This window comes from Hemicordylus capensis, chromosome 2 (assembly GCF_027244095.1).
Source record: "Hemicordylus capensis ecotype Gifberg chromosome 2, rHemCap1.1.pri, whole genome shotgun sequence".
NCBI lineage: Eukaryota > Metazoa > Chordata > Lepidosauria > Squamata > Cordylidae > Hemicordylus > Hemicordylus capensis.
This window is the reverse complement of record NC_069658.1, coordinates 116,776,756-117,065,113: the sequence shown is the minus strand read 5'-3', so window position 1 is coordinate 117,065,113 and position 288,358 is coordinate 116,776,756. Positions and strand designations below refer to the sequence as shown.

The 288,358-nt window shown below is 43.8% G+C and overlaps 1 protein-coding gene and 1 pseudogene across 36 annotated transcripts; one reads left to right on the top strand and one right to left on the bottom strand.

The window, feature by feature from the left end:
- Positions 1-73,607: 73,607 nt before the first annotated feature.
- On the top strand, positions 73,608-259,997 carry MPDZ (multiple PDZ domain crumbs cell polarity complex component). 36 transcript variants are annotated; one of them, XM_053294920.1, is made up of 51 exons: positions 73,608-73,905; positions 88,194-88,263; positions 91,109-91,275; positions 98,686-98,901; positions 99,308-99,447; positions 100,853-101,066; positions 114,606-114,734; positions 116,360-116,563; positions 121,543-121,663; positions 128,306-128,394; positions 129,401-129,596; positions 134,427-134,516; positions 138,142-138,224; positions 139,957-140,103; positions 141,300-141,449; positions 143,649-143,837; positions 145,932-146,141; positions 156,647-156,763; positions 159,735-159,896; positions 163,105-163,389; positions 169,435-169,558; positions 172,452-172,650; positions 175,958-175,999; positions 188,855-188,959; positions 191,198-191,290; positions 193,498-193,675; positions 194,997-195,083; positions 197,342-197,452; positions 198,358-198,441; positions 200,455-200,553; positions 202,610-202,681; positions 204,800-204,959; positions 205,401-205,597; positions 213,496-213,587; positions 213,813-213,897; positions 214,145-214,225; positions 215,299-215,391; positions 215,491-215,565; positions 218,046-218,232; positions 220,216-220,361; positions 226,339-226,422; positions 227,031-227,224; positions 228,190-228,337; positions 230,199-230,285; positions 231,248-231,344; positions 232,313-232,356; positions 233,624-233,746; positions 242,385-242,489; positions 248,900-249,012; positions 250,287-250,410; positions 254,709-259,997. In XM_053294920.1, the coding sequence occupies exons 2-51, from the start codon at positions 88,248-88,250 to the stop codon at positions 254,853-254,855; spliced, it is 6,501 nt and encodes a 2,166-aa protein (XP_053150895.1). In that variant the 5' UTR covers positions 73,608-73,905; positions 88,194-88,247; the 3' UTR covers positions 254,856-259,997. The 36 variants fall into 36 exon arrangements, with proteins under 36 accessions (XP_053150895.1, XP_053150904.1, XP_053150919.1 ...); XM_053294922.1 differs by lacking the exon at positions 73,608-73,905 and adding an exon at positions 74,025-74,074; XM_053294921.1 differs by lacking the exon at positions 73,608-73,905 and adding an exon at positions 74,556-74,654.
- LOC128348422 (uncharacterized) lies at positions 167,621-167,739 on the bottom strand (annotated as a pseudogene).
- Positions 259,998-288,358: the final 28,361 nt, after the last annotated feature.

Here is a 288,358-nt window from a genome sequence, read left to right as displayed (position 1 = left end):
TACCCTCAGATCTTGTGGAAATTAGAAAATGGGACTAATGGAAACCATTAAAGTCTTTTCAACAATCAGATGAATTGTAGATCAATACAGTATATTAATAGGCTGGAAGAGATTAAATATAGCTATAAACAGCTTTCCCTTATAGTAGTTGGGTAGAAAAAGGAAAAGACAAGAATGGTTTACCACATATTTGAAAAACCATTTTTTTCATGGCAAAAATATTTTTGATTCATTGAAGCTCTTAAGAACATAAGAACAGCCCTGCTGGATCAGGCCCAAGGCCCATCTAGTCCAGCATCCTGTTGCACACAGTGGCCCACCAGATGCTGCTGGAAGCCACAGGCAGGGGTTGAGGACGTGCCCTCTCTCCTGCAATTACTCCCCTGCAACTGGTACTCAGGGGCATCCTGCCTCTGAGGCTGGAGGTGGCCCACAGCCCTCCGACTAGTAGCCATTGATAGACCTCTCCTCCATGAAGTCATCCAAACTGCTCTTAAAGTCATCCAGGTTGTTGGCTGTCATCACATCCTGTGGCAGAGAGTTCCACAAGTGGATCACATGTTGTGTGAAAAAGTACTTCTGTTTCTTGGTCCTAGACCTCCTGGCAATCAATTTCATGGAGTGACCCCTGGTTCTCGTGTTGTGTGAGAGGGAAAAGAATTTCTCTCTCTCCAGATCATGCATGATTTTATAGACCTCTATCATGTCTCCTCACAGTCATCTTTTTTCTAAACTAAAGAAAGTTTAGTTTAGTTTTTTAAAGAAAGTTTTGAGTTTTTTACCCCGGGTGCTGTAGTCTTGCCTCATAAGAAAGGTGCTCTAAGCCCCTGATCATCTTGGTTGCCCTCTTCTGCACCTTTTCCAGTTCTACAATGTCCCTTTTAAGATGTGGTGACCAGAACACAGCTTCTGAGGGTTTTTTTGTATTTAGTTTTTAGAGTTTTTTAGTGGGTTTTTAGTGGGTTGATGGGAGGGGGGCATATGGGTATATGTTTAGATTATTCTTGTTAGGTCCTGTAGTAGTGGTTGTAGATTCTTTTCAATCTCGTTGTTCTGCACAGGACAATGACAATAAAGATCTATCTATCTATCTATCTATCTATCTATCTATCTATCTATCTATCTATCTATCTATCTAACTGTACGCAGTACTCCAAGTGTGGTCGCACCATAGTTTTGGATAAGGGCATTATAATATTAGCCATTTTATTTTCAATCCCCTTCCTAATGATCCCTAGCATGGAATTGGCCTTTTTCACAGCTGCCGCACATTGAGTCGACACTTTCAACGAGCTGTCCACCACGACCCCAAGATCCTTCTCTTGGTCAGTCACCAACAGCTCATATCCCATTAGCGTATACTTGAAGTTGGGGTTTTCTCACAGTCAAGTGAGAAGGGCTACCCTCTTTTGCGGGGAGGAAGTCTGAAAGTGCTTACAGATGATCCTCCCATGGTCCCTGGGATGGCAGATAACCCACACAGATGAGCAGCAGCAATTCTGCCATCCACCCATGCCCCACCCAGCAGCTCCGGGGGTCGGGTGAAAGGAAGCACCACTGTGCGGTGCCCCGTCACCCAGAACCCTAGTAATGCATCGCACGAGTGCACAGTGCATTTCTAGGATTCTCCCCCCACCCCAGTGTGGCCGCTGCAGCTGCAAGTAGTCACTCGGTTAATCTTGCTTAAGAGGGTGGCTATTTAGGTGGGCTTGCTGCCGAGGAGCCAGTGGGCTTGCCCTCAAGCCTGGTGGTTCTCATGAGCAAGCAAAACCTGGCTGGGCCCCCTTAGCCTGGTTTTGTTCGCTCGTGAGAATAGCCTCATTGTTTCCTACTTTTGTGGAAAAAGCATCAGCTTGTTTTACCTCATTCTAAAAAAACATCTATCATTGTTTGATATAAGAGTTATTTTCTTATAAAAAGGAATATAGCAACTTTAAAAGAAGAAAAACAGCTTTGTTGTGTATTTTTCAACTATAATCAAAATAAAACTAACCCTTGTATACTTTCTATTCTCCCTAGTATCATTGACCTCTTTGTGTGCTGTTGCTACAGCATTGTAAAAGAAAGAAGGAATGAATACTTCTGATTGATAAAACAGTTGCAGTCCCCACACACTTCTACCTAAACCTCAAAGGAAAACCTCAAAGAGGATAGGAAAACTCAAAGAAATGGTTGCATAAGTACCTTGTGTTCAACTAGCCTTAGCTATTAAGGCCACTCCTGCTCCCATTATTGATTTCAATGGACCGGGATGGCATTCAGTTATGGTTGTTGAATGAATATGAGAGCTTAAAGAACTAATTAAGACTTTAATGTGGTCACATTCCTTGGAACCAGTAGAGGCCTTATGATTCAAGGAGCTTCTCTTCATTTTTTAAAAATGTTGGAAGACAGTTCATCTATTTCTTTCAAGATTGAGTGTTAATCTAAAAATATCTTATATTAGTTACTCTTGGATGCCTTTCTTTCTCTACCTGAGGGAATGATTATGAAAACAGAGAATGGTTTAAACTAGTTAACTTTTCTTTGGTCAGCTTATTATTATTTTTAAACTGGACTGCTCGTGGTTGACCAATATGTTTTGAATTTACACATGCACACAAAGTACATACTGAGGAGCTCCTAATGGTGAAGATATAACTAATCTGTGTCAAGTGATCATGAGTATGCACTCTTGCTGACCATATATGCCTTCCTGAATCAAGCTAAGGTTCATCCAGTCCAGCAGTCTTTGCAGGAATCCCAGCTCAGGGCAGTCTACAAAAATGGATCAGTGGTCTACCTCCATATATTTTTGCTTTAAATTTTATTCTTTCTAAGAGAGAGGCAAGAGGGAGCTAGTAGTCCAATTAAAAGGAGGAAGCTAGTAGTCCAGTGAAAGAGAAAAAAACAAATCCATCTATACGGGGAGGAAGCATATTCAGCTACATATCACCCGTTCAAATAACTAGCATCCCAGTAAACCAATGAAAACACTGGACTGGACTGGAATTTAAAACAATCCACCTTCCAAGCTAGGTGGCCAGATTTGGCTTTAAAAAAGCCAAATTCTGGCTTATGGCCCATTTGACCTACGAGTATACCTCTTAGGTTCTGGCAACCCTGCAGGGAAGAAGTAAATATTCTGAGGGAGTTTGGAACCACAGTTCCAAAGCAGCAGAAGAGGAAATTGGAAAAGAAAAGTGAAACTTCAGTTTTTAATAATCTAGGAATTGTGTGAATTGTTATGAGCACATAATACAGAGTATTGTTTCTTAAGATACTGTCTGTTCACCATTCAGTTTTACAATAATTATTCACAAATGATTTTTTTTTTAAAAAAGAGAATGGATTCTGCCTTTTCTGCGGCCCCATGTTCAACGCTGTGTACTGTATCGATCCTTATCCATGATCTGTTTCCCTGTACAGTTATTAACAAATTCTGTCCAATGCATGTATAGTAGTACACTTCCTAACCATACTCTGCATTTGAGGGTGCATGTACATGCATTCATTCTTAAATGAATGCATGTACAGTCATTTACACAAGAACATGTATGTGTGTACTGACACCTGTCTGCATGTACAACATAAGGTCTGAATAAGGCTTTTGTCTGTGTAATACCATTACTTTCCTTACAGGCTACACAAATGTACTCAACATTTAAACCCATTGAATTCAAAGGGAATGACTCCCTAGTAAGTGTATTTAGGATTGTAATCCTTCAGGTTTGGCAGCTAAAGCAGAATTAAGACCCCAGCTAACACCAGTCTGGAAACTGATCAGGGATCTATCTATCTATCTATCTATCTATCTATCTATCTATCTCCAACAGCTTTGATATTTCATCCTTTCTTTTTCACAGAATGTTCAGCACTGAAGATTGCATTAAATCATTGTTGTACGGTCGACACACAATTTATGTTTGTGCCATTATGCCAACATACCAGTGTTTGGATGAGCATGTTGACTGAGCAATGAAGAAATAGACAGATGCAAAGCATGGGATGTGATTGGTGGAGTAAATCATCTGTACCTTGAGACAGGTATTGTGGCTCACATGGAGCCATCTACATTAGTACAAACCCAGTTTGGTATGTAGCAGCAAGTGTGGCTAAGCAAAGCTTCCATCATGCCTTCTTCCTTCTATTAGGCAGGTGCTCCACAGCCTATGCAGTATAACCCTCTGTCAAGAAAATGCAGAGGGCTGGAGTAGGGGCCTGGAGCAGCCATAATCTAAGACAAGAGAAGTTCTGTAAAGTTTCTGGAGCCATGTTGATGTGTGCAGCATTAAAAGACAGAGCTTCTTCCCTGAAACTGATGTAGAGAGAAGCCCAGCAAGAAACAGCAGCAGTAGCAGGGCCTAAATCCACAGATCCGACTGATATGACTAGGAAGTCATGAAGATATTCTCAATAAGAAATACTCCATGGGGGACAAACTCTTATTATCCTAATCATTATGAGCATTTCTTCTGCTAAGCAGAGGAGGGTAGCTGGCTCCAGGGATGAGACACTGCATCACTCCAGGTGAGGAGCCTCAGGTGAGTCAGTTGGATCTGGCACCAGGCAGTATGGCAGAGGACATCAAGGGGAAAGCTTTCATCTTTCCCTAATGGGACATTTGGCATTTCTCAGTATTGTGTGTTTATAGTTGCAAAGATGTGTTTTAAACCCGGTTTAGAATGTAAGAGAAATCAGGCAGAGAAAAGGCAGTTAGTTGTCAGTTGTGAGAGAGGGAGTCTGGAGGCTTGGGAAGTGAGATAAGACTGGACAAGAAAAGGACCTCTGAGGAAAAGAGAAGTGTGGGTCTTAGACTGAGGCAGAAGAAGATCTGCACTCTAAAGGAAAGCCCAATTTCTGTCCAGGGAAAGACCTGGGAGTCATCAGCTGGAGGTCTGAAACAAAGGAAGCAAGCAAGATACCATCACCCCGAAAGGGAAAATTCACCTAGAAGGAATCTGTAAAACATCTCAAAACATTAACAGTGTTATAAATTATAAATAAGTTTATGTTTAAAAACTTGAAACCATTACTCTACTAAGAGTTTATATTTTGTACCTGAAAGCATTTTGCTTTAAGAGCTTGTTCAACACCGAGTAAGCTTGAGTAAAATAAAACCAGTTATTTTAACATTGCCAAGGAGCTAGAATGTTTGCTTTCATTATCAGTGTATCACCACACTACAAAGCAACATTAAACTTGAGAACTGTTATATAGAATAAGCTTTGTCACATGTTATTAGACTGTGATTTTGGTCTCAGATGGGCCAAAGAGTCTGAGTGGTGGCAGCAGATTTGATAGGCGTAGGGCACTAAGGACTCCTGAATAAAGGGATGCAAAATAAATGTCCAATATTGTCCAGAAAGAAGACAATTTATTTAAGGACTTCTGGGGTGTGTGTGTGTGTGTGTGTGTATGTGTGTGTGTGTGAACTTCCTAAATATCTGTCCCCACTCATCTACTCCTTAGAAAGAAAATGCTGGGAGGTGGGAATTAACCACTGATTTTTGATTCCCAGGGTGTTTAAAAAGTAGAATAAGATGAGAGGAGGAGCTACACAGAGGTCTTTGTTGTGTTATCAGCAATCATTATGGATATAGTAGTTTATAGGAATGTGGATACTAAGTACTTCTGGTGATGTTTTGATTTTGCACCACTATTAGTTAAGTGTACCTTTAAAACTTTGCATTACTGACACAGGCAATGTTTATTTAATTTAGTGCCACATATTTCAAACAGTAAAAGGTGAAATACAGCCTGATCTTCTTGATGGAAGAAAGTTTTATTGCTAACGTCAAGAAAACTCAAGGTCAAGATACCATTCCCATCAATATAATGACTACGGACATTTTGAGCTTGGGCAAATTAACAAGAGGTGGTAGTACTGAATGGATGCCTGACTATTGCCCTTCCCTTTCAGCCCTAACCCCAGAGTAGCTGCTCTGGAAATGCCTTTCAACTGACATGGGTCTTACAGTTCTCCTTGTACCAAAGTATGTACTTTCCTTAGAAAGGATGGCTCCGTGTCAAGAGGAAACAAAGTATAAGGTAGGAAGTCTTTATTCATTGTCGTGATGTGCTCCAGGAAAAGATAACTAATCAAAACCAAGGAAATTGCAATAAAGAACGTTGCATTGTAAAAGCCTTTTTATAGAGGAATGTTTATAGAAGAATCTGGGCCTGGTCTATACATGCAGCAAAATCAGGTAGGAAGGAGGCGATAGAGTCATCCTTGTGTAGTAGAACTGATCGTAGGGAGGGAATCACAAAATACTCCTTGAAGGTAGAAAAATAGAGAGGTGCTCAGCTAGCAGATTTATCTCTGATGTGCTAGGTGTTTTGTTTTGTTTTTCCCTGGCAGTGAACTTTTTTTTTAACATGGAGGAGCATTCAAAATTTATATTTTGAATATAAATTTATATCAATGTTACATTGAAATTTATACCATGTTAGCAGTATCCCCTGCTAACATGGCAAAGAGGCACCTTTTAATGTGGTGATTCTCTTTATTGAGCAGGGGGAGAGTAACTGGCCCTATCTACCCCCAGCATAGCACCTCCAGTGACTGCTGCTGGTGTCTATCTTATGCTTCTTTTTAGATTGTGAGCCCTTTGGGGACAGGGATCCATCTTCTCTCTCTCTCTCTCTCTCTCTCTCTCTCTCTCTCTCTAAACCACCCTGAGCCATTTTTGGAAGGGCAGTATAGAAATTGAATAAATAAAACATACATAATTAAAGGTGGCTAGTTGGACTATCATTCAAACACCCCAAGGAGAATTTTCACTTTCCCTCTATCCTGTTTTCTCAGTACTGACAAGGACATCACAAGGCTGGAGTAGGCAACCTTGACACCAAATTATTCAGGCTGGTAAAAACACAAAAGGGTTGTGTCCGGTTACACGTCCCTGTTTCCTCTACCTAGCCTGGCTAGGCTTATCGGGACCAGCCTCAGAGCAGGGACAGGGCGGGGATTGAGTGTCATCCTTTGCCTCCTCTGTCCCAGGCTGCTTGTTCCTTGTGTCTGCCCCTCCTCGCCCCCCGCCCCCGACACTCTCCACCAGCCTCCTTCTCATCCCTGGCTGGCTTCTTATATGCCTCCTCACAGACCCACCCCCAATTACAAGGCCAATGCCCCTCTTTATTACCTGTAATTGTTTACCCCTTACAGCTGTTGCCAATGCCTCTCCCCCTTCTCCTTCCTCCTACTCAGACCCCCTCCCTTCGGGAGACATGTGCTGATGTTATGCTCGCATGCCTCCACGTCTGTCTTTTCAGGGCTCAGCTCCTCCTCCACTGGAGCCGAGTCCCTGCCCATTGGCAGTCTTTCCTTCGTCTCTCCCCGGCTGCCACCCGCCCCTGTCACCTTGGGCCCTCTCACCACTCCGACCTCGGAGGTAAGGATAGCCAGCTTTGCTGGATAGGTTGTGACAATCCAAATGGCCTCTTCTGTCTGAGTAAATGGACTTGAAAATGGCAAATGGAGTTCAGTGTAAGTGTAAAGTGATGTCCATTGGGCTAAAAATCTCCTTCATATATTCACTGATGAGGTTCAACTGGCAGTGACCAACCACGAAAAGGACCTGGGCAGTGTTCCCTCTAACAGGAATTCCCAGGTGTTGTTGATTACAACTCCCAGAATCCCCAGCTGCAATGACTTTCGCTTGGGGATTATGGGAGTTGTAGTCAACAACGTCTGGGAATCCCTGTTAGAGGGAACACACTGAATCGGGGAGTCATGGTAGATAGCTCACTGAAAGTGTCAATCCAGTGTGTGGCAGCTGTAAAAAAAAAGTGGTGGGGAGGCTAATATCATGCTAGGGATCATTAGGAAAGGAATTTAAAATATAACTGCCACTATAGTAATGCCTTTATACAAATCTATAGTGCAACTGCACTTGGAATACTGCACAGCAGGCCTGCTCAGCTTAGCCCCCCCACAGCTGTTTTTAGACTACAACTCCTATAATCCCCAGACACAGTGGCCAATAGCCCATGATTATGGAAGTTGTAGGCCAACATATGCAGGAGGGCCAAAGTTGAGCAGCCCTGCTGTACAGTATGGTTGATGTACACTGCCCAGAGTCTTTGGATGGATAGGGCAGTATAGAAATGTAATACATACATACATACAGTTCTGGACACTGTACTGTAAGAAGGACATTGAAGAACTGACAAGTGTGCAGAGAAGGGCCCCCCAAAATTATCAGGGGGTTGGACGGACCCCAATATGAGGAAAAAAATACAATGTTTGGGTCTTTTTAGTTTAGAAAGAAGGGGGGATATGCTAGAGGTGTATAAAATTATGCACGGTGTGGATAAAGTGGATAGAAAAATGATTTTCTTTCCATTTCATAACATTAGAGCCTGGGGTAATTTTTTGAAGCTAAATGCTAGGAGATTCAGGACAAACAAAAGCAAGTACAGTACTTATTTACACAACATATAATTGAACTATCGAATTTGCTGCCACCGGATGGTGGTGATGGCCACCAATATAGATGGCTTTTAAATGGGATTAGACAAATCCATGAAGGAGGATAGGACTATCAAGAGCTATTAGCCTTGATCACTGTATACTTCCATCAGGATCAGAGGTGGCCTGCCCCTGAACATCAGATACTAGGAAGCAACAACGGAGGAGGTGGTTTCCCTCTTTCCCCCACATGCAAGTTTTTCTTATTTATTATTTTATTTTATTTTATTTTATTTTATTTTATTTTATTTTTACATTTATATCCCACTTTTTCTCTGAGGAGCACATGATTATTTTTATCCTCACAACAACCCTGTGAGGTAGGTTAGGCTGAAAGATACATGACTGGCCCAGCGTCACCCAGCTAGTATCATGGCTGAATGGGGATTTGAACTCGGGTCTCCCTGGTCCTAGTCCAGCAGTCTAACCACTATACCACGCTGGCTCCCACGTGGAAGGAATTTCACTTCCTACCAAAGATCATGATATTATTATTATTATTATTATTATTATTATTATTATTATTACATTTATATCCCGCTCTTCCTCCAAGGAACCCAGAGCGGTGTACTACATACTTGAGTTTCTCTTTCACAACAACCCTGTGAAGTAGGTTAGGCTGAGAGAGAAGTGACTGGCCCAGAGTCACCCAGTGGGTTTCATGTTTGAATGGGGATTTGAACTTGGCTCTTCCCAGTCCTAGTCCAGCACTCTAACCAATATGCAATGCTGGCTCTCAGGTGCATTTGGTTCACTGCTGTGTGAGGCAGGATGCTTGAATGGGTGGCATTGGCCTGATCCAGCAGGGCTTTTCTTATGAAGGATAACCGGGGAGCATGCAGGAGTGTGGGAGGTACCAACAGACTCAGGGTGACCCAGAAATACATTGGTGATCAAAAATCCTGAAGGAATAAACCCTAAGGGAATTAAAACCCTCACAAAACTGTCCCCATGTAAGTCAAGGGGATGGAATGCTTATGGCTCAGAGTGCAGTTAACACAGGTGGTCAGAGCTAATGCAACTCAGTGGCTGGGATGGGTAGGAAGGAGAACTTGAACAAAAAGAGCACAGCATTTCTCAGCTTGAAGCTCCAACTTCTGAGAGTACCCCTGCACTAACAACAGCGCTATATGAACACACCCACACTCAAATAGTGTCCTTTTCTATCCTCTTTCCTCCATTTTGTAGCATTATATCCAGGTGTGGCCCAAAGCATTATAGCACCTAAGGTGAAGCACCAAATCTGCCTTGCTCTGTACCCCTGGTGGGGCCAACTTCCTTTCAAAACCAACCACTGCAATCTTTGAAAGTGGTGCAGGAAGAAGGGAGGGGGGAAGATTGCTGGCAGCCTCCTCCTCTTCACTCCTTGTGTTTCTTGCAAGTTTTGCAAGGACTGTGGAAGACACTCCTTGCAACGCTTGCAAGGGTCAGTTTGATCTCAAAAAGCCCCTGTGTCAATGTCAGTAGGGGGCAGCAGTAGCTGCCCCGCTGGTGCTTCAGCAATCTGCTGCCTGAGGTGGCTGCCTCACCTCGCCTCTTGAAAGGGCTGCCCCTAATTAGATCAATAGGGCAGGTTGCAGAAACCAAAAACTGTACAGGTTGGGTTCCCCCCCCCCACACACATTTCTTTTTAGTTATCATGTTTTTTTAATTGAGATTACTCTAAAATGACACCAAATAAAAGGGTATCAAAAACATATCAAATGTTCATTCTTTTCAAACTTACTCCCTAGATTTAAATAGAACAGGCCCTAGTAGACACTAGACCTGCTCAAGGTAGGAGGCATTCTACCCTGGTTTGCATGATTGTGTGAACTCAAGAAAATCCCTCCAACCCACGTTGCTCAAAGCAGGGTAGCCTGGCTTTTGTACCCTGCTCTTAAACAAGGTTGGAGGAGAAGAGAACTCTCCTGAGGTGGGTCTCACGATCCGCTTTCTGCAAAACTGTGGGGAGAGCGGGCTAAGCCCACTCTCCCCGCAGACAACCGAGCAGGGAGCCCTGGGTGGCCAAATTGGCTGCCCACACGGTTGCAGGCTCCGTGATGGAGCTGGCGGGGGCTGGGAGCTTTTTGCCTCCCGGTTGGGGGTCTACTCGGGAGTAGCCATGGCACTGAGCTGCGCCACGGCTACTCACGAGCAGATAGCCCGGGTTTGCGGAGCGCTCACTCCGCAAACCCGGGCTAAGGGGTGGGCTACTTGAGCGGGTTAGCCGCTCAAGAACCACTGGGCTCGCTTGCGAGCCCAGTGGTTCTTACGATGAACAAAATTCGGGCTAAGCTCTCCTAGTCCGATTTTTGTTCATCGTGAGAATAGCCCCTCCTGTCTTGCTTTTCAGGTTGTTTAGATCCACTTACCTCTTGTATCAAGCCACCAGGACCCAACAGGCCTGGAAGCAATAAAGAAGTGTAGCTACAAGGGCTGTTGTCCATGAATGTGCCACTCTGCAAAGCACACTCTATGATCCTGTAGCTGTTGCAGCAGCTTCAACAGGGCTGAGTCCACCTCCTGTTCGTTCATGGCTCATCAGAGGGCAGCTGCTGACGTGCAAAAACAGACATGTACTAATAACAAGAACCAAAAAAGTCCCAGATTACAATATGGGATGTAATAGATTTTATCCCTCTAGTAGTGCAGTAGGTGGCCCCATGCCAGCTAACACAGAAGAGGGGCCCCAGTGAGAAAGGGATGTTTTCTTACTGCTGAAGGGATGCCCCAACCATGCAGGGGAAAAATATTTAAAGGGGGGGACCCTCAAATGAGAAGTAAAGGGCTGTGCCTGCAAGGTGCCTTCATGCTGCTAGATAGACCAGTGTCTGACTCTGTAGATGGCAGCTTCATATGTTAATACATCCAAGCCCTCAGAGTGCTTGGTGGCTGTTAGATGAATGAATAAAAAACATTTTATGTATGATGAGGCCATCTGAGGGGGCTCTGCTCCGGGTGCCGACAATGAGGGAGGCTCGGCTGTCGTGCACTCCGGACAGGGCCTTCTCTGTTGCTGCCCCCAGACTTTGGAATTCTCTCCCAGTGGCCATTCGCTCCTCAGATTCCATTACAGTTTTTAGAAAGCTTGTTAAATCTTGGCTTTTTATCCAGGCTTTTACATGATTGTTTTCTATTGCTGCTTCTATGTGTTTTCCCCCGTGTATAGTTTTTATGCTTATATTTTATTGATTTTAAATTAGATTTGTTTTATATTTTTAGCTTAATATTTTTATTGTCATTATATTGTATGTTTTTTAATTTTTGTAAACTGCCTTGAGATTGTTTTTAATGAAAGGCAGTATATAAATTTAACAAAATAAATAAATAAATAAATAAATAAATAAATAAATAAATAAATAAATACCCCACGTTTCCTCCAAGGAGCCCAGAGCAGTATACTACATACTTAAGCAGGTAGCCTGCTGCTTGCTTCCCCATTTGACAGGAGAGGGAAACTGGAGCCAAGGAAGTGATGATGGAGATGATGGGAGTTGTAGTCCAATAGCTGGAGAACCTCAGGTTGGTCACCGCTACCGTAAGTACTTCAGGAAGAGATAGGATTTTGTTAAATGTGGAAGAGCTGCCTCATACTGGATGACACATGGGAGGCATGATTATGAGACAACAGTGTTCAACAAATGACCAATATAAGTGAAATACTGAGAAATGAGGCAAAACTTTCCTTCTGTTGTGGTCAATGGCCACTTTGCAACTGGTTTTGGAGTCATCGTAATTCAAATCAGCATGTTACCTGAAGCCCTTGCTCCACAAGGGTGGGGAACTGAAAAAATTGTGATGAAACACCCCAATGTTACTAGAAATGACCACATTTTACCAGAAAAGCAATTCACAATATTTATTTTTGTTTCTATGCTTGTCTTCTTAAACGGCCTAACTAAACCAGAAACATCTGTTTATTCTATCATCAATTTAATCCCTGCTCAGGAAGCTCACTGGGTGGCCTTGGGCCAGTCACAATCTTTCAGACCTTTTTGGCAGGGTCGGGAGTTGAATACACATCACTGACATCTGCCTCCTCAGCCACTGTTCCCTCCATTTTGTTTGCCTTCGGCTGGACTGTGCGTGTGGGTGCTACTTTGTTCTCACTAGACATGGACATTGGTTGTTCCTGTCTGGAGACTGTGAGTCAGCACCAACACATCCTGTCCAGCAGGAGGCGCACTGCAGCGGGCAGGTGGTGTAGCATGTCTGCACCTGCTGCAGCTAGAGTGGTGCAGACTCACACAATGAGTAACCCAACAGCAAAACTGCCTGACAGAAACATACTGCAATGGTAAATAAACTCCCCAGAAATAAAACTAACATAAAAAAGTATTAACCCTTACAAAAGAATCATGGCGGTAGTGAGTGGGGGGAAACAGACTTAAAACATTGGCCAGTGGTGATGGTGGGGAGATAAAATCAAAAGCATAGCTGCGGTTAGAGAGTATGTTTTATATGCCTTTTGCCTGTGTGTGTGTGTGTGTGTGAGAGAGAGAGAGAGAGAGAGAGAGAATTGGGAGGAGAATTATTAGGACTCCCAAAGCTTCACACTATGTATTATTATTTATTTATTTATTTATTTATTCGATTTCTATACCACCCAAAAATGGCTCAGGGCAGTTTTGAGAAGACATCATAATGTGATTTACCATTTATATAGCATTTTTAAAGATACTGTACTGGAAGTGCTCAAAGCACTTCCAGTGCATTATCTCAATGATCCTTCGAATAATCCAAACAGTGTTATTATCCTCATATACAGGGACGGGGAGCTGGGGCTCAGAGACAGTGATTAGCCTTAGGCAGTGTTCTTCATTGTAAGGCCCAGAGGCCAGTGGTGGCCCCCTGTCAACCTTAAGTGCTGCTGACTAATGGTGGACTGGGCTTGTGTGAAGCTTCAGCCAAAGCGGAATGCTGTGCACAGTCCTCCGGCACTATGTGGAGACAGCCATTCTCACCATGCAATGCTGCGCTGTGCCCTCTTGAGCCCCTGCACCATCCTAGAAGGCATGCACAGAGTGCTGGGAACTGTAGCTCTTCTTAGTGCTTTCCTCCTAGTGCTCTTAAGAGTGTCCCTTAAAGGGCCTTGCCAGGATAGAGAGAAGCACAGTACTGTGAGGAGGTCAGCACAGTGGGAAACAGCTCTCAGATTGAAGGGTTTTTGGTTTTTTGCCCAAGTGGCCCCTGCTTGAAAAATCATGGAGATAACTTGCCTAAGGGTCACTCAGGGAGGTCATGAGATCTGAGCCTGCAACCTTAGAGCACATTCACCAGGCGTCTCAATAAGGTAAGGCCAAAATTGCTTCACTCATATTAGCAATTCTGGACATAAATTTGTGATGCCCACAAATAAAAAGAATTAGGTCAGATTTAGTAGTGATACCTAGTGGTGAGAGCTTTGGTGTTGCTGTCTCAGAGCTATGCAGGCATTGATGAGTCCCATAATTGGCCTCCATTTTCTATTTCTGACATAGGACTAGCATGCACATTCATATGCAACACTTAGGGGCGATTCTCACGATCAACAAAAATCGGGCTGCAGAGGCTAGCCCGATTTTTGTTGACCGTAAGAACCACTGGGCTCGCAGCCGAGCCCGGTGGTTCTGGAGCGGGTAACCCGCTTGAGAACCCCTGGTAAAAAGCAGGTTTGTGGAGCGAGCGCTCCAGCAAACCTGCTTTTTACGATCGTGAGTAGCCGCGGCATGCCTTTGCACCACGCCTACTCACGAGTAGACCCCCGGCCAGGAGGCAAAAAGCCACCTCCCGGCTCTGGGGGTCTCCCCAATATGCCCTGCACGCTCACGCAGGGCATACTGGGGCTTGCGGGGGCCACGTGGCCCCCGCTCCCCCACCCCCCGCTGGCTCTGTCTCGGAGCCAGCCATCGTGTGGGTGGCCAATCCGGCTGCCCAGGGCTCCCTGCCCGCTCGTGAGTGGGGAGAGCGGGCTTAGCCTGCTCTTCCTGCTCACCCAAGGAAACCGGGTCTCACTGATCTCTCTTGGTTTACTCTCAAATCTCTCTTGATTTACTGATCAATTCACTAAAGAACTGATAAGTGGAATGTGTAAAATTGAATGGACGCCATTGAAAATCATTGCAGGGTGGTGAGGTGATAGGAAAGTTGTATACATGATACATGATATCCATGGTATCTTATGGTGTATCTTATCCCATGGTACTGTATCTGTGGTGTCGTGATCTCCCATGGCATCAATGGTGCATGATATAAGTGATCCATGGTAAGAACAGTATCACTGGTATCTCATGGAATCAATGGTATCCATTGTACCATGGATTCTCTGGTATCAATCCATGGTATCCCATGGTATCCAGGCACATTCAGAGGTCCAGAGAGAGCCAAGCCACTTCCAGTTTTTGAGGCCCCTAACCATAATAAAAATTGAAACTGATGACACATAAATACAAAATAAGGCATAAAAAAAAAAAGCTGAATGTGTGCGTGTCACATTTTAGTCTGATAGGGATGTGCATAAAAACAAGTTAAAAAACTTATCAAATGCCAAAAAATTAACAAGCATCTAAATCTGAGGCCCGCTTTGAGCTTGAGGTCCAAACCAAATGGTTCTCCTGCCCCTGCCTTTGGCCCTGATGCTACAAGTTGCATTCATTCAAGTTGTATTCATGGCACAACTAGTTTTGGCAAGGTCCATTCATCTATTCAAACCATCAGCTTATATTATAGCCATCAAGTGATGCTCATGCACATACACTAGCCTAGGAATTCCACTTTTAAAGGGCAGACTTCAGTTTTCTTCATAGCGGGTCAAAATGTTATGTGTCCTGCACTGAATAAGAAGTAGGAGGTTCACAGAGACTAAATGAAGCTGCAGCTTGGCAGCCGGTTTAAAAAAATTGTTTTAAAGAGGTAAATGCTATAAAATAGTACAGGGAGGAATACTATATGATGCACGGTGCTCGATGCCAAAGTGGAAGCTTGTCACATTTGTGTGAATCGTTGCAGTTTAAGGGCTTGTACATGTGGCTGAATCATAGCACTTCCAAAGAGACTGGGAAACACTTATATCAATTTCCCTTCTCCTATTATGTGGCTCAGTCAGATCTCACCTAAGGCAACAACAAAAACTGCCACTATCAAATAGCTGCCCACAGACTCTATAAAATAAATAATTAAAGAAGAAGGTGAATACTACCCTGATCAGATAAGGAGTAACCCCACAACATCTGGCACCAATTGATCCTTGTCTTGCAGGTGGTCTTGTCAGCACATTATCTAGGTAAATGAAAAACACTCCTGCCATTACAGGTGGTCCTCCTCACAGCTTATCCTTCAGCCTCCTTGGCAGGGCTACTGCTGTGGTTAAACAGACATTTTCTGGTGCCAAGGCTGCGGGTTTGCCAATACTGGCATTAGTTAAAACAAAAAATTAGATCGTAGATTATCAAGTGTAATGAGAAATGTATGGAGAAGAGGTCTTCTTGAGGACACTGATGTGAACAACACTGATTGCTGGGACTGTGCGGGTGGTAAGAGCCTACAGTTCCGCACCAGAGGGGCAAGCCGAATGGTGAGGCCAGTGTTTCAAAATATGCACATCGGCCAATATGTAGGAAAAATTAAGCCCTTTTAAGTCCCACTGCTTTCAGTGCTTAGCTTTGCTAAATTTTGCTTTGCCTGTGCTTAACTCCCTTTAAAGTGCTTAAGAGCATGGTGAGAGAGAAAACTATTCTTCATGGTTAAAAGAAAAGAAAAGATGTGCTGACTTGAGAGAAAAAATGAAAAGGAACTGGCTTCTACACTTCAACTGAAATTAAGAGCAGATACTATGGGACTAAATGAGATCCTGAAGGAGAAATGATTATCTTTCTCTCGATCACTCTCTCTCCATTTTGAACCCGTGATCTCATCTTTTAAATAATAAATAAATAAATCACAGTGGTGGACATAGGGACCTAAACCTACCCTACCCATGATTTATTTACCAATACCAACATATTGCAGAGCTTTTAGAAACAGGAGGGCATAATGTGCAGCATGCTGGCAACAGTGTGAACCATGTTGGGTTTGCTGTGGACCCATAAGGCAGCTCTGGAGCTTTTGAGAATGAGTGGCTGTGCAAGTAGCATGACTGGAGTTATGTCCACTGTGGTGAAGCAAGTAACTGCAGCAGTGCTGCTTGCACAACCGCTCATTTTCCACAGCGTTGAGGCCATCTTATGTCCACAGTAGCCTCAGCATGGTTTGTGCCATTACCATCATGCTATGCATCATGTTGGCCATCAACGAGAAAGAACAGAGTGAGAAGGCTGTACAGCTTCAAATCAGCTGGTGTGTGCACATGCACATGTGTGCAGGTGCACTCACTTGAATTATCTGGCCTTCTAACAAAATTGCATCACTATTGGATGCTAGATTCCAAAAAGGGTTTGTCAGCAACACTTAGGCAGAGTTCCTCAAGGGCTAAAGCAATCTTACTCAGAAGCAAATACGTGCTCAGACCTCTTTCCTGGTGCAATTTAACTATCCAGTCTTGAGCCCCTATCTCCAGGTGCTCTTCATTTTTAGCCTACTTTCCAGTAAGCTTATGAGATCACCTGTAGTTTGTGATGATGTCATCCACCTCAATTCAAGATGACAGACGTATTCATGTTTGAGGTGCAAGTGGGCTAACTTGTGGATCTTCTATCCGATTTGAAACAAATTTGGTACAGTTGTAGTGAGTGACATGTAGGGACACATCAACAGTGTAGTTTGTAATGATGTCATCCACTATGATCCAAGATGGTGGACGCGTGAACGTTTGAGGCACAAGTGGGCTAACTTGTGAACTGCCTAACCGATGTGGACCAAATTTAGTCCAGTTGTAGGGATAGTGAAAGGAAAGTAGGCAGGTTAGTTCTTACTAGAACAACTTAAACAGAAGACCTAATGCAACTAAAATTAGGCGCTTAGAAATCCTGTGGATTTCAATGGGAGAGAATTAAACAAATATATAATTCTTCCTTTGAGATCAATGGGATTAAGAAGTGTTTGATTGCACCCATAATGTTCACTCTGTAGAAGCTCATCGGTAGGTGAGAGAGGGATGAGCTGCTCATCAGAGACATTGAGAGAGGGATGACCAGAGTGTGTCATGCTTTCTCCTCCCCTCCCCCAGCTTCTTATTTTACTATATTTAAAACAATATAATATTTTAAAAATGAAACAATGAAGTAACTGCCATCAGTATATAAAAACAGAGAAAAAGATTTTGCAGAGGCCAATGTCACTCTTTTGACTAAAAAATGTTTTATATTTAGGAAGCTTTGAATTGGCTCTAGGGTTCTGCTACTTTTAAAATCTTTATATGACGGGGGAAACATGAGAAATGTGTCAATAAGAAGAAAAGCATGTCATTTATGAAAGACGTGTTCAGCTAGCTAATTCCTAACTACTGTCACTATAACCCCATTTTGTTGTCCTTGTAACCAGGCTCTCTCCATTTTCTGCATCTACTTACAGATGGACTCTGCAGAAGGTGGAATTTTTCAACTAGTGGTAGGAAGGCCCCAACGTCTATAGCCATTGGTGTAGTCCAACATTTAGAGTCTTTATTGCTGTGTGGCTTCATAGTGGATTTGAAAAGCATATTTCCTGTACATATGCATGACAGACGTCCCTCTTTCTCCAGAGATATATCTGCTTAACAGCTGCTGTCAACGGCTTTTCCTCTGAGTTCCAAAATTTGGATGGTACAGCTGGGAGAACACAGCTGGCAAAAGGGAGTTTCTACTCTGAAGTAGCACATGTGCTCAATCCCAGTCTCAAGACCTCCTTGTTAGGTGCCAGGAAGCTGCTAGCCAGAGTGCCACACAATATTCACATGGCCCTGAAATTACCATGTGTTGTGGCCAATGTTCATTTGAACCAGCCCAAAGATACTCCTAAAGATGTGCTGACTTCAGGTGACTGCCAAGAATTGCATGATGATAGGGCAGGTCTTGTATAATATCATCAATCTAACTCAAAGCCTGTGACACATAAGAGTAGAAACCAGCAACTAATATTTAATTGGTTGTGTTTTTGATGACAGTGGTAGGATTTTCTGTATGTGTTAAAATATAGACTGTGTGCTCAGAAACAATTCTTGCGATTAGTGCAACTGCGCTCTTGTGCAACTGTGGAAATGTTGCATTGCAAGGTGCACGTAACGTGCAGTGTGTCAGCCAACATACATTTTCTGCATGCAAAGAATGTTACGGATAATATAGTATATACATGTACATAGCAAAATAATATTACTGTATAAGTTGCTATGGCAAATGTCAAGAGCTTCACATCTGGATAACATATGAAAGTCATTGAGTGCGCTCTACACAATGTATGGAATAATCCCCCGAGTAATCTCCAGTTTTGTTTATCAGTATGTAAAAATAAACATCACATTTGTGGTGAAAGTCTGTAAGTCTCTCCACACGAGCAGTATGGAGAGCCTAAGAGGGTTCTGCGGGGAGAGCGGGCTTGACCCACTCTCCCCACACGCAAGCAGGCATTTCACCCTGGGTGGCCAGAATGGCTGCCCACATGATTACTGGTTCTGTCACAGAGGGGGTTTGGGGCCTACCGTCCCCCAGAAGTTCCAGCATGCTCCACGCAAGTGCACATGGCAGGGGCGTAACAAGGCTGGAGTGGGTCCAGAGACAAAATTTTAAAATGGGCCCCCTCGCTGATGCACACATACACTTCACAATATATAGTCATGTGACTTGCCTCATGTGACTTGCCTCTGGGGGGCCCCTCGAGTCGTGGGGGCCCCCAGACAGCCGCCTCCCCTTGCCTAATGGTAGATATGCCCCTGGCACGTGGCATTTTGGGGAGCCCTCCGCCATGACAGGAGTCTTGCTGTAGCCTCCTGGACAGGGGGCTACTCGTGAGTCACCGCGGTGCAACTACATGTGATCAAACAAACGGGATTAGTGGGGTGCATGCTCCCCTAACCTCATTTAAGGGGGCACAATTAAATGGGCTTGCCGCTGGGAGCCATGTGTGAGAAACGGCTATTCTAAGGGAACCCAGCCCGGTTTCCACCATGGATGTGAACCGCCGGGAGCCGTGCAGCTCCCGGTGGCAAGCCGGCTTAATTGCTCCTTGTAAACGAGGTTAACAGAGTGCATGTTCCACTAACCCCATTTGATCGTGTGTTGCCATGGCCCCACTCCATGCCGTGGCAACACTGCTTGTGTGGAGAGTCTTTGTGTGTCTTCCTTCCTTGCGTTTCTGTAGTCAACAACTGATTCAGTTGTTTGCCTTTGCTTTTAGCCTGAGGTCAATCGATAACTTGGCTTTGCTTGGCCCTTCACTTTAACCATGCAGTCCATCAACTGAAGATTACTGACTACAGCTTTCAGAAATCTTTGGAATATCTCTTTTGCTGGTTTTATTCACTGCTCTGTGAGTGAAGGGAATAAAGGTCATAGGAACATAGGAAGCTGCTATATACTGAGTCAGACCATTGGTCCATCTAGCTCAGTACTGTCTTCACAGACTGGCAGCAGCTTCTCCAAGGTTGCAGGCAGGCATCTCTCTCGGCCCTATCTGGAGAAGCCAGGGAGGGAACTTGGAACCTTCTGCTCTTCCCAGAGTCGCTCCATCCCCTGAGGGGAATATCTTACAGTGCTCACACTTCTGGTCTCCCTTTCATATGCAACCAGGGCAGACCCTGCTTAGCTAAGGGGACAAGTCATGCTTGCTACCACAAGATTGTGGCCAGGTCAGCCCTGGCCACACAAACTGCATGGCTCCCCACTTGGGAACTGAACCCCAGATTTCCTGTGTGACAGGCAGAACCCTGGCTGGAAAAGGAGAAGGCCATCTCTGCTGCTCACACACTCCAAATTGCCTTCACCTGCGCCATGTTCTGAGTGAAGTGAAACAAGGCGAATCCTGGCTGCGAGAGGGTAATATCTCCCCATTGTGAAACTGAACCCTCATCTCCTGTGAGATATGCAGGTATCCTAGCCAGTAGACACTAGATTAAAAAGGCAAAAGGCCAACTTTGCTGGCAACACACTCCAAATTGCCTCTGGCTCTTAAGCAGTACTGTCCCTTGAATGAAATGAAAAAAGTGAACCCTGGGCAGGGGTCCACACTGAGGAATTGAACTGAAGAGCACTGCTCTCCTGAGGGGCAAGCAGGGATCCAAGCCACTAGCCTACAGAGAAAGAGGCCAGCTGTATTTACACCACACTCCAAAATGCCTCTGGGTCACAAACAGTGTTGCCCCCTGAGTGAAGGGGGAAATGGTGAACCAAAAAAGACACATGGCTTCCCTTCAGGGAATCATGTGTGTGGCGGTGGGGGGTGGGGAGCTGAACCCTGGATAAAAAAGACGCATGGCTCCACTTTGGGACTGAACCCTAGTCCCCTGTGTGACAGGTAGGAATCCTGGCCACTGGGCCAACAAGGAGAGAGCCAGCTACTGTGACATCCCATTTTCAACTGTCAGTGTGGTAGAAACAAGGATGCCTTATTTGAGATGGAAAAGGGACTATCCCACAGATCCCTGTCTCAAAATGCTCCCCTTTGGGAAATTGGCCACTAGAATAACAAGAAGGCCAGCTTTTTTGCACCACATTCTAAACTGCCTTTGGGAGTATGTTGCTCATTAAGTGAAATGGAAATAGGTGATTTCTGGCCACATAGAAATGCTGGGGATTAAACCCCAGTCTCCTGCATGACAAGCAGGGATCCTGGTTACTAGACTAATGAGGAGATGGCCACCTCTGCTAGCATCACACTCCAAATTCCTTCTGGGCCACAAACAATGTGATCATGTGAGAGAAGGGAGAATGGGCAGACTACACCACTTCCTGGCCCCAAAAGACAGTTGGCTTTCTTCAGGAAATCTAACTCCAGTGTCCCATATGATAGGCTGATTTGGAGAAGATCTGTTCAGTTGACATGGCCTATTGGTCTACATTCCTGTGTCAATGTCCGCCCTCCTCCACTTCCAATGGGTCAGAATCCAGTTCTCTCATATGGCAGGTGGAGAAGACAGGCAAATCAGAAATGAGCTGGATGGGGCAGGAAAAGTAATGGCCACCTTATATTTTTATTTAAAATAAGATTGAAAGGTAAAGGGAGAATATCTGGATTACAAGCAGAGGAGCACCTAGGTAATTTTGGAGCCTGAACCTAAAGGCCTTTGGAGGACCCCGCCTGCCCTGCAAATTAAGCATCATCATGCTCGAGTGGGCGACCACACCATCTGGGTTAGACTAAAGAGGATTTGGGGCCCCGCAGGACGAGTGGAGGCCCTGGACTTTGTCCTGTAAGTCCCGGGGTAAGAGCACCTCTGATTACAAGGTGGTGAATCTGCTTTGAATTTGGTGTATTTGATCACAAACATCATTTAGAAAACTGGATGTATTTCCATATATTCACTTGCTTTTTGTGATTTTTTTAAAAAATGGAAAATAAATTTAGTAAGCAAAGAGCATCACAGATAAAAGTGTAAAATGTAATACACACTATTGACTTTTGCTATGGTGTGTATTGGGGGAAAAAGAGGGGTTAACATGTAATTCCCCCGCCAAGTTGACTTCCTTTACTAAATGATTCCTCCAGCTGTCCATTTGAATTGTGATATAACTATTTGAAATGATTATTGCGCCAAAGAACCACACAGCCCTTCAAAGGCGGTGGAAAGTTTTCAGTGATGATACAAAAATATATAACTAATACAGAAAGGCCAGCAAATCTGAAATGATATTTCCATAGCAAAAGACTATAACTCACATTCCCTGTGCTCACAACAATGTAGAGAAAACTTAGCAACAACAAATACTGTTCTGCCAGACTTGATGGGTGGTAAACCCTTAGCTGAATTATGGCCTAGTTTAACGGTTAAGTGGGTGAAAAACTGGATGTGGGTCACTTGCACAGAAAAAACCTTACAGCTATGGTCCAAAACCATGTGAACTTTTCAGGGCACACATGGAGATCCAGAATGTGTATGTTCCTCTATTGCAGGGGTTCCTAATGATCTTTCATGGTGGCTGGGAATGATGGGAGTTGTAGTCCAACAATACCTGGGGACCCATGGTTTGTAACCTCTGCTATATTCAAAGCAATAGTGGAACAAACTAGCAGACCCAGAGGAATAGGTGCATGAAGCTGTTCCACTCCATTGAAGCAAAGGGGAAATGCTTTAGAAATAGAGCTATGTCTGGCATGTCCTTATGGAAGAGGACGTACTGCAAAATTCCTCCACACTCACTGCAACATTTCTCCACACTCTCATGTATGGAGCTTTTTCTGTGGAACTTCTGTGAAATCTTTCTTTTGGAAATTCTTCTGCAGAGACATTTTGGAGTGTGTCAAGAGTGTTGGCATTTTCCTCATTAGTCAAGTGGTCAGGATACCGTCCTGTCATGCTGGAGACCAGGGTTCCGTTCCCTAAGAGGGAATAATTTCCTTTTGGGGGAAAGGATTATGCGTATGCTTATCCTTTTGGGGGAAAGGTTTGTGGCTCAGATGTCACTTGGAAGTGGTGTAAGCTGAGCTAGCCTTCTCCTCTTTAGTCTAATGGTTAGGACCCTGTCTGTCAAATGGGAAACCAGTTTGCTTCCCTGATGGGAGTCATTTATCTTTTGGGTCCAGGCCAGAATTCACCTTCTCTCACTAGGTGTTGTTTGTGACCCAGAGGAAACTTGTAGTGTGGGTAACTGAGATGGTTTTCCTTTTGAAGGCTTTTACGTATAAGCTATCCTAATAAAGGGCAGGAAGAAATAGCTCATTCTTAAAGAGAGCAATTTCAAAAGCTAGTGTCTTAGAATATAGAGCAAGGCATATTCTGGTCTGCTGTAGCAGTAAGAGACATATTAAGAACATAAGAACAGCCCTGCTGGATCAGGCCCAAGGCCTAACTAGTCCAGCATCCTGTTTCACACAGTGGCTCAACAGATGCCTCTGGGAAGCCCACAGGCAAGAGCTGAGGGCATGCCCTCTCTCCTACTGCTACTCCCTTGCAACTGGTATTTATTGGCATCATGCCTCTGAGCTGGAAATGGCGTATAACCCTCAGAGTAATAGCCATTAATAGACCTGTCCTGCCCACACTGATGATGTCTGAAGTGAAATTTGAAATGAGTGTATGGGTTACTCCTCAGGTAACATCTCTATTTTGGGTAAAGTGAAACTGTTATAAGACCAGTGAAGTTCTTTAGGGGAGGTTCCATATATTCCTAAAATAAATTTTATGCAGTAGTAGAAGTGGGTTAAGTTTGCTGGACTGGAGATTTTGTGGCAGTATTTTGAAGCTCCTATGTGTCTATTCCTCACTCTTTTGCTGAAGAGGTTGTTCCTCTCACACATTTGATGTGCCTAAATACACTTTTCTGGGTTCTTGTCTGGGTCCTTATATTAAGAATAACCAGACAGGAGAAACTTTTCCAAGGCTTTTAATATTTGCACTACTGCAGATAATGTGGTGCTCAATGGTTCTCTCACCAAAATTGGGGACCCTGAATTACAATTTCAATAGGTCTTTATACCTTAGCATAGTGCTTACACAGCTCGAATAAACATCTGTCACACAACAATGAGAAAACAGGATATGCCTTATCAACATGAGCCACAGACTTCTGTTTCCTAACTTAAGACATCACTTTATCTTTACAATGGCTCAAACTTCCCTTAAGGTAAACACATTAGCTAAGCACTTACACAATTTTCACCTTTTGTGGATTCAAACACATCACATCCATTAAGAACTTGGGTCAAATCCTCACAAATGGACCTTTGTATTAATCAGAGTGATGACTATTTAGCACTCTTCATAATCACAGTGGAAATCAGTAACAGCTCCAAATTATGAGTGAAGCTTGTTTGGCTAATAGAGCAGGACTGTCCAGCACAGTCTGTACAAGAGGACTGGCATGGTTTTGACCATGAGTCAACCTGAGGAGAAATAGAGCTGATGATATTTTTCTATTATTACTAAACCAGGGTATGGAAGCATATGACTGAGATTTGTAAAATTATGAATGGTGTGTTGAGTGCCCATAAAGAGAAATCATTCTCTCTTAACATTGTCCAATAAAAACAATGGGCAGGAGGCTGAAGACAAAGAAAAAGAAGCATTTCTTCATGCACGAATGGAATAATTTACAGTATTTGTTTTCTGTAGGGATGACTGCTGACTTATGGTCACACTCATTTAAACATGAGGGTTAATGTATTTGCTTTTTATTTAGTAAATAATAGCCAGATTGGCACCATATCAGGGAGTGTGGGATTAACTGGGCCATGGTCCTAGTCCAGATCAGGCCTAGTGCAGTCAATGGAGTGCTTTTTTCACTCCAGCAAATAGCAACCATGTGAGGTGAGGGATCCAAATGTGAATCATGATGGCAACAGAGAGTTAAGCTCCCTTTCCATGTCATGGTTCTGGGGGTGTGATCTAGCTGTTGTTTCCTGGATTGAAAACAAGCATGCTAGCCCCAAGCACATGCTTAAAGTAATGTGGTTGGACCCTTAGATTAGAGACTTTAGGAAGGAATTGGACAAGATTTGATAGGTCTTGACAGCTTTCAGAGGCTATGAACCATGACCATTAAAACAGATCTTCCATATTAAGACAGTGGGGGTCTACACACAATTGGGTCAAGCCTGCTCTCCCCACACAAGAGCAGTAGTCAAGCCCTGGGTGGTCGGATTGGCCGCCCACATGATTACTGGCTCTGTCATGGAACCAGTTGGGGTGGAAGGGATCGGGGGCCAACTGGCCCCTGGAAGTCCCAGAATGCCTCGTGCGAGTGCCCAGGGAATTTTGGGGAGACACCCCGAGGCTGGGAGGCTTGTTGTAGCCTCCAGGTCAGAGGTCTCATTGCGAGTTGCCATGGTGCGAAGCCGCGCCACGGCAACTCACGATATTAAAAATGGGGTTAGTGGAGCGTTCGCTCTGCTAACTTCATTTAAGGTGAGGGCTTCTTTGGTGGGCTAGCCACCATAGAACAACCAGGCTCACCTGCGAGCCCAGTGGTTCTCATAGTGGATGAAAACCATCACCGGGCTTGGCTGTGAGCCTGGCGGTTCTTAAGTGGGTCACCTGCTTAAGTAGCCCTCCCCTAAGCCCGCGTTAGCAGAGCGAGCGCTCTGCTAACCTGGGCTTCCCGATTGTGAGTTGCCGTGGTGTGGGTCACGAGTAGACCCACAGCTGGGAGGCTCAAAAGCAGCCTCCCAGCTCGGGTGTCTCTCCAACATGCCCTGCGTGCTTGTGCAAGGCATTCTGGAGCTTCTGGGGGCCCCCGAACTCACGCGGCCCCCGAACTCCCCAGCCCCGGCCGGTTCTGTGACGCAGCTGGCAGTCATGTGGGCGGCCGCCCAAAGCAGACTGCTGCTCATGTGCGGGGAGAGCAGGCTAAGCCCACTCTCACCGCTAACCCCATAGAGGCTCTTCTCACTAATTGTCTGAATTACCAGGTACATATGTCTGAATTACCAGGTACTCAAGGAAAACAACAGGGAATACTTATCTCCACCATATTCTGCTTATGAGCTTTCCAGAGGCACATAATTGATCACTGTGGGAGACGAAATGATATACTAAAGTTACCAAATGGCCCAGATCCTTTGCCTCTAATAAGAGCCTGAGACTTCGAAATATAGTAGGTACTGAGGGGGTTCCTGTGATCAGTGGGAGCCGCCTGGAGAGGGTTAGCAGGGAGAGGGTTAGCCCGCCCTCCCCGCAGACGAGCAGTCAGTCTGCTCCAGGCGGCCGCAGTGGCCGTCCACACGACTGCCGGCTCTGTCACGGAGCTGGCGGGGGCTCGGGAATTTGCGGGCTGCGTGGCCCCCAGAAGCTCCAGCATGCCCTGCCCGAGTGTGCAGGGCATGCTGGAGAAACCCCCGAGCTGGGAGGCTGCTTTTCAGCCTCCTGGCCGGGGGTCTCCTCATGAGTTGCCATGGTGTGGAGCTGCGCTGCAGCAACGCACTATTTTAAAAAACACGTTTGCGGAGCGCTTGCTCCGCAAACCTGGTTTAAGGGCATGGGTAGTTTAGCGGGTTGCACACTTAAGAACTACCGGGCTCGCAGCCGAGCCCAGTGGTTCTCACAATTCGAGAACATTTGGAGAATTTCTCCCATCGTGTGAATAGCCTCACAGTGTTTTCCCCCACCTTCCTCCTGGCATTGTGACTCAAATGATAATAAAAGCTTTGCTTGTTTTATTCCTGAGGTTATGTTAGATAGGAGATAGATAGGAGAGATAGGAAGCTGCCATAAACTGAGTCAGACCATTGGTCTATCTAGCTCAGTATTATCTTCACAGATGGGCAGTGGCTTCTCCAAGGTTGCAGGCAGGAATTTCTCTCAGCCCTATCTTGGAGATGCCAGGGAGGGAACTGGGAACCTAGATGCTCTTCCCAGAGCAGCTCCATCCCATAAGGGGAATATCTTACAGTGCTCACACTTCTAGTCTCCCTTTAATATGCAACCAGGGTGGACCCTGTTTAGCTAAGGGGACAACTCATGCTTGCTACCACAAAACCAGCTCTCCTCTTATGCCTCAAAAAGGCCTAAGAACAGGGTTTGTAAAACAGTTGGTAATTTTGCTTAGTGTTGCCCCAGCACGAGTACACGGGCTTGTTCAAGTTAGGATATCTATAAACATGCTAAAATTGGACTTCAGGGTTTGGATTAAACTTGGGAAAAGCTGGTGATATATTTTGGGTTGAAGAGCCAGCCTTGCAGTAACAAGCATGAATTGTCCCCCTTGCGAAGAGGTTCTCTCCTTGGTTGCATTTGGATGAGTGACTACATGTGAGCACTGCCTGCTATAAAATATTCCCCTTAGGGGATGGACAATAGCTCAGAAGGTCCCAAGTTCAATCTCTGGTATCTCCAGGTAGGGCTGGGGAAAACTTTGGAGAGCTGCTGCCAGTCAGTGTAGACAATAATGAGCTAGACCAATGGTGTGATTTGGTATATATCCCTATATCCTTCCTATGTCCCTATATCCTTCCCTGTCCCCCTCCTCCCACTTAGTGCATTGGGAACTATGACCAGTCCTAACTCCCTGACAAGAATAGGCTGGTTCATACATGCATGCTCATTGCTTGATGATTTCAGTATTATCTGGTGCGTTGCTTGTATAAGGAGCCATTAAACACAACATTACATATCCCTGTTTCAAAACCTGTAGTAAATGCCTTTCAGTGGAACTGAGTCACACAATCAGCTGTGAGTTGCAAAATGATATAAACTTAAGTGTGGTACCTTTATGTGTGAACTTTATGCAACTGTATGATACATATTTGTCTCATGCACACTATATATTTCTAGTCTTAAGTGTGCACCTAAAAACATAATTGTGACGCAACACCACACTTCCAGGAGGTTTGTAGAAATGCTTCTTGATAAGAACTTGTACAATCTGAACATGAAATCTTTAAGCAACCTTCTGGAATGTTCACTGAATCCAGGAGTGCTTGTTACATGGTAAAAGCATATCTATTGTCCCTGGTCCTTGGTGGAGGAGATATGCAATATGATTATGCATTTCTTTGCAAGGTTGCAGTAGCTCTTTGCTAATTAGGTACTGAGCTGCAAATTCTGCAATAGCCTTGCTTTCTTACACAGCGCACCTAAAGTATCTGTACATCTGCTGGCAAGGACCATCCAGTATTTCTCTTCTCTGACTAGATGACACCTCATTTAATGAGGTAACGTCCAGCCCTAAGGACATCCTGTACAAGCAATACTTTTTCATGTCTCAATACCTCATCTTGGAAGACATAAAACTCCTTACTCAAATAACCCCTCCCCCTGCCAAAAAAACTCCCTCCAAAAATACCAGCCACAAATTAATTTCCTTAATTTCCCTTTGGCTAACCACTGAGTTTCTGTATTTTACATTTAGTGACTCAAATGAAGCAGCAGTTCCTTCAAGCTACCATTGTCCGTGTTCTCTAGACAGGTTGTTTGCCAGTTCCTTTCCTTTGGAATTATTTTGTATTAATGATATTGCAGTAGACTTAAATCTTGTCTATTGTTTCTCTCTCCTCAAAAAAGCTCTGGGTTGTCATATTTCACTTCTGCTGTGAACAGATAATGCAGTACCTCTGTCCCACACCTCCTTTGGGGTCAGATATTTATTTAAAGATATCCAAATTCCTGAAGACAGTATCTTGTTATTAAAAGGGGGGGAAACATAGAAAACACAGAAAAGGCAAACAAAAAGAACAAAACAAAAAAGGCACTTGACTTTTCAACAGGCATGTTCCATTAAGCACTAAACCAGGAGTGAAGGTGACCCTCATTATTCGTGGGGGTTCCATTTCCACCAATTAGAGTGAATACAAAAAAACCAAAAACAAATAATGAAACCATAACTCTATGTGGGTTGGGGAGTTAGGTTCGTGTGGGGGGGAGCCTTAAAATAACTGGAGAGGTACTGCACTGGGGGTGGATAGCGCCAGTTGTTCGCCTCCACTAAATAAAGAGAACCACCACTTTTTAAAAGGTGCCCAGTTAGCAGGTGAGTTGCCACTGTCAATTTCTCTCCGCAACACCATCTTAGAAACAAAACAACCCACAACTCAGGCAAGCACCCAAGTTCTGCCTTTGTCAATCTGAGATCCAGCAAAATCAGAGAGTTATTCAATAGCACACTAAGCATATTATACTTACTAAGTGCTGCGGTGCTGTGGGGAAGGAAATAAAATCAAATCTTCCTTCCATCCATCTTGCATGCCACAGACAGACAGGAGGACAGAGCAGTCATGACCTGATGGACCAATGGTCTGACAAGAAATAAAGCTTCAAGATTCTTACCATGAGAAAAAACTCTTTCTTATCTTCTTCTCCAGGGTACATCCCTGCCTGCCTGCCTGCCTGCCTGCTGTGTCTGGATAACACCATGGCCTCAGATTGGTGCTGGGCCCCAGCTGACAGCCTGGCACATGTGTCAGGGCACCACTCCATTATCTCTTCATTGGCCATGGTGGTGGCATGTGTCAGCAGCACGAACAGGCAGACTGTACCGCATCTGGTTTGTGGGTTGGCTACGGTGGAGTGATCTGCCAATGGTGTTGCAGTGGGTGGGGGTGACCATGAGTCACTCACCCTCCATGGCCAGCTCTGGATAGTCCAGCAGGGGGAGGCTGGCTTTAAGGAAGACCAGCAACTCCACCAAGTCAGCATCCAAGCATGCACAACGGCGTGTCACCATGTACTCGGCCATGCAGAACATCTTCTCACTCTGGACACTGGTTGGTGGGCATGAGAAGAACTGTCTGACAACACCAGCACCTCCACATGCAGCAGAACCCACCTGTGCTTTGATGCATGGGAGGGGCTGGCTATGCCATCAGCAGCAGATGTCCCTCACTTTCCTGCTCCCACCAGTGCACTGTGAGGGACAGGAAATAAGTATGCAGTCCACTGCTGCTGGTCCACAGACCAGCAGTTAAATATAAGGTTGTGTCAGGTGCTGCTGTGTGCAGCAGCCCTGACATGGCCTCCCTGCATGCCCAGTACACGGAGAGCACCACCCACCACCTAAAGGTGGTTCATGAGGGGATCTTATAGTTGAGGGCAAGCAGTAGGAGCAGCCAGCGTAAGCTGGCATTCTCCACCACCTGGAATGGCTGGTCATCCAAAGCAATCATCTCCTCAGTGCTCTGGGTGATGAGATGAGGCTCTGGGAGACCAGACTACTTGCCCACCGCAGAGGCGTAACTAGCAAAAATGGCACCCAGGGCAAGCACTGAAATTGCCCCCCCCCCCACATCTGACACAGCTTTCAGAAAACCACAATATTAGCTCACACTGCCAAAAATTTTAAAACTAGCTTTCATTTCTGAACAATAACGCATTTCCCCATAGAAACCTCAAATATACACTTGTATAGGTGAAAAATCAAGAGAAAATCAAATTGAAAGCCTTGCCAGTACAAAGAGTGGAGGGAGTTTTCCACTGCTTCTGAAGTCCCATTGAGTTCAGAGGGCAGCAGACTTACTTTGGCGGCAAGACAGTTCAACAACAACAATGCAGGCAGCTCCAACCCCCCAAGGAAGCCCAAGTTCTACATTTTGCACCATGCACATCTGCTGCATTAGGAACTTCCTTTTCTGCATGAGTTATTTTGCTTTCTTTAAAAAAATTTGAAAGGGAGGAGAAAAGCCTACTCCCCCTCTCCTTTTGTTTCTAAAGATGAAAGCACTACAATATGAATTGCTTCCCATTGCAATTCAACATCCAGAGAAAAAACCAGAACTTTATAAGATTATCCAACAAGCTTTTAATCCTGAGAAGAAGTACCAGGTAGTTCAACGCTCCGGCCACCATTTTTTTACTTGAGTACTAAAGCACTCAAGGGAAGCTTTCCGTAGCTGTATCCTTCCCAGCAGAACGGGGAAAGTGCTGCTGCATAAACAATTTTGAACTAACGTTACTTACACACAACAAAAAATGCATTTTAAAAGTTGGTTTAGAGCCTACTCCTCTCCACATTATAGTCCAAACTCTACCTGTTAGGTGTTTTTTGTGTTGTTTTTTAAAAGTTCCTTGAAGATAAAGCAAGGGAGACTTGGGCTAGTCTGCTGTGGCTCCTGGCTTCATTCAAATACAGAGCGACCAGGAACTCAGCAGCGGACCAATTAGGCTCCTTCTCCAGTGAAATCTAAGCTTCCCCCCACCCCAAGAGGAGTTAACCCTTTCCTTATTCTGAGGCAGAGGGAGGGGAGGAGAGCTCCAAGCCACGTAAAGCAGCAGCAGGAAAGGAGGTGAGGCAGCGGCAACTAAAGGGTGGGGGAAAGAAGGAAAAAATATCACCACCTGCAGCAAAAGCCAATGCTCTGGTTTGCTTCATTTTCATTTCACCCAGCAGCAGAGAGAGAAGGATAGAGGGGTGGAGAGAGCACGTGTGTGAGCCAGCGAACTTGAGCAGCAGCTAATTCTCCCAACCTGAGTCTTGCGTTTTTCCTTCCCATTCCTCCTGGCTCTTCTTTTGTGTAATGGTTTGGAAGAGAAAAAAGGAGCCAAAAAAGGAGGAGCTGGGCAGGCAGGGGAAAGGGAAGGGAGGATCTGCGGTTGGCGCTCCTTCGCCTTCCTCCTAGGGCTCCCTCCCTCCTCGCCAGCTCACATAACTCTCCGAAGTGGGTTTAAAAAAAAAAATTACAAAACTTACTGGTTGGCTGGAATGATAGGAGGATAAGCTTCTATACACTCAGTACACCGGGCATCTCGTCGGATTAAAACACATGACTGCCTCTGGCTGCCTTTCCCCCTCCCTTTCCGGCGCTTGTCCAGAGCAACAGGAGAGCACCCGCCCTGCCCCTACAGATCTTCCAACTGGCGAGTCCTGCGGGCGCCTGTGCAAAGGGGGGGAGGGGCCGCTTAAATTTTTTTTTTAACTTCTTCCGACTGGCGAGTCCCGCGGGGTGCCTATGCAAAGGGGGGAGGGGGGTGAATCATAGCCAGCGAGGCGCCCAGGCCAGTCAAGAGCTCACGGTGTGCCGGGGCGGGGACTGGAAGTGCGGAGTACTAATGCTGCCTGTGAGTGACGTTCCGATGACGAAGATTTGATTCAACTTCGAGAAACTTTAGGCGCCCGAGCCGAGCAATGGGGGGGGCGGCGCCGGGATCGGGGGAGGGGGCGCCACGCCACCATGCGGACCGGAGTGGTCAGACTGCTCTTCACTCTGCTGCGGTTTAAAACAAAAACAAAAAAACGGAAAGCCAGGGGCTCGGTGGGGGCACTTTTTGGCGCCCCCCACGTGACCAACCAGGGTGGCGCCTGGGGCACGTGCCCCCCCTGCCCCCCCTATCATTACGCCTCTGGCCCACCGACTGCACTCACCACAAAGGCAACTTCCCCTGCTTGCTGATAACTGAGGGTACACTAGGCCGATTGCTGCCAGTAAGAGCAGGGCCCTCCAGGTGATGATGTTTCAGGTGCTTCAGCATCCTTGACACCCCAAGATGTTTAAGGTCCATCCCCCTGCTGGCCTGTGCCCTGCAGTGGGTGCAGACAGCATGGTTTGAGTCACCAGGGTAGAGCTCAAAGTGGTCCCACACCATGCTGCCATCGGAGCTGGTCCAGCCCCATTTTGATGGTGGTGGTACTGAGGCTGCTGGTTCTTTCCAGGGGCCGCCACTGCCACCGCCCCCCTCGGACCAGGGCTAATAAGCTCCAGGAATCCTCCTGCTCCTCCTCAGTCTCAGATGGGAGGGTTGGACTGCCAACAGGGATTGGGGTGGATGGAGAGAGTGATCTGGCTGGGCAAACAGCTGATGACACCTCCTCCTCCACTCCCACAGGAAGAGCTTCTTGCCTGACAGGGGAAGACCTCTCCCCTAATTCTATGTCAACTGCCACAGGGGTTGCGCCTTGGGGCCAGGCATGAGCCTGCATGGCACCGCAGCAGTGGGGACAACTTGGAAAGTAGGCTCCTCTCACTGCCACCCATGATGCCACAGGCAGGCGCTCTCTCTCCCTCTCCTGGGCCAGGCAGACCCCAAGCAGGCCACCACTCAGCAGTCCTTTGCTGCTGTGCTGCAGTCTCTCTGTCCTTCCTCTCCTGATGTACCCTTCCTCTTCAGGAGGCACTGGCACACTATAAGGGCTCTCTGTCTCCCAGGTCCTTAAATAAATTTGAAACCCCCTCCTTTGGCTCCCCCCTCCCTTCTGCCTGCCTGCAGCCAATGGGGGCACATTTGCCCATGACAACACTAGAGCTGTGCACAAAACTAGCTAGGGCAGATTAGTTTGAATCTAAACTGGATTTGAATTTACCTGGCCCGGCTCTGTTTTGGTTCCAGTCGAACAGGATCTGGTCCGGTTTGACTGCTGAACTGGTTCGAGGGGGGTCTACGGTAAAGGGGAATCCAGTGAGGATTCTGCCTCACACCCTCACTGGAGGATTACCTGTGAAGGGGCAAGGGGGTGCCCCAAACCTATAGGGGGCGGGGGGAGTATTTTAGTACTTATAAGTACTAGCAGTGGTGGCAGTCACAGGAGGGGGTTGGGGTACAGCTCCCCACACTCCCACTGGCCGCCCCCAGAGCAGCCCAGGCTGTTGGCCCGGTTTGGGCCTTCTTCAGCCCAGTTCACCATTGAAGTGGGTACTTGATAGAGCCAAGCAGCTGGGCCAGCTTGGGAAAGGGGCTGCTATTGTTCATTCCCTAATGCCATTCTCAGATCAAAAACCGCAAGCTGCCAACCAGTCATGCTCTTGAAATGTGCTGTTAGCAAACTTTGAGTTTTCCTGCAGATGCTGGTGAATCAGAACAAATTATCCTCTGTCTTATGTTTTCTTTTTCATATTGCTGCTGCCAGGCAAACAGTCCTGTCTAAAGTTTTCACTGGAATCATGATGTTGTTTCTAGCCACTTGCCTCGAACAGTGCACTGCCACATCCATAGCAATCCTTCTGTTGTTACTGATAAAGACAGTGTCCAACATCCAGATTAAGTGTCCATTAGGGGTGTGCGAACCAGTTCTACTCAAACCACAGTCCGAGTTCAAAAAGCCAGTCCGAACCATTTCGGGGCAATGCTTGTAAAGGGGAATCTGCTGAGGATTCCCTGTATCAAGAAAAGGGTGGTGGTGGTGAGAGGGGAACTTAACTTCCCGCTGATGATGGGATAACCACAGTGGGAGCTCCTCCAAACCCCTCACTGGCCTTCCCAATAGCAGCGCAGGCTAGCCTAGCTAGTTTGGGCCTCCATGCGGTAACTGCAGAGCATGCAGCAGGCCTTCACACATGCACGGAAGCCATTAGAATAGATAGCCCAGTGCTCTTGATAGCTGCATGCTCTGCAGTTACCGCACGGAGGCTCGAACTGGGCTGCAGCCACTGGCCCGGGCTGCTATTGGGGAGGCCAGCAGGGTGGTGGTGGTAAAGGAGCCACCCGCCATTCTGCTGCCGTTGTCCCACCACCGCCAGGAAGGTTAGTTCCCCTCTTTCTCCGCATTTATGGAATCCCTCTTTGCTTGTAAATGGGAATCCTCAGCAGATTCCCCATTAGAAGCATTCACCCAAACCAGTCCACAAACCTGTTTAGACCAGTTTGGCAGTCAAACCGGACTGGCCATACCGGTTCCGTTCATGTCCCTAGTGTGCATGCAATGACACTGCACTGCTACTGAGGAAACAAGTTTTCGTTGATTTCAATTTCCCTCTGAAGCCAACTGTGACTCTTGAAAATATGTCCCGGAGGTCTCTGCAGCCTGCAGGCTTCAGAGGGAAGAGGAGATTGATGAAAACTGCTCCTCCCCCATAGCAGCAGCACAGCAATAGAAGCACTGATACTTTACTAGTTTGGATATCTGCTAGTGAGCTTGTTTTTAGGGAAGGGAGAGAAATGGATTTTGCATTTTGTTTTGAGCTTGAAATAAAATTCATAAGGCTGAAACATTTTGTCGAGACAGCAGTTGAGCCAGTTATTTTGACAAAACAAAATTCAAAACTCTTTGAGTGTTTTGACCATAGGGAACAATGGGGAAACTTGAAAAACCCCATTGTTCCCCATGGGTAGCATCTAGGGACACCAAACTGGGTTGGGTGGTAGGGCATGATCGTTGCTACCCACCACCCAACCCACAAAAGAAATGGACAAGCAGGCAATTTTAAATGGATTTTTAACCCTAACCCCAAGCCCCCTTAGGATGTGGGACCAGTGGGGTGAGTGATGGGCAGGAGGGCAGGACTTCTGACCCATTTCCAGTGGGAATTCTGTGAATGCCTGAACAAGGTGAATGGCTCCAAAGCATAGCACCATCATGAGAGCAATGGAGCTCCCATGATTCCCAATGGAAACTCTGTTGCTCTTGTGATAACACTATGCTGCAGAGCCACAGAGACTGCTGCATGTGTGCAAACAGTAGCGTTGTGTTTTGGGGAATGTCACGGTGAAGGGGCATCTTCCTTAGACTGGTGGTGTACTGCTGCCCTGCATGTGAGCCACCGTCTCTTCTATATGCTGGTAGAAATCCATCATTACAAATTCAGCAGAATTTGTAATGCATAAGAGTCAGCCAAATGCTATGTTCAGACTATAGATTAGATGGCTTTAGTTCATGCTTGGCAATGCCTTAAATATTAGCTGACAGAAGATTTATTTTATTATTTTAGCAATATTATTCCCCATAAAAAATGTACTTTACCATTTTGTGACTTTAAATATTTTTGGCTTTCATAGGCAATTCTATAAATTGCTGTTCTTCTGTACGTTGCTGTATCCTTCTTAAGGAACATTTCTTTCTCTACTGTTAGAGAAAATTGGAATTGGGGGGGGAGGTTTGACTCCAACTTCTATCCATCCTAAGCTCATGGTGGGATTTACACATTCACACTTTATGCATCAAACTCTACATTTATTTGTATGTGCTGAGCATAGAGGGACAAGTGTGAATAAGTTAAGTGCAGTTATTTCTGGAAATACTTTTCATTAGCATATTATCTATGAAATGTCACCAGAATAGTTGTGAGTAGCTGTAAATAACAAGCTATTTACACATTAAGTCTTATGTGGGTACAATCTGGGCAGTATACACAGACTGATGATCAGTACACACATAATAGTCCTATTAAAACATTGAGGTCTTTCACACAACCTCACTGAGGAGGGAGGGTGGACTGCGGGGAAGGCAGAAGCTTGCCTGCCTTCCCCGACAGACGAGCAGCCGCACCCACATGACTGGCAGTGCGGCAGAGGGAGACGCTGGGAGCTGGAGGGTCTCCCAGGGCTCGAGTGCAGTGGTTGCTCTCATTAGAGTAGCTGCCGCCCTTGGAGCGGCCACCCCTTCCCCCCAGCCCGCTGCCAGAAATGGTAGCAGGCCACTGTTGTTTAACCCAGTGGCAACTGCCAGCAGAGATGAAGCAAACTTATCTTTGGCCAGGTTAAAAACCCAGGCTTAAGCGCGGGGGCAGCGTGGGGATTGGGCTCGACCCTGGACCTAACATGCGTAGCCTAGCCTGGGCTGGGCTGCCCTAGTCTGGATTAGGCTGCGCGTGTGATTACCCATAGCATGTTGGACAAGTGTACAGATGTCTGCCCACTCATGCGTATGTTTGTGTGAATTACTGCATCTGGATTCATTTTAAAAGTGAGCCTGAGTACAGGCCCCTCCGTTTCATGGTACAGATATGAAGTGTGCTGCTGTACCTATGTTGGCCATAATGTAGATTCTACCTGTGTACAGACCTGCCACTCTGAACACTGTACATGTGTACAAGTGAACATGTGAATAGGGCTATAGTTATTCACAAATTATGTTTGATGCATGTAAAGCACTATGTACAATCTGTCCCTTACATTTGAAGGATCCAGCCCCAACGTTCACTTTTAAAGTGAATGCCTTTTACACAAAAACATGCATGCATGTGGCGACACACAAATGCATGTATAATATAATGAGGTCGTTCGCATGACCAGCCCTACAGGGGCAGGGCAGGGCTAGCCCAGGTAGGGCTGGTCTGGTGCAGCACTGGGATGACTCCCGATCCCAGCGCTCCATCCCGGGTAGCCGTGCTTTCATACCCGGGCTAAAAGTGAGGTAGGAGTTTGTGAGCACACCTCCTACCTCAAGGCTGGGTGGTGTGGGCGCTGGGCTGCTAGCAACTCCTCCTGGGCTGCCAACATCCATAAAGCCAGGGGGAATGAGCAGCCCAGCAGTGAGAACTTAACCAGTGCAATTCGTTGCTTTTGCAGTGCATTGTGGGATTCCAGGAGGCCCAGCTTCCTCCCTCCCTCCTCACCTGCCTTCCCCCCAGCCGTCCCCAGCCCCAGTCAATTTTGTGTGTGAATGAGCTTAATGTGTGATTAGCCCTCCTCACCTTTGTCCCTGCACCCATATGCATGCATAGTGGGGAAGATCTTTGGTGCATATTGTGCAATATAGATGTACCTTTATGTTCCTTAGACGCTTTATATTGCTCAGTGTTCATAACTTGAACATTTAACATACTCATGCTGACAAAGCCTAATAGGAGTGATTTTCAAAAACTTTGACTGAACCCTTTAAAAAACTTGGTTATATGTTTCTAGTAGATTCGAGCTGGGACAATGCCAGAAAGTTACAGCCTCCATGAAAGGTGAAAATCTCTCCCCACAAAAAAGAATGTAATTAATGCTGCTTCAACTCTGTTAAGCCTTCCAAATGTGTTTCCAAATAATATTCCTCCATTTCTCTGTTGGATGCCAATAAATGGGGGTCAACATTAATCCAAAGAATTTAAAATACAGCAAAAGCAGAGTCTCGTTTACTATATTTTATGGGTTTTCTGAGTCTCCGAGGGATGCTTTCCTCTTTTATAATGTGGAGCTGCTTTGTTTTTGCTTGTGGCTTAACTGCAATTGACTCAGAAAAAAATAGAGGTTTGGTGCCAATTTCTGTTTGTTAATTTTGTGAAAATACGCTTATAAGCTAGCAAGGATTTGAAGCAGAATTCCAGAGATTAATATTTGGGTCACTATTTTGAAACTTATTGCAAGTGCTCAGCACTAAATCACACTATACCCACTCCCTATTGTTTGTTCCCTCTGTCTGCGCACAAGAGATGCATGTGATCGTATGTTACAAAACTAAAAGATCATATCCTGTCAGACAAACAGTACTGTACTTAAGTATATATACGTGCCAGAAAAATGCTCATAATTCTGGGATGGGGTGTGTGTGTGTGTGTGTGTGTGTGTGTGTGTGTGTGTGTGTGTGTGAAGCTTTTATACTGCATGGAGCAATGTGTAATGTGCACGGAGACACATTACATCTTTCTGTAAGGAATCTATCAGTGAGGGTCAAGTCAAGCAGAATCAAGAGACAAGAAAAGATAAGCAAACGTAGTGTAGTGGTTAGAGTGTTGGACTAGGTCCGGGGAATCCCAAGTTAAAATCCCCATTCATCCATGAAATACATTGGGTTATCTGGGCCAGTCACCTATCTCTCGAAGTAACCTACCTCTCAGGGTTGTTGTGAGGATAAACATAACCCTGAATGCTGCTCTGAGCTCCTGGGAGGAAGAATGGATATAAATGTATAAACAAACAAACTTGTTAGAGTGTCATAAGAGTGTCCCCAAACACACTCACATTCAGTAATCCAAAAACTTTCAGTTTAAAATGAGAGTTAAGCTGCTTTACATTTTGACTTGTGCCTTAAGAAGAATGGAAATTGCAAGTTAAAGTGCCCATCTTAACTTCTGTACCATATAAGCTGTAAGGACTGTGTACAGTCTGGTATATGATGATGGCTTTAGAAATAAGGCTCCAAGCACCCACACTTTGCCTTGGTTTTTGAGTTGGACATTGGCCTGGCATCTAGGCAGACATGTAACACGTGCAACTTCCCTAACACTTCCTAGAGATGCCCCTGATGAATTTCTGCCTAATGAACCTCTGATCAAGGAAAAGTGTAGATGTATGAAGCCTTATTTCTAAAGCCATCATCATATACCAGACTGTACAAAGTCCTGCTCCTTGCCTCTATGACAGCTCGGGCAAAAGTGGTGATCATGTGGGGGGAGGAGTGGGCGATCATGTGGCACTCTCTGGCCCTGGGGAATGAGGTCGTGTGTATGGCTTGATTTGGCACTGGAAATCTTCCCTCTTCTCTCCAGTTCAAAGTGAGGACAAGACAGTGTTTGTTTTAAGCCATCTAACTGGCTACATGATGCAGTTACATCATTTTGTTCCGATGCCTGAGATCACACTTTGAAGAAGCCCTTTCAGAAAAGGGTGCCCAAGTAGCAGCAGATTTTTGGGGTGGGTGGGGGGGAATTGTTAAACAAGGTGTGAGCACATTAGGAGGGGCCATATGGTATTTGGGCAGGTGGAATCGTGATAGCCCACATCAGATGCTATGGCATTAATTAGGGGTGTGCATGGACCATTTGGCGTGGCTCAGTCCAAATTCGAACTGAATTCAGACCGAACTGCAGGTATGCGAACCGGTTCGGTTGAACTGATCAGCTGGGCCACTTGGTTTGAAGAACCAGCTCAAAGCTGTTCGAAGCTGTTCACAATGGAGCCACTCAAACCGGCCCGGTTCATAGTGATCCAGTTCACGATCGAACTGGTTCTGCACATCCATAGCATTCACTCAGTAGCTGTCAATCACACTAATGAAGTGTGCTCCATGTATGGAAATAGATGGCACTGTCTGTTGCAGCTGAGAATTGCTGCTTTCTTGACTGTCTGTTGGACATCTTACTACTGTATAAAAGCAATTCATGTGCAACAGGAGCATTTACTGGTTTATATCATTGGCTGTTTCAACCATTGCCATGCAGTCCTCTCATTACAGCTACTGCCTACAGAAGACCCCCTAAAACAGGGGTAGGCAACCTTGGCTCTCCAGCTGTTGCTCAGTTACAACTCCCAACATCCCTAGTAACAATTTATTGTAGCTGAGGATGATGGGAGTTGTAGTTCAGCAATAGGTGGAGAGCCAAGGTTGCTTACCCCTGTCCTAGAAGCTCTTTTATCAGAGATCTGGGTTCTTCATTCTTATCCTAACAGGATATGATCTCTCTCAACAAATTTGCCAGTGTGATGAGGTGGATAAAGTAGAGTTGTGCAAATTGATTCAGCAGCAAATTGATTCTACTCTAATCTATCTGATTTGAGTGCTTCTACCTGGAAACGAATCACCCCAAGAAGGAGCAGTTAGATTCTGAGGTCAAATTGAAATCAGCCAGATTCAAGGAGAATCCAGCTAAAATGATTCGGCTTTGAATGCTAGCAAGAGGAGAGCCCTTGAATTACTTTAATAAAAAGAAAATGGTTTTCGGGTGCTCTGAAAGTAAATAATGAATTTCCTTTGCAGAGCCTGCAGTGGTGACCCCTGACCAGCCGCCACCATCTCCCTGTGGCCACCAGCCGCTCCTGGGAAGAGACGCCTGCCCCCATACTTTTTTTTAACTTGCTCTGCTCCTCTGGTGGAAGTGGAGACATAGGACTGACTGCTGGCAGCAGCGGGGAGCAGACAATCAGACCCACCATACCTCTCCACCAATGCAGAGTTGGCATTGGGCAGCGGGGAGCTGGTGATTGGACCGCCATCCCTCCCCGTGGCCAGCCTGGCTGGTGCTAGCTCACACACTGACCCCGCTAGCCTCCTTTAAATGGCCTCTGCACAAGTGCGTGGAAGCCATTTAATGGAGTAGCCTGGTGTTCTTTTAACCTGTGCTTTTGCACTAAAGTACTGATATTCTAACCAAGAAACAATGGGGGATATTCATGGGGACTATCCCCCTTTGTTTTCTTTGCTAGAACACTGGTGCTTTAGCAGGGGCGTAACTACCATTAGGCAAGGGGAGGCGGCTGCCTGGGGGGCCCCACACCTCGAGGGGCCCCCCAGAGGCAAGTCACATGTGAAGTGAGTGTGTATGTATCAGCGAGGGGCCCATTTAAAAATTTTTTTCTCTGGGCCCACTCCAGCCTCGTTACGCCCCTGTGCTTTAGTGCAAAAGCACCAGTGTTCTACTTAAAAGAACACTGGGCTACTCCATTAAATGGCCTTCTGGCACCTGCACAGAGGCCCTTTAAAGGAGGCTAGCCCGGTCAGTGTGAGAGCTAGCATTGGTCAGGCCAGCTGCGGGGAGGGATGGCAGTCTGATTGCTGCTCCCCACCCCCCAAAGTTCTACTTTTTGGATATGGGGAATTCAGATTAAAATCTCTGCTCAGCAATTAAGCTCATCCCGACACACTATTTCTCAGCCTAATATATTTTATGTAGAGTTGTTGTGATGATAAATTTGATTAACACTCTATCAGGGCCAATTAGAGGGTGAGGCAAGAGGTCCATTTGGCTTGGGCCTCAATTTTAGACATTTACATATTAGGCATTTGATAAGTTTTGCAACTTATCCTCTGGGTACCAGTTGCGGGGGAGTAACAGCAGGAGAGAGGGCATGCCCTGAACTCCTGCCTGGGGCTTCCAACGGCATCTGGTGGGCCACTGTGCGAAACGGGATGCTGGACTAGATGGGCCTTGGGCCTGATCCAGCAGGGCTGTTCTTATGTTCTTAACTTGTTTTTATGTGCATCCCTGCGCATCCCTGCCAGGCCAAAATGTGACATATTATCTTTTATTTGCAAACTTAAGCAAATAAGAAATGTGATTTGATAAAAGACATAATTTTATAACTGATAAAGATTTTGTCATCTTAACATTATGTTTTACCTTTTTTTTTTTTTTTGGTGGTTTCATGTGTTGTTGGTTTATTTATTTATTTTTTAATTTTATTATGGTTAAGGGCTTCAAAAACTGGAAGTGACCTGCTCTGTCTGGACCTCTAAGAGGGCCTGGTTGCAATAACATACATGTTAATAAGAATCACAACACAGAGGAGTGGCCAGATTAAAAAACAGGAACATTGAGCCTATCGGTAGGTATCCGAGCTTGTAACATGCAGTGAAATAGACAGATAACCAAGGTTCATAACTGTTTATGTACTGAAACAACTGGCAACTAACTAGAGTTACCTTGAAGTACCCTCTATACCTTCTGTGAGAGTTGAGTGTCTGCCTTGGAGAGATTTACACACTAATCTTTACATGCGTTACTCGGGATTAAGTCCTAGAGATTTCAGTCGGATTTATTTCCAAGCAAGGAATTTAGTATCGGGGAGTATGTCCGAGCCTGCCACTTGGACAAACCAAGAATAGATTTTGTTAGCTGTGCTATACTTCATCCCAGGTTCCTTTTCAAAGACGTTTGAGATGTGTCACCTACAAGTCATGCTCTTAGCTGGATGGTGGCCTATTATCACAAAGGCTCGGCAGAGCATACGCTGGAGTCAGCACAAATGAGAGGACACTCTAAGGCTGATTGATGGGAGCTCTCCTGGATGTGAGTGAAATGCGCTGCCTGCGGAGAGTCTTTCAGGCAACATCAGGCTTTTTGTTTTAATTGGAAGAGGCCTGGTTGACAAAAGTCAAAATTAGTGAAGGATTTTTTGGCTGGTGGTAGAGCTCAGCGTGTACAATGAGGAGAGAATGGGCTCCTTTTTGCTCCTTGTTTTACCGCTGTATCCAGGATGCTTGGGGTGTTAGCCATGGCTCACTTCAGATGAGTGTAGAGGAAAGCAATGTTGTTTTTGCTGTTTACGTCTGATTTCCCACCCCCTCTCTCCAAAGAGAAAGCAACACTTAGGACACAACTTCCCAAACAGTTTTGCCCAGACGGTGTGTAAGAACAGCTTGTGTGGTCCACATACCCTCCCCTCTCATTGTGCAGTCCGCATATAGAGCCAGTGTGGTGTAGTGGCTAGAGTGCTGGACTAGGACCGGGGAGACCCGAGTTCAAATCCCCATTCAGCCATGAGACTAGCTGGGTGACTCTGGGCCAGTCACTTCTCTCTCAGCCTAGCCTACTTCATAGGGTTGTTGTGAAAGAGAAACTTAAGTATGTAGTACACCGCTCTGGGCTCCTTGGAGGAAGAGCGGGATATAAATATAAATATAATAATAATAATAATATCATCAAGGATTGTCACCAGGCATGGAGCCTGACCGCCAGTGGCCTGTGTGTGGCCGCAGTGGCCCCGCTCACCCTGCCTCCTGCGTCTGACGTCAGACGTGGGGGCTAGCCACAACTCGCGTCTGATGTCAGATGCGGGGGCGTGGTCTGGCTCCTCAACGGAGCCATGCAGCTCCGTTCAGGAGTTGGAGTACGGCCGGCACTGTGTTTGCAGCACCGGCCATTTAACTCCCAATGGGGCCGCGCGTCCAGTTGATGCCATCTGCTGCTCTGGAAGGTATATTGGCTAAGGCACCCTAACATTCATGCTTCGGCCTTTACAACTCTGAACAGGTAGAGGATATTCTTCAGTACGTATTTAACTGTCCTTTGGCCCAGACTTTTAGAGAAAAATATATAGCTGATTTGTTAAAGCTCTGTGCTAATTGACAGTTTTCCAGCAAACTGATTTTTAGAATTATGTAGTGAGGATCCCAGGAAAATGAAAAAAACATAAGCACTGCCCTGTTGGTTCAGGCCCAAGGCCCATCTAGTCCCACATCCTGTTTCACACAGTGGCCCTCCAGATGCCTCTGGAAGCCTACAGGCAGGAGTTGAGGGCATGCCCTCTCTCCTGCTCTCACTCCCCTTTGAAATGTGCCTTTCATGATAAAGGAGTCCAGTCCGCTGATTGGCCATTTAAATTAATGCATGCCCTTTTAAATGAATGCAACTGTACAACCGGACTTGTTACTGACTTCAGCCTGAGGTCCAGGACTTCAGGAGTTGAAAGCGACTTGACCAAGTCAGTAACATGGGGTTGGCTGGTTGGCAACCAGACTTGGATGGGTTTGGATGACATGTCATATGGCAGTGTGCGCACCGTGGGACTTCCAGCTTCTCCCTTACGAACTTTGTAAGTATTTATGGGCAATTATGTGAAGTTGCCCTAATTCTGCACTGTGTTCCTTTTGTCTATCTGATTTCCTGTCAGTCAGTTTCATGTTATGACACTTGGTTCTAGTGAGAGCGGGAGGAAAAACATCTCTTTGTCCACTCTCTCCACATCATGCATCTATAAAATAAAGCTGCTTGGGACTCTCTGGCTGCCTCTTTCACTCACTGACATGAAATTCCCAGACTAAACCATGAAAGATAGAAACATGCTGTTTTCACACCCAGAATACAAAAGAAGGAAGGAAGGAAGGAAGGAAGGAAGGAAGGAAGGAAGGAAAAGCATGGGTTAGTGTGTGGGCTAGCATTCACATTCAGATCAGGATTGGGGATAATATTGGGTTAGGGTTAGCATTAGTGTAAGAGTTAGCTAATGCATTGTGGTTAGGTATGGGGCTAGGTTTGAGGTTAGGATTGGGGATAGGATTGGGATTGGGTTCGAACAATCTTTGGCATTTTTCTTGGCTATTTTTACATACAGAAAGTTTGGATTTTGTAGTACAGGAGGCATGCTTGCTAACTGCGAGCCATTTTATTAGAAACTGTATGAACCTGTAATGTCTCTCATCAGCCACATTTTTTCTAAAGCAAAAAGCCCCAGATTCTGCAGCCTTTCCTTGTTAGGAAGTTGCTCTCCCATTGTTAGGAAGTAGCTCTCTCATAACAGAACAGGTTTCTGTTATGCCCACTATATTCAAGATTTTTTTTGCCACCAAGCACTGTAACTCCCAAGTTGTGGCTTGGGAACTTCTGGCATTGGCATGTAATCACCAATATTTTGTACCCTTTCCCAGATGTCATTGGTGCTTTTTCACACAGTGCATAATTAACCTATGGAATTCTCTGCCATGGAACGTGGTGATGGCCACTAGCTTGGATGGCTACAAAAGGGGATTAGACAAGTTCATGGAGGACATGTCTATCGGTGGCTACTAGTCTGGTGGCTGAGGCCACCTCCAGCCTCAGGGGCAAGATGCCTAAAAATACCAGTTGCAGGGGAGCAACAGCAAGAGAAAGTGCATGCCCTCAGCTCTTGCCTGTGGGCTTCTCAAAGGCATCTGATGGACTGTTGCTGAAACCAGATGCTGGACTAGATAGGCCTTGGGCCTGAACCACCAGGGCTGTTCTTATGTGTTTGCTATTTCCCTTATGGCTTTTTGACCTCTTTGGCTGCCATACCCATTTGCTCACTTCTGTCCAATTATGTAAAATTTAGACCCTTATCTCTTAATGGTGATGTTGATTCCCAAACTTAATGTTGTCAAGTTCCTATTGACTGTTAATACAACTGTTCTGGGGCAACTGGCGAACACTCCTAACTTGTGTGGGCAAATTAGCTTGTGTGGGGAAATTAGCAAACTAGAATGGAGCAGTCCTGTGTCAGGATAAATTTGTGCAAAGTTCTGGTCCTCGGGGAAATGAACTGACAAAGAGAGAGAGGTTGAGATTCACAAATACATTCGGTTTATTGAAGAGTTTAGGAGTACAGCAGAAAAAGAGTTGATTAAAGTGATATTGTTACTAAAATACATCACAGCGTTTAACCAGGTAATTTACAAAGAGGCAATTTAGCTTGGTGTCTGAATTAGATGACTCCAGATGGCTAGAGAAAGAAGCTTTGGAGAAACAAGTTTTTGGATTTAGGAAAGAACAGGGATAAAGAGAGGCCCAGAGGGGCACAGTGGTTATTATACTACCTTGATCCTTATGGCTTAGGTGCAGTCGCATGATCTCTTTCCTCAGGGATGGACTGGGAACTGGGAGGCAACAGCAGAGAACCAAGCGCCGTTTGGAGGTTAGGCAGCAGGGGTAAATCCAAAAGGGTCTGGTCTTGTGTAGCCAGCTTCTTGTAGCAGCAAGGTGTGTTGCACAGATCAGGCCAGTGAAGAAGGCTGATCTGGAAGCTTAGAGCAGGAATGGCACAAAGAGCAAGACACGGCTTGGTGTTATAGTGTATGTCAGGTTAATCACCCAAACAGTGGGTGGCTCCGAGGTGTAGAGACCAAGGGCAACACACTGGTCATGAAACTAGGGCCAGTTATAGCCCCAAACGTGCCCTGGGACAAAATGCTGACCTCTCCTCCTGCCTGAGGAGGGGAATTCCTGTGGATCAATTGTCTCTGTTGGTGGTTCTAGCATAAGCACAATGGTGAGAAAAGGTCAAGAACAACCTGTATGTAAATGGACTGAATGGATATGCAATTCTTATCTGTCAGGTTGAAAAGACCCAGTAGTAAACCAATCAGGTTTTTAATGAGCGCATCTCCTGAGTTCCTATGGCTCATCAACCTCTTTTGTTGAGGAGCGGAGCAGCGTTTGCCGTACCTAATGTTTTCCTGTTGTGATGATTAGTTTAGCTTGTTTGAGGCAATCAAGGAGGGGAAATAACAGGGTCAGTCTCTGGGCAGAGAGACCTTGAAGTTAACACAGGTCTGCTGAGACATTCCCAGTAGGGGAAAAGGTGTGAGGCTAATCCTCTTTCAATGTCCGTGATAGCTGGTGAACCTGGGGGTAATTGTCCCACTGCCTGCTAAGTGACCAGTCTCCATGTGTCAACAAATGGTGAGCCCATGATCCTGTGAGGCTCTGAGGATATTAAGAGTGGAAACTACAAGCATACAGTCCCAGACATGAGCAGAGAGGCTTCTGAGAGTCTGCAGAAAGGTAGTGCTGGCAACATGGCTGTCCCCCAGAGGTCAGTTATAAGCTGTTCTATGAAGTTTCCAATTTTAAGCACCAGTAGTCTGGTACCATCTCAGTTCAAGTGGAGCTCAGCCCTTTTTGTACAGCTTGGCTTGTACCAAAATGTTCCCCAGTGCCTAACAAATCTAAATCCCTCCTCTTGGCACCAACATCTCATCCACACATTGAGATCCTTCAGTACCATCTGTCCTGTCTGCCCTGTGCATAGAACAAGTAGCATTTCTGATAATGTCACCCTGGAGGTTCTGATCTTCAATATGCTAAATAAATAAAGCAAAGGTTTATGAAATTGAATAATTTCTGGAATAATTCATTTCTACGTGTTACACTTATTTTTCAGTAAGGGCTAGATAAGAGATATAGTCACCAAGGGCATACACATTTTTTTAAAATATGGCAAAATTAAACTTGGCAAAACAAAAATGTAATGATGCATGCCACATTACAAATGTGGTGATGCACAACTGAATCACTCAACACGAATGTTGCTACAGGCAAAAGCGGATATGGATCCATGCCACCCATGCAACAAAATTTTACCCACCATCCACAGTAGCAATAGATACTAACTGTGGTATGAACTAATGACACAATATTGTGACTGGAATATTAGAGAATACAGTATCTCAGTCACAGAAGTACTGTCCTGAAGAAAGATGTCTGGATCTCATACAAGAAATGAGTAACAGCTCTCTATTTATGGCCTGAAAAAAATATTTTCCTACAAAGGTCCTTGATCTGCTGGTTGCTTTAAATCAACTTTCGTCATGTAGAATATAACAAATACTACCACATATGTATAAGGATACTTTTTCTATTATATTTTATTCAGTTTAATGATTACAGTGACACCTACTGTTCCCAAATAATCATAAATACGTATATTTCATTTCAAAATGTGTTAGGAATTACATAACAAAATTTTGCTATGCACTAATTTATTGCATGGATTTCAAATGGATTTCCCTTTCCCCTCAAATGGATTTCATTTTATTACTTCAGAAAAGCTTTACATTATCATGATGAAAGCACATTATTTGTACAAGCTAATATATTAATATCAGTACCATCAAAAGAAAGAAAAATGTTGTATTGCTCAGGACATAATAAAATAATGCCTCATTATTTACGCTTTATGACTACAACATCTATCTGAACATAATCCAGTTAAACTTAAGCACATTGGTCTCATTTATCTCAATGGGAGAGAGTTAAGCACAATAATATTTGGAGTTATTTGCATTATTTATTAACCGAAGTTTCTTTAAAGAGGTCTTTACATGACTGCATAGTTATCCCATCCCCTTTGGCCCCCTTTGTCAGTAACATTTCCCCCTGAAGTTAATGAGCAAAATGCGGTGGAATGTCTGCTGTGTTAAATATAACTTTGGATACCCTCTGGAATTTGATAACTTCTTGTTGACCTTGGGGCACCACTTTCTGAACCTTCTATGTGTTGCTTTGTTTTATGATTTGGAATATTTATATCCTATTTTTTAATAAATATTCTACTCTGTGGCTGCCCCGCAGCTTTTGGAATAGACTTTCTATTGAAATAAGAGCATCTCCTTCATTGTTTGCTTTTAGGAAGACCCTCAAGCATTGTTTTTTTTTAGGCTTTTAACTGAAATTAATGTTAAACTATTTAATCTGTTTTTAATCTTTTGAGATTTTAAAATTTTGTCTTGAGAATTTTAACTGTTTTTAATTCTGTTTTACATTGTTGTGTTTTAACTCTGTATACCGCCTAGAGATGTACATATCTGGAGGTATAAAAATATGATTAAAAAAATAAAATATAGCAAAAGGTTCTCTGTCTCAAACAGGCTCAAATTTTTAACAAAAAACAACAAGCCCAGAAAAGGCACGGGAAATCTGGAAATGTATAATGACTTGTTGAAATGGCTGTACCCTTTCCCTGAAGGTATTAATAACACTTGTTTGAAACACATTAAAGGTGAATAATAATAACCAGGACAGAATACAAGCTGAGGTGCACCTGCTACACACAGTAGTTGCTAGTATAGCTCACATGAATGTCAGCTAGTACAGACCCTAAAAGAGAATGAAAGCATGGTAGCAACTTGTTTGATTTGTAATTGAAAGAATATACTGTCATAAGAGCATACGTACATAAGAACAGCCCCGTTGGATCAGGCCCAAGGCCCATCTAGTCCAGCATCCTGTTTCACACAGTGGCCCACCAGGTTCCGCTTTGCAGCCCACAGGCAGGAGTTGAGGGCATGCCCTCTCTTCTGCTGTTACTCCCCTGCAACTGGTATTCAGAGGCATCCTGCCTCTGAGGCTGAAGGTGGCCTATAGCTCTCAGACTAGTAGTCATTGATAGAATCTCTCCTCCTGTCTTCCCATAGCTGTAACAACAGAAACACAAAGAAGTATATAAGCAGAGAAAATTGTTAGAATCAGTTCTTAGAGGGCCAAATAAAAACATACTGCCATATGTAGCAAAATGTTTTATGATGCCTTCTTAACCAGGGACCTTTACACACAGCAGGCTGTGAACCCGAAGTTGTTCCAAAAAACTGACACAAATAATGGATTTTTAAAAAACCACTATTATAAATTGGGCTACACTCTAACGTGCAGTGAAAAACCCAAATTGTGTATGAGCTGCTCCCTGATAACTCACAGAGACTTCGGGGTAAATCTTGCGGATATGTGAATGCACGCTCTCCATTCTGGAGGAGATGTGAGTTAAAGGGCTTTAAAAACCCTGTGTGAAAAACTTCCTGGTGATGGTGAACAAAACTAGTACAAATGGAAACACAATTGCTTTGGAGAAATTTGCTGCTCATATTCATCAAGAGAAAGCTATACAGGAGATGAAGAGTAAATATTGATGGACAAGCAACCAGCAGCAGATTAATACAGAGAGCAAAGTAAAATGGCTTACTAGGAAAAGTTTGAACAAAGTAAGTTCAAAACAACTTTGTGTGAACAAAGTCCAAATAAGAATGAATTGTATACCAAATACATTCAGAAGTCATGACAGAAAAGCAAACATCATAGAAATGGAGAAGGCCATGGCTGAGGAGGAGACAACCAAGATAGGGCAAAAGGAAACAGGGACAAGTGCAAGGGTATCAGAAAGTGCAGCTGAGAAAAATGGAGGTGGCTGAAAACAAGCTGGGGGGGGGGTGAGGGGTGGGGAAACGAGCCTCAGGTGCAATGTTCAATGCTCCCACTCCACCCTGTCCTGGGGCAACATCTCTCCCTCTCTTGCCTTGTTCATGCCAAGCCTGGTGGGCTGGTAAACAGGGGTGTAACAATAGGGGGGGCAGGCAGGGCACGTGCCCTGGGCGCCACTTTGTTGGGTCACGTGGGGGGCGCCAAAAAGTGACACCCCCCATCCCCCCCGGATCGCGCGGCGGCGGGCGGCGGCGGATCGCGCAGCGGCGGATCGTGTGCCCCATGGCTTGTGGTGCACAGTGGTGGCGTGGGAGTGACCGAGTGAGTACGGTGGTGGCGAGCGGCGGCGGATTGCGCGGCGGTGGCAGGAGTGAGCACGGCGGTGGCGGGCAGGGTGGCGGTGGATCGCCGAGTGTGCAGAGCGACACCGAGGCCTGCCGTATGGCCCGGCGTCGCTTCCCAACTGCACAGGCGCGCCTGCGCAGTTCATAGAATGAACTGTGCAGGCGCTCCTCGCAGTTGGGAAGCGATGCCGGGCCAGACGGCAGGCCTCGGTGTCGCTCTGCGCACTCTGCAATCTGCCGCCGCCCCTCCCGCCACCACCGCGCTCACTCCCACCACCGCCCGCCACCACCGCGCGATCCGCCGCTGCCCGCCACCACCGTGCTCACTCGGTCACTCCCACGCCACCACTGTGCGCCACAAGCCATGGGGCACACGATCCGCCGCCGCCCACCACCGCCGCGCGATCCGCCGCCCGCCACCACCGCGGAGTCCGGCCAGGGCGCAGGTATGTGGGGGGGGGGCAGGGGGCACAATTTCAGGGGCAGAGCTTGCCCTGGGCGCTGTTTCCCCCCATTACGCCTCTGCTGGTAAATCGCCTGGTCAGGGATTGAACTCCTCAACTGAGCAGTTGGGGAGTTCAGTCCCCAACTGGGCAAATTACCAGTCTGCTGTGCTCGGGGGGTGGGGCAAGATGAGAGAGAGAGGAAGCCGATATGGGGTGGACTAGGAGCATCGAGCATCACTCTTTCCGTTTATTTGCTGCTCTCCCCTCCGCCAGCTTGTTTGCAGTGGCTGCCACTGGCAAAGAATGAGAAATTTATGAAATAAACAGAATCTGTTATAAGAGAGACAAAGAGGAGTGTTGATAATGACCAAAAGAAAAAGAGTCAAGTTAATTGAATAGTTTAATGAAGAAGAAAAGGAAATATAAGAATGTGGTTTAATGAAGAAAGAGAAGTAGAAATATATAAATGGGTACAGTTCATGGGAAAAGATTTGCATCCAGGTCACTGAAAAAACTCTGAGAAGGAATCACAGAATTCAGGATATCACATAAGTGATTGAATTAGGCATGAGTGTAAGAGCAAAAACAGAGTATCCCTGCTAACTGGGCAAAGAGGCACCTTTTACCGTGGTGATTCTCTTTATTTAGCAGGGGGAGAGTAACTGGCCCTATCCACCCCCAGCACAGGACCTCCAGTGACTGTTGCTGGGGTCTATCTTGTGTTTCTTTTTAGAATGTGAGCCCTTAGGGGACAGTGAGCCATCTTATTTATTTATTATTTCTCTGTGTAAACCGCCCTGAGCCATTTTTGGAAGGGCGGTATAGAAATTGAATTATTATTATTATTATTATTATTATTATTATTATTATTATTAAAATCAAAATGAGGAAGTCCTAAGTAGAGGAATCCATATAAAAGTCAACATTAATGTTAGCAAGAATAAGAGAAGAAACTGATGAGGTAAGCTGAGAAACAATTTGGGGGGAAAGACTAAGGGAGTGATAAATAATATCAAAAGCAAATTACATGGATAATCAAGTTGTAAATGCACATCAAATAAAAACAACAATCAGATATTGATATGATAGAGGGCAAAGAAGACCCATACCCAATACATGCCCATGTATTTGGGCATGTGGGGAGTTGGGAAAAGTAAGAATCCATAGGACAAACAACCAGGAACAGTGGTTTCAAGTGAAACTTCTGAAAGAAAAGGAAAAAAGGAAAAGGTCATAAATAAGAGTCAATGTATTATCTAGAGATCAACAGTTTAACAGACCAAGCTTTGCACAGCACCAAGATGTGATGTCTAATTAGCATAGTGTATAGAAACAGTGGAGGGACAGGATCTGGGGTGGCTAAGATGAAAAGTAGTGAAATAAACAGTAGAGAGATAAAGATAACAACCATACTGATAACAGAACATCTTTGTATTTTGTTATTCATCCTCCGTGATAACTATCTAGTAACAGATTTTTGTGGTTAAAGAAATCTTACAAATTAATTAGGGATTGTCATGCGTAAGGCTGGGTAATATTGTCTTTGTTTAGGCTATCCTGGTAGGGGTGTGCATGAATCAAAATCTGTGATTCTATTTGAGGTTGAATAGAATCACATACCCCTCAAACTGATTTGTCAAAAGCAGCTGGATAAGCTGACTGCCTTGACAAATCAGCCTGAATCACCCGAATTGATTCAGGTTATTCGTGTGCCATTTTTGTTATTGTTATCCGCCCGGAGACAAAAGTTTGAGGCAGTGTACAAATTTGATAAAAATAAATAAATAAATAAATAATAGATTTTCAGAGGCCGACACACCAAGTCCGGAGCGGTCTACCTACCGACCCCCAATTGGTAGACCAGCTCTTCCTGGGGAAAATGTGTCATTTTGAGGCTTGTTTTTCTGGTTTGTATCCCCGCTGGTATGTTTCCCAATATAGGAAACACCTATATTGGGCAGCAGCTATATAGGAAGCTGCTGAAAGGCATCACATCATACTGCGTGGGAGGAGGCAATGGTAAACCCCTTCTGTATTCTACCAAAGAAAACCAAAGAGCAATGTGGGTGCCAGGAGTCGAAATCAACTCGATGGCACACTTTACCTTTACCTTTCCCCCAGCAAAACGGCCTCAAAATAGTGCACTAATCGAGTCAAATTGGGGGTGATTTTCCTGGACCCTGAATCAGGCCCTCTAATTTGCAGGCAATTCGTTTTGCGGTCAAATTTGCGAATCACCCCCAGATTCAATCCAAATTTATTCTATGGTGAATCGAATTGCACACCCCTATATCCTGGGTACTAGATTTTTGTGAAAAAGCTAATCTTGGCCAGCTTGCTTTTTCCTTTTTATTGTTTTACAATAGATTTACTCACTGCCAGACTGAGTTGTTTATCTGCTGAACAGAGCTGCCTTAATCCGATGAGGCTGGTAAATATAATTCTTAAAATACTTTCTTAGTGCTGCTGGGGTTGTTCAACATTTATCATTTAAGAGAAATTAACCAAATCCTTTTAGAGAATTGTCCTGATTCTAGTTTATAGTGCCATCTGCCAAGTTTAATGTGACATATCAATCTCTTTTGTTTATTCTCTTTGAGCTTTTCCTCTGAAAGTCTACTGGATTTATTATTTTTTCTAATTGGAGAAACACTTATTGAGCTTAAACAGATGTTTGAATTCTTTAATTTCTAGAGTTTGTAATTCCCCCCTGGTCTTAATGAGTTCCCTCAGCACCTCTGGTTCCTAGAAATTTTATGTACTCACAAAAATTTTAGTTCTCACATCTCCCATCAAGAATGAAAAACAACTTCCCATCATGACTAATATTGAATTTTAATGAGAAATACTATTGTGAGGATTGGGAGTTTTATTATTGTGATTTGAAATGTATAGCTCAGTGAAGGCATAAAATATTTGAAAGTGAATAAAGAAAACTGACAATTGATATCATTTTGAGAGATTATTTCTCACAGGATAAGAGCCTGGTTGAAAAGTGGTATATAAATATTTGTTGTAGTAGTGTATTTGATTCATGATGGGACAAGCAAAGTGAATCTACTCTGCTGTTAAAAATGTGTTTCTGCCACAGAAGTTTGCCTGCTGTTAATATTGTTGAACTGATTCCATAAAATACCCTCAAAGTATAAAAATGTGATAAATAATAATGATGATGATGATGTTGTTGTTGTTTTTTCTGCCACAGTCTTTCAATTTCAATTTGTAGATCTTTGTATTTGGTGATTTTTTCTATTTCTTTTTCTTCTATTCTGCTATCCCCTGGTATTGCTATGTCGATTATTTTCACTTGTTTTTCTTTCTTCTCAACTACAGTTATATCTGGTGTATTGTGTGGCAGATGTTTGTCTGTTTGTAGTCGGAAGTCCCATAATATTTTTATATCTTCATTTTCTTCAACTTTTTCAATTTTATGGCCCACCAATTCTTGGCTACAGGTAGCTTGTATTTTTTGCAGATGTTCCAGTGTATCATCCCTACTACCTTGTCATGCCTTTGTTTGTAGTCAGTCTGTGCGATCTTTTTACAACAGCTGATTAGGTGGTCCATGGTTTCATCTGCTTCTTTACAAAGGCGAAACTTGCTGTTTGTTGTGGATTTTTCGACTTTTGCTCTTATTGCATTTGTTCTTAGTACCTGTTCTTGTGCAGCCAGTATCAAACCCTCTGTTTCTTTCTTCAATTTGCCATTCTTAAGCCATTAAAACCCAAATAATCCCAGTGGTAATTGGCGCCCTGGGTGCAGTTCCAAAAGACCTTGAAGAGCACCTGAACACCATAGGGGCCACAGAAATCACCATCAGCCAATTACAAAAAGCAGCTTTACTGGGAACAGCCTATATTCTGCGATGATATCTATAACAACAACAACAACACTGACAATAAAATTCAGCCATCCTAGGTCCTTGGGAAGGACCCGATGTCTGGGTAAAACAAACCAGTCAATAACACCTGTCTGACTGTGTAAACAAGAAATAATAATGTTAAGTATTTATTGTATTTAACAAGGTGTTCCAGGCTGGATCCCTTTATAAAATGGGTTTAAGACTAGGCCTGCTGGTGAACGTCCCCAGGCTCAGGCTTAGAGAGGAATTTTGGAAGATCAAGATCAACCCCCTCCATCAACTGATGAACATTTCAAGCCCATATCATTCTTCTCCAAGCCTTAGCTTGGAGAAGAGCCCATACCACCGCCACCAATGTCTCTGCTGCCACCATCCAGCAGACTCAAAATTCCCTTTCTCCCCACCCCTCATTAAAATGCCCTTTACTTGTAAAGGGGAATCCTTACCAGATTCCCCTTTACAAGGATACCCGCAAACTGGCCTGCAAACTGGTTCTTAGAACAGATGCCGGTCTGAACTGAACTTGGACTGGCATTCCTCCTTTGGGGGACAATTAGGGATGTGCACAAAACTGGCTTGGCCTATTTGGTTTGAATTCAAACCAGCTTCAAACCAGGGTGGGTAGGTTCAGTTTTGGTTTTGTTCAACTCCCCCCCCCCACCCGCCTCCAGTTTGGTTCAAATTTGAACCAGTTCTAAAAGGCTCTACATAGGGTATAATGGGGACTCAAACTGACCCATTGTTCCCTATGCAAAGCACCTAGGGGCAAAAAACCAGCATGCGTGGTAGGTACCCAGGTGTGCCTACCACCCCCCAAACCCCAAAGTAATTGGAGACTCCTGTGATTTTTAATGAATTTTTGGGAAGATTTTTCCTATTTTTGCATTTCTCCCATAGGGAATAATGGGGATTTGAGGCAGCCCCTGCCTGAGCATCCCAAAGAGTGAGTGGGTTTGGGGACATAGCAGGTTGTGCCACAACTTTCCCCAGGCAACTTTCCTCATGCCGGTGGGGGTTATGGTTTTCATACACCCCCCCCCCCCAGAGAATCTGCTCTGATAGCGATAGACAGTTAAGAGGCCATAAACAAAAAAAAAACCTTGGAAAAAAACTCCATAAACCCCACCGGCTTGGGGCTGCCTGGCGGGGAGTTGTGGCACAACCTGCCTTGCCTCCAAATCCCTAAAGGGAAGAATGGGTTGGCTGGACCACCTCAAATCCCCATAGTCCCCTATGGGAGAAATGCAAAACATGCAAAAATTGTTTTTTAAAAATCACTTAAAATCACAAGAGTGCCCAATACCTTTGGGTTTCAGGTGGCAGTTGGCACCCATGGGTGCCTACCATCCACCCTGGTTTTGTGCCCCTAGCAAGCTGCAACACCAACACACAGTGATACAACTAAAAAGACACAACTAAAAAGCTGAAAACCAAAAAAACCACCGCAGAGAAAGACCTGCTGCTCTGCCCGCACAACTGCAAAACCAAGGGGACCAAGCCAAATGCCACAGACTACTACAATAGCCACAAAAATAATGAGAACTAGCAAGAAGGCGCAAGGCAGTAAAACCAACCTGGCACGCAAACTGCAAAGAAAGAGGGGCAGTGCAAAAACACACCACCTTGAAGGAAAAGTAATGCACGCACCTTGTTTTTCTGCTCTTCTCTTTGTACATGTGTTTTGCCTGAGGGGAAAAGCACCCCAGAGTGCCAGGTCTACCACATCTTTGCTGGATGCCAAAGGCTACAGATGCATCGTGGTACCAGACCACATAGTCATAATTGGTGATGCATGCATGTTTGTTAGGTTTGTGTGTGTTAGCTAAACTGAAGAGGGGGGAAAGAGGGGGCTCTAAAAAAGTTAAAGGGATAGGAAAGTCCAGTTCAGACGTGGGTCAGTGGAGGCCACACACGATGTAGTCTGGCAGGAGACTGCTTACTCATCATTGCCAGTATATGCATGTTTGGTGTGTGGGTGTGTGTCACAACTAAACTGGAGAGGGAAAGGAGAAGGGGGGGCCCTAAATATATTTCACAAATATATATATAGAAGTATATACAACTCCATCTATACAGCTATAGTATTATTTACATACCAACTATCAACACAAACCAAAGCTTCCAAAACACTATCTACACAAAAGAAAGAAACCTCTACTGAAATCCACACACAACAGAAACCTCCATGCATGCACACACTCACACATGGATGCACATAGCACTTCTATACAAGCACATATTTACACTGTTTAAATTTTTTACATATCTACATTATTACAGTCCTTGGCCCCACCACCGCTGCCTCCCTCCCCGCACACAAGCCACCTTTTTACACATTCAAAAATTTACATAGTTAAAAATCAACAAAAAGTCCTTGTCTTAAGGAGGCAATCATTAGATCTCTTCTAAAGAAGCCTGCATTAGATCCCTCAGAGTTTAGCAATTATAGGCCTGTTTCCAACCTCCCATGACTGGGCAAGGTAATTGAGAGAGTGGTGGCTTCTCAGCTCCAGGAAGTCTTGGAGGAAACTGATTATCTAGACCCATTTCAAACTGGTTTTTGGGCAGGCTATGGGGTGGAGACTGCCTTGGTAGGCCTGATGGATGATCTCCAATTTGCAATTGACCGAGGAAGTGTGACTCCGTTGGTCCTTTTGGATCTCTCGGTGGCTTTCGATACTATCAACCATAGTATTCTTCTGGAATGTCTGAGGGTTTTGGGGGTGGGAGGCACTGTTTTACAGTGCCTCCCACCTCTCCTACCACTCGGATAGATTCCAGATGGTGTCGGTTGGAGACTGTTGCTCTTCAAAATCTGAGCTTAAGTATGGTGTCCCTCAAGGCTCCATACTTTCTCCAATGCTTTTTAACATCTACATGAAACTGCTGGGAGAGATCATGAGGGGATTTGGAGCTGGATGTTACCAGTACGCTGATGACACGCAGATCTACTTCTCCATGTCAGCTTCTTTAGGAGCTGGCATATCCTCCCTAAATGTCTGCCTGGAAGCAGTAATGGACTGGATGAGGGAGAATAAACTGAAGCTGAATCCAGATAAGACAAAGGTACTTATTGTGTGGGGTCAGAACTCTAGAGACAATTTTGATCTGCCTGTTCTAGATGGGGGTCACACTTCCCCAAAAGTAACAGGTTTGCAGTCTGGGAGTACTTCTGGATTCACACCTCTCCCTGGTTTCTCAGGTTGAGTCGATGGCCAGGTGATACGCCAGCTGTGCCTGTTTCTCGACATCAACAACCTCAAAACAGTGGAACATCTGTTGGTAACCTCCAGACTTGACTTTTGTAATGCGCTCTATGTGGGGCTGCCTTTGTACGTAGTCCAGAAACCTCAGTTGGTTCAGAACACAGCAGCCAGGTTGGTCTCTGGGTCATCTCGGAGAGACCATGTTACTCCTTTACTGATGGAGTTACACTTGCTGCCAATAGGTTTCCGGACAAAATACAAAGTGCTAGTTATAACTTACAAAGCCCTAAATGGCTTAGGCCCTGGGTATTTAAAAGAGCATCTTCTTCATTACAAGCCCCACCACCCACTGAGGTCATCTGAGGAGGTCTGTCTCCAGTTACCACCAACTCGTTTGGTGGCTACACAGAGACGGGCCTTTTTGGTCGCTGCCCCGAGATTGTGGAATGTGCGCCCTGCTGAGATACAATCCTTCCCATCTCTGGCAATTTTCAAAAAATACCTGAAAACTCATCTTTTCACCCAAGCTTTCTCAGCTTCCTAATATTTTTGGATTTTAATCTCTGGTTATTTTTAAAATGTTAAAGTGTTTTAAAGTTTTTGTATATGTTTTTAACTGGTTTTATGTTATTATAAACTGCCCAGAGATGAAAGTTTGTGGCGGTATAAAAATTTGATTAAATAAATAAATAAATAAATATGATAATAAATAAATAAATAGCACAGTTACAAATCAACGTATTTACAAATATACACAGTGCTGCACTGGCACAACCGCCTAGTGTCTGTGTGTGCACCCATGGCCCCCCAAGTGCTGTGGTTAAGTGGAACCAGGGGTTAGTTCAGTATTGGGATATGCCAGTGGGGTGTGTGTGTCCAGTTGGCATGTCACAGCATTAGCGGGCATGCTGTGACATGGCACGGCTGAAGGAGGAAGGGGGGAGGGGAGAGATGAACAGAAGCCATTGCCGGAAAGGTGACCGGCACCATGGGTCAACCATGGGCCAGTTACTCGCCCAGCTCAACGTCCAGCTTCTGGTAGCCCAGGAGGTGGAGGTTAACCTTGAGGAAGACCAACTGCTCGACCAAGCCAGGGTCCAACTGGGACCGAGTGGGTGTTACCACATCACCAGCACGTAAATCACCCACTCACTCGGAATGCAGGTTGGCGAGCAGTAGACGAGGTGCGCAGCAACCACTGCCAGGTCTGACCAGATTTGGCAGTGGGTTGCCCAGAACTGCACATGGTCCATTTTGGGGTCTTCCTCCACAGGCTCCTCCAAGTACTGGGCAACGCACTGTGCAGCACTGGTGGGCCTGGTAGGCTGAGCCTCTCGCAAACCAGGGAAGGTGCCAAAGCTCACCCGCTTAAACCTCTGAGCTGATTTAGTGGTTTTTTGTCTGCTGGCATTGGCATCGCTGCCTGGGATGCTGTGCGGCTAGAATGGGAAGAAGAAGGGGTGGGAGTGGAAGCGCCGCCTGCACTAGTTCTGCTTGGTGTGGGTCACACATGCTCAGAGGTGCGCCATCACCACCCTCCTGGTCTCTGCCAGTCCTAATGACCTCTTCCTCCCTAACTCTATCGACCAGGAGGTCCCTCCAGCTGGGCTAATAATCTGCAAAAATGACATTGCCCTTTATGATCGGGTTGCAGAGACAAGCCAGGATGGACTCCTCCCTGTCACCATACTCATCTACCAATCTGTCGACAATCCTGGTCCTCAGGCTTCCAGCCAGAGCATGCCCCTCTGGCGTGGTCAGCGAGGTCCGGAGTTCACCCATAAGCTTCTCCAGGAGAAGAGCCACAGGCAGGGTCTGAGACAGAGGAGTGGTGTCACCACACAAGCTCTTCATGGCAAAAAATGAGTTTGGACATGAGCTTCCACTCCACATTGGATAGGTTGTACACACCTAAGGTCTTGCTCCTCGCCAGGTCGTTGAGGGTCACCTCCTGCTCCAGAAGGCACTGGAACAAGGGGAAGGTGGAATTCCACCAGGTATTTACATCCATAAGGATGAGATGGTGAGGGACCCCATGGACACGCTGCTGCTTGTGAAGCAGGCACCTGGACTTCTCACTCTGGTGGAAGTGAGCTGCAATCTTGCGGGACTTTTCCACAAGTGCAGCCATGGCAGCAACAGCACCTACCATGGGACGGCCTTGTTCCCTGGATGCCTTCACCTCCTTGAGGTCAAGGGCATCCCTGACAGCCACGTGGAATGTGTTTGCTATGCATCAGATATTCACACACTCCAGCACTGACTCTAACACTGCCGTGATGTTGGACCCATTGCCTGTCACAATGAAGACCTCTGTGTGTGGGGGGGCGGGGGGGGGCAACCCACCTATCCACTCCTCAGTTTGGTGGCTGAGTACGTCTGCCAGTTCCTCACTAGAGTGTTTGACATCCAAGGTCTCCACGTGCAAGACGACCCACTTGTGTTGAAATGCAATATGAGATGCACAGGAGCCAGAGGCAGCACCGAAGATCCCCCCTCTCTCTGGACCCCACCAGTGAGCAGTTAGGGTCAGGAAAGCAGTATGCAGTCCACTCACACTGTTCCAGAGATCAGTGGAACAGTGTGAGATGCACTCTGGTGCCAGCTGGTGCTGCGCGCAGCATGGCTGACAAAAGCTCCCTGCACCACCTTTACAGGGAGGGGACCACGCTCCAGCTGAATGTGGTCCTTGAAGAAATGGTGTAGTCTGGTGCTAGTGTCTGGAGTAGTTGGTGGAGGCTGGCATCCTCTACCAACTGAAACGGCTGGTTGTCAGTGGCCATCATGTCCCCTATGAGGCGAATGAGGAGTTGTGGGTCCATGTGACTGGAATGCTTCTTGCCCAGTGACTGTGTCCATCATTTGACTGGCAGCATGCCCTGCTTCATGGAAGCCTATGCACGGCCCATGTCAGTGCTAGTCGCAGGCACACTAGGCGCACTAGTGCTTCCAGTGGAGTCAAGGAGATCCGGGTGACACCGTCACATCTGTTACCACATGGAGTTCATCCCCAGATGCTTCGCATCCTTGCCCCGACTGACCTGTGCCCTGCAGTGGACACAGCAAGCAGCAGTTGCGGCATCTTGAGGGATCTCAAGATGCCACCAAACATCAGTGCTCTGGGTGGCCTCTGGCATTCTGGATGCCGCCTTGGGCCCTTAGGGTGACAGTGGACCTAGGGGGGCTGCTGGTCAACTGCTGCCATCACCCACCCCCCTTCCACCCTGCACGGAAGAAGGGCCCAGCTTCATTGGAGGAGAGGGTGCCACCTTCACCTCTGCAGCAGTCCCTTCCCCCTCAGAGCCAGACTGGGAAGACCCAGAACTGTACTCCACCACAACCTGGGCATCATCAAGTGGGTCCTCCCTGAGTGGCAAGAGGAGTGTTGGAGGGGCCACAAGCAGGAGGGAAAATCTGGTTGCATTGCCAGCTGTCAAGCCTCTGTCCTCCACCCCGGCACAGAAGCAGTTCCCTGGCACAGGGAAGCTGCCCCACACAGGCTCCGCATAGAGTGGCAGCACTAGCGGTGCACCCGATAGACCCGCCACTGGTCCTGGACCTGGCTCGGCAGCAGCAGGCTCCTCCAGATAGAAGAGCCTTCATGCCACCGCCTCACTTGGGTCAAAGAACTCGGCTATAGGGACCTGTGGGATCCCATGCCATCTTCTCTGCCTCCCACCCTGGCCTCCCACATCAACTTGGGGACCCCTCCCACCTTTGCCTGCCACCCTGCTGTGAGCTTTGCTCACCACACAGCATCCAGACATTTCCAAAGTTACCCCGGGGGCTTTCACCTTTTTTTTAATTTTAAGAAAAAAGACAAAAAAATGAGGAGGAGATTTTTAAAAAACGCTGTTTAAAGAAACCTAGTTTTAAAAAACCTACCCACCCAATACAATATAATACAATGTGGTTGGGGGGGGGGACAACCTGTAAAAACAAGAAACAACCTGCTAAAATACCTCCCCCAACCCAAACCAGAAAGAGGCCCTTTAACAAAATCTAAGGACAAAGGGGGCACCAAAATGAAAGTACTTACCTCATCATCATCCTGAAGATCTTCTGCCCCACACACTGGTCAGGGGAAAAAAAGGCTTTCCTGACCAGTGGCAGGCTGGCGGCAGGCAGGCATGCACAGCCAGGGTGGGGGGAGGGCGGAATGAGCAGCCTTCCAGCTGCCCACCCACTCAACCAAACAAATTAAAATAAACACTGAATAATTTTTTTTAAAGCTGATGCAAAAAAAGGGCTGTGGGTGTGAGGGGGAAAGAAAGGGAGGTAAAGAGGACAGAGGGGAGGTGCTGCTGGAGTACTCTGGAGCAGGTGGTGTGCCAAGCACAGCAAGAAAAGGGACAGAAAAAGAAAAGCACTAGCTCCAGAGAAAACAACCCCCCCCCCCAAAACCCCAGAATAAAAGAAAACACTGGCAGCTGCTGAGCTAAGGACTCTAATCTCAACTCAGCCATGATTTAAAAGCAGCAGCCACCACAGAAGCAAAAAGGGTGGGGAGAAGTGGGGGTTAGGGAGGGAAATGGGCCAGAGAAGCCTCCCAGGCCAAAGGTCCTGACCCCCCAGCCCAAAGCAGGAGAGGGGGGAGAGAGAGACACTCACTCATTCACTGGGGGGGGAAAGACGGGGACACCAGGGAGGAAATGGTTTTAAACAGGGAGTCATGGGGGAGGGGAGCAGAAAAATAGGCAGGCAGAGAAGAGAACAAACATAGCAAGTCTGCAGGCAGAATCTCACCAGCAAGCAGTTCCCAGCGCAAGCCAAGGAGGACTGCAGCAAGAGTGATTTTACAAGGCCAGAGGCTTGCCTTTAAATAAAACTTGAAACTCCCTCCTTTTGGAGCCCCCACCTTTGCCCTCCCCCCTGGCCAATAGGGTGCCATTTATCAAGGAGTGGCACCACTGCAAAGTCTGCCAGAGAGCCAGATTCATCTGGCCAATCAGGGAAGCATGAGCTCAGTAAATGAAATAAAGCAACACAAGTGACACAAAATGGAGGATAGCACCTAAAATGGAGGCTCAAGCCTTCGAACCAGTTCAAACTGGTTCAAACTGAACCAGGATCAATTGCTTCGAACTTGGACTGGCATTGCCAATGCAATGCCCTGCTTTGTCTGAACCTTTGAGCCGAACTGGTTCAAGTTTGTACTGGTTCGCTCATGAAAGTGTTTGCACATCCCTAGGGACCATTCCAGTTCGAACAGACTACCTGAACCAAACTGGTTCGAACCAGGCTGGGTTGTACATGGCTACATCATGCCATACCACTGAATCCACTCTGGTGTCCCTAGGTCCTAACCACGGGGAACAATGGGGGTGTTTCGAGTTCTCCATTGTTCTCTATTGCTTGAACAAGCAGAGTGCACAAATTTTGAACCCTGCCTTGGAAAATACTGCAGAACACAAGTACACAGTCCCTCCCAACACGGAACACCACATTTTGCTAAACACGTTTCAAAAATGGCAAAACCCCAACAATATACTGACCCAGAATCCAGTGCCAGACACAGTGCCTGGGCTGCAGTAACTTCATTGGCACAAGTTGCTCTCTTGTACACAATTATGGCTCCTTACTTCAGCATTGCAACAGCTGTCCCAGCAGTACCCTTAGCAGCCAGCAAGTATAGCCATAAGCTCAACTAGAACAACGTCTTCAGCCACATTTTGACTGCATACACCTTGCAATCCAGAATGCAGATTACAGAGCAGACCAGAGCAGTGAGGAAAGCACAAGTTAGTCTCAAAGCAGGACATGGAGCTAATCACAGCAATCACCAAGAAATATCTCACACACACACCCCTGAGCTGTCACTGTATATTTCTCTCTACAATACCACATCTCACAAACAGACCAAACCACAATTCAAGGCAAGCAGGCAGGCAGGCACCAAAGTTGTGCCTCTGTCAATCTGAGATCCAGCAAAACCAGATAGTTAACAATATAGCAGCAATTGCACAGCATATTATACTCAGTGCTGAGGGGGGAAAAACCATAAAATCATACCTTCCTTGATTATTTCCTTCCTCCTCTACTGATGTATCCTCTTCAAGGGCACGCTAAGGGCTCTCTCTGTCTCCTCTCCCCATTGAAAACATTTTGAAATTCCCTCCTTTTTGTACCCCCTCTGTCCTCCCTCCACCCAGCCTATGGGGGCACAGTTGCACATGACAGTACTTGCTTTTGCCAACCAAACCAACCAAGAAGCAGGAAGATTTCAAGCCAGTTGGAAGCCAGTGCCAGAAAACTAATCAGCCAGGGGAAAAGCCTGCCAGAATGGTGCTCGAATCACTTGCATTGATTCAAGCTTGAATCAGGGTTGAGTCAATACAAACTTGAATCATGCCCTTTATTCTAAAGGCGATTTGATTTATATTTGAATCAAATCGATTTACACATATATTCTTACCACTCCTTTTGTCACCCTGTTGTGCTTGCCCTTGGGACTGGAAGCCTTCTTTAGGGCTACTGTTATTGCATTTTTTCCTTGACACCCTGAAGAACAGGACATTAGGATGCCAAGTGGGGAGGAGGAAAAAGCCTCCCCATTCTCTGCGCAATGTCTCCGCTGCTTTCCTTATGGTGTGCTGCAGAGTAAGAGGGGATAACCCCACTCCTCCCCACTTCATGTGTATGCTGCCACTACTACTCCCACCATGAGAACACTATGTAATGGGTGAGGAGTGGAATGTATTGGGGCTGGCTGGCTGGCTGGGTGTTTTGGCTCAGAAAATGTTCCAAATCTTCTCTAATTTTGGTAGAGATTAGGTAAGAGAGGAGAAATTGGAGCATTTCTGAGTTAATCTGAGGTGAATGGGAAAGAGTTTGCTCATCTCTACTGATTGAGAAAAGTCACTTCTCAATCTAGTTTTCAGATTGATCTTTAGCTTTTGTATTGGTTTTGCCAATTCAACACTGGATTTCCCTCTTGATTAGTTATTTATTTATGTATTTATTTGATTTCTATATCGCCCTTCCAAAAATGGCTCAGGGTGGTTTACACAGAGAAACAACAAATAAATAAGATGGATCCCTGTCCCCAAAGGACTCACAGTCTAACTAGTTAATAGACATTAGAGAGTATGGCCCTTTGTCAGAATAGTTTTTCATATTGGAAAATGACTACCGCTGATTATGGCTGAGATCCAAACCACTAGGCAACTAGCTCTGTGTGCTTGTAATAGTCCCATGCATCACACTTGCGTTTTGCAAGCAGTATGCCCTCATGCTAATGTCATATGGCAAATTCCAGATGAGACTCCATATGAGGAGAATTTCAAAAGCAGTTTGTGATATGACAACATAAATGTTCAATTGAATATGAACATTTATCATATGTTTAAAGCAAAATAGTAAAAAAAAAATATCCCATGGAGTGAACACAGTTCCATTGGTGTATTTAAACTGACTTTGGATCCTGGTCAACATGTTTAGCAAGGATCTAACCTCGCAAACAGCAGTTCCTTGTACACATGGGAGTGCTATGTGCCTCAGAATTTTGACTGTATAAACAGGTTTTAAGTGCTGCCTGAATAACAGACTGGTTACCTGGATACATTCCCAGGTGTATGATCAAGAAGTAATGTGCAATGCACATCAGATAGGGAAAGGATGGGAAATAATTATGTACTCTACAAGAGACAACTTACAAATCCTTCTTTATGATGCAAAAATGTAATAATATGTAACATTACTGTTTTATGTTTTAATAAATATTTGCATTTTCCCACTTTTCTCATCGCAATATTTCTTTTATCTGTTTTGTGAAAGGAAAAAAAAATCAGCTTTTCACTTCGGGCTTCTTTATAGTATAATAAAGATTATGGACAAGTTACCAAGAAGGAACATACATAGGAATCTGCTATATACTGAGTCAGACCATAGGTCCATCTAGCTCAGTATTGTCTACACAGACTAGCAGCAGCTTCCCCAAGGTTGCAGGAAGGAATCTCTCTCAGCCCTATCTTGGAGATGCCAGAGAGGGAACTTGGAACCTAGATGCTGTTCCCAGAGCTGCCCCATCCCATAAGGGAAATATCTTACAGTGCTCACACTTCTGGTCTCCCTTTCATATGCAACCAGGGTGGAACCTGCTTAGCTAAGGGGACAAGTCATGCTTGCTACCACAAGACCACTGTTAAGCTCTGGGCATTCTAGCTGAGATGATCCCTCCCTTCCTTAACAGGTCGACTTATGAGAACCAACCTCCTCTGACAGGAAGAGGGGGGGAAAAGACAGAACATCCTTTCCAATAATTTGATTTAGGAAAGCAGCATGAAAAGATCTGACTTTTAAAAAGTTTCTATTGCTTTTCTTTAATGTTTTATTGAATAACTTTTGATTGATACTTATTGTTTTAATATATAAATGTAAATGCTAATGCAACTAACAACAATAATACACACAACTAAGTCTATTATTACCCATCGTATTATTACATGTTATTACATATGGATCTTGGAAGGAAAATTAATATGTGGATAATACAAATTGTCACAGAAAACTGGTTGTTCTTTACTATTTCCTTTTGAAAGCAATGAGGAAAACCGTGGGAGGTGACTGAGCTTAGTCACTATGCAACTGTTTAAAGGCTTTTTAGTTATACATTGGGGCCATTCACATGACCTACTGAGCAGGCAGGCAAGGGGAAGGCTTCCCAAACCTTGCTTTCCCCCCAGATGATCGTTATGTTGGTGGAGCACGCTCCGCACGCCCACACAATCAGCCCTGCTTCATGCAGTGCAGAGCAGGGTGTATTGATCTGGGACTTCTTGTCCTGGTCTCCATGATTCCCACAATGCAGTGTGTGACACACGCATTGCATTGGGGGATTCCCCCCCATGAGATGGGAGCTCAAGATGCCTGTCTCTGTTTGTGGCCAGGCTGGAAGCACCCCGTGCTTGCACAGATGCAAGTGGCCAGGGTGAATAACGGGGCTAGGTGGCACAGCCCTGCCAGAATCAGGCCCGATCCTGGCGGTTCTCACGCGCAGCTGAACCTGGGCTGGGCATCCCTAGCCTGGATCAGGCTCTGTCTGAGAACAGCCTCACTGAGTCATCTAACAGAGTACAGGGCTTATTAAAGTAAAGTAAAGGCATCTGCCGTGAGTCTGCCAAACCCCATTGCGAGAAAACCATTGTTAGCAAGGTTGCTGGGTGCTAATCCTCCATTTAATCACCCTGTTTTCAATTGCTGAACCCCTCTTTTCCCTCTATAAAGCAACTCTTTGTTTTCAAGGCACATGTCTACTCTCTTTTGTTCTTTCTTTCAATAGGTCCACAAGGGATGTGCAAAATGTTTTGACGTCAAAATGTTTCGACTTCCAACGGGCCGTTTCGAGTGTCTCAGGCTTGAAACAAAACACCCTTTACATAAAGGGCCTGTTTCAGAACATAACAACCCTGCTTTGATTCAAAATGTTTCGACAGTGCCGTTTTGGAGATCCGTTTTTCCCTTGCTGATCTGTTTTTCTGGCACTGGCTTCCAATTAGCTTGCAATCTCCTTGCTTCTTGGTTGGCTTGTTATTATACAAATGATAACCATTTCTTTTGTGGGTTGGGTGATACCCATCATGCCCTACCACTCTACTCACTTTGGTGTTCCTAAGAACTACCTATGGGGAACAATGGGGTGTTTTGAGTTCCTCCATTGTTCCCTGTGGCTGGAGCACTCAAAACATTTTGAGGATTATTCTGTTGAAACAATGGGGCTGGCTGCTGTTTCGATGAAATATTTTGGCCATCTATAATTACAGTCTGTAACTTGGATTGTGTGCACCACCTAGCGATGTATCTATCAGACGGTATAAACAAACTAACAAGCAAGCAAATCCATTCATGCACATCCTAAGTGTCCATACCACAGCCAACTTCTCCAGGTATTTTAGTGTCAAAGATAGCTGTTGGCTGGTCTTCACCCATTTGAAGCTTAAACCCAACTTTAAGCAAAGCATAGTCAGGAAGCAACCACTAATAGGTTGCTCTATAACTGCCCTCCTCTGAATGCATCCATTTCCCCACACAAATGTGTTTTTTTGCCCAGTTTGCATGCTACCTTTGTGATGTGGCTGCCACTGCAAAACTGATTTCCTCTGTTTAGTTCCCATGGCAAAAAACTTAGAGGCGATTCTCCCACAATTGCCAAGAAGCGGGCTAAGGGAGCCTAGCCCAATTTTTGACGAGTGTGAGAACCTTCAAAGTGGGTAACCTGCTTAACTAGCCCTCCCCTTAGAGGAGGTTAGCTCAGCGAGTGCTCCGCTAACCCTGTCTTTTCGATCATGTTCTTCCACGGCACGGCTCCGTGCCACAGCAGCACATGAGGAGACCCCTGCCGGGAGGCTGAAACCAACCTCCCGGCCCTGGGGGTCTCTCCAGGATGCCCCACACGCTTGCACGGGGCATCCTGGAACTTCCGGGGGTTGCACAGCCCCCAATCCCCGCAGCCCCTGCCGTCTCCATGATGGAGCTTGCAGTCGTGTGGGTGGACAACCCGGCTGTCCAAGGCTACAGGCTGGATCGTCTGTGGGGAGAGCGGGCCATCTGTGAGGAGAGCAGGCTAAGCCCGCTCTCCCCACAAACTTTAAAGTCTCACTGATCGTGAGACTCACCTCTTATAAAGGCATTGATCATGTGGATCAATCGAAGCATGCATGTCCCATGCTGTGCCACACTTTCATCTGGGATGCTGCTGATGGTGGTTTAGGAAGTACCCATGCAAGATGGACAACCACCATGGAGATAGTTTTGCAGGGTCAAAAGGTAATGCATGTTGAATGCTACCTGGTATCAGGCAAGCTTCCTTCTAAAAATTAGACCTCTAAAATGGTTCCTCTTCAGAAAGGGCTGCATCTCTCTAGGTCAGTGAATCCCACTCTAGAGATGGCTGCATCAGCATCAGGATCACTTTTCACTGTTTCTTTAAGAAACAGAAGGAGGTTAATATCTTGTCTGTTCATCCACACTGAATTAGTGTCTGAACATGTTGCCTATATGCTTATTGTGGTTCTCCACCAAGGAGTCATTATAGTGGCTATTGTAATGGTACCATTTTATATGATAAATTATTATTAACATGTGTGCAATATTTTGTTTTCAGTAATATTTAAACTATAGTTTACTTTCAACCTGAAAAAGGGTTACAGTTTCAAGTTTATATATTTGTTCTTTGCCACCATGACATTTACTCACTCTATCCAATAATTTAGGCCACTGTTAGTTCCCTTGGTCATGTGATGTCATCTATTTGGACTGTTAACCACTAGGTTTCTCATCCAAACACCATCTGCTTGATAATCTTCATGAAAGGCAGAGGAGAGAGAGAGAGAGAAACTTTGAATCCAGCAATAACTATTGTACCAATGAGCCTTTACTATGTCACATGTTCCACCTGGACTGTGACCCTTGAGCTCTTTCTGGAGAAACGTCTTTGAATTCAGCAGTTTGTAACTGGAGCATGACAAATCTGTGGTCACCTTGGGAAAAACAGAACTGTTTTTAACGTAGCCTTAATCTGACCAAACCACACATTCCTTTTAGTTATTTTGTGTCTGAATGATCTATGATAATGTTAATGGGCTTTGTCATTTATTTGGATGCACCACTCAGCCAAGGGCAAGGCCTGTGGTTTTAAACAATCATGTTTGTGTGTAAATAATTCCTCCTTTATTTTCCTGCAATTTCAACTTATTTTGTTTTGCAATTATAAATAATTAACATCTCTTTAATGATTTTTTTTTATTTTGCTTCACCTTAAGGGCTGCATTCTCCCCCAAACCTCTTCCCCAGGCACACATGTAACCTCCAGCAGAAAATTAAGAGTTATGGAGTTATGTATCCAGGGGAAGCTGTGTTCCTAAAAAAATCCTAAAAATGCAAATCTATGCAATACTCATGCCAAAATAGCTGCTCCAGTAAGTGAAACTAATGTGCTGTACTTGCCAATACAATAATCCAAAAAATGGAATGGATCCCAAACAGGAAAGTTCTGAATTCTAACTTTTCTCTGTAGCGAAGAGGGTGTTACCAAAGCAACTAACTTTCTTTCCTCATTAGCTGGAAGCAGAGTTTTTATGTAGAAACTGGAAGGAATCCCATTAAGTGCAAATTTCTAATTTTGTAGTCAACATGATCTCCTGTGACCTGAAACTTTAAAGGGTGTTTTCACACATCACACAAGTAAATTGTGTGATGTTGGCTTCACTGTCTCCTGGCAGAACTGGAAAGAACTCACATCAGTCATGACCAGGGGAGGAGAGCTGGTCTTGCGGTAGTGAGCATGAATTGTCCCCTTTTCTAAGCAGGGCCTACCCATGGTTTGGATTTGGATGTGGGTGACTAGATGTGAGTGCTGTTATTCCTCTTAGGGAATGGGGCTATAGCTCAGTAGAAGAACACCCCAGGTTCACTCCCTGGCATCTCCAGGTAAAGCTGGGAGAATCCTGCCTGCTTCTACTACTGCTATGAATTTTTATATACTGTTCTTCAACCAAAGTTCTCAAAGTGGTTTACAAAGAAAAATAAACAATACATAAATAAGATGGTACCGTCCCCAAAGGGCTCACAGTATAAAAAGAAACATAAGGTAGACACCAGCAACAGCCACTGGTGGGATGTTGTGCTGGGGTTGGATAGGGCAAATTGCTCTCCCCCTGCTAAATATAAGGAAATCACCACTTTAAAAGGTGCCTCTTTGCTCAGTTAGCAGGGGTTCTGCCAAACAATGTACTGAGCTAGATGGACCAGTGGTCTGACTACTTTGATGAGGCAGCTACCTTTGTTCCTAATGCAAACCAATTCTGGGTCAACTTAATTTGTTTGAACAGGCTGGGTAACCAAAAATCCAAAATCCAGAACTACTATTTGAAAATAATGAACAGGCTAGGTAACCAAAAATCCAAAATCCAGAACTATTATTTGAAAATAATGAAGCTGCCTTATTCTTAGTCAGACCATTGGTCTGTCTAGCCCAGTATGGTGAAGACCAGTAACTCTCAAAGGTAGGATTCTTTCTCACCTTACGGAGAAAGTAGTTGTACATGATATAGAAAATAGGTGGCAATCCAGTCAGCAAGCTGAGTGTGCTTATGTGTGCTCTAAGATGTGCTGAAAACTTGGGAGTCAGTAATTAGTTGGTGGCACACCAACTAATCAGTTAGGGTGCAAGGCTTTATGCATTTCCACTGTCCAACATGTATGCAGACATCACAGAGGTGGCATTTTTCTTACTGTGAAGGAAATGGAAGTTAAGAGCCACAAAAAGTAGTGCTATAGTTGCCTGTTTTTGCTTATTTCTGATGTGTGACTGGTGTGCAACTTGTGGAAAATATGCCAGTGGGTAGTTCTGTTTCAAGCATGGGTAAAAGGTAGAGATGTGGTGCATGGACTGTGGAGGAGTTGGGAGGTAGAATGTGAAATATTTTCTATTTCCAAGCAGTTCCCAGGATCCTGTTATTTGCTTCAGAAAATGCACACGTTTCGTAACACCATAACCAATAGACTGAATTACTCTTCCACTTAAGGGGGGGGAAAAGGCCCTAACACAAAGTGGAACATCTTACTATTCCCTTGTCACAGTTGTCCCTACTGTAATCTCAGAGAGAAGACAATACTTTTTCATAAAAGTCCTGGTGAATCAGAGGAAAGGTCCATGCATTCCAGCATCCTGTTTCCTAAGGGGCTAATGTACATGCCTCCAGGCATCACATATATACCACTACTACAACAAGTATTTATATACCTCTTTTCTAGTTATAAAAGTACTCAAAGGGGTTTACATAGAATAAATAATTAAAAAAATTAGATGGTTCCTTGTCCCAAAAAGGCTCACATTCTAAAAGGAAAGATAAACTAGACACCAACTAACAACCACTGGAAGGATGCTGTGTTGGGATTGGATAGGGACAGTTGTTCTCCTTCTGCTAAATATAAGCAGGGAAATAGCCATCTTCACAATAGCTTCTGCCTTTTAGGATTAACCATCAACAGTAAAGGATCCAGCAGTCAAGAAATATGCCGCAGACTAGCACTTGGTAGAGTTGCAACCAAGGCCTTGGAAAGGATATTTACCCTTTGGATATCTATACCCTTTGAAAGGGTATAGAAATCAAATTAATAATAATAATAATAATAATAATAATAATAATAATAATATTTAGATGCTGTGACGTGACTACACCTACAAAGATTAGAATAGTTCAGACCATGGTTTTTCTAGTGACACTCTATGGATGCGAAAGCTGGACTTTGAAGAAGCAAGATAGAAAAAGCATTGACGCTTTTGAACTTTGGAGCTGGAGAAGACTTTTGAGGACAGCCAGGAAAACAAATGAATGGATCACAGAACAAATCAATCCAGAATTTTCACTCAAGGCACAAATGTCCAGTATTATACTTCGGACACATTATGTGAAGATCTAGCTCCTTTGAGAAGTCCATAATGCTGGGGAAAGTTGAAGGAAAGAGAAGAAGAGGACGACCAGCAGCAAGGTGGATGGACTCGATTACAACAGCGATGAATGCACCACTGAGAGACCTTAAAGGCCAAGTCGAAGACAGATTATCCTGGAGAATCTATCTATGTGGTTGCTAGGAGTCGACTTGACAGCACTTAATCAATCAATAGCCATCTTCTGCTGTCATCCCCCACAAATTGACATTAAGTAGCACACAGCCACACAATGGACCATGGTAGTTCCTTATTGTTATTATGACTAATATTTGGGTAAAGGCCATGGTTGCCATGTTTGTGATATTTTGACAATTTGATGCTGGAGTTGGAGGAATTCCACATATAAATGGTGAAAATCCATGATGTTCCGTGGCTTGGATACCTGGTGCTATGCCATAGTAGCAATACAAAAAATTGGATTCATACTTCGTTTAGTTAATGGAGCACAATATTATTTGGAGTTAGGTTTGGGGAAATTATATGTAACTAGTGGGCCCGGGCGCAGAGCATCTGCGCCTCTAGCTGGACACAGCCGTTCCCCGCCGTACATCGGGGACTGGGGGCAGAGCCAGCCGTGCCGCCGCCAGCTCCCTCCGCCACCCCCCCACCATGCCGCCGTCTCCTCCCTCCACACCCCCCTAGAGTGCCGCGGCCGGGCCGAGAGTGCCCCCACCGCCGCGCCCGCTGCCTTGCCTCCGCCGCGGCCGGGCCCGCCGCCTTTCCTCCGCAGCCACCCGGCCAGGCAATTCTCCTGGGTGCGCCTTACCCAATCAGGCGCCCCCGCAGCCCAGCCAATCAGCTGGGCTGCCGGGACGCACGTTCTAAAGGCACACCCAGGAGAATTATATATATAGATGATTCTTTAATGGATCATCTGGATTCTAGAGGATCCATTATTTTGTACCACAGCTGCATTAGGAAGTGATGGATTCATAATTTTCATGGTGCAGTCGGTGGAGAAGAATGTGAGCTGTGATTTGATAGAGACTCCATAGAAATCACAAGCAGCCATTATTTTGTGCTATGGTGCAGCCAGAAGCAATGGATCTATTATTTATTTCTTTGTTACATTTATATCCCACTTTTCCCAAAAGTCTCAGAGCGACTTACAGCATTCTTTAGAATAAACAATCCTGTCCCCAAAGGGCTCACAATCTTAAATATATATCAAACAAATGATCTGCACTGTATGAAGCCTAAGCTGTGATTTGATGGCAGTTTCTGCATGATCCCTGTGTAAAAATCATGCACATGCAGCTGGATCCATTTATATCCTACTAAAAGCTATTTGGCAAAAGCTTAATGGAAGAGATAAAAGATGACAAACTTCAAATAAATCATGGAAGGAAGTCCGCCCAAAGTGCTTAGCTGAGCCTTTTCTTACACTCCTCTTTCCCCCTCCTTTTTTTCTTTCCCAGCGTAAAAAATAGAAAGTAGGACAGCTTTCCTAGAACTGTCTTGCATCAAACCCAGGCAGCTAGCAATTTGTAGGGCACCTCATGGGCCCCTCCTGTTGCTGCTGCTGCTGCTGTTGTCATGGTTGCTTCTTTGCAAGCAGTTCCCGCTCCCGCTGCTGGGCTTGGCTCAAGAACGTCTAGTGGCTGGAGCAGGAGCGGACGGCGGTGGGGCGAGCGAGGGCGGGGAGGGGAGGCTTGGCGTCCAGCCGCTTGATGGCCGGGCAGGATTAAGTTTCATGGTAGCCTGCGTGTGTTTATCCTGCAGCGCTTCTCTCAGGGCCGTTACTTCAGAGAAAGCGGGGGGCGAGGGGGGGCGCATCAAGAAGGTCTCGCCCCTCAGCCAAGAAATACGCGCTATTTCCTTGAACGCCCGTCCCCCCCCCACCCCTAGAAAACAAACAAACAAACAAAGCTGAATTTAGGGGGAGGGGGTCATCCCTGGAGAAGCCGGCCCAAGCGGGTAAGCTGAGCGCGACAAGGCTGCAAGCCCGGGCTGTGTGTGCGTGTGTGTGTGTGTGTGCGAGGCGAAGGGGCTGCTCGGCATGCAGAGGCAGAGGCAAGCGCAGGCTCCTCCCGGGACCCGCATGCAGACCACCGCGCGCTCTCTTTTGTTCCAGCCGGGGGCTGCTGTGAGGCGCTTTGCAAACCATTTCTTCCTTCCTTTCTTCTTTTTTCCTGGGGATGGGAAGGGTATATACGTGGTGGGCGCACTCCGTGATGACTCCCCCCACCCTCCGTCTTTAAAAGGCCGAGGAATAAAGCCACGAGTCTTTCTCAATTGTAGCCCGTAGAGCTGTCTTTTACTGTTCGGAGGGGGAGGGGGCAGGGAATGTTCGCCAGCCTCTTTTCCGGGGGCGCGGTAGGCGGGAGGGGCGAAGAGGAGAGAGCTGGGAAGCGCAACACCAGGCCTTGTACTGGCGTGTGTGTGTGTGGGGGGGGGGGGGCGGGGGGGGGTAGGAAGGAAGGAAGCGCGGCGGCGGGGGGGGGGATGCTGCTTGTTGGAACTGCCGCCCTTAGGCCGCCTGTTGCTGCTTCTTCTTCTTCTTCTTCTGGAGCTCGTTGGAGTGGCAAAGTTCCAGCGGCAGGAGATGCGCGGGTGGGGGTGGAGTGGAGGAATTGGAGGAGGAGGGGTTAACTCTGGGTGCTCCCTGGGTTGCTGGAGGAGCAGACGGGATGCTGACCGGTTCTGCTTCAGCGCCAGCCTCTCGGGTAGGAGGGAGATTGATGTCAACAAAAGCCCTGTTTCCTCTGGCTGGCTGGCTGGGTTGGGTTCGTGTGGTGTTTCTCTTTTTCTTTTTCTTTTTGGCCAAACGTTCCTGCAGCCGCACTGTATGTCGGCTTCCCAGCCAGCCTCCTTCCTTCCTTCCCGCCTGCGTGGCCCTTTTGTGTCCCCAGGCTGCACACACCGTTCCTCGCTCTTCTCATCTTGCAACACAAGTTGTGTGAAATGCTACGACTTTTCTGGCCTTTGAGGGTTCTCTTTGTTGGGGGGCCGGGAAGGCTGTAGTGGCGGAAGGCGCATCTCTCATTTTCTCTTTCCCAAGCAAGCTAAGCAGCTCCAAATGGGGACGAGAGAGAGGAAGAGAAAGTGGGGGTGGTGGGCCAGGTTGCATGCGCAGTAGAGTGGACAGGAGGCAGTGGTGCAGATTAAAAGGAGCATCCTCCTTTAAGCATAGAAGTAAGGCTTGCTTTCCGCTCTTCCCAACTTCTCTCTACAAAACGGCCAAAGAGAACTTCACCTTTTGAGTAGCTGGGACCTTTTAAATAATTTCAGGGTAGACAGTGGAACATTTTTGCTTTGGAGAGTAGTGATTAGGGATATACACTCAGGATCAATTGACTTGGGTTAGGCGTCTCTTTACAAGGTTTACCACCTTCTTGTGTTTACAATCCTGTGGTTAAAAAAGGATAGGAGGATGGATTTTCACACTTTCAACTAGTGTTTATGATAGAGCTTGGCTTTTAATTTGGTTTAATAGCGGAGAGAGTACACAACCAAGGAATTGACAATTATTCCAGTCATGGCACCTTCTTTGTCATGAACCCTGTTGCCTATTAAGATCATCTGGAGAGGTCTGGTTACTGCTGCCGCCAGCCTGTTTGGTGGCAACTCGAGACTGGGCCTTCTCTGTGGCTGCCCTGGGGCTTTGGAGTATGCTCCCTGTTGAAAACAGAGTATCTCCTTCTCTGTTTGTTTTTAGGAAGACCCTCAAGATGCACCCATTTTCTCAGGCTTTTAACGGAAATTAATTTTGAATTGTTTAATTTGTTTTATCTTATGAAATTGTTTTTACTTTTTTATTTTGTGAAATTTAAACCATTTAAACTCTGTTTTGTATTTTTTGTGTTTTTAAATTCTGTACCCCACCTAGAGATGTATATATCAGGCGGTATAAAAATATGATAAATCAAAAATAAATAAAATAAATAGCCTGGAATAGAAGGATGTGAATTTGTGTAGGCAAGAAAAGATGACTAACATCATACAGATGAGATCCCATACTTGGATTTCATGTCAATTGATTCGGAATAGCAAGCACTTTGATTTCATACTGAAAATACTCAACAGATGATTAATTTCCTGCTTGACACATAATAAGGATGGGAAAACCAAGCTTCTTGTTATAATTGAACTATCTTTATTATGTTAAGGGGTTAATCTCTGTTAAATAATATCAACCATACATATTATTTTAGTCCTTATTTTTTTGTTAAATAAGTGGATTAAAATTATGTTATTTTTAAAATAGTTCCCCACCATCTAATTAATGTAGTTCACATCCCTTCTGCTGATCGCATGGTGTAGAAACATTTGCGTCATGCAACTGGGGAACAGTAGAAGCAATCTAGGCCAAATATTGTTTCAGTGTTTACAGTATAAATGTATATCTGTAGTAAGTACATACCAATCCAATACAAGAATTAAGTGCGCTTTTGTTCACTTCAGTTTGTGTTGCATTGTGACTACAGTATTACGTTTAAGTGGTGCACCATGGATCACATTGATTCTTTTTGTTTTTGTTTTGTTTAAATCTCCATTAGGAAATCTCAGTGCTGTTCTACAGACATGATGTCACTGGAATGTTAAAAAATTCCTAAGAGTAGGGTGTTGCATATGAGTTACATATTTGGCTATCTTTAAGGGGTGGATTTAGAATAATTTATAGGATTGCAAATAATGGGTTGAATTCTTCCATTAGCTGGTTCTGCAGATTGTATGGGCGTTTTCTGTAAGCCAGTTAGAAGTATGTTTCACATAGTATGTGGTATTTTGTTTCTGATTGTGCTGATTTTTAATTTTAAAAATGCATGTGTAGACCAGTGTTCTCTCTAATTTTATTTCATCTCTGTGTGGAATGAGTTTTGTACTGGGTGGCAGTATCAAGGCAGTCTTGTGGCAGCAAGTGTGACTTGTCCCCTTAGCTAAGCAGGGTCTGCCTTGGTTGCATATGAATAGGAAATTTGATGTGTGAGCACTGTAAGATATTCTCCTTAGGGGATGGAGCCACTCTGGGAAGAGTATCTAGGTTCCAAGTTCCCTCCCTGGCATCTCCAAGATAGGGCTGAGAGAAATTCCTTCCTGCAACCTTGGAGAAGCTGCTGCTAGTCTGTGTAGACAATACTGAGCTAGATGGACCTATGGTCTGACGCAGTATATGGCAACTTCCTATGTTTCAACCTGAGTGGGATCTAAAATTTGCTAAGCGGACATCAAAAAATGTGTGAGTGTGCGCACATGTGCATGCCTGTGTGGGAACAATGGTGTAGACTAGCATATAGAACTCCGGGTTGTAAAAACTGTGACTGATATCTTGAAAACTCTCTGGAACACATTTCCCTATGCAAAATGCATTTATCATAGGAACATAGGAAGCTGCCATATACTGAGTCAGACCATAGGTCAATCTAGCTCAGTATTGTCTACACAGACTGGCAGTGTTCTCTCTGGCAGCGGCTTCTCCAAGGTTGCAGGTAGGAATCTCTCTCAGCCCTGTCTTGGAGAAGCCAGGGAGGGAACTTGGAAACTTCTGCTCTTCCCAGAGCGGCACCACCCCTAAGAGGAATATCCTACAGCACTCACACATGTAGTCTCCCATTCATATGCAATATCCAGGGCATATCCTACTTAGCTAAGGAGACAAATCATGCTTGCTACCACAAGACCAGCTCTCCTCTCTATTATATCTACTAACTTGAGTTATTCTATGTAATTTTACACTATTTATTACTATATATAAAGCAGAACTTCATTCAACAAAAGAATAACATCATATTTTGTGGAATTAAGTTTGATTTTACAACTCCTGCATATGACTCCCACATATTGAGTTTGCTGTGGTGGCATATTTTTTGCTATTGCACGAACAGTGGTCAGTATAGCCCATCATAAGCACATACATGCTGGCTTAGCAAGCCTTAGAACTGAGTTGTAAGGAGCCTAAATATACAGTAAATACAGACATGACTGAGCCAAAGCTAAGTACTGTTGAAAGTCTCGTTATGTTAAGTATGTATGAGTGGAACTGCCTTTGACATTGATGAGAATCAGGAAACCCTTGCTTGCAAGAGAGCTTCATGCACGAGTTCTTATGTACATAAAGAGCTTCTAGATCACAACGGCTATGTTAAGCTGTACGGTATCAGTCAATGATCCTAAGCAAAATTAAGCCACATTTCATACATGTGGTCTACAGAGTGATTACACCTTGAAAGGGAGCTCTGAGCAGCTTGGTGTGGCCAGCCATGTGTGTCCTCATGAAGTGGATCCTCATGAAGTTCAGGCAGACGACACAAACTATTTGGAAATGCACATCTCATAATTGGCGTGCTGTAAAATTCAAATGGTCATGACACCTACACCTCAAACCAAAATCATGGTTGTGTTTTCAGTTAGCTACAATCAGTGGTCCCTCTAATTTTTTTCATCTCTGTGCGGAATGAGTTTTTTTCTGTTCGGCAGTATCAAGGCAGTGTGTGTGCATGTGCATTCAGAATGGGGCCTTCCTGATCCAACCTGAGTGGGATCTAAATTGAACTGAGTGGACACCCAAAAACTTGTGAGCGTGTGCATGTCTGCACACCTTAGAGGGAACAGTGGCTACAATGCTGGAGAGTGCATGTGTGAATTAGACTTTGAGTGGAAGTAGGGATGTGCCCAAACTGCAGTTCGAAGTGCAGTTCGAGCACTTTTAGGGAAATTGTACTGGGAACTTTAAGAAACGGGAGATAGGTCCATATCAGCTCTCTGCTGCCCCATGCAGCTTCCTGCTGGGGCTGTGCACATCCCAATAACCCCTCGCATGGCACCAGCATGCATATGGCACCAGTCTGTGCATCTGTGGGCACCATTTGCATGGTCAGCATGGTGTTGCTGACCACGCAACTGGCTTATTTATGTGCTTGCTTATGTGCTTCTTGATCAATATAGAATCCTGTGCTTTGGTTGCTCCTTTTGCTGTCCTTTTTTCTTTCTATTGCTTATAGAGAAATTAGCATTTTCATTATTCTTCCAATGCTTCTGAATTTGATGAATGTGCTCCTCAAACCTTGCATTTCCCTTCAGGAACTGTCATACATTCTTCCTGCCCCAGGTTAGAATAGAAATCTGCACTAGGCAGTCTAGGTCAATATCAGTCCTGAGAAAGAAGACTAGCCCTGCTTTAAATGCAAGTATAGATAACCTTTATTTCCCTTCTGGCTCTCTACATAGCTGACAACTATAGGCAACAGATCAGTGAAACTTTTCTATGACAATTGAGTCTGAATTATGTGTAGTAGGTTAATATCTTCTAACACACAGGCCATACTTTAATCCTTAAATTAAAGGCAATTATAAGAGGTTTGCCCAGTCCAAGCTTGCAAGAATAAAATTTAAACACATACGGGTTCTTAGTAGAGTGTGTTATGGTGTTCGTGAAATCAATTGGATTATGTAAAGCAGCTGCTTAAATATTTTTAATGTGAATTCTTCTGATGTTTCGTTATTGCTGTGTGATCCTAGCTAGAGCTTTTATCAGCAATGTGCTGTGAGTGTATTACTCTGCATAAGTAATATAGCTGCTTGTTTTTGGAATTATTTTATTATGTGTTTGTTTTAACATGGTGACTGACTCTTTTATTTACCAGGGGGAGAGTAATTGTCCCTATCCAGCCTCAGCACAGCATTTCTCCAGTAGCAGTTGCTGGCATCCACCTTGTGTTTCTATTTTATTGTGAGCCTTTTGAGGACAGGAAATCATCTTATATCTTTTTCTATCTAAACCCATTTGAGAACTTTTTTTGTTGAAAAGCTGCATATAAAAATCTGTAGTAGCAGAGGTATAAAATACATATATGCAGTTTTCTCTAGGCTGGTCATTTGAACTGGTCCACTTATAATTGATCCATTGAATGGTCAAATGCTGTCAAATAATGACAATGTTTTAAAAGCAGTAATTTATTTAAAGTGTAACAAAGTGTGAAATTTCTACTTACATAACTTCAGCTTAGTTAGGAAGCAGTGAAGTTAAATTCCATCTTAACTACTGTGGTCAATTATTGTTAGCTGTAAGTACTGGGCAGTATCCAGACGAAGTTAGTTATTACTATGTCTCATTGAAATTAGTGGCATTTAATTAGTGGGATTAGTCACGTTAACTTGTTCCATTGATTTCAGTGGTGTTAGTTGTGACTAACTAGTCTAGATACCGTCCAGTACTTACGGCTAACAATAAGTGATGTTTTGCAAACATAAACAGTAGTAGTAGTAGTAATATTTATTATGGTCAAAAGACCCAAAATACAACAAGAGAACAAGAAACAAACAGAAAATAACAGCAGTTTGGTATACCATTAAATACAAAACAGCCACTTAAGATATTAATTTCCTCCTACATTTAATCACAGCTGCTACAGCAAGAGTTATCTCAGACTTGGAGTCAGATAAAGAGGAATTTCACATATATCTGAATTGATCGATTAAGTTGAGCAATGGGCAATAATGGGCAAATAAGATTTTGGCTTAAATCAACATAAAATCCACAGACCAAAAGTACATGCTCCACAGTCTCTATTTCTAAATTATTGCATGGACAGAATCTTTGCATGAGTGGTATACTCTGGAATCTCCCTAACAATACCTGCAAGGAGAAAGCATTTAAATGGGCCTTTGCAAAAGCAACCTGATTAAAACTATTATTAAGGTTAATTAAGTATGAAGCCATACGCCAATTATTCTGGTAGTTAATATCCAGATGGGCCAAGGAGCAGAACGGACTAAGTTTACCAACCAACTCTTGAGAGGTTATATCCCAAAGTCTTTGTTTAATTAAAGAGAAGGCTGAAGTGCATCCCATCAAGAACAAATGGTCAGGAGACAGACCAATTTGTCTAATTTTCCTGGATACAGCTTTAAAACAAGAGCTAATGAAAGAATCCTCAAAAAGATGGCAGAGGAACCCCAAAGTGTTTTGAAAGACATAAATGCTAAACCAGAGCTTAACTGCTGCTAAATTATTATTAGATGATTAAAAGGATTGGCCTTTCACATATGGAAGAGACCCAGATATTCTTTCAGCCTTGTAGCCAGCGTGGTGTAGTGACTAGAGTGCTGGACATTGACTGGGGAGACCTGAGTTCAAATCCCAATTCAGCTATGAAACTAGCTGGGTGACTCTGGGCCAGTCACTTCTCTCTGAGCCTAACCTACTTCACAGGGTTGTTGTGAGGAGAAACCTAAGTATGTAGTACACTACTCTGGGCTCCTTCGAGGAAGAGCGGGATATAAAATGAAATAAATAAATAAATAAATAAATAAATAAATAAATAAATAAATAAATATTAGAGATCAAGGAATAGTTCGAGCTTAAGATCAAGTGCAATAAATAACTTATTTTTTAAAACAAATAAGACACTTATTTATTAAATAAATAAGTATAAATATCAAATGTTGATTTTAAAAATGTGATTTTAGTGATATTGCTGAGTAGAATGTGTATGCTTCTAAGTGGTATGTGTGTGTATGTATGCAAGTGGTTACCCAGATGCCTGCAGGGCTAGGGAGCAAAGACTCCTTTTAAAAAGTAGGCTGAAACATATATAAAGACACGCTTGGCTTAATGGAATATTTCTTAGTATATAACATACTGTCAAATAATAGATGATCAATTACATTTGACTAGGTTGGATGATGCCTGGTCCCAGTTCTGTCTTGTACATATAGTGGGGCATGAGAAAGTGCCGTCTCAACCTGCTGACCCAGTGTGGCTGCTGCTATACCTTTGCATCACCATAATCATTTGGGAATGTGTATATTCAAATAGGACATATGTATCTATTTATTTATTTATTCATTCATTCATTCATTTATATACCGCCTTTCGTTAAAAGACAACCCCAAGGCGGTTTACAAAAGTTAAAACATACAATAAAAAGGCAATAAAAACATCAAGCTAAAAAGTATAAAAACATATAAAAAACAGGCATAAAAACAATACAACAGATAAAAACACACAGAAGCAGCAGTAAAAACGATTATGTAAAGGCCTGGGTAAAAAGCCAAGTTTTTACAAGCTTTCTAAAAGCCATGATGGAGTCCGAGGAATGAATGGCCACTGGGAGAGCATTCCAGAGTCTAGGAGCAGCAACAGAGAAGGCCCTGTCCCGAGTGTACGACAGTCGGGCCTCTCTCATTGTCGCCACCCGGAGCAGGGCCCCCTCAGATGTCCTCATCAAGCGGGTAGCAACCCTTGGGAGCAGGCGGTCCCTCAAATACCCCGGGCCCAAACCGTTAAGGGCTTTAAAGGTCAAAACCAGCACCTTGAATTGGACCCAGAAACGAACCGGCAGCCAGTGCAACTCTTTCAAAATGAATGTAAAATCAATGTGCATGGGCCTGTTTCATGTGGTCCAGATACCAGAAAGTGAGGGAACCATGTTAAGAAAGAGTACAATAGGCAAAGCTATTAAGTTGCATTAGTTATTTAGTGAATAATTCTCAGTATGTTTCACTGCTTTTTATCAGCGGAATACATACAGATTCATTTTTTGAATTTTAAAGGAGCATATAGTATGATTCTATAGGGGTTTTACTAGGGCTGTGCTTTGTAGAATGCAAAGTTGAACAATATACATCAGCCCTTTGCACGTGCCCATCTCTGTACAGTACTGTGTGCTTCTGGTGCAGGAAGTGGGTGTCTTTATGAGAAGCAGAGCACCATACTACCCCAGTGATGGCTGAGAAGGCAAGTGGGAAGCACTGGGAGGTATGTATGGGGACACTCCAGAAGTACTAGTTAGAACGGAAACACCCCACTTTATTTATTTATTATTTGTCAGGTTTGTACACCACACCAAACTTTCGTCTTTGGGTGGTTAACAATAACATAAAACAATTTAAAACATAAACAAAAATCTTAAAACAATGTAGGCAATCTAAAAATTAAAAACAGATGAAAACTTAAAAATTTAAAAAGCTGAAAAAGCTGGGCTGAAGAGGTGGGTTTTCAAGTTCTTTTAAAAAATTGCCAGAGATGGTGAGGATTGTATTTCAGTAGGGAGCGCATTCCACAGTCTTGGGGTAGCAACCGAGAAGGTGTGTCTCCGTGTGGCCACCAGCCGAGCTGGCAGCAACTGGAGACGGACCTATCCATACAACTTCAATGGGCAATGGGGCTCATAATGAAGAAGACATTCTCTTAAATACCTAGGGCCCAAGCCATTTTGGGCTTTACAGGTTATAACCAGCACTTTCTATTTTGCCTGGAAACCTATTGGCACCCAGTGTAGTTCTGTCAACAAAGGAGTGATGTGGTCTCTCCGAGAGTGATACGGTCTTTCCGACTTGACATCAGCAATGTGTTTCCGATGTAACGAGTGCTTTCAGTGTGCGGGTGTGCTATTCAAAGTATTTGTGCACTGCCAGCGCTTCACTTCAAGCCTGCAGAAGCATGAGTGACTCCATTGCAAGCCCATAGCATGGGTCAGGTGAATTACTGCGACGCCATAGTACCCGCATTATGCTACTCAACCTGTCAGCCATTGCTCCAATAATAAGAGGAACTAAAACATTAGTGATTATTTTTATTTCCTTTTATTTGTATTTATATTGGACTATAATGGAGGGCTGCTTAACTTCAGCCTCCTGCAGATGTTTGCCTTCAACTCCCATAATCCCTGGCTGTGGGCCACTGTGGTTGGGAATTATGGGAGTTGTAGTCCAAAAACAACTGGAGGGCTGAAGTTGAGTAGCACTGCTATAATGATTTGTCATTAACAGTTAGTGTTTGAGAACATTTTACAGTTTGTATCTCATTTTGACCTCACAACAATGCTGTAAAACAAATCCTATTTATTCCCACTTTATAAAGCAGGAGCTGAGGTTCAGATACAGTGATTTTCCTGAGGTCTCGGGCACTCTGTGTTTGCGGTAGAGATTTGAATTTAGGGCTCCATCCAGTATTTCACTGGGTCACTGGTTCAACTGTGACTATCATCTATCAGTTGACAAACACTGACTAACCACATCATTTATCTTTTCATTACTTTAACCTGTCCTGCCTTTAATAAGATCAGGGACCAAGTTACATTGCTTTCTGGGAAACAAACATGATAAGCATCTGCAAAATGCCAATTCTTGTCAGAATGTTTTTTAAAAAAATAAGAACATGTCATCACTAAGAACAGTGCCATAGAAGAAAATCCAGTTGTGTGAATTTTAATACATGGTATATAAGTGCTGAATAGATTAGCTGACAACTGTATTTCAATGTTAGTGTGGCTTATAATATGATAAAATATCTCTTTCTACATAGAATATTATGACTTTGTTTGGCGGTCAGTGTGCTGTACAGCATTCAGTATTCCTTTTATAGTGGGAGGTGGGTAAGGCAAAGGCTGCAATGCTATATCTACTTATCTGGGAGTAAGCCCCATTGGGCTGGCTCAGACTGGGGTGTGTATGTGGGGGGGGGGAGACCTGCCTCCTCTTGCCCCCTCCAGGATGCCAATGATACAGCTTTTATCTATTTGCCTCAATTCTGCTCTCGTGCAGCTGCCTCATGTGCCCTTGCAAGCCCTCCTGCCACCTTGCTGTCAGCTTGTTTGCCCTCACAAGACACCCCCTTGCCACTGTCTTTGCAAGGTCTGCTGCTACCCTGCTGCCATGGAAGTGCAAGGTCACTGCTTTGGGTGCTCCATGTTGCAGCTGCCATGAATGGTCTTGCAAACACCCCTGCCCTGCCACCTCATCGCCATCTTGGAACTGACATGTTCCTTCTTCCAAAATAGCAGTCATTCAGGGTGCTTTTGAGATGGGCTTGAACATGTTTGTGAATTATACTCCTCCCTGTTATTGACTTAGCTCTAATTCAGTGCTGTACAACTTTGGCCTTCCAGCCGTGGTTGGACTGCAACTCCCATCATCCCAGACTATTGGCCACTGTGGCTGAGGAAGATGGGAGTTGTAGGCCAACGACAGCTGGAGGGCTGCAATTGTGCAGCCTTGCTCTAATTGCAATAAGAGCTGATTGCTGCTACCTTTTTTGCTCAGTGTTCTCTTCTGTCCCCACACTTTCAATCAGAGATGCCACTTCAGTTTGTTTTATTCTTGAACATCATAAAAAAAAGATGTCAGTACTGTATCCAGGGTTATTAAGTTCCACAGAAAAATTATGGCATCTCTTCCATTTGTAGACTGCTATTATGCATTCTTTTGGGGGTTGAAAGAAGTTTCTTTAAAATGCTTGGAAGGAATCAAAGACTATCTAGCTCCCTGAAATTCTTTCCAACTGCTGATACCACTTTTGGCGGAGGTGTGAGCAACTGATGTTACACTGAACAACTTTCCAGGGCAGAAAGTATCCCTAGAATCCAGTGCAGGTTATTTCAGTACCATGACTTAATTTATTATTTATTCGATTTATATACCGCCCCTCCAAAAATGGCTCAGGGCAGTTTACAACAGGCTCAAGGTGGTTTAATGCTGTGAGAATGCAGTTCTATTGCATGGTAGTGATGCCATGGACAATATAATGCATGAGGCAGAAGTCCTATATAGATGGTTTTTGTGGATGGATTGTGAACCTGTTCAATTTCTGCTTAGCCATTTACTATAGTAAGTGGCATTTGAGGGCATCAGTGTGCATTGCAGAGATGTAGAAGGGCAGAAATTCACCAGGTGCATCCCTAACAAGTGACTGGGAAAGCTGCACTTGTTGGATATCTGCTTGGATAAACCCCTCCCAAGCCCATTGTTGAGTTGAAAGCCAAGGCAAAGCATGGGTGTACGGAGCCTAATTCAGAAGCCAGAATAATATATGACTGTACAAAGTCCACACTGCATTGTACAGTCTCATATATGCTGCATTACCAAGAACCTCCTGACTTCTGTCTGACTTCTGTAACTGAGGTTTGAAGTTGGGCGGAAGAAGTCGGGACGATGTTGGTAACATGGCATGGGAACTGGCAGTTCGTGGCTTCCCATGACATGCCTGCTGGAAGTATGTTCTCACCGGGAAACTGGGCCCCAGCATAGCAACTTGTGGGTGTTCATGTGAACCCATGCATGCAATACATAATAGAAATAAATAATGTGTGTGTATGTATGTATGTATGTATGTATGTATGTATGTAATGTAATGTATTTATTTATTGCACCTAAATACGTAGATAAAAAACCTTGCATTTGTGTGCTGGGATAGGGAGCCTCTCCCTAACACAGCACTGTCCCAGCTCTAGAAATGGTAGGTTTGTAGTCTACCAGTTCATCTGTCCCTCACAACTCTTTCATTTCATTTCATTCATATTTTTTATCTGATTTTTGGTTCGTCACCATGGGAGGTGGTGTTCTGGGCAGATCTGTGTGTGCCTGTGGTATATGCTGGTCTTGTGGGAGTAAGCATTTCATTCTCCCCTTTTCTAAGCAGGGTTGCCCTGGATACATTTGAACTGGAGATTACATGTGTGAGCACTGTAAGGTGCCTTAGGGGACGGGGCCGCTTTGGGAAGATAATTTGCATGCTTGCATGCAGAAGGTTCCAACCCTCCTTGGCATCTCCAAGGTAGGGCTGAGAGAGACTCCTGCCTGCAACCTTGGAGAAGCCACTGCCAGTCTGTGTAGACAATACTGAGCAAGATGGACCAATGGTCTGACAGCTTCCGGTGTTCCTATGTTCCTAAGTCCCTGCCCCCAAGATCTTAATTGGATTATGTGATCTGAATTTAGAAAATTTACATGTCTTTCCTTCTTTTGCATTATTCTGCCTTTGCTAGAAATTTTGGAAGGACGGGGAGCTGTGCAGTACGTTGAAGTTCTACACCTGACCTTTAGCAGACATGCTTAGTCTTCCTCTGGTTTCTGTTATTTTGTCAGATAGCATTTGAAAAGCTTATCTCTGTAGCTGAAGGGCTAGAAAGTTTCTTAAAGAAAAACACTGAGATGTAGTGGATGCTGCATGCCAGATGCCAGGTTTTGTTTCTGCATGGTGTGATCATAGATGTTTGATATACACTCTTCCCTGACCACATGTGTCTCCAGGGAATTCCCAGATAATGTATAGGCTGGACACCTCACTTACATTCCCATTTCAGCATTCTCCTCTTGAAAGTTGCTGTGCACAGCATGCTTTTGCTATTGGAGGAGGCAGGGAAGTTTATGTGTATTTGAGAAAGGGAGAATCAGTATGCCTACATATGTAAGACAGAAATGGGCAGAAGTGATTATATGCTGCCTTCCTTTTTGTGTGCAAACTGCATACAGACATGTATTTAGTGTCATTTGCTACTAGCCATTCTAAAATTGGCAATGTGGCACTCACTCACAAAATGCTTTCCCCCTTCTGTTTTAAAGGGAGGCTGCTTCACTGAAATGTCCAAGCTACCTAATGGACATGTGGGCCTAGAAATCAGTGTTAATTTCAACAAGCCTTTGAAAATGCCATTGCTGCAGTAATGTCCACAAAGTAAAGCCTATTACTGTGGTTGCTATATTTGGCATTGCGTGTTGGTTAATCTGGTATTATAAGCCTTATAGTTTCCAAAGTATCTGAAATAGATTAGTGAAATATTGGTGTATCAATTAATTAAAACACATGGAAACTTCTGGTTAGAAATTGCACCTACACACAGAAAAGAATTCTCTCATAATTGTTAATTTGCTTCTTTTTTCCAGGAAATGCTAAATGTTTGGTTTAATAGCTGGAAAGGTATACAGTAGGTAACAGGGTTGCATAATTTGGTGGTCCAGAGCTCCCAACACAAAAATGTAGCTAGAAATTATAGAAACTTCTAGAAAAGCAACCAAATTGGTCACACTGCCTCTTCTCTGCCCTCCTAGCTTCCATTCCCATCTTTCTTTCTCTTGTGCCCTTGCTCCTGATCTTAAATACTTGAATTTCAAAACTGCATTACAATACCATATAATAGCCTAATCTTTGATATGGTAATATAACAATAAGGTATTTTCAAGTCTTTTTGTGGCAGTACGTTGTTTAGGACATGGTGCCAGTTCAGTCTTGTAAAATTTAATGTTACAATGGTATTCCAGTGACATTACAACAGCAGAAGTGTTTGAAATGAGGTTGTAAATTAGTTTGGTATAGTTCACATTTTGCTCTGCAAATAATACATTTCTACAAAAATTAGAAGTTCATGAATTGTAATTGAAATAGATTTTTCTAGAACTGTCAATCTTGGATACAGTTTTGACAGAGTAATCAGTAGTTTTCAGTTCATGTTTTTAGGCTGAGTTTTAAATATCCCCCACTCTTGTAGGAAGACCTCGTGTCAACAGCCACTTGGTGGAGTGGAAATTAAGCAAGTAAAACCATGTTGGAAACAATAGGTAAGACTTTATACTAAAATATATTTATATGCTTCACACGTCTAGTTTCATCATTTCTCATTTTAGAGTTATGCTCAACAACATTTCATTGGATTTAATTTAAGGAGAGATGCATAAGAAAACATAAAAATTCATTGGGGTGGGTGTTTCTGAAGCAAATTTCAGAAATGCTGTAAATGGGCATTTCTCAAGTAAATTTTGTTTCTGCTAATGAGAATTACAGTTGCAGACTGGCTGGCATCCTGACTAATTAAGCACTCATGTAAGGAGACTCTGTGAGGACACTCTCAAAACCTTCATGCAGTTGCCCCTTTCCTCGTGCGTGCATGCTATTGGGCCACAGGGATAACACTTCAGAAGTGCTCTGCAAGATTGGAAACATGTCATTGACCCTCAGCAACATGTTTCCAATCTTGTAGAGGGCTTCCAGGGTGCAAGCAGCACTTGGAAGTGTTAACCCTGTGGTGCAGCAGCATGTGTGCAGGAGGACGGGGAATTGTGTGTGGGCTCCTAGGGGTCTCTCCTTACATGCAATTTTCATTTGTCAGGATGTCAGGTGTTGGACAAAGGATCAGACTGCCCCTCTGTGATTTATTTTCAGTTAGTTATGACATGAACAATAAATTCTGGTCTTGTGATTGTCAGGGACATATTTTCAGAAGGCACAGTGGACTTAAGGGGCAAGGGGAGATCACTCCTCTTTTTTAGAACATGTATAGCTTTAAACTGCCAGTGCCTGTGCGTAGCATTGTCAATAATTTGTATTTCTTCAACCTATTTATTTGATATTTAGTATCCATAACTAATTATAATAAAGTGTCTTGTTCTTTCCTGTTTATGGATGTATTTTCACTTGCTATCAATTTTCAGTGCTGTCCTACCTTTGAGAGGATTTATTCTTTATCATTGTTTTCACTGCAAAGTAAAATAGGTGGGCACAGTGTGCATATTGTTTTAGCAAATGGTTCAATATGTGTTGGATTTTGGATCATCACAAGTTTGGGAGCCATAAACATCAGGATAGACATGTTGAATCTGTCACAAAAGAGGTAAACTGCAAGAAATCACAGAATGTGGTCCTCTACAAGTTCAGGATAATTAGCCACAGAAGACTCCGACTCCATGATATCAGGCCAGAAGAGATAGTTGATTCTCAGTATCAAAGACTAACTGGTTGGACAGAATCATATGAACATAAGAAGCTGCCTTGTACTGAATCAATCCATCTGCCTAGGTGGTCCATCTAGCCGGATTACTGGCAGCTCTGACTTGGAGTTCCTCTCTAAGGCCTGAGGTTGCTATTTGATATCTTTTTTGACTGGAGGTTGTTTGGGACTGAACGTAGGACATTCAGCATGAAAAGCAATGCCCCCTTCCTGTACTAATGTTGAGGTCCATAGTCCAAAGCTCCCAGTAAGAGGACCAGTGTAAAGCAACACAAATAAGGGCAAGGTGAAGTCAACATAATTGGAACAAGCCAAGATCCAAGACAAATAATAAGTGAAGTAAGAAGGAAAGTGAGCTCTGAGCAGTCATGAAGGTAGGCAGCCAGCCAGCCAGCCAGACGGCTTGCCAGGGGATCATTAGGAATAGAAAGGCCAAAGGCCAAAGAACAAGCTGGGGCCTTCAGAGTTGTGTATATAGAGCTGATCTGGCTAGGCCCCTGAGTCTTTGCTCAGACAATATACTTGAGAGGAGATTAAAGTTCAGATGACAGACTGGAATGATTGGGTACTAGCTGTTGAGTGGGTTGGAAAACGGTGGTTCCCTGGATGAACATCAAAGGAAATAGTATACCGAGTCCAGCATGCAGCCCATGTTCTATACTTCTGTTTGCTTCTTGACAAAATATGTTCAGAAAACTTGGATCAGTTTGTGGGGTGATACTAGAATTAAAGAGGAGCCATGCAAATTCATCCTTAAGTGCATCTTCCATGGCTTTGGGCTGTGATGATTTTGTGGAAATTACACTCAGCATTTAATGTTTAGACCTCTCATGAAAAAAGAAATTATGTACATGTGGTCACATCTCACTTTGAGAGATAATAAGCCTATTCACATGAATGTGTAGGCGGTGGGTGGCAGGGAAGGCTGTGCTGAACTTATGAATATTACTAATTATGATGAATATTAAGATGAATATTTTTATACAACTTTTTAACACAAGTTCCCAAAGTGGTTTACATAGATATAAATACAGTACATAGATAAATAAATAAATAAGATGGCTCCCTGTCCCCAAAGGGCTCACAATCTAAAAATGAAGCATAAGATAGACATCAGCAACAGCTACTGGAGGGATGCTGTGCTGGGGATGGATAGGGCCAGTTGCTCTTCCCTGCTAAATAAAGAGACTCGCCACTTTAAAAAGGTGCCTCTTCACTCTGTTAGCAGCCTTCCCCACAGACAATCCTGTTCTGTTGGATGTCCAGATCACACTCACACACAATCCGCGCTGCTTGGATCTCTGGAGGCCAGGACAATGTGTCCCGGCCTCTGGATATTCCACAATGCACCACGTGGCAAGCACAGTGCATTGTGGGAATCCTCCAGGAGTTGGACACTCTATATGCCTGACTCTGTGTATGCTCAGGCTGCATGCCCTACGTCGGGGTTAAGGGCGCACTTGCTAAAGGCTGGGGTTGAAAGTAGGGCTACCCACTAGGGCAGCACCAGGATCGGGCTTGATCTTAGTGGTTCAAACAGGCAGCCAAACCCAGGTTGAGCTGCCTTAGCATGGGCTTGGCTGCTCATGTGCATAGCCTCAATGAAGTGGTGTACAACCAACCCTGTTACCAGTATGCAAACATATAAGGGAACCTGCTAATAGTGATTGTTGTTCCAGATACTCACCGAGCCCTCCAGGCAGTGGAGCGTCTGCAGGCGAAGTTACGAGAACGAGGTGATACAGCAAATGAAGAGAAACTGAGTTTACTAAAATCAGTGCTGCAAAGTCCTTTGTTCAATCAGATCCTAAACCTTCAGGCTTCACTTCCACAGTCGAGAGATCAGGTAAAAGCAGGATCTCCAGGGCAAGAGACTACCAGACCTTCTTATCTTATTACTCTGTGTATAGCTGACAAAATGAGTGCTGAGCTCTGAAAATGAATTGTTCAGTTTGCAAGCCAGATCCAGAGATTTCCATTAAATTCAGCAAGATTTCAGTTCATTAAAAGTTAATGTCTGCATAGCTTTCCCAGTTTTGCTTATAGTTAATAATCTATATGAATATTAACATACCTAAAGGACTGTTTCCTCTCAACTAAGCTTGCCCATCTACTGAGATTGCTCTCTGAGGCCTTTCTCTATATCCTGCTGACAGTTGAGGCATGGTTGGTTGGGATGCTTCAGAGGTCTTATGTTGTAAAGACCTTCCTTTTCCAGTAGGCGTATGACCTGTTTGCTTGATGGTTTTTAACTGATTTCCTGGAGATGGTTATTTTATCCACAAATTAGAACATCTTATTTGTTTTTATCAAGTTTTTTTTTTTTTGCTAAATAATTAGCTTTCAGTATATCATTTAAAAAGTCTCAGTTTCAGTCCAGACATTATACCAGAAGTTATAGATACCTTATTACATTTTGTCGTGATATCAGAATGGTGGTTTTGTGAATGACTGGCAAGGCAGTATTATTAACCATGGTTTTGAAGTTGGCTTGCAAGCCATGGTTTAGCATGATGTCTGACAAAACATACTGATTGCTGTTGCTCCACTTCTAGAGGCCAGGAGTGCTGAGCAGGAGCAGAACGAAAACAAGCAATTGGCTCTAAGTCATAAATTTGAGTTCTCAAACTTGGATTGCCAGATGTTGTTGGACTGCAACTCCCGTTTGGCCATTTTGGCTGGGGATGATGGGCATTGTAGTCCAACAACATCTGGGGATCCAAATGTGAGAACACTTGCTCTAGACCATTTGCCTATTTTTTTTTTGGCAAGGTCAGACCATCATCATTTGTGTTCTATATTATGATTAGTACAGTTCATGATTTGACATAGTCTGACTTGAGCTAGACTTTGGTTGGACCAGGTGGGCAGTGTAAAAGCAAAAATATCCTGTCACTGGCTGACATCCTGACTAACAGTGCAGAGGCGCAGTGTGTAAATTGCCTCTGGAGTGTTTAGTAATGCAGAGTTGTGCTGTGCATTGCTTTTGGGGGGATTTTCTGCCAATCCCCCTTTTCTAGAGACTCTCCTTGCAATACAGAAGGGGACGCAGGAACTGGGTGACAGGGGCATATTACTGGGCTGCAAAGGGTGCTTCCAGGGGAAGGGGAGATCAGGAAAAACTGCTTCCCACCCTGCATGAGTATCCCCACTTTCATGGAGATGCTACTGCTGTGGACAGGTATTCTTTCGTTGCATGGATCCAGTATTAGGATGCTCGTCAAGGACCAAGAGGAAAATCAAGTGTAACAATAATATTCCTGCTATATATATAAGCCATGAACCACCTTTTTGGTGGCTACAAGACACTGAAACACTTAAAACCTTTTCTTCTGGTTTGTTTGTTTGTTTGTTTTTTGTTAGAGGCTATAACATGTTTGTATATCAGCTACAAACATAAACAATTAATTCTGAACTACTGTTTTCACTGTTGCATTTCCTTTCCTTTTCTATACTATCTTCTTTCTGTACTCTTTTTATATGTATTTTTTGAATTGGTTGGGAAAGAATTCCTTTCATGCGATAAGGAGTTCTCTTGCCTGACTCCTGAAGGCTTGAAAAAACCAAACCTTGGTGGTTGAATTTTTTAAAAATGCATTCACTTTAATATTGATATTCTGAATTTTTTATTACCTGTGCTAAGATCCTTATTGATAGGTACCTTGTAAACCCTTTCATTAACAAGATTTGTTGCTTCTGTTGAGAGTTTTAAATTGCAAAGTAAGCAAGATAAATAGGAGAAAAATCCCAACAGCTAGAAACTAGACTGAATTGAATCAATGCTCTCTTTCAGAGTGAGAAAGTGGTACCCTGCCGTCAGCACTCATTTGCATGTCAGCATACTAAAACCAAGCACATATTTTTCCTCTGAGCATTGCCACTCTTTATTGGATGTCTGTTTCCCAACTCTGATGCCATTGCAAAAGCCCGGTGTTTGAAGATAAGGGAAAACAAAAAAGGAAAAAAACCTCTGCTCTTGTGATATGATGAACTTCTCAAGTCTTAATTTTATTTTTCTTACAATTTTAAATATTTAAATATTTAAACCATAATCACTCAGTGCTGGCACACTACCGTTCTCTCTATTGGTGTTTGTTTTCTCCTCATCTATTGGGAAAGCTCAAAGCAGTGCTAATGAGAAAAATCCTTTTCCTTGGCTGAGCAGCATTCTTCAAATTCTTTCTTGCAAGTTTGAAGATAGATTTTATAGGGTGGAAAAGTACTGACTGCAGTGTAAGGGCTTCGTCTGCTTTCATATATACCCCTTTTAAATTGTGTTTCTACTTCCTTTGTAATTTTGTTAACTATTTAATTTTGTATAGTGCCTATATTCAGAATATTATTGAGCTCTGAAAAAACCTTGTTTTCCTTGATTTGTTGCTAAGGCATAACTCAAACTGACAAAATGTTATCATATTGTGTGAATTGGAAGAAACATAGTTTGAAAGGGGCACTCTGGTTAACGTCTTGCTATAAGATAGTTCAGAAGTTATTCTGAATTGTAGATCAGTTCTATGTTCATCTCAAAGGCAGCCTACACATGGATGGCATCAATGTGGGTCAGGCCATATATCTATAAAGTCTGGGTAGATTATTTAAAGCACATCTAGGGTAGGCAGAAATTTTTCCTTTCCTTGTGCTTACCTGCATCCATTTTTCCTCAGTAGTATTTCCCCAAAACATTACTTTCGGTTTTGAAACCTCATTGGGTATGGGGTTGGAGAGAACTATTTTTCTGGAGAAAAGCACCAGTGCTGGTTGGAAGGCTTTAGCAACATCTCCCAGCCCATGCTTAATGTAACAATTCTCTCCCCATCCACTCTGTTTTATAGGGTTTCAGCAGTAGATACAACTCCAATACGTATTGGCTTTTTTGCTGTCATATTGAGTTGGGCCCAGTGTTGGAATTAAGATCAACTCACACATGACAATATTGTGAAAGGTCACTGAAAAACACTTGCCCGTGCTGGTTGTCTGTGTTGTCAAAGTAATGGTTAACATTCTCTTAGACCATCTTCTAGCCAGCTACATGCACATGGACCAGCACAAGAACTTAAAACTTCATGAAGCACCAAAACGGGAAAGTGAATTTGAGTGGCCTCAATACAAGATTGCTATGTTTACATTAGCATTTAGGATTAGGTCCTTTAGTAGTAACTAAACTTAATTGTCTTGCTTTTCTGCTCATAGGGCAAGGTTATCATGATAGCCTCTTTGTTCATAACCTATGGTCTAGAACAAAGACATATTCCAATTTATATTGTCTTCATCTGAAGGGCTCAAGACGGATAATGGCAGTTGTATGAAAAGTAATCCATTATTCCCAAAGTGCTTATAGTCTGTTTTTGCCTTTTCCTTCCTACCAGTCATAAGTTGCTCCTTATTCAATCCTTCCATGCCTTCTGATTTAAGAACCGTGATTAAAAATGATCACACCAAGTAGGAGGTATAGCTTTAAAGATACCAGGTCATAGATCGTTCATTAAAATCATGGCCCTAAGCATCTCCATTAAAATCATGGCCCTAAGCATCTCCATTATGGGAAAATCAACAGTCTCCATGGAAGGTGCCTGACACACATTTCAGCACCTGTAGAAATTCCTTTGGGATGAATGGACTCTGCACTGCTTTATCAGAGACTCAAGCTTCAGCTCATGATGTGCCATTTGGAAGGCTAGAAATGCTTCACTGTGAAAAGTGGCTCCCATATGGTGGCTGTATCATGTGAAAGATGGTCACCATTTGCATTTGCATTGCAGTGGCATGAAGAGTGTCTACCCTAGCAGCATACATTGTCAGTGACAGCTAGCTTTGGAACTGTCCAGGCAGTAGGGGTGACCAATGTGGTGATCAGCTTTCACAAGTTATGGCCAGCATGGATAGGTGCTGCTACTCAGAAATGTTTCCAGCAGTGGCATTTGATGCTTTTAGAATGGATGCTTTCAGAACAATCTGGCAATAATGGCAAGTGGTTATAATATTCCTATTTCATAAAGAGCAGGCAATCCCATCTTTATGGTGTTCTTATGCACATGGACACTCCTCATTCACACTGCTGACAAAGCTCATATCTAAGACAGACCCTACTCCAGCAAGTTGATTTTAGAAAGAATAGGTTGAATACTTTACCAAGGTGTGCCTATCAAAAGAGTGATCTTCCTGTTTCTCCTGCCCTTTGTCGTCTTTCCCCCTTCCAACTCTATGAAAGTAAAGCAAAGAGTTTTAAAATAAGTACTGACTCTTGATTTTGTTGCCTAAAATGCTGACATGCCAGAAATGCAACTGAAGTAGTTTTTTGCTTATTAGATAACATTTCAAACCAGCAACTAGCATTTGATTGCAATGAAAGTTTAACGGTACTACCCAAATGGACATTTTATCATCCACTGTGGCATCATAGTTTTGTTTGTTTGTTTGTTTGTTTGTTTCCTGCCAAATTATACCAATATTGCAGATGTTATATACAGTAAAGGGAAAGGCAATTGTGGCAAATTAGCATAAGGCAATTTATAGAACAAAGCAATATTCCTTTCATACATTACTTACATAATCACTTTGCTATAAAGCTACTTTGTGATGGAGTTGTGGTGGCTTTATTATTGAGAAGCAGAACAGCTTATATGCAGTGAAAAAATATTACTTAATAACTGCAAAAAGCATTTTGTTGTGTGGCAATGATCCTTAAGCTACTTTGAATGAGTCACATCAAAGTCAACCCCCCCCGCACACACACAAACACACTGGTGTAGTCCCACTGATGAGAATGGTCACTTAAGGCTTCCATTATTCACTCATTGTTCCACATGGAAATACTTAATTAGGAGAAGCATATGCCAGTGTTTCTTTACTATAGTTGGATATTATACTAGGAAAAATGTTGTATCCTTCTTTAGGATATAAAAGTTACATTTTTAGGTTGTTTTAAAGGTAGTGGCTGAGTCCTGTGGATATTTGGATGTGTAGAGATGGAGATTATTGCTACATTGAAGAACCACATTGGCTTCCTTCATATGCATCAGAATACTGGATTCATCTAGGTGGGGTCAGTGGTATAGGTTGTTCCCTTGAGATTTTTGCTTTCTGTCCCTGATTTTGTTTTTCTTCATATGGGAAACACCTATGTAATTGGCTGTGTCCACTTTGTTGTTGTTTTCATTTCACATATGAAATATGATTTGGATCAGAAATAACTGGTTTTGGAATAGAGGTGCCACCTGACATCATGACAGAAAGTTTGTGCCTTGAACAGACGAGCAACTTGCAGAAAGTAATCACTTATGCTTTCCCAGTATTCTGTCTCTGTGCAGGGGAAGGCCACACATATTCAGCTTTCTGCCTGACATGCAGCTGTTAAAGTGACAACATTTGTTGGTGGGAAAGGAAGCAACCTTAGCAGCAACCACATTCAAATCCTTGTACTACTATGAAGCTTGTAGAAGAGCCTTGGGTAAATCACTGATTGACACCTTGACTAAATTTACTACAGAAAGTCCTCTTGAAATTTAGTAGACCTTTAGAGTAAGTCCTGAGTAGTAGTAAAGGTAAAGTGTGCCGTCAAGTTGATTTCGACTCCTAGCTCCCACAGAGCCCTGTGGTTTTCTTTGGTAGAATACAGGAGGGGTTTACCATTGCATCCTCCCACACAGTGTGAGGTGATGTCTTTCAGTATCTTCCTATATCGCTGCTGCCCGATATAGTGCCAGTGGGGATTCGAACCGGCAACCTTCTGCTTGTTAGTCAAGAATTTCCCTAGTACTACTGAGTAATTTAGTCAGCCACTTTCTCTAAGCCCAATCTACCTCACAAGGTTAGTGCAGAAGCAGGTGAGATTTGTAGAATACATTGCACATTGGACCAGGTATTGAAAGTATTGAAATAATGATGTTTTTCCAGGGATTTGTCCTCCATGCCATGAAGTCTTTGCACTGTATTAAATTATTTCCTGCGGGCAAATAGATAATTGTGCAGTGTTGAAGAATTTTTGATACACCTAAATCTGTTGAACATGTTTCTCCATTGGGTTGGTTTTATTCCCTGCCTTGAAATTTGTGAGCAGGAGCCAGAAGCCACTTTGTCTGACATAGTCTTTTCACATTAAGCTAATCCCCTTTGAACATACAACTCAATTTCTTTAATTAGCTTTAAAAATAAAAATCATTAGAGTGGAGTGCCACTATCAATTACTATGGATGAGTTAGTAGTCAATAATACATCAGAACTCTGCCACAGTCTGCACTAAAGCCTTTAAAGAAAAGAAAGAAAGAAACCAGAAGACGACTTGTGATCTTCTAGATTCACGTGAATTAAAAATCTGTTTTCACGCTTCTCTTCCGTAACTGATCTAAGGTCATGCCAGGAAGCTAAGCTACACTCCTTTGCTGTTCAGTTTTCTGAGGGGTAGCAAAAGATGGTTCTTCTTGCTAAAGCAATTTCTTTCTTTCTTTCTTTCTTTCTTTCTTTCTTTCTTTCTTTCTTTCTTTCTTTCTTTCTTTCTTTACATTATCAGAAGAGTTCTATGTTATTCCCTATGAGAAAGGGAAAGCATTAGCTTGATAATCTTCAAGGACTGTGATTTGTAAAAGCAGTGACACTTGCCTTCATCCTCCATTCCAAAAAAGGCAGCCCTTATTCTCCTTTGTATCCTAGAGAATACAAAGCATCTTGCTTAGTATCCTGTACGACGTTGACCAAATAACTCCCCAACTTGTTAATCAAGAATCTATCCCTATGATTCTTCCAGTGCTTCTGAGGTGCACTCTTAACAACACATTCCCCAAACCATAGGCACAGTCCAGCTAATATAAAGCACTTATGTCCCACTGATTAATTTCCCCATTGAAATAAGGTGAACTTAACATTGCTTATGTTTGGTGTTGTGTTTTTAAAAATGTGAGCAGAGAAAGAGAGAGCAGGCAAAGATGCAAGAAAGATAAGTCTGATGTGGATGTGCACTTAGGCTTGTGCATGTCCAATGGCTGATTCCCTGATATTGAGGGAATCCTTCTACAGATGGAACACCTGTCTGAAGGATCCCCATGGACTCTAGCTGATACTTAATTCTCATTTTACCAGTAGATACTGTGTTTATTATGCAGGGATTCTAGGATTTGTTTTTTCACATTTTTGGTATTTTGACCATATTTTGAATATAGATCATATATTGTGTTAGATGCAATAAACCCCCACTTTTTTTGGTCACCCTTTGGTTTTCTGTGCTTTACAACTAAGTTTCAACAATGTTGCACACATTTTTTAGGTAACTGTTGCACCTCCTTTGTCCGGTGAGCTCATGCAACTTCCCCATCATGGTATGATCACGAGTTCTTCACTCCATAATGAATCCTATCTGTTGGCTCAGCAGAATGGCAACCTGTCTGGTAGTCTGGGAGCAGCTGCACGATCCATCACCCCTCAGATTAATGGGAAGTGCTCCACTGATGAATTTGAATTACTGATCAGAAATATGGCACAAGTAAGATGTCATAGCTTAAAATAATACAAAATTTAATACTCTAGCCTGATGTAGACCTAACATGTCTGTTTGTCTAATTATGGTTAGGTAATTAGGAGTACTGCATGGGTTTGTATTTTTCTTCCCTCTCCCTTCCCCTTGCGTGGACATTCCCCCATTCCTTTTTATATCAGTACCATGTTAGCATTATGTATATAGTTTGCAAACTAACTTCTAATAATGGTTGCAAATTAATAATAATAATAATAATAATAATAGTATAATTTTTATTCATAATGACAGTATCAAAAGTCATTTGTATTAATGTCTGAACAAATACAACATTCATCAGTCATTTTACTTTTCAGAATTTTATTAAATATTTTTTTAAATTGTTCAATCAGTGACTCATTGTCTTTGGTGCCAGGGTCGTCTTGTTGAAACTATAGAGCTTGTAAAACCTCTGAGTGGTGGCCTTGGCTTTAGTGTAGTTGGCTTGAAGAGTGAATACAGAGGTGAACTGGGCATATTTGTGCAGGAGATTCAAGAGGGAAGTGTGGCACACAGGTGAGATTGCTGATTCTCTCATATTTATATTTTTAGGATGGAAGAACAAAGATAAATGTGACTATTAATATAACATGGGTTGAATGTGAAAAAGTAGATTTTTGTACTATTCGCTATACCTTACCATTTCATTTCCCATGCAAACAATCTGTGTTCTTGTGTTCAGAACAATAAGCAGACATGCACTTAGAAAAATGAAATAAAATTTTATTTAAAATAAAATGCATTTTGATTTTTGAATGGGAAATGACTGGGCTCTTGTCAAACATGATTGAATACACTGTTGCTGCTGCTACTGTTTCATTGTTCCTACTATTGTGACTGCTCGTCTGGATCCCATAAATTGTATTGGTTTTGCAATTCGAGCAGAAACATTTTGGTGTCTTGACAGTTCAGGTATACACAACTTGCAAGTGGAAAATCTTTTTTTGTGTTGCCACTGGGAGATAAAAAATACTGAGAATCCTTTAGCCCACTGCTACCCACAAACAAAAACTTTTGAGAAGTACAAAATAATGGGCACAATCCAGCCAAAACCTCTCTGCGACTGAAATCAATGGAATTTGAAAGTAATTTTAAATTTCATTGGTTTCAGTGGGAGAGAGTTAAGCATGTGCTTAATTCTCCTGTTGAGATCAAGGGGACTTAAAAGGGTTTAACTTTGGCTAATTCATTCCCAGTGTGTTTTACACAGATAGGTTTTGAAGTTATAACTTTAAATTCCTTCCTCCTAAAAGAAACACAGATTAGATTTACAATTCGCTTTTCTTCAGTTTACTTTGATGTGAGTATGAGGAAGGTTGGATTATGTGACTGCACGAAAATGGAGTCCTCATGAGAAGATGAATGCCTTTTGGAATTTAAAGATTTAAACTTAAAGGTGCCTTGAAATGTAGTGCCTTGTAATGTAGGTCCCCTCTTTTGGTTTTTGAGAAAGAAAATAACTCCCCCCTGCTCCAAGATCTTGAATAAGTGTTTGGTGAGTAAACTGTGTGAATTGATGAATATTCAGCACTTGCACTGTGAACGAAGTAGGACCCTGGTTCTGTTAAGCACTAGGCTCAAAGTAAGAATAAAGTTCTCAGGCTATATCTTGGGAAAGCTGGGAGCAACCAACATGTAATATGCTTAGTTTCGGATGGGGGTTCAAGGAGAAGGAGTTAGCTGTGGGGTGAAGCCAGGAGAGAGTGGCAGTGGGATTAGCTTCAAAGGGAGTTGATCACCAGGGTGCCAAGATAGCTGCTCACAGCAAAACTGCAGGGAAAGATTAAAAAAAAATAGTTGGAAGAAATAGAAAAACAGGATTAAAAGAAACTACTTTGGAAAAACTGTCAAAACCCATTGTAATATTTGGAGGCAACACTTATTCTTGTTGGTTTCTTTACTCTTCACATGCTTATAACAGAGATGGAAGACTGCAGGAAGCAGATCAAATTCTTGCTATAAACAGACAAGCCCTCGATCAGACAATTACGCATCAACAGGCTATCGGCATCCTCCAGAAAGCAAAAGATAGTGTCCAGCTGGTTGTGGCTAGGGGCTCTTTGCCTCAGCTCATCAGTCCTGTAGTTTCTCGGTCTCCGTCAGCTGCTAGTACAATCTCAGCCCATTCCAATCCGGTGAGTACGTCATATGCACAAGGCCTCCCCCCGCCCCCCTGCTTGTGTGTGGTTGCCATACTACTCTCTATACTTTTATGGGTTAATGGTCCTCTTCCCTCAAGATAAAAGTATTTGCACAGTATCTTCTCCCTGAAAATTAAGCAGGCTGTTGACTAAAGTTGCATGTGCACAGGAAGCTCCCCTTGCTCTCAGTTTGTCTTTTAGTTCATAGCTAGGAGTGTGGGAAGCGGTCAAAGCCACTTCACATGCAATGCTGGTTATATGGTTGCTGCTGAAAATGAATTCAATGTTGGGGAGACTTCTTGTAGAAGCCAGAATGTCTGTAAGGGGTTCCTCACATAAATTGATGTCATTCCACCATGGGTCCTAAGAGGATGGTGCAGGCATGGAGCACCACATTCCACATGATGATGCTTATCTACATAGATAAGGAGTGCCTCCATGACATGTTGCCTGCCCTCTAAGGAAAGAAGATTCAGCTAGTTTCTTGCTTTCTGATGTATATCTGTTTCATCATGTACATGGCATGGAATTCACCACATTGTTGTGCAGGCGGGGGATTAAGGTGGGCTGTTGCCAACCTAGGGAGTTTCAGGGACATCATGGGACACTGGATGGGACATCAACATGAATGGGAATTTCAAATTGAGCGGGAGTTTCAGGGACATCTGAGACTTGTGGGGCAGAGGTGGAATTGTCTCAAAAGTGTTCCAGTGCCTCCAGGCCTTTTTAATTTCTCGCCTGATGGAAAATTCCCATTCTCGGCTGCTGGATGAGGACATCTCACATGGGTTATCCTTGCCCGCACGCTCCAGAGGCAGGACAAACAATCTGGGCAGAACCTTTAAAAGGCGGGAGAGGATAGCCCCTCCCAGTTCAGTTTGTCCTTCTTCGTTCCAGAGAAGGTCGTTTGCTTTTTCAGCTGCTGCTTCTAGCACTTTCTTCTCCACCCTTTAGCCTCTGCTCTTGAACCTCATTACTCCTTTTATTCCCCCCCGTTTCTTTTCTTTTTTTTTTATTTTTAGGATTCCTTTCTTCACCTTCCTGTCTTCCTCCACCCCGCACTTCCTTTTTCTTCTCTGCCTTTTTACCTTTATGGAGCCGAGAAGAACGGGCATTCTCCACGTCCTGATGCCTAAAGGAAAGAGCACAGCGCCTTCACAGGCAAAACGGACCACCTGTTCCGTGCAGGTCCATGCCAACGCTTTGGGACTGCCGCGGCCTGCGTGGCCAGCACCAGAGCCCGATCAGGGGCAAGGCTTCTCCGGAGGACGGAAGAGACCGGGAGATGACTGGGCGGCTTCAGTGACCTTCGCGTACAAGTGCTTCCACTCTTTATCCCCCTCAACTCTGCCAGAGGAACCCAACATCATGGTCCTGGAAGAGGACTCAGCCGCCATCCCTCATAGTCCAGACACCCTTCTCCCCCAACCAGCCCCCTCCGCGGGTCTGAACAGGCAGGATCAGCTGCAGTTGAATGCTCTCCTCCCTTCCAGTGCTCCAGGGAGCGCTTCCAACAAGCTTCCACCAGCGCGGCCTGCAGGCCAGGGAGACGCGCACTGCACGCTGGCCTTGCCACCTCTTTCCCCTTCCCTGCTGGCTTCAGCAGACAGCGGCATCCTGGCAACTCCGCCTCTGCTGCTGCCTGCTCCCTTGAAGAAAGGCCATTTGGGCACCAGCCCAGTGCTGTCCCCTCCTGCATCCAGGAGACCGGTGAGTCCACAGTTGGCTGGCCCTTCACACCCCCCGTCCCTCTGCTCCCCCCAGGGGACCCGCTTTGCGTTCTGCCCCAGTAGCCCATACCCTACCCAACGACATGCTTGTTGCCTGGCAGGCGTGGTTTGTAGAAGCCATGCACTCCTCCCTGGAGCACCTTAAACTCAAGCAACTGCAAGGGGAAAAGCGCAGGCATAGGGAGGTAACTCAATCTGTCTTCTCAGACGATACTTCCCCCTCTTCCTCCTCGGACACCTCTGGAAGCCCTAGGAGGTTTCGGAAGTCTCATGGGCACAATAGGTTCAGCAGACAAAAGAGGGCCAAAAAGTCCAAAAAACAGGCCAAGTGCAGACACAGGCCAGTTGACCCACTTCCTTCAGATATTTCTGAATATGACTCCCCAGATCCCTGTCCTGCACAGCCAGCAGCCCCCTGAGGAGCCCTCCGTACCTCTGCTGCCCCAGAATTTCTCAGGCGAGGCCCTTCCTACCTCCGCCAATGATCCAGACTCTCAAGAAGAGGGTGAGTGGACGGATGGCCAACAGGCTGAGTGTCTTCCCTGCTCCCGCAGACTCTTCCCATCCGAGGATTTCTCCCAACTACTCCTCAAGGCACTCCACACTCTGGGTCTCCATTCAGACATGCCTAAGGACACCCCTGCACCCTCCAGGGAATCGCTGGTGCTCCCTACCTCCTCCTCTAATGAGCCTCTGTTTTCCTTCCCAGAAACATTTTCTGAGGTAGTAAAACAGGAATGGCAGGCGCCCGCCTCCTCCAAAAAAAAATTGCCACCGTTGTGTCTAAACAGTATGCCTGTTCCATCAGCAACAGCTTTATTCCAGACGCCACCAATCGACGCTCCAGTGATCGCCTTGACCTCGGGAGCCATCCTGACCAGGGATAGGGAATCTTCCCTCAGAGACCCCAGCAAAAAGAAGCTGGAATCTCAACTTCGAAAAAAATACAGATCCCATTTCAACTTGTATCAAAGCTTCCACCCCTGCCTCTATTATCTCTAGAGCAGCACTGCTCTGGTCCGACGAGCTCCTCCAGACCCCGCCTCTGCACCCTGTGCGTCAGAGACAGGTCATCTTGAAGATCCAAAAAGCAGAAGCCTTTATCGCTGATGCTACCCTGGTCTCTGTCCATGTTGCAGCGTGGGCCACAGCTACTAATATCGTGGCCAGGTGAACTCTGTGGCTTAAGCACTGGCAAGTGGACCAAACATCCCAGTCGAACCTAGTCACAGTGCCCTTCACGGCCTCTAAGCTGTTCGGCAATGAGGCTCTCCAGGAGGTGCTGATAGAGACCAAAAATATAAGAAAAAGGCCCGCCTCTCCTCCTTTCACATGGATGAGAAGTGCCACCCCCATAAACAGTTCCAGCCCTTTCGTTCCTTTGGTCCGAACTTCAAGCCTAGGCACCGAGACTTCAGGCCATCCCACCCCCAGTGGAACCGTCAGCGTTTCAACCCTCAAAACACTTCCAACAAATAGTTCGGACAGCCACCCAAACCCCGCCAGGCTTCCCGACTCACCGTCCCAGAGCGTGTGTGTGTGTGTCTCACTACTTTCATGCCTGGGAAGCCTCTGTCTCCTACAGATGGGTACTAGATACCATCTAGCAGGGTTGCAAGATAGAACTGACCTCCCATCCCAGAGACTGCTTCTTCCCAACTCCTTGGTCCAGATGTCCGCAGAAACACTCAGCTCTTCTACAGGTGATTCTACATCTCCTCAACATCACCGCCATAGAGCAGGCCCCTTCAGGACAGGAAGGAAAGGGCATTTACTCCATCTTGTTTACTGTGCCAAAGAGGGACGGCTCCGTCCACACCATCCTTGACCTCAAATTTTTAAACAAATTCATGAGGTGTCGCAGATTTCGCATGGAAACAATCCATTCCTTCTTGGAAGCCCTGTACCATGGGGACTTCCTGTCATCAGTAGACCTCACAGAGGCCTACCTACACATTCCTATCCACATTTCATTGCCAGCTGCTTTGTTTTGCTTACAATGGTCTACACTATCAATATGCGGCCCTCCCATTTGGTCTCTCCTCGGCGCCTCGTATTTTCACGAATACCCTCATGCCCCTGGCGGCCCACAGGTGTCTTCAAAAGATCAGAATCTTTGCCTAACTTGACGATCTCCTGGTCCAGTCGCCCTCCCTCACCTCAGCCAGGAGGAACATCAAGTCAACAATCTTAATTCTCAACTCGCACAGTTTTCTGGTCAATCTGACCTAGACACCCTGGCCAATTGCCTCTTCCTTCCTCAGGACAGAATGACCAAGCTCCAGTCCCTGATTTTCCAAGTCCCATGCCTGCAATTGGTCCTGCTGCTCTCTCTGGCCCAACTTCTCGGTCTGATGGTTGCCTCGCAGGAAGTAGTCTCCTGGGCTCACTTCCATCTTTGTCCTCTGCAGTGGTTCCTTCTCCCTCACCAGTCAGCCATTGCCCGGAAGAGCTGCATGTGGATAGAGCTTCCACCTCCTGTCAGTTTCCTGGGATTGGTGGCTCTCGGACTCCCACTTGAACATGGGATGTCCCTTCCTGTACCCGCCGCGCACCATCATCATAATGGATGGCAGCCTCTCAGGCTGGGGGCAGCCTCTTGAACCAGGACACATGGTCACCCCGGAAGCAAAGCACAGCATAAACTGGCTGAAGTTTCAGGCCATTTGTCTCTCCCTCCTGGCCTTCCAGGTCAAGATCCTTCACCAGCACGTTCTGTTCCAGAACAACACCATGGCCAAAGCCCACATCAGCCGCCAGGGCAGCACTCGATCCAGATCATTGCACGCCAAAGCAGTCCTCCTCCTGTCTTGGGCAGAGACACATGTTGCCTCTCTCTTAGCCCATTACATCAGTGGTTTCCTGAACACCCAAGCAGATTGGCTCAGTCGACAGGATCTCCACCTGGCAGAACGGAGACTCAATCCCCAAGTGTTTCAACAAATCACCTCCCAACTAGGCCAGCGGTAGACCTGTTTGTTTCCCGAGCCAACTCTCAACTCCCGAGGTTCTTCTCCCGCTTCCCTTGCACCTCAGTGGAGTCAGTAGACTCTCTGTCATCCCCATGGCCAAAGGAACTCCTGTATGCCTTCCCCCAATGCCGCTCCTGAGCCATCTGCTCTGCCGCATTTGCCTGCTTCATGCACAGGTAATCCTCATGACTCCATTCCGGCCAAGGCGTCCCTGGTTTCCAGAAATCCCCATCTCGCCGTGGCAGGACCTTGGTTCCTGCCTACACCCGGACCTACTCAGCCAAGGCCTGATATTTCACCACGACCCAACGTGGTTCAGGCTTGCTGCCTGGCGACTAAGCACAGCCTCCTGAGCAGCCACGGTTACACTCCTAAGGTCCTAGACACGATCCTTGCCTCCCGGTGGGCCTCAACTAATCGCATATACCTGGAGAGTCTTCCTCCGCTGGTGCCGCCAGCACAATACAAACCTGCACAGTTGTGGGATCCCTCAATGTATCCATTTTCTGCAGGATGGCCTGGACAAGGGTCTCAAGGCAAATACCATTAAGCAACATGCGGCCGCTCTACTGCCTCTTCTCTTTCCGTCCGCAATTCGGAACACTCAATCTCAATTACTTCTCCGCCGCTTCCTGCGGGGTGCCACTCCGTCCTCTCCAGTAGTCCACAGGTTTCCTTCCTGGAAGCTCCACAAAGTTCTTTGAGTTCTTCATGCTCCTCCGTTTGAGCCCATAGAGTCCATCCCGCTGCGAATGCTTCCCTTCAAGCTCATCTTCCTCATCGCCATTACTTCCTCCAGGAGGATCTCGGAACTTCGGGCTTTCTCTGCTAATCCTCAACTTGGTGTTTTCTCCCACGACTCTTGTTCCACTGATCCCCAATCCTTCGTTTCTCCCAAAGGTTCCCGCGGTCTTCCACAGGTCCCAGGATGTCTTCCTTCCTTCCTTCTGCCCTAGTCCCTTGATGCAAAGGGAAAAGCAGTGGCACAAGCTCAACGTAAGGTGCTGCCTGAGGACCTTTATCTTCTAGGACGTCCACCTTCAGGTCAATGGAGTCCCTTTTTGTTTCTTTCCTGCCAGCCACCGTGGGCCAACCTGTGTCTTCGGCTACTTTGGCCTGTTGGATAAAAGTGTGTATTGCCTTGGCCTATGAAGTCCAGCATCTCCCGCCTCCTCTGTCACTGCACACTCCACCCATTTGGCTGCCACTTCTGCAGCCTTTTCTACCAATGCCCTCCTGGATGCAGAGCCACCACATGGTCTTCACCTTCCACCTTAACAAGGCACTATAAATTGGATCTCTTCAAGTCTGCCCAAGCCGCCTTCGGCAGACAAGTCCTGGAACAAGTCCTTCCCCCCCAGTAGCCGACGATGCTCCCTCCCAGGGTCTCCTGCTGTGGCATGTCCCACACGAGATGTCCTCACCCAGCAGCCGAGAAAGGAGCTCACCGTAAAGGCTTTTTCTGGCTGCTGGTGTCGAGGACATCTTGACCTACCCTGGGCATCCACGACTACTGGTTCTGCATTTTCTCTCTTCGTTTTTCCTATTGTTATTTCTCCTGGGTCTACTTGTTATTTTTCTTCCTTTCTAGAAGCTCGGCTTGACCAAACAGAACTGGGAGGGCCTTTTAAAGGCTCTGCCTAGATTGTTTGTCCTGCCTCTGGAGCATGCGGGTGAGGATAACCCACGTGAGATGTCCTCTACACCAGCAGCCAGAAGAAGCCTTCACAGTGAGTGACCAATGCTCCTTTTTAATGTGGGCTGTTGTGGCAAGCCACCCCCATCACAGTTCTGTGGAAGAAAATAATTAAAACTAGCCAACCTGCACAGAGCATCTGTGCTCTCTTTGGGGCAGGCTGTATCCCACTCGCTCACTTTTGCCCCACACTCTTGCCCCTCCTCCCCTCCCTTCTGCCCTACTCTCTCTTGCCCCCTCCCCTCCCTCCCTCCCCACTCTCTCTTGCCCCCTCCCTCCCCACTTTCTATTGTCCTCCCTCCCCTCCCACCCCTCTCTCACCCCCCTGCCCGTCTCTCCTGCCCCCTCCCCCTGCTCCTCTCTCCTGCTCTCCCCTCCCCACTCTCTTGCCCTCCCGCTGCCCCACTCTCTCTTGCCCTCCCCTTCCTCTTGCCCTCCCCTGCCCCACTCCCTCTCACCCTTGCCCTCCCCCTGCCCCACTCTCTCTTGCCCTCCCCCTGCCCCACTCTCTCTTGCCCTCCCCCTGCCCCACTCTCTCTTGCCCTCCCCCTGCCCCACTCTCCCTTGCCCTCCCCCCGCCACTCTCCCTTGCCCTCCCCCCACCCCACCCCCTCTTGCCCTCCTTCCCACGCCATTCTCTCCCCCTCCCCCTGCATTTTATCTTACAGTACTTACTGGGCGGCAGCGGCAGCTCCTCCTCCTGAGTGGAGAACACAGAAGTCCTGCCGCCCAGTTCCCTTCCAACCCAGCCTCCCGCTGGTGCCTGGCCTCAGCGGCCGGTCCCGCCTCCTGGCCGTGAGCCACCTCCGCGGCTGGGCCCAGTGGTTCCGCGGCCTGGCCCACCGGGCGGGCCCAGTGGGCCCGCTGCTGCCCCTTGCTAACCTCTGCAGCCTGACTCTTGGAGGCCATCCACCTCTCCCCCCACCCCACCTTCTAGCCCAGGCAGCTGGGCTGAGGCCCACCGTTGCGGCCAGGCCCACCACCGCCTCGCCACCGGGCCGGACCTGCAGCCACCGTCGCCGCCCACGGCCTGGCCCACTGCTGGCCAAATTCTCCTGGGTGCTCTGCGCCAGCCAATCAGGCGCCTATGCCGCCTAGCCAATCAGCTGGGCGGCCAGGACGCACATTCGGAGGCACACCCAGGAGATATATATATATAGATTCTAGGCCAGGGGTTCTCAACCTTGGGTCCCCAGATGTTATTGGACTTCAACTCCCATAATCCCCAGCCCCAATGGCCTTTGGTTGGGGATTATGGGAGTTGAAGTCCAACAACATCTGGGGACCCAAGGTTGAGAACCCCTGTTCTAGGCTATGGTGTGCTAACCAATCTCTGCCAGCAAGTCAGTTTGCTCTTTGTTCCATACCATGGAATGGCCAACTGAAGCAAATTGAATAATTACTCCTTTAATTTTCTGAGGAGCCACAGAGGTGGTCTTTGCTTGCAACTGCTGTCGGCCAATAAGACCTTTTGTTTGTGAAGATGGAAATGTTGCCACAGACTGGTTGGGGTTTGTTCTGGTTGAACTTGCCGGAGCTTGCTAGATGAAAACAGATCTTAGCTCTGCATCTTGATTCTTACTAGGATCCCTGTTAGAAAATTGACTTACACTGAGTGTTTGTACCTTTGATTTTTGACTCAGGATAGATTGGGGCTTTTGTTGGTGTACCATCCACTCTGCTGCCTAAGAGACTGAGCTGATGGAGCTGGTCGCTGACTTGGAATTGGAGTCGCCTAGGCTTTTGGTGCTGGGTGACTTCAATATCCTCTTTGGGACTGGCTTGTCTGGTGCTGCTCAGGAGTTCATAGTAGCCATAATACCTATGGACCTATGCCAATTAGTCCTAGGACCTACACATGTTGCTGATCACAAGCTGGATTTGGTCTTTTGCTTGGATTGGGGTTGTTCCATGGGTGGGGGTCTCCTTTGTTTCCCAATTTGTCATGGACCGCTTTTGACCCCTGTGGGGGTGGTGGACCCGTTGGAATAGTCTGCACGAGAAGGTTGTTGGATCCAGTAGGATTCCAAAGGGCCTTGGAGAGTTTGGGAGTTGATTCTGCCAGTGATTCTGTTGATGCCCTGGTGGATACCTGGAACAGGGAACTTACCACAGCAGTAGAAATGATCTCTCCTAAGCTTCCTCTCCAGCCTAATTCAAAATTAGCTCCATTAGCTCATATGGAAGAGCTATGGGAGATGAAGCAGCAAAGTAGACTATTGGCGTGCAAATGGGGGAAGACCCATTTTGGATTTGATAAGACACAACATAGAACCCATTTTAAGGCCTATGCTGTGACAATTCATGCAGCAAGGAAGTGATTATATTTTGAGCATATTGCGTCTGCAAGTTCTCGTCCAGCAGAGCTATTCCAGATTTTTAGTGGTCAACTCAAGCCCCTTCTGCTTCAGATCTGTTTCTGGAAAATGTGTCTCACAGTGACACATTCAGTGAATTATTTGAAGAAAAAAATCTCTCGCATTTGGGCTGATCTGGACTCCAGTATTTCTGTAGGGCCAATTACGGAGTTGTTTAGCAATCCCTCTTATAATATTAGATTGAATCAGCTTCAGTTTGTGACTCCAGAGGATGTGGACAAGCTGCTTCGAGCAGTATGGCCTACCACCTGTTCTTTGCCCAACATGGCTAATTTCATCTTGCAAAGAGGTTTTTGGACTAGCCCAGTTGATATCATTAATACCTCACTGAGTAAGGGCAGGATGCTACCTTTTTTAAAGAAGGCAGTGGTTAGATCTCTTCTTAAATTAAATGCAAATATATAAATAAATACCCAAAATTCTAGTTACCAGTCTCACCATTGTGGATCTCCTCTTAGTAAAAGATAGATTTTTTGTGTAAACAAAGTGGATGAGTATGTTCTCTAAAGCTTTTGGGGAAATGCTGCATTGGATACAAGTTGTGTAATTGTGTTGTTTATAGTATATTACATGTATGGGGAAGATAGTTAATTATACACGTGTCACAGAATCATTCACCTAAGACCATGGTGTGGTCTTAAATTAAGTGATAGAGTTGTATGAAGCTTCAATAGGATACTTGGTTCAGACGAGATTTGGTCCGAATATTCAATTGAAACTTCTAAGCTGAAGTGCAAGACCTCTGAAGTGTAAGACCTGGCAACTGTAACTCATTCCCTTATCCCTCGATTGGACTACTGCAACACGCTCTTCCTGGGGTTGCCTTTGAAGATGACTCGGAAGCTTCAGCTGGCCCAAAATGCCACGGCCCGTCTGCTTATGGGCAGCAGAAAATATGATCATGTTTCACCTTTGCTGAGGTTGCTGCATTGGCTGCCAGTTCGCTTCCGGGTCCAATTCAAAGTGCTGTTTATCACCTATAAAACCCTTCAGGGTTTGACGCCTGTGTACCTTCAGGACCGCCTTTTCCACCCAACTTTGACCTGCTCTTCAACCTGGTTGTCTCAGGTGGGCCTTCTCAGAATTCCGGGCCCAGGGGAGGAACGTGGGGTCTGGGCTCATGGGAGGGCCTTCTCTGTTCCAGCCCCCTCCTTATGGAACACTCTGTCTCCTGAGATTTGTAATGCTCCCTCTCTTCTGTCCTTTAAGAAGCTTCTGAAAACTTATCTATTTTGCCAGGCTTTTTGTTTTTAATGTGTGTGTGCGGGAGGGTTCTTTTTCTTTTTTCCTTTTCTTTCTCCTTCCGCTTCCCCCCTTCTTTTCTTGTTTTCATTGCTGTTTTAATTTATGTAAACTGCCTTGAGTCTAAGGAAGTCAGGCGGTCAATTAATTTGCTAAATAAGTAAATAAATACATACATACAGTACATACATACGTAAGTGGCCTGCAGCGAAATGTGACTGAAGTTCTTCAAACCTATTTGGATCTGCTTTTCCACTTTGGTTCCTCCCCCCCTCCCCCATTCATTTTGTTTGCTGTGCACCCATTGGTTGCCGCTTGAGATACCCCTTTTCTCTGTATTTTGCTTACTTTTTTTTAATGGACAAGAGGAAGGATGGTTTTTTACATATATGGAAAGTGCTGAAGGAGTGACAAAGTTCTCTGATAACATCTGTAGCTGGCCAGTGGATTGATCTGTTTCTCCATCCCCTTTCAATCACAGTGAAGAATCATTGAGAAAGCTAGAACATAGGGAAACCACACAAATGTCGCTAGACAATAACATTAAACAATATATTAAAAGGAGGGACAACAGTAGATAAAAATTAAAAAAAACTTTGTTAAAACAAAATAAATGTTTGGATTAGACAGTATAGATAGATAGATTACAAATTTTGTTCAAGAAAATATACACAAGGACACATACACACAGAGGCAGAAGTTGAGCTTTTTAGTGGGACCAAAGAGTGAGGTTTTGGTCCTGATGAGCCCAACCCAGAGCTAACTTGGAAAACTTAGTTTTTAAAAACGTTCATTACCCCTCAATACCTGGTTCAAAAACAGATCTTGGAGAAGAGAAAGAAAGAAAACACACACACTCACACTCATTTCAAGGTGGGCAGGGGAGAGTTAGAAACGGCTTCAGTATTAATAGCCGCAGGGGAACTCGAAAAGCAAAAGGCAGAGGGCGGCAGGGGTCGGGGAGTACAGAGAGTTAATGGGTCGCTGTTTCTTGCTGGGCCCTCTTGTTTTGTTTTTACCCTCTCTTGGAGTAAGGTTTGTGTGTGTGTGTGTTCCTTCGTTTGATCTCGGTCCTGTGAACCAGTATTGCTACTGGTGAATCCTTCTGGGTTTTTCCAGCTGGCTCAGGCAGAGATTGACACTACATGTGAGTCCATTGATGAACATGGATTATTAATCCCCTTTATCAGAAAGATGCAATTTATTCATGAATACATTGTCTACAATGTATTCATGAATACAGAAATAGTTCCCACTTTTCTAACTGAACTGTCTGTTGGGCTGTCTGGCACAGCCCCATTAATCGCTACTTCTGGTTTACCCCTTTTTGGTTATTGAAACAGAATGGCATCACCTAGATCTCATGTCTACTGAAAGGCTTGACATTGTGTGTGTGTGTGTGTGTGTGTGTGTGTGTATAGAATAGAATAGAATTTGTAAATGTCTGGTTCGTCAAGCTCTCAGCATGCCACAGAACCTTGCATTTGTCTAGTTCCTTTGTTGCTTCTACTTTGCAGTTTATTTATTTCATCCTTAGGCTGTCTATCAGACATTCCCCGCTGTTTCATTCCATACTTGCTTTGGAACTTTTCCTCTTCACTCCATCTGTCCCAATTTCTAATTTGGCAGTTCAACTGCTTGTCAGGATCTACCACCCATCCATCTGGTGTTGTCTCTTCACAGGCACCTAGCCTCCGTTTGGCAATATCACTATCCAATCTTCCTTATTTTTCCTGTCTTTTACTCTTTTGTCTCTCTAGGAACTTTAATCTATGGTCTGTAAATTTCCAGTATAGTTCCAAAAAGTTTCACTTTTTTGGAAATACCTGTACTTATTTGCTTGAAATTGAAGACTTAATGCCCTCAGAAGGGACATTTCCACACAATGGGATATAAAGATAAATCTTTGGTTTGTTCTTTTCAATGGGTACATAGTGAGTGGTATGGCTAGAAGTTTACGAGACTACTGTGTCTATGTGCGTGTGTGTTTGTGTGCCCCACCCCCATAACTTTTGTTTGCTGTCCAGTACAAACCCAAATTTACAGCACATGGGAGGGAGACCTAGGAGGTCCTGCTAAGGGTATCTACCAAAACAAGCTGGTGGCCACTCAACTTTTTAGCACCATATCTTTGGAACTCATGTGTATAATCAGATACAAACCAAACATACAGCACAGAGGGATCCTGATGGGGTTACTTTTATCAGTCCTCCATCTTGAAACTAGACTATTGATCTGTCATTGAATATTCTTGATATGGAGAACTTTGTACAGTTCTGTGTGCTTTGTACATGGAACCGCTGGGTGAGATCATCAGGAGATTTGGAGGAGGGTATTATCAATATGTGTAGACACCCAAATCTATTTCTCCATGACATCATCATCAGGAAATGGCATAACCCACCCTAAATGCTTGCCTACAGGCAGTAATGGACTGGCTGAATCCAAGCAAGATGGAGGTACCCGTGGTATGGGGTCATACTTTGGCAGGGGGGAGGGACATGATAGATTTTCATGTTCTGGATGTGTTTGTACTCCTCCCGAAGATACAGGTACATAGCTTGAGAGTGCTTCTGGACCCAGGCCTCACTCTGGTTTCTCAGGTTGAGGTTATGGCCAGGAGCACTTTCTATGTCGGTTGATACGGATTTGAGACATATCAACTTTTGTTGATATGACAACTGCATCAGTTCCTTGAAGATAGTGATCTCATAACTATGGTACACTCTCTCTGGTAACCTCTAGGCTTGATTACTGCAATGCGGTCTACATGGGGCTGCCTTTGTATGTAGTTCAGAAACGTCAGTTGGTTCAAAATTCAGTGGCTAGATTGGTCTCTTTGGTGTCTCGGAGAGACCATATTATGCCTGTCTTACAGCATTGGCTACAGTAGGCTTCTGGGCAAAATACAAAGTGCTGGTGATTACCTTTAAAGCCCTAAACGGCGTGGGACCAGGTTACCTAGGAAAGTGCCACTTTGTTCATGATCCCCATCGCACATTGAGATAATCAAAAGAGGTCTGTCTTGGTATACCGCTGGCTCGTCTGGCAGTGACCTGGGGAGGGCCTTCTTCGTAGTCACTCCTGGGCTATGGAATGCACTCCCTATAGATATTTGTGGTTTAACATCTTTGCCAGTTTTCAAAAGAGCCCGTAAGACACATTTTTTTCAGCCAGGCTTTTTGTAATCTCTGAATGTTTTAAATTTTTTAATTGCTGTTTTTAATAGTTTTATTTTGTTGCGTTTTTGTGTGTGAACTGCCTAGAGTCTTTGGAGTCAGGTGGAATATGAAATAGATAGATAGATAGATAGATAGATAGATAGATAGATAGATAGATAGATAAAATTAATCATGAACAAGTTTCTGGTATGGGTACATAGCAAAGATTTGGCATTTGGTGTAACCTCAACCCTTGTTGAATATTCATGTTCTGTGGCCCTTGAAATGGGGTATGTGCTGTTGCTGTTGTCTTTAGTGTTTTAAAACCTCACTGTAAGTGTTCTGTCTTTGTAGGTTCACTGGCAGCATGTGGAGACTATTGAGTTGGTGAATGATGGATCAGGTCTGGGCTTTGGGATAGTGGGTGGAAAGTCAACTGGTGTAATAGTTAAAACCATCCTTCCAGGAGGAATAGCTGATCAGGTAAATCTATCGTAGTATTTTTTTTTTTTTTACTGCATCAGTGATGTAATATTACTTTCTGTTATCTAATAGTCTTTAGGGCCATCCACATGACCACTGTAGCTGCTGATGGGGAGGGCAGAAGAGGAAGCAGGATCTCACCTACCTTTCCCCACATGGCCACCAACCCAGCTGCGCCACTCGCTATCCCACACCATTGCTGCTGTGGCAAGTAGTGCAGAGATCTGGAGGTCGGGGAAGTGAAGCCTGGCCTCCATGAATCCCACAATTGTGGAAACTCAAGAGGCCAGCTCACTCCTTCTCCTGGCCTTTATTGCTTCAATGTCTGCTGGTGGCCCGAAAGAAACGGCCGCCCACCCACACAACCAGGCGGTGAAGGAGGAGGTTACCTCATTTTTAGCCCGGGTAAAAAACCCTCGCTACCTGGCTGAGGATCGCTGGGATTGAGACTGCAGATACTTTGTGTGTATGTCTATGAGTGGGTTGAAGGTTTTCTGTTCGGGAAGATGGCATCATGACTGCAGTAATAGTTGCAGTAACAGGAATGTTATATTGCACATGCTATTTGAAATATATGCATTGAACAACTGGAAGTCATTTATCTGATTTTTTTTGTGTCTGCACTAAGCTGTGGATTAAAGTCACCTCAGCTGTTGAAAAGCGTGGGTTCAAATGCAACAGGGGAGAATGGTTTCTCACTACGAGAATGAGCTGCGGAAGGCTACAGGCTTGCACACTCCTAGTTCCTCTCTTCACACACGAGGAGAATTGAAGTTTCTGCTTTCACTTTAAGAACAAACTGCAGCTCAACATTATGTTCATACATGGGGAACTCTAACTAGCTAGAGTTCAAACAAGGCAGAATTGATATCCTTGCTTGTTTGAATGCTAGTAGGTTGAGAAATCAGTCCCCCAAGTTTGCATGCAACATGGAACTGCAGATGAAAGTATATGCTTTTAATCGCCTCCTCATGTTTACAAAGGAGGAAGTGAAGCGCGGAAAGTATGCAAGCCCATGCCTTTTTTGAAGGCCATTCTCATAACAAAGCCGTAGGTACCTGTTTTATCTGTACCTCAGTTGCGGCCCCTGATGAATTTTTTATTGGGCCTGTGTGAAGCTTCAGCCAAAGTTGAATACTCTACACAGAGCCCCCGGCAAAATACAGAGGTGTCCATTCCCACCATGCAGCGCTGCACCTTGCTCAGCACCTGTGGGGTGGGCTCCCTTAAGGGAAGCGAAGCCCTCTTGAGCGCCTGCACCATCTTGGAAGGTGTGCAAAGAGTGTTGTGAAGTGTAACCCTTCCCGGTGTGTTTCCGATAGAGCTCTTTAAAGAGCGCACCATCCCTCTTCAAGGACCCTCCCAGCTCTTGAGAAAAGTGCCATACTGTGTGGAGGTCAGCATAGTGAGAAATGACTCCCACTTTGAAAGGTAGGGTTTTATTTGTTTGGTTTTTTGCCAAGGTGACCCTTGTTTGAAAAATAGTGAAGATCACTGCTGTACCTGGTCATTGTCACAATTAAAATTCCTATGGAAGTATAATTTCTTGCTGGGGTGCATGTGTGCATGTGCAGTTGATGTTCTTTATTGCAGTTTGCTAAGCAATTTCTTCCTTCCTCATCTAGCATGGTAGGCTGTGCAGTGGAGACCACATCTTGAAAATCGGTGATACTGACCTGGCTGGCATGAGCAGTGAGCAGGTGGCACAGGTTCTCAGGCAGTGCGGAAACAGAGTGAAGTTGGTTATAGCCAGAGGCCCAGTAGAGGAGCCCACACCACCAGCAGTTCCTCCAGGCACCCCAGTACAACATTTTTTGACAGATAACCAGGTAATGACAGCCAAGAACAATTTAGCAAATTACATTGGCCATAGAGTTTCTATTGATGGTTCATTACTAAATAGATTTCGTGGGCTGCCATTTTCATAAGTAATTTTTAGTGCAAAAACATGTAAAAGAAGCATACTTTACCATCACATCATCCCCCCCAAACCGTAGGAAGTTGGTGCACTGGGGTGGGGGGGGCACTGGGAGCCAGACATACAAATATGCAAAAATGTCTAACCTACTAACCTCAATATGTCACTTGAATGGTACTTTAAAAACAGCTGAGCAATCAATGTGTTGCAACACCTCCCACTTTCTCTGTGGCAGCCCTTTCAGTCCAGCTGGATTATTAAAACAGTTTCTCCAGTATGCCTCTCTTCTCTTGCTTCCCACATTCCCCTCCTCATCCCCAGCATCCATCAGACGGCTTCTCTCCTCCGTGCCAGCCAGCACACAGCTGTAGCTCTTCACCTAGGTCAGCTGCCACTACTTCAGCTGCTGCTAGTCATGTGCCAGCTAGCCAGCTGCCATCTTCACTGCACACAGTACCCTTCATTTCTCTTTTGCTGTGATGGCTATCTTCCTTTGCTCCCTGAAAAGTGCCCTCATTTACCAAGACCCTTCTCCTAAATTTTTGAAAAGATGCCAGGGAGGAATGTGGGGTATGAAAGACCATTGAGGTGAAGTTTTGTTGTCTGTGAAAAGAAGTCTAATAAAGCAAAGCAACCCAAATGTTTCTGCATTTTTGTTTCTTCTGCATCAGCTCTAGCAAGAATCTCAGCGTCTGTTCTGTGTAGATAATGTGACAGCTGTTTAGCAGGACCCTTCAGTTAACTTGATTTTATTCAGTGGAATGAGGAGTGCTACTCACTGGAACTCTACATAAATAGAGAAATAAGTATAGCTCAAGAACAGAAACAAATAAAGCAGAGAAGGAAGAGATCACCAAATCTGCTAGCCAGAGGCAGGACTTACTGCAGGACTTACTACTGCAATTTCATAATTGCTCATTTTATCCCCCCACCCCCAAAGTTTTCAGACAGTATTCCCCAAACATAATTTGAACCACCTTCCTATCCAATACATCTTTTTTTTTTTAGACTGTTCTGTTGTTTTTAAATAAGACTTCCTTTATCTAAATTTCTAGGTAGTTTTATACCCATCTCTCTCACTGGGGATGATAATTCATCTCCATGAAATAGGCAAAACAGTTGTTAATATTATTATTAATTACATGCCTCAGTTCATTAGTTTTTGACTTCAAAAAAGGAAAAAAGGTCTATCCTGCTAATTATCGACCGATCAGTTTTCCAAGTGTGATAAGCAAACTACTTTATATGCCAGGCATCTTTACTACTACTAGATTGGCTAGAACAAGAAAATATAATGGCTGAAGAACAAGCGGGGTTTGGGAATGGCCATTCGACTATACATAGACCAAGTGCTAGTGTTGCAACATCTGATAGAAAAGTATACAAGCAGCCAGAATCTTGTTTATATGTGGCATTCGCACACACATGCACATTGGAATACCTGTGCCCCTGTGATTCTTGGCAAGTTGCAACAGCAGAGCATGTCCTCCTCCATTGCCCATTCTACAGAGATATTTGTATCGCCTTCATCCTCCCACTATTAATTGTGTGCCCAGGTTGCTCTAGCCAATTCTATGTCTCTCTCCTGCTCTTTGACTCTAAACCCGTTATTACGTGTGGCAGCATGTAAAATTCGTCGCCTAACAGACAGCAAGAACTAAGCAGGCCTGACACAGCACATGGTCACACAGTTTAGTTTTAAACCCCATAGCATTTTATAGTGTTACAGTTTTTACTTAATCATTTAAAGATTTTAACCATTTAAAGATTTAATATAGTATTATCCATTTTACCCATTATGTAGTATTACCCAACTTACATTAATTTTACCAATTTTAACTGTAGTTTTAAGGTAGCTCACCACAACTTAACAGTAACTGTATAACAGTGTATAGCACTTAGCCTCTCTACTGTCTTCACAGTTCTGGACATAGCCTGTTTTAATGTGGCCTTAATGCTGTTTTAATGTAATCTACTTTATGCTGGTCAAAGACTGTAATAAAAATTGATTGATTGCTTGAAACTCTTCAAGTGCAAGATAGTGTCACAGTTAATATAAGATGCACAGCTTGGACCATATGCTAACTCAGCCTTCTGGGAAGCCTTTCAAACTTAAGTTTCTGAGGGTGGTATTGCAGGTAGCCAGACATATCCCAAATGCTGTACTCCAACTGAAGGTGGGATTGTGCAAAATTGAAACTAGAATGTGGATTTCCACCTGTAATTACTAGCTTAAACTAAAATTCCTCTCTTTAGGATTAGCACCTTTAACACTGAATGATTAGTTTAGCTCTGGCTGGAAGCAGGGGTGTAGCAAGGTTGTAGTGGGCCCAGAGACAAGATTTTAAAATGCCCCCCCGCCTTACTGAAGCTCAGCTCATGAAGTAAAGAAATCTTAAATGAGGCTGAATAGTGGTTAAAAAAAGCATCTATATCTATAACTATATAACTATATATCTCCTATGTGCCACAATAGAACATCATCCTAAATTATTTTTTTAAAGGTTTTGTAAATTGTGGATGATGCAAGTAATTTAATGGTACTAAAGAAAGACATGTTGTTCTGGTAGCTCCACGTCTTAACACTCACATCAGTTTCGGAGGATGAATGCAACTGAAGGAAGCCTGGGTGGGTGTGCAGCTGGGGGAGTCAGTCATGTGACTTGCCTCTGGAGGCCCCCCCAAGGCAGTGGACCCCCAGACAACTGTCTCCCCTTGCTCTGTTATAGTTATGCCCCTGGGTGGAAGCAAGTGGTACACACAATTAACTTAGCTTTCATAGTTTTGTACCAGCTCTTTTGATCAACAGTAGATTTGAGCTAGCCAAGGTAATAATTAAACCGTGTCTGATTGATATCGACCACCATAATGATTTAGCTGTAGTATCCAATCATTCTAGAAACTGGAGACAGAGCCAGATGCCAGGCCAGCAGAGTACTTCTCATCTCTTTCAACCCCTGCTCATAGAAGAGCCTTTTCATTGGCAAGACTTGATGCTTTGCCGTCAGCAGTTCTGGAAGGCAGGTTTGGTAAAATCCACTATAGGAATCGCTATAGCGTCCTTGCAATGCAGGAGTCGTTGAATATGTATGAATATATTGTTCATTTTACTGTGACACACGAAGTTAATTGCTACTCCCTTTATTACACAAATTTCCAGGGCTTTCAAATGAATTCTATGTATCTTAGTTACTGTCAGATCAATATACAGGAGTCGCTTATAAAGTTGCTAAGTTCTGTGCAGCTGCATATAAGTCATGAAAGCATTTATTTATTTATTTTTTATACCGCCCTTCCAAAAAGGCTCAGGGCGGTATAATTAATTATAGCTAAATATTTCAGCGCTCCCTGCTGAAATAAGAGCATCTCTGTCTCAGTTTGTTTTTAGGAGGATCCTGAAGATGTACCTGTTTTCCTAGGCTTTCAACTGAAATTGAAATTTTAATGTGTTTTTATTTATTGAGATTTTCATCTGTTTTATGAATTTAAACTGTTTTATATGTTTTTGTATGATGATTTAACTTGTACACTGCCTGGGACTTTTATGCACAGCAGGTTTACTGCGAGTTTACCGGAAGGCTTTACTTACTGTGAACTCGAAGTTTCTCTAAAACCTGCCACAAATAGTGGATTTTTTTACCCTGAATATAAATTGAGCTACACTAACACACAGTGAAATACCTGAATTGTGTGTGAACTGCTCCCCGATAACTCGCAGGGACTTTGGGGTAAATCTAGCCGATATGTGAACACACCCCCTCCATTCCAGAGGAGATGCGAATTAAAGGGCTTCAGAAGCCCGGTGTAAAAAGCTTTCTGGAGATTTCTGTATCAGGCGGTATAGAAATTCAATAAAATAAATAAATAGTTATAGTTATGGACTCTCCTGATAAATAGCTACAATGGACAATATTTCAGTAGTTTTAGTAGTTTTATGTGTATTAACTCATGTAACATACTCTTTTTAAAAATATGATATTCTGCGTTCTGTATCAGGCTGGTCACTGACCACAATAAAGTGATTTGATTTATTTTTACTTGGCTACCAGTAGCAAAATTGCCTTCATTCAGAATATAATCAGAGGCTCCTGTGCTCCCCCAGTTGTTCCATGCTTTCTTGTCACATGCATGTAGTAGGTAGTAAAAAATGTGCAAGGCACTTACTGTTAAGTCGTTTATCAGGCAGTTGTTGATAAATCACACACAAAAAGATGATAAAGAAGTTGATAATTGGTTTCAAATAAGAATCGTTTCTATTTGTCTGTGCTTTTAATAGGAAATCAGCTCCTTTTTAAACATACTAAAGCCGGTCCTAATTTTGTAACCTTGCGATGGTTTTAAATTCTCACAGATGTATATCTGGTAACATTTTATTAGAACAGGTCCATCCATCCAACTTGAGTAGGCATGGACCTATGTATTGTTAAGGCAGATCCAGTTGGTGGGTGATAGATAAAACTCCTACTTTTAAGGCATAAAATTATTCTAGTTTCATTGTAGGTGTAATTTGGCCGCACCTCCCATTGACCTCCATGGGATCAAAGCATTCTTTAAAATAAGAAAGCTAATGTTGTAGTATGGGTTTCTTGTTTATGCATGAGAATGATATTTGTGGAACTGTTTTAAAGGAACCTAAAACTGCAGCATAAGCTCATATTAAATAAACTGATGTTCACTTTGTCAGAGCTTCACTACTTCTGTCAGAGGGTTGCCATCTGTGTAACCAGCATCCTAGTAGCATTCTGGTGAGGAAAGCTATGTATTTGCAGCTTGATTGCTTGAATATTAGGGTTTGGATGGGAAGTGTAACAACTATTGTCAGTTCCTGTTAGGAACTAGCTTCATGGAAAATAACTGTTTCAAAGGTTATATGTTTTTTGTTTTCCTAAGAGAGAGGAAGAAGCACAGGTTGAAAATTATGTGGAAGGAAACACGTTTGATGTGGAGCTTACCAAAAACATCCAAGGATTAGGAATAACTATTGCTGGCTACATTGGAGACAAAACCTCAGGTAATATTAAGAGTGGTCTGTGAAGATAAGGCTTAACATTTTCATCCACACTGGCATCTACTAATGCCCCTGTTTTCATCTTTTGACAAAGATACAGAGCTTTTAAAATGGCATTCTAAATATTTAAATATCTATATATAATATTATGTAATATTGGTGTCTAAAAATACAGATGGATATAATATGTGCAATAATCTTTGTGAAACAAAAATGGCTAGGTGTTAATTTTGGTTTTGAAATTTGGATTTCATTTTAATGATAGTTTTACAGAATAGAATAGCTTGTATGGATTGAATGCATTACTTCTCTTGCTACTGCTGAAATTCCTGCTTCTCGGTTGCTGCAATCAAGGCATCTCATTGGGTTATCCTCGTCACGTGCTCCTGGACAGGACTATGTAAAATACTAATAGAAGCCTTTAGAGCCCGACGGGGATAACCCCGCCCCAGTTCTTATAGTCCTGCGTTGCTCCTGGCAGGTTTTTTCCTTCTCCTCTGGTCAGGTTATTATATCCTTCTTCTGTACTGCTGTTCGTCATTGCTGTCCTTTTGAGTTCTTCATTCTTTTCTATTTTCTGTCAAAAATCAATAAGTTATTAGCTCCTTTGTGTATACTCTTTCTTCCCCTGTCTATCCCGCTGGTCCCCTATCCATTCCCCTGTTATATGGAGCACGCAGGGAGGGTTTTAAACGTTTATGTGCCAAAGGGATGAGCAAAATTGGATTTTCCATGGGGCACTAGGGCTCCCGGTTCGACTCTCCCGCCCTCCAGTAGCCCGCTAACGGCCAGGGCCTTGCTGCTCGCAAAAGTCTCCCGCCTCCCTGTTCCTTTCTCGGCGGTCTCTGTACCTACCGAGCGGGCAGAGCAAGAGGCCCCCGCTTCACTCCCACTTCCGAGCAGTACGAGCAGGGGGAAAATGGAAGGGGAGCAAGAAGGCAGCCCGCCACAAAAAGCGCCTGACGTGCAGTATGGCAGCTGCATTTTACCGAGAACAAATGTGGCAGGAAGAAAAGGCGCGAGTCGCATTTGCACTGTTGAGTTCTAGACTGAAGACGGGGGTCATCAGACCCATCGCAGATCCCGCCCCCCTCACAAGCCGAGATCAGGGCTTTAGTCGGGGAGGTGAAAATGGCGGAAAGATCAGGCGATTCAGAGGGGAGACAAGATAGCGGTCGCACTGAAGGCTCTTCTCAAAAGCCTGCCAAAATGTCAGACGCGACACTGGGAGAAAAGGATCCTCTGGAGACGTGTGTGGTGGTGAGCTCTGACCTCGGGGAAGGGGGTTCTGGGCAAGCTACCGTAAGGTGGATTTCTCAATCTATCCACAAGGCTATACCTAGAATGGTGCCACTTGAGTGGCAAGCTTGGCTGAAAAATGCTATTGTGGATACCGTTTTCCAACTGAAACCCACAAAGAAGCATAAAAAATCTAAAAAACGTAGGCACCACTCCTCATTCTCAGAACGTTCCTCTGATTCTAGTTCCTCTATGCCTACCACTAAAAAGGCGAGGTACAAGCGCAGACACACAAAGGAGGAAAAGAAGCCGCCCAAGAAACCAGTGTCTATTCACTCCTCAGAGCTCTTGGGGGAGGAGTCCGGGGATCCTACCCCCAAAGACATTAGGCCTAGGATGTGCTGGTGGAGTCAAAAGATAAAAGAAAAGCAATGCCAACTGCTCCTAAAAAGGGGGGATAAAGCTGTGTTTAAAAAGCCCTTCCAGTCTTTTCGTACCTTTCGCCCCTCATTCAGGGGGCAAGACAGAAATTTTGGAACACAAAGAGGAACATGGTCTCGCCAGCGTTTTTCTTCCAAGAACTTCTCAGACCGACAAGCCTTCAACCAGGGCAAGCGAAAAGGCAAACAGCAGTTCTGACGCAGAGGGCCCTGCACGGAGAGGATGCCTCTCAAAAATTTTTCACATTTGGGAACAGACTATAACAGACTCCTGGGTTCTGGGGCTAATCAAGTCAGGCTACAGAATAGAAATGAACTCCCTTCCTCGCTCTCGGTTTCTTCCTACACCCTGATCTCGTTATATTTCCAAACATGCAGACGTAAAATCAGCTATTCAGCATCTCCTGGAAACAGGGGCGATGGAAAAGGTGCCAACCTCTCAAGCGGGGAGGGGTGTTTATTCTATTCTGTTCACCGTCCCCAGGAGAGACTGGTCAAAAAGAGCAGTACTAGACTTGAAACATCTGAACAAGCATGTGCGGGCACAAAAATTCCAGATGGAATCTCTGCAGTCCGTCACGGAGACCTGCTCTCTTCTATCGATTTAAAAGAAGCATATCTGCATATTCCAACTCATCCAAAAAGCAGACGTTTTCTACGCTTCAAGTATGCAGGGGTCCATTATCAGTACAAGGCCATCCTGTTCGGCCTCTTCTCGGCCCCCAGGGTCTTTATCAAGGTCCTGGCACCAATCATGGCACACCTACAATTACAGGGCATTCACGTTTTTGCTTATCCGGACAATCTGCTCGTAAAATCGGGGTCACCAGAGTCAGCAACATCCGACCTGGCGGTGATATTGACTACCCTGGAACAAAACGGTTTCCTAATACAGGAAGAAAAGCCACCTGATGCCTTCTCACAAGATCTTGCACCTAGGGGTGCTTATAGACACCTTACAGGACCGACTATTTCTTTCAGAAGACAGAATTCAAACTCTGGTCTCGGAAACACAAATGGCCTTCCATGCATGGGAGACACCCGTGCTATCCCTAGCAAGGCTTCTGGGCCTAATGGTGTCCACCTTAGAGGCAGTGCCTTGGGCGAGGTTCCACCTCAGGGAACTGTAGCGGTTCCTTTTGCCATTCCAATCATTCATCTTGAGGAAACGGAACATAAAGATACACATACCCTCCAGTGTCCGGATGTTTCTTCGTTGGTGGAGCTCCCCCATCAATCTATCACGGGGGAAGAGATTCCTAGACTTCCCAAGGACCATTGTGACGATGGACGCCAGCAACAGAGGTTGGGGAGCACACTGTCTTCAGTACTCTGTTCAAGGGAAGTGGAGTCCAGAGGAAAAGACTCACTCGATAAACTGGCTGGAGCTAAGGGCCATCAGGCTGTCCTTGCTCAATCTCCTGCCTCATGTGACAGACAGGGATGTCTTGATAAAAATGGACAATACCACGGCCAAAGCACATGTAAACAGGCAAGGGGGCACGAGGTTGAAGTCCCTATATCAGGAGTCAATGCTTCTGTTGTCTTGGGCAGAATGTCATCTGAAATCAATTGCAGCCCACCACGTGAAATGAGACCTGAACTTGATCGCCGACTGGCTCAGCAGAGAGGACCTCCTTCCAGGAGAATGGGCACTGAACCTCCAAGTGTTCGAACAACTGGCACACAGGTGGGAATGCACTGGCACACAGGTGGGAATGCCCTGTCGTGGACTTATTCGCAACACCTCTCAATGTGAAGCTGCCGCGTTACATCACCAGATTCCATTGTCGGATGGCTGTGGGGACGGATGCACTGTCCAGCCAGTGGCCAAGAGGTGTGTTGTACGCCTTCCTTCCAATCCCGTTACTGACTCGCGTGTTAAGGCACATAAGGGAACAAAAGGCAGAGGTCATTCTTGTGGCCCTTTACTGGCCAAGAAGACCGTGGTTTGCCAAACTGATTGCCCTCAGCATGGACAAGCCGTGGCATCTGCCAGTCATACCGGACCTGCTACTACAGGACCAGTCCAGCATCCGGACCCAGCCTGGTTTCAGCTAGCTGCATGGAGACTGAGCGGCGGCTGTTGAACAGACAGGGGGTGACGGAAAAGGTGGCCGCTACCATACTAGCCTCACATCACTCATCAACAAATTGAGTGTACCAATACACATGGAGGGCATTTCTCTGATGGTCTTGTCATCACCATATCGCCAAGGGTCAGGCCAACCTGAACCACCTCCTTCGATTTTTACAAGAAGGCCTTGATAAAGGGCTAAGACCGAACACATTGAGAAGACAGGCGGACTCTCTGGTTCCTCTCATCTGGGGAATCCTCAAAGGTTTCAATAACTCATCCTTTGCTAAAATGTTTCTTGAGAGGAAAGACTCTGTTATCCCCGCCAGTTGCTCACCGATTCTCCACCTCGGATTTGAACATAGTGCTGAAAGCACTACAGCACCCACCATTTGAACCCATTAGATCAATTCCACTGAGACTGCTATCTATTAAATTAGCTTTCCTGGTGGCCATGACATCGGCAAGGCGAGTCTCAGAATTGAAGTCACTATCAGTTCATAAATCTTACTGTGTAATCTCACAGGATTCCGTTCAACTGATACCAGACCCGTTCAGCTGCCCAAAGGTGTTATCCGACTTCCATGTGACACAAGATGTATACTTACCATCATTTTGTCCACATCCGACACATCCTCAAGAAAAGTTGTGGCATAAGCTGGATGTCCGGCGCTGCCTAAAGAAATACATTGCACGCTCCACCAGTTTTCATAAGACAGACTCACTATTTGTGTCATACTTACCGGCCTCTATAGGAGAGGCAGTGTCTTTCAGGACAATTGCAAGATGGATACGAGCTTGCATCTCTCTGGCATATGAACTCCAAAAAGTCTGTCCGCCTAAACACATACTAGCCCACTCCACCAGGTCATCTGCAACTTCAGCTGCCTTCGCAACCAATGCCCCTGTTCAGGAGATCTGTAAGGCGGCAGTTTGGAAGAACCTGTCCATATTTATCAAACATTATAAATTGGACCTATATGCCTCCGCTCAGGTGGCCTTTGGGAGGCGAGTTCTCCAGGGGGTACTTCCCCAGGAGTAGAGCAAGATGTGGGTTCCCTCCTGGAGATGTACTGCTTTGGTATTTCCCAATGAGATGCCTTGATTGCAGCAACCGAGAACGGAGCATTGGTCACTTACTGTGAAGGCTTCTTCTGGTTGCTGCAGTCAAGGCATCTCAGCCCACCTGTCTCATTCTTAAAATAAATTCTGCTCTACTCCAGGAGAACTGGAGGATAGGTATAGGGGAAAGTTGTTGGATTCCAATTCCTATCTTCTCTTTATGTTGTCTTCATGTTGGCATACCAATGTTTTATTGATGTTGTATTCAGTTTTTAGTCTATTATATCTGGTTTAGATGTACCGTAGTTGTACCTTTTCTTTGCTAACGCGGCCTATAAGAACTAGGGCGGGGTTATCCCTGTTGGGCTCTAAAGGCTTCTATTAGTATTTTACATAGTCTTGCCCAGGAGCACGTGACTAACCTCTCTTTAATTAGCAGACTTAGGAATATACTTCACACAGCAGTGGCTCATCCTAATGAGCCAGAGGGGTGCCAGACAAGACTAGCTGCCTCTGGTTCCCAGCAGCCCAAATGCACCTGTTTCTCCCATCCCACCCTGCCCTTATGGGAGCTGTGCTGCCTGCAAACTAGCCATTCTTCAGGTAGAGCTGTATGAGCTCTCATCAGGGCCACCCTTTAGTAGGGCAAATCAGGGTGGCTGCCACGAGCCCAGCGTGAGCCCCACGTCTGGTTCCTCCCTGAGGGGGCTGATTCCTCGTCTCTCCCCCATCATGCAGCTCTGCCTTCATTTTAGGCAGGCTGCGACAGGATGTTAAAGTGAAGAGCAGCCTGGTGAGGAAGTCCTCCCTTGCCAGCCACAGTGCATCTGTATTTTCAAACCTCTGCACAGCCTGCCTAGAAGGCAAGGCAAGGCAAGGCAGCGCTGCACAACTGGGACAAGACCAGCATGCAGCAGGCGAGGAAGGAGGGGCTGGCCCAGCTACGAGATAAAATTGGCAGGGACACAGGTGCACACAGGGCTGAGGGAAGAGAGGCTGGCCCAGCCAGTGTCCTTCCTCACACTCTCTCAGCTTGGCTTGCAGCCAATTGACAATATGGATTGCTCGCTTTCTCTCTTGTGAGCTTTCCACCTAGTGAACTGACTGCACGCTGGGCTCTGAGAGCCTGATGAAGGGTCACAGGAAAGGAGGTGCAGTGACTACGCCCTTCAACAAAAAGGGCATGGCTGGGAGCCCCATATGCTTACATTTGCTCTGGGCCCCCTTCCCTACATGGTAGGGATGTGCACGAACCAGCAGATGGCCAGTTCGGCAGTGGGGTGGGGGGGATTACCTTTAAGAAGCAGGAAGGATGATTCCCCACTCACCCACTGCATTTCCTCTGCCATGGGGCAGCAGCATACCCTCTTGCCAGCCCAGTCAGCGTCAGACCGGAAGTGGCCGGTGTGCACGCACGACTAGCCACTTCCACGGGGGGGGGGGAAGAGCCCCCTTCCTGCTCCTTAAAAGGTAACACACACACCCTGCCAGAGATCTGGCCAAACCCGAACCACCAGACCTCCGAACCGGTTATGTGGTCTGGAAAAGGGCCACCGAATTGGTTCATACACTTCACTACATGGGACTTCCCTGGCTCTCATTAACAGGGACAGGGTGGGATGGGAGCAGCTGACACAATTGCCCCCCTGGCTTGTTGGGATGAGTCACTGCTGGCTTCACTCATGACATCTGTAATATGTACTTGTGGCTCACATAGTAAAGCTGAAACTTATGAGATGTGCTGTGTGTTGGTTGTAGATTCTGGTCGCAGGGCCTTAGGTGTGCTGAAATAAGCGTTACTTATTTAATTTTCCTCTTAAATCACAGAGCCTTCTGGTATTTTTGTAAAGAGTATCACAAAAGGCAGTGCAGTTGAACATGATGGTAGAATCCATGTTGGAGATCAAATTATAGCAGTAAGTAATCATGGAAGAATAATTTTATTGGATGTTTGTCTCTATTACCCACTCTGGAATTTCTGGATGAAATTGTGGGCAGTTTTTCATTTATCCACATTGTTTTTTGATATATTTTTTATATTATACATTACTTTTTTTAATTTAAAAAGCTCCCTATCCTAAACACTTATCCTAAACACCTATTTGCTGGCACATAGGATTGGGCCACCTGCTCTCAGGTGTCTGTCAGGTGGAGTCATGCGTCTAGGAGAAGGCTGAGCACATGCTGCCATATTGGAGCTGCTTTGAATAGGTACCTCTGTCACCAGATCCAGCTGTCTCTATATAGGCACAAATGAAGTTTTTCCTGTCTACCATTTATTTGATCATTCCAGTCATTGCTAATAACAGGAATGTGCCAAAGAGCTATTGCTAGTTAGCACGAGAAGTTTATCAGACAGGGAAGTGCTGCAGTTCTGATATAATATAAAATAGCTACTTAAATGCAGCTCTTTGTTCTTAAGTTGATTTCATATAAATGGTGGCTGACATCCTAAAAAAGCACTTGTGGAAAACTGTCACCCTAGCACAAAGCTGTCGCGCTAGCTGCCTGCACTAAGTCTAGCCAAGAGTTCCAGACTAGTGTGCTACCACAAGTATGTTTGCATTTGCACAACAGTGTGCAACTGTAGTACTTTTCGTTTGTTACAAATGGAATGTTTGCACAATTGCACACATGCAGATCGCCATGGTATTTTGTAGCGCAGCTAGGCAGTCTTCTTGTGCTAGTGCAGCTTTGCTTATTAGAATGTCAGTGGAAGCAGAGTGAATTTGAATCTAGTTTTCTGGAGTATACATATTCAGAGCCAGCAGATAAAGGATCTAAGTGGCTTTGGACAAAAATAACGGCCAGAATTTTGCTAATGCGAAACATGAAGATTGGCTTACTTGAAAGGCACAATTCTTGCATGTATGCCCGCCTTATAGTGTCCTGTTGGAAGTTAACATAAGTGCAATCTTTCAGGTGGATGGAACAAATCTTCAGGGTTTTACCAACCAGCAGGCAGTGGAAGTTCTGCGGCACACGGGCCAAACAGTCTGTCTCAGATTGATCAGAAGAGGCCTTAAGCAGGAAAATCACATCCGACCCCATGAAGATTTCAGTGGTGCTGTTGAAAAGGATGTAATTTTCCAAACTATGGATATTGGCACAAGCACAGGTAATTAACACTGGCTTTGATTTGAATGAACTGGATTTTATATTACCTTTTCCAGAATGTAAATATGTAAAAATGGTTTAAATTCATTTGCAGAGACTACTTTTCAATTCAGCTTGTAGTTTACATGGGGCTTTGTTTTTGGTTTATAAGGGGAGGATTAATCATTTTCTATTAAACAAAGTATCAAAATAGGATATTACAGTTTAAGAGGGCAGGAAAAGAATTTTCAGTAGGGGACCCAAAAGCTGGAGATCACTCTTATGTTCAGTTTGCTAAAACAGTATTTTAGGGAGGTGCCATAGCACAGTGTTAGAGAGCAGTCTTGACATGCAGAAGGTCTCAGGTTGAAGCAGAGGATCTTACTTAGCAGGGCTGGAAAAGGCTTCTGTTTGAGGCCTCAGAGAGCCACTATTACTTTCTATTTAGTAGGCTGGATAAAAAGGAGGGGCAGAGCCAACATTGCACAAATGGATTCAAAGAACCCAGGCTGCTGTATTCAGGGGCCGTGGCTCACGCCCCGTGTCTGATGTCAGACGCAGGGGGCACGCTCTAGCACATGGAACCACGCACCTGTTTTCAAATGGAGCTGTGCCACTCCGTTGTTGAGAAGCTTAGCCAGCGCCAGCTTCCAAGCCTGGTCGAGAACACGGCTCCCTGCCTTTTAAAAGAGGGAGAGCCGCTCCCAGCCTCGCTGCAAATGCAGCGCTGGGCAGAATATACTTAAAAACAGGGTGCGTGGCTCCATTTGCAAGTGCGCCACACCCTGACATCAGATGCGGGGTGTGTGGCTGGGGGGGCCCTGCCACTGGCGAGCTGAACAGGGGCTGCCAGTGGCTTCCCTATGCTCCTGATGAAAAGATATAAGGCTGCTTCATATATTCAAGTACTTTCACCTTGCATACATTTCATACAAGTATTATTGTATGGAATATCCAAGGCGCTACAAAGATGCACCTACAGTCATATTAGGCAGAGTCTTCCTATCATTGTTAACATGGTACAATCATTACAGGGGAACCTCATTAATCGCGGACCTGGCATCCACTGTTTCCCATATCAGTGGATGAGTAACTGCTGCCTAACTTCTGTATATGGGATAAAATTAGTCTTTTAAAGGGTTAAGTCTTACCATTTTGAGGAGCCATTTTGTGCCTCCTTTTTGTGAAAAGAAGGAAAAATACGTTTTTTCACAACCCCCCCCCCATGATTTTTTAACTTTTGGGAGGCATTGCTGGACAGCTGAGGACGCACAGAGTACTGTAGGGCACCCCGCCCCAATTTTCCACTTTTGGTCCATTTTCTTTCCTGTTTTCGTCCTTTTTCTCCCATTTTTTCCTATTCCTGGAACCTAAGCCCCTAATTTCCATTGCCCTAATGCCCCATTGTCCACAGTTTTGCTGTCTGAGCTCCCCCGAAAAGAACCCCAATGGTTCTCCTGTACAAGGTGACCTGTTCCTAGACTTTGAATGTGACTCTTTTCTTTTGACTTTGACCCCATGATATGCTCCTTGAGATTGCTACAGCATTCCCAGGAACACGCTTGCATTAGGGATGTGCGAATCAATTTGGATACAAATCGATTTGTACCCGAATATAGCTGATTCGGGTGATTCGGAGACAAAACGAATCACCCCTGTGGTCCATTGGCTAGATTCGGGTACAAATCGAATCGCGGCTGATTCGATTCGAATCGATTCGGGTTTCGGATCTGTCCTATTAATTTCCCTAGATTCCCAGCTTTCATTTAAAAACAACAACTAAGCTCTAGCCCTTATAGAAGTGGAGTTATGGAGCAAAATGTGTGGTCACTATTTTTCAAGTGTTCGGATTCTTTGGTGTATAATAACTTTCACTCAATGAATCCTTATGAGGATTCATTACACACCTTCATTTCTTCTATTCATTTTGACTGTCTTTTAGACAGTGCCAATTGTCAACTGCCATGTGCCAACTACACCCCACTCCCACCCACAAGGCAGTGAGGTACTACTCAGTTTAAGTTAAGTGCCTAATGGGTGGAGGCTACCACCCTAATTGCAGAGGGATTGGGCAAAGGGCTGGGTTTTGGTGAATTGTTGAAGTTTTCCATAGGAAATCATGTAGGTTTCAGCAGCCCCATAACTGCACTTGGGGGGTGCTGGGGTGGCCCAGAGTGAGTGGTGGTGCAATGAACAGAGGGTGCCAGCCACCTCCATGGGTTCTGTTGTTTCTGAGGTGTTCTGAGTGTAGATTCTCTGGTAGCAAATGAGATTTTCAATACAAACCATGAATCCACTCTCATTTGCTGCCATAGAATCTACACTCAGACCACCTCAGAAACAACAGAACCCTGTACCCCATGGGTTAGCAACCCCATGGGAGTGGCTGGCACCCTATGTGCACTATACCACCACTCACTCTGGGCCACCCCAGCGCCCTCTAAGTGCACTTATGGGGCTGCTGAAACCTCCATTATACCTTATAGGGAAAAATCTTAAAGATGAGTAAACTTCAACTATTCACCAAAAACCAGCCCTTTGCCCAATCCCTCTGCAATTTGGGTGGTAGCCTCCACCCATTAGGCACTACCACCACACCACACTCTTCCACCCCAGATCCCACTTTATGCCCCGAATCTTCCTCAAAGACACTAAACCTTCAACTATTCACCAAAAACTAGCCCTTTGCCCAATCCCTCTGCAATTTGGGTGGTAGCCTCCACCCATTAGGCACTACCAACTCACCACACTCTTCCACCCCAGATCCCACTTTATGCCCCAAATCTTCCTCAAAGACACTAAACCTTCAACTATTCACCAAAAACTAGCCCTTTGCCCAATCCCTCTGCAGTTAGAGAGCCAGTGTGGTGTAGTGGTTATAGTGCTGGACTAGGACCGGGGAGACCCGAGTTCAAATCCCCATTCAGCCATGAAACTAGCTGGGTGACTCTGGGCCAGTCACTTCTCTCTCAGCCTAACCTACTTCACAGGGTTGTTGTGAAAGAGAAACTCAAGTATGTAGTACACCTCTCTGGGCTCCTTGGAGGAAGAGCGGGATATAAATGTAGTAGTAGTAATATTATTATTATTATTATTATTATTATTATTATTGTTATTATTATTATTATTATTATTATTATTATTATTATTTGGGTGGTAGCCTCCACCCATTAGGCACTACCACCTCACCACATTCTTCCACCCCAGATCCCACTTTATGCCCCAAATCTGCCTCAAAGACATTAAACCTTCAACAATTCACCAAAAATCAGCCCTTTGTCCAATCCCTCTGCAATTAGGGTGGTAGCCTCCACCCATTAGGCACTTAACTTAAACTGAGTAGTACCTCACTGCCTTGTGGGTGGGAGTGGGGTGTAGTTGGCACATGGCAGTTGACAATTGGCACTGTCTAAAAGACAGTCAAAATGAATAGAAGAAATGAAGGTGTGTAATGAATCCTCGTAAGGATTCATTGAGTGAAAGTTATTATACACCAAAGAATCCGAACACTTGAAAAATAGTGACCACACATTTTGCTCCATAACTCCACTTCTATAAGGGCTAGAGCTTAGTTGTTTTTTTTAAATGAAAGCTGGGAATCTGGGAAAATGAATAGGACAGATCCAAAACCCGAATCGATTCGATTCGGATCAGCCGCGATTAGGATCCGAATCAAATTTGGGGTGATTCGGATGGGTCAGATTCGGATCCAAATCGAATCAGGGCTGTTTCGATTCGGTTACAAATCGAAACACAGAATATCCGAATTGCACACCCCTAGTTTGCATGATTGCACTCTGAAGTCCTGCCCCCACTGTCCACAGTTACAGTGCTTGTCTGCAGAAACAAATGTTGTACTCATGGAGAGATTCATCCCATGATGCAAAATGCTGGGATGCCACTCTGAACATGGGAAGAATCTTTCCATGAGTACAGTGTTTGTTTATGCAAACACTCTTAACTATGGAGAATTGGGAAGTGGGGCTTCAGTGCATCAACATGCAGGCAGGCCTTTCAAGTGCAGTCTTGGGGATGCTGTACTCGTGTATAGTATCCCCGAGAATGCACTTGAAAGCCCCATTTGCACATTTTTAAATGCCTGAGCAGGTCCTTTGTGGCTGAGAGATATGCCAATTAGAGTGCAATTAAGGGAGTAATTTCTCATCCTATATAATAAAACCCTAAGGTACCTGCGTCCGTGTCTCTTGCGGGTGTTCTGCGCATGTGTGGTGCAGAGGCGCAGCGGCGGGCCCGGCCCGGCCGCGGGGAGGCCAGAGGTGGCGGCGGCGGGGAGGCCTGAGGTGGCGGCGGCGGGCCCGCTTGAGGCACAGAAGCTCTGTGCCCGGCCCACTAGTTCTATATAATGGTCTAATACATGTAGAATTTTTTTTAAATAAAAAACTTCCTTTATTAAACATCCCTGTCTGTAGCATAGCTGAGTAAAGTAAAGTTGTGCCGTCGAATCGGTGTCGAATCCTAGCGACCGCAGAGCCATGTCGTTTTCTTTGGTAGAATACAGGAGGAGTTTACCATTGCCTTCTCCTGTGCAGTATGAGATGATGCCTTTCAGCACCTTCTTATATCGCTGCTGCCTGATATACAGTAGATGTTTCCCACAGTCTGGGAAACATAGCAGCGGGGATTCGAACCAGCAACCTCTTGCTCCCTAGGCAAGTTACTTCCCTGCTGCACCATTAGGTGACTGTAGCATAGCTGAAAAACACATTTAATTTGATCCTGTAGGGACCCAGGAGCTCTCATCTCAAATGAAAGCTTTACTTTGATTATCACAGATATCTTGATGAGCATAAGCATACCCAGAACTGCTGAGGATCTTCTTCTTATTTTCCAGAAAGCTGTGAAAGAGAGCAGGGATCTCCATTACTGTCATGCAGCACCAATGTGGCTCACATTGGAGAAGACATTCGTCCACAACAATCAGGTCCAAATTAATAGTGTATACTAGCATATTTTCTCCTGCAGAATCACACTGGCTTGAATCTGCTGGCTTTTGCCTTATCTGTTTTTGGTTTTTTGTGTGTGTTTTGCTCTTGGAATTGTTTCTGGCAGTGCTGGATGGTATAATTGCATCCTAAAGAGTTGTTCCTATGTCTTACAAATAAATTGAAATGTAATATCTGGAGGTTAATGTACAAATCTATCTTGGAAGGAAAACAGGCAAGCTCTGGAGCCATTTATAGCATTCATCCTACATAAGTCTTCTATCTGAAACAATCCATATCAACATTGATCTCCACAAGCTACATTTTCATAGATCTTTGTAGTCATAGGAGTAACTTCCCAAATATTAACACAGATTTATACTTCATGCTAAAATATTCACTGCTGTCTTCCCTGTGATAGGCTTTGCTATTTTATTCTTTGACGACTCCAGAGATCACCTCCAGAGTGATCTAACCTTTGTATTTAACATCCCATGCATATAAGATTATAAGGACAGCTCTTTTTATTTGCATTCATGTTACTTGTCTCTTTTTTTTCTAGCAGTGTTTGAGCTAGCAGCTTCAGACACTCACTGTCATGTTATTTTCCTTGAAATGTTCATCTTCCAGTGTGCGCCCTTGTCAGCCTAATATAACCAGTCACATCTTAATAGAAAGATTTGCTAAAATATTAATACTATGCATTAGATCTGTTCTGCAACTTAAAAATGTGAATACAAAATATATTTATGCAATTTTAGCACACTTGTGCTAAAAGCACACAACAAAGCACACAGGTGACAGCATTCCACTTTCATGATAATGTCAAATACCTTAATATTACTGAACTATGTAAATGGATGGTGCTTTGCCTTTAAAATATTTCATCTGTAGTGCACAAAACTTAAACCTAGTTGTTACTGATATTGAAAATGGCCTGTTAATGGATAACCTACTTCATGACAAGATATTTCAGTACAAAGTTTTACTTTTAGACTTCATTTAAGTATACTTTTATACTTTATTTAACCCCTGCTAACTTGGCAAAGAGGCACTTTTAGCGTGGTGATTCTCTTTATTTAGCAGGGGGAGAGTAACTGGCCCCATCCACCAGGGAGAGTAACTGGCCCCATGCACAGTACCTCTAGTGACCATTGGTGGTGTCTATCTTATGTTTCTTTTTAGATTGTGAGCCTTTTGGCGACTGGGGTCCTTCTTATTTATTTGTTATTTCTCTGTGTAAACCACCCCAAGCCATTTTTGGAAGGGCGGTATAGAAATCAATCAATCAAGCAAGCAAGCAAGCAAGCAAGCAAGCAAGCAAATAAATAAATAAATAAATACATTTAAATGTATTGTCTAAGATAGACCTTAAATTCTGTAGAGCAGATAATCATTTAACATGAGCAAAATCTGTATCCCTCTTAAGTCAGTGGCAAAACTACCATAGATTTTGAATGGAGCCGTATTGTACTCTTTAAGTATTCACATGTCTGTGGGTGGTCACAACAGTTTATGCCTTTGCTTTAAAATGGGTATGATCTGTGACACAACAAGCAGAATAGATATAACTAGCTGAACCTTCACAGAGCATCTGTGCGGCAGTACACGCCCCCCACCTTCTGCCCACCTCCCTCACCCCTTCTGCCCCAGTCTCCTCTCTCCTCCTCCGCCTTCTGCCCCAGTCTCCTCTCCCCGCCGCCACCTTCTGCCAGGCACCCCATTTCCCACCACTGCAAAGCAGGTGAACTTTGTGGCGGAGCCACTTGCCTTTTTGCGGTCCCTCCATTTTGTGGTCCTCTCCCCTCCCTCATGTCATAGCTACCAGACCCAGCCATCCCCTCCCAGCTGCCCCCAACCACCAAATTTTCTCCCATTCCTTGAGGACGCTCCTTGAGACCGGGTGTCTGTTGTCTCTGCACCCTCGGGCAAGCTCCTTGGGTCCGTTTACCTCACAGGGGTCCAGTTTCCTCCTTTTCTCCTTTCCCCTATAGTTTTCCTTCTTCCTCCTTTTCCCCAACTCTGCTGATGCCTTGCTAACCACTCTCTCCCGCCTGCCTCCCTCGCTGCCGTTTGCCATCCAGATGCATCCCCACATCCCCATGCAGTTCCCAACGCAGTCGGCCGTAAGAGAATTAAATATATAGCTTGCTTTCACATTTTCTGCCACTTTGGTGTTTTAATGTACTGTCCTTATATTTATTTAGCACTCTTTTCTGTATTTTTCATTCTTGAGATAAACTTTAAGTCACTGAAGTTTACTGACTTGACTGAGCACCTTATTATTAAGTCTCTCCATCCTTTCTCTTTTATAAAGGATCTTCTTAATGTAGATACACTTCAACAACATAGTCCTTTCTTAGTGTAAATCTATCATAAGTTAACTTCCCTACACAAACTTGCATTCATCCACTGCCCTCTAGGGACCACAATTTAATAGTACCCTCTGAAACTGAGCTTGTAGTTTTGCAAAGACTAGTTCTGAATTAGTCATGCATATGGAGAACACTTACTGTGTCCATGCAAGTGGCTATGTTTGAATGTTAAATGTGTACCAACCGTAAGCAGAATTATCTGTCTATAATGATTCAGTTGAAAATCTATTAGTGGTACTGTATAGATTTGGGAAGTTGTGTAACTGTAGTACAACAGTTAAAATGACTGGGAAGGATACTGCTTTGGTTTTACAAATCCTGTAAGTTTGAAACCAATCATATTATAAGTGCTTAACAGTATACAGTTGTTGCAGTGTAATTGTTGTTGCAATATAAAGTAGGTTTTTGTTTTGTTTTAAATTCGGGTCTTTGATTGCATTCCATAGTTTTGGGGGGAAATTGCAAATACTGCATATTAATGTTTTGTGCTATATTCTTTAGATCCTCAACCCCATTTTAACTTGCTAGAGAGCACTACTGTTAGAAATACCTAATTATCTTGTATCTTTAAAGTACAGGAGCAACTTAGTTGAATGGTGAATGAATCAAAGGAGAATTATAGAGAACAATTGTTCCATAGGAGTACAGAAGGTGCATGTAATTTCAGGATTCACAGAAAGGGAAAGGTGCAGCAGAGGGTAGCGAGAAAGAAACCTAGTTATTCAGAAAGCTACTGGTACAATTAGCATTCTTTGGAAGAGAGGAGATGAAAGGAAATCCCTGAGGTAATGCAACTCTAAACTGAATGGCCAGGGTAAGTGCTAAAAGGCTCTTTGGGGTAGTGTCAAAGATATAAAGCAAAGTGATGCAAGATGAGATTTAAAGAGTTGTGCTAAAAAAGAAATCTCATCATAAACTACTCATCTCATGACTTCTTTAGAGTCAGTGAAGACGGCTTACACATGTTAATTTTTTTTAAAGCTTCAGCCTTCTTTACATTAATTTGAGAAAATTCTTCCTGGTTGTGCTACTGATCTTGCAATATACAGTTTTCATATTAATAATTTTTCTGTATTAGTCAATCCAATAGGATAATAGAGGTGCATTAGCCACATTTCCATTTCCAATAAACGGTGACACAGACTAAAAGGATACAAACTAATACAAGTGATTTAATATATAACTCATAGGAAGAAGGTTAAGAATGGTATACTTCCACTGTAGTTAACTGCCAAACTATCTCTTTTAGATTTTCAGCTAACTTCCTTAGAAGAAGAAATGACATTGCAGAACAAATGGCAGATGATTGTGGGGACAGCTTATGAGGTTGTGGTATGTAAACACAGTGCTTTGCTGTTAGGCTTCTTTTAGTTCTTATAGCATGCGCTCTGCTCTCTCCCTCTCTCTCACTGACTCTCTCACGCACACACTCACACCCCCACACACAACTTTTGTTTTTGATTTTTGAAATATCAGTCTTAAAAACCCAAAGTTTAAACAGAAAATAAACAAAGCATTGACTGACAGCAGACAAAGCTTCTTGTTATTTAGGACTGCCTCACAGGCTTGGTGAGTAATGTGTGCATGCAGTAAGTTCCCCTAAATATGTCACAAATATATATGTACTTATTTCATTGCACGAATACCATATGAACACATGGTGAGGAGCTAAAACACCTTTTAGCATTTATATATGGAAAAATGAATGAGCTTCTCTTACATGCTAAGGGTATCCACTAATCCATAAGGACTGAATAATGAATCAGCCCTTATACCATTTCCACTTAGTAAACTGGAAGTGACCAAAAGGCTGTCTAGACCAGGGATTCTCAACCTTGGGTCCCCAGATGTTATTTGACTTCAGCTCCCATAATCCCCAATCAAAGGCCACTGGGGATTATGGGAGTTTAAGTCCAATAACATCTGGGGACCCAATGTTGAGAATCCCTGGTCTAGACCAACCATTTGCTATGAGGCAGGAGAATAGTCATCCACTAATCTCCTTTCCTTCTAGGTCAGGGGTGGGGAACCTTGGCCCTCCAGTTGTTGAACTACAACTCCCATCATCCCCAGCCACATTGTGGCTGGGGATGGTGGGAGTTGTAGTTCAAAAACAGCTGGAGGGCCAAGGTTCCCTACCCCTGTTCTAGGTGAAGACCAACCCATGAACAATAGTTCTCAACATGCCACAGAGGGTAGATGTTGAGATGTTCACATCCAATATAACTCATGCTAAATATGTAGTTACAGCTGTTTGTCAGTCTTCTAGGTGATAGAGAAGCCCACTGCTCCTTGTCTAGTCCATGGAGTTCATTTTAGAACTTATAGCATGTTGTGTGCTTTGGCTGGTCCAAGGAGTGTGTTTGCTGTTGGACCCTGAACATAAGTGACACTCCAGAGGGGGGCATTTAAGCAGAATTTAGGGGTAGGATCATAGCGACAACTCTCATTCATTGCCTAGCACAGCTGTTCCTCCATCTGGGGATTAGTAACCCATAGAAGATTATATTGCCAGGTGTTCATCCTGTGCTTGCTTGATCGCTCCCAGAGGGTGACGGCAGTATGCAATGTTGGTGCTGAATCTGGAATCGAAGGCTTTTACGTTGCATTGGAGACATTTCCGTTTCAGAATACTGTATTTGTTAGCCATTGTTCTTGTGGCACCCATGGAAGCTGACTTCTGCTGTAATGGGAGGTGTGGGCCCTTTGATTGTGGCATTCGTTCCATTTATTTGTAGTTCCCTCTGACTACCTTTCATCTCTGGGGCAGCTGTAGCTACCAGCATCTGTTACCCTTTGCAAAGGAGAATGGGACGTTACAGCTGGCTGCTCCCTTTCAGCTTACATTGTGATTCCATCTTGTTTTGATGTGAGAAATCAATGAGCACGGATGATGTTTGAAAGAAGTGAGCTTGTAGCTTAGAGAGTAGAGCATCTGTGGCAAAATGTTATGGTTACTGCTTTTAAATCCACTGTTCCTTTGTATGCATGAGTCTGAGTGCAATTTTGAAAACAACTGATTCATAGTGTTCTGAAAATTCATTATTTAATTTCCCCCCCCTAGGTAGCACATGTGAGCAAGTTTAGTGAAAGCAGCGGACTGGGGATAAGCTTGGAAGCTACAGTGGGGCATCATTTTATCCGATCTGTTTTGCCAGAAGGGCCAGTTGGACGATGTGGCAAGCTATTCAGTGGAGATGAATTACTGGAAGTATGAGAACGCTCTGCTTTGCTTCTAAGATTCTGAAAAGAAGATTGTACTGGTGTTTTCTGTTTCTAGTATTTGTAGAAATTTGTGTATTTTGCCATATTAACTTCAAGGGGCAAATAACTGGCTAGTGGTATAAACAAACAGTGCAAAAAGGGCATGCGGGCAAGTTCATAAGAACAGGCACACTTCTGCAGTACAAATGCCATTTATAGTGAAGCGTAGTTATGCAAAAGCACAGATATGCACTCTTGAGCTAGTTTCATACCAATAAGTGGTACTTGTGGATAAGAAATTCTCAATAGACTATAGTCATAATTTTGTACTCTTTTTTTTCAAGGAATGTACAAATCCTCACCACTTTCCCCATTACATTATATTAGAAATTCTTTTCTCCCACCATCATGCTACCCAAAAGTGTGCTACAGTGTATCATATTGCTGAATATCTCAAACTGCTCCATCTAAATAACAACAACTACTACTACTACTACTACTACAGTAGTTATATACCGCTTGTCAACCAAAGTTCTCAAACTGGTTTACATAGAAAAATAAATAATACATCAAGAAGATGGTCCCCTGTCCCCAAAGGGCTCACAATCTAAAAAGAAACATAAGGCAGATGCCAGCAACAGCCACTGGAGGGATGCTGTGCTGGGGTTGGATAGGGCCAACAAATCCCATTTTCAAATACATGGGGTAAAATTAGCTGTGTGGATTTTTGCAGAATCTGTACTTTAGGAACATAGGAAGCTGCTCTATACTGAGTCAGACCATAGGTCCATCTAGCTCAGTATTGTCTACCCTGACTAGCAACAGCTTCTTCTTCAAGGTTGCAGGCAGGAATCTCTCTCAGCCCTATCTTGGAGATGCCAGGGAGGGAACTTGGGACCTTCTGCTCTTCCCAGAGCGGCTCCATCCCCTGAGGGGAATATCTTATAGTGCTCACACATCAAGTCTCCCTTTCATATGCAACCAGGGTGGACCTGCTTAGCTAAGGGGACAAGTCATGCTTGCTACCACAAGACCAGCTCTCCTCTCCTTTATTTTAGCCTGCCTGTTTCGCCACTGAAAATTATTTGGTTTTAGTCAGAAGTGAGCAGAGTCCTATAATGATTATGCCTTTTTCATTTGAAAATAATGGGGCTTATTTTTCATTTTTCAATCTCTATTAACTGTTTTGTTTTCTCTGGGCAGGTAAATGGAATATCTTTGCTTGGAGAAAATCACAAGGATGTAGTAAACATTTTAAAGGAGCTCCCCATCAAGGTAACAATGGTGTGTTGCCGTACAGCAGCTCCACCGGTTAGTCAGTCTGTAACTGATGAATGCCAGATGACAGAACAGGTAATACAATGTGGAGACATGCTGTATATATCAGATGCTATAATTATATTCTATAGGTTTGTCTTTCTGACTATTCATGGTGTGGACATCCAGAAGCTAGTTCAGACACTACCCCCTTAATTAGGAAGTGTGTGAAATCCCGCCCCACTCTGACTGTCATCAAGCCTGCCCCCAACCTGCCTTCTCCATTAGATGAACATATTCCAATCTTCCAAGCACTGATTCTCTGCTCTTTCTTTATTTTTGTTCCGCAACTGCCTATACAAATTTTGAAAATGGACAGTGTCATTGACTAACAGCACCTCACTGCCTTTTCCGTGTTTCTTCTTGGCTGCTTCTGCTGAAGGTATAGGGTGCTTTCCATAAAGGCACAACTAAAGATATAATGATAAACAGAAGAATATACAGTTGTCCCTTGCACAAATGAGACAACTACAACATCACCAAACGGGAGAGTTGAAGGGAAGGCAGGATCCTACCTGTCCTCCCAGATAACCAGAGCCTGCTCTGGACTCTGCTGCTCGTGTGCTCACATGAATGGCATAGCGGCAATCTCCATTACTGAAACTGGGAGCAGGGACTTCCAGCTATATTACAATGCATGGTGGAAATGGTAGAGAAGCAGAATTACAATAGAGAATCAGTATTGCAGCAGCTCTGCCTGGCCTCTTTTTCCACCCAGCTCTATGGTAAACATGGCAGCTGGCAGCTCAGGAGCAGTTTAGATCATGCCATTGCAGTAGATGACCAAATAAAAAGGTAGGATGGGCTCTCTTAATGTCCTATCCCACTTTTAGCCTGGGTAATGAGTCTGGGCTACCCAGGGATGGAACTGCTGGTTTGGGAAGAGTCCCACTGCCCCAGATGGCCAGAGATTCCTGGGTTAACCCTCTCCTATCCATGAATGTCCCTTGTCTTCCTTACAAGTGTGTACATTCATTTGAGTTAATGAAGAATCTTCATTGTAAAGAAGCTTTTTTGGTTTGTTCAGCACCTGTGTGAGCTACTGTATATTGGCAGACATGGCTGTGAAGTAGAGTGAAACACAATAAATCACTGCTACTGTTGAGCAACAGCCCAGAGAGAGCAGACCCCCATGCTCTTACTAATGGGTATCTATTACAGAAATAAATAAAAAAATAAAGAAAGATCCAAAGGAGGAGGAGGCTTCTACAGCAACATGTTGGTGTGCATTTGCAGGCACTTCATGCTTTGACTGTTTCTGATAAATGTCTGCAGGAAGGGTCTGGGGCTTGCTTTCTTCTGGTATGCCACTTGCTAGCACTGGACTTCACTGACCGCTGTTGCTGAACATCTTCCACTCTGCAGTTGAAGGCCCAGCTGGAATCCAAATGTCACTGGAGTTCACATAGAGCACAATATTTGATCATGATAGAATGTCTTGAAGACAGATCATAGGAGCATGAAAGGAGTATTTAAAGTAGGAGAAAAAAATCAGAAAAGTTCAGATGCATAAAGATCTTTCTATCTATCTTTAAATATTTTCTTTAGATTCACAGAGTGGCTTTAATCATGTTATTGTTTTAGATATGCCTGAAGGCATGACCAGAAGAACTGTTGATTATCTTACTTGGAAAACTACACCCATTATTTATTGTTTATGTTTCTATGTAAACTGCTTTGAGAACTTATGCTGAAAAGTGCTATATAAATTTTTGTGATGGGGTGGTAAACCCATGCCATGTCACACAGACTCTTTTGAAACTCCCCTCAGTTTGAAAAGTGGTTTGTCACATGGCATGGGAGGCTGATGTTCAAGGAATACACACCCCAAATTCTCTCGGGTACATGGAACAAGTTGCACTGCTCTTTGGATTCTGCTGGAACAGATGTGCAGCCTACTGCCTCTCTGAGCTAGGGCTACTGTGGACTCAGAAGAAGCACCTCTTCTGCTCTGAGTGACATTGTGGCAAATGAGGAAAGCTGGCAAATAGCTCCAGATGAAGTACTTGTCACTCTGAACTGGGGCCTTGCCAGACACAGATAAAGATGGAATGCAGCTTCTGGCTCAATGCTGGGACAACTGAGAGATGCTAAGGTGACATGCTTTGCACAGTCTCTGGTGTTCAATATGATCAAGGATCTTTTCTAATATTAGTGTTATGCATCATAGATAATTTGTGGCAGCATCATGTTTTCACTTTTATTTCTGTAAGTGATTCTATTTAATTTTCCCAGTCTCATGTAGATCTTGGTGGACTCCTTGGCTCTTCAGAGACAGATAATGCCGACTTTGAAATGGCTAATGTGGGCCAGAATACAGATGAGGTACAAGGATCTCCTTTGGCAATGTGGGAAACAGAAATTCAGGAAATTGAGCTAGAGAAAGGAAGCATGGGACTTGGCTTTAGCATATTAGATTACCAGGTAATTTCTGAACTGCTTATTTCATAAAAACACTTTGTGATTAATATTGTCTCTTTTTAAAAAGACTTGGAAGCAATGGCTTACATGTCCCACAGTGTAATGTGGGTGGTGCCAGACCACCTGTGTTGCTGTGCGGGTCCAAAATACACAGCAGTGCTGCTGCGCTAGATGGCAGTACCGGCACTGCTGACTCTTGTATGATCACATGTCGCGCACAACTTCCAGTATTCCCCGTGGAAGTCAAACATGACTTGATCACTCAAGAATCAGCAGTCCCAGCACTGTCCTCTTGTGCAGCTCTATCACTGCATGTTTTAGAGCCCCACAGTGGTGAGAGCAGGTCTGGCACTCCCCATTTTATGCTGCGGAATATGTCAGCCACCATAAATACCAGACCTTAAAGTAAAATGTAAATAACCTTTACTAGTTTTATGAACCCATTCATTATGAATGGGTTCTGATATATTAGATAAGAAAAAGAGTTGTTAATGCAGAAGGTTAGCTAAACATGCATTGTCAGCTCATCACATTTGTCAGTCTTTTAATGTAATTAAGGAGAAGCTACACATACATTAATCAGTTGCTAGTAGTAGTAGTAGTAGTAACAGCACTTTTCACATGATGAGTATGCAGAGTGGTTAGCACAAATCACCAGAGACTAGGATTGTCTTGGTATCAGGCCCAGTTCAATCTCTAGCATGTATTTATTCTATCATCTATCTGTCTATCTATCTGTCTTCCTGTCTGTCATATTTATATACTGCCTGATATATCTATCTGTCTGTCTGTCTAGGTAGTGTACAAATTCCAATATAGAAACAATAAAAATTAAGACACTTTTACAGAATAAAAACAAAACAATTTCATAGAACAGTTTAATCATTTTCCTCTCTGAAATTGTTTTAACAGTTTAAAATTAATTTTAATTAAAAGATTGAGAAAACAGGTCTGTCTTAAGGGTCTTCTTAAAAAGCAGTAAGAGATGGAGAAGCTCTTATTTTGACAGGGAGTGCATTCCAAAGCCCTGTGGGAACCATAGAGAAGGCCTGTTCTTGAGTCTCCACCAGATGAGCCAGTGGCAACTGTAATTGGACCTCCCAGATTTTGTAGTTCCTACTGGTGTGGACCATGCTTCACCAACTTGCCATGTGTCTGATTCCCTGATTTAATTTATGTAGAGAAAACAATCTAGAACCTGGATGCGCAAATTCTTGTGCATGCTGCTTAAAGAAGAAAAAAGATGAATGTTTCACAACCTTGGGAGATTCTGAGCAAAAGCTGCCAAAGGACAGTGATGAAACTGCCAAGCTTTGAAACTACATCTCAGTTTCATCTCGGTGGTAGAGGGATTTCTCTTAACTAAAGTATGTCAATTGCACACCAGCCTAACTGTGCAGACATGATAATGTGATATCTTGCTGAGGCTCAAAAAATTGTGCATAAAGGCTACAAGGAGTAAAGAAGCAAGCAGAGGATTTTAATTTAGATTCCAAATTCATAATCAAGGTGTGGGTACTTAATTAATTGTTTCCTTTTTCATTGATTAATAAAGTGCTGCTTAGGTTTACTTGAACTGTGTATGCTTTTCATCAACATGCTTTTCCATCAAGGGCTCAAGTAGTATTGTGTTTCTAATGGGCTTTTCTGACATTATTTGAGTGGTACAGTCAAGTACATTAATTATAGGGAAGCACATATTTATATCCATTAAGAAACATTTCAGTTAATCACTGCCTGGATCTCTTTAGACTTTTAGTATATTTAAAGTTACCTTTCACATGTGGTTGGATAACAATAATGAATATAAATATTATTGTGGGCACACTTGATATTGTTTGCTGGAATATATTGTTTATCACAGAGAAAAATGCAGTTGGAATCATCTTCTACCGACATGCACACCCACAGCTCCCACACAAGAATAGACTTTGTCATTTCCTTCAGTGTTAGAAAAGGTCAATGTGTGTATCAATAAGTTGTTTGAAAGATGCCTTAGAAGCTATTTTGCATGGAGAAAATTTGCTGATAATTCGTTCTTTTAAAATTGAGAATACAGAGATGAACTGGTTCTCTCACTTTCCCCCTTTTAATAAGGACCCGGTGGACCCTGTGAATACAGTTATTGTGATCCGCTCTCTAGTTCCTGGAGGAGTTGCTGAACAAGATGGCAGGCTTCTCCCAGGAGACAGACTCATGTTTGTTAATGACATCAACTTGGAAAATGGTAGCCTGGAGGAAGCTGTGCAAGCATTGAAAGGAGCACCAATGGGATCCGTTAGAATAGGAGTCGCTAAGCCGTTGCCTGTAAGGATGTTAGTTTTATATGCTTGGATTTCATATTTTGAAAAGGTACCATATAGAGATAGTCTCACATACATGTACATCACTTAATTAATCAGCAGTTGATGACTCACAAGGCTGAGCGTGTAAACAGACTTCATTGAAAAGTATTGTGTTTGTGGGGGCATGAAAGTTATTTTGGTGTTTTACCGGTAATGGGTCATGCAGATGTGTGCAGTGCTGCACTCCTCATCAAGTGATGAACATTCATCCATCAGCCAGCCCACACTGTCTTCACTCTGCAAAATGATCTCTGCTTGATACTCACAGAGATGGCACAATTATTAAATAGCATCTTGTACTGGCTGCTGAGTAACCTTCTAGCTAAGAAATAGAATACATTACAGTAATTTGCGAGATCTGTGCATGGATACCTTTGAAAAACACACAAACATTTAGGAGGGAAAACACGGAAGGGTGATGTTTTGCTGCTTTCCCCATAACCTGATATGGATAAATTGTATATTCTTAATATAGCCATGATTACATGCTTTCCCAACACCTTCTCTACAAACATAAGATTTTCTGTAGATTCATGACAATATTATGATTGATGTTGGATTTCAAAAAATGCCAACATCAGCAAGGGATGGATTGTGCAGCCTAATTTTCTCCCATGTCTTAACCATTTTGGAACTTTTACATCTCTGAATGGGAACATTTTACATACAGTAAGCTGAACTGATCATACTGGGTTGCTAATTTTCACTAATTTGTTTAGTCAGCAGGGGAATAAGGTTGCCCTGTTGACTTTTGATATGGTTTTCAGTAACTGTATGCTCTTTTTTGTGGTCTCTGTGCATTACACATGGAATTTGCGCCTGCGCAGAGCCACCATCCGGAAACTTCCAAAGCTTTACCTTAGTAGGAAAAAAGAGCAGGAAAACCACCATCCTGTTTCACACAGTGGCCCACCAGATGCTTCTGGGAATGCCACAAGCAAGAGCTGAGCACATCTATCCTGCTGTTGCTTCCCTGTAACAGGTATTTAGAGGCATCTTGCCTCTTAGGCTGGTGGCCAATAGCCCTCAGAGTAGTATCCATTGATAGACATGTCCTCCATACTTCCTGATGACATAGAGTTAACAGATTTTGCATACACAATCCTGACACTGAAATGAGCTGAATGCACTACTTTTTACATGGGAGCATGCTGGAGGAAAGTTAATTTTGGCGGGTTAATTTTTTTTAGAAGAAATTATGAATATAATCATTATATTTTAATTGTTATTCTCAAAAGATTTTCAACACTCAGAGCCAGCGTGGTGTAGTGGTTAGAGTGCTAGACTAAGACTGGGGGGACCTGAGTTCAAATCCCCATTCATCCATGATACTTGCTGGGTGACTGGGCCACCGCTCTGGGCTCCTTGGAGGAAGAGCAGGATATTAAAAATGATTTTAATAATAATAATAATAATAATAATAATAATAATAATAATAATTATTATTATTATTATTATTATTATTATTAATAATTCCAAAATGACATCATGCCCAGGAGAAGCAGAAGATTTTTCTCAAATTCAAATTTACTATGATTCAAATTTACCATATATGGTGGTAATTCAATAAAATGGATGATTGACGTTAAAATCCTACGAATTCCAAACTGGTTTTTTCTTCCCTTTTGCAAGCACATTAATAAAAAAAATTCTATTTACATATATTCAGTTTCTTGAAAATCTACTCAAAAGTACTTTACCTGGTCAATGTCAGGCCTCACCTACTAATTGTTTATAGTCTTGGAACTGCTGTTTTAGAAAAAAGTTCCAAGGTTCTACCCACTATTATTTTGTGTGAACAACTCAGAAGGCATTCCTTCTGGTCAGATATAATACTGAAGATCAGTTTTATTAAATGGAAATATTTTTTTCTAGATCTGTAATGAGCCATTTCTCCAATGACTTTGCACCCAGAAATACCACAGCATGCTAAAAATACAGATTTGGGCCTCAAACAATATATTTTAGATTGATCCATGTATCCCATCTCTAAAAATGAAATTGATCATGAGTTGTTCTAAGGTTGATGGAAGCAGTAGGTGTATGGTGCACTTCATATATTTAAAGTAGGTATGTGCATGAAGTGTTTTGGTGCCTCTAATTCGAGGTGCCAAAATGATTCAAGTTCTCCTGGCTGAAACATTTTGGCGGGGTGAGGGGAGTGGGCCCTTTAAACAGAAGGAGGCAGGTTTTAGCTGCCCCTCTGTCGCTCCCCCACTGGCCCAGCGTGGTGCTGTCTATATAACAAACAGCTCCGCTGTCCGTTCTTACAAGCAATGCTGTGGGGGCTTTCTGCTTGGGAACAAGTAGATCTGGAACGTGATCCTTTGAATCCATTAGAATGGGTTCTGCGCCTGCGTGGAAGCCTTTCGGTGTGGAGTACCATAGTGCCTTTCGGTGCTTGCGCCCCACCTCACATAACCACATGGCTATTTAAGGTGGGGGAAAGCACCAGTTCTTTTGCAACCCCCATAGGGATTGGTTCCTGAGTTACTATGGCTCCTCATTTTGGTTCCTTGTACTATTAATGAGTTTTACGGAAAGAGATTGCTTATTTTCGGTATATCTGACCTTCGGACGGCTTTTTGACTAAGATTTGAGCTTTAATGGACTATTTGAGATGAAAGGATGGATTCTTTTGGACAAACTGACCTCAGACTGGATTACTGGACTGCGTTAGTGAGTAGTGGATTATTTTGGCTGAAAGATTGGATGGGTAGTTGGTTACGAATTAGGAAAAGAAATGGATACCGCTAAACGGATTGAGAAAAAAATGTTTAAATGACGTTCAAAATGCAAGGCAAAGTTGCCCTCCCAAGATGGCCACGATTTATACCTAATGTGTTTGGGCGAGAGCCATAACACTTGGTCGTGTAAAAGTTGCCAGTCATTTTTGAAGCAAATGTGACGCAATCATGAACTCCGTCTAAGAGCCACAATCCATGATGAAGTATTGACTTCCACCAGTCTGTCAAAGGAGGGGGAAAATCCTCCTCCTAGGAAGGATGGCTCGAGGGCTGAGGTTTCGACCCAGTCTAAACCTTTGTTGTCAACTTTCAAAACTCCAAAGGCCTCAAAAAGGTGGAGAGACAAAATGGCGGATGCCTCGGGGCACACCAAGAAGAAACATTAGACGGCAACGTCGAGATCGACACCGTCACCAGCGTCGGCTCAGTATGTTATTTTTGTATCGGTATTCAGACCACTGACGCCGATGATGTCGATGCAGAGCTTTGTGCCGGCAAAACATGATATACCGATGCCGACTATGGCATCGAGGGGACACCCATCGATGTTGAGGGCAGCTGAGCATGCTCCACCCTCAACATCGACATCGACACGAGCATTGACAGCATCAAGACCATTGAACCCGAGACCAAGAGCCCGTCGATACCAAAGGGATCGACCTCGAGCACATGGTCTTTGTCACCAGCAGTGACTCCAATAAGATTGCCCTCAACACTGAGAGATAAGGACCTGGCTTCCAGTTTAAATACTCTCGTCATTCTGACTTCGGTGACGCCTTGATTCTGAGCTCTGCTGACTTTTGAGATAGAAGAGGATGACCCTGCAGGAATTGAAGGAGCAGCTTTAGACCCTGGCACTGCTCAGTCTCTTTTGATAATGCTGGACTCTTAATACAACTACTCCATCTACTTTTAAAGGATTTCCCCATTCAGAGGATGGGGAGGCTTTGACTTTACCCACAGGACTTACTTTTGGGCTTCCTGATCGTCAAACGCCCCAGGCCTGAACTGCAGCACAGCTATCTACTGTGTCCCCTGGGCACACTTGCAGATTCACCCATACTGTATCGCCACCAAGGCAAACTGCAGTGATGGGCCAAACCTCCTCGAGTTTGGCGTATAACTATGCAGAAGACAGAGCTTGGAGGCCAAGGGGATTAGATGTCGGCTTTCCTCAGACTAGTCCTTACACCCTACCAATATGTACTTTGGCTGGAGGAGATGCACCTCATGTAGTGCCAGCCCAGTTGGTGAAGACAGTAGCAGCATCAACACAGACGCTACACCTACTGCTTACTAAACACACACAAACTAGAGAAAAACAAGAGATGTTGATAGCAGTCCAGTTGAGTCCTAATTGCCCAGACCATTGCCATCTCTGGATAGTTTCTCCTTCTCAGTCTTCCCTGATGCTATTGGTGGGAAGTCACCATGGATCTTCAGATTTTGAGTCTGACCCTGAAACTACTGAGCCAGATCCTTCACCAGATGTAGCATGCCATCTCATGTGTCCCCCACAGAAGAATTAAAGGCATATCACTCTCAGCTTAAAGAAATGGCTACAGAGTTGGGTCTGAACTTGAAGTCACAGCTCGCCATGGTTGACAACTCAGTTTATAGTTTAATGGCCAGATCTCTAACAGCACAACTAGTGGCTTTGCCACTATTGCCAATTTTTTCGAAGGCCGCACAATGTGCATGGGAGGTTCTGCATACCTCCACTCCAACCTCCAAAAGATTAGAGGGTCTGTATAGGGTGCAGGAGCAGGACAGTACTTACCTAATTAAACATCCTGTACCCAGCTCTCTGGTTATAGACTGCACAACTTCCTCAAGGTCCAGTAGATGCCACACGACCCCTGCAGATAAAGAAGGGAGGAAGTTAGACATATTAGGAAGGAAAGTATATTCGACTGCATGCCTTTCCTTCAAAATGGCCAATTATTCAGCATGCATGGCTAAATACAATTACTGCCTGTGAGAAAGTTTAGAACAAGAGCTGGACACACTTTCTCTGGAATAATTTAAAGCTCGCTTTAAAAGGACACTGCAAAAAGCAGGTGACTTAACGTGTCAACAGCTTAGTACCGTGAAACACCTAGTGGAATCCAAGTCCAGAGCCATGAGTGCATCTATCACCCTAAGACACCATGCTTGGTTATGATCTGCAGCTTTACAGGTAGACATTAAAGAGAAGATAGAGCGATTACCATTTGATGGTGAAGGCCTGTTATCGGAGCAGACAGATGCAACTATGGAAAAACTTAAAAAAATCAAAATTTATGGCAAAGACTTTAACCTCTTCCTCTACATTGGCTGCCTTTACGTCAAAATCAAAACTCTTCAACCTTTCACAGTCCAATTATAGGCTACAAGACTGCAGAGAATATAGGAGAACGTATCAACCCTTCACCAAGCGGCATTACCTGCAGAAGAACAAAAACAATCAAGGTCAATGTAACAAACAGGGAGAGCCCAAAAAAAGCATCTTTGAGGACCTCGACAGCCCATCACACTCTCTAATATCGAGGGACAACCTGCTTTTATCACCCTTCCAGAACACTGAAGGGAAACATGTGGCAGCCAACAACATCATCTATCAGGCTCCACTAGTCAACAACACCATCAGTTTGGCAAGCCATGCCCAATCATGGCACAACATAACATCAGACCGGTGGGTGTTGAAAATTGTCACATCAGGCTATGCAATAGAGTTCAAGGCTCACCCACCTTTCAGAGGACTGCGTTTCACCAGCGCAACTCCTGCTCTTAAATAAGAAGTGCAATAACTCCTACACAAAAAAGCAGTTGTCCGGGTGCAATGGGTTCAGAGGCGGGAAGGGTTTTACTCCCGCTACTTTCAAATCCCCCCAAATGATGGGGGGATTTAACCTATAATGGACCTGAGACATCTGAACAAATACATCCATGTAAAAAAGTATTGGATGACAACATTGCAGGACATCCTGCCACTACTACATCAGGAGTGGTGGCTTGCAATGTTAGACTTAAGAGATACTTACTTCCACATATGGATCAAGCCATCATACTAGAAATTCCTGGGGTTCACAGTGGGGACTTCAATTTACCAATATCGTTCTAACGTTTGGCCTCTGCACTGCCCCACGTGTATTCACCAAGTGCATGGCAGTAGTGATGGCGCTTCTACAAACAAAAAGTTTGAAGATATATCCGTACCTGGACGATTGGTTCCTGACGTCAGGAGACAAAGAAGAGTTACTCTCTCAGATACAATACTTGGGGCTTCTCCGAGACCTTGGGATAGAGGTCAACTGGAAAAAATCTCACCTAAACCCAGTAACTACCATATCCTACATAGGGGCTGTACTGGATACCCAGAAAGGAAGGGCATTCTTGCCAAAAGAGAGATGCCAAGCCATTATGGAACTAGTGCATCAATTTCAGGTCAGTCCAATTCAGCGGGCAAGGCAAGTACTAGGCCTTATGGCCTCCTGCAAAATGACAGTGCGTTATACTAGTCTAAAAATGAGAAATCTGCAATTATGGTTCATATCCACCTTACGCCTAAACATAAACAGTCCCCCAAAGAGGCTGACCATTCCTCCACAGATCCTTCAGTCTTTGAGTTGGTGGAACAGGACCATTGGTGGAACTTCAACTGCAGACCCCATCTGTATGGGTGACTACAGACGCTTCACTCAAGGGCTGGAGCAGCCATTGCAATGCCAGAGTAACTCAGGGCCAGGGGACCTGGTGTCAGAGGTAATTCCTAGGGGTGTGCACGGAACCGCAGAGCTGTGGTCCAGCACTGGGGTGGGGGAGGGTTTACTTACCCCTTCCATTAAGGGCGGGGGAGGGTTTACTTACCCCTCCCACCGCTTTCCAACTCTGGCACCATATTTACTATAGCAATGGGGCGGCAGGATACCTCCCTGCCGCCCCTTTCCCAGCTTGCTTACAAAAGGCTTTAAAAAGCCTTTTGCGCTGTAGCAATCGAGGCGGCAGGATACCTCCCTGCCGCCCCTTTCCCCGCTTGCTTGCAAAAGGCTTTAAAAAGCCTTTTGTGCTGTAGCAATCGGGGCGGCAGCATACCTTCCTGCCGCCCCTTTCCCCACTTGACTGCAAAAGGCTGCAGTCAAGCGGGGAAAGTGGCGGCAGGGAGGTATCCTGCCGCCCCGATTGCTACAGCGCAAAAGGCTTTTTAAAGCCTTTTGCAAGCAAGCGGGGAAAGTGGCGGCAGGGAGGTATCCTGCCGCCCTGATTGCTATAGTAAATACGGCTGCCAGAGTTGGAAAGCGGCGGGAGGGGTAAGTAAACCCTCCCCCGCCCTTTATGGAACCCCCCCCCCATATCATTCCGAACCCGAACCGCCCATACCCGGACCAGTCCGGAGGCCTATAGAATGGCCTCCGGACTGGTCCGGGCACATCACTAGTAATTCCATATAAACTTCCGGGAACTGTTCGCAGTTTTTCAGGCCATGAAGGTCTTTCTTCCAATGCTCAGAGGGAGGGTAGTACAGCTCCAGCTGGACAACACTACTGCAATTGCCTACCTGAACAGGCAAGGGGGGATGGTGTCCAGATCTCTGTGTGCATTGAGCATACAGATTTGGCACTGGTGCATCAAGAACAGCATCACCCCGTTAGCCATCACATCAAAGGGATGGAAAATGTCTTAGCAGACGATAAGAACATAAGAACAGCCCAAGGCCCATCTAGTCCTGCATCCCGTTTCGCGCAGTGGCCCACCAGATGCTGCTGGAAGCCACAGGCAGGAGTTGAGGGCATGCCCTCTCTCCTGCTGTTACTCCCCTGCAACTGGTACCCAGAGGCACGATCTGAGTTGCTCTGACCACGGAAGAACGGCATGAGTGGGAACTGAACGACTCTTATCTACTGCCTATACTCAGACTCTGGGGTTTCCCCAAAATAGACTTGTTCACGACTGCGCACAATGCTAAATGCAGTCAGTACTGCTCAAGAGCAGGCCATGACCCACAATCATTAGGAGATGTGTTCCAGATGGACTGGTCACAACATCTGATGTACATGTAACCCCCACTACCTCTGGTGGGGAGGGTGGTGGCACATATTCTGAGATTCCAGGTAAAATGTATCCTGATCACTCCATGGTGGCCTCGGCAACCATGATTTCCACATCTACTCTATCAGGACACACGTACAGAAGGCTTCCACAGCGCCAAGACCTTCTGACTCAAGGAAATGGACAAGTGCTGCACCCAGAGGTGCCCACTCTACAGCTAATAGCATGGAGGATCGGCTTTCTGAATAAAATATTGCTGAATCAGAGAAGGCCTTCCACTAGAAGGAATTCTGCAAGCAAATGGAAAAGATTCACTTGCTACGCTGTCAAGAAGGGCTTCCGACCTCTTAAGGCTACTGTCTGGAAGGTCCTCCTGTATCTTACCTTACTGAAGAGCTCACAGCTTTCGAATGTCTCCATAAAGGTCCACTTAGCAGCGATCTCAGTGAGACACCCGGGATGGGTATCTGTATCCTCCAGTAAGACAGCCACTAGAACAGTGGAGTATTTCTCTAGTTCTTTCAACAGTAACAGAGGTGCCTTTTGAACCCATGAAGAATGCTAGTCTAAAGCTTATTTCTCTGAAAACTGCCTTCTTGGTGGCTGTTACTACTGCCAGCAGGGTGAGTGAACTTAATGGCCCTGAGGATGGATGTGCCTTATGCTTCTACCCAGATAAGGTGCTGCTACATCCTGACATTACTTTCCTTCCAAAAGTTGTAACAGATTTTCACATAAACCAAGACATTGTGCTGCCTACTTGTCTACCTCCTTCAGCTCCCTGGAAAAGGCTTTGCATTCCCTGGGTGTCCGGAAGACCTTTTTGTTCTACCTGTCAAGAACAAAAGCAATTAGAAAGTCAAAACGATTATTCATATCTTATAAAGGAAAGACTATGGGACAAGTCCTATCAAGACAGAGCCTATCCCACTGGCTCGTAGAGTCAATCTTAATGACATATAACCTACAAAAGGTACAGTCGCCTAAGTCAATCGGCACATTCAACTAGAACTTATGGTGCCTCTGCGGTTCATCTATCTCGCATATCATTTCGCGACATTTGTAGGGCTGCCACTTGGTCCTCTGAACAGCCCTTCGTGAAACATAATGCCATTGACTTGCGTTCTGCAGCGGAGGAGAATTTTGGGGAAAGTGTTACAACGACGCTATTGCTTCCGCCTCCTAAAGAGGCTAACTAAACACCCATTCTAATGGATTCAACGAATCACGCTCCAGTTAAACAGATTGCTCACCTGTAACTGATGGTCTGGTAGTGATCCGTTGACATCCATTAGACCCTCCTGAACCTCCCCTCCGCAGTAGTGCTCAAGTCTACATTGTAGGACTCACCTAATGCTCCAAAGATGTTCGACTGCTCTGGGGGTCTCAAAGGAACTGAAGTGCTGGTGCATCCTCCTGCCGTAAATAGCCACGTGGTCATGTGGGGCGGGGCGCAAGTGCCAAGAGGAGCTCTGGTATTCCACACTGAGAGGCTTCTGCACAGGCACAGAACCCATTCTAATGGATGTCAATGGATCACTACCAGATCATCAGTTACAGGTGAGCAACCTGTTTTTCCGTATTCCCAGAATCTCACACAGGGCAGCGAAGGAGAAATGGAAGGGCAGCTAAGACCTGCCTCACTCTGTTTAAAGCACCCGCTCTGCCTCCCCCAACGTTTCAGCCGGGAGAACTTGAATCACTTCAGCACAAACTTTGATGCACACCCCTACTTTAAAGTGCCCTATAATAATATAACACTTGATCATATTTATGTTGAAAATTGGAATAATGGGGGCAGCGTAACTTCCAGGTTTATGACAGTTGTGAGGAGTAGATAACATCCAGTGACTTACAGTGAGATCTATAAGCCAGTTAGGTAGAAGTTTGTGTAAGTAAGCTGGTTTACATCTCCATTCCAAACACATTGATGTGGATCCTTGCGCAAGTGAAATGAGGTTCACACATAAGGATTTTCCTGCTCCCTTCTCCCTGCATCAGCTCTAGGACCCTGGCAAATAGCATGGAATGTTGGGAAGAAGGGCCCATGAGATCTGGCAAGAATTAGACAGAGGCACCTTGCAAAAGCAGTTCCCTGATCCTTTAGGAGTGGCATTTGTGGGGGCAGATGAGACTGTAGTGGGGATAAAGAGTGGGAAGCCCTTTGTGTAAGTCTCATTCTGCTCATGCAAGCCAGGATCCAAGGCATTGTCTTAGAGGTAAGTGCTATTGAGTCCAAAGGAACTCATTTCTAAATAACTATTTAAGGCCCAAGAGAAATAGGATTGAAGCCAATGCGACTAAATAGGCTTTAATCCAGTTTAGTAGACTTAACTGCATTATTATTCAGACTCTTAGGCAGGAAGGGAAATCATGCGAGTAGATATAAATCATCATCAAGGCAGAAAAAACATTCCAAAAGCCCATGTGCTGGTATTGGAGCGTTAGGTATTACCCCCGACCACAGGGCTGAATGAATATTTCAAAGTCTTGGGCAGAGCTGCTCATGTGTTCAGTGTACTTTTTTCAGCACTGTAAATCATTATACATGCCCAGGACTGTAATATCATTTCCAGTGGTCTCTTCTGAGCTTCACATTCATTCATCTTTCTAAAATTCCCTTAACATTACTCACACTGCATGTCCTGAACACTGGCCATCATCCAACTCAAGAGCTTCGTTCTCTCTGCAGCTTTCACCAGAAGAGGGCTATGTTTCTGCTAAGGAAGATTCCTTTTTCTACACTGCCCAGTCCTTTGAGGAGGAAGGGCAAGCTGATTCAGCCCTCTTCCACGCTGAGCTGGCTCTGGTTAGTGGCCACTTCCTTACCATGATAATGTGTGCAGACCCGTTTTAATCTACGTCTTTGTACTGAACAATGTCTAGGATCAATGTGGGAACCATCTTGATGTTGTAATGTAAAGGTGTATTTTAAAATACTTGGTTTCATTTTAATCACTTATTATTGGTATTACTAACCACAATGTAATGGCTGACATCAAGGCTCACAAAGTGTAGGTTTTAGGTAAGAAGCACCAGGGCTACTGATGGTTTCTACTAAAGCAGCACCAGCAATTGGGGCTTGGGGGAGGGAAGTGTTTCAGTGACCTCACCTTCTCCTGAAAACTCTGTGCCACCCGAAAATATGTTCCTGAAGGTCACACAGCCCTCAGGGACATGTGTTTGGATAGCACAGAGCACTTCCAGGGGAAGGGGAGGTTGCTCGAATTCATCCTCTCACCCCTAGCCCTGTAAGCGCAGGTGCAGCTTTAGTCAGGATAACAGCAGCAGTACCAGCACTTTTATCAATAGGAAAATCCAGACCTAATCCAAAGGCAATACATTGGATTAGGTTTCTAAAGCTAAAATATATGCACATGATACTATTTTGACAAACTTGTCCTCATACAAGATAGGTCTGTGTTGCAGTCCTATGGTCTTGCTTAGGAAGTAATTCTCTGAGAACTCAGTAGGATTTATTTCCTAAAAAACAAGCATAGGATAGGATTGGGCAGTCAATCACCTAAACTAAACCATTGAATTTTTAGTAATAGGGCTGCAGCTTTGATCAGTTCACATAGGATATTAGCCAGCCAAATGCTCTTCTAAACCCCAGCAGTTTTAGTGGGAGAGTTGTACGTGCACTCTGTAATACTATTTAAGTGAAGAATTTATAATAGTACTGTCCAGAAAACATTTGCTTTAATAATCACTAACAAATCAACATTTTAGAAAGTTGGACTTTAAGTTGGACAAAATGTTCTCTATATATTTCTGAAAAAGCACAATGCAAATAAATTTAAAGTTTGGCAAATATTTATTTATTTATTTATTTATTTACTTATCCAGTAAATTTTTACTTACTTACTTACTTACTTATTTAGTTTACTTATTAACCCTAACCCTAATCCCTGCTAACTGGGCAAAGAAGCACCTTTTACCGTGGTGATTCTCTTTATTTAGCAGGGGGAGAGTAACTGGCCCTATCCACCCACAGCACAGTACTTCCAGTGACTGTTGCTGGTGTCTATCTTATGTTTCTTTTTAGAATGTGGGCCCTTTGGGGACAGGGTTCCATCTTATTTGTTTGTTATTTCTCTGTGTAATTGCCCTGAGCCATTTTTGAAGGGCAGTATAGAAATCAAATTATTATTATTATTATTATTATTATTAATAATAATAATTCAATTTCTATACCACCCTTCCAAAAATGGCTCTGGGTGGTTTACATAGAGAAACAATAAATAAATAAGATGGATCACTGTCCCCAAAGGGCTCACAATCTACAAAGAAACATAAGATAGACACCACCAACAGTCACTGTACTGTGCTGGGGGTGGATAGGGCCAATTACTCTCCCCCTGCTAAATAAAGAGAATCACCATGTTAAAAGGTGCCTCTTTGCCAAGTTAGCAGGGGATGCCAAGTTAGCAGAGGATTTTCCTCATGAAAATTAGAAAACACAGACATTGTAAAATATGTCCCAAGTTTTCATAAATAATCTAATATTGTGGTTTTTTAAAATTTAGTTTTATTTTTGCTTTTGTTTTATAATGAAATCATGACAAAATCACTAGTGAGTAGATGCACATGCACAAGCCCTTCTGGCTTCACAAAGGGCTGTGTAAAACTTCACCGAGCTTTTAAAAGGGCTGTGTAAAACTTCACTGAGCTTTGGCCAGTTCATTCAAAAGTACCTCTGTGTAACTGCATTTAATTTGAAGAGTTCAACCATGAGTGGGTGGCAACCATCAGAGACATAGTATTTTCTGCAAGCATAGTGGGCTGAAGAAAGAAAGGTTGATCAGCGTAATTCACCCCTCCTCTTTTTGTGTGTGCTAAATGTTCAAGCACACACTTTAGCCTGGATGTCAGCCCCAATTCTGTTTATAGGCAACTTAATCTTACAGGATTGACTACAGATACAGTTGACCAGGAAGTTCTCCTGCGAAGGAGGGGAGCTGCTAAGGTAGTCTTCTGCTACTCCATTGCTTGCCTTGGACAAGTTCCTGGTGCATTGTGCCCGATGGAAGGTTTTTGTTGTTTTTGGATGTGATTTTTATTTTCTTTTTACATGGGTGTGACTGAACATATCTGCTGATTTTATTTCAGTTTGGCAGACATAGGAGATTACATGCATGGCTATAATCCTGTTCCATTTAAGTGAATGGGAGTGTTACTCCCAACTTCAGTATGAGCAGGATTACACCCTTGCTATTTATACTGTTAAGTATAGTATGGTTTGGTGAATACAATACTGGGTCTGCATGAAAATGTAGACAAAAAATGGCTTAACAGAATCATAGTTAAATAGAATCATAATTAAGAATCATATCAAATACTGTTTAATAAATTAGCACTGTTACAAACTTCATCAACTGTAACCTTTCAAACTTTGTATTGGAAATAAAAATGGTAAAACACTTAGACTCTCAGATATATAGACTACTTAACACATTAATAACCTCTTAAAATAGACCTATTTAGAAACACTTTAAGGGTTCACAGTATTTGTATATTCAGCACTAGGCAGCATCTAAGATTATTTTTCACTGGCAAAAAAATTATATGGAATGAAACCTTTTCCTCCCAGTATCAGGTTGTATGTATCTAATAATGAAATTCATGCAAATTCAGTTCCAAATCATGTTCTCAGATACAAAGCAAAAATGCGGCAAAGCAAAATAGCAGGAAGTATATAGTCACAGATGCAGGGCTTGCGGCTTATGTGATACAAAGGTAGCAGATAGCCTGTCTGATTAAATTGCCTTTGCTGTTAGGTGGACTCAAGCGAGGCAGATCTAGCGGAGGAATCCACCTTTGAATCGCAGTATTCCCCGGACAATGATGGTACCTTCCAGTCTTCAGTTTCAGCTCTGCATGGCAGCTCCTGTGCCGATGATCTGAACTATAATCTTTCATTACCTTCTTCAACTCCCAAGGTAAAAAGAAGGAAAAAAAGATCAATTTATTGATGGTGATAAAGCAACTATGAATGTGAAAATGTTTGTGTCTGGCTGCTGTATTAGATCTAGAGACGCTAATGTTTACACAGTTGGCTCCATCTGTTCATAGGTTTGTTATTAGATTAAAAAGCAATTTCATTTAGGTGGCATTGATTGAACACCGTTCAGAATTTGGGAGACGAAATGTTCAATGGACCAGTTGCGTTCTTAAAAGAAGTTCAAATAACTGATTGTACCAAATGACTGTTGGACATGATATAAAGAACTGGAGACAATTTTGAGCTGCCTTATTAGAAAAATATGGTTCAGACCAATTTAGTTCATTACATGACGTTTTCAAAAAGGTTTATGTAAGAGTAGTGAAGGATAGCTACATGCCTAACAGTTCAGCCATGAAAAAAAGACAAAAAATATTTATTTCATTGTAAGAATTAGTTACTGAGGTTCTTAGTAAATGAGCTCTGAAAAATGCTAAAATGAAATAAGCACCAAAGTAATATCAAAATTTTAGGCTTTCATTAGATCAGTTTAGTTATTAAGTAACAAATGAGATTCTAAAATATACTATAAAGCTGGCATGTATATTAAAAATGTATTGAACCCATACCCATATGCAGTTTTTTCTTTAGCTTGATGGTGTCTTTTATTTTTGCTCCTATATTAGTTTTCCTCCCTCCATCTCTTGGCAACCTGTTGGGGTTGTTTTTTGTTTTGGGGGGGCGGGGTTGGTTTTTGTTGGGTTTTTTTTATATACATATATTATATCTACATACATTCCATGTATTTCTTTTAATACTCAGGGTGATATCATTGCAGGTGATGGTGATTCCTTTTCTTGGTTGGTTTGCAGTGTATATTCTTGAAAAGAAGAGCTTTTCCTTCTTTCGCACCTGAGATTCACCAGCTGGTTGTATCCCTTCTGGAATGTATTTCAGCCTTTACTGGCCATAGGGTTGACAGCCGGAGTTTATCTCCTAATAGAATTTCCTAATCCACAACAGAATGTACCTTTGCTGTGCCAATGAGACAGATTGCATTGTTTAACTTAGTAATTGTTACTTAAAGGGATTAGACACAGTGCATGCTGGGAAATTTACATTCTGCAACACATCTGGTCTTATAGAAGATGTCACATTGGCATTTCCTGAAGTCTCTCTTTCGTTTTCCATTTAAGGAAGATGGGTATAAAATGCTAAGACTCAAATGGTAGCATTTTATATTTCACTTTGCACAGGTGAAAATAACCACATGAAGAGCAAGGCAGTAGTAAGCATAGCATCCATGATCCATTGACTTATATGAAAAGGTTTCCTTGTTCTTTTCTAAGAACTGAGGAGCAGAGAATATCTGTCCACACCAGAAGTATTCCCGTACTTACAAAGGAGTAGGAAGCCCTCATATGGGATGCTTTGAGTCATGAATCCAAATTTTGAAAGAAAGCAAGTGCATTATGAGAGGCAGGTTTTTAAAAAATATTCTCAGTTATTTGAACATCTTAAAAAGCTTCATAACAGGCCAACAGTGAATGTAGTGCTTGTAGTACTCTGTGTTCAGTTAGTACTTGCAAAATGACAAGTGAAGGAAGTTTTTTTTAAAAAAAATACAAACCAGGATAGATTCCTTGTTAATAGTACATTGTAATTTATCTCAGGCATAGATGTTTGAGAGAATGATATGGGAATATCAAATCAAGTAAATCATAGGTGCAAAAAATGTGTGGGACTCCAATTCAGCTCCGTTATTGCTAGATAAACTTTCAAATGTGGTTTGAGTAGGAGCAGAGTCTAACACTTTATGAATAAATAAGGTAAGAGTAGCAGATGCTCTTCACACATACTGAAGATGACTGAAGTGTCTCCTTTGCTTTATGAGATTTAATTAATTACATTGTGCTGATTGGAAGCATTTTGTCTTTGCTTAATTTACTAGAAGGTATTAGGTTGAACAATCACACACAAAATTGCTGTGTCACCTCTTAGTAATAGATTTACCCCTGCTGCTAATATATTTTCAGTCACACATTGTTTACTGTATGAAACTTACTGTTTGAAATATATGTGTGTGTGACTTGGTAAAAAAACATAGACACTATCCATAGACAATCTACATTAACAATATATGGCTTATTATTTCTTTAAGAGCAATGCAGAGACATATTGAGGCTGTACACACAAGCAGCCAAACTCAGGCTAGGACAGCCCAGCCTGGGCTTGGCCAGCCGTGTGCACCGCCGGAATTAAGCTCGGTGCTGCCCTTGTGGGTAGCCTGACTTTAAACCTTGGCCTTTAGACATGGTTAAGGGTGCAAGGGAGGCAAAAATGGCCTCTCCCCTGCTTTGTGTGGATTTTTTTTTACGCACACAATGTTAATCTGGATACCAGCCAGTATCTTTCAAATGGCTTTTAACATGAAACTGTTACTGCTTCAGAAGCACTCTAATACCCCCGTCTAAACACATTGAGGTGAGTCTCACGATCCATGAGACCCGCTTTTGTTAAAACTGTGAGGAGAGCGGGCTAAGGCTAAGCCCGCTCTCCCCGCAGATGAGCGGGCAGGGAGCCCTGGGTGGCCAGATTGGCCTCCCACACGATGGCCGGCTGCATGACGGAGCTGGCGGGGGTGGGGGGAGCATAGGCCGCGTGGCCCCCACAAGCCCCAGTATGCCCTGCGCGAGTGAATATACCCTACTCACAAGCCTAAAAAGCAGGTTTGCTGTAGCGCTCGCTCCGCAAACCTGCTTTTTAGCAGGGGTTCTTGAGCAGGTTACCCGTTCAAAAACCACTGGGCTCGGCTGCGAGCCCGCTGGTTCTTACAACCAACAAAAATCGGGCTAGGCTCTCCTAGCCCAATTTTTGTTGGTCGTGAGAATCGCCCCATTGCCTAGAAACAAACCCATTCATTTCAATAGAAGTTATCTCTGCAGAAGTGTGTTTAGGATTGGCTTGTTAGGTGCAATAGTTCCCTTTTTTGATGAAGATGTGATAGACCATACTCCCCCTTCCTTATTCGAATACTAACTGGTTTATTTATGTTATTTAATTTAAATAAAATAAATGATCCAGATTATTTAACAAGAAGTCTAGCAGCTTACAACAATAAGAATATATTTAACACTTCGTTAATAGTTAGGTGACATATTTTAACAATATCATATGAAGGTTTGAAATAATGTTTATATTGCTAGAGTGTTGGCAAAGAAACTTCAAATGCCTCAGTCAGTTACCGATTATCTGATCAAAACGTCTACAACATGGATATAATGCAGAGAAGCAGAGAGAGCAAGTCCTCTGCAGATGTGTGTGTGGAACAATCTTCTGGTGGTTCCACAAGAAAAGATTCAACTACACATTCTCCGAAGAAACAAGCAGAACATGAAAACACAAGCATTTGGAGAGAGTCTCAGCTAACAGCTGAAATCTTACACAGTGCAACCTTAACTTCCAGAATGCCATCTGATTCTACTGGAAAAGTAAGCATTTATTGTGTATACATTTATGTATACAGTCTGTCCAGTGATTTTAAAACAGGATTGTGTGAAGAGAAAGGAGGAGATAAGACACAAGCATATTGGAAACTGGCTCAGGGCAAAGCACCTGACCACAACTTTATTTAACTCAGCTTCAAACAAGCTATATATAAACAGACCCAGGAGCTATTCTCATGATCAACAAAAATCAGGCTAGGAGAACCTAGCCTGATTTTTGTTGATCGTGTAAACCACCGGGCTCGCAGGCGAGCCTGGTGGTTTACGAGCAGGTAACCCAATCAAGTAGCCCTCCCTAAAGCCTGGGTTTGCAGAGCGAGCGCTCTGCACACCCGGGCTTTCTGATCGTGAGTAGCCGCGGTGTGGCGCCACAGCTACTCACGAGGAGACCCCTGAAGGGGAGACGAAAAGCCGCCTTCCAGCTCTGGGTGTCTCAACAGCATGCCCTGTGTGCTCGCCCAGGACATGCTGGAGCTTGCGGGGGCTGATTGGCCCCAGCCCCCACCGGCTCCATCATGGAGCTGGCAGTTGTGTGGGCGGCCGATCCGGCCACCCAGGGCTCCCTCCCCCTCGTGTGCAGGGAGAGCAGGCTTAGCCCGCACTCCCCGCTCACCACCCCCAACCAGGTCTCACTGATCGTGAGACCCGGTCCCCGGACTTGGTAAGAGGTGGATGGGTGGTGAAAACTAACAGATCTTCTCAGCCATAGCTGCCCACCAGCCAGTTCCATTCAACAGCTGCAGGTGCAGCATGGACTAGCATGGAGGCCTGGAGCAATGAAGGAGCTCAATGGAGGCCCAGGCCATCCAGCACAGGGATTAAACCCTAGCCTGCCCCGTGCCTTACCCACTCAGGCTGCAGTGAGAAAACTAGGAGAAGGATCCATTCTCCCTTCTTTATTGTCAGCCAATGATTTGGGAATCAGAAGCCATGCTGTATGGCACCAGGATCTTCTTATCTGATTTCACCCCTAGTTTGCACCCCAGCCACTCTGCCATAGATGGTGGCTGCTTAGCCAAGTTTTGGCCCTGTCCCACCATGAAACCTGAGCTGCAGTATGTCTCTCTCTCTCTCCTTGAGGGTAGTGGTTTAAAGCTTGCCTCCTGCGAGAGATGAACATTGATGTTTCTGTAGAGCTCCCTGTATCTGGACATAAACCCACGCTACCTAAAACACCAACAAATGTCTTTGTTGGCCTTGACCCAGGCTCTGTCAAGAGCTGCATTGTCCCTGGTGCCTACTCAAATGATGGGAGGCAATATCTCTACAAAAGTGAAGGTTACCCCTGGAAAGATTTTGATGATTTCTGTGGAGTCTCTCAACAAGTAGGAGATTACCCTGACCCCAGAGGCTTGTACTAAATAGTTTTCACCTAGGTGCAGCACTAATACATCAGGCTAGGCTCTTTTGGCTGCCTGCTATCACAGCTCTTGACAGTTCATCTCTTCTTCGCCAGCCATTTCATCCTTGCCCCTGGTGTCAGGTCAAGTTCTGGATCTTTCAAGTTGACTGAAGCCCAGTAGGGGATGCTATGCTTGATCATCCAGACTGCTGCTGCCCTTGCCCCACCACTACAAGGAATGACAGAGCTGGCATTAGTGTGAATGAGGGATATTTTCCTAACCCCACCCTAGTCAGACCTGCCCCTTATGTAGGCCCTTAAGCCCCCGAGCGCCAACCACCTCTTCCCCTTACGCTAACTGGTACCAGAATCCCTTCTGCTGCAGAGGTGGCTCTAATGCAGAAGGAATGTATCCCGAAGCCCTACAGTGACAGCTTCGCCACTTCTAAGGTCTTTCAAAACACCCTGTTGAATTGCCATTAGGTCAAGGGGAAACCCATCCACTTGTGTGAATAGTAGGTGGCCCCTTTCTTGTGACTCAAAGAGATATTCATGCAAGGCCTTCACTGGGCATAATATTTATTGATGTGATGTGATGTGATGTGATGTGATTTGATTTCTATACCACCATTCCAAAAATGGCCCAGGGCGGTTTACACAGAGGAATAATAAATAAATAAGATGGATTGCTGTCCCTAAAGGGCTCACAATCTTAAAAAAACCCCATAAGATATACACCAGCAACAGTCACTGGAGGTACTGCGCTGGGGGTGGATAGGGCCAGTTACTCTCCCCCTGCTAAATAAAAGAATCACCACGTTGAAAGGTGCCTCTTTGTCAAGTTAGCAGGGGTAATGCCCCTGCCTTCCCACCTATCAGCACTATGTGAGCCCCTTTGCCTAGTTCAGATGTTCCCAACCTGTGGTACTCCAGATCTTGATGAACTATAATTCCCATAATCCCCAGCTACAGTTTATTGTGCCTGGGGATGATGGGAGCAGTAGTTAAGCAACATCTGGAGCACCACAGGTTGGGATCCCGTGGCCTAGTTGGTCAGTTTTTGAGGACTATTGTATGGAGAAAATGCATGCCTTGGAAGGCCGTGGCCCTGCCCAGTGCATCCATTTTGGATTTTGGAAATAGAACGCTGACTCTGAATGTGCCAAAAACATGACAGTGACCTTGACAAACTTTTTTCAAGGTCAATAGGAAGTCTGGTGTCCAAGCTTTTACCCTTCTCCCATGACCAACTGGCCAAGACCTGTCTCACCCTGAAGTCTTGGCAGGAGTCGGGGTGCCCTCCCATCTTTGAAAAAGAGAAGATGGCTGCTAGCTGCTGTGCGATGGTCTGCCCGGACAGCCCTGAGGTGTGCAGACGTACCATGAACCTCAGTACCTAACTAACCTGGATCAGAAAGGGGAATCCTGTGCCCTTCCTACCCATGAAGCAGGTCAGGTGCCCCAGGTTCTGGAAGTAGCAATCCCTGCTTGAAGGGGCCAGCGAAGCCTTCATGCTCTGGTTCACTGTTAGTTTCCATTTGTTTGGCTTATGGCCGTAAATAAAATGATTGCTTGATTGATTGTTAGTTTCCACAACTCTAGATTTCCCCTGGCAGGTTCACTGACTTTGCCTCCAGTGCCGGTTCCTTGAACCTGTGAAACTGGAAGTGGGAGAGTGCATTCACGATTTTGTTGTGCACGCTGGGCATGTATGATGCTCTGAAAACCATGTTGTGCTTGAGGCATTCCAATACCTGCCTTTTGATCAGCCCCATCACTCTGGAGAATTGAGGCAAATGGATGTTCACCAGTTGGACAAAGTCCATGTGGTCAATACATGGAAAGGAGAGCACCTTGTCTGAAAACCACGGGCCCCATACTATTACAGCCACCACTATCAGAAACAGTTCAAGTGAGAGCCCTAGTAATTCCTGCCTTCTCCCATATCAGGGACCACTGTGAAATAACAGTCTAACTTTGACCATCAACCTAGTTCTTCCCATGCATCCTTTCCTGATCTTTCAGCAGCACAAGTTCACTTAGATGAAATGTTTGGATGAAATCTTATGGCAAGCAATGGGTGTATGGTATATAGAGTGCACATGGCAGTCAGTTTGTGGCATAGATCTGTTACAAAGGACTGTGCTTTGGATGGCATCATACTGTCCGACATGTTCTGCAGTATAACACGGATGGTTCTGAGCTACCTTTGCTGCTGTGGGCTCCCATGGAATTGTCAGTGGCCTAGCGCGAGAGCACAAATACCTAATGTAGTACACCCACACGTTGAAGCACTACTTACATTATTTTCAATCTAAGTAGAGGTCCTGAAGAGCGGACATACTACTTTACGTGTTTGCATTCCTGTGCAAAACCTTAGGAGCCCTCAGCAGCATGGGTAGCTCAGATCTGCCATGATTTACTGCGGAACATGCAGGCCAATATGTATAAATTGTACAACAAAATTGCTCTGGATGATGAATGATAAATCAATACAGTCTTCCCGGAGATAAGCTTGTAGTGATTAATTTTTTTTTAACCTAATTGGCTCCTTGGCTTTTAGGAACACAGGAACATAGGAAATTGCCATATACTGAGTCAGACCATTGGTCTATCTAGCTGAGTATTGTCTTCACAGACTGGCAGCGGCTTCTCCAAGGTTGCAGGCAGGAATCTCTCTCAGCCCTATCTTGGAGAAGCCAGGGAGGGAACTTGAAACCTTCTGCTCTTCCCAGAGCGGCTTCATCCCCTGAGGGGAACATCTTTCAGTGCTCACACATCAAGTCTCCCATTCATATGCAACCAGGGCAGACCCTGCTTAGCTATGGGGACAAGTCATGCTTGCTACCACAAGAACAGCTCTCCTCTCCTAAAAGCCTACAGCACCCAGTATTCCCAGGCAGTCTCCCATCCAAGTACTAACCAGGCCTGACCCTGCTTAGCTTCCAAGATCAGACGAGATCAGGCACGTTCAGGGTAGTGTGGCTGTAGATTTTGATTTTGAATGCCCTCCCTAAAGAGCTTCGCTGTGCTCCCTCGCTCACTGTTTTTAAGAAACAACTAAAAACACATCTTTTTAAAGAGGCTTTTAAATGTTTCACCTGTTGTGTATATCTGGTAGGTTCTTTAGTTTTTATAATTCTTAGTTTTTAGCTTTTAAGATTTTAATTTGGAATGTTAAAAGCTAATTTTGATTGTGGTTTTAGCTTGGATTTTTAACTTGTTTAATTTGGTTAATTTTATTAGTCTGATTTTATACTGTAACTGTTTTATAAATGTTGTGAGCTGTCCCGAGCAGTAGTGTACTGGAGGGGTGAGGTAAAAATGTTTTAAATAAATAAATAAATTGAAGACAGTGTGTTATGAGTGGTACGTAGCTGGACATACAGGACAGATCAGGGATTGAGAATGGAATAGGGCAAAGCCAAGTGGGTTGTAAGCAGAAGTAGGTTACTTAAAGGAAATAGAGAAGGTGCATGATGAACTGAAAGACGGAGCAGTTGCGGGGAGCTGTTCCAAGTATGTATTCTTGTTCATTCTTGTAGTGCGCTCTCTCTCTCTCTCTCTCTCTCTCTCTCTCTCTCTCTCTCTCTCTCTCTCTCTCTCTCACACACACACACACACACACACACACACACACACACACACACACACGCCACAAACAGGACAAGCAACAGAAGCTTGTGGCACATCTGGACATGAGCAGGGAGGCTTGTAACTCTGCCTGTGACAAAGAGTTGGGTATAAACTTCTGTCTGACTTTCCACAATTGTGCTGCTGTGCAACTCTCCTGCTAGGTGTGTGCAGAACCAGTTTGAGCTCAAACAGGAACGCCCCCCCCCCAGGAGCTTGGTTCGAGTTTGAACCTAACCAGACCAGGTTCAAATCAAACCGGTCTGACCCAGTTTGGGTGACTATGCTTTCAGTGATGATTTCCCTTTACAAGTGAAGGGAATTCCTAACTCTAAAGGGGTTGAAAGGGCAGACAATGGAGCCCCTTTCCACCGGTGGTGCGGTGGTGGCTCCTCTAGGCCTTGCCAGCACTCTCCCCCCCCCCCCCCATAGCAGCACAGCCTGGTGGTGGCCTGGTTTGGCAGTGGCCAGAACCAGCTGCCGGGGGTGGGGTGGGGGGACCGGCGGGGCCTAGAAGAGCAGGGCAGGCTCTCTCACTAACCACCCCCCCACACCTGCCCTTTCAACCCCTTGAGAGTTAGGAATCCCCTTTGCTTGTAAAGGGGAATCCTCACCAAATTCCCTTTTACAAGCATAGCCACCTGAACCAGGCCAAACCAGTTTGACTTGGTTCAACTGCACTAACCAAACTGCTGGCCAGTTCTAACAGACCGGTTTGCGGAATGGTGGTTCTGTTTGAATTTGGCTCCAATTCAAACTGAACCTCTGAGAATGGTTCCGTGCACACCCCTTCCTCCTGCTTTGTTGCTGTGTTACTGCCACAGAACTTGTGAACATGTTGATGCTTTAGCACCATGTTACTTGTTTTTCCTTTAGCTCAGTATGATTAATTTAAAGGGAAACAAGAGCTTTGTAAGCAAATTAGAAATACACATTGTCTTATTACATGAATACCTGGCAGATTGCAAACCATCTGTAAATTCTAAATCATGCAAAATCTAGTCATGTTCCATATCTTTGTTGTTATGAACTGACACTGGTTTTCTCCTTATCAGGATCAAGTATTCTTGATGGAAAATAATAGCCTAACACATGCTGGGAGGTGTTCTACAATTCTAACTACAAACAAAAACAAGTTTGAGAAGACTATTACTATTGCAAAAGGCAATTCAAGTTTAGGTAGTGTATCTAACTTGCCTGTTGCACACTCTTCTCTGATGTTGTTATCCTCACTTTTGCCTAGTTGTTCCCCACTGCTATATGAAAACAACCCTTGTTTTGTTCCACTTGTAATTCACAAGTTCTGCTACACAGCTCCTGATTCACAGTTCTCCACGTGATTAAATGTGTATGATAAATTCCTGTATGATTGTGCTTCTCCATTAATATCTATGGAGGAAACAACTTGGCATATGCACTTCTTTGCAGGCATAGAAATGCCCCTTCTATTGAAGTAGTTGCATAAGAACATCCCTTTCTAGTTACAGTTACAACAATCTTGGGTAGCAGGGCTATAATAAACATCTGTGTGACACTTTGAAGAGTTATAGTCAGAGTAGACAGTGGATGACATCCAGTCTAACCTGTACTAATGCAAATGTTGCATTAGCTAGTTCCCTGTGACCCCTTTGGTGAACAAGGAACCATCTTATTCTTTTTCTACATACTGTAAGCTGCTTCAAGAATGTTTTCATTGAAAAGCAGCATATAAATGATAGCAGCAGTATAGTTCCGCTAAGATGGGAGCTTGCATTCCAGTTTAATATTTCATTTGTGCAACCTTCAGTACACCTCCTGGTGTGAAACCTCTTCCTCAGTCCGTATATGTTACAGGAAATTATGCAAAGCTATCTGCTGTCCTTGAGCAAACACAATGCTTGCACAAGTGGACTGAGAGCGCAAGAGACTAAGCAACTTTAAGCATCCAATCAGCAATGTGAACTTGTGTGGGTGCATCTTTGTTGCACTGTTGCAGTGTTTATTGGGATGTCAGCCAGCATTGTCATCCAGCTAGATGGACTGATTGTATGATTTGATGTACTCGTATTTACCACATTGAAGATGACTCTGAATTTAAGACAACAACCTTAAAAAGTCGAGACTACATACTGGTTATACCTGCATTTATTCAAAAGGAACAGGACTCTAAATTTAAGATGACCTCCTGATTTTTGACATCAAAAAACTTGGGAGGGAAACCGATTGGATTCAGGTAAATATAGTAAAGCATTCTCATTAGTTCAAATGAAGTGAGTGAAGAAGCCCTAAAGAATTAGAGGTGTGCCATATCAAAATCTAATACTCGATTTGAGTTCAAATGAATCATAGACCCCCGCCCCCCGACTTTAATGGAATTGATTCATCGAAATCATTTGATTTCACTTCATTTGAATTGATTCGGGTGATTTGAATGAGTGCCATTTTGAGGCCTGTTTTGCTGGGAAAATGGGTTTCAAACGAGTGCTTTTTCCCTGGAGAAAGCTTGATCTCAGAGGACCTGGGTAGATCTGTCTTCTGAGGCAAGCTGACACACCAAGTCTGGAGCAGAGGACTGGTCTACCTGCCCATCCTAATTGGTAGACCAGCTCCCCCAGGAAAAAATGCAATTTTGAGGCCAGTTTTTCCAGCAGAACAGGAAAAGTGCAGCCCTTACTGTCTGATTCGCCTCAAAATGGTGTTTGAATTGGTTCGGGTCGAATTGAGGGTGATTGTACTCAACCCCAAATCGGGCCCTCTATTTTGAGGGTGATTTGATTTGGGGTCAAATTCACGAATCACCCCCAATTTGACCAGGATTGATTCCATGGTGAATTGAATTGCACATCCCTATAAAGAATGTGGAAGCTATGCAGGCTGCTTGGATATTCCATACCTCCAAAATATGTGTGAATTGACCCAAGTCATGTAAATGTTACTTAATAGGAGAATGTATAGATTGTGTAAAGGAATCTGTGCATTTTCTTTTCCATTAAGTAACATTTATTTATTTAGAAGTAGGGACAATGTCTTCTAAAAGTCGTAGAGTTTTAATATGATTTTTCCTGTGGGTAACGTTCTTTCTTTCAATGTTTGAAACAAAATGTAAACACATACACATTTTTTACCAAATAGGTGGCACTTTTTCTATCCATATTATGTCCTTGCTGTAATATGGTCTGAGATCACACTAGTTTTAGTAATAAGGGTATGACACAGTTTTCCAAATAGCTTAAAGAAGGGTGGTAAAAGGAGGGCTTTTGGAATGTGTGAGTGTAATATTCCCTGCACTTTGATATTTTATCAGATTTAATAATTGGCAAGAGTAGGAGGGAATTTTCCTTTTGAATGTTTGTAAGTATATGTGATCATTTAATTGGTTTTAAATTGTTTTGAATTGTTTTTAAATTGTTTTTATATTGTTTTAAGCAGTGTGTTTTTAAATGATGTTTGTTTTTATGTCTTTTTAAACTTGTTGTGCACCGCCCAGAGCCTTTGGATGCGGCGGTCTAGAAATGTAATAAATAAATAAAATAAAATAAAATAAAATAAAATATTGGCAGAAAAATGTGTGTAAGGCCTAAATTGAATGTGGCTCACTATAGGGTCTTTTTATGTGCCAGTTTGTCCCAATATTTCATGCATCAGTTACATCACTGTAGGGATGTGCACGAGCCGTTCCTGCAGCCGCTAGCAGGATGGGGAGCGGTTCCCTTAAAAAGCAGTTAAGGATCTCCTTTCCTGCTCATCTGCCGCCCCACTGCTTTTCCAGTGGCGGCACCCACTTTCCCAAAGGCTGCCCCACCACTTTTCCAGCGGTGGCAGCCACTCTGCATGTGCCGCCATGTTGTGCCGACCATGTGGAGGCTGCAGGGAACAGCACCACAGCCACGCACGGCCTTTTGGAGAGTGGGCAGGCTGTGAATCAGTAGGCAAGGAGCTCCCTACCTGCTTTTTAAGGGAACTGCGCCCCTCCAAGCAGGTTCTAATACTGGCACCCGAGCCAGTTCAATGCTTCCCAGAGGAGGTGCCGAACTGGCTCGTGCACATCCCTTCATTACTGTGGACTGACCTCTTCATTTATTTTTTCTTTAAGGCATGACTGTAAGTTCCAATAAAGATGGCTCAGGAATGATAGTCCGCAGCATTATCCATGGTGGTTCCATAAGTCGTGATGGACGAATTGGTGTAGGCGATTGTATACTGTCTATAAATGAGGAACCTACCACTAATTTAACCAATGCACAGGCGCGAGCCATGCTCAGGAGACACTCTCTCATTGGACCAGATATAAAGTATGTACATTACAATATAGTTGGTTGATAGTGAAGAAAAGTTTGTTTGGTTTGTTTGTTTAAATGAAGGATGAACTGCATTTATATTTGTTTAATTTGTTAACTTTGATACAGGATTTGTATGGAGAGCATACACTGAAACTGCTAGTGTAAGTCTAATAAGAAAATGGTTCTCAAACAAGCAATCCTGAAACAGGTCTACAGATTTTAATGAGCATTCAAGAATTGCAGTTTGATAGACCAATGCAGGCTGATTTGCCAGTCCTGTGATCTGCTGCTGCCTTAAGGACTCTAATGCACATGTGGCACTCACTAATTTATAAAAGCCACCCTGTTCACTTTAATGAAGTAAGCAGCTTCCTTTGCATATCTATCTGGCTGTACACCCCTTTGTGCCCCTAACCCAGCCTGGCAAGGCTTACTGGGACTGGCCTCAGAGCGGGAACGGGGAGGGGGTTGAGCATCACCCTGTTCCTCTTACGTCCCAGGCTGTTTGCTCCTTGTGTTGGCCTCTCTCTGGAGTCTCCCGAAACTGCCTGCCAGCCAGGTCCTCTTCCCTGGCCGGCCCCTTATATGCCTCTTCGCAATCTATGCATCACCCTCCTCCTTGTGCAGGGCCAATGCCTATCTTTATTCTGGGTAGTTCCCTATCCCCGACAGCTGCTGCCCCTGCCTTTCCCTCTCCTCCTTCCTCCCTCTCGGGCCCCCTCTCCTCAGGAGGCGTGCTACTGACGTTATCCTTGTGTGCCTCCCCTTCGGCCCTCCCGGGGCTCTGCCCACACCTTGCTAGCTCGTGGTTGAGGCTTCTGCTTGCTGTGGGCTGCAGCGGGCCTCGGGCTGGGTTCTCTCCCATTGGCAGGCCTTCCTCCTCCTCTCCTTGGCTGCCGTCCCGCAGCCCTGCCCTTGGAAATAAGGATGGTTGGCTGCGCCAGACAATATCCCTTTATCTATTTTTATTTTATGAAAATATGTTTGTGTTGCCTTTCTCAAAAGAATCAAGACAGCTCATAATACCCAAAGCATCTCAGTAAAAACAGCAATTAAAAATTCAAAACCAAGAATGAAAACTTTCCAGATGTCACGTATGTTCTAAAAGGAAGGGTGTTATCTTGTAAAGACTGACCTGAGAAGAGGGTCCACCCACAACTGAAGAACGCCCTTCTTTTCACTCTAGCTGAATTTCCAAGACACAAAAAGTATTTCAAGTACTACTTCTCTGACTTTCTTAAAGGAGGAGCATACATATTATGGAGAAAAGCCAACCCTAAGATATGTTGTGTCCCATGAAGGGTGTGTCTACTAAAATGAGTAGTTGCTCTATGCATCATTTTTGAAATATAATTTTGTCTAGTTGTTGTTGCATTGTGTCTAATATTTTAATCAAGAGTATGTGTTTGTATCCAGTTGGGACGGCAATCAAAATGTTTATTTTGCATGGGTGCAGTCTGCGCTCTTTCTGGGCAGGGAGGATGAAGAAGATTGGGGCACCTGTTCCCTGTTCACCCTTCCTGCCGATGACATCAGACAGTAATGGCTGCACTTCATGAAGAAGAGTGTTTTCCCTTCTCCCTGTTCCGCTTTCTGGCTTCCATTCCTCTACATGAGGCAGCAAGTGGCCCAGGTCCTTTTGTATTGCATCTTCCTCTTGTTCTTGACAGATCAAGTGAGCCCACATTGGACCTGAGTTGCCCATTGTCCAATGAGTGTCTCATTTTGCTGTGTTCTGGCTTGGCAGATGGTTGTGTGCTTGACCCAGTGGGGTCTCTGCACCATGTCCTCAAGAAAGAGAATAGCATTGTGCCCCAGGTGACAGAAAACTTGTGTTCAGGCAGATGAAAAATCCTTGGATTTTTTTAAAATCTTCCTTTACCACTGATTATTTTCTTTGAGGAATATTTCTGTAGCGGACAAGGGGCAAAATACAGAAAGTATGACACATGGCATTAAGACAGAAAGATAATGCTTTGAAGTATAACTTTCAGTACATCTTTGACAAGTAGTGGCTGCCATCCTTGTTAATGAACTGTGCGTGCTTTGAGCATCTGCAGATATGCAGTGGAGCCTTCACGCAGCTGACCCAGTCTTCTAGCAGGAGCCCTAGTATTTCTGAGTGCGACTCGCACTCCAGAAATGCTCTGTAAAATTGGAAACATGTTGCTGAGGGCAGGTCATGTCTTTCTGATCCTACAGAGCACTTCCGGAGTTCGGGCAGCACTCAAAGGTATGAGGGCTCTTGAGCAATAGGGTGCTTGCTAGAGGACTGGAGGAGTTGCATGAGGGCTCCCACTGAATGACCACAGAGGCTCAGAGCATGCGTGCTTCATTAAGCAGGGTGTCAGCCAACAGCCCTTTTATTTATAAAATTTGTATTTCACTCTACTGGATGGTTAGGTCATCTCAGAATATAGTCAGTAAAAAGTAGCTTTCTTCCTGGATATCTGTAAAGATTTTTTACCACTGGCATATGCAAATAGGGTATTATTTTTAGTACATTTTCAGAATTCAATGAGCTGTGTTTGAAGTTTTTAATTAATTCTAATTTATTCAAGGGAAATAAAAAGATGTTTTATTCAACACAAGCTCTTCTGTTACAATAAAGTGGTCTATAACTGTTACGTTTAGTTACATTGCCAATGACTTAAATAGCATGTATGTTGCATCTGAAGTTGAGTTAACCAGCCAGCTATGGGATGTTTGTAAACAGATCAAGTTTTAACAGCACACTCACTCAAATACCACTGCATTCAGTGCAACTTATCTCTTAAGAAGTGTGGCATGGATGACTTCATGAGCAGCCTTATTGTTCAGATCTATCTAATGATCTCTCTTTACATGTACACATACACCCTTTCCCCCCCTAAGCAGACAAGCAGATGTGTGGCCTCCCCACAAAGTGTTGCTTTGCTTCTCACTCCACCTTACATTTTCTGTAATAATATCTAAGGTTTTGCTTTTAGCAGCAGTATCAACAGCTGCTTGTAACATCTGCCAGATAATTACTGAGCTGATTCAGAATTCACCTGCCTTAACTGAACGTGTGGAGATGAATCTCTGATCAAGGAATAAAAGATTGATTGCAGTTCCATTTTTCATGCTTGTTAATAATCACCGCTATACACTCCAATAAAGAGCAGATGCTTTCTGGTGGGAGGTGTAGATAGAATGGAGGTGGAGAGGGGGGAAGAGGGAAGAAAATAGGAGTGCACACTTTTAACTACGTGTGTATGCATCTTGCATTCAGCACAAGTCACTGACATTTGTTAACACTATTGTAAAAAGTTGCTGCGTCGTATGCTTCACATTCTAGATCTTCTCCAACACCTGCTGATGATCAGGCCCCCTTTTATGTGTGAGTATCGGTGATTCAAAAGCTCATTATAGCTCTGTGTTGCAACTTGTCTGTGAAATCATTCATGCTTTCATAACAGCCAAAATAGCTGGGATATATCCAGATATAGGTACAGTACTATATACACATGCCACATACATAGAAACTTTCATCGAATTAAAGTCTATTAAGGGAATTGATTCATTACCCAATTACAGTAAACATTATAGTATGTAAAAGGTAGTGTTTTGAAGGCATTTAAGGAATGTCTTCTTAGTTTCTTTCCTTCTTAAATAGCATAGTCAAATCACAAATGGTTGGAGAATTTCATCCTTTAAAAGGGATGAGGTGATTTGAAGAGTCCCACTGATTGTTTACGAGGTGCACTTACTCAAACAGTTCAGTGTGCCAGATGTATTAGTCAAGCAGCTGACACCAGGCACAGTATTTCTCCTGGTTTAAAATGGAGGATGCACCCCACTCTGCTTTTAAAAATATATAAATATATTTATTCAACCAGCTCCCAGGACAATGGGCAAGCAACCTCCTTTCAGCTGAAGAACAGCCAATTAATATAGCATCTTACTTTTTTCTCCTCCTTTTTTACAACCTGACAGTTGTTGTGTAGCTGCATCAGGGATTCCCATTGCATGCTTATTCCCTCTCTTCCCAATAAAAGTGCAGAATAGATATTGGCAAAGAAAGGGGAAATCAGTGCTTCACCATGTCTTTCCCCCCCAGTGTAGGAGGATATCCATAACTATGGGTGGGCACACCCACTTGCTCCTTGGAGACAGAATCTCGTGCTCCAGGGCTAGGATCTCCCAGTTTTGACTCTGTCTCACTCCTCTGCACATGTCTCAGACGAGCTCCAGCATTTTTCTTTGGCATTTTCCTTTCTGCTTTAAATTTTCCTCTGTTTATTTGCCTCTTCTCTGTCCTTGCCTCTCCTCTTGTCTTCCCCCACTTTTCCATTTAAACAAACAAACAAAACCTTTATTTTTGTTCTGCTTTTGTTTCCCCTTTCCCTCTGGCTCTCCTTCGAGACCATGCAGTGGGCCACACCATCACCCTTGCTATTGGAGGACTTGACTACAGTACAGCAAAGGGGAAGAGAGTATGCTAGAAGGAACTGCTCCCAAACGGCTGCAGATGTGCACACCTGGCTCCTTCCAGGGAACATGCGGGCCCTTCGAGGCACACTTGGCACCGTTCAGCAGCCACTCATAGAGACTCAGTCTCCAGGCGCTCCCAGCACTCCACCATTCAGGCCACAGGAAGAGAGTTCGTCCCTGCCACAAGCCACACCAGTCACTATTTAGGTGCTGGTACACAAAGAAGAGGAGGGTCTTGCCAGCCACAGCCCACCAGAGAGGCCTCTCAACCTACCTTGGAGACAGATACTCCAGCTAACCCACACAAAGGGCTACACTCAACCCCAGCTATGCCAGAGCAGCCTATGTAGATCCCTGCTGGCCCTGCCACTCCCTCTGCAAACACCATTTCTAGGGGGATTGTCCCTAGCTCTCCCACACCCCCTTTATGGGGAGTAGCTCTTGGCTGACCTCTCACAGTGGATCAGATGGCAGTGGAGGGCCGGCAGCGGGAGCCCCAGCTCCCTGCCCACCCTGCCAGGCCTGTCTTGCTACCTCCTCAACAGCCTGTGCAGCTGCTCACCCCAATACAGCCCAAGCTGCCAGTTCAGCCTTTACTCCTGGCTATGCCACCAGCAGCCCCGGTTAATCTCCTCAGAACACCCAGGGAGGAGGAGGAGAGTTCCCACTCCTCGGTTCTCTTCAGCCTGACTTGCCTGACTATACCACCCTGTGAAAGGGGGAGATTTCACCCTCGGCCTCTAGCACGTTGCTGCCACAGGTGCAGATCCATATACTCGGCAAGGGAATGTAGTCACTCACCTGATCTTAGGGACCATTCTAGAGGGACAAGAGGGTGGCATAGGAGTAGATTCCTTATAGTCCTCAGTGCCTGCTAACCTGCCTCCTCTACATGGGTTCACTACCAGAAACACAACTAGACCTTAGGCAGGAACTTTCTTTTCCCCCAGCAAGACCGGCTGGCCCAACAAGACCCATTTCTGTTCACTCACTTTCACTATCCTCTGTGTAGAGTAACATCCACCCCCAGCTGAACAGACACAGAGGACAGAGAGCATGCAGATCGTCCACCCAGAGTGCCACCTAATACAGGAACCAATACAGCCCACTTGATTATAGTCAGGCAAAAAACAACCAGGCCTATTACCATGCACAATATCTCGCCTGCTCAAACTCACCCCAATTTTGCTTGATCAGGTTCTCAAGGGGAATCTTCCACCTAAGGAAGGAGGAGTGTGGACTAGGGTTCTGCCAGTCCACTGCCAGTCCAATGTTATTTAAACATGAAGACTTTGAAATGTTATTGTCTGAGAGGAGAGTGGTCTTGTGGTAGCAAGCATGACTTGTCCCCTTAGCTAAGCAGGGTCTGCCCTGGTTGCATATGAATGGGAGACTAGAAGTGTGAGCACTGTAAGATATTGCCCTTAGGGGATGGAGCCGCTCTGGGAAGAGCAGAAGGTTTTGAGTTCCCTCCCTTGCTTTTCCAAGATAGGGCTGAGAGAGATTCCTGCCTGCAACCTTGAAGAAGCCACTGCCAGTCTGTGAAGACAATACTGAGCTAGATAGACCAATGGTCTGAATCAGTATATGGCAGCTTCCTATGTTCCTATTCTGTTATCTAAGAGGTGCAAAGTTTTACAGATGAACCCTGAGTCAGTAGGCACTACTACCACCCAGTCACTGGCTTCAGAAGTATTCTCTGCTACCTTGGCATGCTCTAAACCAGTCATCCCCTTCCTGCCCCTGTTCAAGGAAGTGATTCATGAGGAACCGCAAGCACCTACTTTATCTAAGGGTTTGGGGACACTACCCAAATATTTCTTCAATTTACCTCAGCGCAGTTTTCAGTTCCTCTGGTAGATGCTCCCGTAGCATCCTTGGTCTCGGGTGCAGTCCTGGCAAAGGAGAGTGAGGAACACCTTAAATCACCTTAGAAAAAGTGATTATATATTATGCAAATCCTATGAGGCCCCTTCTTATGCTCTCTAGGCATCTGCTGCCACTTCCATTTTCACCAGGGCATCTATTCCATGGGCCAAAGACTTACTGAATCAGCCTCCCCTGTGACAAACCAAGCTTTAAAAGTAGTATTTAAGCCTTTCAAGGCAGCAGCCTTTATGGCAGATGCCAGCCTTGACAGTATGCAGTTCTCAGTATGTGCCATGACATCTGATGTGGCGGTTCTCAGGGGTCTATGGCTCAAGCCATAAGTCCAAGGTCAACCTAGCTTCCTCTGCCTTCCATGGGGCAAAATTGTTCAGGGAATCATTAGATTCAGCCCTAGTGGAGACAAGGGACAAGGGGGGGAAAGCCATGCCATCCACCAGGAGGGAATTTTGGCAGCCCTTTTATTCTGACACCTACTTTCTACCCAACAGAAGTTTTTACATCTACTCCCTGGTAGCCCACATGTGTCTACAGGTTCTACATGTCTACCAGTTTTTTGATGATCTTCTGGTCCAATCACAATCCCTTCAGCAAGCTCAACAAGACATGCAGCTGTTCTGTATTCTTCACACTCACGGGTTCCTCATCAATAGGGCCAAGAGCTCTTTAGTTTTATCTTGACACTTAGACCACGTGGGAGTGACCATCCAGACTCAGCTGGGCACAATATCCCTGACCCAGGACAAGAAATCCAAGATATGGTCACTCATTCATCAAATCCAGTCACACCTAATAGCAGATGTTATGCAACTGGAGCAGCTCTCAGGCAGCATGATCAGTGTATGCCTGGAAGTCAGACCGTGGGCCAGATAGTACTCCAGGTTGCTCCAGTGGACCTTACTACCACACCAAGATGACATCCTAGCCTCCAGATGCATACACATTCCAGTAACGCCTCAGCTACAACAAGATACTTCAGTCTTTCTTTGCCCAAAGGAAGTTCTTTGGCACAAGTTAGACATCTGCAGGGCACTCACAATTTATCTCAAGAGGACCAAGGACTTTTGTCCAAAGGATGCCTTCTATGGGATCCAAGCCTGCCATGTGAAGAGCTAAACCACCAGCCACAGTGTTCTCTCTAATTTTTTTTAATCTGTGTACAGAACGAGTTTTGTTCTGGGTGGCAGTATCATGGCAGTGTGTGCACACATACATTCAGAATGGAGCCTTCCTGATTCAACCCAAGCGGGATCTCCAATTAACTGAGCAGACATCAAAGAACTTGTGAGTGTGCGCACACCTTAGAGGGAACACTAACGAGCCACCTTAAATAAATTTGCTTTATTTACAGCAAATATTCCTATCTCCGAAATCTGCAAAGGAGCTACTTGGACATCTGCTTCTTTGTTCATTATACAATACAAACTGTTGATTCACCAATCTGCCCAAGCAACATTCGGGTGCATGGTCCTCCAGCAAGTGGTCTTCATCTAATCTCTCTTCTCTGTCCATAACGTCAGTTCCCTCCTGGTGACAACTGCTATGGTATGTCCCATAGTTATGGATACCCTCCTACACTGGGGAATAAAGGGACATTGGTAGTCTTACCATGAAGGTCTTTTCTACCCTGTATATGGAGGGTATCCAGATCACACACAGTTTATGTGTGAGTTTTTTTATTCTTAATTTGGTCAAATTGGCTTTTTCCTTGCCTTTCGCTTGAGAGTTCACTGGTATATATGCTGTTTCATCTCTCATGTTTCAGGGTTCCACTCTGTTCTGTGGACCCTCACTCTTCTCTTGTTTTTACATGTACTGTTGACTGGTTTATTATTCTCTGATTTTTCCTTTACTATATTTCTCTGTGAAGTCTTTACAGTAGTGCTGGAACCTTTCTACGTCTCATTATCACCATACAGTCCTGAAACTGGGAGGTCCTAGCCAGTGTTCTCTCTAACAGGATTCCCAGATGTTGTTGACTACAACTCACAGAATCCCAAGCTGCACTGGCTTTTGCTTGTGGGATTATGGGAGTTGTAGTCAACAACATCTGGGAATCCCTGTTAGAGGGAACACTGGCCCGAGCCCAGTAGCCCCATGGGGCACTAAAAGTCATGAGATCCTATCTCCAAGGAACAAGTGGGCATGTCAACCCATAGTTATGGAAACCCTCCATACACTGGGTAGAAAGAACCTTCACAGTAAGACTACCAATGTTCCTTTCCCACTCTGATGGACATAGAGTGGTGGATGTATCCAGTGCAGCAGCTTGTTTCAAGGCACATGTCAGCTTCTGTCGTGGCTCCATGACCCAGTTTGGGAATCATTCTGTTAATGGATTCAGCCTGATTTTTTATAATGTTTTTTCAGCATTACATACGTATTGGATCAAGTGTTGCAATACTAGCAAAGATATCTGTATTCCAAAAATACACAGGTGGTCTGATTACATTTTAGTGTTCTGATCTACCCAGAACACTTTCTTAATGTGCTAGTTACTGATACAATCATGGATGTATTGATATCTGGATTAATCCCACTGCCATATTTTCTGTGTCACTAATGTTTAATTGTCTTCACTCTGTAACCAAAAGAATCTTGGCTATCAAGCCTGTTGACTGTATTGTATGTTGTCCTGAATGTGATCACACATTCCATTATTTGGTATGTTTCTATCTTAGTATGCACAGGAGAATTCTTGCGTGGGTTACTGAATCAAGCATGCAATTGATTTCCATTTGTATTGCATGCTGCATCATGTTTACATGGCTGTCTTCTAACTTTGTTTGGTGCAAGATATAAATCTAGCTTTACTTTGCTGTTTTCTGAGGGCTGACATGCAATAAGTTTCATTCTTCACAGCTTTAGGTTTGCAATCTGTCATGGACTTGGAAAATCTAGAGGCCTACAAGTTATCTCTCCATCAATTTACACCTATCGTCCTAAATTCTCTTTCAACCAGTACTGTGTGGTTCTGCACAGCTGGAGGATTCTGCTGCTAGTTTTCAGCTAATGATCTGGAATTTGAAATAGCTGTTCCAACCCTTTGAAGAAACTGGTTCTACTATTAGCTGCTTATATCCTGGCCACCAGGATACAATTTATTTTTTGTCTGGTTAAAGCATTAGTAGCTTCTTGATCTTCTTATTACTTAAAATGCTATTTTCATTTACCACTGTCATTTCATCATAGTTTACTTTTTTCTTAGGTGCAAAAAAGTGTTTTTGTTGCATTTAAAGGGATCTTTGCTCTCCATATACATTAACATCCATTTTATCATCTTAACCACAATTGCTACTCTCTCTTTTTGAAAGATTTTTGTTTTTTGAATAAGGAATAACCACAAAAAGAAGAGTGCATTTTATTTGGAATTGATGCCTGTGGGTGGTGTGGGTAATTCCTGTGTCTACGTCTGACAGTCTTATCATCTGAATTTCTCTATATATTTTGATGTTCCGAATTACCTGTTTCCAAAGTGGAATGGATGGATTAGGATTTTTCAGTTTTTATTATTATTATTATTATTATTTAAAATTGTACAAAGCACTGTACATGTACGGTTTGCTGCAGTTTTCAGTTCATTCATGGATCCCCCCCTGCATTTTGAATGCACAGATGTAAATTGATAAAACACTTTTAAAAAGTAACCTTGATGTAATTGTATGCATAATTGCATATGATTACATCTGCTTTTTCTACTGTGTTTTGCCAAAGTTCAGAAACACAAAAGTGCATCAATAAAACCCTATAGAGCAGAAATCTTGATCTGATCTGCTCATACTTAGGTTTACCTCCAGATTGCTTTCTTGTAGTGTTTTATCAATTTATCACCTATATATCAATAATGCAGAGCAAGGGTTCCCAGCATGTGGTATTCCCAACGCTGTCCTTGGAGTCGCAGGTGGCGGCGGTGTGCAGAAGTGCTTTTTACCAACTATGGCTGGTACGCCAGCTACAACCCTACTTGGAGAAGTCGGACCTGACTTCAGTCATTCATGCGTTGGTAACATCCAGATTGGATTACTGCAATGCGCTCTACATGGGGCTGCCCTTGAAGACTGTTCGGAAGCTTCAGCTGGTTCAGAATGCTGCCGCAAGGATGCTCGTGGGTTCAAGTTGCTTCATGAGCCATCTTGCGTCAGCTTCATTGGCTACCGGTCCGCTTCTGGGCTAGATTCAGGGTGCTGGTATTGACCTTTAAAGCCCTACACGGCTTGGGGCCAGGGTACCTGTTGGACCGCATTCACCCATGTGAATCTGCTAGGGCCCTCCAATCATCATCTCAAGGCCTGCTCATGACCCCGCCACTAACAGAAATCTGGTTGGCAGGGACTAGAGACAGGGCCTTTTCAGTTGTGGCTCCTCGGCTTTGGAACGCCCTCCCTGAAGAGCTTCACCATGCTCCCTCCCTCAGTGTTTTTTAAAAAAAATCTTAAAACACACCTTTTTAAGGAGGCTTTTTAATATCATTATTTTGTTGTATCTGGTAGGTTCTTTAGCTTCTTTAGGGTTTTATAATTTTCAGTTTTAATTTGACCCTAATAATTGTTTTTAATCTGACTTTTTTTTAAAAAAAAAATTTTTTATTACTTGTATCTGTGTCTATGTTATTGTTGTAAGCCGCCCTGAGCAGTATTGCACTGGAGGGGCGGGGTATAAATATTTTAAATAAATAATAATTCCAGATGTTGCTGAACTACAATGTATTGTAGCTGGGGGTGATGGGAGTTGTAGTTCAGCAGTATCTGGAGTACCACAGGTTGAGAATCCTTTATGTAGAAGAAATAAGATGCAAATGAATTGAGGAAATTGGACGGCTTCACCAACAGCACACATGCATAATACTTGAATTAATTTTAGAAATTCTCTAGGTTAAAATGAAATTCAGGATGGGTGGAACAAAAGGCAAAGTAAATCAGAGAAGCTATAAAGGAATGGAATGGAGAAAATGCTTTTATCTCTCGTAAGTCCATCCCCATTGAGTTGATAGAGAAACAGGCAGTTGACAGGGAGTTGAACAAGAACTAAAATGTTTAATTTTATTATTTATTTTTCACATGTATGTTTTGCCTTTCCAAAGCACCTAAAGTTATGTATAAGAAATCAAACCTATTTAAAAGATTTAAACCATAAAATAACAGAAAAAACCAGCAGAATTCACTATTTAAAATAATAGAAAACAAGTGTTAATCCATAACCCAAACAAAAACAAAGTGGGGGACATGGAGAGGCTGTTCCACATTTCTTTGAAAGACCTGCTTCATAAGAACAGCCCTGCTGGATCAGGCCCAAGGCCCATCTAGACCAGCATCCTGTTTCACACAGTGGTCTACCAGATGCCGCTGGAAGCTTACAGGCAGGATTTGAGGGCATGCCCTCCCTCCTGCTGTTACTCCCCTGCAACCAGTACTCAGAGGCATCCTGCCTTGAGGCTGGAGGTGGCCTATAGCCGTCCGACTAGTAGTCAATGATAGACCTCTCCTCCATAAAGTTATCCAAACCCCTCTTAAAGCCATCCAGGTTGTTGGCTGTCACCACATCTTGTGGCAGAGAATTCCACAAGTTGATTATGTTTTCTGTGAAAAAGTATTTCCGTTTGTTGGTCTTAGATGTCCTGGCAATCAATTTCATGGGATGACCCCTGGTTCTAGTGTTATGTGAGAGGGAGAAGAATTTCTCCCTATCCACTTTCTCCACACCGTGCATGATTTTATAGACCTCTGTCATGTCTCCCCGCAGTCATCTTTTTTCTAGCCCCAGGTGTTGTAGCCTTGCCTCACAAGAAAAGTGCTCTAGGCCCCTGATCATCTTGGTTGCACTCTTCTGCACATTTTCCAGTTCTACAATGTCCTTTTTTAGAAGTGGTGACCAGAATTGTATGCAGTACTCCAAGTGTGACTGCACGATAAGGGCATTATAATAGCAGTTTTATTTACAATCCCTTTCCTAATGATCCCTAGCATGGAATTGACCTTTTTCACAGCTGCCGGACATTGAGTTGACACTTTCAACGAGCTGTCCACCATGACCCCAAGATCCCTCTCCTGGTCAGTCACCGACAGCTCAGATCCCATCAGCGTATACTTGAAGTTGGGGTCGTCCCAGTGTGCATCACTTTACACTTGCCAACATTGAAACACATTTCCCATTTTGTCGCCCACTCACTCAATTTGGAGAAATCCTTTTTGAGCTCCTCACAATCCATTTTGGATTTCACTACCCGAAAGAGTTTGGTATCATCTGCAAATCTGGCCACGTCGCTGCTTCCCCCTACTTCTAGATCATTTATGAATCAATTAAAAAGCACCGGCCTCAGTACAGATCCCTGGGGGACCCCACTTCTTACTTCCCTCCATTGTGAAAACTCTCCATTTATACGTACCCTCTGTTTCCTGTCTTTCAACCAGTTAGCAATCCACACATGTACTTGTCCCCTTTTCCCATGACTGCAAAGTTTCTTCAGGAGTCTTTAATGAGGAACTTTGTCAAAAGCTTTTTGGAAGCCCAAGTATACTAAATACTGCAAAGATTTACTTTTGCAGAAGCCATGCTGGTTCTCCCCCAGCAGGTCCTGTTCTTCTATGTGCTTTACAATTTTATCCTAGAGGATGCTTTTCATCCATTTGCCTGAAACGGACGTTAAGCTAACTGGCCTGTAATTTCCCAGATCGCCCCTGGATCCCTTTTTGAAAATTGGTGTTACATTGGCTACTTTCCAGTCCTCCGGTACAGAGCCTGATTGCAGGGATAAGTTATATATTTTAGCAAGGAGGTCAGCAATTTCAGATTTGAGTTCTTTGAGGATTCTTGGATGGATGCCATCCGGCCCTGGTGATTTGCTAGTTTTCAGTTTTCCCAGACAGTTTAGAACATCATCTCTTGTCACTGTTATCTGACTTAGTCCTTTAGCCTCCATCCCTGAAAAGCCTGGTTCAGGAACAGGTATATGCTCAATATCCTCTACCGTGAAGACAGACACAAAGAACTCATTTAGCTTCTCTGCAACCTCCATATCTTCCTTAATAATCCTTTTCACTCCCTCATTGTCTAATGGTCCAACCGCCTCCCTGGCAGGTTTCCTTCTTCTGATCTATTTTAAAAAGTTTTTGTTATTCCCCTTGATGCTTTTAGCTAAATGTTCCTCTAACTCTCTTTTCGCCTCCCTTATTATTGCCTTGCATTTCTTTTGCCAGAGTTTGTGTTCCTTTCTGTTCTCTTCATTTGGACAGGCCTTCCAATTTCATAAGGAAGTCTTCTTCCCTTTTATAGCTTCCTTGACATTACTTGTTAGCCATGCTGGCATCTTCCTGGACTTAGTGGTACCTTTCCTCCTTTTGGGTATACAATCTAACTGGGCTTCTAGTATTTAAGAGAACGCCTTCTTTGCTATGAACCACACCGCTCAATGAGATCATCTGGAGAGGTTCGTCTGCAGTTGCCACTGGCTCGTCTGGTGGCTACTCGGGGACGGGCCTTCTGCATTGCTGCCCCAAGGCTTTGGAACACACTTCCTGTTAAATTAACAGCCTCCCCACCCCTTACAACTTTTAAAAAGGCAGTTAAGACACATTTGTTCACCCAGGCTTTTAATTAGACATTGTTTTAAGTGTGTTTTAATAGTTTTAACATTTTAATTTTTCATGTGTTCATCTTTTTATTGGTTTTAATTGTTTTGTAAACTGCCCATAGAACTCACGTTTTGGGTGGTATAAAAATGTGATAAGTAAATAAATAAATATTGTGGTTTTGAGTAAACTCCATGCATTCTGGAGTGAAGTGACTCTCCTGATTTCCCCTTTCAGCTTTCTTTTCACAATACTTTCTTTTCACCGTTTTGGAGAAGTTTCCTCTTCTGAAATTCAAAATGTCTGTGAGATACTTTCTTGGTGATTATCTCCTCGCATGTATGCTGAATTTGATCACACTATGGTCACTGTTCCCTAAACGGTTGATGACAACTGACATCACGCACCACGTCCTGGGTGCCATTCAGGATTAAGTCCAAGGTCACCTTCTCTCTGGTTGGTTCCAAGACCGACTGTTCTAGGGCACAGTCATTGAGCATATCTAGAAATTTGACCTCTCTGTCATTACCTGACTGTGAATTTACCAAGTCTATGTGTGGGTAATTGAAGTCACCCATTATTATGCCCTGTCTCTCCATGATGCCTCCCTGATTTTCTGCTGTAACTCCCAGTCACTGTCAGCATTTTGATCCGGAGAGCGATAGCATGTCCCCAGTAGCACATTTCTTTTCAGGGTCTTGTATTGTCACCCACAGGGTTTCTGTGGAGGACTCCAGTCTGCCTAGGTTTTCTAGCTTATTCGATTCTATCCCTTCTTTAACATACAGTGCTACTCCACCTCCAAGGTGCCCCTCCCTGTCCTTTTGATAGAGTTTATATCCAGGGATAACAGTGTCCCACTGGTTCTCACTGTTCCACCATGTTTCTGTTATGCCCACTATATCTATTTCTGTGTTAGCAACCAAGCACTCCAGCTCACCCATTTTGGCTTGGAGGCTTCTGGCATTGGCATATAAGCACCTGTACACTGAATCTCTTCCCTGGTGTTTGCTATCTTTCTTTTGACTCTTTGACCACCTGGCACAGCCTTCTGTCTGCTCTTTATGTGGTTCTGCTCTGTCCCCTTCTGTTTTATCCGAATGCTTTGCACCCTTGCACTTTAAAGGATGGCATTTGCCGAACTGGATACTGCCCAGGTCCCGTCAGCTATTCCCCATGCATCATTTTAGAAGCTGCTCTGCAACCTTTTTTATTTTAAGCACCAGCAGTCTGATTCCATCTTGGATCAAGTGCAGCATGTCCTTTTTGTACAGGCCTTGCTTGCCCCAAAATGTATCCCAGTGCCTAACGAATCTAAACCCCTCCTCGCGGCACCAGTGTCTTATCCACACATTGGAACCCCTCAGCCCTTCCTGTCTCACTGTAACTGTGCATGGAACAGGTAGCATTTCTGAGAATGCTACCTTGGGCATGCTGGACTTCAATACTCTACCTATCAGCCTAAATTTGGCTTCCAGGACCTCCTGACTACATTTCCCCACATCGTTGGTGCCGACATGCACCACAACAGCTGTCTCCTCCCCAGCACTGCCTAAGATCCTATCTAGACACTGCGTGATGTCCGCAACCTTCGCACCAGGCAGGCAAGTCACTGTGCAGTCAACACACTTGTCAGGTACCAAACAAATTAGACTCAGGAAAAATAATGGCACCTGGAACAGTGAGTTATCTGGTTGCTTTTAAAATACAGAGGGGGCATTCACATGACCTACTGGGTGGTCAGTCAGGGGAAAGGCTTCGCAAATCTTGTCTTCCCCCCAAATGTTTGCCTGCTGGGAGCACGAAGTTTGCTCCTACACCATCCCCGCTGCTCTGTTCATTGTGCATCAGCACGGATTTCTCTGAGACCAGGACCCTTTGTCCCAGCCTCCAGGCATCCCACAGTGCACTGGGGGATACCCCCCAGGGGACAGGCGCTCCTGGCAGCTAAGGACCAGGCTTCAGTGCAATGGATCCACATGGATCCCAGCAGATCTTATGGGCAGCCAAACCCAGATTTGGGTGCTTAAGCCTGGGCTTGGCTGCTCTTGAGAACAGCCTCAAAGAGGTACATATAGGAGAAGTTTTTGCAAATAAACTGGTCCCAGGCTCTGTTAGTTTTCTCTCAACTCTGAATATTAGTTTCTTTTCTGAACATAGAGGCCAGCAATTCAAAGAGCGTCTTTTGGCTTAAGAAGTACTTGGTTGGACTGGGTTGTGGATCACAACCTTTAAATGTTAGAAGGTCATTTCTGGACCATCTGCCAGACCTGCAAAATTTTAGTTTCATTTTATGTTTTGTGTTCCAGCATTACCTATGTGCCAGCAGAGCAATTAGAAGAGTACCAGACCAGTTTAGGCCAGCAGCCATCAGGAACAATGCAACTGGATGTTTTTCCTTCCCTTGCTGTCAGGTAATTTATTATACCTGTTATTATAACCAACTGATCTTTTACTCTAACTCTGTCCATGTGTATATATGTTGCATTTAGAAAATTCTACCCACATACTTACTGAAGGACCGTACTTTTATGAAAAAATACATAAATTTTTTAGCAAGGGATATTTGTTGTTGTTACTACTTATGAAAAATATGGATTTTTAAAATAATCCACATTAAGAAAATTTCCAGACTAGAACAACGAAAACATGATTTAGCCACTGTATATTGGGCTCTAGTCCAAGTGAGCTTATGCTACAAATCAGTGGTGGTGGTACAGGACTGGGGTTTTTTGGGGGGGGGGGTTTGCAACAGACTAACATGGCTGTTCTTCTGGAAGTTCTTTCTATGATATAGTTCCTCTAGTTCTAACAAGTGGTTCCCATGGTTTTTTTCTGGGATGTTATATCTTCTTGGATGGTTTATTATTTCAGACAAGTACTAAGACAAACATGGTTAGTTTGTTTAAATATACAAGCTTCTAAGAGTTGGGGCTTGTAACTATCTTCTTCTGCATTGATTTCTAGCCTCCAATGTCACATGCAATGTATCTCTTAGCAGACTGCTATAAGCTTTTGGGAGGATGATCCCATATATATCTAGTACTTCTTGTTGAAATCAAATTGTTCACAGATGCTAAAGTAGGACTATCTTTCTTAGCCCAGCAAATAAATTTAAGGTAAATTATGTCTTCCTGGGGGATCTCACAAGGCTAATTGTTGTAGAAGGTACTCAATTTTTTCTCCTATCCTCACTGCTCGAAAAATAGAGGTGAAAACAGAGTAATACAATTGCTAAAGAGAATGTGCTGTATTTACCTGGATCTAAGAGTAAGTTTTTTCTGAGTTCATTGGTTTTAGAAATTGGGAGGTTATCTTAAATTCATAGTTCTGTTCCTTTGGGGTAAATAGGGGCATAACCTGTATTTAACCTCTGTTTTTAAGGGAGTTGACTTAAATTCAGGGTCTGCTTCTATTTGGGTAAATAAGGTAAATTTTCAAAACTCCCAACTATCCTAGATTACCTTTTCATTTTTAACATATCCACAGTTTTTCTGGAGATGAGACATTAAATTTAACCAAAACATTTAATAGACAATTGAGCTTGCATTTTGTGGAGCATCCATTAATTTTATTACTCAGATTATTTAATCTGAAACTCAGGCCATGAGTTTCCAGATATGTTACTGCCAGATATGTTACTTTTACACAGGCTCAATTGCTAAGGAAGTTCAGTTTCAAGCTATTAAGTGCCAGTGTTTCTTGGCCGACTTAGTGGGTCTGTTTCTCTACCCAGGAAATACTATTTAAGAGAAAGTAACTATTGATTAACAAAATTTCTCCGAATAGTTTCCTAAAATGACAAAAAAATATTGACGCGTATATTCCTGTAGACTGGCTAGGATGTAATGTACTGTGAGCGGTACATGGGGACTTCTCAGCTCCTCTCTTCCAGTGGCAGCCACTTATGATCACCAAAAAGCTTTCTCTGGTTGGGAGACTTCTGGAGCAACATCCCATGAGGCCAAAGAGGCTGCACTGGAAGTAAATATATTGTCCTTGTGTACATATGGAAGCTCCTTCCTCTCACAAACAGGGGTTGTGTAAATCCCAGCCAGTATACTCTGGTTTGAACATTATTTCAGAAGATATCAACAGGACAATAGAATTAAATCCACTGGCTGACATCCAAAACAGTACTCCGTGAAAGGTGCATCTCCCATTCATATGCGTGCGTCTCCCATTCATATGCAACCAGGGCAGACCCTGCTTAGCTATGGGGACAAGTCATGCTTGCTACCACAAGACCAGCTCTCCTCTCCTCTAAAAAAAATCTTGAGCTGCACAACCGTCAGCGACATATATTTGGGTGACACAAGGCACTTCCAGAGGCAGTGCAAATCCACACTACCTGTGTGTTTTTCTGGTGCGTCAAAAGAAAGCTGCTGTCACCAGTTTTTATTCACTTTCTGGTTTGTCATCTTCTATAAAATGTATGTTACACAATGCCCTGAATGTACAAAAATAAATGTCAGTGAAAGAGAGATGAATTTGATTTCCCACTACTAGATTGGGGAATGTGCTTTTGACCCATTTTTTTAAAAAAACATTGTGAACAGAGGTATGATTCAGACAGTATTCATACTGTAGCACAACTAGAAGGGAAGTTTATAGAATTCTAGAATGCTGCACATGTCTTTGTTTGTTTACAGAGAAATCCCAGAATTACCAGAACGTGAAGAAGGGGAAGGAGAAGAGAGTGAACTTCAAAATGCAGGCTATAGTAACTGGAACCAACCAAGACGGTATGCGTATGTTTGCTACTCTGACCTTCTCAGACTTGTAGTGTGTATAACAGAAATACATCACTAGTCTCTTTTGTTTGAATGCTCTGGGGCAAATTGAAACTGGCACCTGGAAATTAAGATAAGTAGGAACATTATTTATATAACTAGTGGATACATGGGCAGAGAATTTGGATCATCAGGACTGTGTCATTCCTGATTTATTGTAGTTGTTATAAAGAATTGTTTAATAACTAGCTGACCTGGTGCAGAGCATCTGCGCCCCTAGTCCTCCCTGTCTCTCCACCCTCCCTTCAGCCCCAGTCCATTCTCCTCCCCCTCCCAGACTGCTTTCCCTTCCCTCCTCACCCGCTGGCCTGGCCGGCGCCTGGTGCGTTTCTTCCCTCCTCGGCCGGCCTGGCGGCAGTGTTTTCCCTCACCGCCTGCCAGCGCTTTCCCCGGCCAGCTGCCACCGGCGCTTTCCCCAGCCACCCGCGGTTTACCCGTGGCTATCTGGCAGCTGCTCATGAACTCTTGCGAGAGCTGCCACATATGGGATTAGCCACAGGTATGCCTTAGAGAATTAAATATATAGATAGATTCCCATAAAATAGAATTCAAAATAAGAATTCACTGCCATTCTTAGGAGCTTCAGAGACCTAGCCCTGTATCCTTCAGACACTTTTTACTTTACTTACTTACTTACTTACTTACTATAGATAGATAGATAGATAGATAGATAGATAGATAGATATGGTTAACTATAATCCCTGAGCTGGGCATGCTCACACAGAGTATAACATGAAAACCTGCGCTGTACCAGGAAGCATAGTCCCGCCATTGCAGTTAACTGGCATTCAACTACAATCAGTAACTGTGATCTGACTGTAGTTGCCTATTGTAGTTTAAATCTAGTTAACCATGTTTAACTATGTTTGCCAGTGACATGTGGGTTTTTATATCGTGGTCCACAAGAGAATGTCCAACTTGGCAATCGTAGATAACTCTTTAACTGCAATCGCATAGGTCATAAGTACAGGCCCTCTGACTCTGAACGGATGTTTTTTATTTCCATTGATTTGCATTTCCTGGGTCCCGTACATTGATAAGCACTGTTCCCCAAACCAACCGTACCTTGTTGTTTCAGTCAGGCTCAAATAGTCTGTGACAGGAATGTTGACAATGACAGTGGTTCAGAGCAACGGAGCAATAGAGGGCCAAATCACACAATCATTTTCATATGCTGCTGACATAGCAAAACCACTACAAACTGCCAGTGACTGGTCTTGTAAATAATCCAACACTTTGGATTGTGGTTGAGATTTAATCTATCTGTTAAGTTTTCCCAGGATGTGGGTTTAGAGAGCAATATGGTAGTTGGCCTGAGAGCTGCCAATTGGGAAACTCCTGAGATTCTTTCCACCAGTAAGTGTCCTGATTCTCATTCCTTATGCTAAATTATAATACCACAGTTGGAAATTTGCTGGTAACAGATGCTGCATAAACCTAGATTTCATTTTCGGCCTCCAGGAGAGTAAAATACATACGTATGACATTCATGTTATAAGGCTGGGCAGAACCTGTACATCCAATTCTATCTTCATCATTTAAAAAACAGCAACAAAACTTTGGGGGTTCCTACACAGTTTGTTTGAGGAGTACTTTAATAAATACTAGCAAAACCATTTCTAGTTTAGGGATGTGCATGGACTGAAGTTTGTGCACAGGTTCAGCACCAAACCAGTTCAGGCGAAGGCCAAACCAGTTTGGCACCGCCAGGTGGAGATTGAAAGCAGCAAGCGGGAATGAGTATAACCCCTGAGTGGCATCAGCATGCACATGGCCTCTGCACATGCTGGCACCATGCATGGGATGGGGGAGCGCCATCGCAGCAGGAAGCTGCATGGGGTGGTAGAGAGCAGGTAAGGACCTGCTATACTCCTTTTTAAAGGTCCCTCTCACTACTCCCCCCACCACACCACCGAACCGGTTCAGCGCAGAACCTGTGCACAAACCTTGGTGCACATCCCTATCTTGCATAATTTACATACCTGTTTGATGAAAAATTTAGTCCTGCCTCAAAATGCAGATTTATACATGAAAATTGAAACTCATGAAAACTCAGTCCCATCAGCTCAGTCCCATCAGCCGGAGATGCTTGGAAAATTTGCAAAAGCTAGAACCAGTAATGAAGATACAGCCTATTTCTCATTCATTTTTCACTGTAGGGTTGAGCTCTGGAGAGAACCTAGCAAGTCCCTTGGAATCAGCATTGTTGGTGGACGGGGAATGGGAAGCCGCCTGAGCAGTGGTGAAGTCATGAGAGGAATCTTTATCAAGCATATTCTTGAAGACAGCCCTGCTGGCAAAAATGGAACCTTAAAAACAGGAGATAGAATTGTGGAGGTATTATGATACTTTTCACTTATATACTGGTATATGGACTAAAACGATAGAAATATTTTTCACAGATTTCAGTGTGTATGCAGATTCTTCCAAGGAGCTTAACTTCTAGAAGCAGAAGAACTGTGAAAACAGTGCATGGCCTGACTGATGTAGGTGTAATAGGATTATTGTTATTTTAAAAAAATATTTAGGTTTGCTTTCTTGAATCCATCATTTTTATCCTGTAAGCATCATTGTTACCTCCAGTGAGGTAACATCACTGCACCCCTAGTGACTGTTGCTGGTGTCTATCTTACATTTCTTTTTGGATTGTGAGCCCTTTGGGGACAGGGAGCCATTTTATTTTATTTATTTATTATTTCTCTATGTAAACTGCATTGGAAATTTGTGTTGAAAAGTGGTATATAAATATTTTTTGTTGTTGTTTCCACTTCACAAGATTACCAACTCAAATATTCTTTTACCAAGTTCTCAAATGTTTCATTATACCCTGCTTTAAAACTGTGGACGGGATAGTTACCGTAATTCTCAGATAACCGTTAAGGATTAAAGAGTGGAAGGTAGCTTTTGCTATGAGACATCTAATGTTAAAATTGCAACTAACCAAAAAGAACGCTGTATCTTTGCTTCTGGCTGCTATAGTGGCCAATACATGAATAGCTTTCTAACACTAACATCATAGCCTCATTGTCTTTGGATGTCAAAATGAAATCCTTGTCCTACATACCTGCACAAATGGAGGCCTCCTTTCAGGAAATGATAGATAGTCTTCCTTGTAAATAAAGCTATATTTTACAGCTCAAAGGGAGTGTAAGTAGCAGTGTTTTACTTTCACCCCGTTTCCCTTAAAACAACAACACAAGAACACTGTAGTTTAGTTAGTACTGTGATTTTCTTTATGTGCTTTATAAATATGTTAATTAAACCTCACAGCAATCCAATGAAGCATGTAAACACAATCTTGCTTTGGAATGATGCATTATTTATTACTACTTTGCAGAAGCGCTTTAGAAACACTGTTCACTGCTCACATATTATGCTCATCCTGAGACTTTTCTTTGAAGAGAAATTAGTTCACTTGTAAATTGAAATGCACAGGTGGTTAGTCTGTTATGTTAATAATACTTAGAATTTATATAGAGCTTTGCAAGTTTTCGTAAAGTGCTTCTCATACATCACCTCAGTAATCATTACAACCTTGACCTATAGGTCAGCATTATTGGGTTGTATCCAAACAACCACAAGTGGAAGGAAACTTACGTAAGAGGACTTTCCTAACCCTTCTCCTCACCACAACCCTACCCCTTCTCCTCACCTACAGAAAACTTTGTTTGAGGTTCAAAAGACGCTCAGGAACATGACATGTGATACAAGGACCATAGGAGGAGGCAGTCAAAATCAGGTGGAGGTAGCTTCCTTGAGCAGAGCTCTACTCACCATAAAGCTTACTTTGCTAACAGTAATCTGGCCTCTGGTCATCGAAGGTGTTACTGATTTATTTTGATAGATTTCTTTTCCCCTGTAGCCCCTTGTTCTACATGTCACCCTATTTCTGAGAACCCTCACGAGCCGCTTTTTGGGGGTGGGGGTGGCGGCATTGATATGAGGAGTTGTGGACAGTAAATCCTAGGGATGTGCACGAATCCTGTTTTCAATTCGATTTGTGTCCAATTCGAATCACTCCTGATTTGTTTTGTGTCCAAATCTGCCTCCCCCAATCACCCCAGATTCAATTTGGATTTGATTTGATTAAGTTTTGGATCAGTTCAGACCACTTATAAAGGTCCTAGGGGCAACAAATATGGGTGGTGGGTAGGTCCCCATGGGTGCCACCTACCACCCAGATTTCAAGGCAGTGGGGCACTTGATTGATGTTTAATGATTTTGTATTTTTCCACCATAGGAAATAATGGGGATTTGAAGTCGCCCTATCCTAACTTGGATCCCCATATTTATTTAAAGCTAAGCTCTAACCCTCGTAGAAGTGGTATTATGGAGCAAAATGTGCAGTCACTATTTTTCAAGTGTTTAGATTATTTGGTATATAATAACTTTTCCTCATAATGAATCCCTATGAGGGATGGAATTCGAATCGATTCGAGATTTGGATTCCTCCTAGTAATTCCCCCAAATTCCCAGCTTTCTTTTATATAAAAAAAGCTCTAGCCCTTGTAGAAGTGGAGTTATGGAGCAAAATGTGTGGTCACTATTTTCCAAGTGTTTGGATTCTTTGGTGTATAATAACATTTCCTCAATGAATCCCTATGAGGATTCATTTCACACCTTCATAGCTTATATTTATTTTGACTGTCATTGAACAGTGCCAACTGCCATGTGCCAACCACACACACACACACACACACACACACACACACACACCACGTCTGCAAGGCAGTTGGGTACTCAGTTGATTTTTTAGAAATATTGAAGTGTTTAGATTATTTGGTGTCTAATAACTTTTCCTCGTTATGAATCCCTATGAGAATTCATTATACCCTGTCATTTTTTCTGTTCATTTTGATTGCCATTGGACAGTGCCAACTGTCAACTTCACCCCACTCCACACACACACTGGGGTACTCAGTTTATTTTTTAATGAATTTATCAAGTGTTTAGATTCTTTGGTGTCTTCATTACACACCTTCATTTCTTCTGTTCATTTTGACCCCACTGCTTTGTGGATGGGGGTGGGAAATTAGTGGCATTCCATGTGCCAACTAGCCCCCAATCCAAAAGCCACTGGGTACTCGTTTTATATTTTATGAATTTTTGAGGTGTTTGGTCTTTGGTGTGTAATGAATTCTCATAGGGATTCATTATGAGAAAAGGTTATTAGACACCAAAGAGTCTAAACACTTGGAAAAAATTCCTAGAACATAAACTGAGTAGTACCCCACTGCCTTGCTTGTGGGAGGGGGGTATAGTTGGCACATGGCAATTGACAATTGGCACTGTCCAATGGCAGTCAAAATGAATAGAAGAAATGAAGCTGTGTAATGAATCCTCATATGGATTCATTGAGGAAATGTTATTATACACCAAAGAATCCAAACACTTGAAAAATAGTGACCACACATTTTGCTCCATAACTCCACTTCTACAAGGGCTAGAGCTTTTTTAATATAAAAGATAGCTGGGAATCTGGGGGAATTAATAGGAGGAATCCAAATCTCAAATCGATTTGAATTGCATCTGGAGTGATTTGATTTGGACCCGAATCTTGCCAATGCACCACAGGGGTGATTTGTTCTGTCACCAAATTGCCCGAATCAGCTAGATTCAGGTGCAAATAGATTTGTACCCAAATTGATTTGCACATCCCTAGTAAATCCCCCTTCCTGAGCGTTATCTCAGTCAGTTGTTTGCATACAGCCCTTTATTCCCATGTTACAAATAGAAGGGCTGAGACTGAAAGGATAATTGCTTGCCTAAGGCTGTTTAGTGAGTTTTTGTGGTAATATTGCATTGAAACATTGCTTCCCTTAAATGGGGAAAGCTCTCATAGAAGAGCTAATATCAGGACAGACTTAGCACTGATTTTTAGTACGTTGGTGTTAGTTGTTAGCTTGCAGTGAAACAGAGAATTCAAATCAAATTTCTAGAAGTTTCTGCCTTATTTTTTGAACTACATTTACCATCATGTTAAGCCAGGCCTTCCGATTTCAGGTGGACGGAATTAACCTGAGAGATGCGAGCCACGAACAAGCTGTGGAAGCCATACGGAGAGCAGGCAACCCAGTAGTCTTTATGGTTCAAAGCATTGTAAACAGACCAAGGGTAAGCATATGAATTGTGGAAAAGATTTGTAGAGTCAAAGGAGGGAAAAAAATAAATTAAGTAAAAGCCCAAGCTGGTGTGAATTTGGAGAGAACAAGCAGCGGGGAAATGCTTGACTAACAAGCAGAAGGTTACCGGTTCGAATCCCCCTGGTACTATATTGGGCAGCAGTGATACAGGAAAATGCTGAAAGGCATCTTCTCATACTGCACAGGAGGAGGCAATGGTAAACCCCTCCTGTATAAAGGAGGCACACTTTACCTTTATCTTTAAGAGACCTTACCCTATAACCACAAAGTTTAGAGCAGAAATTTTGGGTGAATTGTAATTAGCGCCTTCACAACACAATAACTTGAAAACCCATTTAAAGTGGGATCCCATAATGGGATCATCCAGACTTTCAGTATCAAGCAAGTGGTTGCAACGACAGCATCTTGAATTATTCATGAAGAAATTTACTTGTAATAGACATCATGGGAAGCTTCTATAGGCTCCTCCACTCCAGGCTATTTTGGGGGTTGTGACACCCTGTTGGTCCAACTCAACTTGATTTCCTGCAGGTCAAACATGGCAGCCATGAGGAATTGTAAATTGTGCATGGCTGTACAACCCACACAGGACAATGCAGCACACCTTTTTGTTCTATTATTTCTTCCTGTACTTTTGGTTGTGCAGAAGCACAGACCAGAAGTGACAGAAGTTTCCTGTGCAGAGGCATGGTACAAGTATGCAGAGACATGTTTTATTTTACAATTCTAGCCACTGCACTGCATGGGCAACACAAACATTTGCAAAGTAGTTTTAATATAGTTGCTTGCATCACTTGAAACTAGACTTCCTCCTTGTAGATTTGCTATAAGCTGCATGTTTGATTTACTAGCTGTTTCACAACTTTTGTTTCCCAGCCAGAATCTCTCTATAGCTCTTTATCGTCCTCTGCTCCCAGTGGGCAGAAACCTAATAATCCATTTTACCATCAGTCATCACAGGTAAAGTTGCATGGAATAGCTTTGCTGAATGTGGGTGATTCGTATGCAGGATGCTAATCAAAGCTTTTGCATTTGCTGTGGTTTAAGCAACCTGTATCTGTTTAATGAATGTTTAAGATGCATAAGTAGTGCAGTTTGTGTTTTAAACCTGTTGCTGTGTTTATAGCAAGCTCTTATAAGGGGATTTCCACTCTTTGGTCATAGGCAGTCACCCAGAGAGCGAACCACATTATGCATTAAGTGTTACCTTTAATAGGGTTTTGTGAAGCAAAAAATAGCCAGCAACTTAACAGATGTACACTCTGCATGCTGTGGGTGGAAAGCAAGAGTATAGCACAGAAGATATGAATGATATTTACCACATCTGTGTTTTGGAACAACTCTTAAATTGCTTTTTTTAATAAGAATTATGTATTCCATTGTTTTCTGTAACTTTTTTTTGCAAAGGACGAAAATCACAATGAAGAGTATCTTGAGACTTTATGTACCACTTTGGTTGTAAATAGTTAATACATATAAATTACTATATTGATTTTTTGCCTTGTCAGTTGTAAATGCAGTGGTTATTAAAAACACACACCACTTGTGCAGGCTGATCCCAACAGTGAGGTTCTACACACGATCAAAGTGTGGAGCCGAGGAGGGTTTGGCGGGGAGAGCGGGCTTAGCCCACTCTCCCTGCACACAATCAGTCGCTTGCTGCTGGGCAGCTGGATTGGCTGCCTAGACAAGTGGCGACTTTGGTCGGGCTCTCCCGTGCCCAGCTGCAGCTCAACGGGGATCTCCAGGGGAAGGGGTTTAGGGGGAGGGGTATTTAGGTGGGCTAGCCACAGTTGAACCACCGGGCTTGCCTGCGAGCCCGGTGGTTCTCACAATGGAGGGAAACCGGGCTGAGCTCCCTGAGCCCGGGTTCCCTCCATCGTGAAAATTGCCTCCGTGTCTTCTTAGAAGTAAGTCTCACTATTACGTTTAGTGGACTTATTCTCAAAGTACATAGGCATAGTAGTAGTTAGAAGATCAGGAATACCCCATAGGCTTGGGCATTCTCCGTCTCCCTTCGTTCTCCATCCTTGGATTTGTGTATTCCTTTCCTCCCTTGGAAAGTAATTCGTTGCCTCTCCCTTTCAGTTTTTAAGCTAACCATTATATAGTATTATATAATATTATATAATATAGTATTATATAAAAGCACCGGTGCTATTCATAGTTAGATCAAAGCACAGTTTGTGGACCCATTTCTAATCATGGTTATAAACTGTGTTTTGCTAGTCAGTGTTAACAAAAAGCAGTACAAACATAATGTACCATGATTAGCTCAAAACGTGAGAGAGATGAGGAAGAACACATGAGCCTGTAGTCCTGATCTGTTATCCATGGTTAGGAGATTGAGCAGCAGTACATTTGCACAGCCCTATGTTTGTTTTGTTCTCAGACAACTGATGATGGATCAGGGTTTCAGTAGCATGAAGATGGAAGTTGCTCCCATTGCACTATTTCAACATGCATTGCATATACCCAAATGATTGCAAGTTTGACCAGAAAGTTGGGATTTAATTTGCAATTTGAAAAATAAACCTTCAAATTTGAAACTTTACAAAAAAGTGCCAGTCTTGTCTTTATATATGGATCAGTCAATCAGCATTGCTAGTGAATATTTGGAAGGATCTGTATAGACTCCCATAACTACTTGTTCCAGATAGTTAAAAGTCATAGGGAGCTAAATAAAAAGCATCGTGAATAAGAAATAATTCATTAAGTATAGTTCACTTAATATTCTATCACCCAGTGACTCCCAGCTTGAATGTGTGAATTGCTCCACTGAAATGTATTTTGTTTGCGATGTGCTATAGAATCTCTCTCTCTAGTATTTGATCTGGATTTGACGTGTGACCACTGTTTCACACATACAAGTAATCATTTGGTGTTGCTGTCAACAAGTGATGAACACATGTGTGAACATACCCTAAAATACCTGCCTTTTAGTTAGCAAGCCGCTTTCTGTTTTTCTTGTAGAACCTCCCTATGCCTTACCTGCAGTACAACCCTTTCAGTAAGCCTCCTGCCTTCAGCAGCACTAACCCTTTTGTTGATCTACAGTTCAACACTAACAAGGTTGGATGATGCCTGAGTGTTTGTGATGGGCTCAGTGAACATTTATGTGTTTCTCTCTCTCTCTCCCCCACCTCTCTAAGTGTTTAACAAACTATAATTTGCCATTGTATTGGTGGCTACAAATATTCTTCCTATCAGGGATACACTCAATATATGGCTTGTGATAGTTATCTAGAGAACCTCCCCCTTCCCTTTGTCATCAGATCAGCTGGCCAGCAAATGAGTTGTGAGATGGCAGCAGCAAAGGCTTTGATGGGCCATCTGCCACCAGTTATGTCCTGGTTCCAATGCAGAAGATAGGTTGTTCACGGAAAGTAGAAATTATAAGTTTACATGAATTAGTATGGGTTAGGAATTGGATAATTTATTTTGGGGACCTCAGTAGCAAGGTTGATTGTAAATGCTCATTACATAAATTTAGGAATTGGATAGAACACTGAAGCAAAATTAATTGGCAGTATGGACAAAAGCCTAATACTTTTGAAAAGCACTAAAGCAATTTTCTCTCTCCACTTAGTAAGTTACTCATATTTAGAAATAATGTGGGTAATGTAAAAACATAAATTATTGGGGCTGCAATCCAAGCAGATTTACTGCAGGGTAGGTTTCACTGAAGATGCTTCAGATTATAGTAGCAGTGAATTATGTAGATCCATTCCTTCTTATATCACCAATCACTATGTTACATTTAATTCCTACCCTGCCATCAGGAATTCTGTGATCCCTGATGACTGAGTTGATAGTACCTGTCTGCCATTAGTTCATTTGAAATATCTGTGCTGCTTCTGATAGCTGTATGCAAGGATTTCTGGATAGGGCTAATAATGCCTAAACAATGGCTGCAAATACAGTAAGAGTAGAAACTGGCCCAGGCTTTAGATTTTTTTGTTTCAGCATATGATGCTATCTGTTGCTTGAAAACAAGAAAATGGCACCCAGCTGCTTAAATACAGGTGGAACTCAATATGCACAGGGGTTCTGTTCCACGGCTGTACCACGGATATGGAAACCACAAATATATCATTGATCCCTATGGGATCACGGGAGTTAGGCTCCCGGTTGGCCGTTTTCGGCTGGAAATTGGCCGATTTTCACGGGGGGGTGGCTTCTTACCTTGCTCTGCTGCTCCCCCCAAGTCGTGCTGTGCCTCCAAACTGGCCAAAAAATGATCAAAAATTGGAGGAAATGATGAAAAATGACCGAAAATCAGCTGATTTTGCGGGGGGGGAAGCTCCTTACTGCTCCCCTTAAGTTGCACTGTACCCCTTAACTGGCCCAAAATGACTGAAAATTGGCCTATTTTTGTGGGGGGGAAGAGATTTTTACCTTGCTCTGCTGCTCCTCTGAGTCATGCTGTGCCCCCTAATTGGCCAAAAATTGCAGATGTTTTTGTTTTTGACAGAAACCATTTTGTGACTCTGATTCCTAAAATGGCAACCAGAAATTACCTCCGTGGTCATTTCCGGCCACCCCTGCCCCATGGATATGTGAGGTTGATATTTTTCTATATCCCCCCCCCCACACACACACACACCGTATATGCCTAGGTTGGGTTTCATTTTCCCAGCTGTGGATACGTGAAACAAATCCATGAACAAGGAGGTCCACCTGTACTTGTATTATATATATTCTGCTAGAAGTAAGAAGAAGAGAAATATAATATGTGTCAATTTAGCACCCCATATTTCTTCCAGGAAGCTCAGGGTGGCATATATGTAAATAACTTGCTTAGGTTCTCAAAATAAAGTTACTCAAATGACAAGATGCTTCATGTTGTTTGAATACACACACAAATAGAATTAATTCTGCATTTTCTACCGGGGGCAATAATTAAGTTGCTGCACTACCTTGTAAGCATCTACAGGGTGGTACTGGTGATGGGTAACCATTTAAAACCCTTAAAGTAATTTTGTATCATCCTGAAGTCAAATTACTTTGTATAAACGTGTATACAAACTCCCTCCCCAGTGTCAGAGCTTTCTCTTACTGCACACTCCTGATGTGCATGCCACCAAGGGTACTGTATTAAACAGCATACTGTTTTCTGTTACCATAGGATATGCAGAATCCAATTAGATATACTTCCAGTTGCTCCCCATGTAACCCCTTTGCTCCTACACCATTTAAGGTTTGTCTTAATTTATAGTTACTGTCCTAGTCAATGTGTGTGTCGCACTCCTTGTGTGCTCTTTTTCCCCACCCCTAAAGTGGCCCTGGGATCATTTCAAAAGGGCTGCCCGCTCCTTCCAAATGTACCTGCTATAAAGTGATGGTGCTGAAAATGTCATTCAAAATGTTTGTCTTATGTCCCCGGGATACTACTGCGAAGGATTCAAGAATTTTCACAGTTTGTATTTTGTTTGTCACATGATATTTAACTTCTGTAGGGCCTTATTCAGAGATGGCCTTATGTCTCTAACAAGAGCTCTCAGTTCTACTGCCCATGTTGTTCCCAGTCAGTTCATGTGTAAGATCCTGTCTCGTGTTACCTCAGGCCACTTCCCTATGGCAAGATTCCTTATCTCTATAGATCTTTCCTACCTGATTGTTGTCTTCCTTCTTATAAGGTGGGATAGACCATGCAGTTGGCCTTTCTAATATTCTTGTAGTATATAGGTCCTTTCTTATATAGGCATGATACTTTACAATGGGAAAGGGACATCCCCACCACTGAGAAAAGCTGAGAAGGAGCCCATAGTATATAATATTTTTAGTCTACATCATCTCTTTTGTTCAGTGCAGAATCTAGAAGACTGGACTCATTAAATACTGTACATGCTAAACAGTAGTAAGAGGGTTGCTGTTTCAGTTGATGGAAAGAGTTGGTATTTGCATGGATTGTTTCAGTTGTTATGTTTCCCTTCTTCAGTATTAAATATATGTAATAAACAAAGTGTCCAGAAAACAACTCACTCATTAATTTTGGAAGTATCTGCTTCAAAGTGTGAATCAGAGGCTAATATGAACTGAAAGCAAGTCAACACACCCTGAAAAGATAGGATTTCTGATTTTTTAAAATGCCCAGATTAGTAATCAGATTAACAACAGCAGATTTTTGTCTTGAGTATATTGACTTAGGTGCAGTTTATAATCTCTGAAACTGATTTGTAAATTGTCACAGAATAATCAGCAAGGTTATATAGTTATTGCTCCTTGGAATTCTTGCTTCTGTTGTCAGAGGTAGTTGTCTCTTAAAATAGCAGAGTTGAGATAATCTGTGAATAATCTTATATGGATAAATTAAGGTCCAGCTTCTCCTGGAAGTGAAGGTTCTTGAAGTGAAACTTTTAAAAAGACATCTTTGAGCTGCTTTGATTGGTTCCTGTTTGAAGATAAGCAAGAGATCAGTGGTATCATCAGACTTGCTCAGCATAGGTCCTGAAGAACAAAGTTCAGTTTGACTCTTAGGATAGTTAAGAGCAAATTTTGTACTCTGAAACAGCAGGTGGAAAAGGCTGTTCCCTCCACACCTATGAATTTTAAAAGAACATATGCATATTACATATATGCTTCCTTGAAAACTGATGCAGTATGTGCTTATTTTGTACTCTGGCTAGCTGTATCAGAATACAATCACAATAGCCCTATTCAGATTGTTTAAAAATGGATGCAGTATATGAGTACAGCATTGAGAGCATGTTTGGAAATCCTGGTCCTGGTGTATCACTCATCCTCTCATTGTTCTCTTCCAGTTTATGGCATTTTTCTGAAGAGACAAACCCCGTAAGCGTGATGGTGGGTGTTTCTGTGATTGCAAGGCTAGGGTTTTTGGCCATTGCACATTTGGAACATTTTTTGGTGTGTGCAATGTTAGTTTGGACGTCAGACTGCCCCCCCCCCCAGTTTAATAAAATACATTAAATATGAATCTCCAAAATGATCTGTGTCACCCTCATTTATTTTGGGGTAAACAAAGCTGTATCCCTTTTTAAAAATATAGAAAAGTTCATTCAATTTTGTTATCTGAAATACATTTTTGCATTTATGTAAGCTTTTGGTATGTAGGCCAGACAGCACATAAATCTTCACTGGATTTGGCTTTTAGTTTCTGTCCTGCTTGTTTAAAATGCTTTTGAGCCTCATTTTACCTTGTTATTTTTTTATCCTGTGATTGCCTTCTCTTCTGTTGTTGCTTAGTATTTTAACTTCAAAGCCATAGCCCTTGCTTTTTCATCATTCCGTGCTTCTTGTTTGCCCATGCCAGCCTTCATGTTCTCAGCCACTATATTTTTCTTGTCCTCCACAGACATCCAGTCAGTCCGATTCAGAGCCAGAAAAGACTTCATCTTGTAACTTGTCTCTGCCTCCATTATCGTCTCCAGAAATGAGCAGTGAAGCTGTGCAGCAATCCTGTAGCAAAACCTTGGAAGATTTAGATAAGGAAGATGAGTTTGGATACAGTTGGAGTAAGTCTGATTGCTGAGATAGCCTTTCATGACTAGATGATGTAATGCAGAATTGTTTTGCTTGAGTACAGTCTATCTGAAAAGGAATGTTCTTTTTGCCGTGTATGCTTTGTTATGTGCATTTTTTTGTTCTAGGCCATAATGAAGCCTAGAATAGGCAAACCTATTAAGTCCATAAAGTTTTATATCTGGTCATCATTTCACTTATAGTCCAGAGAGAAGTAACAGGAAGAGATTCTCTGCTCTTTCATATTGAAATATGCTTTTCAGTTGCACAGGATTTTATTAGAAAAAAGGACAGTAGATTTCAGTTTGAATTGTTTCAGTGTGCCTGAGATTATGGGTAATCTGATAATTCCAAAGCCTGGGTTCCTGTAATCTTTTCAGAGATAAATTCTGCCCTGGCACCCACCTGATTTCCCCCCTCTCTCATATGATTAGAAAAGATCAGCCAACGTTATGGGAGTCTGTCAGGAGATCTGCACATGATCGAGTTGGAGAAAGGAAAGACTGGTTTAGGACTCAGCCTAGCTGGGAATAAAGACCGATCCAAGATGAGCGTTTTTGTAGTGGGAATTGATCCAAATGGAGCAGCTGGAAAAGATGGCGGGTTGCAGATTGCAGATGAGTTACTGGAAGTAAGTGTTTGGTAATTATACTTAAAACTAAACATGCTGACTCTTAAGGACAGAAAAACATTCGATTATCAGTGCAAAATGCAGCCTTTAATTAAGAGCACATTCTTTTAATCAGTACATCTTTTCTTTATAATTATACTGGCTTTCTGTTATGAATTTTGTTCTTGGGTCCAGGCTTGGTTTTCAACTAGACTATTACTGCCAAAAAAAACCCAACTATACAATTGGGGACTAAGGTGCCTTTGGTACCATTTTGAGATTATAAAAATGGTTGTGATTTATTGAAACAATCTAATCTGTGATCATGATAAATGAAGCTTCTGCCTTTGACCTCTATTTATCTATAGTTGCATAATAGGTTTTGCAATGTCTGACAATCATTTTCTGTATCATGATCTCCAGTGACACTCTATTGAGGTCAATAGAGGCTCCTATGTTAATACACCCTGCTCTTGTCTGTCTGTCTGATGAAGGGAGGAGCTTCAATTGTGTAGCAAAGGACAGAAATCAGAGAGTGACTTCCTGAAGGGATGTGAGTGAAAACACTATGCACATATTACCCCCTCCCCTATTGGCTTACACGGAGAACATGTTTCTCATATGCAGATACAGGAGAACAGGGTGTGACTTGACCTAACTAAAGGCTGCAAGGAATTTTTCCCAGAATGAATAACTAAAAAAAAAGTATTTCCTTTAGGTGTTCCTAAATTCAAAATAAAAACTCTGCTCGAAGCCAGTATGCCCCACCACTCATAAAGCTAACTAGGAAAAACTCCACTCCACTCCAAAAAAACGGTCAGGCTGCTTGCTCAGAAGACAGCCCCCAGGATCAATTCAGTTAAGAAACTTCATGAAAACCAGAAACTCAGGAACTGAGAGCTGGATACATATCTGTAGCTAAACTAAATAATAAACTCCAGAACAAAGGAGTTCTAACTGCTAGAGACAAGAATACACATTATTATATCCACCTCCTCTCCCTACAAACCAAGATTGCAAACTGTTTACACGCACAGTTGTAGGGAGTAAACATCCAGTGTTTGGCTGTCATGGGCAAACTGGTTTAGCATACCAGGAAGTTTCAGTAAAGCCAGACAAAGGGTGCACTTTAACTTGTAATTCATTAGACCAGGAATGTGACATCTGAACCAGACCATTATATCTGTTTATTTATCACAAAATAAAAGACAAAGGCAATATTTGATATAAGAAAAGAAAACTATAAGAGAATAGGGCATGAAATGAAACTGAAAATTTTGATTTGGTATCAATGTAGAGTTTCATATACAAGTGTGTTTAGGAATGTTATCTTTCTATCTACCAAGGAAAAAAGTGTTATGTCTCAAAACTGAACTGAAACAGAATGGGACGGAGGCCAGTTGTTTGTACCTCAGTCACACAGTGCTGCTCTAAAATTAGTCCTGACTTGATACACACCAGAAAACAGGCTGCATAGTCAGAGGGGAATGTTCTGTGCCTATCATTAGGGCCTACTCAGGGTTGCAGCCATAAGCCCAGGTGTCGGGGTAGGTGTTACAGGATCTTGGCTTGTTGCCTCCCCTACAAAAAAAACCTAACTTCTAGCTTTTAAAAGTTCTGACTATATGTCTGTTTCCTCCACTAGAATTATAGGTGCATAATGTTAAATTTTGCTTTTGAAAAACCTCCCTAGCTCCAAATCATTAAAAATCACTTTTGAAAATAAAATGTATAGTATTTTCTATCTAGCTGCCTGTCTTTCTTTCTCTTACACACACACACACACACACACACACACACACACACACACACACACCCTGTATGTTCTGAAGTTTCCTAGAAAGTTCTTCTTCAGATGCAACAAACTCCCCAGTTGTAGTTACTGCCCACTCCTGGAGGCATTCATTTCAGTTCTGCCCTAGTCTATTTACTACTTCTATTTCAATGTGCTTTTATCATTCTTTCATTGCTGTTTTAGATATATATGGGCTGTGAGTATAATTTTGTATGTGATTTTATGGTTTTTGTATAAGCTTTTCTGGGCTATGTAAGGAAAACATGATATAAGAGGCCAGTTCACTAAGGCCAGTTCAAACATTACGTGGTGCCAAGATTGCCTTTATGCGCCATCTTTTAGCCTTGGGAGCATATGCTCTCCCATTTCCACTTCATATGTGTGTCTTAAAATTATTCTGTTTCTGATTATGCTTAGAAACAAGCCAGGATCAATTGTGACATCCAAACTGACCGATCCTGGCTCATTCAACCAGTTTATTCATAACCAGCTTATTCTAACCTGGCCTATTCCAATCATGATCTGAACCCCACTTCAAACCTCAAGTTCAGATGATTTATTTAAATAAATCATTTTATTTCTGAGTTAAAATAAGCCAGGATCTCCTGCTGTAAATGTCATGACTGATCCTGTTTCTGATCATAATTGGAAGCAGAATGGCAGCAGGCAGCATGCACTGCAGAGGGTATGGGATGGTGCATGAAGCCATCTTGGATCTGCATGAATGGCCCTTGCTGTCCTTAATCAAACCACTGTCTGTTAGCCTTGGCTTCCTTTCTACACGGTGGGAATAATAATATTTCTGGAAAACCTTCTAGAATTGTGGTAAGGATAACAAAGAAAATTTTTGTGCAGCATTTTGAACACAGGTGGCCCTCATTATATGCAGTCCTGGCACCCATCAATCAATCAATCAATCAAAGTTTATTACGGTCTACGACCAGCACAACGGGGGGGGGGGGGGGAACAATACAATTAAAATATAAATAATTTTAAAAACAAACAAGCAAGTCAACAGTCTAACCCATCAACAATATTATAACTAAAAGGTTATAGAGCAGCACTAGGACTATTAATTAAAAACTGGCGCACTCTTCGAGCTGCTGCACAAAAGCCCGCCACTTTCCGAGTAGTGGCAGGTATGCTGTCCTCAAGCAGGAAAGCCACTTGTTGGCTAGACGAATTTCCTGGGAAACAAGCCAACAGTGGAAATATTAGTTCTAAACGTAAGTCCCTATAAAAGGAGCAATAAAGCAAAACATGTTCGATTGTTTCAACCTCCCCATCGCCACAGGGGCATAGACGTTCCGCATAAGGAGTCCTGCTGTAGCGACCTTCAAGGACAGCAGAAGGAAGGCATCTACATCTGGCCTGTGTAAAAGCCAACCTATATCTGGGGATGTCTAATTGTTGCAGATAAGATAAAGGAGCAACAAGGTACCTCGTGGTACACCCATCACTTCATGTATCCGTGGATGGGTAATATAAACCTGACCTTGTTGTGTTACCCACAGTTTTAAATAGGCAAAATTTGCCTGTCGATGGTTCCTGGATGGCTGGAAATGAGTCCTGGTGCCCTTTACGGCTGCCATTTTGCAGCACGGAGCCATTTTCTGGCTCTTTAAAAACAAAAAGAGCAACATTCCCCCCCTCCCCCAGAATTTCTGAAGAGTCAAGGAAATTACACCCTCCACCCAATTAACATAGACTCAAGGTCTTGTTATTAAGGATATGCACAAATTGATTTTTTAAATTTGATTTGTGCCCAAAACATATCACCCCTGATTTGTTTTGTATCCAAATCTATCCCTCCCCCAGTCACCTCAGATTCTATTTGTATTTGCTTTGATTCAATTTGGATTTGGATCAATTCGGACCACTTAACAAGGTCCTAGGGGCACCAAATTTGGGTGGTAGGTAGGTCCCCATAGGTGCCACCTACCACCCAGATTTTAAGGCAGTGGAACACTTGATTGATTTTTAATGAATTATTTAAGTTTTTACTGATTTTGAACATTTCCGCCATAGGAGATAATGGGGATTCGATGTTGCCGTATCCTAACCTAACACGGATATCCTGCTTTCATTTTTAAAAAAAACAACCAAAAAACTAAGCTCTAGCCCTTGTAGAAGTGGAGTTATGGAACAAAATGTGTGGTCATTATTTTTCAAGTGTTCAGATTCTTTGGTGTATAATAACTTTTCCTCATAATGAATCCCTATGAGGATTCATTGCACACCTTCATTTCTTCTGTTTATTTTGACTGTCACTGGACAGTGCCAACTACACGCCACCCCCATCCCACCTGCAAGGCTGTGGGGTACTCCTTTTAATTTTTAGGAATATTGAAATGTTTAGATTCTTTGGTGTCTAATAACTTTTCCTCATAATGAATCCCTATGAGGATTCATTATATGCCTTTGTTTCATCTGTTTTGACTATCACTGGACAGTGCCAACTGTCAACTGCCATGTGTCAACTACACCCCCCCACACACTCACACTGGGGTACTCAATTTATTTTCTAGGTATTTTTGAAGTGTTTATATTCTTTGGTGTCTTCATTACACACCTTCATTTCTTCTGTTCATTTTGACCCCACTGCTTTTCGGGTGGGGGTGGAGAATTAGTGGCATCCCAAGTTTCAACTACCCCACAAGCCACTGGGTACTAAGTTTATATTTTTTGAATTTTTGAGGTGTTTAGACTCTTTGGTGTGTAATAAATCCTCATAGGGATTCATTATGAGGAAAAACTATTGACACCAAAGAGTCTAAACACTTGAAAAAGAACATAAACTGAGTAGTACCCCACTGCCTTGCAGGTGGGATGGGGGCATTGTTGGCATATGGCAGTTGACAGTTGGCACTGTCATTGAAGGAGAACTGGTCTTGTGGTAGCAACCATGACCTGTCCCCTTAGCTTAGCTAAGCAAGGTCTGCCCTGGTTACAAATGGATGGGAGACAAGAAGTGTGAGCACTGTAAGATATTCCCCTCAGGGGATGGAGCCACTCTGGGAAGAGCATCTGGGTTCCGAGTTCTCTCCCTAGCATCTCCAAGATAGGGCTGAGAGAGATTCCTGCCTGCAACCTTTGAGAAGCCGCTGCCAGTCTGTGAAGGCAATACTGAGCTAGATAGACCAATGGTCTGACTCAGTATATGGTAGCTTCCTATGTTCCACTATCCAAAAGACAGTCAAAATGAATAGAAGAAATGAAGGTGTGCAATGAATCCTCATAGAGATTCATTATGAGGAAAAGTTATTATACACCAAAGAATCCAAACACTTGAAAAATAGTGACCATAACTCCACTTCTACAAAGGCTGGAGCTTAGCTTTTTTCTTTTTCTTTTTCTTTTTTTAGATGAAAGCTGGGAATCTGGGGAAATTAATAGAAGGGATCCGAATCTCAAATCGATTCGACTCAAATCAGGCACGATTCGATTTGGATCTGTATCTATCCAATGGCCCACAGGGGTGATTTGTTTTGTCCCCAAATCAACCTAATCAGCTAGATTCGGGTACAAATCGATTTGTACCCGAATCAATTTGCACATCCATAATTGTTATTCACAGTTTTGGTATCCATGGTTGTAGGCTGGAATGGAACCCCCACAAATAACGAGGGCCACCTGTATTTAAGTTCTATATAAATGCTAAGCATTATAATTTATTATTTTAAATAAATATATGTCCACAGTGGTTCTCTGTTCTGATTATTTTAATGAAGGTTGCTCTTGCCTTGATAAGTACAACTGTTGAGATCCAATGTGAAATAGTAACTTTGCTTTATCTTCATTGTCAGAAACAGCCATGGTGACAGTATCTGCAGAGGTTTTAAAGCTGATTATCTAATAACACTGATTATCTAATACTGATTATCTAGACCCATTTCAAACTGACTTTTGGGCAGGCTATGAGGTGGAGACTGCCTTCATCGGCCTGATGGGTGATCTCCAGTTGGGAATTGATAGAGGGAGGGGCTGTTCTCACGATCTGCAAAAATTGGGCTAGGCGAGTTCTAGAGTGGGTAACCCTCTCAGGAACCCTTCCCTAAAACCAGGTTTGCGGAGCGAGCGCTCCACAAACCTGGTTTTCTAGATCGTGAGTAGCCATGGTGCGGCTTCACGGCGCGCCTACTCACGAGGAGGAGCCCCTCCTCCTACTCACGAGGAGACCTCTGGCAGGGAGGCAAAAAGCCGGCTCCCAGCTCCAGGGGTCTCACCAGCATGCCCTGTGCACTAGCGCAGGGCATGCTGGAGCTTGCGGGGGCCCATCGGCCCCCGCTCCCCCCAGCCCCTGTCGGCTCCGTCACGTGGGGGCGGCCGATCTGGCTGCCCAGGGCTTCCTCCCCGCTCATGTGTGGGGAGAGTGGGCTTAGCCCGCTCTCCCCACGCACTCGAAGAAACCGGATCTCACTGATCGTGAGACCCGGTCCAGAGTGTGACTCTGTTGGTCCTTTTGGGTCTCTCGGCGGCTTTCGCTACTATCAACCATAGTATCCTTCTGGAACATTTGGGGGGTGGGAGGTTCCGCTCCCACCTCACAGGCAGATTCCAAATGGTGTCTCTTGGAGACTGTTGTTCTTCAAAATCTGAACTTTTGTATGGTGTCCCTCAGGGCTCTGTATTGTCTCCAATGTTGTTTAACATCTACATGAAACCCTTGGGAGAGATCATCAGGGGATTTGGTGCAGGGTGTTATCAGTATGCTGATGACAGCCAGATCTATTTCTCCATGTCAGCATCATCAGGAGAAGTCATAATCTCCCTAAACGCCTGCCTGGAGGCAGTAATGGCCTGGATGAGGGATAACAAACTGTGGCTGATTCCAGATAAGATGGAGGTACTTACTGTGTGGGGTCAGAACTCGGGAGACGATTTTGATCTGCCAGTTCTGGATGGTGCCACGCTGCCCCAGAAGGAACAGGTACTCAGTCTGGGGGTGCTTCTGGATCCAAACCTGTCCATGGTGTCCCAGGTTGAGGCTGTGGCCAGGGGTGCTTTTTATCAGCTTCAGCTGATATGCCAGCTGCGTCCGTTTCTTGAGATAAATGATCTCAAAATTGTGGTACATCTGCTGGTAACCTCTAGGCTGGGTTACTGCAATGCGCTCTGTGTGGGCCTGCCTTTGTACATAGTCTGGAAACTGCAGTTGGTTCAGAACGCGGCGGCCAGGTTGGTCTCTGGGTCATCTAGGAGAGATCATATTACTCCTATGTTGAAGGAACTGCACTGGCTGCTGATAAGTTTCTGGACAAAATACAAGATGCTGGTTATTACCTATAAAGTTGTAACAGCTTAGGCCCTGGGTATTTAAGAGAACATCTTCTTCACCATGAACCCCATTGCCTGCTAAGATCATCTGGAGAGGTACACCTGCGGCTTCCACCAACTCGTCTGGCGGCTACTCGGGAATGGGCCTTCTCCATTGCAGCTCCTGGACTTTGGAATGTGCTCCCTGTTGAGATAAGAGCCTCCCCAGCTCTGGCAACTTTTTAAAAGGCACTGAAGACACATTTATTCACCCAGGCTTTTAATTAGATTTATAGTTTTAAATAATTTTAATACTGGGTTTTAAATGTTTTAATCTTTTAAATGATTTTAATTGTTAATTGATTTAATATTTTAAATGATTTTAATTGTACACCGCCCAGAGTCGCAAGTTTTGGGTGGTATAGAAATATTTTAAATAAATGAAATTAAATTAATTGTTATGCACAGTTACAAAGTTGGCTGGTTGCAGAGATAATTTTACCTATACTTGTTATCAACAACCTGCTATCCTGTGTCTCTCTTTCATCTTCCACATAGTGAGTCACGAGGTGATCAATCACTTATGGAAATAGATGATGATGTTCCCAGAGTCAGCCAGCTCATTGTAACATAGCAAAGGACATTACCAACCCAGGGAGAGAGCTGAATAGAAATCAACAGCTGTTAGGTGTTTTGTGACTTCGTCACAAAAGAAGAATTAGTGCATTGCAACCTAATAGTTAAAGAACAATTTTAATAAATAGTAATGAACAAGTCAAGTTTCCTTTGTGTGAGGAGGAATCACGGTTTTGGTGGGAAATGGTACAAGATAAGCATTCTCATCTATTCATGCCATTCTGATTTTTAGATAAATGGACAAGTTCTATATGGAAGAACTCACCAGAATGCATCTTCAATAATCAAGTGTGCATCTTCTAAAGTAAAAATCATATTTGTCAGGTAAGCAATCTCTAACATCTGTATCTAATGTTAACGTTTTATATCTATATCACCTTTTAATAGCATATTTTTCTATTTTAAAGCATTGCTGAATGCTTCCTTGGATGAAAGATTAGCATTGTGTTGCAACCATCTCCCCGCCCTCCCCCCCAGGTGAAATTTTAGATATCAAAAACTACTTTGTTAATCTATTATTTTAAAATATGTGTGCTTCATATATTCTAGAAACAAAGATGCTGTCAATCAGATGGCAGTTTGTCCTGGAAAATCAGTAGAATCATCACTTTCTGGGTCACTTCAACATGAAGAGGTATAATAAAAATTTCATCTTATTTAGGTGGTAAGATTTGTATTTATGCACTGTAAAACAAAAATACAGATGGTGTTCATTAAATTTACAGGAAATTTTAAAGAAAACCCAAGTTAGATTTTAGGAAATTTAATAAAGATAATTTGATATAAATCTGAAATACAGGAAAACTGGATATGTTGTTTCTGTAATATCTGAAAACATCTTTCCATATATAGCTGCATATTGATATATTTTCTTCTTTTAGGGTGAAGTAAATGTTCCAAGTTCCAGTTTACAAATAGATTTTAGCTTATATAAGAATATTCAAAATGTGGAACTACCTAAGGTAAGGTAAATGCATGTTCTAGGCTGGTGCCAATGTCAGTTTGTTTTTAAATGAATTTCTTTCTATTACTTTTTAGTGAAATGTGGAAGAGACAATTTCTAGCAGGAATGAACTGAATTCCTGAATTGGTCACACTATTGAATTTTATGATATAATACTTCATTTCATTTTCAGAGTGCTTGTGGACTTTTGTCTCTGTTTAGCTGTGTTTCATTATCCCTCTTCAGAAGTTATACAACAAGATGATGTATGAGAGTACACGTGCTCCGAAAATCCCACCCCAATGTTTCACTCACCTCCCCACTCTACGCTGCTCATGGTTAGGACAGCGTTTGTCTGCAGAAGTGAATGCCATAACTGTGATGGTGGCCATTTCCATATTTGGCAGGCTGGAGTGCCAAATATGGAAATCATAGAAGCTTGCCAATCAAAGAAACCGCCATCATGGTTACAGCATTTGCTTCTGCAGTCAAATGCTGTCTCAGTCATGAGCAGCGAAGATTGGGGAGGTGAATGATGTGCCATGGCAGGACTTCAGAAGTACTTTGGGTTGCTTGTACTTCTAAATAGTGTCTTTTTGTATAGAGCTATTGTCTGGATCAGATACAGTCTGCATATGAAGACGAACCCAAGATGGCAGTGCAAGTTTCTAAATCAGGATGCTTGCCTGAGACCCTGATCTAGATCATTCTGGGAAACTAATAAATTAGGGCTTCAAAAAATAGAGAAATTTTAAGGGGTTTGCCTGTCCTTAACTTCTTTGTCTATAGATCAAGAGATTTAATCAACATGTCTGAAGTGTAAGTGGGTCAGCACTGTTATTCGAAATACCGATAGGATCATATCTGAATGATGATGACAACACAGATAAATTTTGATGTACTTCTGAAGGGGATTTTTGTTTTGATAACAAATGCCCATCATTTCCTTTATAAGTGAGGTTTTCAGTTATTTTTACCATAGAGGCCAGTAAGCCTAGAATGCCCAAATTCCGTGACAAGAATTGTAAACCCAAAATGTCTTATTCATTTGACTGAACATCTTAACTGTGGTTGTTCCTTGCTATACTTTAGGACCAAGGTGGCATAGGTATTGCCATTGGTGAAGAAGACACACTTAATGGTGTGGTTATCCAGAGCTTAACAGATCATGGTGCAGCAGGAAAGGTAAGAAACTCTTTGTAACTGACTCAGAGAACAGACGGAAAATGTATGGAGAATTGGGAATGACTCCCACCTTAATACATTTATTTTTTTTAATTCCAGGATGGTCGAATTAAGGTTGGAGATCAAATTCTTGCAGTTGATGATGAAATTGTTGTGGGATACCCTATAGAAAAGGTACCTGAGCAATACATATAATATGCGTGCTAGTTCTTCATAGTTGTTAAAGGGCCTCTATGATATTTAGGATAATGTTTAGGTATTCATCTAGGTTCTACAAGAACAGTTTTGCCTTATCTGAATTGTTTTAGAAAAATAAAAACATGCCAGATCTCTTTTGTTTTCATTTCTTCCTGTCTCATTTCTCAGCACAAGCTGGTGGCTCTAATCCAACAGAGCATGTGCACAGTAACAAGCTGCATATGTGTAGACCTTTTTAAACAAACTGAAATTCTAGCACTCTGAAGAAGGAGAGGGAAACTGAATCCAGCTCTCCTCTCAAGCAGCTGATAAGTGGTGGGATTTTCAGCTTTCCCCAATCTTTTGGTTCCCCCCCCCCCCAGTTTCCACCTTCGTATCACCCTCAGCTGGACCTGGACATAGTCATCCTGATCCATCTGAGGGGAATGTTCGTATCCAGCTCTTCTGAAAAGCTCAGAACTGTGTATTAGTCTTTCAGCAACTTTGTGAGGTAGGTTTAGCAGACTAAAAGACCCCTTATAGTCACCTTTATTGTATTTACCCATATCGAAGACTACTCTGAATTTAAGACAACCCCCTTAAAAAGTAGAGCTTAAATACAGATTATACCCATGTTTACTTGAAAGGAACGGAATTCTGTATTTAAGACGAGCTCCTGGTTTCTAATATCAAAAAACTTTGGGGGAAACTCATCTTGGATTCAGGTAAATACAGTAAGTCAGCTACAGAATCACCTTTAAGTCACCTATAAAAGTAAAGGTAAAGTGTCCCGTCAAGTCGATTTAGACTCCTGGTGCCCACAGAGCCCTGTGGTTTTCTTTTAGTAGAATGCAGGAAGGGTTTACCATTGCCTCCTCCCACGCAGTATGAGATGATGCCTTTCAGCATCTTCCTGTATCGCTGCTGCCCGATATAGGCGTTTCCCATAGTCTGGGAAACATACCAGTGGGGATTCAAACTGGCAACCTTCTGCTCGTTCGACAAGCATTTCCCCGCTGTGCCACTTAAGGTGACTAAGTCACCTATAATTCAGCTATAAATCACCTATAAGTCTGCTGCAGATTTTATAGCTGAGTGGAATTTGAATTTAGTTCCACTCCAAGGCAGCACTTTCTCCATTGCACTTTATTGATATGAATTTACCTTGAGCTATTTGTTTATATACAAGACATTTGATTGATTGATGAATGGATTGATTGATTAATTAATTAATTAATATACTGCCCTTCCTAAAGAGGCCCATGATGTTTTACATTAAAATCGAAAACATAATTAAAACAATTAAAATTTACAAAACCATTTAAACCAAATTAAAACTCATTAAAAGCCAAGCTAAAAAGATGGGTCTCCTGAAGGCCTCCAAGGAAGATAATTCTCTTATATCCAAAGGGAGCACGGTCCACAACCTAGGGGCAACAACTGAGAAATATGAAATCTCATTTCAGTTTTAAAGTATATAGTTAAAACTAAAACACATTTCACAAGTAAAAGGATGGTTTTTAGCAAGTTGTAATACAATCGTCCCTTGCCAATTTGCGAGGGTCCCATTCTGGAAAACCCTTGCAGTTGGAAAATTCAGGGTTGGGAAGCAATAGGGAATAACTGAAAACAGGGTTAGGGGAATCACGGTCGCAAATAACCAAAAAACAGAAAAAATCCCCCTGACCTCCAGAAATCACCCCCTGACCCCCGGAAATCATCCCCTGACCCCCGAAATCACCCATCCCCAAAACATTTTTTAAAAAACCAAAACATGCCAAACTGCAGATACTTGGGTCATGGTTGGCAAGGGCAGTCACAATTTCCCAGTCATAGATACTCAAATCTGCAATTGAGAAAATCCAATCGACGAGGGACAACTGTATTTTTGTAGATGTTATTTTGAATATGAGAGTTTGGGGAACTTGTATATTCGTGTTTGCAATAAATGAGTGGAAATGAATTTAAATTAAAAATCTTGATATTTTAAATTCAAAAATCTGCATTAAAATTTCAAGGTATACATATATAAATGTGATACTTAAAAAAACACCAGATTACTTATTTTAGTATTGGGTATTAAGCACAATATGTGGATGACAAGAATTCATATTTCAGTAATAAAACACAAATTCAGGTATTAGATTTCAAGTTTTTTATATTTCAAGTTGGACAACGTTGAATGTGTTCAATGATGATTTTGAATTTAGTTGAAATTTCAGTTTAGTTCTCATTTGCTATTGAAAGTCAAGACTACACTCCCAGCACTGAAAAATAATTAACACATTTAAATGAAATTAATATATAATCATTTATTTTGGGGTTTTAAATAAATGTATATCCTGCTTTTTAAGGGTGATGCTTCACATGTAGCTTTAGAATAGTTCTGAAAAATCACATATCCATAGTGTTTTCTTTTTCATGTATGTCTTTTGAAACCATATTCAGACAGTGTGTTCCTTTTATTCTTTAACTAGTTTATCAGTTTGCTGAAGACATCAAAGCCCACTGTGAAACTCACAATCAATTCAGGTGAACAGGAGAATCAGACAGCTACTCAGCTACAAACACCAATCTATTGCTCTACTTCGGGTGAGAAAGCCAATATCCAACAATCAACGACTGTTTCACCTTCTGCATCACCAGAACCAGAATCTGTTAAAAGTAAGAATCTTCCATTTGCCCTGAGTTTAAAACAAACACTTCAATGAAAAATGCTAAATAAATAAATAAATAAATGTGTTAAACCAAGCACAGTTCCCTTCTCTTGTAGGAAAGCCTTTAGTCTAGAAATAGAATGAACAACTAGCCTATACATCACTGAGTTCCGAGTCTTTTCCTTGGGATGGCACACCTAGAGAAGGTTTAATTAAGGTCTATGGCTAACTTGTACATTCTGGAAGGAGAAAACTGAAAGTAATACATCAAACCCCTGTTGGGGAGATATATAAGCAAGGCCTGTTTACATGACCAAGAACTGGGCTAACTCACAGCTTGTCCAGGATAACTCACTCTACCCAGTGTGCTCCTGATTTTCACTTGTATGAAAGTGGAAATCCCAATTAAATCCTCAAAAATGATCATGTGCTGTGCAGAAGCTCTACTTAGCTAGCCCTAATCTGATACTAGATCAGATGTCCCAACTTGCCCACGCCAACTACCGCGGCACATTATAGTTTCTGGATGAATTAACTTGCATTTCCACCCAAAGGCAAGCAAAGAATTGGGAGCGTGCCAGGTTTATTATCCTGGAAATGTGACAAGTTGGCCTGGTTCTCAGTCGTATGTTCTCAGTTGTATGATTCTCAGGCCAGCAATTACGTAGTAGATTGCTATGTTCTTAGTTCTTCTTCCACACACTTGTGCCTAATAAACCTCCTGCTGGTCTGGGGATCTCAAACCCAATTGATTAAGAAATGAGAATAAGGGAAGTGATAAATCTTCACAAATGCTGGTTGCATTTGACTCACAGCCAACCACAACTATTGATTGATTGACTGATTGATTGATTGAATGAATTTCTATACCGCCTAATATAGAAATCTCTAGGTGGTGTACAGATTAAAACATATATAAAATATACAACATTTAAAATTCAGAAAAACGGATAAAAATCACAATAGATACAATCTATTAAAATTTAAATTAGTGAATCATAATTCACTATGATTATCATTGATTATCAATGCAGGTAATGCATATTTGTTTGAATGAATTTTACAATATCCTTCAACTACAAATGATAATTCAATTATAATTATAATTTACATACAGAATTAGAACATCAATGCCATATGCACATTTTACTGGTGTTTAAAAGAATTTCCCTAAGTATACAGAATGGCTTGTAAAAAAAAAAAGGCTTGTAAAACAGTAGGTTTTTCCCCCAGAGTGTGTTGCTTCATTCCGGAAAAGGGAAAACAAGGGGTGAGAAACTGTAAACGTCTCAATTGGATTGGACACTGATACAAGCAAAGTTCATCATGCTTAAGGCTAGGCATGTGCCTGAACCACGGTTGAAGTGCGGTTCGAGCACTTCTAGGAAAATTTAAAATGGGACTTTAAGAAAAAGGAGAGCAGATGCTTACTTGCTCTCTGCTGCCCCTTCCAACTTCCTGATGGGACAGTGCTAGTCCTAAAAAGCCCCGCGTGCCACCAGCACGCACATGGTGCCTGTGCATACGTGGGTGCCATTTGTATGGTCAGCATGGTTTGCTGACAGAACATGGGGCTTTTTGAGACTAGTGCCACCCCAGCTGGAAGTGGCAGCGGAGATTCCTTTGTCTTAAAGTCCCCTTTTTAATTTCCCTAAATGTGCTCGAACTGTGTTTTAAACCATGGGCACATCCCTACTTAAGGCCCGTTAACATTTAGCTCGTCATGACTAATTTTTCAGATTGCTTCTCCTGAGACTTAAGCATAACAAACATTCTGCATTGGGCCCAAGGTGTATACATTTTAACTTCAGGTCTCTTGAGTTTATGCATTCCTTCCATTTTTAGCCCACGTTTCAGGCAAACTCCCAAAATAGTTATAGTGGTTGCATATTAGTTTATTTTTATTAGCAGTCATACATTGGTATCCTAAAATTTAATAATTACAGCTAATTATTTTATTATGATTGGTATGTTAATTTGCTGCTTTTAGACACAAGCAGATCCTCAACTCCAGCCACCTTGGTGTCTGATCCAACTACATGCCCAATTATCCCAGGCTGTGAAACCATAATAGATATTTCCAAGGGACGTACCGGTCTTGGCTTAAGCATCGTGGGAGGAGCTGACACTTTGCTGGTTTGTAAACACTGACCTTTGTATTTGTTAGACAATCCCAAGCTAAAGTTTCTAATTTGGAAAGATGCTTTCTTAGCTATATAATGTAATTTGAATAAATGAAGACATTTTATATTTACTCCCAAGAAAAGAAAATATGTCCATAATCACATCTTTTGGGCTAGCATGAATGACACACTGAATTAGAGAGATATTTGCTTCCTAGTCCCATGTACCTGACTGTATTACAGATCACTGATTGGTTAATTAGTCACTGATCTGGATCATGATCCATTGCACTCATAAGAGTGGGGTTCTGCTCCTGCGTGTAACCCTTCAGGCAGAATTTACTAGCTCTTCAAAACGCTAAGCCCTGCCCCATGCACATGATGCACATGCTCAGTTTCAAGTACTGCCAATATGGGCCATGGCAATACTCTTACAAGCAGACGGACAAGAGAGATTTCTGCAAGCCTTACCAACATTTTGGAAGGAAAGCTTTCAAACAAAAGTCTAGAGCCTCGCAGAGCCAACGCCCTAAACCCGCCAATTCTAACAAGCAACATCTTTGATCAAGAGGACAGTCCACCGAATCACTTCATCCAGGAGTCACAACCATCTACTTCTCTCCAACCTACCATCTTAGCGGCCTCAACATCAGGCTGGCAAGTCATGCATTTGCATGGCACAACATAACATCAGACTGTTGGCTACGGCTATGCCATAGAATTCAAGACCCTGCCAACATTCAATGGAATCAAGTACACGCCTGCATCCACATTACTGATGGAGGAAGTTCAGACTCTTTTGGACAAGGGGGTGACATCGCCTGTTTAGTGGACAGATCAGTGGTGGGGATTTTTCTCCCACTACTTCCAGGTCCCCAAGCAAGATGGGGGACATTGGCCAATCATTGACCTACGGTGGCTGAACCGTTATGTGGATGTGTGCAAGTTTTGCATGGTGACATTGCAGAGCATCCTTTCTCTTCTCCACAGGGAGGAATGGTTTGTAAGGTTGGGTCTCCGAGACGCGTACTTCCACATCGGGATCCAACACAACCACAGACAGTTTCTCAGGTTCACGGTGGGTCATCACGTCTACCAGGACAATGTCCTGTCATTTGGACTAGCACCAGTGCCCCGTGTATTTACAAAGTGCATGGCCGTCATTGTGGCTCACCTTCAGGTGCAAGGCTTAACCATTTTTCCAGGGGCGTAGCAAGGTTTGAGTGGGCCCAGAGACGAGATTTTAAAATGCCCCCCCCCCCCCCCAAGTCCATGGCCTCCGCACACCCCAGGTCCCCCAAGGATTTAAGTCTGATATTTCAAAATAAGTATGCTGCCTGGAAATACATTTCACTGAATACACACACGCATACGTCACAATATATAGTGATATACATTGAGTACTATACATCTGTGCTACTTTTAATGCCTAGAACACACTAGAAAGACAAATTATTAAAATGGCCCCTCACTGCAGATTAGCAAATGAGACTTTCAACCATGCAGTGTGAGCCTATGTTTGTTTTCTCAGAATTCTGAACAAATTCAGTGAAGTTTGATTCCAGGAGGTTTTTCACAGGAGGCTTTTAAAGCCCTTTAACACACATCTCCTCTGGAATGGAGGTGCTGCATTCACATGGCCAGATTTCACAAGTCCCTGCAAGTTATTGGGGAGCAGTTCACACACAAGAAAAATAAAATAAAAGCACCACACATGCTTCACAGTTCTCACTCAGACCTTCTGGGTTGCAAAACAACTTGAACATAAGTGTATTTATAAATGAATGAATGAATGAATAAAATAAATATAATACTGTTTGTTCCAATAGTTTTTGTAATTTTCTGCCATGAAACAAGCCACTTATAGGACTTTTTAGATAGTTTTTTTTAAGCCAGCAAATTTTCCAAGCTGTTTTAAAATAAATATTCAGAGACTTCTCAGTCCCACCCCCCATATCAAAGCCCTATGGCAAGCAGATCCCTATATATCGGCGGGGGGGGGGGGGGAAGGTAACCACAAAAAGGAGTTCACACTCTACCTGGCAAATGCTGGGCTGGGTTGGGCAGGGCAGCAAGGGGTCTTCTGCTGCAGAGAACAGTGGTGGCCACTCTGGCTGCCTCCTCCTTCCTGGCTTGCTTGGGCCCTAATCGAGTTCAGGCTTCACAGAGGCCTACATGGAGGCCTCCATGGAAGCCCCACCCACCCACCGATCAGCTGAGAAGCGGGAGAAAAGGAGCTCTTTGCAGCTTGTCTGCTGCTTCCATTGCGGGCCAGGAAAACAAGCAGGAGAGACGGCGAACAGGGCAAGTGGCTGAGGGGCCTTGGGGCTGGGCAGGGGGCAATGGGGAGTCACGTGAGGTGCCTCTGGGGGGCCCCTCCAGGCAGTGGGGCTCCTAGACAACTGTCTCCCCTTGCCCGATCATTGTTACGCGTGTGCATTTTTCCATACCTCGACTACTGGCTCCTGGCAGGAAGACAGAAAGACAAGTTAGCTTTGCAAGTCTTGACAGTCCTGAATTTGCTCGACAATCTGAGCATTCAGGTCAACTGGTTAAACTCCTATGCCACAGCCTGTCAAGTGCATAGTCTACAAAGGAACAATTCTGGATGCGTGGATGCAGTGTGCTTTTCTACCCGAGGAACACTTCCTCTACATCAAGGCACTAGTAACTTCCTTCGTGATGCATCCCAGACAAAAAGCCCATGAAGATCAGAAACTGCTAGGCCTAATGGTGTCATACAACTCCACCGTACACTTCACAAAGCTATGTCTCAGACATCTTCAACTTTGGTTTCTGTCTGTATTTCTTCTAAATAAAATAAAATAAATAAATGTGGACAGTGCGCAGATGCTCTTGGCAGTTCCTCCGCCAATCCTCCTGTCACTTCAGTGGTGGACTGAGGAAGTCCACCTGCTGTCTGGAGTCCCCTTCCAGGTATCTCAACCTTCTGCCTGGGTGACAAAAGACACATCCTTATGGGGCTACGGGGCCCATTGTGGGGATCTTCAGTATCAGGGTCCATGGTCTCCAAGCCAACGCCTGATGCACATCAGTCTTTTAGAGCTCCTGGTAGTGTTTCAGGCTCTCAAATCCTTCTAGCTGTCCCTGACAGGCAAGGTCGTCCAAATCAGCCTGGACAATACTATGGTGATCGCTTACTTAAACCATCAGGGAGGTACAGTCTCCCACTCCCTTTGCATGCTCAGTCAGCAGATTTGGAATTGACCCAAAGCACAGCAGATACGCCTGATTGAAATCCTCATCAAAAGAGTGGAGAACACTTTAGCAGACCATATCAGCAGGTTTTCACTTTATCTACAGCAACACGAATGGGAGATCAACCTTCAATACCTCCAGCTGTTGTTCCGCCCCTGGGGTACACCAGAGATCAACCTGTTCTCAATGTTCATGAACAAAAAGTACCCACAGTACTGTTCGAGAGCCGGCATTGGCCGCTGCTCCAGAGGGGATGCTTTCCAATTCAACTGGGGTCAAAAGTAGGGATGCGCACAAACCTGTTTGACGTTATATTCTTAGAATGCCAAACAGGTTCGTAATCCACACATTTGAACCGGTTTGAATGCGGGGGACGGGGATGACTTTAAGAATGGGGGAGGGTGCGCTTACCACCACCACCCCGTCACTGCGCTCACCCCTCCGGCGCTCTGAGCATAAATAGTTTGGCGGGGCGGCAGTACACCTCTGTGCCACCCTGTTGTTTCAGTGACAGGAAGTGCCCATGTGCATGCGTCACGGGCAGACGCATGAACGTTGTGCGTGCATGCTACATGTGTGCGCCTGTGACACACGCACGACACTTCTGGTCACTGAAACAGCGTGGCGAGGTACGCTGCCACCCTGCCAGACTGTTTATGCACAGAGCTCCGGAGGGGGAAGTACAGTGGGGGTTGGGATAAGTGCACTCTCCCCCATCCTTAAAGCCACCCCCATCCAACCAGCTGCTTGAAGGGAGCTGGTTCTGTGCACATCCCTAGTCAAAGGTTTGTATACATTTTTTCGCCTTACCCTTTGTTGAATAGAGTTCTAGCGAAAATCCTTCAGGAATCTGCAAACTGTATCTTGATTGCTCCATGATGGCCCCGGCAGCCATGGTTTCAGAAAGCACTCAGACCGTCAAAAGTTCACCACACGCGTCTGCCTCAGTGTGAGGATCTTCTCGTACAGGAAGGCGGAAGGCTCCACCATCCCGACCTAAGGACTCTAAACCTGACTGCATGGAGGATATGCTACTGAATGATATCCTCCTCAATGACAGAAAAAAGTCTACTCGTGTCGCCTACAACAGCAAGTGGAAGCAGTTCAGGCTTTATGCCCAAGAACACAGCTTCCTGCCCCACTCTGCTACCTCCCGGGAGGTCTTGCTCTACCTCACATCACTGAAGCATTAGAACTTGGCCAATGTGTCCATCAAAGTCCATCTGGCTGCTATTTCTGTTCACCAACCCGGATGGGACCAAAAAATGGTCTTCTCTCATTTGGACCATAAGAGATTCCTTAAAGGCTAGAACAACCCACCAATCTGGTGGCCCACTGATCAGTGGAGCCTGTCTCTCGTCCTATCAGCCCTGACAGAGCCCCCATTTGAGCCCATGGCTATGGCGCCTCCTAAACTTGTAATGTTGAAGGTAGCTTTTCTGTTGGCCATAATGTTGGCTTGCTGAGTCAGCGAACTAATTGCTCTATGTATTGCTGTCCCCTATGCAAAGTTTCGTGAGGACAAGGTGGTGCTTCACTTGGACCCCAAATTCAGGCCTAAAGTGATTACTCAACTTTCATATTCATCGTCTTACCTACTTTTTACATCTTCACTTGGACCCCAAATTCAGGCCTAAAGTGATTACTCAACTTTCATATTCATCGTCTTACCTACTTTTTACATCTTCACTTGGACCCCAAATTCAGGCCTAAAGTGATTACTCAACTTTCATATTCATCGTCTTACCTACTTTTTACATCGTCTTACCTACTCACAGTTACATCGTCTTACCTACTTTTTCCAGAATCCCACAATGCCTCTCGAGCACTTGTTGCATTCCCTAGATGTGAGACATGCTCTTCTCTTCTATTTGAGACTGACCAAGTCCTATAGGAAAACAAAACGGCTTTTTGTAGGTTACAAGGGTAACATGATAGGGCACCAAATGTCAAGACAGAGACTCTCCCACTGGATCATGGAGTTGCTTTTTCTGGCTTACAAGTGCCAAAAAGTGGACCCTTCTAAAACCATACAGGCCCACTCTACCAGAGCGTATGCTACTTCTGCTGCCCACATGGCAGGCATCAAGCTCAGAGACTTCTGCACTGCAGCAACCTGATCCTCCAAGCATACCTTTGTAAAGCATTATGCATTGGACCTTTGCTCTGCAGCTCAGGCCAATTTGGGGAGGGGTGTGCTGGAAATGGTCTTACCTTAGCATACTATACCCACCTCCAGACTGACAGCTCGTAAGTCACCCACTCTTATGAGTGCAACGGATCATGATCCAGATAAACAGATTGCTCACCTGTAACTTTTGATCCTTTGCTGTCATAATACCCTCCTGTCGGCCCCGCTGCAGTGCAGTATGCAATCTGTATGTTTGAAAGTTGAAATTAGCTTGTTGAACTGTACATTAGTTCTATATGATTTCTGAAACTTAGTGTCAGTCCTCCAGGAACTGAGAAGAAAATGCTAGCCCACCCAAACTGAGCATGTGCACCACGTGCATGGGGTGGGGCTTAAAGCTTTGAAGAGCTAGTCAATTCTGCCCGCATGGTCCCACACAGGTGCAGGACCCCACTCTTAGGACTGCAACAGATCACTTCCAGATCAAAGGTTATAGGTGAGCAACCTAGGGTTTTTTTCGTTATAATCCTCTGATATCCACAAAAACCTTTCTGTTTCTTAGATTTGGGATAGATGTGGTGGAGGAATAAGAGAGAACCTCAGTGACCAGTGATTGCGTTTTTTTGCTTTGAATCCACAGGGAGCTATTATTATTCATGAAGTGTATGAAGAAGGAGCAGCATCCAAAGATGGAAGACTCTGGGCTGGTGATCAGATCTTGGAGGTATAATATTGTATAATCCATCCTTAATTCTGCATTCTTCTCTATTGGAGGAGGGCAGGGAAAGTTTGGAAGAAGAACATTCTTGGATCATTCACATGACCAATTTGGGTGGGGCTGGGGAGCGCAGTGGTGGGGGGAGGCAGGGTTATTCCTACCTTTCCCCACATAATCACTGGTTCCTGGCCAGCTGTGCCGCTCATCTGCCCACACACGATCCCTGCTGCAGCGAGCAGCACAGCACTCCAGAAGCCAGAGGAGTGAAGCCCACCCGCCAGGAACCTTTTGCTGAAATTCCTGAGACTGGGTTGCTCTTTCCCCTGGCCGCTATGGGTTGTAATGGCTGCCAGCAGCCTGAAAGGAGCTTCTGGCAACCTGTGCCCCCACATGACCAGCCAGCAGTGTAGGAAGGCACACGAGCACCCTCCTACCTCACTTTTAGCCTGGGTACAAAACCTGGGCTATCCAACAAAGAAGCAGTTCTCATGACCAAACCTATTTGGTCTAGCGCCCCCCTACCCAGGTAAGACTATTCGTGAGAATGACCTCAGTGCCTGTTTTAGTCATGAACGGATCTACTTTTTGACATCTGACATACAGTTGTATTCCAGGTAAATGGAATTGATCTACGGAATGCAACACACGATGAAGCCATAAATGTTCTCAGACAGACACCTCAAAAAGTCCGCCTCACAGTTTATAGGGACGAAGCCCAATATAAGGAGGAAGACATGTATGATGTGCTCAGCATAGAGCTACAAAAGAAGCCAGGCAAAGGTCTTGGATTAAGCATTGTAGGGAAAAGGTAGGTAAATAGCAATCAGCCATCAGATGGTGCTGAACTTTGTATAGTTCTACTGGATTACTTTATAAATGTTTCCTTTTCTCTCTCTCTCATATATTTTATAACAAAGTGTTTTTGCATTGAGAATACACAGAATATGCTCAGCACATTCTAGTCAGTTTTGCCTCGACAAGTATTTTTTATTGCAGGGAAGTTTGTAAGTACCAAGTATTCATGCTAAATTAAATAACTGGAAAAATTTTAATTTATCCACTGGAAGCTTATCTGCTTGGCTTTGTAGTGCCCTATAGAATGTAAGCTGCACGGGTGTAACATGGCACCTATCATTTTGTGCCCATGACATCACCAATAACATCACTTTTTCCCAGCTGCTACCTTGCAGTGCCATTTGGTTTCATTTTAAAAATACTCATAAAAGGTTGCTTGCTCCCTCACTGCACTGCTGCATTACATTGAAAAGAGATACCTTCATTCAGCCTGTTAAATACCACAACCTTCCCATCAACATCCCTTCCCTTTCTGTATTTCACTACCCTCCTCCCCAGTTTATTATGCAAAACCAAAAAAATCCTCCTTTTGGTCCTGGATTGGGGCTAATGTAAGTGACCTCCTAAGAGGTTTTAACAGTTTTAAAATGTTAACATATGCAAGTCTGCCAGAACATAGCCCCTTTACAAGCAGAATACACACCTACTAAATTCAGCCTTAGTTTCCGCAGGATGGAATAATTGTGCTATGGGATTAGCATCTCCACTTTTCCTCTCCATCAGGACACTATGCGTAGCTATGTGGTCTATACAGGACAAGCTATCCTGTGAGGTTTTATGAGTTTGTAAGTCAGAAAAGAGACTCTCATGTTATCCAGCAAAATAGTGCTAAAAGTTCTCTTTAAAATGCTCATTCTTAAAGTGAAGATTCAGTTAACACATTCATGTACTCAGTATACATCAATGTTATGTTTGCAGAAATGACACAGGAGTGTTTGTATCAGACATTGTCAAAGGAGGAATTGCAGATCTGGATGGGAGATTGATGCAAGGAGACCAGATATTAATGGTGAACGGAGAAGATGTTCGAAATGCCAACCAGGAGGCAGTGGCTGCTTTGTTAAAAGTAATGGTCAACCTATGGAGAAAACCATAGTGCTTTCATTAATTCAGACTTGGATCCAAACTCTTTTGGTTGAAATCCCTCTGCTCTTGCTTTACTTGATTTAGTTTGAGCTAGTTTGGTCAGGTCATTATTATTTATTATTTACATTTCATATCCCGCTCTTCCTCCAAGGAGCCCAGAGCGGTATACTGCATATTTAGGTTTCTCCTCACAACAACCCTGTGAAGTTGTTAGGCTGAGAGAGAAGTGACTGGCCCAGAGTCACCCAGCAAGTATCATGGTTGAATGGGGATTTGAACTTGGGTCTCCCCAGTCCTAGTCCAGCACTCTAACCACTGCAATACACTAAAAGTCTGCTATGAGTTTCCCTTCAGTCTGAGGGCTCCTAATGTTATGTTTTTGTAAGTGGCAGCATTTGTATTTTCCATCATTGTAAATGAAATGAAAGGGCTGTGTGATGCAGAATGTATGTTTCTTATAGAAATGCATTTTGTCACTTCCATTGTTGCATTAACCACATCAGAAGTTACACACTGCAGATTAAGAGACATTCATAGCATCACTTATCTTGGTTTAGCACTAAATTGGAGAACTAGCAGTGAAGCAAGGTACTGTTTGGATGAGGCTTTGTTCCCACTACCACCAGTCAACATTAGTATGACACTTTGCATTTTGAAATGGTTGGCAAGCATCACATTGCTATGGCTTTTTTCTAGCTGGGAGCAAATAGTAAAAGACTTGGTGCATGCGATTCTCTGGGCAGATGTTGAGGACTTATGTTGAGACACATATGTTGGGACACTATTCAAAGAGTAATAGTGGAAGTCCTTGCTGAGTGCTAAGGTAGGGGCTGCAAGTCTCGCTTCGTGCTGGACTCAGATTATGCAAGGCTGGCAGAAGGATCTCCTGCTGTGGTGGTTGAAACTGGTGTTGCTTTATTTCTGAATTAGGTTCTGAGGCTAATTCCCTGATGGTGAAGCAGTTATGAAAATGCATTCAACCGTTGTGTATGTTACCACTGCATTAAATAGATTTTTTCCCTGTGTGCCCTGTCAGATTAGTATTGTGCATTTAAAAAAATAATTATCCGTATTAAATTAAATATTTACATAGTTTAATAATGATATAAAGTAAAGTTGTGCCATCAAGTCGATGCTGACTCCTGGCAACCACAGAGCCATGTGGTTTTCTTTGGTAGAATACAGGAGGGATTTACCATTGCCTTCTCCCACACTGTATGAGATGGTGCCTTTCAGATGGTGCCTTTTTATGTCTTCCTATATCGCTGTTGCCCAATATAGGTGTTTCCCATAGTCCGGGAAACATACCAGCGGGGATTCGAACCAGCAACCTCTTGCTTACTAGGCAAGTTACTTCCTCGCTGTGCCATTAGGTGGCTAATAATGATCTAATGATTCAAAAATTTACTTACTTAGCACTTTTAGCCTAAAACACTCCTAGAGATTAAAGTTAGATGAATGCTCCTCCCATTTAAAACATGACCCTGGGTTAGAAGTGTAGTTTTGTTATGATTATTGTCTAGACAGTAGTGTGCCAGTAAGTCACAGAGTATAAAATACAGCTGAGGTACTGTGGCTTTTATGGATAGTCTCCTCTAGATGATCTGCTCTCTGTATGTCCTTGAACACCCCCGCCCCCGAGGCATGGACAAAATGAAATTGCATGTTCATTTATTGTTTTAGAACTTGTTACTCAGCCTGTAGCACTGGTTCATCATATAGTCACTGGCACATACAGAACATGATGCTGACAAGTCCCTGATCTTCCTTTAACTGAGATATGCTTTTTAATCATCCTGGGGTAAGGAATCTGTGTCTCACAAATAATGCTTGCTCTCTAGTGTTCATTAGGTACAGTCAGACTAGAAGTTGGAAGAATAAAGGCAGGCCCATTCCATTCAGAAAGGAGAACGTCTCAGAGCAGCCAGGTTTGTAACTGCTTGCATTGACTTAACTTAGAACCATCACAGGCACTATTCAATTATGTAAGCAAAAAGGGGAATTGGTTTTGCAGTGGCAGTGATTTTTCTACAGTCTTGTCAGAGACATATAAAACCAGAGCAAGAACAGAGAAAAAAATTTTCAAAGTAGCAATTTTCATATTGGCTTTTAACAGTTTAAATTGTAAAAAGTGTCATATAGTACTAGTCCTGTTCACATAAATACAAGTCTGGAGGTAAAGTACATCTACCAATATACTGAACGTTAGTTTTGCTTTCACAATTCAACACTGAGGGCATAATAGCAATAGCAATAGCACTTACATTTATATACCGCTCTATAGCCGGAGCTCTCTAAGCGGTTTACAATGATTTAGCACATTGCTCCCAACATTCTGGGTACTCATTTTACCGACCTCGGAAGGATGGAAGGCTGAGTCAACCTTGAGCCCCTGGTCAGGATCGAACTTGTAACCTTCTGGTTACAGGGTGGCAGTTTTACCACTGCGCCACCAGGGGCTCATACTCATAATCCATTCTCCATCATAACTGTTTGTACTGTACTGAGTGCAGCTTCTACTGCTGAGCCCCCTCTCACTCTCGGGCACTCCTATTGTAGAGCTGCACTTGTAAGAGGGCTGTGCAGGAGTAGCAGTTTGGTGTGCTGCCCAGTCATCTCTTGCAGTATCTCCAGGTACCTCCTGAGAGGTACTCTGATTTCTTACGAGAAAGCAGCGAGTTATAGGGGTGCCTTTTCAAAAGCAACACTTTGTACCAGTGTACGGGATTCTCCGCCAGAGAATTTTATGAGTTCTTATTCTCTCTCTCCCTAATACACCAAAAGCCATAATGCTCACATATTCTTTTTTGATGAGGCGAAACAACATTGATGTAGAACTAAAACAGGACTTCGGGACTTGAAGTAATTCTTATTAATTTAACTCTTTCAGGTCAGTGAGGGAAGTGGCAGCCTGTCATCCTTCAGTTTCCCAGGCTCTGGATCCAACCCACCTGAAAGTTTTGAAAGCTCCCTGAAGAAGAATTCCTGTAGGCTTTGGCTGTTGCATTTCAGATTTAATAGCTTGCATTTGAACCCACAATTCTGTTATGCTAAAGATTAAGAGAATAGACCATGTTCTTGTGGTCTTGTGTGTGTAACAAAACTGGTTTAATACAAAGTGAAGGTGGAAGCTTTCACTCTCCTCCATGCACATGTGCAGGACAAATGGGGATAGGTTCACTGTGGCTCATTTGCAACAATCTAAACCATGGTTGTTTGAACCCTGGCCACAGTTATTTCTGAGAAACAATAAGAATAAGTTCCCCATTATCTTCACACAGTAGCACTTGGTAACTTGATATCAATCTTGGTATCTGTGCAAATATCTTGAAATAAAGGGGAGGATTTGCTTTAGGGGGAAAGTGTTTGTGGCTTTAAATAGATAAAGCAACTCTAAAGATGTTCACTGTAGTGCTGGAGAAGGGAAACACACCCTTTTCAAAGGACAGTGGGTTTCAAAGAAGAAAAAGTAAGGCTAGTTTCGTCTTTTCCAAAGTGTAGCTTGAAATACCACAAACACTTGTAAGATTAGTTGGACCAGAGACCAATTTGGTGTATTAAAGATGTCTGTATGTGCCTAAGGCAATGAGTTTTCAATACTATTTCCAACTCTGAAGAGCAGCCACCTTTACATAGCCTAGCTCAGTGGTCTTGGATTCATTGCTGGCTGCCAAAGATTCCTCTTTAGTGGCCTCATAAAATGCACCAACATCTTCTAATAATGGTTAGTTAACACAAGGATAAAAGAGCATCCTCCTAAACTTTTCTCATATAATTGTATCAGTTTTTGGAAAATAATCCATTGTATTCCAATTTATATTGGAATATTGGATTTCATAAACTGCTTTAAACACAATTCAACCATTTTAGTGTATGAAAATAAATAACCTGCATATTAAAAAATCAACTGAAATGTAAATCCTCAGTCATGATTTTTTTCTCTTTTTTTCAACAGTAGCGTCTGAAATACAGGGTTTAAGAACAGTTGAAATAAATAAGGTAAGAATTTACTAACACAAAAAAAGAACTCTAGCTGTTGATATCAATAGATATAAGGTGGAGATTCTGATTCAATTTTATTTTATTAGTAGTAAAGTAAATGTTCATGCCACTCTCTCACATTTTGAATTTATAGAGTACAAATTCACATTAGTTGTCTAAGAAAGATAACACTTCTGGGGAAGTGTTTTAAACAGTTTACAAAAGTTAAAATACAACTCCATAAAAATCACAGTTAAAACCTTAAGACCAGTTAAATAGTAGAACCATAAAATACTCTGAATGTGGGCATTTGGAGTGAGTTCAAGCATCTTCTTTGGGTTTGTGATCTAGGCCTGCCACTAGGTGCTGTTCCAGAGTGCTCACGCACCCCACCCGCTGCCACTCTTTCTCTCTTGTACTTTTGTTTCCGTTTAAAAGAAATTGCAGTTCCATGTTATTTACAAATTTGATACGTAGCAATTTATTAGCTGACTGGGCTTAGAACAAGTCAGAATATCAAACCATGAGCGGAGCTATCATAGGGCTCCTGGGAACTGCCTCGCTCCCCCTCTGGCTGGCTGGCTGGCTGGGTCTCCCACTGCTGCCGCCACCGGCCCTGCTGCCACCACCCACTGCCTCCTTCAGCTGCTTGCCTGACTCCCAGGACCATCCTCTTTCCATCAGCCGGGCTCCTGACCGATGGAAGGAGGATGGGCCAATGGCAGGAGGGCATGCCTGGGCTCCTGATGGACTGATGGAAGTAGGGTGGGCCAGGAAGGCAGGAGGTGGAGGCAACCAGCAGCAGTGGTGGCAGTGGGGGCGCCAGCTGAGCAAAGAGGGTGGCCAGCTGGAGTTGGAGGGGCATGTGCCCATGAGCCTGTGCTGCCACAAGGCCACTGCCACAAGAGGCTCACTACACCCCTGCATGGTGTGATCCCAGTTCCTCAGCTCTCTGAGTTCACTCATAACATGGAACTTACAGTTTGTTTTTATAATGAAAGTGGAATTTTTCAATTTCCTTCTTTTTTGCATGGGAGGGAGGGTTGCTTGCGAGCCCACAGTTCCCCTTTGCTCATTTGGATAATGCTGAACCATGGTTAAGTATATTACATCTTAACTGGGCCAGAGTGTCTATTGGTGATTTGCCTTAGACAGTGCTGAGATAACCAAAGGTCTGGTTATCTCCCCAAGCTTGGTCCAAATGCCTGAGCATGTTCAATATTTGCAAAATAGGATGTAGGAAGATTTTTGTTCTTGTTTAACCTGTTTAACCTTGCTGCAACAGGGCCCATCGGATTCCTTGGGAGTTAGCATTGCTGGAGGAGTAGGAAGTCCTCTTGGAGATGTTCCTATCTTTATAGCCATGATGCATCCAAATGGAGTCGCAGCTCAAACTCAGAAATTAAGAGTAAGATTAGTAAAAGTTAACAATAAAAATCATCTAACTGTGTCATTTGCATGTATAGTTTAGGTTTTGTTCATTTAATCTGCATATTAATCATGGGGGAAATGTCGGTGTGCAGGTGAATCTTCTGATTATATCTTTATTTCCATGCAATATTTATACACGTATATGCAGTCTTTCTTAGGCTCAAGGTGGAGACAGGTGGAGGCCCAGTGTGTGGGAAACTCCAGAAAGGACAGCAGAGGTTAGAACAGCTTGCTCCATTCACTCCATAGCAAGGGAGTTGTGGTCCTACCAAACCCTTGCTGCAATACAAATACTAAATATAGGACACACTCCACATCTTCCAGGCACAGACTACATCTTTAGGCCAAGGTACCTGAGGGGCCATCTTTTCTTGCATGAATCTACCTGGCCTAAAAGAACTGGCAAGGAGGGCATCCTGCATGTGCTGCTTCCATCAGAGGTCCATCTGGCAGCCACACAGGATAGGACCTTCTCAGTGGTGGCTCCCTCCCCGTAGAACCTCTTCCTCCAGGAATGTCTGCTGGCTGCTCTCTAGCTTTCTGGCATTTTAAAAATATGCACTTGTCCTTGCTGACTTTTCCCACTACTAGATAAATGAAATTGGTTTTAAAACTGTTTTCACTGTCTTAAAGTATATCTGATATTTTAATATTATTTTTTATGTTGCATCATTTTGTTATATTGTCTCATTCTACAACTCCGCAGTAGATTTCTGCCAAGTAATAAGGTTGAAAATCTTTGCACAAATCAACAAGACTTTACATATGCACAGTCTGTTGACAGGAGTAAACCACATCCTTCCCCTTTCTTATTTGTCTGTGTGTGCTGCAGTCATGTGTGCTGAAGGGTGATCTTGGTTTTCCCCCATGCATAAAAACACCTGTTGCAAGGCCAGTTCAAGTGTCCCACCCTTAGTGACTGGCCCCTTAAAAGACAGCCTCTCTGCCTGTTTAGAATCCTGAAGGCAGAAGCAAGTTCCTACCTATCAGCCATTCCTCTAAGCATCCAAGGTAGAGAGTGCTTGAAACGTTCACCAGCTCTTTATTGTTTCTTTTACTCCTGGTGCAAAGAGAGACACCGTCAACCACCATCACACCCTCTTGCCTTGCTTGAGACCTCACAAACTGTCGTCATTCACACAAGCGAAAACTGTGTTCTACCCAGGTTTGGGAGCTGTGTATGCTAAGGATGTGCACAGAAACGGTTTGGCGCTCCTTTTCTTGAGTGCTGAACTGGTTCGAAATATCGGCGTTCGAGCCAGTTCGGAGGCTGGGGGAGGGGGTTACTTTAAGGGGCAGGGAGGCTGCCTTCTGCCTGCCCATCCCTGCCCTGCCACTTTCCCCCTGTTGGCAGAAATGAAATGAAATGAAATAAAGCATATACACCGGCCATTTGCATGGTAATGCTGAACCCAGCTGCAAGGAGGAAGGTTGCAGCCCGGCGCCCACACTTTTTGGAAGAGCACTAGCCGGGGGAAAGCAGCGGGGCAGGGATGGGCAGGTTGGAGGCACCCTTCCTGCCCCTTAAAGTAAACACACACACACCGCCCTCCCGGGAGTGCATGGAACCAGTTCCGTTCACATCCCTAGTGTGTGCTCTCAATTTTTGATTGTGTGGAAGCAAGGTAAGAAGAAAACGGGTAGAAGGGATTGTGTGGAAGCAAGGTAGGAGGAATAGCTACCCAGGGTTCTCAGCTGGTGTAGGAGGTCACCCAACGTGGGATTACTTCCCTCCACGTGCTCCAGGAGGCAGGAAGTAAGCTTAATTGAAGATCCTATATCCCAACCTCCGTGGGCAAATCCTCCCAGTTTACTTCCTGCCTCTGCTCCAGAGGGTCACACGTGCTTCAGCTCATTCCCTTTTCTCTTAGCTAGTTTTGCTTTCCCTAGTTTCGTCTCTGTTTTTTCCTCTCCCTGCTCTGGTCTGCTTTCCAACTTCTCCTTCTCCTGCCTTCTCCTTTTACTTCGATATCCTTTGATTCCCATCTCTCACCTTTTTTCTCAACCGATACCCGAAGGGAGAAACCTGGCTTTTAGAGGGGGGGCACGCCTGGCACCAGCTCCCCCCCACTGCACTCCCCCTTTGGCACTCTGTGCCTAAACAGTCCGGCGGGGTGGCAGCATACCTCCTCGCCACCTTGTTGTTTCAGTTACCAGAAGTGCCGTGCATGCATTGCAGGTGCACACATGTAGCATGCACACACACACGATGTGCATGCACCTGACCATGATGCATGCACATGGCACTTCCAGTCACTGAAACAATGGGGTGGCAAGGAGGTGTGCTGCCACCCCGCCAAACTATTTATGCTCAGAGCACTGGAGGGGGAAGCGCAGTTAGTGGTAAGTGCACCCTCACCCATCTTTAAAGCCACTCCCACCTCTGCATTCGAACTGGTTCAAACGTGGGGGTTACGAACCTGCTTGGCCATCTAAGAATAGAACGTTGAACAGGTTCATGCACATCCCTACCTTTGACCCCAGTTGAACTGGAAAGCATCCCCTCTGGAGCAGCGGCCAGTGCCAGCTCTCGAGCAGTACTTTTTGTTCATGAACATTGAGAACAGGTCGATCTCTGATGTACCCCAGGCCCAGAACAAAGGTTGGAGGTTTGACGGTTGATCTCCCATTCGTGTTGCTGTAGATAAAATGAAGACTTGCTGAGATGGTCCACTAAGGTGTTCTCCACTCCTTTGTTGAGGATTTTGTCGGCCTTGGGAGTGAGCCTCAGTACCAGCAAAAGGGAGAACTGGACCCTTTTTAAATAGCCTTATCGACTAAGAGGCCAAGGTACCAGCTGCTCTGCCCCTGAATTTGGCATTGCTGAAGGTCATGTGAGCTCACTGGAAAAAGCCAACAAAGCTTTCTCAGCCTAACAGTCGTTTAGAGAACTACCACAAGGTACAACTGCAGGATGATACAGCCTATTTGAAAAATCATCCCACCCTGAATTTGATTGTCGTGGAGGCTTCCTTGCAAAGGACCAGGGGTCACAGCCAGTCTGCACAGAGTGACAAGGAAGGCAGAAAATTGGATTCTTTCAGGAGAGGCTGTATTCAGCCTCGGCCCTCCACATAAGGGTGGCCAATTATCAAGCTTATAGTGCCCGATATAACCACTTTTTGTGGGAGAAGTTAGGTCCTTTCCTGGATCTCCTCCCACAGGATAAGAGGGATCCGGCAAAAGTGCTTTTCTGCGAGGCGATTCAGCTGTCAAAACAGGAACTTTATTTGGCTCGACATTCAGTGGAATGTGCAGCCAAGGTGATGGCCACATCTCTGGCGCTCAGATGACACACTTGACTGAGCTTGTCTGGACTTAAGTATGAGGCCCGTGCTAGGGTTGAGGACCTGCCCTTTGAGGGCTCCTGTCTCTTTTCAGAACAGACTGATGACACGCTCCAGAAAGTTCAGAAGTTGAGGAGCACATCACATTCTATGTCATATGCTTCACCGACTACCAAACCACAGAAAACTGCCAGGTGGTCTCCTCACCAGACACAGAGGGCCTCTTCCCAGCAACAATCGCCTTTGGAACGGTCCATTCATGGCAACAAATCCCACCCAGATACAAGTTGGGTGGCCAGCCCTGTAAGCCGGCCTTTCAGAAACAGCGCCCGAATATCTCCCAAAAGAAGCAATGACTTTGGGGCGCTTCAGTACTCGCCTGGCCCCATCCTTGGCAAGCTGGGACAAAGTGACTATGGACCAGTAGGTTCTCACAATTATACATTTGGGCTATGCTCTGGAGATTTGTGGGACACAGCCGGTGGTGACCCCCTTGCACCCCAGAATTGAAACAAGAGGTCGCTGCTCTCCTGGAAAAGGATGTGATCAAGCCAGTTGCCAACCCCAACAGCCCTGGGTTCTATTCCCGGTACTTTCTTGTGCCAAAGTGAGACGGTGGTCAGTGCCCTATATTAGACCTCAGGGCCCTGAACAAACATTTGGTCTACAAAGGGTTCTGAATGTTGTCGGTACCAACCATTATGACCATCCTGGAAGAGAACATGTGGATGGTTTCCCTGGATTTAAAAGATACATTCTATCATGTTTCAATACGCCCTCAGCATCGATGCTTCCTGCAGTTTCAGATCGGGGGGACCCTATCAATTCAAGGCCTTGCCGTTCGGCCTCACAACCGCACCAAGGGTCTTTATGAAATGTTTGGCCCCGGTGGTGGCGTTTCTGCAGGAGCAAGGTTTACAGGTGCTGCTGTATCTAGACAATTGGCTCATTTTGGCGAGCACAAGGCATGAGGTCCTGGACGCCCTCGAGATCACGATAGATACCCTGCAGTAGCTGGGTTTCCAAATAAACTTCAAAAAATCTCAGTTGGAACCCACCCATCAAATTCAGTTCATTGGACTGATATTCAACACGACCTTGGGAAAAGTCTTCTTTCCGATGGGCCACGTAGTTACTCTCCAGAGACTGGCGGCTGCTTTCCTAGCTGGTGGCCCAAAGACTGCGCTCCATACAGCGCCTGCTGGGTCACATGGCAGTAAGTACGTACGTGCTGCCTTAAGCATGTCTTCGAATGCACACCATTCAGAGGTGGTTTTTAGACATGTTTGATCCCCTTCGGGATCCAGGCCATCTAGAACACACGCCCCCTTGATGGGTATGGGCGATGGCGGAGTGGTGGATGGAGTTTCGGCACTTGAGTGTCAGTACTCCATTTCAGGCGCCTCGAGCCCGATGGGTGGTCACAACAGATGTATTGGAGCTCCGTTGGGGGGCACACCTGGAAGGGCTTCGCCTGAGTGGACATTGGTCCTCCAAAGAGAGGACTCGACACATCAATTATCTGGAGCTGTTGGCCATTTTCAATGCTCTCAAAGGCTTCCTGCTCTTGATTGGGGGTCATTCAGAAATTATACAAACAGACAATACAACGGCAAAAGCCTATGTCAACTGAAAATTGTCAGGGCGGCACATCCTCAAGGAGCCTTCTGATTCTGGCTCTGGATCTTTGGCATTGGTGTGTGGTACATGCGGTATCGCCTCAGCAGTTCATATACAGGGTGTGCTGAATATCCAAGCGGACACTCTGAGCAGATTGACGGTGGTCTCCCACAAGTGGGCTTTACACCAAGGTATTCTCAGGGACATATTTGTAAAATGGGGAGTCCCATCACTGGACCTATTTGCTTCCCGGGACAATGTGCAATGTGCCCTCTATTGCTGCAGGGGAGGGGAGGGTGAGGGTTCTCTGGGTGATGCCTTCGTCCTATCCTGGACGGGTCCCCTTCTGTATGTGTTTCTCCCATTTCCCCTCATTCCGAGGGTCCTGCAGAAACTGAGGGTGGATTGGGACAGGGCAATCCTGATAGACCCCTGGTGGCTCAGGAGGCCTTGGTTTTCTTGGCGGTACACCTGCCTGCCCTGTTGGACCTGCTGTTGCAGTAGAAGGAATGGTTGCTTCACCAAGATGTTCGGTCTCTCCATCTGACAGCATAGAAGGTCCTGACAACTCCCCATTGAGACTTAGGGAAGTTCTGGTTGCTGCCAGAAAGCAGTCCACACGGAAATCCTGTTATCACAAGTGGACCTGTTTCTGTTCCTTCTCTGTACTGCATAACTTTGATGCGTTTAATCCATCCATTCAGGATAAATGTAATTATCTGTTGTCTCTTAAGGAATCTGGTTTAAAGCTTTTATCCCTTAAGGTGCATTTGGCTGCCAGTGGCACATTCCCCCGCTGACCGGGCTTCATGGTTTAAAGATCTGTTGGTAAAAGGTTTTCTGAAAGGTTTGACTCATATGTTCCCAGACTGTCATGTCACCAACCTGGGACCTCTCAGTGGTATTGGCTGGCCTGCTGCGGCCACCATTTGAGCCCTTGGCTTCAATTGATCCTCGTCTTCTGATCTGGAAGGTCGCCTTTTTGGTGGCTATGACCTCCACTAGGAGAGTCAGTGAGTTGAGGGCCATGAGGGTTGACCAACTGTATCTTCAGTTCCATAAGGACAAGGTTGTACTCAGGCCAGATGTCCAGTTCCTGCCCAAAGTGGTGTCCATGTTTCACCGTTCGTCCCCACTCACTTTGCCCGTGTTTTTTCCAAATCCTTCATTGATGTGGAAAGTCAGTTATACCGTTTGGATGTTCGAAGGGCGTTATTCTTTTACGTTCAGAGGTCTGCTGAATGGAGGAAATCTCCTTCCTTGTCTGTTCTATATGATGGACTGCGTAAAGGTCTACAAGTTTCAGCCCAGTCCATGTCTAGATGGATAGTTTCCACTATTGAACTTCATTATCAATTGGCCCATAAGCAGTTGCCTGCTATGGTTCAGGCACACTCTGTTAGGTTCGTGGTGGCCTCTGTGGCCTTTGATCGAGTGGTCCTGTTGGACGCTATATGTCAGGCTGCTACTGGGCTTCACCCCATTCATTAATTGATACCAGGTCACAAAATGATGCTGTATTTGGCAGGAGTGTCCTGCAATCCATTTTCAGTTGATGTACTTGTTTCTGAAATAAAAATTTCTAGCAGATTATATTTGGTTCTTTTCTTCCCTCCTCCTTGGGTACTAGCTTGTTATGCGCCCATTTGTGTAGAAGACAGAGACCACATTGAAGAACAACAGGTTACTCACCTGTAACTTGGTTCTTGTAGTAGTCATCAGTACTTCTACACGCCCTCCTGTCCTCCATAGGGTTTACTGAAGCTGGACTCTGTGACTGAGGGATGAGGCACAGCCGCATATAGCGGCTGGGGGCAAGTTTCCTGCCCAAAGCAGGAGAATTGAGCTTGTTGGGTTGCGACGAGGTCCCTGTGCAGGCGCATAGCCCATTTGTGTAGAAGTACAGATGACTACTAGAAGAACCAAAATACAGGCGAATAACCTGTTGTTTCTTACGCTGGGCAGCAAGGCGTGCTCTGCAGCCAGGCCTGTGCAAGTTACACCATCTGCTAGATTTTCTGCAAGAAGGCCTTTCGATGGGATTGAAGGCTAACACACTTAAACGTCAGGCAGCCTGCCTGGTGCAGATCTTGTTTCCGCAGCACCGGTCTTTCCAAGCTAAACACCCACTGTTGCAAAAATTCCGGAGGGGGGCCACTCAGTTCTCATCGCTGGTGTGTCATCGGTTTCCGTCTTGGGACCAGCATATTGTTCTTCAGGGATTGCAGTTTCCACCGTAAGAGCCACTACACTCTGTATCACTCAAGCTTCTCACCTGGAAGGTGGTTTTTCTGGTGACTATAGCATCGGCCAGGAGGGTGTCCAAGTTGCAGGCCCTCTGCATGAGAGATAACCTGTGAATCTTCTCCAAGGATTCGGTGAGACTCATGCCAGATCCTTCATTTCGTGCCTAAGGTCAACTCTCAGTTTCATCGGTCAGCTGACATTTACTTGCCTTCCTTTTGCCCTGACCCACTCAGACCTGTGGAAAAGGAGTGGCACAGGCTGGATGTGCGTAGGGCACTTAGGATTTACTTGGACAGGACAGAGAGTTTTTGTAAGACTGATGCACTGTTCATCTCCTTTCGGTCATCCAAAATGAGAATGAAGGCGACTTGAGCAGTGATAGCAGGTTGGGTTTGGGCCTGCATCACTGCGGCATAATGATCACAGCATCTTCCGGTGCCAGGACATGTCACTGCTCACTCCACAAGGTCAGCGGCCACCTCGGCAGCGCTGTCAACTCTGGCTTCTTTGAAGGATATCTGTAAGGCAGCCACTTGGAAGTCTCCGTTTACATTCTCTAAGCACTACAAGCTGCATGAGCATGCTTCAGCAGGGCGGCTTTCAGCCAGAGGGTTCTGCAATGGGTCCTTCCTGGGCAATAGATCCAGCCTGTGCTTGGTTCCTGCCCATGGTTGTGTTCTGTGGTATGTCCCATGTTGGGTGACCTTCTACACCAGCTGAGAAAGGAACATTGGTACTCATCATGAAGGTTTCTTCTTGCTGGTGTAGAAGAGGTCACCCAAGGCACGCCCAGGCTGATAGGTCAGCTGGATCTGTTGCCTAGGGAGTGGGCTTCTGGTCTCCTTCTTTGCCTCTTTTCTGACCTGTGTTGCCTATATCTCGGTCTTTTTCTCTGGGCATCTGCCGTGAGACCCCGAGATCTTCACCTTGTTCTAGTGGTTTTTTTAATGTTAATATTTTCTCTGTATTTAGAGCTGTTTAAGTAACTGAGAGGATCCACCCACAGGCGTTGGGATATAGGGTCTTCAATTAAGCTTACTTCCTGCCTCCTGGAGCATGTGGTGGGACGTAATCCATTGTTGGGTGACCTCTTCTACACCAGCAAGAAGAAATCTTCACAGTGATTACCAATGTTCCTTTCCCCACCTATCAACGGAAAACTGGGAGCACACACAGCTCCCAAACCCGGATAGAACACAGTTTTTGACTGTATAAATGACCTCAGTATCTTGTTGGGGATATCTGAAAGTTGTCTGCAGAGTGTGATATTTGCAGAATGTGATTTTTTAGCTGGTGTAAATGAAGATTTGATTATTTGCAGTGAAAGAGATGGTGACCAAGCAACACTGTAATGAGGAGAAGAGTTGCTTCACGTTCTCCTTGGCTAGTGTCTTTGAAGTGCCCTCTTGGTATTTATTGATGTCTGATTTCTCTGTTTCTCTCCTCCATTTTTTACACCAGGTTGGTGATAGGATTGTTAGCATTTGCGGAACATCCACTGAAGGCATGACTCATTCCCAAGCTGTCAGTTTGCTAAAAAACGCTTCAGGCACTATTGAAATACAGGTACAAAAATATTTTTTAAAACAAAGCAAAAACCACCCACTTGTGCCTGCAGTGTATTCAGAACATAGATTCAAGCTTCTCTTTCAAGGCTGGAAAAAGTGTGCAATTATAGCCTACTTTAGGACTGGGGAGAATATAGCTTTCAGTGGCTGTAATTTTAAGCATTTTGTTCATGTCATGGTTTATACATGGTGGTGAATGGTTAGCAGCCACAATGCTTTATTGTACTTTTTTCAACTAAACAACAAAAGGTTTGCAATCAACATGTCTCGAAGTAGCTTTGGGCTGTATAGGCAACCATGTACATGGAGAGAAGCATAAGTACAATTAGAGATGATTTGCAGTTACCTGACTATACAGGTAAGCCTATTCTAAATGGAAAAGCACTTACCAATCTGCTGTGCAAAATTCCATTTGCCCATTAAGCTGTGTGATCAGCTACAATAATTTCTCCCCCAAAAAATACCTTTCACAGTGCTAATGCTTCCTTTCCAACCATGCATATGGCTGCCCAGGATTACAATTTAGATCATGTTATTTTGTCACTCCTGCATCCCGTAATTAGCACTTGTGTCTTAAATCACCGCAGGCATTCATGGTGTCACCGCCACTGCTAGGCCTTTTTATAACCAGATGTTCCCCAAACCATGGGTACAAACATGAGCTTGTCAGTTCTGTGCCGACCTTAGACTTATTTGTTTCATCATACTGCCAGCTAGGTTTTATACTACATGCAGTACATTATGTCTAGGTGCACACGATTTGATTGATGAGCTTCTGTGCATCCATATTCCATTTTGGTGTTACTAGGCGCAGTCTGATAGTATTATTATTTCTTGTTTACACAGTCAGACAGGTGTTATTGACTGGTTTGTGTTATCCAGACATCGAGTCCTTCCCAAGGACCTGGGATGGCTGAATTTTATCATCAATACTGTTGGTTATTATAGATATCGTCGCAAAATATAGGCTGTTCCCAGTAAAGTTGCTTTTTGTAATTTGCTGATGGTGATTTCTGTGGCCCCTAAGGTGTTGAGGTGCTCTTCAAGTTGTTTTGGAATTGCACCTAGGGTGCCAGTTACCACTGGGATTATTTTGGTCTTTTTCTGCCACAGCCTTTCAATTTTGATTTGTAGATCTTTGTATTTTGTGATTTTTTCTATTTCTTTTTCTTCTCGGTCTATAATTACCTTGAACTTCACCTTTTGCTGGGTCTTTCATTATGAGATGAGTTTTCCCAGTTGTTAGCCATTGTTCAATATCACCTCCTTGCAAAATGTGATTGAACTGTTTTGATAGTTGTTTATGAAGGCTTGCTAGGTATTTAAGCCAAAAGCCATGCAGTTCATCGTCGCCTGGTGCAGTCCAATTTTTAGTTTTCTTTGCTCTTTCACTTATTAATTCTGGTGTTATTATTAGATCTTGCATTTGTTGGTTACATTTTTTGACCTCTTTCACCCAGCCTGCTTTTTTATTATAATCTATTGGATTGTCCCCTAATTTCCCCCAGAATTGCACCGTTTCTGCTTTATTTGGTGTTTCTATGTTTCGTGCAGTTTTTCCTTCTATGCTTTGGTAGAAACATCTCTGATTCGACTGGAATTGGAGATTCTGCCTGTGTTGTGTAATTCTGGCTTCGTATCTGCTAATCTTCTTTGACACTGCTATTATTTGCTGCTTCATTCTTTCCAGGACTTCTTTAATTTTCCTTGATTCTAGGTGGTATTTTTGGATCAGATACTGTTTGGCGTTTTCATTCTTCAGCTTCTTGTCTTTCATATCTTTCAATTTACTAGCATCTGATCTAAGCCTGGAGATTTTATTTTCTAATCTAATCTTCCATTTAGGTGATGTACTACTTTCTTTTTTGACAGGTCCACTGATCTTATATCCGAGCTCTTGTGTTGTTATTGTTGCTGCACTGTACATTAGTTGGTTTGTTTCTTGCAAATTCTTGGTTGTTATTTCTACAAGTGCAGCATTGACATCTTTTAATGCCTGAGCAAGCTGTTTTTTGGCAACTGTTTTTAGAGCTGGAAGTCGAACCCTGGTGGTTATTTGTAGGGATGTGCAAAATGTTTCAGGCACAGAACGATCTGTGCCCGAAACAGGGAATTTCGGGTGATTCGGGGCCAAACCGAATCACCCATGTAAAGATCCGAGAAATTTCAGGCACGAGCCTAATCACCCGAATTTCGGGCCCGAACATTGTTTTTTTGCCTTCTCCCCCCCCCCCCCGTTTTGAGCTATGACGTCTATTTGAATTTCCCACCTTTTTGCATCCCATTGACTTCAATGCAAAAAGGTTGGATGTGACATCTGCTCGACTTTCGGATGCCAGGGGCAAAATAGTGGGGTGGGGTGGTAGTGCCTAATGGGTGGAGGTTACCAACCCAATTGCAGAGTGATTGGGCAAAGGGCTGATTTTTGGTGAATTTCTGAAGTTTTAGTGTCTTTGGGGCAGATAGGGGCATAACATGGGATCTGTGCCAAAAGGGTGGGGTGGGGTGGTAGTGCCTAATGGGTGGAGGCTACCACCCCAATTGCAGAGTGATTGGGCAGAGGGCTGATTTTTGGTGAATTTCTGAAGTTTACGCATCTTTAAGGTTTTCCCCGTGAAGGGTGTATCGCTTCACGTCGGGGGGAAAGGGATGTCCTAGAGCAGGGTGGGGTTGGTGGTAGTGCCGGGTTGGGGCAAGGAAGCTACCTGAATTTTTTCAAAGGATTTGGGCAGAGGGCTGATTTTTGGCGAATTGTTGAAGTTCACGCGTCTTTAAGGTTTTTCCTCATAATAAGTTATAATGGAGCTTTCATCAGCCCCATAAGTGCACTTAGGGGGTGCTGGGGTGGTCCAGAGCGAGTGGTGGTGTAGTGCACATAGGGTGCCAACCACCCCCATGGGTTTCTAATCCATGGGGTTCAGGGTTCTGTTGTTTCTGAGGTTTTCTGAGTTTGGATTGGAGAACTGGTGGGAACTGAGTGGCTTCTGAGGGTGCCTCGGTAGCAAATCCGCCTAGGGAGCCTGCCTCTGAAACGAGGTTAAGGGAATGAGCGCTCCCTTAACCCCATTTACCTGATTGTGTGGCAGCTACAGCTGCTTTCAGCCGCCGCTGAAGCACTGACTGGCGCCTGCTGGTCACTGGGGGGGGGGGGGGGGCTCTCCACAATGCACCATGCATTTGCGTGGTACACTGTGGGATCTCCAGGAGCCAGAACAAGAAGTTCCAGCCCTGGATCCCTCTGCCCTGCTCCGTGCTTCACAGAGCCAGACTGCTTGTGTGGGAGCGTGGAGCATGTTCCCACCACCAATCCTTTGATCATCTGTAGAGAAGGTAAACTCTTTGAAACCTCCCCCACGCGTCCACTCTTGGCCATTGTGAGAATCGCCCCTATATAGTATTCTGGGTGAATTTGGCTGAATTACCTTTGGCACACACAGAAATTTAAAGGATTTAGTTGATGCTACCACAGGGACTTCAGTCTATCTCCTGCTTCAAAAGATTGAACATTCTCACAGAAGCATCTCTGTTGGACTTCAAACAAGACAAAATATAGGAAGTATTTTTAGCCTACTTTCCATTAGGCTTATGTAATCACCCGGCATTCCATGTGTCTGTGTGTGCATCGTCCCCCACCCCGCCCATCAACTTTGCAATGCCTTGACCAGTATGAACCAAATCAGACACAGTTGTAGGGACACATATACTAGAGTAGTTCTGCAAGAGTGAACAACTTGAAATTAATTATGAAAAAATTCAGGTCATGGCCTTTGCCAGAAGACCCAAGATCCGCCATTGGAATATTGATGGCCACAGAATTGAGCAGATTGCTTCCTTCACATACCTGGGGGTGATCTTTCATGCCTCTGGTACAAGAAAGGCCCATTGTGATCACATCACCCTCACTACACAGAGGAGCTCCACTGCCATTCTGAAGTTCTTACGGACTAGAGGTGGCCACTACGTACCAGCAGCACTTAAACTCTTTGAGGCCAAACCGCTGGCTCAACTACTCTATGGTGCCCACCCGGGACCCCCCTCCAATCTTGCCTCACGAGAACTTATCCAGTTACATTCCTAAGAGCGGCCCTACAAGTGCCTTGCTGTGTCTCCAATGCTACTCTATGCCTGGAATCTGGTATGATAAAAATTGAGGCCAGGATGTGGATGACCGTTGTCAACCACTGGCTCAAACTAGCTTTCTGCCCTCGGGGCCTGCCCCCTGACCCTACAGGACAATTTCCAGTCCTCCTGGAAGCAGGCAGTCCAGAATAGAGTGGCACTACTGGGCTTCTCCCTGCTCCTCCTACTTGCTATGGGCTGTGACAAGGCAAAAACGGCCATCAAACAGAGGATTTTGGACACTGAGTGCCAGGCTGACTTTGGCAGGGCACTAGGCTTCTTCTTGTCCTCAGAAAGACTTAGATTCACCTTCTCCCCTGCTGCGTACTTGGGAAATCCCAAGCCACAGAAGGGCTTTCTCCCTTGCGCGCTGTCATGTCCTTCCCTCCACAGTGCTGGAAGGCAAATACAAATACCATCACGGAAATACTTTGCGCCTGTGACATTGGGGAGGTAGAAACCACAGAGCATGTACTCCTCTCCTGCCCCTTTTATAAGAACGGTCGTGACAAACTTATACTTCCACTGCTCTTCAAGTACCCTGGCCACCCTGTTTATTCATTCATTCATTCATTCATTCATTCATTCATTCATTCTATTTCTATGCCGCCCTTTCAAAAATGGGTCAGGGCGGTTTACACAGAGAAAGAATAAATAAGATGGATCCCTGTCCCCAAAGGGCTCACAAAGTTAGCAGGGGTTAATCTGTCAATCTTACCCCAGGATTGGATCTTATCCCTAGTCAATCTTACACCAGGATGCTGCTTTTGGATTAAGATCGGGCCCTAGCGTATAACACTGCCAGGTTCTGTGCAGCAGCATACAAGATCCACCGGGCCCTGATTGCCAGTCCATAACCATGTATTAATCTTGCACTAATTTTAGCCACTGTCCTTTTTACTTGCCTGCTTCGCTCTCAGCTAGTTATCCTGGCCTACATATTTTAGTCACCCCATCCTTTAGTTTAAATATCTTACAGTTTATCCTCACAGACAGATGCATATAACTTTGAATATAAATGTAGTAATCTTGTACTCCTACCTTTACCTCTGTTCTCTTCCTATCCAATTTTAATATATTTTACTGCATTTAAGCTGAGCTGTGGTAGTAGCTTTACAGTCCTTCTCACAACAGAGTAGCATTTTATAGTAATTATAGTAATGTTAATATAGTAATTTTAATGTAATATGGTTTTATTGCTTCATAATCTGTCCTATCCTAATGTATGTACTATGCTGGTCTTGGACCGTAACAAAGATGATTGATTGATTGATTGGTAAGGACACATAGGGACACCTCAACGGTGTAGTTTATGATGATGTTATTCACCCCTATTCAAGATGGTGGATACATGAACGTTTGAGAAGCAAGCTAACTTGTGGACTTTGTAACCGATTTAAACCAAATGAGGTACAGTTGTAGTGAGTGACACACAGGAACACCTCAATGGTCTAGTTTATAATGATGCAATCTACCCCATTTCAAGATGGCGGATGTGTACACTTTGAGGCACAATTGGGCTAACTTGTGAATGCCTAACTGATTTGAACCAAATGTGTTACAGCTCTAGGGGCACATGGGGAAACCTCAATGCCATAGTTTGTGATGATGTCATCCACCCTGATCCAAGATGGCAGACGTGTGAACATTTGAAGTGCACATGCACTAACCTGAGGACTGTCTAACCGATTTGGACCAAATTTGGTACAGTTGTAGTGAGGGACACATAGGGACACCTCAGTGGTGTAGGTTGTAATGATGTCACCCACCCCGATCCAAGATGGTGGAAGCATAAACATTTGAGGTGCAAGAGATTTAACTTGTGGACCATGATTTGAACCAAATTTAGTCAAGTTGTAGAGATAGTGAAAGGAAAGTAGGCAGATTAGTTCTTACTAGAACAACCTGTTATTTCATATTACAGTTCTTCCAGACATGAAATGTCTGTTGTTTTCTCCATAAGGAACACACACATCTATATTATGTATGCCTGTATGTACATATAAAAAACCCAGATCCTGATGCAGCATTCGAAGTGGGGACTTGTACACCATTCCCCAGTGACATGCTCAAGCTCCAAATGCATCTGGAATTCACCTGTTCCACTCCTGGAGACCTGCACAGGTCACCACTTTGGGTGTTCCAGAAAGCACAGTAAAAAGCAAGAGTACAACTCACAAGTTTCCTGATCTCCTTAATCCTCACCACCTCTGTGTAACATTTGTAGGTCTACATTGCTGCATGTTCCTTTGTATGAGCTCATTTCCTTTGTTTAAAATTAACCCACAGGTGGTAGCTGGCGGAGATGTCAGTGTCATAACTAGCCAGCAGCAGGATCCACCAACTTCTAGTCTTTCATTTGCAGGATTGACATCAAGCAGCATATTTCAGGATGATTTGGGGTGAGTGCCTGTGTCCCAGCTGGTAGCTAAACTCACATCTGCTTGAATTTGATTGCTCTTGTCAGTGGGTGCACACTGACAAGACAAAATGGGAAACGAATAGAGGGTATAAGAAGCCACTTAAAATCTGCACAGTTCTGCGTTCAATACTCACTACAAGCTTGAGTCCTAACAACCTGCAGATATATGGCAGGGCATCTTAGAATAGTGGGAGAGGGGATGAATGGAATTTGAACTTAAAGCCTGTGAGCCACATTTTTGCAGCTGCTATTTGGATGCCCTCAGCTACATTATGGTTCTTCAGTCACCAGGAAAGTCCTGTCATATTTCAGATATTGAAAGTATCAGAGTCAGTGAAGTGAAGGTAGGAGGGATCTTGTTTCAAGCCCCATCCTGGTTGTGAAAAGAATGTACTGGTTGTGAAAAGAATGTACAACATGATGTGGGTGGGACTCTGAAAGGATTTGCCATGACAGTGAACATGCAGTTCCAGGACCCAAGATTTGTCTTCCTAGGTCAGCAATATCTTGAAGCCGTAGAAGGCATATAATCCCAGAAGACCTTTTCTTGCCCTGCCTTAGGGTATGCAATGAATATATCAGTGATCTTCACTATTTTTCAAGCAGGGACTACTTTGACAAAACACATTAAATGTGATAGCCATTTCTGTGCCCAATGATGTGCTTTTATCATTAGGGAGGGTGGCCTTTAAGGAAAAATTGAGTCCTGTTTAATCCCAGTGCCATCGTTGAAGGTGTGTATGGAGCACTAGTAAATGTAGCCCTTCCCAGTGTTTTCTATTGGGAGAGCATGGACTACATTTCCCAAATAGTTCCGGGAGCACTTTCCAAGATGGCACTGGGATGTGAAAGGGCTCCTTTCCAAGCACTGGGCAAATTGCAGCACTGGGAATAGTCACCTCTGCATGGTGCCAGGTGACTATTCGACGTAGGTTTGCATGGGCCTAATAAACAGTTAGGAAGCTGCACTTACGGTCGATGGGAGCTGCCATTGACTCCTAGGCCTTGCACTGAAGAACAGTGGAATACATGAGGACTAAGATACCACAAGAACATATGAAAGGAGCTGATCAAACTCATGACTTCTTTTAAGATGACAAGTAGAATTGTATTAGTTTACATGTTGCACCAGTGTGCCTCAGTGCTTAAAGCTAGCAACCCTCATTTTATGCTAGTATCATAAAATTAAGAGGTTTTAAAGTAATTGTCAGACTTTGAACACAAAAGAGGAACAGCTTTTTTCTTGTGTTACAGGCCTCCTCAGTACAAAACCATCACTTTGGATCGAGGACCTGATGGCTTGGGCTTTAGTATTGTAGGAGGGTATGGAAGTCCCCATGGAGATCTACCCATTTATGTTAAGACAGTATTTGCAAAGGTAAGTGCCAGTATCAAATGACTTGCACGAAATAGTATTGGCATTTTAAATATAAATATATGATCTTCTGAGAGTTTAACTTTTGTATTTCATTATTGCATCACACGCACCCCCAAAATCCAAAATGATTGATTCCAATTCAAAATGGATGATGATCGAAGGTGCATTCACACCAACCATTTTGCTTGTGATCTGCTACTCTGACTACCATGTTATATATATTTTGCACCATATTAAATGTGCTGCCTCAGATACTGCTCTACTTCTGGATCCCCCCTCCCCCCACCCAACAAAAATCTGTAGTTCTTCTTCATGGTCTCTGTGCATCACACTTGGGTTATGCGCCTGTGCAGAGCCAAGTTCCAGAACCTTCCAAAGCTTCACCCCCCCAAAAGGAAAAAAGAGCGGGAAAACCCACTCCCCCTGTAGGATCCCCACTTTACCTCAGTCTTTCGTCGACTGCCAGTGGTCTTTGGAGAGGAGCGTGTTGAAGGACCTGTTACGTCATTGGGGGACTCCGTTGGTGGATCTGTTCGCCTCCAAGGCCAACAAGAAGTGCATCCAGTATTGCAGCAGGGGTGGCCTTGGCCAGTAGTCTCTCGGCAATGCATTCCTTCGCCACTGGGGAAGAGGCTTTGTATACACATTCCCACCATACTACTTGATTCTGAAGGTGCTCAAGAAGCTGAGAAGGGACAAGGCGGACGCGATTCTGGTGGCTCCTTGGTGGCCAAGGCAACCCTGGTTCACCTCCCTCCTGCAATTGGCCAACCACACCTGTGTACTCCTGCCGGCACACCCCGAGCTGCTGACAATGGAGGAAGGCTGCAAGATCCATCCAAACTTAGACTCCCTCCATCTGACAGCCTGGAGGATCTGACGTTCCCCTCCTTTTCAGACTCTGTACGTAAGTTACTAGAAGCAACGTGGAAGCCATCTATGCAGCTCGGCTATGCAGCCAAGTAGCAGAAGTTTTGTGACTTTGCGACGAAGTCTGGTCTAGCCCCTGATGAGGTCCCAGTCCAGACTGTCTTAGAATACCTTCTAGTCCTGAGAGAGTCGGGACAGGCACAGGCGTCAATCAGGGTGCATTTGGCTGCCATTGACTCTTTTCACAGTTATTCGGGTCTGTTTGTTAACCCGGTAGTTAAGAAGTTATTGAAGGGGTTGCTAAATTGGTTCCTGGCATCTCTACGTTTATTGCCCACATGGGACCTTCTGCTGGTTCTCTCGCTGTTAATGTCACCTCCTTTTGAACCTATGGCGACTTGTAGTTGAAAGCTCCTGTCGTTGAAGACTGTATTCCTTGTAGCCATCTGCTCTACGACTGTATTCCTCGTAGCCATCTGCCAGAAGGGTGAGTGAGCTTCGCGCACTTGGTTGTGACTTGCCTTATCTGATCTTTCACAAAGATAGGGTAGTGCTGAGGCCAGACACAATGTTTCTACCAAAGGTAATGTCGGAGTTTCATTTGGCGCAAAAACTAAGGCTACCTGTATTCTTCCCCGATCCGGGCTCGGAGAGAGAGAGAACCTACCACTCCTTGGATGTTAGGTGGGCTCTTGCCTTCTGTGTGGATCGGACGAGGCCCTTCAAGAAAACAGAGAGACTCTTTGTTAGCTTTGCAGGCCCATCCCTGGGCATGCCTATATAGACACAACGGGTCCCATCCTGGGTAGTGGAGACGGTTCAGTTAGCCTACCAGCTTGCTAAGAAGCAACTGCCGGGCTCTATCTGAACCCATTTTGCGAGGACAGTAGCGTCATCAGAAGCCTTTTGGCGAGGAATCCCGTTAGAGGAAATTTGCAGGGCGGCTACCTGGGCTAACCAGTCTACCTTCATATGACACTATGTGCTGGATGTCCGCTCCAGAGATCAGGCTTGCTTTTGAACGTCGGTGCTTCGCTAGGTCTCTCATTAGGCTGCTTCCACCAGCCAGGTAAGCGAGCTTGCTATAATCCCAAGTATGATGCACAGAGACTACAAAGAAGAAGGGCAGGTTTCCTACCTGTAACTGTAGTTCTTCGAGTGGTCTTCTGTGCATTCCCACTCCCACCCTACCTCCCCGCAGCAGCCGAGCTCTTCAGCTAGGCGGCGGTCTCCTTGACTGAGGTAGACTGGGGATGTTCCTACAGGGGGAGTGGGTCTTCCCACTCTTTTTTCCTTTTGTGGGGGTGAAGCTTTGGAAGGTTCCAAAACTTGGCTCTGCGCAGGCGCATAACCCGAGTGTGATGTACAGAAGACCACTCGAAGAACTATGGTTACAGGTAGGGAACCTGCCCTTCAACCTTGTAATTAAGCCCACAAATGTTAAGCAACAATTATTACTAGCCTGCTTACAGATAGAATAAAATTGCAAAACAGGCACATTACAGTTTTACACATCCAGAAGACCAGCACCAAACCAACACACAACATTGTTAGGTGTTCACAATAAGGTATTTACTATAAATTAGTGAATCTCGCATACACAACATTAGTGTGAATTACTAAATACAATATCCTTAGGGTGGCATACACTGCTCCTCTGCCAAATCCTGGTTTTATCCTCCCAAGATCACTCATTGAGCCCCCCAGTCCTAATGTGCCACTTGCTTTTCACATATTATTATTATTTATTATTTATTTGATTTCTATACCACCCTTCCAAAAATGGCTCAGGGTGGTTTACACAGAGAAATAACAAATAAATAAGATGGATCCCTGTCTCCAAAGGGCTCACAATCTAAAAGAAAAATAAGATAGACACCAGCAACAGTCACATACAGTCTTTTAATATGAAATATGGAATTAGTTCAATAACAATTCATAATTCCCTTAATATATCAGTTTTTACATTCAAACAGAATAATTGAGGAAGATGGGAGAGGAGTGGAAAGACTTGGGAAACAGGAAGAAAAGTCTATTAATAGACTGTTAATAAGAACTATTTTAAAACATTAAATACATCAACTCAACACCCAATAACAATTTGACTGTATTTATCCCAATAACTTAACACCCTATTAATTTAATCCCTTAACTGTGCAATAGTGTACTATTCATGTATTCCGTTCAGTTCAAAGTTTATTACGGTCTATGACCAGCACAGCAAGGGAAAATTCATGTATTCAAATGTAAGTTACACAGAGTTCACTGTGGGACTTATTCTCAGTTAAGTTAGCATTGCATAGGAGTGTACACCTTCAGCTAGTGAGCCACTCTAACCACAGTACCATGCTTGCTCTTTCTTTCTACCTTTTCAAAAATGCATTGTAAAGAAAGATCTTTCTCCACCAGCTTATTCTAAGCTCAACATAGGTGCATTAAGGGTTACACTGACAATTTTCTGTGCATTATTTTGTTCCAGTGGCAGCCAGTCAATTTTATACTTCAAGTTACAGCCTCCATTTAGCATAGTTCATTCACTGCATTTCCCTTGGCAACTCCAGCAAGGTTTTCCTTGTGCTTCTCATTTGCTTTGTACTCATTTGCTGTTTCCAAAAGCACCCAAGAGCCTCCTGAAACCAGCAGAGCAACAAGGTTCAAGCAGAAGCAGCAAGGTTTGGGCTGATGAAGATATCTGTACCAGTTATGTTGAAAGCAGTGAATTAACTGTCAGAACCAGAGAGGGTCAAATGCATATGTACTCCCCAGTAGCCTGGGAGGAAAATCACAAACACAAAGCGGCGGGGGTGTGGGGGGGAGTGTGCATTGTGAAGTCATTGGCAGGGGAATAGAAGTGATTGTCAGATGGCCATGCCTGTGCTTTTTACTTCCACTTGCTCATATAAAAATGTTTTTATCCTCTGGATATAATTTCTGGTCACTTACGGTGACCAGGAAAGTTTTTAACTACTAGGCTGCTAAAGTTTCTTTTCAGACGTAGCACTGTTTACTGGGTATGAATCCCATTGAACTCACCCTCTGTTCCTTCCCTGTTTTGTCTTAGGTTAATGTGTACCCAGAGTTTATGTGCTCCTGAGCTTTCTTTCAGTGTAAAGGCTCGCTAACAAAATTGGACCCCTTGGCTGACACCCAGACTAACATTGCTCACACCAAAAAAAAATAAAATTGTGTCCCTCTGTAGCCCACTCTGCCCCCTAAAAATAAGTCCCCGAGAGTCCTGAGGCCCTCAAGGACATATTTTGGGAAGGCATATTCTGTAGAGGGAAAGGGAGATTGATTCAAATTGCCCCTTCTCATTGCACGGACAAACCTTTTCAGTGCACGCAACATTAGTCTGGATGTCAGCCAGTGATTCCAGGCATGGTTCCAAAACTCTGTGCATAAGCTGGTATCTGGTTATGTTATTGCAGGGTGCAGCATCAGAAGATGGACGCCTGAAGAGAGGGGATCAGATCATTGCTGTCAATGGACAAAGCTTGGAAGGGGTCACCCATGAAGAAGCTGTGGCTATTCTAAAAAGGACAAAAGGAACTGTCACACTGACTGTTCTCTCTTGAAATATCTACCCAAGGATTGGGGTCAGCATGATTACTCTGTTCACATTCCGTGTAGCAAAGATAATGGAAATGTGTATATAGCTATGCTGTTATTGCAGCTGCCAGGTTGTTTTACACCATGGGTGGAAAATAACAAATAATCTTATTTGTATACACAGTAGAAATAATGTCTTACCATCAATTTACAAACACTGGTTTCTTTAGTGTAGGTGAACTTGAACTGAACACTAGGTATAGGAGAACTTGATAAAATCACAACAGAAAGAAGTTTTGGTTGTTTAGAGGCACATGATGTGTGATTGTTGAGGGATTCCTGTTCCAAAATTCTGAAAAGGTCTAATCTTTAGTTTGAAAATTTAACTTTCAAAACATCAGTGAGCCAATGTTGATGTCCAGCAACTGAGAAAGTTCTCAAAGCATACATTAATAAGTCCAACTAAATTTGAGAACTGTTGTGAATATGCATATGCTCATCACTGAAGAGCCACTACTTTCTATGATCATTATTGTTTGGGAGAAGTTTAATGAGCTGGAAAAAGACCATTGAAGCCATTTTTGCAGGAAGAGCATCAGCAAGCAAGCAAGAGGCCACTAGATTCTTCATGTAGATGCCTCATTGTTATCCTCTGTTGTGATTAGCTGTACATTTTTGAGGAGCATAGGACTTGACTGGACTTCCTGGTTCTAATCGATGTTAACTAATAGCAAAATGTCCATGGTTAAGGTGATGAGGTATATGTGCCAGGAGTGCCTGCCAATTGCAAGCGCTTCTGGGAAACCCAGCACTTTCTCTTTTCCCTCACCGTGGAATCCCTGGCAGTAGTAGCAAAACTATACAGCATCAAGGGTACAGAGTAGCTTTTTCCTCATCACAGCAATATATCTTTTTGTGTATTGGAATGAGAGACATCTGTTTACTTATATGGAATAAAGTAAAGGGATTATTCTAAAATAAATTTAAGGGCAAAGATAACTAATTTAAAGCACCTTACCCCATAAATTTTTTAATTGGCTTACAGTATTTGGCATTTCTGAATTTCTGTAAAGAAGTATGTAGTCGCTTTCCCCCCAGAAGCCAACAGCATATCAAATAGAAGTTTGAGACACCCACAATAAATCTGAAGCTAACCAGAGTTCTAGAACTCCATGCAGAGTCAAGGAACAGTGGATGTTATCCAGACGAATGAAGCACCAATGAAGCTCTGGTGCTGTATTCTGGATTAATGCAGCCTGTGTATCTGTGAGAGGTGAGATTATTGCCAATGTCCTCTGCTCCAAGAGGCAGACTCAGATGTAGGTCCTTGAAGATCGTCCAGCCCTCGAGCACCTACTGGGAGTTGGGTAGAAATCTCCCCCCAAACACACAATGGAACTGCATTAGTCTACAATGCAGCAGCACCACACCATAAAAAGCACTGGTGTTTCCTTATTCTGGATATCAGCCAGAGACTTGTCTATTGTATGGAAGTCTCAAGAACTGGCTGTTTTACCAGAACAGTTAGCTACCCATTAATCAGAGTGGCTCTACACATCTCTATGCTTTAGATCAAATAAATGATGCCCTTATCCATGTGCTTGAGAGCCCAAAAGACCACAGGAAACACCAATGTTGCAGAAAGAGGATCAGCTCTCATTATCTTGCTGCAGTTCTCTTGCTCCTGTTTTCTCAATCAGGACTTGGCAAATCTCAGGCGCCAGGGATCCATAGCACCTAGAAATTTAACAGGGGCACCTAGACGAGGATATTCAGAGTTAGAGTTACTTAACAAAATCTGTATTTGTCCAAGGCAGCCTTGTTTCTGTTCTATGGATGTTACTTGTAAAGGGCACGAAGAGAAGCCCATGTACCCTCCCTCTCTGCAATGTCCATCACTAAGCCAGGAGCTTGCACAGACCACAGGCTTTACTTCCACTCAAAAATCAACGCAAAAAGTGGGGTTTTTTTAACCCCAGATGTAAATCGGGCTATACTCTAAAGCACAATGGAAACCCCGAATTGTGTGTGAAGCTCACCGATAGCCTCCGATAGCTCACCGATAGCCTCCGGTGTGAAGCCCTCCGATAGCTCACAGGGACTTTGGGGCAAATCTGACCAATACTTGTTTGGCTCCCACATTTTTGAGCTGGTTCCTAGATCCAAAGAAAATTTGTCAAGTCCTGCTCTAGACAGATGCAATCTTCTAAGAGATATGACAGGCCTGATGATAATTGCTACGTTTAGTGCTAAAGGATTTCTTCCCCCAGGTGAAATAATTTATTGGTCTTTGGTTTGGTTTCTCTGGCCCCTGAAGCATGTGGGTTTGGTTCTCCTTCGGTTCCATGAGACCGAAAATCTGAATGAAATTAGTCCAGCCCAGCCCCATAGTGTCAAGTTGGATTAGCAGTGTTCTGTTAGAAGTGTTTCTTACCCATGCTGTCTAGGATCCTTTTACCAAGGCCTCAGGTGGAGGTTTTTCTTACCCCTACTGTCTGGGATCCTTTTATTGGAAATGAATCAGGGGTTTTTTAGGCATCTAAAAATATAATAAAAATAAATAGTAAGGCATCTGCCCTACTTTTGAGCCTGACGGTTGTTGAACCATCATTGAATCACCAGTTCCAACATGTCATCTTGGTTGTCCCTGCTTTATTTGTCATCTGAATAATGCACTGTCAGGTTATGATGGGGTCCTAGGGCAAGGGCTGTAATATGCTCCCTCCTCAGGTCCCTCCCAGACCAGTGGTTTGATGCTTGCTTTCTCATAGTTTGTGTAAGAGCCTTTGAATTCTGCAGTGCAAGGAATGTTTGCAAAAATGTGGCAGCAGTTACAGAACCTCTGCACAAATTGCATGCAATTGTAGAATGTCAAAGAGAGAAGAATTGCTGCTCCAGGCTAGAAGCAGAAAAACCCAGAGGTTTTTAGCTGCTCATCTAGAGGCTTTAGATGAGTTAGAGGCTCGTCTAAACTGAGAGAGAGCTAAGGTCTGTCTGTGCCTGCTGTTTTTGTGTGCGTGTATGAATTGCCCCTAAATGTATTGCAAATAACTTGTGCACTCTGCTCCTCCTGAGTGGTTTTGATCACAGCTCCACTTCCAGGTTTACGTGAAAGTTAGCATAACATGAAAAAGAGAGAGATACTAATCTTCCCACAATTTCTCTAGACAAACATCCTGGAATGTCCCTTATTCCATTCCTAAATTATTATTTTATTGTTCAGTTTTGAATTCAATCACATTTAACACTGCATATTCAGTTTAGATTAAACCAACCCAAAGAGCCCACAATCCTGGGAAGTGCATATGTGAGAAAAGCCAAAGAGTAGTGCTAGAAAACTGAAGGAAATCAAGGTGCAAATATATATTTTTGCTGATGCAGATGTACCCTAAGAATGGTGAAGGAAAAGCAGAAGCATATGCATTGTGTGACTCATTTTCTACCCACTTCTCTGACCTTTCTACCCTCCAAGATCTTCCTTAACAGTCCTCCAGCATTTCAATCTCCTCTCTACCCACCGTTTTGTCCCTATCACAACTTTTTAACTTAGTTGACTTGAGCCCATAACAAGTGGCACATTTTTCAAACTTTTTCTACCCCTGTGAAATTTTTCCCTGTCAGAAATCTTGCAGGGAACTCTTTTTAAATTAATGTTTTTCATGGGGTAAGGATGCTGTAGAAAGAGAATACCTGGCATTAGCACCCCTCCCTTCCGTCTTCCCTACCTGGCATTCAGTCCAAAGCTCTTTACAGCCTTGATCAGCTACAGCTTTGGCAATAATCCGATTTGGCTACATGCGTGGCATCACTGAGAGTAAATGATTCAGGAAGCACTGCCCTTGCTCTTCATTAGCTTTTAGCATTAGCATTAATGCATTCACATTGGTCACATTAACCAAATCTGACTATGTGGTGATGACACTGTTACTAGAAAGAAACTTTCCTAGAAATGACCATCGATTATTTTTCAAATCATTTTTCAAATCTATGGTGCACGAACTCCAGTTCATCAGGACTGAGAATATCACTGAATAAATTTCTCTTAAAGTATTTCCAAATAAATCCCCACTGCTCATTTGAAAGGGTTTTTTTCTCAAAAGTGCTTGCTGGAAAGCAGTTGACTCTACCATAGAATTTCATAAGGCATTGCAGCTTGGAGAGGAGAGCTGGTCTTGTGGTAGCAAGCATGACTTGTCCCCATAGCTAAGCAGGGTCTGCCCTGGTTGCATATGAATGGGAGACTTGATGGGTGAGCACTGTGAGATATTCCCCTCAGGGATGGAGCCACTCTGGGAAGAGCAGAAGCTTTCAAGTTCCCTCCCTGGCTTCTCCAAGATAGGGCTGAGACAGATTCCTGCCTGCAACCTTGGAGAAGCCGCTGCCAGTCTGTGAAGACAATACTGAGCTAGATAGACCAATGGTCTGACTCAGTATATGGCAGTTTACTATGTTCCTATGGTTAAATAAAAATCTAACCAAATGTGTACAATTTCCATTGAAAAATTTAATGGTAAAATTTTGGGACTTTCTGCCCACAGCAATCTATTTTGTTGCTGCAGGAACTTCGATTTTTCTTCATGCAAAAAAGCCATTTGTTTAAACCACTGTTATGGGAAATAAAGATATTAAATGCATCTTCAGAGCACAGGTGTTACTTCTGTTAGTTTCCTGTTGTTTCCATGAAGTCTGGCTAGTGCTTATAAAACATTCAAGGATGTACAGGGGGTTATTGCTATTTATATGTAATGGTTGCTGCTTAATGAAGAGTGATTTTAAAAAACCTTAGTCAAGAAAAATGTGAGCCACACAATGAAATGAATGAAAGAAAAATGAAGTTAGGAATTTCCTTCAAATATTCTTAGAAAGCCGGTAGCTTAGTGCAGCATAAATAAAAATAAGTTCTTGGTAACATTGATAACTTTCAGATGTTATATGTTTTAGAGAGATGAAAGTCACCATAAAGTATGATAACTGGAAGCAATCACTGTTGGGTTATTGTCTTGTATGCAGTAACTTCTTAGAGTATCTTATCTTAAAATATTGCACCCACTTGAAATATTCTCTATATTTGTAAGAGATGTAGTGTACAGATATTTTATTACTACCTTTGTGTCTAAATGCAGAATTAGTTGAATAAATGTGAAACTACCTGTGGTGAACAAATGGAATTTCAAGTGTCTTGGTTGTATTGTGGCACTAGGGTGTGGGTGGAGGAGAAATACCAATACTACTATCAACCTCAGTTTACCCAGAACTCAGTTTCATCCTCTTCTCAAATGGCTGGGCTTCTCCACTTGCAATTCACACATATTTTCTCATCATGACTGCAAACAGTGGCTGCTGAAGAAAATACAGTTATTAATTGTGCATACAGGAGGCCCTCTATATTCACAGGGGTTCCATTCTCACTAATAGGCATGAATACAGAAAACATGAATAAATGAACTTTACCCCATGGGAATCCAGAGTTAGGTTCCTTTTTTTAAAAAAAGCCAAATAAGAGGAGGAATGCACAGTATTTTTCTCTACAGCAATGCACCCTAAAACCCTGAAATTGGACAACATGGGGAAATGTTCACTTTTTTTTAAAGAGCCACAAAATGGCTCCGTGTTGTAAAATGGTGCCCAGAAAAGACACCGGAAGTGTAATTCAGGAACCACAGGTCGGTGAATTTCATATATTTGTTACACCACGGATAAAAACCAGGTCTCTTAAGACCCATATGCGAAACCACAGTTATTGAAACCGTGGATAACAAGGGCCACTCTGATCCTGAACATTTGTGCTGGGTAAGAAATATCTTAATATAATGGTTCCTAGAGCTGAATCAACACTATGAATTTAGTAAATGTAAGGAAAAGATGGACAAACGAATGGTGAGTAGGTGAATTTGCAAATTCTACTCATGATGGAGTTGTACACAAGCAGAGATCTGCCACTGGCAGAAGGATAAAAGTGGCAGTAATGAGCCTGTGCTTACAAAACAAATTTCTCGGAGATGTTTTCCAAGAGCAGTCAATGGGGAAATGTTCTACAAATAAGGTCAATATGTCAGCTTGTATATCTGTCCTATATCTGATATCTCAAGCTTTATCCTGAAGGAATCTGAGGAAGATAGTAATGGATTTAGATGATTTTGAAAGACTGCTAAAATGTAAGGGCCTTGGAGTTGACGAGACAATCATCTGACTTGCATGGTTTGGCCTTGTAAGAAGTCACAGGAAAGGATCTTGCTACAATGTGTGAACGCTACAGGCGGTGGATTGTTCAAACACAGTGATTTCTTCACTGACACGAAGATTCTATGGCAATCCACATGGTGAACAGCTTTCAAACATCATGGCCCACACATAGCGCTACTAACACAAAAAAAATTTCAGTGGCCTTTCATATGGGGGTCATAACATAAGAATTGGCGCTTAGTGACATGTGAATATGGCAGCTATTTATTAAACCTTGGTTAAAATCCTGATTAACAAAATGTGTATGCTATGTTAGAAGCAGCCACCTAATGGCTCAGCAGGGAAGCAACTTGCCTAGGGAGCAAGAAACTGTTAGTTGGAATCCGTACAGGTATGTTTAACACCTATATCAGGCAGCAGCGATATAGGAAGGTGCTGAAAGGCATCATCTCATACTGCGCGGGAGGAGGCATTGGTGTACCCCTCCTGTACTCTACCAAGAAAACCACATGGCTCTGGTTGCCAGGAGATGACACCGATTCAATGGCACAATCTTTCCTATGTTAGAAGCACCAGCACTTGTGGAGGGGGCGGGATTTTGACAACCTCCCCTTCCCTTCTGCTGGTAGCTTTTGGTCCTCAGTTTAGAAAGATACAGTAAAGCGCACTCAAAGGTCATTCACATGACCAGCCCTACCCAGGCTTTCACAACCCTACCTGGGTAGGGCTGGTGGTGTGGAGCACCGTGATCGGTCCCAATCCTGGTGCTCTGCACCAGGGTAGCCTGGGTTTTGTACCCAGGCTAATAGTAAAGTTGAAGGATAAAAGCATGCCCTTGTACCCCACTCCTCTGTCATAGAGCTGGGCGGCAAGAGTGCCTGGTAGCAGGGAAATCATCCAATGCCTTGTGTTCCTCATGTGGTGCATTGTGGGATGCAGGAAACTTGTTCCTGCCTTCTCCCCAGGCCAAGTAAGTTTTGGTCATGTGAGCAACCTTATAGTCTAGCATTCAATGCTTATTGATTCAAAGTTCAGCTTATTAACGAAAGTAAACCTTACTCCAAACTTGTTAATACAATCTATCTATCTAGCGCTAAGACTATGTGTGGCATGCACACACTGGAGATGCCTGGTGCGCAGAGCTGTGTGGGTGGTGGCAGTGATACTGCTGCCATTCCAGGCAGGGGTGGTGCTGGAGCTCCAGTTGAGAGCTGCTCTGAACCTCTGAGGATGAGGGAAGAGGATGGGGAGGAGCAAGAGTGGAAGAATCGGGGGCGCAGGTGAGGGTGGGGAGGTCTCTGGGGTGGGGGGTTGTGGTAGGGGGTGAGGAGAGCAATACATGCTGGAGTGTATTGGAGTGGGCGTGGCCTTTTAAAGCTGCAGTGGGAATGGTGGCAGAGACGGTGGCAAGAGCTCCTCCCACGGGCCACTTGCCCCCCCAATGGCCTGACCTGGCATTTGGGAGGAAGGCAGGCCTGAGGAAAGGGCTCTTGCGGCTGTCTCAGTACTAGTGCACAGACATTCTTCGCAAGTAGAGAACGTCTATTTAAGTATTTAAGAGAACGTCTTCTTCGCTATGAACCACACCGCCCATTGAGATCATCTGGAGAGGTTCGTCTGCAGTTGCCACCAGCTTGTCTGGTGGCTACTCGGGGACGGGCCTTCTCCATTGCTGCTCTGAGGCTTTGGAACACACTTCCTGCTGTAATAAGAGCCTCCCCATCTCTTACAACTTTTAAACGGGCAGTCAAGACGCATTTGTTCATCCAGGCTTTTAATTAGATACTATTTTGATGGTTTTAATTGTGTTTTAATAGTTTTAACTTTTTAATTTTAATTGTGGAAATGTTTTAATCTTTTATTGGCTGTTTTTATTGTTTTGTAAACCACCCAGAGAACTTGTGTTTTGGGCGGTATAGAAATGTATTAAATAAATGAATGAATACATACATAAAAAGTAAAGCTTTTATTACTTTCTCACCACACTGAGAGCCAGTGTGGTGTAGTGGTTAGAGTGCTGGACTAGGACCGAGGAGACCCGAGTTCAAATCCCCTTTCAGCCATGATACCTGCTGGGTGACTCTGGGCCAGTCACTTCTCTCTCAGCCTAATCTACTTCACAGGGTTGTTGTGAGGAGAAACTTATGTATGTAGTACACTGCTCTGGGCTCCTTGCAGGAAGAGCAGGATATAAAATGTAAAATAAAAAAAAGCTAAGAAATACAATTCACTGATAAGAAATACTTACCATAAGAAATACAGTTCACTGATACACATCATCTAACTTCTGCTGCATGTTGGCACTTTCTGCAAAGCCATTCAGATCTCAAATGCTGATGAACAACATTGTGTGTCATCTACAGAAGTGTGATGATGCTACTATTAAACATAGCCTGCCTCTTTAGGTAGTCTTTTTCTTGATTTTAAATCATCTTCTCTGTGTCCTGCCAGCTGCTACTGTACATTTGGCACTGAGTTGAAAAAATGCACAAGGGAGTCCATGCAAACGAATGGACAGCAAGATAGTTGTGGGTGTTATTTCTTGCTGAACCTTCTTTCAGCACTGGAAGCCACAAGTGTTTGTTAAGATCCAAGCCTTGAGATATGCAGTCAAATAATTCTTCCAAAATTTATCCAAAAGATGAATCCAAATGTTGGAATTTAACAGTAAATAAAGAATAGAAATTCCTCCATGTTTTCATGTATACACCTTTAAGCTGAAAGCCATATAGGACCAGATTTTAACCTTTCCCCTCATAGTTGCCTCTCACAGAGTTGCAGAGCTCCTTATCTGTATAGATGAGTTCTCACCAAGTTCTCTCCTATACATTTACAAACATACACGAGCTTGGAGAAATCTGACTGAACAGGCCCTATGAAATCCCTAGCGGGGGAGGGGGGACTAGATCAAGAACATTGATCTGTACTGAGATTGAATAATTGTTTCCCTCTTGGAATCTAAGCAACAGAAGCTTAAAGACATCATATTAACTGTTCTTGTACTCAACACATTTTTAACACTCAATAATGAGATCTATAATTCAATAATGACATCATGCCCAAGTGAAGCAGAAGATCTTTCTCAGTTTCAAATTTACCACACAGGGTGTAATAGAAAGAATAATGTTTGACGTTGAAATACTACACCAGGCTTCCTCAAACTGCGGCCCTCCAGATGTTGCTGAACTACAACTCCCAGCATACCCAGCCACATAAAATTGTGTCTAGGGATGCTGGGAGTTGTAGTTCAGCAACATCTGGAGGGCCGCAGTTTGGGGAAGCCTGTATTACACATTTAAAACTGTTCTTTTACTTCACTTTTGCAAGCACATTAATAAAAAATTCTATCACATATGTTTAATTTCTTGAACTTTCCTGTAACCGTAATCTACAAAAAATGATTTTGCCTGGTTAACGATGGGCCTCACATACTAATATAATAAATTTTAGAAACAAACATAACATTTCATTAGAAAGCAAGGACCCTTATAAACATGTTTGGAAACAAAATGTTGGTTGATACGCATGAGTTTCATATACCATCGCCTGCTTTCATCAGTAAGCATTGCACTTTGCCATTTCAACTGCGTGACAATGTGGAATTGCTACCCAACCAATTAACTGAAAACCCATTCAAACTATGGTACAAATACACAGCAGCTATAACTGGGTTAGAGGCTTTAACTGGTTTGTGCCACTGCCAGCATTACTGAATAGCCCAGCTATTATTTTTCCTCCATAAACGACATTGTAGTTCTTCTTGCCTTTGTTCCTTTTGTTTACACCTTTTTGTGGGCAAGAACACAGATATTGGTCTTCTGGCTGGTGATGGGAGACAGCTGTTTGGTTTGACAAACTGTACATTGTACATGGCCCATATACACAGTCATGCTCTCAAATTAACTATTCGAAGTGAGCTTTCAACAACAGCTACACACTAGTCTCAAATCAGAGACTTAGAAATGTATTTTTCACAGTGATCACTAGGGAGCAGTAGAGAACCAAACTTTGGTTGCCAAAGCCATACAGCTGATAAAAATCTATGCATTTGTTCCCTGCTTTGGCCTATGAGTTTGACCCAGAGATAAGCAACAGAAAACACCAGACAACAAATCATTTTGCTACCTCTCAAAACCAACATGTAATCACTATCCTCCTGACCTAAGAACATGTTCTACTTAGAAGCTGACCATGGCCTTTTTTCATGTGCCCAGCTTGAGTTATGGTCACTATGAAAGCATCCACATTAAAAGCTATCTGAAATAGGCTACCTAGTGGGAGCAAAAGAAGACAGGCTATTTAATGCTTGGCTGTTGTGCTGTAGAACCAAACACTTGCGTGCTAATGTTGGAAGCCAAAAGGGAGGATTATGTTGGACGAGAATATAGGTATGCTCTAGGCTCAGATGTAACATGAAACCATGTTTTGTGCTAATCATGATTAAGAACCTTCACCATGGTTTGAGTTTCCAGACAGGGGTGGTCCAAGGTATTGTGGTGCCTGAGGAAATATGCTGACTGCTGCTGTGCCCTGTGGTTCTGATGTGGGCCAGTTTCCTTTCAAAACCAACTGTTGCAAGTTTTGAAAGTGGTACAGGGGATGGAGAGGAGGGAAGGTGGTCAGCAGCCTTCTCCCCCCGCCCCTCGTGCTGCTTGTACATTTTGCAAGGAATGTGGGTGGACTTCACTGCAAAACCTGCAAGGGTCAGATCAGTCCCAAAGATCTGCACTGATGGCAGAAGCGGGGGACATTCTGCTGCCCAGCCAGTGGCCCAATAATCAGCCACTTGAGGTGACTGCTTCACCTCACCTCGCCCCACCCCTGCTTCCAGATGTGCACCACAAAAACTATGTTTAAATGTTTTTGTGTCTCACCTTCTCAGGACTCAGCTTCATAAGTTCATTCATTTGATGGTGCAACAACCTGGTGAGGCAGAACAACCCCCATTTCCATGAGGCAAGAACCTTCCTTAGGCAGAGCAACAATATGCCCATGTGATCAGGTAGGGATGTGCGAACAGGTTTGCTGTCGAATGGGTTTGACGTTGAACCAGTTCAGTCCAACAGTTTGGGGTCAAACCGAACTACCCCCTATTCTGACTGACCCCAGACCGAAACCCTCCTCCAGCCGTTCATGGGGTTCACGGGTCAATTTTTTAAAAACTTTTTTAGTACTTACTCCCTCGGGGGGGCTTCTCCAAGGTCACAAGGGGGGAGTCTGCAGAGGTTCCCTGTCCCACCCACCCCTGCCAGCTTTCCTTGTGGCAAAAATTGCATGGTTCAGGTGTTCTTCGGCCCTTTCTGGGCCTTTACCCTATTGCAGTGTCCATTTGAGAGGGCACCATGCATGAGCAATAGGCCCCTGCGTGGCCGGGTCATGACCCAAGCCATTCAGAGGCCCATTGCACATGCGTGACATCCTCCAAAATGGCCACAGTGAGGGGAAAAGTCCCAGAAAGGGCCGAAGAATGCCAGAACCGGGCAATGTTTGCCAAAAGGAAGGGCTGTGGGGGTAGGGGGGAATTCTGCAGTCTCAGAGGAAACCCCCGGGAGGGAGTAAATACTTTAAAAAAGCAAACCAATTTGACTCACAACCCTCCCGAACCGAACCGGGGGCGGGGGGGGGGGCGTTCAATAGGGGCACTGGTCTGATCCTGTTTGGGTCCTGTTTGGACTCAAATTGAACTGGGCCAGCCGGTTTTGTGCACACCCCTACATGTGATCTCTACATTTAGACATAACAGCAAATCTACAGAAACTGTGGAAAGTGGGGGAGCAGCAGGGGTTTTGCATGCATCAGGTTGGTGGTGGAGCTTTCAAGCATGTTCTCAGATATGCTGTACCCAGGCACCAAGTCTACAGTTTGCATAATGCCTGAGCTGGGCCCAATTGTATGTGTGTTGAACATAACATGTGACTAGAACTAATGTAGGCATACAAAGCAGATTTTGGTCACTTGACCATAACGAACATGAACTGACATGCAAAGAGAAACGTTGGTCCTAGACCATGAAGGGCTATCCAGGTCCAAATCGAACTGGGACCAGGAGCATACTGGTAAACAGTGCAATTGGCACAATATTGGCCAGATATGCTTGTGCCTTCCTCTTCTCATTAAGCCAGCCAAAGTTTTCATTTTTCACCGGCTGAAGCTTCGTCTTCAAGGGCAGTTCCATGGAAAGGAAATTGCAATCATTTCACGCTTGGAGGTAACGTTACATGCCCCCCCCCCCCCCTGTGGGCTTCCCAGAAGCATCTGGCTGGCCACTGTCAGAAATAAGTTGCTGGACTAGATGGACTGATCCAGCAGAGCACTATTTAATTATGTTCTTTCTTCTTGCTTGGCAGTCTTGTTCATGTGCCACCACACACAAGACTTGGTGTTTAGACTGTCACAGCTAAGACCATTACCTGATTAAAGGAATCTTAGTTGGTTTCATGTGAGCTTTAAGAAATCAGTTTATTCAGACGCAGTATTGGTAGATCTATGCAAGTTTTGATTTCCCTTTTTTCTTTGTAGAAGTTTTATACCACTTTATACCATTTTAGAACAGCTATTCTTTCCTGCGTGACAGAGGGACAGGACTGCTTTTCTCAGATAGCAATGAGTAAGGACTTGCATGAGATAATGAACAAGAGACAGGGCCTTATCGGTTATGGCCCTCGGCTTTGGAACACCCTCCCTGAAGAGCTTCACCATGCTCCCTCCCTCAGTGTTTTTAAAAAAACAACTAAGATCTTTTAAAAGAGGCTTTATAATGCATCATCTTTGGTTATATCTGGTAGGTTATTTAGTTTTGAGTTTAGTTTATAATTCTCATTTTTTAGCTTTAAAAATAACTTTTAATTTGAAACTTAATTCTGATTGTGATTTTAGCCTGGGCTTTTAACTTGTTTAATTAATGTGTTTAATTTTATTAGTTTTATTTTACATTGTATCTATTGTATTGTTGTGAGCCGCTCTGAGCAGTAGTAGGGGTGGGGTATAAATATTTTAAATAAAAATAAAGAGTTTTTAAATCTGCTGCTCAACTAATCTGAAGCAACTTGTAAAACATGGATCAACAGTTTTACAATAGATGAATCCATCTAATAATCAGCTAAGCTTCAATCCCTGTCCCTGAACATAGTTCAAAGTCCTGCACAGCATACAGGTATCTGATTTGCAAATAGACCTCAAGCTAAATATCCCTTTTTGGACAGCTTCCTCCAGTGACACAATTCTTCCTCTCTTGCACTGCAGGGAAAGTACTTATAATGTTATGAAGTATTGACCAGAGCTAAGAATGGATCACCTATTCCTCCACAGCTCCAACTGAGCAAATGATCTGTCTCCCACTCCCGTCCCAGTTCTCTCATCACTAGCTTGAAGGGGCAAGCTTTCTGTGGTGATAAGAATCAATTAAAGCTATGCTAGCTCACCCTCTACTCATCATGCGTGAATGACCAATCCTGTAAGCTATTCACAATAAACTTGTGTGCACAAGAATCAGAGTCTAAGTTCAAATGAGATTTTAAAAAGGTCAAGGTTTTGCAGAAAAACACACTTTCAGGCTGCATTACACACTTTGTAATTGACTCCCTTGATCCATTCACATTCTACGAATCCTGAGGATTTGCATTCCTGTCCCATCAGTATTCATATACTGTCCTAGGCGACTTTGGGCTGACACACTTGTTAAATAGATCTAATAGATAAAACCTGCCTTCTATGAGGATTCACATGCAATGTTAGGCTTGCTTAGGATATATATGTGAATGCTGCTGAATGGTCAGAGATCTAAAGTGTGATCTTTGCTTCTAAACCAACAGGCAGACACATGCACATCCCCAGGCTGAAATGCTCAAACCAGGAGCTAAATTGTCTTCCAGGCAAATTGCCGTCAATAGGCAATAGATTATCTCTTCAGCAGGGAGCACCGGAATCCATCCCTTCTCAGTCCCTTCCGTCCCTCTGAGCTGATGACTGGTGCTGTATTGATGAGGAGTGCGTGCATGCATGCAGCCAGCTCCAGCATGGGGGTTTTCAACTGCCTGTATTCCCCTCTGGATACCCCTCCTGGTAAAACCAGGTTGGGATGTGTTAGTTTTCTATGTTCCCAGGAATTCTTCGCCAGAAACGAGCTTCTCAAAATATATCACAATGGACAGCATGTTTAATCTTCTGCAACAGTAGCAGGCCAAGGCCACATGCAAAGTGCAATGTGGTTGCTAGCTGAAAAAAAACCTGCAGTTTCGGTACTTTTCACTATGTAAATACAAATGGTTAAAGGGGTGGGGGTGGGGGCTGCACTGACATGAAATACCCATGACTATCATGCCAGCAGGTGCCAACAAGCAAGATTCAGTTTTATGGGACCAAAGTCTAAGGAAGGAAGGGCTACTTGCAAGAGGCAGGCTGCACTCATGAGGACTTGATTTGAGTCATTCAAGTGACAAGTACCATTTTGGAGGGCTCTTTCCCCCTTGCTGGTTGGTTTACCTGCACTGGCTTCTGATCTCCTTGCTTCTTGGTTGGCTTGTTCTCATTCAGGTCAAGTGTTGTCAACGGTGCCCCCATTGGCTGATGGGGGGCAGGGGAGAAGGAAGTTTCAAAATGTATTTAAGGGTGTAGAGAGACAAAGAGCTGGGTCTCACGATCAGTGAGACCCGGTTTAGAAGGGTGAACAGGGAGAGCGGGCTAAGCCTGCTCTCCCCACACACGAACAGGGAGGGAGCCCTGGGTGGCTGGATGGGCCGCCCGCATGATTTCCGGCTCCGTGACAGAGCCAGTGAGGGCTGGGGAGCTCGGGGGCCGCGTGGCTCCTGGAAGCTCCAGTATTCCCTGTGCGAGCATGCAGGGCATACTGGGGAGACCCCCGGAGCCGGAAGGCGGCTTTTCGCCTCCCCTCCAGGGGCCTGCTCATGAGTAACCACAGTGCGGAGCCATGCCAAGGCTACTCACAATCTTTAAAACCAGGTTTGCGGAGCGCTCGCTCCGCAAACCTGGTTTTAGGGGAGGGGTACTTAGGCGGGTTACCTGCCTAGGAACCACTAGGTTTAGAGCCGAGCCCAGTGGTTCACATGACGGGGTGAAATCGGGCTAGCCTCCGCTAGCCCTATTTCGCCCCATCGTGTGAATAGCCTCAACGAGCCATTGGTGCCTCCGGAGAGAAGGATCAGAGAGAAACTGCATTAGCAGCAGCCCTGAGGGCAGAGATTGGTGGTGGTGGTTTGGATCTGCCTGCCTGCCTGGCCTAGTGAGTGGAGAGATAGAAAGTGCCTGCCTGCTGGGATTATCTACTACTTAGATTATATTTAAGTAGTAAATTTATATTGAATTTACATTAAATCAATACTTATGTTCATATACTGCTTTTCAATACAAGTTTCCAGAGTGGTTTACATAGAGAAATAATAAATAAAGATGGTTCTGTCTCTCTCTATATATTCTTTCCCCCTTCCTTTTTATTTGCAGTTGCTTTTATTTTCTTTTTCTGTTTTACTTTCTTTTTCTGGTTCTTTGAAAATTGTACCAGCCCCAGTGGCTTTAACAGGGTGCTCCTTGGAATTTTATTTTATTTGGATTTCTTTATTCTTACCTTCTTACCTACCAGTCCACAGTGGCTTTAATAACTGGGGTGCTGTGCTTATTTTTTAAATAAAGGATAATTAAATTAAAGGATCAATAATAATAATAATTATTATTATTATTACTAATATTGACCGATAACCTGCCTGCCAACCATGTTCAAATTATTAACTGGAATGATAGCAGATGAAGTAATGCAACACTTATTAACTAACAAACAGCTTCCAGTTGAACAGAAAGGAAATTGCCCAAACACCAGAGGCACAAAAGACCAGCTGCTGATTGACAAAATGATTTTAGAAAATTGCAAGAGGAGAAAAAGAAATCTAAATGTTGCATGGATTGACTACAAGAAAGCCTTCGACTCATTGCCTCACACATGGATACTAAAATGTTTAGAAACAACTGGTGTCAGCAAAAACATTCAGATATTTATTTAAAAAGCAATGAGCATGTGGAGTACACAGTTAATAATCAGTGGCGAGACACATGGACAGGTTAGTATTAGAAGAGGCATTTTCCAAGGGGATTCACTATCCCCTCTGTTGTTTGTAATCGCCATGACCCCACTTCCACAAATACTAAACAAAACAGGCCTTGGATACCAAACATCTAAAACATCAAGTCAAATCAACCATCTGCTGTACTTGGACGATCTGAAGTTGTATGGAAAGTCCCAGTCAGAAATCGAATCACTGCTAAACACTGTCCGTATATTCAGTAGCGATATAGCAATGGAGTTTGGACTAGACAAGTGTGCTGCATTAATAATGAACAGAGGGAAAATAAGAAAAACAGAAGGAATAGAACTGCCCAATGGAAGCAACATCAAGAACCTGGAAGAGAAAGAACATTACAAATACTTTGGCATTGTCCAGGCTGATAACATTGCACACACTGAAGTTAAAAGAAAAATGGGAAGTGAATACATCAGGAGAGTTAGAAAAATCCTCAAGTCCAAACTCAATGGCGGGAACACCATACAAGCCATAAACACCTGGGCTATACCTGTTATCAGATACACTTCAGGAATAATAGACTGGACCCAGGCAGAGCTAGAGACGCTAGATCATAAGACCAGGAAAATCATGACCATCAATCATGCTCTGCAGCTCCGCAGTGATGTCGATCGGCTATACCTCCCTCGCAGCTCAGGTGGAAGAGGAATGCTGCAAGTCCATCAAACAGTAGAGGAGGAGAAAAGAGGCCTTGCAGAATATATCAAGGACAGTGAAGAAGATGCACTCCAAATGGTCAAGAATGTAAAACTATTCAACACCAATGAAACAAAGCAGGCCTACAAGAAAGAACAAGTCAAGAACCAAGCAGAAAAATGGAAAAACAAGCCACTGCATGGTCAATATTTGCACAATGTAAGTGGAAAATCAGACATCACCAAGACCTGGCAATGGCTTAAGAATGGCAACTTGAAGAAAGAAACAGAGGGTTTAATACTGGCTGCACAAGAACAGGCACTAAGAACAAATGCAATAAGAGCCAAAGTCAAAAAGTCAATAACAAACAGCAAGTGCCGCCTTTGTAAAGAAGCAGGTGAAACAGTGGACCACCTAATCAACTGTTGTAAAAAGATCACACAGACTGACTACAAACAAAGGCATGACAAGGTACCAGGGATGATACACTGGAACATCTGCAAAAAATATAAGCTACCTGTAGCCAAAGATTGGTGGGACCATAAAATTGAAAAAGTTGAAGAAAATGAAGATGCAAAAATATTATGGGACTTCCGACTACAAACAGACAAACATCTGCCACACAATACACCAGATCTAACTGTAGTTGAGAAGAAAGAAAAACAAGTTAAAATAATTGACATAGCAATACCAGAGAATAGCAGAATAGAAAAAAAAGAAATAGAAAAAACAACAAAATACAAAGATCTACAAATTGAAATTGAAAGGCTTTGGCAGAAGAAGACCAAAATAATCCCAGTGGTAATTGGCGCCCTAGGTTCAATTCCAAAAGACCTTGAAGAGCACCTCAACACCATAGGGGCCACAGAAATCACCATCAGCCAATTACAAAAAGCAACTTTACTGGGAACAGCCTATATTCTGTGATGATTTCTATAATAACAGCAATAACATTGATAATAAAATTCAGCCATCCCAGGTCCTTGGGAAGGACTCAATGTCTGGATAAAACAAAACAGTCAATAACACTTGTCTGAATGTGTAAACAAGATGATGATGATGATGGAGCATGTCAGCATATTATAAAAGACTCTACAAAATCTTTACAAAACCTTCTGCTTATATTGTGCAGAAGTTAAGATGTGCATCTTAATGTGCAATTTCCATGCATTTTAGAGTACAAGTGTTTCACTTGTTTCTATAAAGCCATCTCATCTTAACCGAAGATTTGTGGATGACTGATAACTATAACATTTTTGAGATTACAACTATAAGATGGATGGAATGACAGTGAGATGTGGATAAACTGGAACACTGTCTCTAAATTAGATAAAATTCCATAATTTCAATAGCAGCAGTTTCAAATCACTAGGTAATGTGGTTCTGCTACATTCACATTGTCCAATAGAAGGCAATTATTTTTTCATAACTCAGCATGCACTATGATCTAGCTTTAAAATGGACAATTTCTCCATGATCCATAGGATGTGAAATATCCATATCTAGACAATATGAGGAGGATGCTAACATTAACATATTTAAACAAAGGACAGAATGCACACTCTGACTGGTTGTTATTGACTGTTCCTCCTCTCATATTCTGCTCTAAGCAAATCTAAACTGACTCGTGAAGTAAAAATGGTTAAAGCAGGAAGCAAAACAAAATGCCTAGATAAGATTGAAATGCACTGCTTAAAGATAGCATGACATGGCTATTTTACTACGAAAAATGAAGTGAATCTTGAGAAAGTAGAAATGCCTTAAGAACAAAACATGGATGTTGATTTAAGCCTACATTTTGTGCAGAAATGCTTTATTTAATATTTATTAAAATATTTTTATCCCACAAAGGAATCTCCAAGATTACTAACTATTTCAATAAAAACAAGAGGCAATGAGAAAACCACAACATAAGCAGAATATACAAAAGCAGTAAGAGCATGGATTATATATTGAAAACCAGCAGGAACTAGCATAGCTATGGAGGTTAAACAGGTGCCTTTCATTTGGTGGCTGAAGATGATTCGAGAGAGTGCTGAACAAGTTTATCATGGCAAGATGTTTAAGCACCTGGACTCTGCAACTGAAAAGGCCCTGTTCTTTTAGACTGCCAACACTCCTTGAGAGGGAGATGGGATTCCCAATATGGCCTGCTCTGAAGACAGAAATGTATGGCACAATCATAATGAGTGCAGGAGAACCTTAGCTGAGATGTTCTAATCTAATAAGTTTAAAAATTTAGGAGGGTCTGTGGGGAGAGCGGGCTTAGCCCACTCTCCCCGCAAAAGATTGACTGTGTAGCACTGGGCAGCCAGATTGGCCGCCCACACGACTGCCAGCTCTGTCACAGGTATCAGGGGGCCGTGCGGACCCTGGAAGTCCCAAGATGTGCGTGCGAGTGTGCAGGGCATTCTGGGGGGACCCCCGATAACGGGGGGCTGCTTGTAGCCTCCTGGTTGGGGTCTACCCATGTGTCGCCATGCACCATGGCAGCACAAGAGCAGGAAGACAACATTAACAGAGTCCGGCTCAATTAACCTCATTTGAGGGAGGGTTTTTTAGACGGTCTAGGCACCTTGGGAGCCCGGGCTAGTCTTGCCTGCGAGACCAGTGGTTCCCACAATCACTGGAAAGTGGGCTAAGCTCCCTTAGCCCACTTTTTGTTGACTGTGGGAATAGCCTCAGTAGTTGATGGTATCAGAGAGGTTTACCAAAGTAGAGCTGCTGTTCTCTGTTAATAGGGTCCTCGGGGTATTCTCTTTGCACTGAGAAGCCAGCCAATGAGCCATTAAAGGAGATCTATGATATATTTCCTCCTTTTCTGTCTCGAGACCAAACTTCCTTTCTAGGTTCCAGGCTGCCTCTGCTCTAGGCTCAGCATGTGGGGATAGGTGGGTGCAGGCAACTTAGGTGCCTGTGTGGCAGGTTTTCCTCATTTGCTTTGCAAGTCGGTGAATAGACCATGACAGGGAAGCCTGTTTCTCTGCAAGCTCACATGGCTGGACTGTTTTCTGACTTCCAAAAAGCATTGAGGGATCTGCTTAGTGTTTTCTTTGCAATCATTCCTTCTTTGCTAGCTGTGGGAAACAGAAAACTAGGCTAAATGGATCCAGCAGGGCTCTTATTGTGACATGAATAGACCCAGTGGTTATTTCAGGTATATCTGCCTGGTTACCCCAGGCAGCTTGTGTCATCTGGTGCACTAGGAGCCCTGTGGTGATGGCTGCTGCAGTCCAGGGTAGCCCACTCCTCTATCCGGGTCTTTACTAAAGTAGAAAAAACCTATGGTTCATTGCATCTTGGTAGGTGATTGTGTGCACAATCGCCCCCGTGTAGCTGGGCTCCCAACTGGCTTGTTGCCATTTTAGGCAGCAAGCCGACAGGAAGGAGAGGCTGTGCAGAGCCACTCCGGTGCACATTTGGATACATGAGTGGTGGAGTTTTGAGGAACGTCTGCCTCCCATCCAGCCCTCCCCAGCACAAGAATAAGCAGTTGTGTAAATGACCTCCCTGTCTTCTTCTGCTCACTGTCCAAGCTCTAGACCAGGGATTCTTAATGTTGGGTCCCCAGATGTTATTTGACTTCAGCTCCCATAATCCCCAGCCCCAGTGGCCTTTGGTTGGGGATTATGCGAGTTGAATACCATCTGGGGACCCAACATTAAAAATCCCTGCTCTAGACAGCAGAAATTGGCTCCTTATGGTGGCCCTTATTTGAACTGAGTAACCAGGAAGTCACCAAGAAAATATTACAGAGAGAGAGAGAGAGAGCACATGCTGAGCTGCCACTGTCCAATGCTATAATACAAACCAAACCACAACTCAAGGAAGGCAGGCGGGCAACCAGTTTCTGTCTTCGTCAATCTGTGATCCAGCAAAACCAGATAGTATAGTAGCAATAGCACAACATGTTATACTCAGCACAGAGAAAAGAAAATCACAAAATTAAACCTTCCTTGATTCCTTCCTCCCTCCCTCTGTCCTCTCTTGATGTGCCCTCTTCAAGGGCACACTAAGTTCTCTCTCTGCCTCCAAGGCACTTTGAAAACATTTTGAAAACCCTTCATTTTTTATTCCACCTCCCTCCTCCCTGCCAATGGGGGGGGGGCACAGTTGCCCATGATAACGCTTGATTTGAATGTCAAAGAGCCAACCAAGGAGATCTTAAGCCAATAGGAAGCCAGGTCCAGAAAACCAATCAACAAGGGGGGAAAGCCCACCAAAATGGCTGCTCGAATCATGTGAATCGATTCACATCAAATAGGGGCTAATTCAATTCTAACGCAAATCAGCCCCTTTATTTTAAGAGTAATTCAATTTGCATTATAATCACTCAAATTGCCCCAGTTCAGCACAAATTGAATTATACACCCCTAGGAGGCAGGCAGACAGACAGATGGCTCTGAGCTATCCCCAGCTATATGTTTTCATATCACCTAATGAAGAGTTTGTTCCAGTCCTGCTGCCCCATTTTAAGAAGAGATTATTATTAAAAATATTTATACCTATTTTCAACAAAAAAGCTACCAAAGTTGTTTACATAGCAAAAAGTGATAGAAAATGGTTCCTGTTAGGGTTCCCACATGTCCAGGATTGGTTTGAAAAGTCCAGGAATTGATCATCCTGTCCAGGATAGAGGAAAAGTTCCATCCTGCATGTCCAGGAATTTGTGCAGGATGGTTGTGATTTAACAAATTTTCTGGTGCTTCTCTCCAGGCACTTTCCCAACAATATTTTTATTATTATTATTTATTATTATTATTATTATTATTATTACATTTATATCCCGCTCTTCCTCCAATTAACCCAGAGCGGTGTACTACATACTTGAGTTTCTCTTTCACAACAACCCTGTGAAGTAGGTTAGGCTGAGAGAGAAGTGACTGGCCCAGAGTCACCCAGCTAGTATCATGGCTGAATGGGGATTTGAACTCGGGTCTCCCCGGTCCTAGTCCAGCACTCTAACCACTACACCACGCTGGCTCTCATATTTGTTGACGGCACCCTACACAAAGAAGAAAATGTCACCACATCCTCCTGTCACTGCAGTGATAAGCTGAGAAAAGTCACACTGGAAAATTCCACTCATTTATTTCTTCTGCTTGTAACCCTGCTGTTCCTCCAGGGAACTCAGATTGGCTTTTATCCAGTCCCCAGGCATCTTTTAGGCCAGACCTGGTCAACTCCAGTAGTAGAACTTTTGTCAGTTTTGTGAGCCTTCTGACCAATTTTCTATGCATTTCTTAAAGGTGCAGGACTCTTCTCTGGGGCTCTTTCCCCCCCTCTTAAAATGGCAACCCAACAGAGCTGCTGGTTTATTGTTCATAGCAATAAATTTCAGGAGTTATTTATAACGTGAGAGAATGCTAGAAGCTGTCTGGGTGGAGGTGGATTAGGGTTGTTATTCAGTCAATTTTGCTGTTGGGTAAATGAATGCTTTCCTAATCTACTTCAAGCCTATACTATTTAGTTTAATCACGCAGTGTGAAAGCAGCTGTAGAATATTTGCCTTCTCTCTAGTTATATGGCTTACCTGCCAAATAGTTAATTACAGTATTCTGGAAATGGGGATGGAAGGGGATCCAATGCGCTAATTATACAGAAAAAGGAGAAAAGCTTAGCATTTGGGAATCTGAACAGACTTTCCCAGTTAACTCAGAATTGCTGGTGCAGAGCCTGAATGAAACATATGTGTTTGATCTACACATATCCCAGAATTAAGTGGTGAAGTGGATAGTACCACTGCTGGTGGTGGTGGTGGTGATAGTTTGAATGCCTCCTTGAGGACAAAATTCTAAAGCAGAGAACTAACACAATAGAGAATAGACTGAGCTATAGCCTTTGTCTCTAACATGCTAGTTTATTTGCAGGGATATTATCTTTTACAGGGGTGACAAAGGTGGCTTCAGCAAGGCATGGGGGGGGGTAGCACCCACACCCAGACAGGGGGCTTGCTCCCCTCCTCCCATTTCTGTTTGAGAAATCTAATATTTGGAAGACAGCTCGCCCACCCATAAATGCATCTTCCCCCTTCTCTGCCCCCCTGGATATTTTTCTGGAGATGCCACTGATGGTTGGTGTTCAGAAAGGAGGACACCTTCCCTTCTGCAGTCTGAAGTGGTACTTAGGCCACTTCATTGTTCTACTACTTCCTTCTAGGGAAGCCAGGCAGAGTGTGGCGATGGAAGAGGAGCAACGAGAGTGCATGTGGCCAGGTAGCACTCAGTAGTAGAATACATCTTGCAGAAAATATTGAGTTTTCAAGATTTTTTTTCTAAAAAGCAGTAACTATTGGGCAATGGCATTTTGGCTGAACTTGAATGACTCCTACACTTTTAAGAGAAGGGGAAATACTACTAGGTAGGGGTGTGCAATTTGGATTTTTGGTATTTCGATTTGGATCCAAATTGAAACACTCCCAATTCATTTTTGGGTCCAAATCTGACCCATCTGAATCAACCCAGATTAGATTAGGATCAAAATTAATCCAAATCTGAATGGATTCAGATCTAGAAAATGGGTCCCAGGGCTAAAAGAGTGGGGTGGGGTGGTATTTCCTAATGTGGAGGCTACCACTCAAATTGTAGAGGGATTGGGTAAAGGGCTGGTTTTTGGTGAATTTTTGACATTTTAGTGTCTTTGGGGCATATTTGGGGCATAAAGTGGGATCTGGGGTGGAAGAGTGGGGTGGGGTGGTAACAACTAATGGGTGGAGATACCACCCAAATTGCAGAGGGATTGGGCAAAGGGCTGATTTTTGCTGAATTGTTGAGGTTTACGCGTCTTTAAGGTTTTTCCTCATAAAACATAATGGAGGTGTATTGCTTCACGTTGGGGGGAAAGGGGTGGCCTAGTGTGGTGTGGAGTTGGTGGTAGTGCCCAAGGGGGGCAAGGAAGCTGCCAGAATTTTTTCAAAGGATTTGGGCAGAGGGCTGGTTTTTGGTGATTTGTTGAAGTTTACGTGTCTTTAAGGTTTTTCCTCATAAGGTATAATGGAGGTTTCAGCAGCCCCATAACTGCAGTTGGGGGGCGCTGGGGTGGCCCAGAATGAATGGTGGTGTAGTGCACATAGGGAGCCAACTACCCCCATGGGTTTCTAACCCATGGGGTACAGAGTTCTGTTGTTTCTGAGGTGTTCTGAGTGCAGATTCTTTGGTAACAAATGAGAGTGGATTCATGGTTTGTATTGAAACTCATTTGCTACCTGGGACCCGAAAGTCAAGGGCACTCTTTTGGCCCTGGGGCCTGAAAGTCAGTCAAGTAGACGTCAGATAGGACTTCTTTGCATTGAAGTCAATGGGAGGCAAAAAGGCGGGAAATTTAAATAGAAGTCAGAACTCAAAATGGAGGAGGAAGAAGAAGCACTTTATCGGCCACAAAATGGAGGGCCAAAACTAAAAATAATTCAGAGCCAAAACGGGAGTGATTTGTTTCGGCTCCAAAACATTTCGGGAGGGCAAAAGGGTGATTCGTTTTGGCAACGAATCACCCGAAACTGGCAGTTTCAGGTACAGATTGTTCTGTACCCGAAACATTTTGCACATCCCTACTACTAGGTGAGGATTTTCCTGTTACCAGAGGATTGTGGTTGGAAAACCCACTCCTGATGAAAATCAGGCCAACACAGACCTGCAGCAGGAGGATCTCCAAGGCAGAAGCATCACTGATGGCTGCAAGACAAGCTGAGGATGCTGCTCTGAGGTTTATCAGCTGAGAGCTGAAACACAAGGGATCCAGTCTCTGGCTGAAGGGAACTTGGTCCTGGGCCGTGGTCTAGTGCAGGGGCTTTGAGAGAGCTTCCCTATGCAATCTGTTGCTACCAGCAATGAACCTGCTGCAGGAGGAAGCTTATATACTGTATTTATCCAAATAGAAGACAACCCTGAATTTAAGATGACTCCCTTAAAAAATATGGGTTAAATACAGATTATCATTATACTATTTATTCAAGAGGAAGAGGATCCTAATTTAAGCTGAACACACACACCCCACCCCCGCCATTTCTAGCATCAAATAATTGTGTGGGGGAGAACCTAGTCTTGGATTCAGGTAAATACAGTAGTCAGATCAGGGCCATGCCCTTTCCTACAAACCAACCCAACTCTTGAGTAGTCCTGCTGTTTTCCTCCTGAGTAGACTTAGCAGTGGATAGCTTCCTGGCTTTGAGGCATGCACTTCTACATTGACCTTGGAGGGCTTCCCGGGCCTGGCTGTGCCTCTGCATGTGAGAGCCTGTTGGGTTTTCCCTCGGACGTTGAAGAGGCAGAGATGATTCTTGATGAGCTAAGGTCTGTGAGGTTTTGGGGATGTGCAGGGCCAGGTGCTGTGACAGAGGGCATGACGCTCAGATCCACCTTTTCCTGACATCAGATCCTTGGGAAGCAGTGGATGTACTGGACTGGGGGGCTGGAGACTGTGATGAGCTGGATGTGGACTAGCAAACTGAGGTTAAATCCAGACAAGACGGAGGTGCTTCTGGTCAGTTGTAAAGCCAACCAGGATAGGGTGATTCAACCAGCTCTGGGAGGGGTTGTACTCCCCTTGAAAGAGCAAGTGTGCAGCTTGGGGGTGTTGCTGGACCTGAATGCTTAAGTGGAGGCGGTGGCCAGGGATGCCTTTGCACAGCTTCATCCAGTGCGCCAGAGAAGGCAGACCTGGCCATGGTTACCCATTCCTTAAGTCATGTCATGGCTGGGTTACTACATTGCGCTTTACATGTGGCTGCCATTGAAGAATATTTGGAAACTTTAGTTGGTGCAGAATGCAGTTGCCAGGGTTCTCTCTGGAACTGCTCACTTGGAGCATATTGCATCTATTTTGAAAGAGCTGCACTGGCTGCCAATTTGTTTCCAGATCCAGTGCAAGGTGCTGGTTATTACCTTTAAAGCCCATAAACGTTTCAGCCCTGGATACCTTGAGGACTGCCTGCTCTCTAGGGTTTCTGCCCACCCAACAAGGTCATCAGAGGGGACTTTGTGTGCTAACATTGAGAGAGGCTAAATTGTCTTGCACATAGGACAGGGTCTTCTCTGTTGTTGCCCCCAGGCTCTGGAATGCTGTCCCTGAGAATGTCTGCTCTTGAACATCTGTGGCTGCTTTTAAAAACAACAACTAAAGACCTTTTTATTTGTTCAGGCTTTTATCCCTTAGGGGCTTCCAGGTATCTCAGTTCTCCTGCTTCTGTTTGTCCTTTTTATGGTGGGGTGTGTGTGTGGGGGGGGTGTTGTTGTGTGTGTGTGTGTGCTTGTGTGTGTTATGTTTTTTTACTGTCAATCTGATTTTCAGGTTTTAAATGTTATCTTTATGGTGTTTTATTGTATTTTAAGTTTAGTAAACCATCTTCAGACACCTTATGAAAGGTGGTAAAAATGAACAATAAATAAATGGGAGTGACAGGGTATGAAGAACACAGTTTTGGAGAGTGTGGGGAGTGGGGAGTGGGGAGGGAGTTAGTTTTGGGTTGCTATGGATGAGGGCCCTGGTGGCAGTTCCCCAGGAACAGGAGTGGAAGTGGTCCCAACCTGAGAATGACCCTGGTGCCAGTTGGGTGTTCTATGAGGAGAGGCTCCTCATCTGCAAATAGATCATTTTCTTTGGCTTGTCCTTGGCCGGACCTTGGGTCTGGCTCAGTGGGGTACCTGACAGAAAATTTTCCTTCGTGCAATTGCTTGGTCTAATTCAAATGTTTCATTTTCAGCACTATGTTAATTGACCCTCATGGGTACTGATGCTTGACTTCCACACCACAGCTGGCAAGAAGAGAGGACAGAAAAGCAAGATGGTAAAGTTCTTGATATTGTGTGCTTTCTTTTAGGAGGCTATTCAGTCGGCAAAGTGGGTCAGTCCAGCTGAGTCATTTTTACTTTGAAGAAAGTGAGGACTGAATTCTCAACTGTGGCCACAGCTTCCCACAACAGCAGCTTCTCATACTTCTTTCTGACTAAAATCCCTTGATGATAGGGGAAAGGTCTATTTTTGGTGCATCCCCAAAGTGGAAGGTGAGCTGACCAAAGAGTCCTATATGAAGAGTGAGCTTTCGAACAGCAAAAGTTCAGGAAACTCCTGAGCCAGTCTTTGAGAAAATGCAGATATCACTGAATTGTGATTTCAGTGACCTCTAAAATTGTTCTATCTATCTATCTATCACATTTAAATATCGATAGATAGATAGATAGATAGATAGATAGAGAGAGAGAGAGAGAGAGAGAGAGAGAGAGGCAGTGTACATAATCCAAGTTAAAATATAAAAATAAAACAAACAAAACACTTTCACAGAATAAAAACAATTAAAAACAATTCACATAATCAAACAAAACAATTTCACAAACAATTAAACAGTTTAAAATTAATTCTAATTAAAAGCCTGAGAAAGCAGGTGTGTCTTAAGGGTCTTTTAAAAAAACCAATCAGAGATGGCGAAGCTCTTATTTGGACAAGGAGTGCATTCCAAAGCCCTGGGGCCCAGCCCCGAGTCACCACCAGACAAGCCAGTGGCAACCATAACTGGACCTCCCCAGATTATCTTAATAGGCGGCAGGGTCGATAACAAAGGAGGTGCTCTTTTAAGTACCCTGAACCTAAGCCAGTCAGGGCTTTATAGGTAATAACCAGCACTTTGTATTTTGCTCAGAAACATATGTAGCAGTAGCCAGGGCAATTCTTTCAGAATCAGTGTTATATGGTCCCTTTGGGTTCTCCCAGAGAACATGCTGCATGCTGTACCAGTTGTAGTTTCCAGACAATGGACAAAGGCAGCCCCACATGAGTGCATTATAGTAGTCAAGCCTGGAGGATACCAGCATATGTAGTACTGTTTTAAGGTCATTTACCTCCAGAAATTGGCATAGCTGACGTATCAACTGAAGCTGATAAAAAGCGCTCCTGGCCACTGCCTCAACCTGAGAAACCAGAGAGAGGAAGACTCCGAAGCTATGTACCCGATCTCCAGGGGGAGTATGACTGCATTCAAAACAGGCATGTCCAAACCATCTCTCAGGTCTTGACCCCCCCCCCCCCCCCAATCAGTACCCCCGTCTTATTTGGATTCAACTTCAGTTTGTTGTCCCTTATCCAGCCCATTATTGTATCCAGGCAGGCATTTAGGGAAGTTAAGCCATTTCCTGATGAAGTTGATAGGGAGAAACAGATTTTGGTGTCATCGACATATTGATAACACCCTGCATCAAACCTCCTGGTGATCTGTCTAAGTGTTTTCATGTAGATGTTACAGAGCATTGGAGACAGTATGGAACACCATACAGTAATTGGCACTTTGCAGAGCAACAGTCTTCAAGTGACACCATCTGCAATGCCCATAGCTCATTCGAAAGTCAGTTTGAAATGGATCTAGATCACCAGTTTCCTCCAGGACTGTCTGGAGCTGAGAGGCCACCACTCTCTCAGTCACCTAGGCAATCATGGGAGATTAAAGATTAGAGATTAGTGAAATTATATTTCCAAGTACAAAATCATTTGTTACAATTTACAGCATGGTCAATTAAACTGCAACCCAATGGGGTTGCAATTCTGGGGATCAATTCTATTAAACAAAGTTGGATTTACTTCTCCGAAAACTTGCATAGGAGTCTTCAGCACACTATCCCTTGAGTGACCCTTCCTCTCCAGCTAGTACACAACTTTCCTTCTACCTTTTGTATCCAAACACCTGGAGTGCTGCTTTTTCAGTTTCCTTGACTTTCTCTCCTCCAGCTTGATCCAATCCTGTTTCCACCTTTGGCTGAAATTGTCCTGATTAAAATCACCAGCAACCTTTTTGCTGCCAGACCCAAAGGTCTCTACTTAGTTTTCGTCCTCCTTGACGCAGGGCCGGATTGTGGCATATGGGGGACCTATAAATATCAAGCTTAAAAGGCCCCATAAAGGCCCCACGTTTGCCTCATCTGAAGAGGTGGATGCTGCTTGTAACTGTGCTAATGAACGCTGGTCTAATAAAAGTTCAGTTCAACTTTCAGTTATCTCTGCATAGAGATGTATAAAATCAGCATAATAATTGTGAAGCCATATAAGTGTATTTCTGTCTTATCAGAATGATCATGTCTGTATTAGTCTTTTCTCCCTTTTCCCTTTATTTTTCACCCAATTATGTCAAATTTGAAATTTATTCACTTTTTGGTATTCAGAGGCTCCACATAAAGGGAGGTCCTGAGCTGAAGTTTACTTAGTTTGTGCCCAAGTCCAGTACTCCCTAAACCTCTCTGTACCTCTTGCCTGTTACAGTTGTTTATTCTCTTCTTCTTGACTCCCTTTTTGTGCTGATGTTGCCATAATTCTTATGTTGTTGCTGTTATGTTGTTGCTGTTGTTGCCATAATTCTTATGTTGTCTCAGGTGATTCTCTCCCTACCTTTCTAATCTCTGTCTAAACTCTCTTTTTTCACTCTATCACTCTATAGGGAGAAGCTCTTTCTCTGCTTTCTTTCATTTCATTCGGGTCCTGCAGGATTCATTTTTTGACTATCTATCATTGAGGCTCTACACACAACCAGTGTGTAGAATCTTACTGGGCTCTCTCCACAGATGAGCAGCCTTCAAGTCCTGGGTGGCCAACAGCTGGCTCTGTCATAGAGTTGGTGGAGGTTGTGGGGATAGGGGGCCATATGGCCCCCAGAAATCTCAGGATGCTCCGCGCAAGTGCACGGGACATTCTGGGGGGACCCCCGAGACCAGGAGGCTCCTTGTAGCCTCCTGGTTAGGGGTCTACTCATGTGTTGCTGCGTACCATGGTGGCACACAAATGAAAAACAAGGTTAACAGAGTGTTCACTCTTTTAACCTCGTTTAAGGGGAGGGGGATTTAGGTGGTTTAGCTGCCTTGGAAGCACTGGGCTCACCCGCAAATTCCAACCATCACCGGAAAGCGGGCTAAGGGAGCTTAGCCCTCTTTCCAGTGATCATGGGAAAAGCCTCATTTTCTTTCCAGGCCTTTGGTCCTGAGCAACCAAATGACATCCTGTAAAGTTCACTACCACACTCAGCTATGCCTCTTTAATATTTCTACTAGGATTCAATAATAGAATATGAGAGTTGGAAATGACTTTGGAGATCTTCTTGTCCAACCACTGCTCGGTGCTGGATTCTGTTACAGCATCTCTGATGACAGATGGTCATCCAGCTTCTTCTGGATTTTCACTGTAGTCTCATGCTACAGCTGAGTATGTTCAAGACCAAACCTGTTCTTCCCCTCAAGTTGTCCTCTTCATGTACATTTTCCTTATCCATTGATAATATCATCTGCCCTGTTGAATGGTCATTAAGAGTCTCTTTCCCTTTAACAGCTGCCCTTCCTTTGTGCCCCATATTCAATCAATCACCAATTCATAACAATTTTCCCTTTGCAACATTGCAAAAATACAGTCTTTCCTCCTTGTGTCCCCTTGACCAAAAAGGTGTGATTCACACTTTGATAATCTCTTGCTTTGACCACAGCAATGTCCTGTTGGTCTTCCATTGTCTCACCTTGGTTCCCTCACTTTTGTCCAGCACTTTGCAAAATCATCCACCTCTCTTGTCTAAAGGTGACTTCTCCATTATGGACTAACAACAACAACAACAAGGAATCAAATTAAATGGGTGTTGTGTTCACAGTCACTGCATTACCAACAGTTTTGGTCTTCCTAATGCTTTGCTGTCCCTTTTACAAACTCCAGCAGGCAGGGGAAGAGGATTAAAGAGCATAGTCATTCCATTTAGCACGCCACCACACCTCCTTCTGTGTAAGGAACTTGTACAATAATCTGCTTCATGAGGTTTACAGGTAGATGTGTGAGGAAGAATGAGCCTTTTGCAGATTGTTAGGAGAGAAGTGATGGTACATATTGGAAAATGTGGAAGCTGTCATATACTGAGTCAGACCATTGGTCCATCTTGCTCAGTATTGTCTACACTGACTGACACTGGCTCTCCAGGATTTCATATAGGAGTCTTTCCCAGTGCTACCTAGAGATGTTAGGGAGTGAACTCGGGACTTTCTTTATGCAAAACAAGTGCTGTTCCACTGAACCAGACATGGAGATTGTTGCAATAGTCATGTTGTCCTTCAAGACTGGATATCTTCATCTGAAACCTCCTCAGGGACACTCTCCAGCAGTATTTTTTTTTTCTTTTTTGCTGAAATGGAAATTTTAACTGACCTGTTTTACCACTGTTAGTAAGTTCAGCCTTTGGGGCAGAATCTGATAAGGATCCGGTTATTTTCATAGCTTTTCTTTACACAACAGCTTACTTGCTGTTGGCGTTTCCTCTGGAGGGAAACCAGCCACGCAGCTTTATGCTCCACTGAAGAATGTGTGGATGAGGATTAATTATGTGATATCTGATAATACTACTGTGCATTTAAGGAGTGCTTCAATATGAACATTGCTTTATTGGCCCTGCTTAATTTAGTCACACATAATCATCTGTACAGTAAGTAAGTTTTCAGAAGTAAACTAACTTCTTGGTGTGTACACCTCTTGGTGTGGACAAGACTGTGAGCCACTTTTGTGTAATGGATAATGTGTGGAAGAACTCGTTGCATTTTTTCTACAGCCTTTTAAAAGTGAAGCACCAAGAACTGGACACAGAACTTCCGCCACTTTCTCACCACAACAGCATCTCACAAAGAGACCAAACCACAACTCAAGGCAGGCAGTCATTCAATTTCTGCTTTTGTCAATCTGAGATCCAGCAAAACCAGACAGTTAACAGTAAGCAATAGCACAGCAAGCATATTAAAAACAAACAAACAAAAAAATCAAACCTTCCTTTCTTCCATCCTGTCTGCCTGCCTGCCACAGAGAGACAGGAGGTTAGAGCTGTCATGGCCTGATGGATCAATGGCCTGATAAGAAACAAAGCTTATACTCTTACAATGAGAAGAAGTCTTCTTTCTTCTCTTTTTCCAATCTCCAGCATACATCCTTGCCTGCCTGTGTCTGGATAACACCATGGCCTCAGATTGATGCTGTACCCTGGCTGACAGCCTGACACATGAGTCAGCTTGACTCATGAGTCCATCATCAGTCATGGCAATGGTGAGCATGTCTGTGTCAGCAGCACTAACAGGCAGACTGTGACACATTTGGGTTTGGGGTTGGCCCAGGGTGGCATCAGCTGCCAATGGTGTTGCAGTAGTGAAGGTGTCCATGAGACACTCACCCACCTGCCCAGCTCAGGTTAGCACAGGAAGGGAAGGTTGACCTTCAGGAAGACCAGCTGCTCTACCAAGTCAGAATCCAAGTGTCCATGATGGGGTGTCACCACATCCCCAGCCATGAAGAACACTTTCTCACTCTGGATGCTGGTTGGTGGGCACAAGAGGAACGATCTGACAACTGCCACCAAGTCCAGACAGACTTGGTGACTCGTTGCCCAAAACTGGGTCAGCTCCGTCTCCCGACTTGCCACCAGCTCCTGCAGGCACTGCAACACACACTGCTCAGTACTGCTGCAGGGCTTCTCCCATACCCCTGGCAAGGCACCAAGGAACCCCTCCATGAACATAGGAAGCTGCCATGTACTGAGTCAGACCATTGGTCCATCCAGCTCAGTATTGTCTACACAGACTGGCAGCGGCTTCTCCAAGGTTGCAGGCAGGAATCTTTCTCAGCCCTATCTGGGAGATGCCAGGGAGGGAACTTGGAACGTAGATGCACTTCCCAGAGCAGCTCCATCCCCTGAAGGGACTATCTTACAGTGCTCACACATGTAGTCTCCCATTCATATGCAACCAGGGCAGACCCTACTTAGCTAAGGGGACAAGTCATCCTTGTGACCACAAGACCAGCTCTCCTCCCAGTGGGTGGAACCATTGGGTAGAACATGGAGGCAGAACCGCCGGCTCATTTGGCCCTGCCAGGGACACCACACTGCTGGACTGGGAAGTGGTGATGACACTGCTGCTAGGGGTGGACTGCGCACTAGCAGTAGGAGCTCTAGCACCCTCCTCCTGGTTGCACCCTAACCTCCTCTCCTCTGTTGCTCTAACCTCTGCAACCAGGAGGTCCCTTCGCCTGGGCAGCTGGTCAGGGTTGAATGCTTTGCCCCTCATTCTTGGGTCACATCGGTAGGACAAAACATGTACTGACAATGCACCCAAGAGGTTGCTGAGTCGATCCAATACTCCAGTCCTCAGCTGACCTGCCAAGGTGATTGCTTCCCCAGTACTCAGCATGGTCTGGATCTCACCCACTGTCTTCTCAAGGAGAAGAGCATTTGTCAAAGCCTGGCTCAGCGTTGCTCTCTCGGCATACAAGCTGTTTGTGGCAACAAACAACAGCTCAAGTATCATGACAACCTTGGAAAGGAGGTTGTTTCATTCCTGGTTGAAAAGGTCGCACACTTCCAAGCCATGCCTCCTTGCCAGGGTGTGGATGGCTGCCTCTTGCTCGTGCAGGTGCCAAAGCAAGAGAAAGGTAGAGTTCCACCAAGTTGGAATATCCTGGAGGGTCAGGTGTTCAGGTAGATAGCTGCCTCTCCTTGAGCATCAGCCTACCCTTTTTGCTCCAGTGGAAGAAAGCTGCTATGTTGTGGCACCTCTCCACAAGAGCAGTTGTGGCAGCATCAGGACGGCGCCCAGTGCCTGCAATGGGGATGTTTCACCTGGCCACAGCCTCAGAAGAGCCAA

What these genes read in the sequence shown, in the direction of transcription:
- MPDZ (XM_053294912.1), top strand. Translation starts at nt 74,534, where the DNA reads ATGCGCGGGTGGGGGTGGAGTGGAGGAATTGGAGGAGGAGGGGTTAAC. An exon ending in TCCACGCTGAGCTGGCTCTG is followed by an intron (nt 156,764 to 159,734) that starts GTTAGTGGCCAC and finishes CTTTGCTGTTAG; the next exon opens with GTGGACTCAAGCGAGGCAGA. An exon ending in GAACAGTTGAAATAAATAAG is followed by an intron (nt 232,357 to 233,623) that starts GTAAGAATTTAC and finishes TTGCTGCAACAG; the next exon opens with GGCCCATCGGATTCCTTGGG.